General features: G+C 52.7%; 11 protein-coding genes and 1 long non-coding RNA gene across 28 annotated transcripts in view; 8 read left to right on the top strand and 4 right to left on the bottom strand.

Annotated features, from left to right (window-relative positions):
* The window catches only part of LOC123369222 (up-regulator of cell proliferation-like), a 9,817-nt gene extending 9,614 nt beyond the window's left edge, over nt 1–203 (top strand). The window contains exon 3 of the mRNA XM_045014577.1: nt 1–203. This exon is cut by the window's left edge and continues 4,891 nt beyond it. The gene's annotated coding sequence lies outside the window, so the exon portion shown is untranslated.
* Nucleotides 204–2,897: 2,694 nt separating this feature from the next.
* Nucleotides 2,898–14,435, top strand: LOC123369223 (up-regulator of cell proliferation-like). Its single transcript, XM_045014578.1, has 3 exons — nt 2,898–2,957; nt 6,160–6,298; nt 9,504–14,435. The coding sequence occupies exons 1-3, from the start codon at nt 2,898–2,900 to the stop codon at nt 14,204–14,206; spliced, it is 4,902 nt and encodes a 1,633-aa protein (XP_044870513.1). The 3' UTR covers nt 14,207–14,435.
* A 13,249-nt stretch (nt 14,436–27,684) lies between these two features.
* On the top strand, nt 27,685–38,676 carry LOC123368064 (nucleolar protein 3-like). Its single transcript, XM_045012544.1, has 3 exons — nt 27,685–27,892; nt 32,655–32,956; nt 36,845–38,676. Exons 2-3 carry the CDS (start codon nt 32,674–32,676, stop codon nt 37,246–37,248), a joined length of 687 nt encoding a protein of 228 aa, XP_044868479.1. The 5' UTR covers nt 27,685–27,892; nt 32,655–32,673; the 3' UTR covers nt 37,249–38,676.
* A 1,970-nt stretch (nt 38,677–40,646) lies between these two features.
* On the bottom strand, nt 40,647–59,643 carry BCKDK (branched chain keto acid dehydrogenase kinase). Of its 6 annotated transcripts, none has more exons than XM_045012538.1 (13): nt 59,502–59,640; nt 55,017–55,083; nt 54,535–54,755; nt 51,350–51,418; nt 49,727–49,837; nt 49,277–49,324; nt 48,385–48,504; nt 47,026–47,124; nt 46,589–46,662; nt 45,706–45,834; nt 45,383–45,472; nt 44,963–45,124; nt 40,647–43,682 (listed from the first exon to the last, which is right to left on the bottom strand). In XM_045012538.1, the coding sequence occupies exons 3-13, from the start codon at nt 54,733–54,735 to the stop codon at nt 43,538–43,540; spliced, it is 1,248 nt and encodes a 415-aa protein (XP_044868473.1). In that variant the 5' UTR covers nt 54,736–54,755; nt 55,017–55,083; nt 59,502–59,640; the 3' UTR covers nt 40,647–43,537. The 6 variants fall into 6 exon arrangements, with proteins under 6 accessions (XP_044868473.1, XP_044868475.1, XP_044868474.1 ...); XM_045012540.1 differs by lacking the exon at nt 59,502–59,640 and adding an exon at nt 58,176–58,273; XM_045012539.1 differs by lacking the exon at nt 59,502–59,640 and adding an exon at nt 56,062–56,137.
* Nucleotides 59,644–60,827: 1,184 nt separating this feature from the next.
* On the bottom strand, nt 60,828–66,464 carry LOC123368067 (vitamin K epoxide reductase complex subunit 1-like protein 1). The gene is made up of 3 exons (XM_045012547.1): nt 66,260–66,464; nt 62,959–63,068; nt 60,828–62,864 (listed from the first exon to the last, which is right to left on the bottom strand). The coding sequence occupies exons 1-3, from the start codon at nt 66,427–66,429 to the stop codon at nt 62,638–62,640; spliced, it is 507 nt and encodes a 168-aa protein (XP_044868482.1). The 5' UTR covers nt 66,430–66,464; the 3' UTR covers nt 60,828–62,637.
* Nucleotides 66,465–69,529: 3,065 nt separating this feature from the next.
* LOC123368061 (RING finger protein 112-like) lies at nt 69,530–89,452 on the top strand. The gene is made up of 13 exons (XM_045012537.1): nt 69,530–70,122; nt 80,328–80,698; nt 81,235–81,450; nt 82,599–82,712; nt 83,070–83,174; nt 83,405–83,455; nt 86,621–86,677; nt 86,997–87,083; nt 87,215–87,338; nt 87,846–87,976; nt 88,519–88,572; nt 88,998–89,090; nt 89,268–89,452. Exons 2-13 carry the CDS (start codon nt 80,450–80,452, stop codon nt 89,316–89,318), a joined length of 1,332 nt encoding a protein of 443 aa, XP_044868472.1. The 5' UTR covers nt 69,530–70,122; nt 80,328–80,449; the 3' UTR covers nt 89,319–89,452.
* Nucleotides 89,453–92,623: 3,171 nt separating this feature from the next.
* LOC123368060 (RING finger protein 112-like) lies at nt 92,624–135,723 on the top strand. The gene is made up of 13 exons (XM_045012535.1): nt 92,624–92,994; nt 96,603–96,973; nt 97,562–97,777; nt 98,870–98,983; nt 99,333–99,437; nt 99,668–99,718; nt 101,045–101,101; nt 101,427–101,513; nt 132,144–132,267; nt 132,773–132,903; nt 133,945–133,998; nt 134,424–134,516; nt 134,698–135,723. Exons 2-13 carry the CDS (start codon nt 96,725–96,727, stop codon nt 135,067–135,069), a joined length of 1,653 nt encoding a protein of 550 aa, XP_044868470.1. The 5' UTR covers nt 92,624–92,994; nt 96,603–96,724; the 3' UTR covers nt 135,070–135,723.
* LOC123368066 (RING finger protein 112-like) lies at nt 127,029–128,625 on the top strand. Its single transcript, XM_045012546.1, has 3 exons — nt 127,029–127,480; nt 128,069–128,284; nt 128,439–128,625. Exons 1-3 carry the CDS (start codon nt 127,232–127,234, stop codon nt 128,505–128,507), a joined length of 534 nt encoding a protein of 177 aa, XP_044868481.1. The 5' UTR covers nt 127,029–127,231; the 3' UTR covers nt 128,508–128,625.
* On the top strand, nt 130,132–131,977 carry LOC123368068. The gene is made up of 3 exons (XR_006578675.1): nt 130,132–130,233; nt 131,542–131,598; nt 131,926–131,977. It is a non-coding gene; the product is annotated as an uncharacterized LOC123368068 (long non-coding RNA).
* A 1,778-nt stretch (nt 135,724–137,501) lies between the features above and the next one.
* On the top strand, nt 137,502–169,519 carry LOC123368059 (RING finger protein 112-like). Of its 12 annotated transcripts, none has more exons than XM_045012527.1 (19): nt 137,502–137,637; nt 141,241–141,611; nt 142,199–142,414; nt 143,571–143,684; nt 144,042–144,146; nt 144,369–144,419; nt 145,743–145,799; nt 146,124–146,210; nt 146,342–146,465; nt 146,951–147,081; nt 147,631–147,684; nt 162,945–163,037; nt 163,228–163,440; nt 164,607–164,687; nt 164,876–165,088; nt 166,790–166,879; nt 167,069–167,341; nt 168,368–168,442; nt 168,692–169,519. In XM_045012527.1, the coding sequence occupies exons 2-19, from the start codon at nt 141,363–141,365 to the stop codon at nt 169,046–169,048; spliced, it is 2,583 nt and encodes an 860-aa protein (XP_044868462.1). In that variant the 5' UTR covers nt 137,502–137,637; nt 141,241–141,362; the 3' UTR covers nt 169,049–169,519. The 12 variants fall into 12 exon arrangements, with proteins under 12 accessions (XP_044868462.1, XP_044868460.1, XP_044868466.1 ...); XM_045012525.1 differs by lacking the exons at nt 137,502–137,637; nt 142,199–142,414; nt 143,571–143,684; ... (5 more) ...; nt 146,951–147,081; nt 147,631–147,684 and adding exons at nt 137,658–137,713; nt 156,506–156,721; nt 157,272–157,409; ... (5 more) ...; nt 162,109–162,239; nt 162,453–162,506; XM_045012534.1 differs by lacking the exons at nt 137,502–137,637; nt 141,241–141,611; nt 142,199–142,414; ... (6 more) ...; nt 146,951–147,081; nt 147,631–147,684 and adding exons at nt 152,903–153,366; nt 155,882–155,971; nt 156,506–156,721; ... (6 more) ...; nt 162,109–162,239; nt 162,453–162,506 and having other exon boundaries at nt 167,069–167,337; nt 168,692–168,824.
* Nucleotides 169,520–182,308: 12,789 nt separating this feature from the next.
* On the bottom strand, nt 182,309–183,998 carry LOC123369224 (RING finger protein 112-like). Its single transcript, XM_045014580.1, has 4 exons — nt 183,870–183,998; nt 183,593–183,646; nt 183,059–183,151; nt 182,309–182,830 (listed from the first exon to the last, which is right to left on the bottom strand). The coding sequence occupies exons 1-4, from the start codon at nt 183,996–183,998 to the stop codon at nt 182,309–182,311; spliced, it is 798 nt and encodes a 265-aa protein (XP_044870515.1).
* Nucleotides 183,999–184,505: 507 nt separating this feature from the next.
* On the bottom strand, nt 184,506–190,204 carry LOC123369225 (RING finger protein 112-like). Its single transcript, XM_045014581.1, has 8 exons — nt 189,960–190,204; nt 189,526–189,766; nt 188,950–189,087; nt 188,566–188,670; nt 187,947–187,997; nt 185,130–185,186; nt 184,722–184,808; nt 184,506–184,520 (listed from the first exon to the last, which is right to left on the bottom strand). The coding sequence occupies exons 1-8, from the start codon at nt 190,202–190,204 to the stop codon at nt 184,506–184,508; spliced, it is 939 nt and encodes a 312-aa protein (XP_044870516.1).
* Between the last annotated feature and the right edge of the window lie 89,879 nt (nt 190,205–280,083).

Here is a 280,083-nt window from a genome sequence, read left to right on the forward strand (position 1 = left end):
TCCATCCTTCAGGTGAGGTTCAGCTGGCTATTCAATTTACGTCCATCACTGGCGATGTTGTCGTGCCCACAAAACCACTGGCCATGTAGAAACATTCCCTGGTAACAGGGGCGGCTCTAGGCACCAGCAAAGCAAGCACCTGCTTGGGGCAGCCCATTTGCAGGGGCGGCATGGGAGCTGAGAACCCACAGGGGGCTCTGGGAGCTGTAGTTCCTTGGTTAGCTCCCTGCCTATAGAGCCAGCCCTGGAGCAGGGAAAGAACTACATTTCCCAGCATTCCCTGGGCCACTACCAACTGGAAAGGAAGGAGGGGGACCTCGTGCAGCAGCGTGCTGTGAATGGTAGGGAGACCATATTTTAACATTCAAAAAACAGGACACTCCGGGGGAGGGACGCCCCAACCTGCCACCATCCACTCCCTCCGACTGCCCCCCACAGAAACCCCAACCCATCCAACTCCCCCACCCCCGCTCCCTGTCCCCTGATCACTCCCTCCCGGGACCCCTGCCTCTAACTGCCCCCAGGACCCCGCCCCCTATCTAAGCGCCGCTGCTCCTTGTCCCCTGATTGCCCCCTCCTGAGACCCCTGCCCCTAACTGCCCCTTGGGACCCCACCCCCTATCTAAGCCTCCCTTCTCCTTGTCCCCAACTGCCCCCTCCCGATACCTCCCCCAACTTCCCCCCAGGACCCCCACCCCCTACCTGTCCCCTGACAAACCCCTGGGATTCCCATGCCTATCCAACCGCTGCCTGTCCCCTGACTACCCCCCCCAACCTCCGCCCCATCCAACCCCCCCCCGCTCCCTGTCCCTTGACTGCCCCCCTGGAACTCCCTACCCCTTCTCCAGCCCCCCAGCCCCCTTACCGTGCCACTCAGACCAGCGTGTCTGGCTCCACGCAGCTCCAGACATGCTGCTGCATACATGCTGCCGTGCTCCCCCGTGGAGCCCACAGCCCCCCCCCACCCCCACCCCACACCCAGCACCGGCCTTTCAGATTTGAACACCTCAAAATTCAGGAGTGCTCAAGCTCATTTTGGGGAGCTGTTACATCATTTCTCCCCAATCAAATATACTGATCCACTGTAACTTACTGTAGAAAAAGTAGGATACAATTGAGCAAGAAATGCTTCCCAGTGGTTATTAGGACTGGAATTGCTATTTTCAACAGCCATTGCCTTTTTTGTTTTTGTTTGTTTGTTTGTTTTGTTTAAAAGGAAGACAGTGATACTTCATTGGCAAATTCCCCATAGAAAGAAAGAGTGGAACAAAAGAATAATAAAAGCACCTCAACTTTTCCTCATTTATGGAGGACAGTCTTATAATATGCATCCACATATCCTCCAATCACACAAGCTGAAAATTGTTCCACTTTACTGCAGCTCTGTAACCATATGGGAACCAATCCTGTCTGTGTTTTGTGCACATCCAAAATTCCTGCTGAATGACCCGCCCTGGGAGTGAGTTACCAGTGACCCAGGGCTGCGGCGGAAGGAGGGTGCAGGTGCGGGGTGGGGAGAGCCCAGGGGTGGGGTGGCAGGAGGTATGTGTGGGGGGCACTGGTGGGGGGGGAAGAGGGGAGCCCAAGGCTGGGGCGGCAGTGGGGGGAGGGGGAAAGCCCAGGGCTGGGGCAGCAGGGGGATACGGGAGGAGCCCAGGGCTGGGACAGGGGGCAGCCAAAAAATTTTTTGCTTGGGGCGGCAAAAAACCTAGAGCCGGCCCTGCCTGGTAAATACCTTTTGGAATTTGTTGGTCTTCTATTCTAATACTACATCCATGCCAACAAAGCCACCGAACCTGCAGCCATGCTGAAGCAGGCCGTTGCTGAGTTCAGCTTCACATATCCTCATTGCCGATCAACTCCTGCCACGGGATACGGAGCCGCTGAGGATGAGAACTGAAAACTTCAGTCCGGTGTCCCTCAGCGCCGATGTTCACTGCCGCACAACGGAGTTGCCACGAGTGTGGTTCTGGAGATCCACAGCTTCGTTGCAAGCTTGATGTTGTCATCACAGAGGCCGCTGAAGGGTTTTGCATTATGGTGATTAATGACAGAATTGAAGTGAGGAATATGCAACAATGCAGCTCTGTAATTAGCATTTTTAAGCATCACCTTTGATCTGCTTCGGCCTGGTCTGCACTTAAAACTTATGCCAGCATAGCTACGCCAATCAGGGGCCTGATAAAACCACAACCCCTAGTGACATAATCATGCCAACAAAACTCCAGTGTGCGCCGCCATCAAAAGGGCACCTGGGCTGTAGCCCCGCCATGCTACGCCCTGACGCCGTCCTCCTGCTTGTCCTCTTCCCACCCCTGCTCTGCCTCTCCCCCCAAGGACCCTCCTCGCCCACCACTCGGGGTGGAGAGGCGCGAACAGTGGATGGGGTAGGGCCACGGGGAGGGGGCAAAGAGGCGCGAGTGGTGGGTATGTGGGCGGAGCCTTGAGGGTGGGAGGCCGGGGGTGGGGTGGAGTTGGGTGAACACAGGGCGGGTGCAAGGATGTTTTGTGCCCTAAGTGAAACTTCCACCTTGCGCCCCCCCCACCCTGCCCTGTGGCAGCTCTCCCCCCCCCGCCCTAAGGTGCCCCCCTCAAGGCAGTTCCCCACCCCCCCGGCCCTGAGGCGCCCCCCCTCCGGAATCTCCCCCCCCCTCTGCCCTGAGGTGCCCCCCCCATGGCAGCTCCCCCTGGCCTGGGGAGCCGTGAGGCAGCTCCCCGCCCCAGCTCACCTCTGCTCCGCCTCCTCCCTGAGCACACCATCGCCACTCCACTTCTCCCGCCTCCCAGGCTTGCAGCGCCAATCAGCTGCCGAAAGACCCGAAATTCCGCCCCCCAAATGCTAGCACCCTAGGCGTCCACTTAGGTCACCTAATGGGTTGCGCCGGCCCTGGGTGAACATGGGCGGGGCCTCGGGGGAAGGAGGCCGAGTGGGTGTCAGCCTCAAGGCAGAACAGCAGGTGGGGACACAGTCCACGTGCCGGTGGCTCCCCCAATTTCTAGGGAGCTTCCAGCACTCATGCCACCCAACCTCCCCAAACGCAGAAGTCACACACCGCCTCTGCTCCATTGCCACAAATTATCCACTTCTTATCTGGAGGCAGCAGCCAGTCTACTTCCTTACCAGGCAACATGTCATCCAAGGTGGTAGAATGTTTAAAATAGATAAGTTTTTTTCCAGCTAAGTAAACTCATGTAATGTTTAATGTACAACTGCAATACAATTTCTGTACATTTGTTTTCAAATTTACCTTGGCTCTCTTCCCCTCAGAATTCTTTATTCCTAACCTTTGCATATGATGAGTCTTGAACGATGATAAAATCATCTTCCCTCGATACCTTAAGGATGTGCTGAAAAGGGCAGAAGGAGAAGCAAACTTTAGATCCTATTGGGTAGGAACCTGGAGAAGGCCAATGATTGGCAAGCTTGAGGCGAAACTTGCATGTGTTTAAATAGCACTAATTTTTTAAATGCCTCATCAACTACATTACAAAATCCTTTTAAAAGAACCAGATATCTTTTAAAAATGCTCATACTTTGCTGCTTTGATCAGTTCTCAGCAGCAGCCAACTTTTCTTCAGCGCTAAAAGCTTTGCTTAAAATGAAAGCTGAGGTTCTGCTGTAATCACGACTCCTGAAGCTGAGGCACAAGTAATGGGCCTATAGTGTTTGTCTTGATCCATCCCAGTTCCTGAGCCCTCATTTCTCGCTCACCATGGAGGTGAGGCTGATGACTCCCCTTCTTATCAGCAGTCCTTCAACTTTATAGAGAGTTCTGTACTATAAGAAGTACGTTATCATTTGAGTCACACTGGAATTGCTGTAAAATCTAGAAACATACAACAAACACACACAACCCTCTTACACTACACGGAAGGGCCAAGTCTGATCTTTGGCTAAGTGATCCTAAAGAACGCTACCCGTCTGATCACAGGATGGGTCCATTTTACAGAAGCAGCTTGAAAGCAACCTAAGTATTTCAGCAAATCATGCAGACCCAGCTCCCCTGCATCAGAGCAGGTTAGGCCCAGCTGAGCTGATTAAAGGGCTACATCTGGGGCTATACGGCACTGCTATATTGCAAAGAAAACCCTGAGGCACCAGGTCTCTCACAACCCAGGTCAACTGGCTCTGGCTCCCAAGCTAAAAATAGCCATGTAGACGTTCCTGCTCGGGCTGGAGCCCAGGCTCTGAGACCCCTCCGCAAGTTTCAGAACACGGGCTCCAGCCCAAGTGGGAACGTCTGCATGGCTATTTGTAGCCCAGCAGTCTGAACCCCGTCGATCGACCCGGACGCGGAGACTCAGCACTGCGGGTTTTCCTTTGCAGCGCAGATATACCCATAAAGGCCTGTCAGAGAGCAGGAAGAGGAGGAGCTGCTGAGGCAGCCTGTGCCAGGGGACAGGAAGCCACAGAGTGGTGCTAATTCAGGGGTCGGCCACCTTTCAGCAGTGCTGTGCCGAGTCTTCATTTAGTCACTCTGATTTAAGGTTTCGCCTGCCGGTCGTACATTGTAACGTTTTTAGAAGGTCTCTTTCTATAAGTCTATAATATATAACTAAGCTATTGTTGTATGTAAAACAAATAAGGTTTTTAGAATATTTAAGAAGCTTCATTTAAAATTAAATTAAAATGCAGAGCCCCCCGGACCGGTGGCCAGGACCCAGGCAGTGTGAGTGCCACTGAAAATCAGCTGGCGTGCCGCCTTTGGCACACGTGCCATAGGTTGCCTACCTCTGTGCTAATTCCTCTGGTGGCTGCCTGGGGAGGTAACCCCGGGGCCGGCGTTCCAGAAAGGGAGCGGAGCTGGCTGGGAGCGGGACACTGCAGGAAGCAGGCTCACCAGAACCCCCTGGGAGGCCGTGAAGCCGTAGGACAAGGGGTGAGTGAAGGGGCTGGGGTGGCTCCAGCTTGGACCATCAGCCATAAGTCCCTTCATCATCACCGCGTCTCCCACCTCCGCCTGTCCAGCCCAACCCGGTGCCGCCTCCTCAGGGAGGGTCACATCGACACAGGACCCACCGGGTGAGGAGCTGGGGCGAGGATGCAGGAACAGAGCAGAGACTAGCGCAGAGTCAACAGGGACATTCCTGAAGTGGGGAGAGGGACATGGGTATCCCTCACTGCACAGCGCTGACTCCACCGACTCTCCCTGCCCAGCTATGATCTTTCCTTGCCCCCTAGAAGCAGCTGTATCAGGGGGGAGGGTGAGCCTGGAGCCCCCTTCCCAGGGCTGGAGGAAGGGAAGGAGTTCTGGGTTCCTTCTCCTGATCCGGATGGAAGAACATCCCCCTCACCTTGTCCTGGTGGAGCAGCACAGAGGAGTGAGGGGAGTTGAGGGGGTGAGCACAGATGGCTGCATGTGCTCCCCCATCCTAACCCTAATCTCAGCCCTGGTGGCCCCATTAAAATAAGGTCGTGACCCACTTGGGGTCCCGACCCACAGTTTGAGAACCGCTGACCTAGATGCATCCACTCTCGAAGTTAGGTCAGCATAGTGACCGATGGAGGGGATTTTTCACACCTCTGAGCAACACAGGTAATTCAACCTACATTTTAAGTGTAGACTGGGCCTAAGCAACAGTCTGTGGTGCCACAAGGTGTGACTTCTGCTCCACTTTTCCTGGTATTCGTTTAGACAAGATACGTTCTCTGAAGCCGCCGACCGGAAAGACGCCATCTGGAGGGCACTAAGCTAGCCTAGACGCTGAATGAATTTGGTGAAATAAGGCTTAATAACCTGTTACTTCTCTACCGACAGTAGCTCCTTAAGATCAGAAGTGTCAGTTCAGTGCCTGGGGCTCTGAATTTGGGGTGTGAAGTGAAATGCACAGCCCTGGTCCAGTGCACATTGTGCGGAGCAGCTCTGACGGAGGGGAGGGAGGGGGGATGCTCCACGCAGTCTGCACTGGAGAGCTTTTAGTTTCATTTTTGGCTTGTTTCTGGGAACAAATAATTGCAGAGCTTCCTGTTTGCATGCACAGAAGCAGTTTCCTGAGGCTGTGCTCTGTCTTCTGAGGAAGCAGCACGGAGGAGACAGTGAGAGATCGTCTGCTGGGAACCCTGGAAGACCCGGGAGAAGAGTTTGAGACATTTAAATCCAGCTGAGTGAAATTCAGTTGCAAGAAGGCTCTGGAAACATCCCCTGGAGCACCCTGCAGGTGGAAGACCCCAGAGACCTAACTGAGGAGCTGCTCCGTGGCTTCAAGGAGGACGATGGGGTGGAGGTGACTAGGAAGGTGTTGATGGCCATAAGCCAGCAAGACCTGGCGGAGAGATTGACAAAAACAACAGGATCTGGTAAGAAACAAGACCTGGAGGGATAAAACACCTTCTCTGACTGTCACTCCTCTGCAACTTCCCTGTGTAGCATTTGCTTTGTCATGTGTGTGTGCATGAGGCTAGATAAAATATGGCCTTAATTCTCCATATACTTTAGGTATCTCAGGAGTTTGCAAGAAGGTTCCAGAAAGTTCTTAGATTTTAGGTGTATTTGTATACTTCTTGGGTAATCTGTGCTCCCTCTTCAGATCCACGTTTTACTTTTTTCCTCTCCCGGTTTTCAAAAAGAGAAAAAAAATTGGATTTTTTGCCTGTTTGTTTCCATCAAGAGATATGTCCTCTGCTTAGTGAGCTTTCGTTCTTGCCACGTTTGGTACAAAGCAAAAAAATATATTTATGTGGCTACATTGAGCCAGCGATGCGGAGAGTCTGCATAAACAAAGAAACGTGAGACTATGTTGCTAGGGCTAAACTACGAAAGTATGGAATGAATAAGATCTAAAATATGATTTGAAATCAGAGGTGTCTCACCCACATAAATACACACATATTAATGGGGAATGTCCTTTGTCATTGTTGCACAGCCTGTAAAAACATCCACTATGCAGGATGTACTTTAAGAACCAAGAATTCAAGAGAAACTCACTGCACCTGTCAGATTATTTTGCCGAAATTAGAGACTGACTCCCACTCTTAGAGTTGGCTTATTTGTGTGGCTAGGAACAAAGCTGCATTTGAGAAATTAATCAAGGGGATCTTTAAGTACTCACAATGTCTTTCTAGGTGGTTCAAATCCAGACCAGGAATCAGAGACTCACCAAGACCCAGAGATGGTGGGGGAAGAACTTCTTGAAGGTATTTTATATGATGAACGTTCCAGGTTCTCAAAAAGAGGACATTGCTGGGGCAGGGGAACTAGGGGGAAGGAGGAGAGCTGGGGGTACAGTTGGGGTTGCTGGAGGGGGCACCTGTGGTGGGAGGTACTCATTGGAGGTGGGGGACAGTGTCACTCCAGCAAGGCAGCTGGCACAAGCCCAGGATGTAGCAACGGCCATCAGTTAGCGCCTCCCTGCAGGATCCCCCCCCTCCCCTGCCCATGGCTGGGAACCAGGGCCTGGGTGGGCAGGATCTGGCAGCTGTGGCTTGCAGGGGAATGAACCAAACAGCTGCTGATGCAGGGGGGAGGGACCAATTGGGAAGTGGACCAATAGGGGATCTTTCTGAGCAGCAATATTTGCTCTGCAAAAACCCCAGTGTGATGCTCGGTACGCTGGGGGAACGCCCTACACCCCCATGTTCATCTTTATAAAATGATTGATTGTTATCCAATGCAAAGATTGTCATGTTGGCTCATAATGACCTGAGCATGGTTGTTATAGTGATGTTATAATAATTGTTACAGTAATGTTATAGTAAGGTTATAGGTTATAATTTCATGTACACCTCTACGCCGATATAACGCGACCCGATATAACACGAATTTGGATATAATGCGGTAAAGCAGCGTTCCAGGGGGGCAGGGCTGCGCACTCTGGTGGATCAAAGAAAGTTCAATATAACGAGGTTTCACCTATAACACAGTGAGATTTTTTTGCCTCCCGAGGACACCCTCCTGGGTTCTCATGTTACATGCTCAGGTATCCTCCCTTCCCCAATGCAGACAGTTCCAGCAAAACTCTCCTGCAACCTTCCCAGGTCAATACTCCCCACTCAGTATTCAAAGAACACGTCAAGAACATTCCCACTTCATCTCAGGAGTTTCTAAGGTTGTGTCTGGGACCAGAGATATTGGCTAGTGTCATTCGCTTGCACATACCTGGGAGTAGCTTACATCCCAGAGGCTGTGCGTGAACAGCCCAGGAGTGGGGTTCTCACAGCAGAGCAGGGTGAGGCTGGCTCCCAGAGTCAAGGATTGGAGGGACCTAGCAGATCACCAGGCCAGATAACACAAGAGGGGAACATCACACCCGGACATTAGAAAAATCCACCTGGACACAGAAAGGAGGCTCAAAAAAGATGCAATATCCAGGAAAACCAGGAACACGTTGTCGTCTTCCAGCAAGAGCATGTTATGTTTTTCTCTAACTTCAGTGTGTAGGCTGTGAACATAAGTCTTGTGGCAGGATTTGGGGCAAGGGGGTGGAGGGCTTCGTGGGGAGCAGAGGCAGAGCCTGTGAGTCCCCCCTTGCGCCCTTCCCTGGACTTTCTTTGTGCAGAATGAAAATGCAGGAGGGGCCCATACGACTGCAACCTCAGGGATGCAGGAACAGCTATCGAGTGATTCTTCTCTTTGACCTAGTGGGAAAGGACTCCTGCCTCCCCAGCCCACAAGTAGCCAAGCCTGCTCCAAGCCCCACTTGCTGCAGGGAAAGTTTTGGTCCTAACTGATTTTTCTGTTATTATATCGCACAGCTGTGAGATCCTTGCACCACATAACATGTTCTCCTAGATCCCCTAGGTGGTTTTGAAAAATCCTTACAAGTGTTAAAGATGCAGTTATTATCTTAATAGCTTTAAAGTTAGCACAACATGATGCATTTAGCAATTACCAACTTATTTATTTCCTTGTTTGATGACAATCGGTGAGCTAAGCATGGAGAAACTACCTTAGCAAGCAAAAAGCCTTGTTTGTACGTCCTCGGTTCTCCACCAGCTTGGAACCTATTGGATCCACATAGAAACACCTACATGAAATGATGCAGAATTAGGCACAAGTTTCATGTGCTTTGGGTTTCACAGCTCAAGTTGCAGAGCTGTCTTCACAATACTGCATAAAAGCATTTGCTGCTGTGACTGTCTTTTGATGGGGTGGAAAGAGCATGGGAACTGCCTGTCATTACAAATCTTCAATGAGAGAGAAGCATGAAATCAATAGAAATTAGGGGCCTAAATACTTTTGAAGATTCTGGGGCAAAGAAGTTTGGTTTTGGTTGGTTGGGGTTATTTGCTTTGCTGGGTTGGGTTGGTTGGTAGGTAGGTTTGTTTAAATTTGCACAAAGAGAACAGAACAGGTTTCAAGGAACTGAAGAGGTAACAGAATAGAACTCAAAAGTTTAGCTTCATTGATCATTTCTTTGCCCATTCATGCTCCAAAATTTTTTATGTGTTTTTCCCTCTTTTTCACTCATACTTGAACGTGAAGACCACAATTTTCACCACACCTGGTGTGCATATTTTAAATATCAGTTCTGAAACCTGCTCATGCTTTACTCTCTTTCTGCAGAGAGAAGGAGAGCACTCCAGGACCTCCTGTCCAAGCTGAAGATAGACCAGCACAGAAGCACGAAGCTGGGGTTGAGGGATCTTCAGGAAATCAACACAGGAAGTTCAAAGGACTGGACTCCTCAGGCATTAGGGGACTTACCGTGGCATTTCCTAAGGAAGGTGATGGCTCTGAACGGGATGACCAGAAACACAAGCCTTGGGCATGGGGAGCTTGACGATGAAGCAGTCAGTGAGGAGGAGGAGGAGGAACTGTATATTGAGGATGATTTTTTTTCTCTTAATGACACTTGCACTACTGATTCCCTGCACCCCCTCGATGTTCTCTGTGCCGTTCTGCTTTGCTCAGACAGTTTCCTGCAGCAGGAGATCCTGTCCAAAATGTCCATGTGCCAGTTTGCCCTCCCTCTGCTGCTGCCTGCCCTCGACACCCCCAGGTGCACCCTACTGCTGTGGGCCATGAGGGACATTGTGAGGAAGTGGAGGCCGCACTCTCTGGCAGAGAGCAGAGGGTTCAGGGAGGAGAGCCTGGTGCTCAGGTCAATGCCAACCATTTCCTTTGTGCGGCTGGGGAGCTGCAGCTTCTCCAAGTCCCAACTCCTCAATGAGGTTCTCAGCCCCTCCCAGCAGTACCATGATTTCTTCATCCATCGGGACATGGAGTCTGGGAACGTCCCTCGGGAAATTGCAGATGGGCTGGTTGAGATTTCCTGGTATTTCCCTGCTGGGAGGGAGAATTTGGATCTTTTCCCAGAGCCCATCGCAGTTACAAACCTGCGGGGAGACATTGAGTCACACTGGCTGCAGTTCAGCTTTTTAACAGAGATCTCGTCAGCAGTGTTCATAGTTACTGAGAGCATCAGTGAGAGACAATACGCACTGTTATCATCTCTGCAGGGATCAGCTGCTCAATACTACTTCATCCTCAGTTCCCAGGCTGAGCAATGCAGTGAAACTCTGGGTTTCCTTAATAAATTAGCGCCAGTGCTGAAACTGAACAAATTAAATGTGCTGGAGAAAAGCAACAGCACAAATGAGACAGAATTTGTAGAAAATCTCCAGCGCACGATACGAAGCATAACGAACTCCTCCAACAAGAGAGTAAATATGGAAGCCCTGGCTGCAGCAGCACGTGAATTAGGTGTCCTGGTAGATGAGGACCTTGAGGAATGTCAGAGCGGACGCAAGTGGGCTAGAGAAATTACCATGAATATGAGAGATGTGACCAATTGCAAGGCAGAAATGCTGAAACTCCAAGGAGAACTGTGGAATACCGTGACTAAAGTAGAAAAAGAGCTGTGCAGAATGAAAGAACAAGGAACTGTCCCTCCTGAAGACTATAAAATGCAGCTGAAAGAAAAACTGTCAGAGCTTCGTGCCCAGCAAAATAATTGTGAGCTTAACGATGGGCTGATTAAATTTATCAATGGACTAGAACAACTGACTGCAGTGGAAAAACATCACTTCCTCAAATGGCTGAAATATTCTCTGGATCACATTGCTAAGGATGAACATTCCAGACTACAAGTTCAGTATAATGCTTTGGCAGGTGACCCACAAAAGCTAGAAGAACTGGGTGAATTAATCTCTGCTGGTTCCCTAGAGGTGAAGCATTTCCTGCGTGAGTTGGGGCAGTTGTATGAGGCTGAACACGCAATGGTGAAGGAAGGCAAAATAGCAGATTGCCAAAGGCAATTCACCCCTCTCCCAGGCATAGCAGCTGACCTGATGCTGGAAGGGTTTCCCATGGAGCTGATCGATGGAGATGTATCCAACATCCCACTGCAGTGGGTGACAGATGTTCTGACTGAGCTCCATACCAAGCTGGGGGGAAGGTCCAAAATGGTGGTTCTATCGGTGCTGGGAGGGCAGAGCACTGGGAAATCCACCCTCCTCAACACCATGTTCGGTCTGCAGTTTGCAGTGAGCAGCGGCCGATGTACACGAGGAGCCTTCATGTCACTCATTAAAGTGGCAGAGAACTTTCAGCAGGAGCTGGGCTGTGATTTCATCCTGGTGATAGACACAGAAGGACTGAAAGCCCCTGAACTGGCCAAATTAGAGGACAGTTATCAACATGACAATGAGCTGGCCACACTGGTGATTGGATTCAGTGACATAACTATCGTTAACATGACTACGGAGAATGCCACCGAAATGAAGGATGTTCTGCAAATTATGGTCCATGCCTTTCTCCGAATAAAGGAAATCAGGCAAAAACCACAGTGTTTATTTGTGCATCAGAACGTCAGTGATGTGTCTGCACATGGACAAAACATGAGGGACAGGAAACACCTCCTGGAGCAGCTGGATGAAATGACCAAAGCTGCAGCAAGGATGGAAAATCTACACAAAGAAGTGACATTCTCAGATATTATGGACTATGATCCAGAAATACATGATTGGTACCTCCCTAGCCTGTGGCACGGAGTCCCTCCCATGGCGCCAGTGAACTTGGAATACAGTGAGAGCGTGGGGGAGCTGAAGAAACACCTGTTTCAGTTGCTAAGGATCCATTCAGATGAGATTCTTCCCAAAAACATTCCCCAGTTTACTGAATGGGTGAAAAGCCTGTGGAATGCACTGAAGCACGAGAACTTCTGCTTCAGCTTCAGAAACCCCTTTGCTACGGAGGCCTACAACCAGCTGTCTGCCAAGTTTTCTGAATTGCAATGGGAGTTCCAAAAGAATATGCATCTTTGGCTGTCCGAACAAGAAACTATCATCCAGAATCAGGCACCAGATGAACTGGAGAGTGAGGTCTTTGCTCAGTTAAGTCAGGGAACCCAGCAGAAACTGCAGCATGAAGAAGACAAGATTTTTGAATGTTTGGAAAAATATATAAAAGATGGAGCATCAAGCACGCACATGTTAGAGATCAAAGAAGATTTCATCAGGAGCACAAGAAGCACAACATCTACATTTCACCATTATTCACACCAACAGCTGGAGAGAGCAAAGAACAACAGAAAGCGCCATTGTAAGTATTACAATAGCGAGGCTGAGTTCAGGAAAATAATTGAACAGGAGGTTGACAAGCTTCTTGAAGACTGCAGGAGTCGTGAGCATAAACTAAATAATGAGGAACTGGAGCGGGAATTCCAGGCAATGTGGAGAGAGGTGTTGTCCGAGTCAATGCTATTTTCTTCAATGAAGCGACCAATTTTTCAAGAAATGCAAAGCCTGCTGGAAGAGGACCTGGAGATTCGAGGGAGACTGATGCATCAAGAAGCTCAGAGCTTGCTACATTATTCAATGAGCTCTTTCACAATGAAAAAAGAATACTTAGATTTAGCATGGTCTGAAATTTTGAAGGAAGTATTCACAAACGAAAGCTGGCGTAAAGCAGAGGAACTTGCTACATCCTTAATGCACCAGTGCTCTGCTTACATTGGTGAAAAAGCAAATTCCAAAGGAGACTATAACAAAATCTATTGCGGAGAATTGCTGTGTATGATCAATGAGAGACTCCGACAGGAGGACGTTTCAAAACTTCGCACTAGTGGCTGCTTTGAAGTTGACCTGAAGCTTCACATTTTGGGAGAAGCTGCTAGTGTGTTTCAAGAAATCCATGATAGTTCTCTGAAAGAAACTGACCCTTGGCAAAGTCTGAAGGAACTTAAACTTCAGTATTTCTCCATCCTGAAAGATCTTTACTTAGACAAAGAGCAAAGTCACAAAAGAGCCAGGGATTTCTGTGACCAGTGTCTGAAACCTGCCCTGGTGGACTATATGAATAAGAGACTAGGAATAGCAATGGCGGATGACATTCTCAGAAGCGGACAGTCCACTGATTACGCCAGCCGGGGCTTTTTCCAATTTACCACACAGAAAAAATTGTTGGAGGAAAATGATTTTTACAACTATGTGAGCTATATCGAAGACTATGAAGGTTTTGTGAAAAACTGGATCCAGATACACCTGGTTGATCACTACAGTGAGAACGAAGGCCTGGAAGATTTGGAGGGAGAGATTCTATCCACTGTAATAGAGAGAGTCAGGGGCGCTCTGGAAAACTCCGAAGATAAGTCTAACACAGTTTCGGCCTTTATAGACAACTTTTGCCAAGTGCTGCAGAAAGATCTGGTCATTTCCAAAGACAGCTTAGTGGGGATACGGTTTATAAACTCCATTAACACGGGGAAATTCTCTGCTTTCATTCAGACTTTCCTTTCTGACCTGGAGCAACAAATCTTAGCTGAATTTAAACATTTGGAAATAGAGTTTAAACTCTCCCTTCTATCAGTGAAGCCCCGGGATGAGATCTTTAAGCGAGTGTTTGGCTGTGGGAAGCAGTGTCCGTTCTGTAAAGTCCCCTGTGAGGCAGTAGGTACTGATCATAAGGAGCATTTTGCATCGGTACATCGGCCTCAAGGATTAGGGTCATACCGGTGCAGTGAAACATACATACTTTGTTATGATTTATGCTCCTCCGCTGTGGTTGCCAATGCCACATTCCAATGCCCGGAGACACAATGGGAGAGTCATCCTTTTAAAGATTATCGCATTATTTTTCCCGACTGGTGCATCCAGCCGGACCCCAGCATCAACACCTCTGATTACTGGAAGTTTGTTTTTAAGGAGTTCAATCAAGAATTTGCTGAAAGGTATGATGCTGAACCAGCTGATCTCCCAGGGGATTGGGAAAAAATAACCAAAGAGCAGGCTCTGGAAAGTCTGGAGGAAGCATTCAGAATGAAATAACCAACATGCTGAGAAAATCCATTTAAATAGCAGTTCATTCAACTCAGCAGAACAACAGTTGGTGATGTCTGTTATTTAAATACTCATTAAAAGTGTGTGAGTTTGTGATCTGTGGAACATAAGAACATAAGAACGGCCGTACCGGGTCAGACCAAAGGTCCATCTAGCCCAGTATCTGTCTACTGACAGTGTCCAATGCCAGGTGCCCCAGAGGGAGTGAACCTAACAGGCAGTGATCAAGTGATCTCTCTCCTGCCATCCATCTCCATCCTCTGACGAACAGAGGCTAGGGACACCATTCTTACCCATCCTAGCTAATAGCCATTTATGGACTTAGCCACCATGAATTTATCCAGTCCCCTTTTAAACATTGTTATAGTCCTAGCCTTCACAACCTCCTCAGGTAAGGAGTTCCACAAGTTGACTGTGCGCTGCGTGAAGAAGAACTTCCTTTTCTTTGTTTTAAACCTGCTGCCTATTAATTTCATTTGGTGACCCCTAGTTCTTGTATTATGGGAATAAGTAAATAACTTTTTAATATGGAAATATGGAAAACTCAGGTACAATTTGCAGCTTTCAAATGGAGACTGAAAGTAAGAAAATTGGTTTTATTTTGCATCACGTAACTATGTGATACCTCAAAAATATGAATGGGGTGCCATCTTTCAAACGTGGCGTGTCTACCAATGTGATCTATGCCATCATGTGCCAGCAATGCCCCTCTGCCACGTACATTGGCCAAACTGGACAGTCTCTACGCAAAAGAATAAATGGACACAAATCAGACATCAAGAATTATAACATTCAAACACCAGCGGGAGAACACTTCAATCTCCCTGGACACTCAATAACAGACTTAAAAGTGGCAATGCTTCAACAACAAAAAACTTCAGAAACAGACTCCAATGAGAAACTGCAGAACTGGAATTAATTTGCAAACTGGACACCATCAAATTAGGCCTGAATATAGACTGAGAGTGGATGCGTCACTACAAAAACTAAAAACTAATTTCCCCAGGCTAATTTCCCCCTACTGTTACTCACACCTTCTTGTCAGCTGTTGGAAATGGGCCACCCTGATTACCACTACAAAAGGGATTATCCCTCCTGTTGATAATTGCCCACTTCTACTTTAATTGAATTGTCTCATTAGAACTGACCCCCCCACTTGGTAAGGTAAATCCCATCTTTTCATGTACTCTGTGTGTGTATGTATATATATATCTGTCTACTGTATTTTTCACTCCAAGCATCTGATGAAGTGGGTTTTAGCCCACAAAAGCTTATTCCCAAACAAATTTGTTTGTCTTTAAAGTGCCACAAGTGCTCCTCGTTGTTTTTGCTGATACAGACTAACACGGCTACCACGCTGAAACCTGTGATATATAGAAGGGTAGATTGGATGATTTCATGGTCCCTTTGTAGTAGTAGAATTTTATGTTTGTATTTTGTATAATTCTGTATCTGAGCTGATTTCAAGGCATTAACAGACCTTTTAGGGTCACCACTTTGTTGCAAGTCAGGAGCACCCTCTGCAGGCCGGTGATCTGCCTGTCTGCTACTGGCCCCCATGCCCCTCCCAGGACCCTGGTGCCCCTTCAACTGTTCTCCCCCTCCCAGGGGAACTCTCACCCCACTATCCCCACTTTGCCTCAGTATTGGCAACTGCCCAGTCTCCATCGAGCCCCCGTTCACTGGGGCAGGCTGCAGGATCAACCACTCATCACTGGCAAGGAGGGTCTGGACCTGCTGCCTTGGCCTACCCCTGGGCTGCCCTCTGCAACCCGCAGTACCTGTTGGCCTTGTGCTAGGCCGCAGCCTGGGGCTTTCCAGGCAGGAGCTCTCCAGCTCCTCTGCCTTTCCCCAGCCCTGCTTCACTCAGGTACCCTGTCTCTAGCTCCCTGGACCCAGGCCCTTCTCCCTGCAGAAGGAGACTGCTTAGCTCCTGGCTCCCAGCCTCTTTATAGGGCCAGCTGGGCTCTGATTGGGGCATGGCCAAGCTGCAGCTGCTTCCTCCAATCAACCCAGGTCTTTCCTTCCACAGCCCCAGCCCTCTGCAAGGCTGGCTCTAACCCTTCCCAGGCAGGAGCGGGTGACCACCCTGCTACACTGACAATCAAGTACACTGATTTTTTTTTACCAAACAAGGGCCTCTAAGAATGACTAGCATATAAATGATGAATGTTAGCAACAAAAATGCAGCCACTAGGAAAAATCAGCTCTCTTTTGCTAAAGGGAAAATAAGGAACAAAAATTGCTCCTCCACTATTCATCTCGCTTTCTTCATTTTCCATTGCACTTTGCACGCTATAAAGCTCACAGATCTTTATTGCAATCTTAGCATGGCAACTGTACCCTGTACCTATAATAAGCCACTGCTGAGTAACACTGACACATTCAAATTCTGTAAACGGAGACTTGCTCCCTGGATTGTAAAAAGTACAGCAGAGAATACAGAATAGCAGCTACTTTATCCTACCCCTCCAGAATTTCCCCACTATCTTCTCCCCCTCCAGCAAGGAGTTCCACAGGTTGGCTGTGCATTGTGGGAAGAAATACTGCCTTTTATTTGTTTTAAACCTGCTGCCTATTCATTTCATTTTGTGGCTCCTAGTTCTTGTGTTATGAGAAGGAGTAAATAACACTTCCTTCTTTACTTTCTCCACACCAGTCATGATTTTATAGCCCTCTATCATACTCCCCCTCAGCCGTCTCTTTTCCAGGCTGAAAAGTCCCAGTCTTATTAATCTCTCCTCATATGGCAGCTGTGATAAACAAGGGAGGGGCTCCCTTTTATGGACCCAGCCAGCCAGTTACCTATAAAATTCTTCTTAGTAGCTGTTCTCTACTTGCTTTCCCTGGAAAGGGTTAACAAGCCCACAGGTAAAAGGAAAGGAGTGGGCACCTGACCAAAAGAGCCAATGGGAAGGCTAGAAATTTTTTAAATGGGGAAAAAACTTCCCTTTGTCTGTGTGTTGTTGTTCTCTGGGAAAGAGGGGAACAGGGAGCAGTTGTGCTGTGAGAAGCTTTAAGCCAGGTAGGAAAAACCATCAGCTCATACCTAAAGTGAACCCCGGAAATGTAAGTAAATCAGGGAATGTCTAGGAAGATGTGATGAGGGGGATTTCTTTTCTTTTTTATTGGCTTGTGGACTCCTCTGTACTAACCCCAGATGCTTTTGTTTTGCTTGAAACCTTTAAGCTGAACCACAAGAGAGCTAGCTTGATGCTTAATTTTTGTAACTGTTTTTTTTTTAAGATCTAGCAAAAAGCCTATATTCCAGATGCATTTTCGTTTTTTGTTTTTAATAAAATATACCGTTTTTAAGAACAGGATTGGATTTTTGTGTCCTAAGAGGTTTGCGTATATGGTGTTAAATTAGCTTGTGGGAATAGCTGATTTCCTTTGTTTTCTTTCTCAGCTCTTCCCCGAAGGGGGATGAAAGGGCTTGAGGGTACCCCACAGGGAGGAATTCCCAAGTGCGCTTTCCTGGGTTCAAAGGGGTTTTTTGCATCTGAGTGGTGGCAGCATCTACCCCTCCAAGGTCAGAGTGAAACTGTAACCTTGGGAGTGTAATACCAGCCTGGAGTGGCCAGGATTAATTTTTAGAATCCTTGTGGGCCCCCACCTTCTGCACTCGAAGTGCCAGAGTGGGGAATCAGCCTTGACAGCAGTCATTCCATACCCCTAATAATTTTTGTTGCCCTTTTCTGTACCTTTTCCAAATCCAATATATCTTTTTTGAGATGGGGCGACCAAATCTGCACGCAGTATTCAAGATGTGGGAGTACCGTGGATTTATATACAGGCAACATGATATTTTCTGTCTTAGGTGTCACAAGCAGTTGGTCCTTTCACCATTTGCAAAGTGACTGGTCCTTATATGAGCAATATCATGTCCAACTCAACTAGGTCCAAGAAGTACAGATGGTAGTAACTAGCAAAAATGTCAATAAATTGTGGAATGTGAGACACGATTTGGAACTATGGTATCATCCTGTACTTAACCCCCCTGCCTAATAAAGTAGCCTCAGTGACGAGCTGGAGTCGAACTGAGTTTTTGGACCCGCAGAGAATTGGATGGAGCATTCTCCTGGAACTGGACGAGGTAGATAACCCAAGTAGAAAAAGATTTCAGAGGGAATCCTAGCACCCCCATTCGCTTCTGACTCGGTCTAATGCCAAACCTCAAGTCCAGACTCTCAACATATCCTACACCTAACTAGGGTAGAGGTGTCAAAAATAAATGTGTGTTAACATTGCTGGAGATAGGTTAAGGTTTTGCATTAGAATGCGAGCTAGCAGAATGCGATGTGCACATTGTCTCTTTTCATCTGTTGATCGTTCATGGGAGTTTGCTCTGGAAGCGCACCCAGGTGGCAAGAGCTTAACGTGACGTATGAGTGTTATGGTAAGTTAAGTCAACAATGGGGCCTTTAACTAGACATTTCCTTTTTTAATCCCTGGAATCGGGTGGGCGGGTTTTGCACTTAAGTGACCTCAAGGGTTTCCATGGTAGGATCCTGGATTCAAACAGGAAATAAAATCGGCAGAGAGGATCTCTCCCAAATCCAGTTTCAGGAACAACCCTTAAAAGGAAAGGTAGAAAGGGTGAGCGAGGCTATCGATAGCCGAAGAGGAGAAATAAGTGAGGGAGGACAGCTAAGATATGAGGATACAGAAAAAGGCTGGCAAGGTTAACTTCAAACAGGAGATGAGGAACCAGGTTCTCCTTTTGATGACCCCAGTGTAAATCTAGATCGACCCCACAAAGTGGAAATAGGCAAGGGAGAAGGGAGTGAAGAGAGGATAGAGATCAGCTGCAGTACATCCAGACTGGAGAAATATGCATGGGGGAACGGAGGGAGGAATTTACCCATAAAGCCATGAGTTTGGATGGTACAGAGGACAAAATATATTAGACATGGAAGGAGACTTTAGTAGAAATTCCAATTAACTTTGGTTGGAGGGTGAGTGTTAGGACGTAAACTACTGAGGCAGAGGAGGGGGCTAAAATCAGGAGTAGCGGGCTCCATTTTTGAACAGATCATGATTTAGAACAAAGAAAAGCTCATTTCTAACTCTGCCGTTCCCCTCTTCGCTCACTGACAGAAGGAAGTTCAACACGCAGCTGAAGACACCTGGCCAGGGTGACTCATAGCTGCAGCCAAACAAGAAATGTAGCAGCAGAAGAAATCAACTCTGGCCACGAAAACAAAAACAGCCCTTCTGAAAGGACAGTTCAGCTGGGGAACAGAGCAGGTGGGGACAGCACACAGACATTCCCATGGTGCAGTTGTAAAACAGCTGCAGATGCAGTAAGGAAGCAGCAAAAAGCTTCCCCTTCGGTAGCTGATACAGCAAAGTTCAGTGACCTCTAAAGAACAAAGTTTGTCTATGGGGCAGAAACTCCCTCTCCTTCCCCTTTTCACACACCACTTATTGCTTTCTACTCAAGAACTCAGTTCCTGCTGCTGGCGCATCAGAGGGACCAGGGCTATCCTGTCAAACCAATTGCAGAGACACACATTGAATACCACAGAAAAGGACCTGGGGTTGTGGCAGATCACAAATTGAATCTGAGCCAACAATGTGCTGCATTTGCAGAAAAAGGCTAATACTCTGGAGTGCACTACCCGGCATGAGGTATGTAAGACACGGGAGGTGATTGTCCCGCTCTGTTCAGCTCTGGGGAGAGCTCAGCTGGAGAGCTGTGTCCAGCTCTAGACCCCACGCTTTAGGAAAGATGTGGACAAACTGATCAGAGAGCAAAGGAGAGCAACAAACATGATCAGAGGGTTGGAAAACCTGACCTATGAGCAGAGGTGAAAGTAAGCCGCTACAGGCCGGTACGCCATGCCAGACCGGACCAGCTTCCCCAGGCTGGCGATTTAAAGGGCCCGGGGCTCCCTGCAGCAGCCGGAGCCCCGGGCTCTTTAAATCACCTCCCAAGCCCTGCTGCCACTGCCCAGGGCCTCAGGAAGTGGGGCTCAGGCGGCGCTTTAAAGGGCTGGGACTCCGCTGCGGCAGTGGTGGCTGGAGCCCTGAGCCCTTTAAATCATCCCAGGGCTCCCAGACACCTCTGCAGCTGGTAGCTCTGGGGGTGATTTAAAGGCCCCGGGGCTCCCAGCTACAGCCGGAACCCAGGGCCTTTAAATCTTTAAAGGCCCCGCCTCTTCCGGTTGAGGCCCCGCCTCTTCCGGTTGAGGCCCCGCCCCCGCTCAGGACTCCGGCGTACCGGTAAGCCCTTGAAGTTACTTTCACCCCGCCTATGAGGAAAGGTTGAAAACATTGGGCCTGTTCAGTCTAGAGGGGGAGAAGGCTGCGGAGGGACCTGATAACTGTCTGCAGCTACGGAAAAGGTTGTTATCAAGAGGACAGTGATCAGCTGATCTGCATGTCCACCGACAGCGGGACAACAAGGAATTGGCTTAATCTGCTGCAAGGAAATGTAGGTTAGATATTAGGGAAAACTTTCTAGCTAAGCTCGGGACCAGGTTTCCAAGCGGTTGTGGAATCCCTGGCAGTGGAGGGTTTTAAGAACAGGCTGGACAAACACCTGTCAGGCATGAGAGATGCGTCCAATAGGCTGGGGAAAGCTGTGCCCCCCCAAACAGCCCTGCGTGGCCCCGCCCACGTTTCTCCGCAAAGCCCCATCCTGCTTTGCCCGTTCCCCCAGCCCAGGCTGGCTGTTCCTCTTCAGTGCTACTGGGGCTGGGGTGGCCAGGACGTGGGAGGCCTGGGGCTGCTGGGGCCGTGCTGCCCTGTGCTTGGGGGGGCTGGAGGCACTGGGGCTGAGGGGCATGGGGAGGACAGCACATCGCCTGACCGCCCGGTGCTTGGGGCCGGGGGGGCTGCCTGCCACCTGCCTGACTGCCGGGTGCTCGGGGGCGGGCTGCCTGCCACCTGCCTGTCCGCCTGGTGCTCGGGGGCTGGGGGGCTGCCTGCCACCTGCCTGACTGCCGGTGCTTGGGGGCCGGGGGGGGGGGGGCTGCCTGCCACCTGCCTGTCCGCCTGGTGCTCGGGGGCTGGAGGGGGCTGCATGCTACCTGCCTGGCAGGCTGCCTGCTCCCCCTCCGTGTCCACAGAGCACCCCATGGGGATCAAACATGATGTTAATGGAGGGACTCTCTAGTAGGTAAGGCTGGAATAGCATTTACCTTGATCTAAAGCAGGCCAGGTGCTGGGATCAGTCCTCCCAGCAGACACTCCCATTGCTCTTCCATTAATCGGCTGCAGAATCTGCAGGGTGGCCGTTAACTCCTGTATTTATAATCTCCCACTCTGCCCCTGCAGTTTGATTGGCTCAGCTCTCAGAGGGTGAGGGCTGCAAGACTGCTTGCCCTTAACGAAAACTTCCTGTCCAGTTTGAGAACCAGTGACTGAGCATGTCCAAAATCTAGCTACGTCTGCTGAGGATTCCAGCTAAAATCCATCTCACTTCCCTCTCTTTTCTTTGGACTTAAAAATCAAATGCTGTAGTGTACAACACGTGGGTTACACATTATTAGCAGTATTACAGTAGCAGCTGGAGATTGGACCCCAAGGTGATGTGCACATTTAGTACTAGGAATATGGTAGCCCGCCCAAGATGGGTACCCCATTAGGGTATGCATTAATGCACCAGCCTGGAGTTAAAGTGCCCAAACCAGGTCAGCGCTTGCCCACAGAAGACTGGCTAGAAGGAGTGATCTCTGCATCCCCAAGGGATTAGGGCACTTAGAAGGCTGGAGACCAGTTTTCAGATCTCTGTCACAGCAGGGACTTAAACCCTGGTCTCTGACACCCCACCCGCATCCCCTAATCACCAGGCTAATGAAATAAACAGCGGAGCAGGGACTCCAACCTGGGCGTCCCTCCTCTTTGGCAAGTGCCCTGGCCACTGGGCTAGGCAGTCAATTGCTCGTTCTGTAGCTGGCCCAATGGATATTTAATTAAGGAACAGCTGCCACAGGAGAGACTCAGGGTCGACGCGTAGATTTCGACTTCTTGGAGTTCGAACTATCGCGTCTAATCTAGACGCGATAGTTCGAACTCCGGAAGCGCTCCCGTCGACTCCGGAACTCCACCACCGCGAACGGCGGTGGCGGAGTCAACGGGGGAGCCGCGAACTTCGATCCCGCGGCATCTGGACGGGTGAGTAGTTCGAACTAAGGTAGTTCGAGTTCAGCTACGCTATTCGCGTGGCTGAACTTGCGTACCTTACTTCGACACCCCCCCCTTAGTGTAGACCAGGCCTCAGAGAGACCAGAATAAGGGCAGGTCTACACTGGGGGGGGGGTCGATCTAAGATACGGAATTTCAGCTACGTGAATAGCGTAGCTGAAGTCGAAGTACCTTAGATCGAATTACTTACCGTCCTCACGGCGCGGGATCGACGTCCGCGGCTCCCCATGTCGACTCCGTACCGCCATTCACGTTGGTGGTGTTCCGGAGTCGACAGGAGCACATTCGGGGTTCGATATATCGCGTCTAGATGAGACGCGATATATCGAACCCCGAGAAATTGATTGCTACCCGCCGATCTGGCGGGTAGTGAAGACGTACCCTAAGCAACTGCCTGGTGGTCTCTGGAAGATGCTTTAGCCAACCACAAGTTACTGGTCTTATTTCAGGGGGAATGGGGTGAATTTCTCCAGTTTAATCTAGACTAGATCTAATGGTCCCTTCTGGCCTTAGCTCTACAAACTCATCCCTGCTGACTAGTTTTGTGGTCTTGGCAAAGTGCGTTAGGATGTTACTTATACGCTCTGAGTTGGGGAAGGGGCTAACAGGAGTCCCAGCGATCACAGATAGGTTCAGGACTGTTCAGTATTTTATTAATGGCCCAGGATTACAGGGTGAACAGTGAGAGGGGAAATTTACTGACGCTACCAAATTATTTTGGTGTGGAGGATTGTGAAGGGCTCCAGGCTAAAATATGCAGGTAACTGGGTAACGTGACGGCAGGTGAAATGCAGTGTAGAAAGGGTGAGGATGCACAGGGGAATAGGGTGACTAGACAGCAAGTGTGAAAAATTGTGATGGGGGTAGGGGGTAATAGGTTCCCATATAAGAAAAAGACCCCAAAATCGGGACTGTCCCTATAAAATCAGGACATCTGGTCACCCTACAGGGGAAGGAACCGTTTCAATGGTGTGATAGGACAATATCAGAAAGCCAAACTAAGAGAACTCCTGGCTAGAGCTCTAAGGAGAAACTCCATCTACAGGACACAAGAGGGAGCCATTGCCCTATCCAGCCATCCCCTTCCCCAACCCAAAGCAGAGACAAGCTATAAATAGGTTGAAGATAGTAGATTATTATCAGTAAATGTCAATTTCACCCTACAAGCACAAACCGGTGACAACATATTTCCATCCATAATCATCGACATTTACAAAGAGGCGAAGTAAGAAAATTCCTGCCCGAGAACTTAGCAGAGTTTGATTTAAGGCTATTGACTTTGTACATTTTGACACGTGATGTTGACAATTTTTGTTTTAGTGGTTATAAAGCTTGATCTTTTTGCATCTCAACGTCTACTGTCTTCATATAATAACTGTCTGGCCCCTGCTGTTGTCTGACCCTCCCCCATAATAACCTCGCAACGATGAAAACTCAAATTGATAAAAATCACAATAGAGCTTAAAAATAATCATGGATATTATCCATCAAAGTTATTTTAAAAAAATCCAATTCTGCCAAGCTTACTTACAGTCGATTTCCCTTTTCCACATAAGAACATAAGAACGGCCGTACCGGAGACCAAAGATCCATGTAGCCCAGTATCTGTCTACCGACAGTGGCCAATGCCAGGCGCCCCAGAGGGAGTGAACCTAACAGGCAATGATCAAGCAATCTCTCTCCTGCCATCCATCTCCATCCTGTAACGAACAGAGGCTAGGGACACCATTCTTACCCATCCTGGCTAACAGCCATTAATGGACGTAACCACCATGAATTTATCCAGTCCCCTTTTAAACATTGTTATAGTCCTAGCCTTCACAACCTCCTCAGGTAAGGAGTTCCACAAGTTGACTGTGCGCTGCGTGAAGAAGAACTTCCTTTTATTTGTTTTAAACCTGCTGCCTATTAATTTCATTTGGTGACCCCTAGTTTCTTCATTTAATCACAACAGTTTATTCCATCTAGTTCCCTATTTTTCCCTCTACCGTATCGGACAAGATAATCTAGTATCTTAATATTTGATATCTATACTTCAATTCAGTCATTCACAGACAGGGAAAAAGGGAAGTCTCTTCAATCAAGGCTGCAAATACTGACTTTCCTCAGGCTATTTAGAAAGTCTTAAGAAACCCCACAATTAGAGTACTGAGGGTTTTTTTAAATTCTTTCAGGCCTCTGCCCTGCCTTTTCTAAAAGGTCTTGATGGCTGAGCAATTCTTAAACAGTGTTGAGTGTTTGAATTTAAATAACAACAATAATTCAGCAAAATGTCAAATAATCGGCTCAATTGGGATTGTTTAATCAGAAATTATTAGTCAAAAATTAACACAGCAGATTACAGAAAGGAAAAGTATATATAAGAACGGCCGTACTTGGTCAGGCCAATGGTCCATCTAGCCTAGTATCCTTCTTCTGACTGTGGCCAGTGCTACGTGCTTCAGAGGGAACAAACAGAACAGAGCAATTTCAAGCAACTCATCCCCTGTTGTTCAATCCCAGATTCTGGCAGTTGGAGGCTTAGGGACACCCAGAGCATGGGGTTGCATCCCTGACCATCTTAGCTAATAGCCATTGATGGACCTATCCTCCATGAACATAACTAATTCCTTTTTGAACCCAGTTATACTTTGGCCTTCACAACATCCTCCATCAAGGAGTTCCACAGGTTGACTGTGTGTTGTGTGAAGAAGTACTTCCTTTTGTTTGTTTTAAACCTGCTGCCTACTAATTTAATCTGGTGACTCCTAATACTACTACTAATACAGTCAAGATTTTATAGACCTCTACCATATTCCCCCTTAGTCTTCTTTTTTCCTAAGATGAACAGTCCTCATCTTTTTAATCTCTCCTCAAAGGGTAGCTGTTCCATACCCCATAATCATTTTTTGTTTCCTTCTCTCTACCTTTTCCAATTCTAATATATGTTTTGGGATGGGGCGACCAGAACTGCACGCAGTATTCAAGGTGTGGGCGTATCATGGATTTCTATAGAGGCAGTATGATATTTTCAGTTTTATTATCTATCCTTTCCCTAATGGTTCTTAGCATTCTGGTCGCTTTTTTGGCTGCCGCTGCACTTTGAATCAATGTTTTCAGAAAACTATACTCAACCAGTCTGGGCAGCAGTTTAGCAGCACTGGATTCTTCCAGCTAGCTCCCAAAATATATCCCTTATATACTGGTGTAGAACAAAGATAGTCCTTTCTCATGATTTGATTTGATTTTGAATCGATAAGCAAATAACAGCTGTAATTACTTAATTACCACTGGGAAATTTGCAATCACAATTAACTCTCAAGGCTTAGACATTAATCAGTAGATTACTGGTTAGCTGTTGCATTGATTTCAGAACACATCTGCTATACCAATTGTTCTTTGTCCATTTTGTCCATTATTAATCTTACCAATTACAATGCATTTATGTATACCCCTTATCAATTACACTATTTTGTCTATGACAACGCACTTCTATAGAAACAGGCATCCCTTTATAGACTATACCGGTTTCCAGAAAAGAGACAAAGAAAATCACCTACGGATTGTGAACCTCTTTTCATGGTATCTGATCTACATAATTGATTCATTCATTCCAAGGCCAGAAGGGACCATTGTGATCATTAGTCTGACTTCCTGCATAACACAGGCCAGAGAACTGCCCCCAAATAGTTCCCAGAGCAGAGCTTTAGAAGAAACATCCAATCTTGATTTAGAAATTAACGGTAATGGAGACTCCACCATGCCCCTGGGGAAATTGTTCCAATGGTTAATTACTCTCTCTGTTAAAAATATACGCCTTATTTCTGGTCCAAATTTTTCTAGCTTCAACTTCCAGCCATTGGATTGTGTTAGACTGTTCTCTGCTAGATTGAACAGCCCATTATTAAATATTTGTTCCCCCTGTAGATACGTATAGACTGTATCAAGTCACCCCTTAACCTTCTCTTCGTGAAGCTAAATAGATGGAGCTCTTTGAGTCGGTCTCTAGTCTCAGGCCATGAGGAGCAGGTCCGTAAAAGGGGAAGGGGCCCTGTGCTCGGCAGTGCACTCACAAGCTTGGACCACCCGTGAAGGCCCTTTGCCCAGACCACCTGGCCAGCGGTTCACCGCGTTGCAATCCATCGTGCCTCGGGAAGACTTACCTTCATCGCATTGTCCATCGCTGCACTGTGGGACACTTACCTTGAAGGATCCTGACATCTCCAGTGCCGTGCTTGTCCTGGGAGCATGAGTATGTGAGTGTGACACACATACACCCCTTCTTTTGAGCTTAGCTATCAGTATAATGAACATGCTGCTTTCTGCCAAACTCTGGTGGGTCATTAGTCCTCCCTAAGCTTACCAGCTGGCCCAATATCGGGTAACAGGACTCTGGTTTATTTACTAAGAATAAAGAACAGGAGTCCTTGTGGCACCTTAGAGACTAACAAATTGATCTGAGCATAAGCTTTCGTGGGCTACAGCCCACTTCATCGGATGCACAGAATGGAACATACAGGAAGAAGATATATACACATACAGAGAATATGAAAAGATGGAAGTTGTCCTACCCACTCTAAGAGGCTAATTAATTGCAATGAGCTATTGTCAGCAGAAGAAAAAAAAACGTTTGTCTCTAAGGTGCCACGAGTACTTCTGTTCTTTTTGAGGGTACCACTCCGAAACCTGTTACTAAGGCTGCCACTCCGAAAGCTGTTACTAAGAATAGTGCTCATTCATCATTTGGGGACCTCAGTAATTACACTAAAAATAAAAGTGGTGTTACGTTGCAACCATCCACCAAGAGTGTTGGATGTTTTTTATCTAACTTCTCCATATGTCTGCCGGGAACTTATTACTTAGGACCAGATGCTAAAGATATTTAAGCGCCTAACGTTGCAAATAGGCTCCTAGACGAAGATCCTGACAGTGAAAGGTGTTTTAGATGCCAGTGGTATTTAGGTCCCTAGTTTTAGTGCGGCCGCACCCAAATGAGCCGATCCAAAACAGCCCACGTGTGATGGAGGGAGCGGAAAACCAACTGCCCTCCCCCGTCCACCTCACGCAGCTGGCCTAGGCCTGCCAGCCATGCTGTGTGATGAAGGGCAGGCCAGCACGGCAGTGAATGCCATGACCTGAGCTCACACCACCTCCATTTCATCTTGGCTCATCCCCGGCCAGACACAAATAGCAGCAGGTTCTGTGCCAAGCGTCACGTGAGAGGAGGAGGATGCAAAGTGTCTCTGGGTTGTGACTTCTCTTGCCCTGATTTCCCAGGTGCCCAGAGAGAAGCCTGTCCCCATAGCCGGCTCACAACCCCTGCCTGACTCAGCTATTCTGCTACCGAAAGCAGAGCAGATTCCTCCCTGGAAGACAAGCTCTAGAGAGCAACTCAGCTTTTCTGCTGTATGAAACAGAGCCAAGACCACACTGCAGGACAGGATCTCTCGCCTAGAGTGACTCTGCATTTCTGCTCTGTAACGCACAGCAGACACCTCGCTGGGAGGTGGGATCTCTCTCGACTCTCGCAGACCCTAGCAGGTAGGTGCTACTTTTCAATAAACACTTGAGCCTCCTTCTGGCTAAACATTTCATCGGCCAGATCCGGAGCTGCCCACTGCGCTTTTCCTCACGTCTTACGCAGACTGGGTTTGGCCAAGCAGAAGCAGAGCTTGGATGGGGGGACCGGCCTCTATGATGATCTATTTTTTTTTGGAGATTCATAGAGTTTAAGGCAGGGGTGGGCAAACTTTTTGGCCTGAGGGCCACATCGGGGTTCTGAAACTGGGTAGGGAAGGCTGTGCCTCCCCAAACAGCCTGGCCCCTGCCCCCATCTACCCCCTCCCACTTCCTGCCCCCCTCAGAATCCCCGACCCATCCAACCACCCCACCCCCCGCTCCCTGTCCCCTGACTGCCAAGACCCCTATCCACACCCCCATCCCCTGACAGGCCCCCTGGGACTCCCACCTCCATCCAACTGCCCCCTCCTCCCTGTCCCCTGACCACCCCTTCCCAGGACCTCCCACCCCTAACTGCCCACCCCCGGGACCCCATCCCCATCCAACCCCCCTGCTGTCTGTCCCCAAGCTGCCCAGACACCTGTCCACACCCCTGCCCCCTGACAGGCCCCTTGGGACTCCCACCCCCATCCAACTGCTTCCTGCTCCCTGTCCCCTGACTGCCCCCGGGACCCCCTGCCCCTTATCCAACCCCGCCGCACTGCACAGCTGTAGCCAGCCACGCCGCCACGCTTCCCAGCAGGAGCGGCAGGCCAGAGCGCTGGTGGCGCAGTGAGCTGAGGCTGCAGGGGACGGGGGACAGCAGGAAGGGGCTGGGGCTTAGCCTCCCCAGCCAGGAGCTCAGGGGCCGGGCAGGACGGTCCCACGGGCCGGATGTGGCTTGTGGGCTGCAGTTTGCCCACCTCTGGTTTAAGGTCAAAAGGGGTCGTTATGATCAGCCAGTCTGGCATCCTGTCTAGCACCAGCCAGGGAATTGAATGCAGGCCACGCATCAGCAGAGTCCAGTGATCATCATGGAAAGGCCCAAGTGAAACACGCACGTATATTTCACTCTGCTCTGAAATAGGAGTATGGCTTTTCCAGCTCTTGCCTCTAAATCTTACCTCCCCAGTATCAGAAATAGGAGGAAGCACCCAGGACTGACTTGGCTAGCCAAGCTGGTAGCCACCTGGCAAAAGCAGTAGCCCCTCCGTTTCTCCTCTGAGATGGCGGCTAGAGAAAGGAGCAGCTGCACCGCTGTTTTGAAGGTGTTTTGGGGGTGAACAATTTTCTCAGCACCTAACTTGGAAAGAGAAAAGGCCCCAGAGCTGCAGTTACATTTTGGCAGCATTATCTGAACTGGCCCTGACCCCTTCCTTGCACGGGCTAAGATGGGATCATCAGTAGGCAGCCCGTGTGGTCCAAACCCGGACAGCCAGAGACTTTTCAGCAGACCACAGGATGTGCCAGGACTCAGGGCTTCAGCCCCGCCTGGAATCCCGCCAGGACTCGGGGCTTCAGAGGGAAGCCGGACACGCTTTGTCCAGCCCTTCCTGTCCCGGTGTAGATTTGGGATTGCAGAGAACGGAGAAGAGCTCACCCTGCACCAGCGAATCTTACAGGCATGAGAGTTGCTGGCTGCCTCCCTCCTTGTTTTCCCCATCCCTCAGTCAGCAGTTTCAGGGGCAGCACGCAGCCGGTAGCTGGCCCTAACAGGAATGGAAAATTACTCCGACCAGGGAGAAGCACCTGAACCACTCATCAGGATCAGCAAAGCCCCAGCACAGCCACCAAAGGCTGCCTGTGACCCAGCCTCCATGAAGACATTGGCTCATAGGCTACAAAGGGTTAAGCAGAGCAACAGCTAGGACACAGAGGCCAACGGGTAGGTGAGATTGCTCCCAGTGCAGGATGGGAAGATGAGAGGGGGTGAAGCATTCTTCTCTTGTGGAACCAGAGGCCACTGGATAGTAGGGGCACTTGCCATCACTGCTTGGGGAGGATCTGAGGGGGAAGCGCCTGCACCCATGGGTCCCTAAGGCAATCAGGTGCTGGGGTCATCCAGGCCACTGGGTGGGTGGAGCACCCACCAACACTGGGTGGGGCACGGTCACCAGTAGGCATGGAACTGCAGGATGGAGATGTTAGTGCCTGGGTGAGAATCTACCACAAGTTGGGAGCCCTCTGGGAGGGTTGTACATTTGCAAACACAGATCAGAGAAATCACCAAGCAAGAGAAGGTTTCCAGGGGCTTCTGACTCTGTAGTGAAAGGATGAAGAGTTCATGTGTACGAAGTGTTGTTTTCTTTCAGGCTCGGATACGTATGTTAAAGAAACCACAAAAGGCTGAAAAGTTTTTAATATATTATCTACATACAGCGATGCCTATAATAACTGCATTTGACAATACTCATTCAAAACTTAAAACAGTATTTTAATGCTAACATTTGCATCCATTTGACATTTTATCGAAGTACTTTCTCAAAGGCTTAGCTGTCATTTATTACATCTTTCTTGGAGGGTTTTTTTAGGTTATATAGTGGTTTGATTTTATTTTTCATTTAATGCACTAAAAATATAAGCAATAGGCCCTGGGTATATTTCACAGCATTGTACATGTTCATTGAACACGGGCACTTGCAGCGTGAAAAACATTTCTCTGGAGTCCAGAGCTTGAGTGTATCTTGACCAAGAAATCTGGACCATGACAAAAAGTAATTGATTCCCCCCAGACTAAGAGCTGAAGTCTCGGCCCAGATACCTGTGAAGTGACAGAACTGTGACCAGTTCCACCCCGTAGACACTCCAGCTAGAGCTAGGAAGAATTTGTCATATGAAACTTACTCTGGCAAAAAACGCAGATTCAGCAACAACAAAACAGTTTATAAATTTATGTAAAAGCAGCAAAGAGTCCTGTGGCACCTTATAGACTAACAGAAGTTTTGGAGCATGAGCTTTCGTGGGTGAATACCCACTTCGTCGGATGCATGTAGATGCATGTTTTGGAGCATGAGCTTTCACCCACGAAAGCGCATGCTCCAAAGCTTCTGTTAGTCTATAAGGTGCCACAGGACTCTTTGCTGCTTTTACAGATCCAGACTAACATGGCTACCCCTCTGATATTATAAATTTATGTTGATTTCACTGAATCGTTTTGGTTTAAACTCTAAAAACACATTCCAAAAACCCAAAACATTTAAACTGTAACATTTCTGGTTCCAAACGTTTCAATTCATCAGTTTGAAATGATTGTTTCAAAAAGTCCTTTAATTTTGTTTGGAAAACAACAACAACAATCAAAAGCATTTAAAAACGCTCAAAATGGAACAAATGTTTGTTTTTTCAGGTCAAACAAAATATTTCCTTTGACCCAATTTTTTTATTTCTATTTTTTTGAAATGCCAACGAACCAAAACATCTTTTCTTTGCCCAGTTCTGAGAGCGGAACCATTCTGCTTACAAGAAGAAATGGAGGAATCTGGTGAATCTCACAGATTGTTTAACAGCTGGACACACGTGAGGCCTCAGCTGGAAAACTGTGTCCAGTTTTAGGCCCTGCACTTTAAAAAAGATGTGGCCAAACTGGAGAGAGTGCAAAGGAGGGCAACAAACATGAGAAGAGAACAAAACCTATGAGGAAAGGTCAAAAGACCTGGGCATGTTTAGTTTAGAGAAGAGAAAGCAGAGGAGGGACCTGATAACAATCTTCAAATATTTACAAGACTGTTCGAAAGAGCACAGTGATCAGTTTTTCTCCATGTCCGCTGAAAATAGGACAAGCAGTAATGGGCTTAATCTGCAGCAAGGGAGATTTAGGTTAAATATTAGGAAACACTTTCTAACTGTGCGAGCAGTGAAGCTGTGGAACAGGCTTCCGAGGGTGGTTGTGGAATCCCTACTGCTGGAGGTTTCTAAGAACAGGTTGGACAAAAAACGGTCACTGATGTCAACACCATCAGGGGCTTGTTCACCTGCACATCTACCAATATGAACTATGCCATCATGTGCCAGCAATGCCCCTCTGCAACGTACATTGGCCAAACCAGACAGTCTCTACACAAAAGAATAAATGGACACAAATCTGACATCAGGAATCATAACATTCAAAAACCCGTAGGAGACCACTTCAACCTCCCTGGTCACTCAATAACAGACCTAAAAGTGGCAATTCTTCAACAAAAAAAACTTCAAAAACAGACTCCAACGTGAAACTGCAGAACTGGAATTAATTTGCAAACTGGACACCATCAGATTAGGCCTGAATAAAGACTGGGAGTGGTTGGTTCATTATAAAACCTAAACCTAATTTCTCCAGTACTAATTTTCCCCTACTGTTACTCACACCTTCTTGTCAACTGTCTGAAATGGGCCACTCTCATTACCACTTCAAAAGTTATTTTTCCTCCCCTGGTATCCTGTTGTCAATTGAATTGTCTCGTTAGACTGACCTCACACTTGGTAAGGCAACTCCCGTCTTTTCATGTATTTATACCTGCTCCTGTATTTCCCACTCCATGCATCTGATGAAGTGGGTTCTAGCCCACGAAAGCTTATGCCCAAATAAATGTGTTAGTCTCTAAGGTGCCACAAGGACTCCTTATTGTTTTTGCTGATACAGACTAACACGGCTAGCGCTCTGAAACCTAATCTCCTAGGTTTACTTGGTCCTGCCTCAGCACAGGGGGCCGGACTAGATGACCTCTCCAAGTCCCTTCCAGCCTGGCATTTCTGTGATTCTAACCCTAGCACCGTCTCTATCTCTAGTTCTTGCATCTCATGTCATTTTATTATTAAATCATTCCAGAGCCTGTGATTCGGTAGCAATGGCCACTGGCGACAAATACACGATTATACGCACCAAACGCAAAGAGCTGATAGGAATCATTCAGAGAGACCCCGAGAGCGTCTTGGATGAGTTATTAGTCCAGTCCGTCATCACAGAGGAGGAGTACGACAGCGTGAACCAGCTACAAGACAAAGTGGCCAGAATTAGGAAATTGCTGATTTACATACAGAAAAGGGGGGAGTCGACCTGCCGAGACTTTCTGGAGTGTTTAGAAATCTTATTCCCAGGCACAAATCGGCTTTTGCAACCTTCAGAATATGGTAAGTTGCATCTCAAACATAGGCACTGACTTTCTAGCACAGGGGTTCTCAGACTTTTGTACTGGTGACCCCTTTCACACAGCAAGCCTCTGCGTGCGACCCCCCCTTATACATTAAAAACACTTTTTCATATATTTAACACCATTATAAATGCTGGAGGCAAAGCAAGGTTTGGGGTGGAGGCTGGCAGCTCGTGAACCCCCATGTAATTACCTCATGGCCCCATGGCCCAGTTTGAGAACCCCTGTTCTAGCAGAACTGTCATATTGTGCTAGATTTATAGTCTGACCCAGGAGCGGCGGAAGTGCCCTGGGGGGGGCATAGGTGCCCAAACTGTGCCCCCCCAAGCCCCGCCCCAGCCCCGCCCCTTCTCCTTGAGCCCCAGTCCTGGCACCACCCATTCCCACCAAGGCCCCACCCTCACACCGCCCCGTCTCCATCAGCCCCTGCCCTCGTGCCGCCCCCTTTCCTGAGGCCCAACTCCTGTACCCCCTCTTCCCCCCCAGACCCCACCCCCACTTGCTCCTCTCCACCCCCTCCCTCCCATCACTCACCCTTACTGCTGGTGAAAAGTAGAATGGCATAGTCCTTCCACTTTTAACAGCGGGGGGGGGGGCACGGCCCCCTGGCCTTCCCTGTTCTGGCGCCCCTGGCCTGACCTCAAAAAGTAGTTAAAGAGGCTGTTTTTTCTCCTTAAGAGAGGGGGGCTGATTGATTTAGCACATTAGTTTTATTTATTTAAATGAGTTCAACAGATTATATGAATTTTAGGTCACAACATAGGTTGTCAACTTCAAAGTTAGGTTTAAACAAATGTATTTTAAGAAAAAAATTACTTTTATTATTAATTTATATTTATTAATATAATCAGCATTATTATTTGTATCTTTGGAGGGCCTGGGTGTTCCAGGCATGGGCCAGCTCCCCAGTGTGCCAGGCAATTAGGGTGACCAGATGTCCCGATTTTATAGGGACCATCCTGATTCTTGGGTCTTTTTCTTATATAGGCTCCTATTACCCCCCACCCCCGTCCCAATTTTTCACATTTGCTGTCTGGTCACCCTACAGGCACTGCACAGTCTCACGGTTTATGGTTTGTAGTGTGGTCATCTGCCGGAATGGCGACCTTGCGTTTCTGTGCCGTGAATGAAGCCTGCGCATCGCCATTGGGCAGGTGGAGGAACGCACCAAAGGGGCTGATCAAAGGAATCCCTCTGCCAAATGGTGCTCGGAGAGGGGAACCATACGGGCTTAACGACACAGAGGACAGGCACAGGCGACAGATATCATAGGCCAGGGCAGGCTAAACCTCCCCTGACCCACATTGCGCCCGAGGCCCCGCTCTCCCTTTGTACCTGAAGCCAACGGAGACAGAGGCGGCCCGGGGTGGTGCTGGGGCCAGCCGGGGAGCGGGACAGGTGCTCGGGAGAGCCCTGGAGCTGGCCCGGCGCTGGGAGGGGCGGGGGGTAGCTCAGCCCAGTGCTGGGGCCAGCCTGGCGCTTGGAGGGGGGGCACCTGGGGTGGGCGGGCTGTGGCTCCTTTGGCCGTGCGGGGGGACCGCTTGGGGCTGTGGCAGGCGGGGGCGCGGGCAGGCTCGCCTCCCTGAAGGGGGGATTCCCCCACCACTTGTGGGCGCAGAAATGGCCCGGACCAGACTGGGGTGGGAGTCCCTCACAGCGACAGAGAGGGGACTAGCAAACGCCTGTTCAATGCCACTGAGGCCCGACCGCGAGGCTTGCACTGCCTGGGGGAGTGCGGGGGGGAGCTTCAAAGGGGAAAACCTGCCACAGGAAGGGGCGCTGAACTGGGAGAAGCTGCTCCACCTCAGAGAGCCGAGAGGGAGACAGCAACCGGCCTCGCTGTGCCAGCAGCAGGCCCCAGCCTCGCGGCCGCGTGCCCCCCGAGGAAGGGCTGAGGGTGTCGACTAAGCCCAAAGGCCTGGCCCCGGCAGCCGGCCTGAGCTCCGGGTCACCCTGGCTTTTCCATTCCCCACAGACTCCCCTCTCCCAGAAGGGAAGAGAGAGGGGAGAGGACTTTCCTTTTCTGTTTGTTTGCTCCCAGAACCCCTTGAGCGTCTGCCAGGGTGGGGGAGAAAGACACAATACAAGGACCTGAAGTGGGGTCTGCGGGGGACTTTAGGGGACTCTGTCCCCCACAGGGCCCTAAACGACAACAGATGAAATGGGAAGGTGCTGCACACACACAGTACAAAAAGCCGGCCCCCAAGAGTTTACAATCTCTTGTCACGCTGTCCTCAGGGTGCCCTTAACCGTAAGCCACAGTGTCTCTTCTCTGCCTCAGCTTTGCTGGCGCTTAAACTGTGTGTCAGCTCCCTGCCGCACCAGCCCGTCCGCTCCACCACAAACTCCTCGAGACTCAGCCAGTCTTAACCTTGCCTTGCAGGTGGCGTTCAATTAATCCCAATTCCTGAGTTCCATAGAGACGTCTCTCGGCAGCGTCCGGTCCCCCTCACGGGACACTCACAGAAATTATTAAATCCGCTGTCTCCAAAGGGAGAGCGAGCACACGCACAAAGCAGGACACGCACCCGTTTTACTTTCCTACCCAGCGCTGAGATGGTTCGTAGCAAAACTAAGCCTGAGTTCCTTAAGGAAGAGCAGAGACTGAAGTGATACTAAGCAAGAGCGGAAGTTACAAACGAAACGAAAGTAACAGGCTTTCTAGTGACTCAAACTTCACTTTAGCACGTTCCCATCTTCGCCTCGGCAGCTTTCTCACTTGCATCGAGTTACCAGCATCACCAGCCCCTCAGGAGCCGCTGGTCACAGAATCAGAGGGCATTGATCCCTTTATCCCAAGTGATAGGTACCCGCGGAGCCCCCCGTTCTTCCCTTTCACCGCCCGGAATGCCTTTGAGATGAACTCTGTGAACAGTTCCTCTGCCCGGCTGCTGCTGCTGCTTCCAGGTGCAGGCAGCACGCCCCTTCTCCCACCTCCGGCCCATCGCCTCTCTCAACTGGCTTGATCACTTCCTTTATCTTAGATGCCAATGTCCTTCTATTGCCCTGTGCTTGTGATCCAGCCCTGCCGGTTTTCTTGATCCACATTCCTTTGTCAAGGGCAGGTTTATTTCTCAGTGGCGGATTAGCCACTGGGCTGATGGGGCCTGCGCTCAGGGGCCCCAGAAACAATCTGCCACCAGGTGGCAGAAACCCGGAGCCCCGTCAGGAGCCCCGGGCTGGCGGGCAGGGCAGGGGAAGCCCCCGCACCCCGACTCCACTCCCCGGCAGAAGCGCCAGGCGCGCGAAACCCCGGCTGTGGCACTGGAGGAGTTCTTGCTCGCTGCTGTGGCCCTGGGGCCACGGCTGGGGGGACAGAGCTTCTCTGGTCTAGGGTGAGGCAGAAAGGAGCAAATGGGCTGCTGTGGGGGGATGGAAATAGGCGAGATCATAGGTGGAACAGGGCATGGTCATGGGGGAGGGGAAGGGTCAGAATGGGGTGGGGCTGTGGGCAGGGCCACAGGCGGAAAGGGTGGGAGAGGCCCCCCACTTGGTCTCCAGGAAACCTTAATCCGCCTCTGGCCTTCACAAGATTATACATACATCTCTATATACAACCCCTACATCCTGACTCTCACCAGCGAGTCACCAGTTGTTATATGATACTTTACAAGACACTGTTTGGCGAAATATTTTCACAATATCGGGTGGGCTCCACCCTTCGCCAGTTGGCATAATGGGGCGGTTAGAATCAGACCTATGTAAATACTCTCAAACTTCACGTAACTTTTGTCTGGGAATTTCCTAGACCTGTGTGCTGCACCGTTCATTAAGCAGGTTATATGAGTGTATGGAGAAACATGAAGCAAACGAAGACAATTAAAAACTGAATACCGTTCACCTATTCCTCCTCTGTTTTTCTTGGTAGATTTTTTCAACCCAGAGCGAGATTCACGCACTGTGCGAGACCCAGAACCAAGGGAGAGAGATTTTTTCAATCCAGAGCACCATACAGAGCTGAAGGATGAAGATGGTTTCAATCCAGAGCAGGAATCGGAGACTCAGCGAGACCCAGAGCCAGAGGAGAAAGATGGTTTCAATCCAGAGCCCGATCCACAGCTGGAGGAGGAAGACAGTTCAAATCCAGAGAAGGAATCAGACATTGAGCCAGACCCGGAGACGGGTGGTTCCGATTTGGAGCAGGAATCGGAGACTCGGCGAGATCAAGAGCCCGAGGAGGAAGATGGCTCAAATCCAGAGGAAGAATTAGAGACGGAACCAGACCCTGAGCCAGAAGGTTCAAATTCAGAGCAGGAATCGGATACTCAGTGAGACCTAGGAAAAAAACCATCTCTCAAAAGGTACATCCTCATAGGTGATTCATTCTATATCCATAGAGTCCAATTTTGACTGCCATGGGCTACCCTTAGAGTTTCAACCACTTATAACCAGTAATTCACTCCAAGAGGCCACCGATGGAGAAGAGTAATTCCCTCGCTGTTGCCAGGATTGCGTTGTTAACTAGAAGGGGGATCCCTGTGAAGCGCTGTGCATGATCATAGCAGCACCACGATTTCTTCATCCTTCGGGACGTGGGGTCTGGGAACATCCCTCGGGAAACCGCAGATGGGCTGGCCGAAATTTCCTGGTATTTCCCTGCTGGGAGGGAGAAATCAAATGCACCCGTGTGAACTATCCCATCCAGCGCAAATGGTCAGGGCGCCGGCAGGAGAAGTGGGAGGCCGCAACCATTTCTCTAATTGTGGCTCTTGCAACTGACATCCAAGCCTTTGTCACTTCGCTGTTAGACCCGGTCAGACACGGCAGCTGGCGCAGAATTCGGCAGCTAAGCAAGGTGTCATTTCACGAGCCAAACCTGTGACCCATAATGGCTGCCAATTGGTTCCCAGATTGACTTGAAGATCTTGGTTAAACTGCCAGGTGGCATAAGACCTACCTATTAATAGCTGCTTCTCTCCCTGTGATATCTGCTGTCATGTCCACCCTCTGCCTAGCTCCTGTCTCACCCACTGAGCTGGGAAGCTCAGATGCATTCTGCAGTGGTTCCCTCACTTGACCAATGGTGGTGAATCTTTCCTCTCCAGGGCCTCGCTCTTATCTCTTCTTCTCGCTGCTTCCTTATATTTTACCATCACTCCCTAGATGCAGCCCCCTTGCACTTTCTTCACTGGATGCCAATGGCCAAAATACTCATTTTATTAGCCCCATCTGAAGCCCTTCACCATCCAGCCCACCCCAAAAAATTGGGTGACGCTGGCCAATTTCCCCATCTCCCGCTTCATCCCATTATTCTCAGCCCGTAATAAATGTAGGGAATAACTCCAGCCCTGGTACCGATCCCACCCCTCGCACACACTCTGATGGAGGTGGAGTTGCATCTTCAAACCAGTTTGATTATTTGTACTCACTGCTCCTACGGAGGGCAAGGAGGGGTTGAGGACGAGCTCCAGAACTTTTCAATGCACAGTGGCATTGTCAGGAACTATTAGGAAAGAGAGAGAAAAATAAGACAGAAAAATATCATCATGCCACTGCACAAATCCATGGGTTCAGAAAAGAGCAACCAAGATGATCAAGGGTATGGAACAGCTTCCACACGAGGAGAGACTACAAAGATTAGAGCTGTTCATCTTACAAAACAGACGACTAAAGGGGGATATGATGGAGGTCTATAAAATAAGGAACAGATGGGAAAAGGGAACAGAGAAGTGTTATTTACCTTTTCCTACAACTCCAGGGGTCACCCGAGGAAATTAACAGGCAGCAGGTTTAATACAAACAGGAGCAAGTACTTTTCCCACACAACACACAATTAATCTGTGGAACTCATTGCCACAGGATGTTGTGATGGCCAAAAGTGTAACTTGAGTTAATTTAAAAAAACAACTGGATAAGTTCATGGAGGACAGGTCCATCAATGGTTATTAGCCAAGTTGGGCGGGGACACAGTCCCGTGCTTAGAGCCACCCTAAACGTGTGACTGCAAGAAGCCAGGAGTGGAAGACAGAGGTGGATCACTCCACGAAGCTCTGTTACTGGCCACCATCAGAGACAGGCCACCGGGCTAGATGGACGCTAGATGGACCTCCCTCCTCTGATGGGTGCAAACCTTCTTCTGATCTCCTGCCTCAGTTTATTCCTGGCCAGTTTATCCCCATTTGTTCTTGGGCCAAAATTATCCTTGAGCTTCAGTAGCTCTTCTCTCTCCCTGGTGTTTGACTCACTGAGTATGGGATTTCCAGGGCAGTATGTTGGAGAAGACAATTTCAACACATTTCTCCATTGTCAGAAGAGCTGGGGTGGAAAGCCAACAAGGCTGAATGGATCTAACTGTGAAACAACGGCACAGCCATCAGAGGGGCATTATCTTAGGGCGTGTGTACATGGGGAAAATAATTCAGATTAAGGTAGGGTGTGAATTTAAAAGCAGAATAGCTATTCCTTATTAACTCCATGTGTGGACATGCTTATTCTGGAATAAGGTACCCTTGTTCCAGAAGAAGCATACTCCCACATGGAGTGAATCTGGAATAGTTAATCAGGAATAACTCCATGTGTAGACAAGCCGTAAATCCACATGGGAGCAATTTAGGAATAGCTATTGAGGTTAATGTTCTCATATAGACAAGCACTGAGATGCTTTCCTTATCTGGAGTTAACTGGGAGCAGGCTTCTGGGCTTGCTAAAACAATGTAAATGGGTCTGCTCCTGTAACTGAAAAGTGAAGCTTACCTAACTGAGCTTGTAGTGAAGCAGAAGGTGGTTTGCCAGGAGTAGATTTTTATTGGTAAATGTCGATAAACGTTGATTTCACCGTACACACACATGAACCAATGCAAAAATATTTCCATCAATAATAATCAAAATTTACAGAGAGCCAACTAAGAAAAATGCTGCCTGAGAATGTATTGGCCTTTGGTTTAAGGCTATTAACTGTGTACACTTTGACTTATGCAGCGTTGTTGTAGCCATATCAGTCCCAGGATATTAGAGAGACAAGGTGAGTGAGGTAATAGCTTTTTTTGGACCAACTTCCGTTGGGAGAGGGAACGAAGCTTTTGAGCTACACAGAGTTCTCCTTCAGGTCTGGGAAAGGAACTCAGAGTGTCACAGCTAAATCTAAGATTGAACAGATAATTTAGCATAACCGGTTAGCACATATTCTAAGGGCCCATTCAAGGTGACGTGTCCCGTTAATATCCAATGATAAACCTGAGATACAGCAATGATATTTTCATCTTCAACTCCCTCATCGATTTCCATCACAACTTCAACAACCACCATCCGTCCATTAAACTCTCTCTGGAACATTCCCACACTAGCATCAACTTCCTGGATGCCACAATCAACTTCAACAATGGAACCCGACAGACAACCATATATAAGAAACCCACAGATCCCCACACCTGCCTTCATAGTTCTAGTAACCACCCCAAACACACCAAGACATCTGTTATCTACAGCCAGGCACTCAGATGCTCTGAAGAGAAAGTCTGCTATATACACCTTAACACACTCAAAACCGCCTTCACCAAACAAGGACACTCTGCCGGAAAGGTAGATCTCATCATGGAATGGGCCACCCAAATACCCTGACAGAACCTGTTTCAATACAGAAATAAAACCCTCTCCAACTGCACGCCTCTAGTTGTCACCTACCACCCACGCTGGAACCTATATAGGGTATCATCAAACAACTACAACCCATTCTCAATAGGGACCCCATCCTGAAAGAAATCTTTCCTGAACCCCCTCTTCTGGCCTTCAAACCACCTCTCCAAGCTCATCATCAGAAGCGAGCTCCCCACAGACGAGGACACACCAACTCAAAGTGGCGCCAGAACAAGAGATGCAAAACCTGAAGACATCTCTCCACTGCTACAATGATCAACACCCTCCACAAGACACCTTTCAAGATCCAAGGTCCTACACATGCCTATCATAACATGTGGGGTACCTCATCCAATGCACTAAATGCCTCAGTAGTTGGGTGAAACCCGACAATCACTGTGCTCTCAGATGAACTCACACGGGAAAATGATAAAACACAAAAACACCCTGGGTGAACACTTTTCACAAAGCAATCACTCTCTATCTGACCTATCAGTCCCCATCCTCAAAGGAAACCTGCACAACACTTTCAAAAGATGAGCCTGGGAGCTTAAATTCATAATTTTGCTAGACACAAAACCATGGACTGAACTGAGACACTGGATTTATGGTTTATCACAACAATCTGTAACCCGCTCACCCTGTTTTTCCGTCCATTGACTAAAGGAGCGTTAACGAGCTGGTCCACCTTGAATGGTCCCTGAGGCTGAGAGTATGAGTTATTTACACTGAACTATCTGTTCGATCTTCTATTTAGCAGTGACTCTGAGTACCTTTCCCAGACCTGACGAAGAGCTCCGTGTAGCCCGACAGCTTGGCTCCTGCACCAACAGAAATTGGTCCAATAAAAAAAATTATTATTATATAACATTACCTCATCTCGCTAACGTACTTGGATTTAGGATGTTGCCAATTTGTGTTTGACCGGTTCTAAAGCTTGGACTTTTTGAATCTCAACCTCTACTGTCATTAAATTGTTGGCTGACCCCCCCCATCATTTTGCACAACTGTGAAAATTTTAATTGATAAACATTTTAAAAAATGCTTCAAAATAAACACCGGGATTATCTGTTGAAATGATAAAAAAAATCCATCCAAGTCTCATAAGACTGGATGAAGCCAGAAACACCTGTTGGCTGGTTGTTATTTTGAAACCATTTTTTCCTGAAATGTTTTGTTCCATTGGCTAATAAACCTTTGTTTCCAGAAGGCTGTTTGGTCCCTGGATAGCACTGGTCACGGGCTCCCAAAGGAAGAAAACACTCCTGGGGGACCCTCCCCTGATATAATATCTGATGGGGGGACAGGAACAGCCATCCTCCCCCACCCCCCCACTGTTTGGATATTCCAGAAGGAGAGAATAGGCCCCAGCCCCAAAAGATGTCAGGTGAACAGAGGAGAACCTCGACTTTCGTTTCTTGTTTAAATGAGGAAGTTTCTTGCCCTCACTGGTGGCAGAGAAAGGGCAAATTTCTCACCGGATCATTTCCTTTCCGCTACACCCTCAAGCAACCAGAAAAGCTCCTTCCCAACGAGAGGCTGAGAGCAGAGCTACACAGCAGGGACACCATGTGTCATCCCGCACTTTTCTTCCCCATCATCATCATCCACACTCACACGCTGAACTCCACTGCCATTCCCACAACGCCCTGTACCCGTATCCTCCGGCTTTTCGCAGGTCATGGATTCCAAGGCCAGAAGGGACCATTGGGATCATCTTGTCTGACCTCCCTGTATAACACAGGTCACAGAACTGCCCCAAAATAATTCCTAGAGCAGAGCTTTTAGCAAAACATCCAACCTTGCCCCCGCCCACTTCCTGGAACCCAACATGAGTGACAGACGCAAGGAGCTCCAGCTATTTAGCTTAACAAAGAGAAGGGCAAAGGGGGCTGACTTGATCCCAGTCTGTAAGTACCTACATGGGGAACAAATATTTGATCACGGGCTGTTCAAGCTATCAGGACAAATCTAACAAGGTCCAATGGCTGAAGATTGAACCTAGACAAATTCAGACTGGAAACACGGGGCAAATTTTTAACACTGAGAGGAATTAACCACTGGAATGACTTCCCAATTATTGTGATAGATTTTCCATTACTGGCAGTTTTTAAATCAAGATGGGATGTTTTCCTAAAAGAGCTGCTCTACTTCAAACAAAAGTTAATTCCCGGAAGTTGTATGGCTTGTGTCTGACTAGATGATCACAGTGATGCTAGGAACCACCCTGCTCCCTCCGGCACAGAGTCACATGGCCTCGCCGCCTTTCAGAATCGGCACTTTTAATCGGAATCACAGCGAGATACACGTCATGGGGCTGGTTCCCCCGGCCACTCCCGAGGAGGAGAGTCAAATCCACATCCCATCCCACCCCCACCCCCAAAGTAAACGAGAAAGCAGGAAAACAATAACCAGAGCTAGAATCAGCATCTGCCATGTGCAGTGGGTGGGAGGGGAATCCAGTGTCCAGGCGCAACCATAAAAATCTTCCCCTGTCCAAAGTGTGAAGGGGTCAGGCTGGAGAGACAGGTGGGGGAGCGATTCTGGAGTCATGCGCAGCAATAAATGCCTTCCCCCCACTCCAATGCCGTCCTTTTGATTTTGTTTCTTTAGAAGAAGGGAATGAAACAAGGGTAAGAAAACGAGTGTGCAAGGTGCTGGCAGTGTGGAGCTACCAATGAAGGTGTGTGCGCCGGGAAGCGTCCGTTGCCTTAAAAACCTGTTTGGGGTTGGGGCCGACCCATGCCCTGCCCCCCTGGAAGAAAGAATCCAATAGGGTGCTCCCAGGGGCGGGACTGGAATAACCAGCGGGAGGCGACGCCCTGTCCGTAAGCACAAAGTCCCGCCCCCTTGCGGAGACGCTGGGAACCCAGGAGTCCGGGGCCGTGGGATCGGGTCCGTAGGGATCCAAGCACAGAGACACGGGAAGCAAAGCCGATGTCCATGCGGAGCCGGAGGGGGCGGCGGGCCGGCGAGAGGGGGGACGTCTCTAGATGCGGAAACTCTCCTCCTTGCCGTCGATGTGTTTCAGACGGAGGTACACGTCGGTGCCGATGCCCTGCAGGGACTGGATGCGCAGCGAGCCCCCCAGGTACTCGGCGTAGGCCCGGGAGGTCGGCAGCCCGAAGCCGAACCTGCGGCGGAGACAGACAGACAGACGGGGGGGTAATCACGTGGGACTTATAGACTGAGACTGTCAGCTCTTTGGGCTACCGTAATACACCTAATAAATAACAGACATCACTCAGCACAATGGGTCCTGGGCCATGTATGGAGCGCCTAGGTGCTACCATAATACACCTAATAACGTGCAGCGCCTAGCACAACGGGATCCTGGGCCATGACTGGGGCTCCCAGGCGCGACCATAATCACAGCTAATAAATACTAATACACACAACCCTAGATGCCAACTCCGTGTGTACTCAAGAACCCGTGGGGAAAAAATAGAGGGTGTTCAGCATCCACCAGCCGCTCAGCTGTTCGGTGGCTGGCTGGAGGCGCTTGGGGGGCAGAGAGCAGCTGGCGGTCAGGGAACCTTGGGGAAGGGGGTGGAGTGGGGGTAGAAAGAGGCGGAGCACCCACCAGGAAAAATAAAAGTCAGCACCTGTGCACACAACTTATTGTAAATGGCCAACACGGAGATGCTGTGGTGGTCCTGGACTGGGAAGCAGGACTCCTGGGCTGTGTAGGAGGGGAGTGGGGTCGAGTGGGTTAAAGCAGGGGGGCTGGGTCTCAGGACTCCTGGGTTCTATCCATCCGCTCAAACCTCCGCCCTGTTTAACCATTTCTGGGAGCAGAGACTCCTGTTTGTGGAACCAGCGGCGGCGGAGCAGAGCCGCCGGGGACCCGTCTGATGACTCGTCTTTTCGTCGAAACACACGGGATCAACAAACTGGAAACTGACAAAACGTTTCGACGTTTCCAAAACAACGACGTTCCAGTTTCCCCGTCTGAAACCCCTTCGACCTTTGAGCTAATTCGACTGATCAGCTGGTGGAAACGGGTTGAAATCACAGACGGGTCGGGCAGGAAAGGTCATCAAATCCCGCCCCTGCGCTGAGACAGGACCAAGTAAACCTAGACCCACCCTGACAGGTGTTTGTCCCACCTGTTCTTAAAAACCTCCGATACTGCACCCTCTGCAAACTCCCTAGGAAAGCTGTTCCGGGTCTGAACTAACGTTTCAATGGACCCAAATCAGGGATGGAGGGAATCGGCTTTTCGATACATGGATACTGTCAAGATTTTAATTCGCGGACGGTGAAACTCCTCACACTCTTGGCAATATTGGCAAGACGGGGAAAACCTGCTCCTGCCCAGCTGGGTGGATCCTGACTGAGGACCCGTCCAGGATGCCCCGTTGGCGGAGGATGCTGGGAATGCAACCACTGCAGCTCAAAGCACCAGACTCACCCGTGCATGGGGCCCGACTGGCCGCTGTTGACCATGTCCACCATGTTCCCGAAGAGGGTGTTCATGCGGGGGTCTTGGGCGCTGGACTCTGCCGTGGTGAAGTGATAATCCGTCACCTTCTCCAGGTGCTCGTGCGGGATCCCGCCACCCCGGTCCGAAATCCTATTGGGGGGAACAGGGTCCACTCAGTACCGTGCAGCCAATAAACCACGGCTCACTCCACTTCCACACATCTAGCTGGTCTCCATCTGGGGCAGGATCACCTGTTCCCCGACGGAGACGCCCCATCCGATCCCGGGACAACATTTCCCCTTTCTTAATTTCACCCCTTGCCTCAGCGACCCCGGCGGGTCCCCGCTGACGTCACCGGGGGCGGGATTCCAACCTAAGCCGGCTGTTCTGACAGCCGGCACGCGGTACCTGATGATCAGGTCGATGTCGTTGTTGGCGATGGTGATGACAATGTCGGGCACGTTGTACGGAGTGTCCAGGTGAGATTCCATGGTGGCTCTGGGGAAGGAGGAGAGTGAAAAATTTAGCCTAAAATCGGGCCCCGCCTATCCGCCCAGCGCTCCCTAGAGGGGAAAGGCCCCAGGTCCATTTCCTGCCCCCCGAGCCAGCCAGTCCTCTGCCCTGGGGCTGGATCAGAGCCAGCGCCCCCTAGAGGGGAAAGGCCCCAGGCCCCATTACTCACCCCCCGAGCCAGCCCCATTGCCATGTACTGGGTGGACGGGGGAGCTCACCGCATGGCATTCTTGAGCAGCTCCGGCAGGATGTAGTCGAGGGGCATGGGGATGAAAGGGAAGCGAGCAGCCACATGCCCATTGATCCGCACCCGCGGGGCGTTCCCGTACTTGTGCTCACACAGACGCCTGCACCCGGGAAAGGGGGAGGAACAGAGCATTACCCAGGCTGGGTCACTCACTCAACCTTCCCACCGCACCGGATCAATCCTGATTCCAGCTCCCCTGATCTAACCCACCAGACCCCACTCCCCTCCCAGAGCTGGGGAGAGAACCCAGGAGTCCTGGCTCCCAGCCCCCCTGCTCTAACCACTAGACCCCACTCCCCTCCCAGAGCTGGGGAGAGAATCCAGGAGTCCTGGCTCCCAGCCCCCCTGCTCTAACCACTAGACCCCACTCCCCTCCCAGAGCTGGGGAGAGAATCCAGGAGTCCTGGCTCCCAGCCCCCGCTGTTCTAACCACTAGACCCCACTATTGTTTATACGGACAGATTTCCCCTTCCATTCAGGATGAATAAACATCCCCAGCATGTCAGCCATAGCTCAGGGAGTTCCCTAGATACACGCAGCAGCCAATCATCTACCCTTAAAAAATCCATTCATAAATCTGGGATGATTTTAATTTGTCGAGCTCCAAACACATCTCAGCCAGTTAGTGGTTAACCAAGAACAGCAGGAGCTCTGCAAGTCACCGACTGAACCGGAGAAGGGAGCCACCCCGTACGAATCCACCTGCAGATCCAGCGAAGCGACACTTTGTGGAAGAAGAAATTTCCTCCGCTCTCCCTCCATGCTACACTTAAATCGTAACAGGGTGAAATGTAAAGGGTGTAACTCCGGACTGAGTCCACAAGGTGGCGCCACAGACCATCATGATTCCTTACCTAGCAAAATCCACCCATTTCTCAATGATTTTCTTTGGGGAGAGACGGGTGCAGATGATTCCCACGAAGTCCGGCTGCCAATCAGAGAGAGAGCACCAATCAGGCAGGACTTTAACACATGTCCCGTGCCCCGCCCCCCTGAGCCAGCCAGTCACACGCCCTGGGACCGGAGAGGAGCCAGCGTCCCCTAGAGGGGAAAGGCCCATGTCCATTCCATGCCCCCCTGAGCCAGCCAGTCCCACGCCCTGAGACCGGAGCAGAGCCAGCGCCCCCTAGAGGAAAGGCTCCAGACCCAAGCAGGGCGGTTCCATAATGGATTATGAATTCCCGGGGGGCCGACTCTAATCCGTTGGGGGCAGCCAGCTGTGTCGCGTGTGTTGCCCGTTCTAAGGCGGCAAAGCACCGAGGGGAATGGGAGAGCAGAGGCCAGGCCGTACCTTTTCCTCGTGCAGCGCCAGGTGATGGATCGCCAGCATCCGGATCCCCAGCCGGGAAGTGAGCGTCTTGTCTAGAAAATAGCGGATGACCTTCTCGTCCTGACACAGGAGGAAAACGGCAGCGAAGGGGTTAACAAGACAACGGCTTAACAAAGAGGCAGCGAGGCCCAGTCGGGAGAGCACCCAGGGGACCTGGCCTGCTGGGTGATGTTGGGTAAGTCATGTCCCCGCTTCGAGCCTCTGTGTCCCCATCTATAAAATGGGGATAAAGATACCAGCCTCCTTTGTAAAGCGCTTTGAGATCTATGGATGGAGAACACTCGTTAAGTACAAGGAATCGGTTCTGTACTGACACCGAGGCGACACACAGAACCAAAGCCAAAAACTGCCGTATGGCTCAGACGGAAATGGTTACTTATGAGCAATAAGCAGGAAGCAGAGACAATAAATGGATACAAATTCTAAAAAGCTTAAAAACAAACATTGATATTCTCCACAGAAACCGCAAACAAATAAAAATGGAACTCCGCCACGCCTAGACGTAGACGAGTGGCTTAAAATATTGAATGATTCTTGAGAAAGAATCATAAATGCAATCAGTGTAATGGGATTTAATGAGCTAACACAATCCAAGAGAAAATCAACAAGAATCAATGAAAGATTAGTACAAGATGAATACTGGTGATCTGAAATTAGCATAATTGTGGGAAAAATACAGAAATCATGATTATTAATCCAAAATAATAATACAAGCATAAGGGGAATTAATAACTGATATTAAAATATGGATTTACCAGTTAGTAAAATATTAAATTACAAACACAGAACATGATCATTTAGACATAAGTAGGTGGAATATTGACAACAATACTGAAATGATGATCATTAGTCATCAATAATAACAGCCGTACAAGGTACTAGCAAAACTGATCGCTCTAAATAATAATTAATCAGCAGTAACTAAGCAGTGACAGTGCGTGTTATGATCATTCCAAGTGCTCATGAAATACTTTTCATCAGCGAATCTCACTTTACAAAGGATGGTATTCATCTCATTTACCGATGGGGAAAACAACACACCAATAGGGGACGTGACTTAACCAAGCTCACCCAGCAGAGTGCATAGCAGAGCTGAGAATGGAACCCAGGAGTCCTGGCTCCCAGCCCCCCCACTCTAACCCACTAGACCCCACTCCCCTCTCAGAGCTGGGGAGAGAACCCAGGAGTCCTGGCTCCCAGCCTCCCCTGCTCTAATGCACTAAACCCCACTCCTCTCTCAAAGCCGGGCATAGAACCCAGGTGTCCTGGCTTCCAGCCCCCCTTGCTTTAAGCTCTCTCACAATCCCAGCCCCCCGATACCTGGATGTGTTTGCGACATTCCCGCAGCCCCTCAGCCAGCAGCGTCACCACGTCCTTGTGATCATCCAGCAGCTGCCGGACCAGCTTGCAGTACTGGGCCTCTGCCTCTTGGTCCTTGATCTGGGAGGGGGGCAGAACGGAAGAGACATGAACCGGTGTGGAAGTCACTGCCCCCTGGAGGGGTAAGGCCCCATGTCCATTTCCCCACCCCTCTGAGCCAGCCAGTCCCCCGCCCTGGGGCCAGATCAGAGCCGGCGTCCCAAAGAGGGGAAAAGGGCCATGCCCCAGTTCTGCCAAACAACCAGCCTATGGTAGATGTATTGTGACACCTTAGCTATATAGACCCAAATCCAGAACAGCAGAGATCCCGAGAGAGAGAGAGAGAAAGATGCACACAAGGATGGATGGAGGAATCCATTCAGTTGAGATAGCTGGATGGTGCATACAGAGATGGATGGAGGGATGGATCCAGTCGAGATAGATGGCTGGTGTGTACAGGGATAGATGGATGGATGGATCCAGCTGAGACAGACAGATAGCAGGTAGGTGGCTCATGTCTAGATGGATGGATGGATAGATCCAGTTGAGATAGACGGATGGCATGCACAGGGATGGATGGAGGGATTGACGGATGGATGGATCCAGTTGAGACAGCCGAATGGCGTGTACAGGGAGGGATGGCGTGTACAGGGAGAGATGAAGTACTGTGGGGTTGGATGGATGGAGATGTAATAACCTACGTCATCCTCATCCTCCCTGCAGATATTCTACCCTTCGGTCGATTGGTCCAGGCCCAGGATCAGTTGGCGATGGGGGAAGCGAACGTATAACCTGTTCCCGTATTTTAACTAATCCTTTGTGTGCTGGGGTCACCGGGTAACTGAACACTCACCGGGGGGAATTCGCTCAGCATCTGGAAGGCTCGGATGTACAGCTCATGCTGAAAGACGGAAAAACGAATAAGCGTAAAGCGAGGCACAGAAACACTGACTGGCAGCAGGATTCACCTGATAGAGCTCAGGAGTCCTGAGGGGACTGGGCAGGGAGTGGGGGATAGTGGGATACAGCAGGGGTGGCTGGGAGCCCGGACTCCTGGGTTCTATCCCCAGCCCTGGGAGGGGAGTGGGGGCTAGTGGGTTAGAGCAGGGGAGGCTGGGAACCCGGACTCCTGGGTTCTCTCCCCAGCTCTGAGAAGGGAGTGGGGGCTAATGGGTTAGAGCAGGGGGACGGAAGCCAGGTCTCTTGTGTTCTAACCCCACCCACTCTACAACCAGCAGCTCCCCCCCGGTGTCCCCTCCCCCCTCACGGTGTCCCTCAGCTGTGCCCCCGCTCAGGTACGTACCACGTGGAGGATGGTGGGGTTGCAGCCGAGGATGAAGGGGAGGCTGCGGAAACCCTTGATGCGGTGGGCGATGCGGACGGGCAGCTCACGGTGAAGGTAATGGGCACTTTTCTACAGGAGGAAGAACTCAGAGTGTAACTGACCGGGGTCAGGGGAGAGTGGCCAGAGCAAGGGGGATGGGAGCCAGGACTCCTGGGTTCTGTCCCCAGGTCTGGGAGGGAAGAAGGGTCTAGTGGTTAAAGCAGAAGGGGCTGGGAGCCACGACTCCTGGTTTAATCAAGCTAAAGAGGTAAGGTGCTGATCCTACATCTGTGCCTAATTCTGTTCTTCCTCCTTTAATCCCGACCCCCGTAATCAACCAGTCCGAATTCTCCTTCACTTTCTGTTTTAAATTGCTTTGAAGAAAAACTGCACAGCCGTTCCCCAGCTGCCCCCACCCCAGAGGTGGCTGCATCTCAGGGCTGGGTGAGTCGTCACTGTGCGCCTGTCCCCAGCTGCCCCAACCCCAGAGGTGGCTGCATCTCAGTGCCGGGTGAGTCGTCGCTGTGCAGCGACTGGGATGAAGGTTGCTACAATCCCATCAGTTCCTTTAACAAGGCAGGACGTAACATGCCGGCGATCTGCCTGGAAACAGCCAGCGAACCCTCAGGCCTGGGCAGACTAGAGAACTGCTGAGCAACGAGCGTGTCAGTTCTCAGCTGTACACACAATAGGACAGAACCCAGGAGTCCTGGCTCCCAGCCCCCCCCTGCTCTAACCCACCAGCCCCCACTCCCCACAGAGCTGGGGATAGAACCCAGGAGTCCTGGCTCCCAGCCCCCCCTGCTCTAACCCACCAGCCCCCACTCCCCACAGAGCTGGGGATAGAACCCAGGAGTCCTGGCTCCCAGCCTCCCCTACTCTAACCCACTAAACTCCACTCCCTTCCCATAGCCAGGGAGAGAACCCAGAAGTCCTGGCTCCCAGCCCCCCCTGCTCTAACCCACCAGCCTCCACTCCCCTCCCAGACCCAAGAGAGAACCCAGGAGTCCTGGCTCCCAGCCCCCCGCTCTAACCCACTAGACTCCACTCCCCTCCCAGAACCAGGCACAGAACCCAGGAGTCCTAAGAGATCCCAGCCCACAGTCTGAATGAGGCACAGGCTGGGTGTGTCCTGGCATCTGTCCTGCTCAGGAGAGGCTGGCACCCATCTGTTGGCGTCTTCAGGGCTGCTTCCATCCCTCCCTCACAGGACCCAACCTGCAGCCCGCAGCTCCTCCCCACCAATCCCAGTAGAGCTAGAGTCAGAGTGGCCGGGAGCCAGGACTCCTGGGTTCTCTCCCTGGCTCTGGGAGGGGAGTGGGATCTAATGGTTAGAGCAGGGGGCTGGGAGCCCGGACTCCTGGGTTCTCTCCCTGGCTCTGGGAGGGGAGTGGGATCTAATGGTTAGAGCAAGGGGCTGGGAGCCAGGACTCCCAGGTTCTATTATTAATTCCCTGCGTGACTGTGTGATTCCCCGCCCCCGCTCGGTGCCTCAGTTTCCCCAGCATGTATAACCGAGATAACACTCTCTTCCCATCCAGTACAGGGGAGTTCATTTGGAGCTCTCCGATGGGCCAGGTGGGGGCCTGCCGGGGGACTTACCAGGAGGTGGCTGCCATCCTGTGACCGTCCCGAATACAACATGGTGGTGGGCGTCAATCTCACGGACGGCTGGGGGAGAACGGAAAGGAGGCAGATGAATGTAGGGTCCAGAGCGCCCCCTGAGGGCAGAGGGGGGAACAGCAGGCGGAGCGTGGCAATACAGCTGTGGGGCACGGCCACGCCCAGGTGGGGCATGGGGGGTGGGTCTGTGGGTTGTCCACAGGAACAGGAGAGAGAGAGGGAGTGTCAGATGGGGAAAGAATGGGACAGGAACGCCGAGAGAATGAAGGAGGAAGAAACAAAAAAGGAATGAGAGGGAAAGCGGATGAGGAAGAAAGGAAAGAGAGAGAGAAAAGAGCAAATGAGAAAGAAAAGGAAGCCAAGGCGGCACGATGAAGAAATCAAAGGAGCGGGAGTGAGGGAAAGAATGAATGAGACAGGGAAGAAAAAGGAGAGAAACGGGATTGAATGGGGAAGAAATGGCAGGAAGTAGAAAGGAGTAAATGAAGGAAAGAAAAAAAGAGAAATGGAGAGAGAAGAATGAGTGAGGAAGAAACAAAAAGGAGGAGAAAGACTGTGGAAGAAGCAGAGCAGAGGGAGAGAAAAGAACTAAAGGAGGAAGAACGGAGGAGGAGGAGCTTGATTCCATTCTTCCAGGGACCCACACACAGGGCTGGACACCCCCCGAGCCAGGGGACCCCCACACAGGGCTGGACACCCCACCTCCCCAGGGGACCCACACAGGGCTGGACACCCCCCGAGCCAGGGGACCCCCACACAGGGCTGGACACCCCACCTCCCCAGGGGACCCACACAGGGCTGGACACCCCACCTCCCCAGGGGACCCACACAGGGCTGGACACCCCCCGAGCCAGGGGACCCCCACACAGGGCTGGACACCCCACCTCCCCAGGGGACCCCCACAGGGCTGGACACCCCCCGAGCCAGGGGACCCCCACACAGGGCTGGACACCCCACCTCCCCAGGGGACCCACACAGGGCTGGACACCCCCCGAGCCAGGGGACCCCACGTGGGGCTGGATACCCTCCCTCCCCAGGGGACCCCCCCACGGGGCTAGACACCCCACCTCCCCAGGGGACCCCCACACACAGCTGGACACCCCCCGAGCCAGGGGACCCCCAAACAGGGCTGGACACCCCACCTCCCCAGGGGACCCCACACAGGGCTGGACACCTCCAAGCCAGCACATTACACACACACACACAACAGCCAAGTGTCATGGGATTCAGGAAGGGGCAGTTCGGGGGAGGAGGAATTGGAAACCCCATCGCAGCGAACGCCACCAGGCTCTGACACAGTGGGGGATCCCAGGCTAGATGGGCCTGTGGGTCTGATCCAGGTGGCAGGGCAGGGGCGGAGACGGGCCCTTGGGGGAACCCCAGACTTGGTCGTGCCAAACACTTTCGCTGCCAGGAGGCACATGGGAGCCCAGACCTGCTGCTGGGACCAACGCCCCACATTCCCCGCTGATGAGCCAGCACCCGCCTCGGGATGCAGAGCAGCGGCAGCTGTCCTGATGCCTTCAATCTGCAAGGCCTGGGAGGGCCGTGGGGATAATGGCTCCCGTCCCCCAGCCTGTTCCCTTGTGCGGCTGTTCCCCAGCTGCCTCGCCCCAGAGGTGGCTGCATCTCAGCACCAGGTGAGCCGTCCTCGTTCCTCAGAAACTGGGCCTCATAATTCAGCCCCGTCTTTTAATGGCCCGGGGCCCAGGATCTGGGCCTCCCCAGCTGAGGTGCGGACTCTTTAGAGGGAAAGAACAGGAGTTGCCATGGATACCTAGACAACCGAGAGGGTTGCCACGGCAATACCGCTAACTGCCTAGCAACAGGGAAGGGGCTTTCAAAGGATGCTCATTGGAAAAAACAAACAGGAAATCAAAAGCAGCGAATGCAATGAGGGGGTGGGGGGCTTCAGATCGGCCTCTTCAAGGCTGGATCAGAGCCAGCGCCCCCTAGAGACCCCGTGCCCCATTCCCCACACCCCTGAGCCAGCCAGTCCCTGCCCTGGGGCCAGATTGAAGCTGGCGCCCCCTAGAGGGAAAAGGGCCCTTTAACGTCTGTCTCCAGTCTATTTCACTAAGGGCTTGGCTACACTTACAAATTTGCAGCACTGCAGCAGGGTGTGAAAACACACCCTCTCCAGCGCTGCAAATTGCGGCGCTGCAAAGCGCCAGTGTGGTCAAAGCCCCAGCGCTGGAAGCGCGGCTCCCAGCGCTGTCCGTTATTCCCCACAGGGAGGTGGAGTACGGACAGCGCTGGGAGAGCTCTCTCCCAGCGCTGGCGCTTTGACTACACTTAGCGCTTCAAAGCGCTGCCGCAAGTGTAGCCAAAGCTTAAGCCAGATTAATACCTCCTGGACTGGCAATGCATCCCTTCTTCTGTGGCACGTGTGGGCATGTTTTATTTGCCAGCGGCTGAAATTAATATTTAACTCCACTCGAGTACAGGGGACGGGCGCTAATTCTTCAGCAAGTCGCCTGGTTTCTCTGAGTAAATATTTGGCAGCTGAACAGTGGCTCATGCTGCCAAGCTCCGTCCCGTATACCTGCTGTTCCCCGCCCCCGTTCCCCTTCCTATTTAACACACTGGGACCGACTTACCCCGCTGCACAGCCATTGTACCAGGGAATGAATCTGCTGTCTCAGCGTGGGGGATATGAGCCAAGAGAGGAACAGATGACTCACATACAAGAAACGGGTCGCCCAGCGCGGAGATGCAGCCACCTCTGGGGTGGGGCAGTTGGGGACCAGCCGCTCAGTGAGGCCATAGGAGGTTGGCCCAGCTGGTGCTGAGATGCGGCTGACTCTGGGGCAGGGCCCAGCAGCCAAGCAACACGGGTGGTGCGCAGGGCTTCGGGACAGGAAGTGAAAAGGAATCCTGTGTCCAACTGAAAGAGCAGAAGGGAATTTGGGAGAGTAGAGTGGAGCCACCGGAGGTGGAATTTGGCCAGGATCCGAGGCTGAATGAGCCCCACCCGGCGCTCTGCAGCACAGCGCCCCCTAGCACTACACTGAGGCATTGAGGCCAGCTGTGAAAGCCCTCTCCCACACTCCCTGCAGCACAGAACCCCCTAGTGCCGCTCACTGGGTTTGCCTCAGTTTCCCTCCAAGCACTGAACGTCCCCTCTGGGAGGGGAAAAGGCTGAGTGAGCCAACGCCCCTCACCTTCTCTGCTGCGACGTCAATGGCTGACTGGTTGTAGAAGGAGGTGACTGTCTTGGACCGCTCTCGGGCCAGCTCCACTTGGTGGTTATCCATGACAGAAGTGGACCGGTACCGGAGGGCGGGGGACAGGAGCCGGTGCATGGAGGGGGCCCGGTTCCCCGCTGCCCCCAGCTCCATCCTCAGCAGCGCTTTCCACAGCATCTTCCTGCCTTCACAGACACCTGGAGGTGAGAGACAGGAACACTGAGAGCAAAGCTGGCACTGGGATGCGGCTGCCTCTGGGGTGGGATAATGGGCAAACAACCAGACATAACACCACACAGGGATGGCTCGCCCGGCGCTGAGATGCACCGACTCTGGGGTGAGAAGCTGGGGGGGAATGGCTGCACTCAATGGGGCAGTCTGGGCAGCAGCCATGGGCCCAATCTTGGTTAGAAACTCTCAGCTGCTCTCAAAATAGACGGTCTCCGGAAGTCACTTACCTCAGGTGAACTTGGTTATTTTGTGGTGGTTTCCTTCCTTGCCAACAGCCGGGAGCGCCGTTTCCATCTAAAAGAAAAAGAGACACACAGTGGGGATTTCACATCCTCACGAAGAAAGAATAATTCACCTCCAGGACTCCTGGGTTCTGTTCCCCCGCTCTGCTCCAGCTTCCTGGTGGCATCCCGGGCCAGCCGCCGCACCTGTCTGGGCCTCACTTTCCCCATTGGCACAACTGGGAGATTGGCCCTGCCTCTGTCTGTTTGCATGGCAAACGCTTCCAGGCAGCGACTGCCTCTCACTGGGGTCTGCGCAGCGCCAGGCATGATGGGGCCCCCGATCTCAGGCAGGCAGAGGGTCTATGCAGCCTGACGGGGACCTTGATCTTGGCTGGGGCGCAGGGGGGTTCTGTGTAGCACCCAGCATGATGGGGGCCCCAAACTTGGTCAGGGTAATAACTTCGGGGTGTACTGAGAAATTCCAAAAAAGAGAATGTGTGGAGTAAATGACAGACAGAAGGGATAGATAGATAGATAGATAGATAGATAGATAGATAGATAGATAGATAGATAGAGGGGGTATCTGGGGATGATAGATAGATAGATAGATAGATAGATAGATAGATAGAAGGGGTATCTGGGGATAGATAGATAGATAGATAGATAGATAGATAGATAGATAGATAGATAGATAGCGCTGTTTAGAGATGGACGACAAGCTACAGACAGACGAGAGAACGGATGCAGAGGGAGATAAACAAAGAGACTGACAGAGAGATCAGAAAGTGACCGAGACACCTGTTGAAGAGCTGCGGGGGGAGGACCTGGACAGATCACTGAGGGCCTGGCTAGAGAGAGAGCAGGTTATAGAGAAACCAGGGTGACGCGTTGCGTCCTTGGCTTGCCGGATCTGCTCCCTGTGGAGCCCAGCCAGCCACAGAGCTGACAGGGAAGAGCCCAGGGGACAGAAATGCAGACAGAGAGAGAGAGAGAGAGAGAGAGAGAAAGAGCCAATCAGTGACTGGACGGAAGAAGGCCAAACACCGACCTGCGCCCGAGTGGAAGGAAGCCCCTGGTTCCCGGTGCCCATAGAGCGGGTGTCTCTGCCCGAGTCAAACATCCAGTGTGGGGTTACACGTGCCCCACCACCACCAGGCGCGCGGCCCCATTGGTCCCATCCATCCCCGCCCCCATTAGCCAACACCTCCCGCCCCCCGTGACACCGGCTGCCGCAGCCAACCAAGGAGCACCCTGCCTGTCCGCCCAGCGGGGCCCACGGGTTGGGCTTGTGCACTGGCATCTGGACCGTGCTGCTGAGGGGGTGAGGAGGGCATCAGAGAGCAGATGGAGGAGTCAGACAGCCCAGGGACAGTCAGACATCCTAGGCATGGACTGACACCCTAAGGCAATGGTCCCCAACGCGGTGCCCGTGCGCCCGCCTAGTGCCCAGCAGGGGAGAGAAGCCCTAGGCCTGCCGGGGACAGAGAACTGCAGGCTGCAGGTGTTCTCGGTCCCCGGCAGGCGTGGGGCTGCGGCTTCTCTCCAGCTTCTCCGGGGCTGCAGACTGTGGGCACCGTGTTCTCAGTCCCTGGCACGCGCGGGGCTGTGGCTTAAGCCGGAGAGAAGCCGCGGGGCCCCGCACCTGCCAGGGACTGAGAACTCCTGGGCTGCAGGCGCCGGTGTTCTCTGTCCTCCCGGCTTCTCTCCGGCTTCTCTCCGCACTGCCCAGAACTCGCACCAAAAAAAACCCAAGAAACAAAAACAAAAACAAACAAACCAAACCGCTCCGACTCTGCAGAACGGACTGAATGCCGCTCCGTAGCACGTGCTGCCCCAGGCACGTGCTCGCCCCACCGGTGCCTGGAGCCGGCCCTGCATTATGTGAGTAATTGTTGGCGCCCGCCACACTCTTCTGAAAACATGAATGTGCTACTGGCCACAAAAAGGTTGGGGAGCACGGCCCTAAGGGCAGGCAGACAGACATCCTACAGACAGATGGACAGATGGACAGACAGCCTAGGGATGGACAGACACCATAAGAACAAGCAGACAGACATCCTATAGACAGGCAGACAGAAGGCCAGACATCCTGGAGATGGACAGACGGATACCCTATGGACGGACAGCTGGACAGGCGCCCTATGGACGGGCAGACAGCCATCCTAGGGACCTAGGGACAGACAGCCAGACAGAGAGACATTAAGATGGACATGCCAGGGAAGGATGACAGACAGACTGACATTCCAGGGACCTAGCGATGGGCAGACACACGGACAGGGTCTTCATTCCCAGTTCCCCCCTCTCCAGCAGCCCCCCAACAGCACCCCCAGCCGAGCTACCCCTTCCCCCCCACTCTAGGTCAACTCAAGCTGCTGCTGTGATACACACCCCCTCCCCAAGGTCAATCCCAGATTAGGCAGGGGTGGGGGAGGTCACAGGGGGAAACTTTCCTTCCGGGGCCCCAGTTCAAATCCCAGGAGCGGCCAGACGATGGGGCCCCTGCCAGGCAGACGTTTGGCAAGATGAATTTGGTGGGTCTGGGCGTCACCCCAAGGCCAGGAGAGAGGGCTAGGGCTAGAAAGTGAGGAGAGCCTCATGGACATGGGGTTATTGGTGTGGGGACAGAAGCCAGGAGTCCTGCCTCTCAGCTCCTGTCCCACGAGACCCCACTCCCCTCTCGGAGCCGGGGAGAGAACCCAGGAGTCCTGGCTCTCGGCCCCACCTCCCAGCCCCATGAGACCCCACTCCCCTCTCGGAGCCAGGGATAGAACCCAGGAGTCCTGCCTCTTGGCCCCACCCCTGAAACTCACGAGACCCCACTCCCCTGTCAGAGCCGGGAATAGAACACAGGAGTCCTGGCTCCCAGCCCTCTGTAGCAGACATGGGTGGTCGGATTTACCTCAGGCCACTGGTATTTAGCCCTGGCGTGAACCACGCACAGATGAGAGGATCCAGAGAGATGCATACCAGGCCCCACCCCAATCGCTCCGTGCCACCTCGCCACCCACAGAAGAGCAATCTGCCACCAGACGTCGAAGAGGAGAGGAAAAATGTCAGGACTCCTGGGTTCTGTCCCCAGCTCTGGGAGGGGAGTGGGGTCTAGTGGGTTAGAGCAGGGGGGCTGGGAGCCAGGACTCCTGGGTCCTGAGGCTATCCACCCACCTTGTCCTGGGTTTGGAACAGCTGTTACCGCGGCCCTCTGGCAAAGCAGCGATCACACTAGCAGCAGAACAAGGCTCCGTTTGTCTGGCTGGCGCGATCGGACTGCGAGCGCTCTGCAAACGTGCATAGCAGCCTTGCCTGCCCCCCGCCCCCACCCTGTCCTCAATTCACCCCCAGCAGCTATGCCCCCTGGGAATGGTCTCTAGCACATGCAGGGGAGGGGCCATGTTCCCACAAAGCAGCCTGTTCAGGGACAATGATTTCAGCCTCCCACTGCTCCCCAATATACAGTCCCACGCTGATGGAAGGGGGTACTGTGTATTGGGACCCCACAGGTCTCCCTAGCCTTCTGCACTGGGACAGGGGCAATATGGGAATAGTGATCAGGGCCATATACTGGATATAATGCCTGCTCCGAGGCTGCTATGGGGCCAGACAGGCTTCCCCAAGCCCCAGGTGAGCTTGGAGGGGATACCAGCCCTAGACAGACCGTCTAAGGCATGTGGCGCTGGGCCAAGAAGCCACGGTCCATTTAGGCACTATGCTGCATATAAGGCCCAGATGGCATCTAAATTACCCCCTTGTGTTCGCAAGCTGCCAAAAACTCTCCATCGCCAAGTTCCAATGCAACCAGATCACAGGGCTGTGGGGGGTTAGTGAGTTAGAGCCGGGGGGCTAGGAGTCAGGACTCCAGGGTTCTCTCCCCAGGTCTGGGAGGGGAGGGAGTGGTCCAGCGTGGTGCATTTCAGGTCTCGTCCCAGGGTGCCCGTATCAGGGGCAGATACGTGCCAGGCCCCCAGGACAGTCCAGCGCCCCTAGCCCGGGCTCTTTGCACTCCAGAAGGCAGAGCAGGGGGCGGCGGAGCCGGGACAGGATAGCAGGAGTCCAGCCCTGGATGTACAGCACAGGCACCTGCCCCCCAACACGGCCAACTCACCGGCATCAAAGCATCGCAGGAGCATCCCTGGCACCCAGCTCCACCCCTGCAGACCCCTCTCTAGGGATGGAACCCAGGCGTCCAGGTCCCAACCCTGCCCCCACCACCCCTCTAACCACTAGACCCTGCTCCCCTCCCAGAGCTGGGGATGGAACCCAGGCCTCCTGATCACCCAGCCCCCGCCCTGACCACTAGACCCCGCTCCTCCCCCTCCCCGGGCCGGGGATGGAACCCAGGTGTCCGAGGCCGGACTCGAACCGGGCGATCAGAAACCCCAGGGCCCGTATCCCACCCCCTTGCACCACATGGGGAAAGCAGGGAATGGTACAGCCCCAACCCCCCCCCCCCCCGCCGCCGCCACAGTGGTACGTTCTAAAGGGGGCCCTTACCGCCAGGTGCGGGGCCTGCAGGGTTCCACTCTGGGGGACCGGAGCGAGCCAGCTGCCGGCACTGCTGGAAGGGCGGGGGGGGAACACCGCAGCCACCGCGCAACCCGGGAGCAGGGAGTCTTGGGAAACGTAGTCCCGGTCGGCAGCCTTCCCTAGGCAAGTCAACAGGAAAGAGCCTTCTGGAGAACTACAAATCCCAGAAGGCTATGCGGTGAGAAGGGGCTTCATGATCGGCTGGAGGCGCAAAGCCTCATGGGGAACGTAGTCCCATAGGGCATTTCCATGCAAGTCAATGGGAAAAGCCCGCTGGCCTGCCTGCAGTTCCCTGCATGCTCTGCAAAGGGAAGAGGCACCTCCCCCTGTATTAAAAAAAAAAAAAAGCAGTGCCTTATGGGAGGTGTAGTATTGTAGTAAAGGAAACTTCTTGCACAGAAATCACTAGGTGCCAGGACTCCTGGGTTCTAGCCAGGGCCCTGGGAGGAAAGCGGGTTTGATCTGGGAGCCAGGACTCCTGGGTTCTTTTGTTCATTATTTCTACTATAGAAAAACCTAGAGCAGAGCACTATTGTGCAAGGTGCTGTACTAACACCTAAAAAGGCACCAAAGAGGAGGGAATGTTTAAATGTTGATGGGGGCAGGGAGGGGGCACAATTTAAAAGTTCTGGTGGCTTGCAGCAGGCTTCAGGACAGGTATGCAAGAGACAAAGGAGTTTTGATTTCTAGAACTGCTTTTGATGTCATGTTTTACAATACTGTGTAATAGCAGATAGAGCCTGTTCCAAAAGGGAGGTACCTGGGAAGGAAAATGTGGTTATCTGATTCATATGTGCATTAAAAATCTTAACAAGAACATTGTCTAAATATATGGTTACGAGCAAAGGCCAGTTTGTACACAGGTGGCTCTGACACTTGAAATTCTTTTAAAAAACCACTCAGAAATTATTATGGATTCTGTCATTTACTTCTTTGATGTGCTACCTGGAAATAAAGTGCCAGAATCAATCCTGTGAATGAATATAATCCCAACACAACTACATGCAGCTTTATTATTACAACCAAACCATGTGAGGTTTTGATTGAAAAAACATCTCTCTTTATTTTAGTGAAAATGTTGTTTGGAGCAAAGAAACAGTGTTTGCAGAATCGCATTCCTTTCCCCACTAAAAGACAAACATGTTTTGTGTAGAGGTCGGCATGGATACCCCTTGGGTTTTAATTACCCAAATCTCTTGGGTATAAATTATTAGATAAACGACTTTGGATAAAATATAGCAACAATTCTGTTGTTACCACACCTTGCTGGCAAGTGTAATTTAGACATTGGTGAAACAGTTTTAATATTAATATTGGAGCTTATTAATCACAGGGCAATTTAGCCTTCTTAGTGTAGAAAAAGTCCAAACTTAGTTGTCTTTTCACCATTGTACAAAGCTAATAACAGATACACTATTAAATTAACTTAGTTTAAACGTAGACTGTCCTTGAACCGCTTTTCAGAATAATAAGTAAAAAGCCAAATAAAATCCCAAGGCCTAATGAACATATTTGCGAATGCCATGCTGACTTTTGAAAAAGTGAAAATCATGGGAGAACAATTAAGGCGAAGGGTCAAAGACACCCGTTGGTTATGTTAAGGTTTGAAAGTCTGGAAATAAACTACTGCACACACATATTTTGAACCCACTCCCTGCAAAAAATATAAATCCTGGCAGAAATATGGGGGCGGGGGACATGATCCCACCCCTGACACATTGCCTCTGCCGAAGGGCTTAACAGACAGTTGCACCCACCTCTTCCACTGACCTACTGTGCAACCTTGGGCACATCGCTTCCCTTTTCTGTATCTGTTTCCTGATGTGTTAAACAACCATAATGGCATCTCACCGGGGGCACTGAAGATTAACTAACTTGAATTTGCAAATTGCTTTGAGATGGTAGGTGGAAAGACTCAAGGGAAGGGCAGATTAGACCTTCAGAGTCCCTCCCACTGACACGCAGTTTAGGATTACGGCCAGCAACAGAAGATTTAAGGTCACGCTGGCCCAATTGCCCAGGCAGTGAAATTAAAACGTAGGGAAATCTGAACTCTATGCATCCCTGCGGCAAGCAGAGCTGACCTGTGGAACTCGCCGCTGCAGAAAAGCAGAGCTCAGAGACGGCATTTAGGTGAAACGCACACTGAACATGGATGCTACGATCGGTCTGCAGTGAAAGAAGCCCCCTGGGAGCTCATGGCTCACCTCAGCAAGGCACCATAGAGGGGTTGCATCTTCCTATGAACCATCCATTGTCGAGCAGAGATGGAAGCAGGACACCAGATTTACTCAGTCCATGGATCTGAGCTGGGGCACCAGGGAGAGGGAAGGACACCAGGCTACATCCAACCCTTGTCCTATCACCACATCCTAATGCTCTGTACCTTTATAGCCTGACACCACTATCTATGCATCGCCTGGCTCCCAAGTTTCCAAAGGGTTAAATAACGAGACACCAAACACACCCAGCTGCCTGTTGCTGAGAGTGACTTTATTTCAGCCACAAAAATGCGCTTTTGTACACAATCAGCTGCAAACAGACAGCTCCAGCTGGTCTCTGCATGGGCCTATTGATTTGGTGCACAGTGCCACCTGCTGGTCAGTTAGCTAAAGTACCGCTGTCGTTGCAGCAGGGGATGTACAAGCCGGGGGATACGTAGGGCTGGACTGTGTTCTTGTTTACTCCATTCACACTGGGTTTATCAAGATCAGAATCCAGCCCCGCCTCCATTGATGTCAGTAGGGTCATATGTCTCTCACTCTCCCTCACACACGCAACTGGTCCCTGCTGGAAAGAATTGAGGTGGCGTGAGAGCAGCTCTGCCCCCTATTGAAGGTGATGAAACCTGAACTCCTGTGTGTGTGTCTCATACAGTCGTGTGCCATGTAACCATTTCAACCCACATTATACCAGCATTTTGGTTAAGCCAGAAATGGCCTCAGTTTGTGCGTAAAGGGTGATGGTCCCAGGGTCGGATCTGGTTTGGCAGGGAGGGGGCAGGATACCAGGCTAGATGGGCCCCCGGCTGCTATACAAACAGGGTTCGTTATCACCACTGGAGTTCCAGGAGGGGGCTGGGCCGGGGCTCCCCCAGCCACGCTCACTGCCCCTTGGGCTTGGCGCGGCACTGCCCGCTCCCGCTCAGGCAGACCAGACGCTTGTAGTTGAGGAGAAGGAGGGCGCCGTTGAGCAGGTAGGTGGTGACGCACACCAGGCAGAAGTCGTGGAGCACGAAGAAGAGGATGTAGGCCAGGTACAGCGAGCCGGCGATGGAGACCATGGAGGTGCCCAGCAGGGTGACGGCCGCCAGGGTGCTGGGAGAGAAGCCTGGAGACGGTTAGAGACAGGGCTCGTTAGACTAGCGGGCACCAGCCTGCCCCTGTGGGACGGGGTAGATACCCCCCAAAAAATAAAAACGTACCCAGCAGTGTCTGTAGGATGTAGAAGACGATGCCAAATAAGCTGTTGGGCTGATTAAAGACGCTGTGTTTCCCCAAGAGATCTTCCACCAAGCCAAAGCCACGGCCCCACCTGCAGAGAGAAACGGGGATGTAGAACTAGGGGCTAAAAGGAGGTTTGCTGTGTACAGACAGCAACTCTCGTCTTTCTCAATGTGGACTCTGCTCTAACCACTAGACCCTACTCCCCACCCAAGGCTGGGGAGAGAACCCAGGAGGCCTGACTCCCAGCCTCCCCTGTTCTAACCCACTAGACCCCACTCCCCTCCCAAGGCCGGGGAGAGAACCCAGGAGTCCTGACTCCCAGGCCCCCCCGCTCTAACCACTAGACCCCACTCCCCTCCCAAGGCTGGGGATTGAACCCAGGAGTCCTGACTCCCAGGCCCCTAATGCCTGCTCCAGCTGGGGGGGCAGGGAGCTTTTATTCCTGCAGCCCCTAGCACAGGGAGCTCTGTCTCCTTCCTGTTTGCTGCCTCCCCCTTGCAATTTTGATGCCAGTAACAAATTCTGATGATAGTTCAATTCACACACCCCTGGCACTGAGGGACCCCACTGAGCTGAGGCTGGGGGGCCGTAGGGGTGGGCTGGCTCAGCTGAGTGGAACAGCCCCTGGGGCCCTAATAAGGACCAGACCGGGTTACACTGCAGCTCCCATGGGCCCGGCAATTGCCAGCCGCTACGTAGGCATGAGCCCCTACATACGTGGCAGAAATAGAACACCCTGGCAATGATTGACAACGGCCCCCACCCATCACAGCGCAGCAGGCGGGACTGGTGGCCTAGGAAACGTTTTCATTGATAAAAGCTCCCCCCTTCTCTCACAGGAGGGAAGCCAGCTGTTTATCCCACAGCCAGATGTTTCAGGGTGTTTTCCACTGCGAGGGGAGGGGGGAGCACAGGCAGAATTGGCGTGTGTCTGAGGCACACGCAATCATGTCCACTGATGCTAACACATGCACACAGCCAAACACGAGTCCTGACAGTATCAGAACTGGTGTTTCACCTGTGCCCCAGATTCCTGCGTGTGTGTTTTTGACCGAGATCAGGGCCCTCCTCATACTGGGCAAACCTTCCCCGCCCTCCCCGAGTGAAATCAGTGGCCCTCCATGTACCCAGTACTGCATGGACCCGACTTGCCCTTCCCTGACTGAGATTGGGACCCCAGTCATGCCAGACACTGCATGGACTCCCCCAGCCAAAACCAGACCCCCCACTGCTCCAGGTGCTGCACAGACCCACCCTTCCCTGAGCAAGATTAGGGCCCACCATTGTTCCAGACACTGGGCAGATACACATTGAGAGAGGGTCCCTGCCCCGCAGAGCTGACAGTCTAAACAGACAAAGGATAGTTCTCCCCATTTTGCAGAAACTGAGGCCCAGACGCAGCATCTGAGGCGGAGCTAGGAACAAAACCAAGATCTCCTGGGTCCCAATCTAGGGCCTCACTTCGTGGCCCAGTCCCCACTGGTTCTGTTGACAAGCCAGGGTCATTCCCCTTCCACCTCTCTCTGCCAGCGATAAAGCGTCTGTCACCTCTGCCCCATCCCTGCGTTCGATCTGGCTGTTTGCAAAACTCTGAGTAAACTTAACTCTGGTTCTTTCCCTCCATCCCCCGCACTTCCCCCAGGAATATGTTCCCCCTCTACTAAAAAGGGCAACAATTCACTCCAGACCCTTCAAAAACATTTTAAAAAGAAGTTTCAAGGACCTCCAAATGAAATAAAAAGTAGTTTTAAGTGTTCCCCAGTCCTCCAACTGAAAAGTAGTTTCAAGTGCCCCCCCCAATTCCTTTGCCAAATGTTTGCTGTTTTATAACAACATTTCCGTATATTTTTAAAAAATGTTCCCCCCCTACCCCCCCGCCTCAACTCCCCAGTCTTGGTATCCCTACAGTCGCTCCTAGAAGCACTAAAGAAGGATCAACAGCCCACAGCGCCAGGCACGGTACCAAACAAACTGGAGGAGATGACAACACAGAGCACAAAGGGGACAGGCTGGAAACAGAGATGTCAGGTCACCAGCAGGGCTGAGGCAGCAGGAAAGGACTAAGCAGAGGACGCAGAACCACAGGCCTCTCGCATGGAGTGGGAAAGCACATAGGGCCTAGGAGGCTGGGGTATACCCCGTGGGATAGGCATATAGGGCTGCAGCATGGCATAGTGGTGTGGGCACAGCACAGGGGGCAGCAGGGTGGAACACAGCGCATGGGATTGGGGCAGCAGAGCTATTGCATGGGGGGCTGGGGCAGTTGGGGGGCTATTGCACAGGGAGGGCAGGAACATGGATGTCACTGCACAGGGAGGGTGAGGAAAGGGGACTATAGCACAGGGGTGTTGCAGTAGGAAGCAGGGGTTGCAGTGGGGCAAGGGGGAGTCATGCAATGGGGCCAGGGGGTGCAGTGGAGGGAGAGGAATCATGCAATGGGGCCAGAGTGTTACAGAGGGAGCTGGGGTTGCAGTGGGGCAAAGGGGAGTCATGCAATGGGGCCAGGGGTTGCAGTGGGGGGAGAAGAGCCATGCCATGGGGCCAGGGGTTGCAGTGGGGGCAGGGGGAGTCATGCCATGGGGCCGGGGGTTGCAGTGGGGGCAGGGGGAGTCATGCCATGGGGCCGGGGGTTGCAGTGGGGGGGAGGGGGAGTCATGCCATGGGGCCGGGGGTTGCAGTGGGGGGGAGGGGGAGCGATGCCATGGGGCCGGGGGTTGCAGTGGGGGGGAGGGGGAGCGATGCCAGGGGTTGCAATGGGGGCGAGGGAGAGCGATGCCATGGGGCCGGGGATTGCAATGGGGCGAGGGGGAGTCATGCCATGGGGCCGGGGGTTGCAGTGGGGGGGAGGGGGAGTCATGCCATGGGGCCGGGGGTTGCAGTGGGGGGGAGGGGGAGCGATGCCATGGGGCCAGGGGTTGCAATGGGGGCGAGGGAGAGCGATGCCATGGGGCCGGGGATTGCAATGGGGCGAGGGGGAGTCATGCCATGGGGCCGGGGAGGAGTCATGCCATGGGGCCGGGGGTTGCAGTGGGGGCAGGGGGAGTCATGCCATGGGGCCGGGGGTTGCAGTGGGGCGAGGGGGAGTCATGCCATGGGGCCGGGGGTTGCAGTGGGGCGAGGGGGAGCGATGCCATGGGGCCGGGGGTTGCAGTGGGGCGAGGGGGAGTCATGCCATGGGGCCGGGGGTTGCAGTGGGGCGAGGGGGAGTCATGCCATGGGGCCGGGGGTTGCAGTGGGGCGAGGGGGAGTCATGCCATGGGGCCGGTCCCCCCCGCGCACCTGGAGGTGAAGACCTTGGAGCAGCTGACGGAGGGGCTCAGGTCGCACATGGCCCGGTAGCCGGGGTCCCGCTCCCGCGAGGTCTCCACGTGCAGCGCGTACACGGAGAGCGCCAGCCCCAGCGCGCAGAGCACCAGCCGCAGCGCCCGCTCCCAGCCCGGGGCCGCCATCGCTCGCTGCCACCGCGCGCCTGGCACGGGCTCGCCCCCACTGGCCCGCGCGCCTGCCAATCAGCATCCGGCGCGAGCCCATTGGCTGTCCCTTCAGGAGGCGGGAAGGGGAAGCAAAGGGTTCTGGGACTTGTAGTTTTATGTACCCAGGGGAGAAGAAGTGGGAGCCATGGAGCTTATGGGATGGGGTGGGATCTAGTGGTTGGAGGAGGGGAAGTGCCTGGGAGAAAAATGCAAGGTCCTACACCTAGCAACAAGGCATGCCGGCCACACCTACAGAATGGGGAAGTGTGTCCAGGAAAGCAGTGACTCTGACAAGGATTTAGGGGCCAGAGTGGAGAAGTCACTCAAGATGCAGCAAAGAGTCTTGTGGCACCTTATAGACTAACAGACGTTTGGGAGCATGAGCTTTCGTGGGAGAATACCCACTTCGTCGGATGCATGTAGTGGAAATTTCCAGGGGCAGGTATATATATGCAAGCAAGAAGCAGGCTAGAGATAACGAGGTTAGTTCAATCAGGGAGGATGAGGCCCTCTTCTAGCAGCTGAGGTGTGAAAACCGAGAGAGGAGAAACTGGTTCTGTAGTTGGGAAGCCATTCACAGTCTTTGTTTAATCCTGAGCTGATGGTGTCAAATTTGCAGATGAACTGAAGCTCAGCAGTTTCTCTTTGAAGCCTGGTACTGAAGTTTTTTTGCTGCAGGATGGCCACTTTAAGATCTGCTATTGTGTGGCCAGGGAGGTTGAAGTGTTCTCCTACAGGTTTTTGTATATTGCCATTCCTAATATCTGATTTATGTCCATTTATCTTTTCCGTAGAGACTGTCCAGTTTAGCGGTTGTACATAGCAGAGGGGCATTGCTGGCATATATTACATTGGTGGACGTGCAGGTGAATGAACCGGTGATGGTGTGGCTGATCTGGTTAGATCCTGTGATGGTGTCGCTGGTGTAGATATGTGGGCAGAGTTGGCATCGAGGTTTGTTGCATGGATTGGTTCCTGAGTTAGAGTTACTATGGTGCGGTGTGCAGTTACTGGTGAGAATATGCTTCAGGTTGGCAGGCTGTCTGTGGGCGAGGACTGGCCTGCCACCCAAGGCCTGTGAAAGTGTGGGATCATTGTCCAGGATGGGTTGTAGATCCCTGATGATGCGTTGGAAGGGTTTTAGCTGGGGACTGTATGTGATGGCCAGTGGAGTCCTGTTGGTTTCTTTCTTGGGTTTGTCTTGCAGTAGGAGGCTTCTGGGTACACGTCTGGCTCTGTTGATCTGTTTCCTTATTTCCTCGCCGCCCCACGAACGGATGGAATGTCGCCCCTTAGCATGTACCGCCCCCCGCACGTGCTTGCTCCGCTGGTGCCTGGAGCTGGCCCTGCAGCCCAGGCCACAGCCTGGTAGCGACAATTGATCGCCGGGGGTGGGGTGGCTGCCCCAACCCCATGCAAGAAGGGGCTTGAGTAGGCCAGAGCAGCTGCACAGGCTGGCAGCCAATCAGCGAAGGGCCTACTGAGAGCCAATCAGGGCCGAGATTAGAGCCAGCCAATCAGGGGTAGGCCAGGCCCTATATAAAGGCTGCTCAGGCGAGCAGCAGGCAGTCTGTCCCAGACCTTCATGGGGGAAGGTCTCTCTCCAGAGCAGGAGACCAGCACTTAGGACAGAGCAGTGCTGGGCAGGCTCAGGGGGAGCATAGTAGGGCTCCGGTCCAAGAACTGCCAGACTGTGGCCCCTGATAGAAAGGGCCTAGAGAGTGTGAGGGGCCAAAGGGGAAGTGGCCCAGGGACAGTTGGACAAAGGGAGAGAAGGAGGGCAGGGAGGCTGCCACCAGAGGGTCCCTGGTTTGGGACCCAGAGTAGTGGGCAGGCCTGGGGTCTCGGCCGCCAGCCCTGCTCAGCCTCCTGCTGGACCTGAGCAGGGCTGGTGGCTGGGTCCACGGCTGGCAGCGGGCTGAGCAGGGTCGGCAGCTGGCAGGAGCCAGTGGACAGAACCCCAGACTGGCAGCGGGCTCAGCAACTCAGCCTGCTGACAGTCTAGTTTCCAACGGCACACGGACTGCCCCCGCCGCCTGCGGTTGCAATTCGCCGCCAGGGCCGGTGCAACCCTTTAGGCGACCTAGGCAGTTACCTAGGGCACTAGGATTTGGGGGAGGGCGGCATTTTCTTCAGCAGCGATTGTGGCGGCCGGATCTTCGCCCCCCCTGGTTGCCACCAGCATTTAGGTGGAGGGTGCTTGGGCAGGGGGTGTGGGGAGGGCCGCTTGCAGCAAGTAAGGGGGGGCGGGGGTGGCACAGAGGGAACTCCTTGCTCCGTCTCCACCCTGAGCACGCCACGGCTGCTTCGCTTCTCCCGCCTCTCAGGCTTGCGGCGCCTAAGCTGATTGGCGCCGCAAGCCTGGGAGGTGGGAGAAGTGAAGCAGCGACGGCGTGCTTGGGGTGGAGGCGGAGCAGGGATGAGCTGGGGGGGGCGCCTCAGGGGGGAGCTGCTTGGGGGGGGGGGCTCAGGGTGGGGGGGCGCAAGGTTGGAGTTCGACCTAGGGCACGAAACATCCTTGCACCAGCCCTGTTCACCACGCTGCTTGGGGCGGCGAAAACAGTAGAGCGAGCCCTGCTCAGCCTGCTGCCAGTCTAAAGTTCTGTCCACCAGTTCCTGGCAGCTGGGATCCCAGCTGCCGGCCCCACTCAGCCCACTGCCGGCTGAGTGAACGCAACCCCAGGCCGGCAGCAGGCTCAGCGGCGGCTGGGACCCGCAGCCTGCCATTTAAAAAATAATCGGCTTGCATGCCACCTTTGGCATGCGTGCCGTAGGTTGAGGACCCCTGTTCTAGTGTAGACAGTGTATACTGTGTGTACTGTATTTGATGATTTTCACTGTGTGATTTTCTTGTTACATGCTGACCTTAGAACCTAGCCCCCATAAAAGATGTGACTCCACTGTAGTGTAAAAAAATTGAGGCACCGCTTTTTGGCACCCCCAAATCTTGGCACCCTAGGTAGCCGCCTAGTGGTTACACTGGCCCTGGAGGCCAGGGCCCCAAGAAGTTAGAAAGAAAGGAGGAGTCCTCTGACACAAACCGACACGAGGCAGGCAACGTGGAGGTGGCAGGGAGGGCCATGAACTTTGCAGACCCTCCACCAACACACCCTGTTGGGTGCTGCGGGGAGGTGAAGGACGAAATGGTTGACCCAGAGATGAAGCAGCGTGAAGCAGGGACAAACACAAGGGTGGAGCAGTCCATGGTGGGCTCTCCAACCCTGAGGGAAAAGGTTTGGGGGGATGCAGCGGCAGTAGCAAAAAGGCTACAGAAGAAGTTCAAGGCTTCAGAACAGGCTCTGCAAGCAGCTGTTAATGAGACTGAGTGGCTGCAGGAAGAGGAGAGGTGCCTCTTAATTCTGGTGAGCACGTTGGCAGTGGAGCTGGAGACATTGTTGGAGCAGGCAGTACAAGCTCACAGCCGGTGACAGCGATGAGATGCCGTGTGGTGGAGGTGGGAGCAGAGGCTGAAGCTCTAGCAGTTTCCACCAAAGAACTCCACCTTGTCTTTCTATGGTCTGCCTAGGGCTCACCATCTGTCTTGGAGCTGATAGATTGTCCTTGGTGGCCCATGTTCTTGTGTGTGGTGGAGCTGTGTGTCAGAGAGAGCCAGGAGCAGATGCACCACGCCCGGCCAGGACTGGGCTAAACAGCCTGTAACAACACTAGGTGAGTCTAACCATGGCCACAACACAGACCCCCTGGGCATCCAGGGGGACTGAATTTGGGCCCTTCAGTACCAAGAGCACAACTCGTGCCAACTTGAGTCATGACAGTGGTGGCCCCTGCCTGCTCCTCTGAGGTGGGTCAGTGTTATCCCTGTTAACTGGGGCATAGGGATAGAAAGCAACTGGCTGCAAGGTCACATACCACGTTGAGGTGGACTGAGGCCAGCTTGCCTCCCTCTGATAACTGTTGTGTGAGGCTCACTGCAGACTCAGGCAGAAGTTAGTTTGTTCTGGAACAGCCTTCTAAGAGGAGCAGTGAGGGCAAAAGATCTAACTGGCTTCAAGACTGAGCTTGATAAGTTTATGGAGGGGATGGTATAATGAGACGGCCTACCATGACGTGCAGCTGATCTGCAACTGCTAGCAGCAAAATTCTCCAACAGGCGCTGATGGGACACTAGGTGGGGAGGGCTCTGACTGTCTACAGAGAATTCTTTCTCAAGGGTCTGGCTGGTGGGTCTCCCCCACAAGCTCAGAGTCTAGCTGATCGGCATATTTGGGACTAGGAAGGAATTTCCCCCAGGTCAGATTGGCAAAGACCTGATGGGGAGGGGTTGCCTTCCTCTGCAGCATGGGGCATAGGTCACTTGCAGGTTTAAACTAGTGTAAATGGTGGATTCTCTGTAACCTGAAGTCCTTAAACCACGACTGGAGGACTCCAGTAACTCAGCCAGAGGTTAGGGGTCTGTTACAGGAGTGGGTGGTGAGGTTCTGTGGCCTCCAATGTGCAGGAGGTTAGACTAAATGACCTTCTGACCTTAAAGTCTGAGTCTTATTGAGTGGTTCACCCTTAATGTAAAGAACCCAAACGTGGAAAATACCAGACAGGAGCCCATCAAACAGGAGTAAAAAGCCTCAGCAAAGAGATCCAGGATACATAGCAGGGCTCATGGGGCAGTGAGTTCCAAAGATAAAGGACCCATTCATAAGATCACTTCATCTGAAGAAGCCACCCCAGAGGCAGCTGCATCTCAGCGCTGGGCGAGCCGTCCCCATGCAGTGTTGCTGTGCTGCGGTTCCTCAGCTGTCCCACCCCAGAGGTGACTGCATCTCAGCCCCAGGTGACCGTTACCCAGCAGTGGAAAGAGTTGAACATTTGCTAAGGGTTTTTGTTTGGAGTTCTAAGAAATGCCTCATTTTCAGAGAAGAGGCTGCTGGGATGTTATTTCTGGACGGAGAGGCAGTGGGAACATGCAGAAATTCACAAGCGGGTGTATCTCTGGCCAAACTGTCTGCGCCCTCTCCCCCTCCTCCAACTTGATCACAGTTCTTGGCACTTTCGGTGCCCTTTAAAACATGTGCACTTCCAGACCCTGCTGCTCCGAAGAGCTCGTGGGGGGATCCGGGGAATGAAGGGTCTCTGCACCCTCCAGTCTCTGTCACTTGCTTTTCGAGCCTGGCCCCACCTCTCCAGGCCTCTCTGTGCTCCCCTCCCACACTCACACTGCCTCCCACCCCCTCGCACTATCAATATGAGAGCAGGGCTGCTCCACCCACCTTCAAACCCCCCCGCCAGCCGGGCTGCTGTGAGGGTAAGTCACAGGGAGTTACGCTTTCATTTCTCAGACAAAATTTTGCCTGCACGGAGAGAAGCGAAGATTTGGCCAGGTAAGAGTGGGGGGTGCAGGAGGGAGGGTGTGTTGAGGGTGTTTGCCCCAATCTAGCCCATCTCCCCCAAGGGGCAGGATCGTTCGCCCCAGTCTATCCCACCCCCACCCCCTGCCAAGGGGCAGGATTGTCCCTTCTACTCTGTTCCCCCAGGTTGCGGGATCCTCCCCCGCAGTCTATCCCCCACTCATGGGGCAGGGTCATCCCTGATTGTTCCTCATTTTCCACCCTCCCTAACTGTGCTAGGACATTGCTAAGTCACATGATAAGTCTTGTCTCTCTGTGGGGAGGAAATTCCCAGCAGCTGGGGGTGGGGTTGCAGGACAGAGGCACAGAGACAGGCACAGACAGATCCTGATCTGCCCCCAATGCTGGGTCTGGCTCATGGCGTGATCTGAAACAGTGTCAAACTCTGACCAGTTCAACCAGCTAAAACCAGGGCAAACCCTTGGGCACGTGGAATCCCCCAGAACAGTGGCTTGTCTTGCGTTAGCCGCAATCAGGGCATTTACAGGCACAAGCTAATCTATGGAAGGAGAGCCGGTCCCCCAGATGTTCACCCTCCCCCCCAAAAAAAGAGGGGTTCAATATATTTGCTTGCTGGTCTTTGGAGCCGCTTTTCCAGTCCTTGTGTTTTCAGCCCTTGCAACTAGAGGGAGAAGCTGGAAAAGGGGCTCCAAAGACCAGCAAGCAAATATACAGAACCCCTCTTTGTATGGGGGGTGGTGAACATCTGAGTGTTGCCGGCCCAAAAGGCCTGAGGCAGCAAACAGTGGTTCGTTGCCCGGTGTGCGTCGCACTAATTATCACACCAGGGTGGAGAAGCAAAAACCAGGTTTATTTGGGCCCAAAAAGATGCCAGGGAGAAAAAGCATTCTCAAATCCTGCACACACAGATGCAAGCTGTGTGTCCCTTCTTATACATGACTTCAACAAGGCATTCTCATTACCCCCCCCATTGCCCACTCACCCCCCTTCTAGTCCCCTCCCATATAATAGGCACTTTGTATAGTTAACAATTACATCAAACAGATTAAATCATTCTTGACAGCAAACAATTCATCTTGTAACTTCTCAAGGCTGTTAGGTTGGTTTACTCCTGGATTTATTACCCTGTCTCCCCTTTTCCTAAACTAAATACAAGCAGGGCCCCTATTTACTATCTCCTGCTGTCTGTGCTCTACTGATAAGGAGCAGTTACACATACCATTCTAAATGCTGACTTAGGAATTCAACTAGAATTTAACATGAAGGGACTCCTAGCCCAGCATAAAATAACTTTGGTTCAATTCAGGCCTAGTACAGAAAGACTTCATTAACACTGTGATTTTCCATCTTCCTGAGTTACCTAGAGTTATGTTTAATGACTCCAACAATTCCCCCCTTTGAGAATACTCAACAACCCTTTGGCTGAGTTTTCTCATACTTTGAAGACAAAAAAACAAACAATTAAGCTCTAGGGAGCTGGGGTTATTAATGAGGGGGTACTTAGTTCCACATTCATCCTCCCCATGGACCCGGTAGGATTTGGTATGTGGAAGCCCACACCCATCCTAACCGGTCCACATGCTTGGAAGGAGCACTGTGAATGTCCACACTTCCATCCAGAAAGTGTCCAAGTATGTTCCCCCCTGACCACAGATCAGATGGTTCCTGATGCCTCTGTAAGGGCAGTGGGCCAAGTCTGGTGCTCAAGATCCATCTAAACATACCAGATCCCACTGCAATACCTTCCCAGTCTCAGTGATTGTCAATACCATCTCTGTCATCAACTTCTGGGTCATAGAACTAAGGGAGGAAATGACATGTAACTCACCAACTCCAGCCTGTATTTGGGATAGCTGAGCTACAAAAATAAGGCTAGTGGCCTTTTCTAGTTGGGCCAATTTCTTATCATATTCCCAGCTGTGAAAAATATTTCAAGTGGCTGCTGTATTATCGGCCTGAGTCCACAGGGATCTGATCAATTCCCTCTTCTTGCAGAGGAAACAACCCAGGCTTTCTGTTGTGCTAATCTAATGGCAGCCTCTTGTGAGCAATACATGCTGAAGGATTTATCCAAACTACAGGGTGCAGCCTGTAGAATAAACCCCAAAATCCAATCAATACCACATTCCCAAACAGGGGTCCCACAAACTTCTTCCTGCCAGTGTATAATTCTTTGTCTCTTCACCAGAGTCAGTCCTTAATGTCCTTTTTGGTCAGGAAATCCTGGATTCTGACACTTCACAATGCTGTTGGTGGTCAGCAGGACTTAATAAGGGTCTTTCCAACGTAGAGCCAAAAGCAGTCTCTCGCTTAATGGATCTTCACATTAATCCAGCTTCCTGGTTCCAAGGAGGGGCAAGGCTTTCAGGGTCTTTGTGTAGTGCCTTTTTCACCTGTGGAAAAAGAAACCTAACACTTTTCATTAGTGCCTGTCAGCGATTTGCAGACTCTACAGCTGTGTGGGCACATTGAAGCCCCCCCCCCTTGTCTTGGTTATTAGCTATGTCTTAGCTGAGTGCAGTGTCTTTGAATAGGGTTAATGCCCTATTTTTAAACGGAGCATGTTAGCTATTTTTCCTCAGTTAACTCGTCCTTCCTTTTTGGCTTCTTTTAACCTACAAAAGAAACTTAGCCTTCACTTATACATCTTTTTCTAACAATGAACACATATACATTGCCTTTATACAGTACATTAGTCTTATTATTCAAAGTTTGTCACATACATCCTTTCACTAAAATAACTTTTGTCAAAGCTTTAGGACAACAAGCTAGGACAAGCACACCCACTTTGACGAGTTTATTTCATACAACCTCCAGTCTAATAGTTTCCCACCATCCCCAGTCCTCTGGCTAGAAATCTGAGATAGCCAGAAGGATCCCATGTACAATATGGGGAGTGGGTTAACTTTCCATGTCCTTGCTTCCAAAAACTATTGGTATGCAAGTTTTACTAACAATTTTCAATTAAAAGATTTGGCCAATAAAGTTTCTCTTTCTCTTACTTAAAGAAATGTATTAGGCTTTAGTATATCACATTTTTCCCAATTTATCCAAACACTTTGTATTCCAAGTTGAACAAAACAAGTATCTGTATTCCAATCCAGACCATCCCATAAACAAAACAATTTTGGCCACAAGACAAACACCACAAAACAGAACATAAAACACAAAACATAATTTTACTATGCCATCAAAGGCATGGTATGTTGAATGCTGTTCAGCTAGCATCAGTTTTCTCTGATTATCTGAAAGACAAAACAGAAGTCTACCCTTTCTGGGCAATCAATCATCACTGAAAATATACAAGTACCTTCGTTGATTTCAGGCAAAACAGGGGAATTACCCCATATTTTTATATATATGTTTCATAGGCAACTTAGGTCTCAGGGACTTCTACTTTATCAGTTAGATAACTTGCATCAATACAGATGCTTCCTGACTTGCTCTTTACTTTTAACTCCCGCTTTTAACACTGAAAGAAAACATCACCACTTATAGTGCCTTTAGAACCTAATAAGATTTCAATTACATAGCACTATATAGATTTTTTTAGATAATTCAGCTAAATGGGTCATAACCAAATGATTGCAATCTAATAATTTCTTTGCCTGAATTTATTTACAAACATTTCAAAAACACCAAGAATTTTTCTCTTTAGCATTTTTACAAAGTTCAACTGCTATTCCCTCCAGTAACTACGGAGTTAACTGTTCACTCTGCCTTAAATCACTTGCGTGTTCTTCAACAACCATTTTTCTCAACTTAAATCACTATTCTAAGTATCCTCCTGGGTATTTGAAATCCCCATATTTATATCTATTTACTCCTTTCTTCCGCTAGACCCTCAAAAGTTTCCAACTTATTTTCCAATCTCTCTGTCTGTTGCCTGCCAGCCTGGGCCCGATCCTTCTTTTCTAGCTGAACCGTTCCTTCCATAGACACCAATTTGCTCCACTACCAGTTTTAACTAGGAGGGTTGGCTTCTCAATTAGCCCCCACCTTTCTGGTCTTTTCCCTAAAACATTTGAACTCACAGGACTGCCCGAGTCCTCCCTTGTGAGGCTTGCCACCTGGGCAAAACGCATGGCCCACTGGTGTTTAATTATTTAATTTCCCCTTGTAGCAAACACACTGCTATTACGGCGTATGCTGAGCACAAATAGTTAAATTTTGGCAAGTCCCTGAAGGACTGGTACTTGCTTAGCCAGGGTTTCCTTTTCTAACTGGAAATCCTGTCTCAAAGCCTGCAACTTGCTCTGGGCGCAGGTTTGAGTTGCTGTTTGGGTCATGATCTATGCTCTTAATTGCTCAATTCTAGTTATTAAATACATATTTGTTCTTTTTCTTCAACTACTCTATTGCCCAGTCCTGCTGCAACTGGGGATAGAACCCCTTTCCAGTTCTCAGACTTACTGCAGCTGAGAGTAGGCTCACCTTTAATCATGTAATCCTCAACATATAATACCAACAGTACCAAACAAAAGAAACACAAACTAATAAAGGTAAAACAGATCAATGGTGTAAATTCTATAGGGCTCCCCCATTCTCAATTACTCACCAAACTGTGACAAATCTGTTACCAATTTATCTACTGCAGGACGTTGGGGGAGGATAAAACACACCATATAACCAAATTTTAACGCTTCATTAAAAACAATAAAACAACAATGGAGAGTATTGGGAATGCTCCACATCTCTCAAAAAAAATATAAATGCCCCAAGCCTTAAGCCACTTTAATACTCACACATATCCAGACTGGCCACGTCTGTGTATAACATTCAGAGAAGGGGAATAGGTGAACGGGAGATTATCCTATATACAGCTTGTCCAGAATTTCCAACATGCTTCCACTCTTGGGAGAGCTGTTCTTTTACACCCTGGAATCTCCTGCAGTGTTTCTTTCAGAGATTCCAGTTCAGGTCTCCAAGCCATACCAGCTCTGGGATTGCAAAGACTGTTAAATCTCACTGAACAGTTAAGCTTTGCAAATGCAATCTTAGTTCTGTAACTTATATTACCTTTAATTTACCTCTGTTTATATTTTCCCACAGCCAGCTGGGGCTAAAAGCAGTTTTTCTTTATACTTAGCATAGTCTGACCTTATACGCAGAGCAGCTCTCTCTTTATCTCAGGGCTTAGCCGAGTTTCAAATTAACCCATTCCTAGACAAATTGCTCACACCGTGTCAAAGACTTTTCCTTCGGTGATTAAAAGCTCCTCTGAGATATATGATCTTATCTAGATTGAAGGTACCTTCTAATGGACATTGTTTAGATGGATTTTCACATGTGTAAAGATTCCAATTCTCTAAATACCTGCAGGTTTCAGGACCATAATGTACGTACATGTACTATGCTGGGGTACCCTTAGGGGGTGAGGTAAAATGTTTAGACTGTCCCTTCCCCCCTTTTCCACTTACACACACACAGAGAGGGTGCCCTGTCCGCGCTAGCGGCTCATAAACTAAGGATCTCTCCCTACAGGACACTCACACAGGAGAGACTAACGAGGAGGACTGACTCTTTTACACCTCCTTTCAGCAAAGAGCGTCGGCTAGTCTCTGGGAGAGGAGCCGCGTACTCTGATTGCATCAAATGAGATGATCAGACTGTCAGTAGCCCACACGGAAAGGAAGGGGGGGAGGGAAGATAGGTTCACACATTCCTAGACCCAGGCAGCTTCCTCGCCGCACGATGCCAGGCCGAGTCAGTCCCCCGTGGGTCGGATCTCCTAAAGATCCACTAGTTACTGGGCTTGCGTTAGAATACTCCTGATCATTAGCTTCCGCTTCACAGGGTAATCTGGGCGTCTTCCAGTAACACACACTCACACTGGTATACACACACACACACACACCAAGACCATTATTCCCACGGACAATCCTCCTCCCAGTGCAGCTCTGGGGCATATGATGGGGGATTTTTACAAGAGCTCTTTATACAAACAGTTTCAAAAGCTACCCATTCGCCAATAAAACAAAAGTAATTGAAGGATCATGTTGTAATTAAGTGATCCTTCTGGTGGCCACCTTTCCTGGCTCTCTAGTTAATATTGAGGCCAGTCTACTGTACAGAACCTTTTTAGTTTACTCTTAGTCATTGGATCCAAACCAAACACTTTCCAATTTACTAGAATGCATTCTAGGGGCGTACACCATGCCCTACCTGTACTCTATCCCTGCCCCATACCTATGGGAAGACACTGGGCGTCCCCAGGTCTTAACAGGCAAACAAAAGGTTAACAGCACTGAGCTGTTCCTACCTTTTCCACAGGACCGGTTCCGCACCGTCGCCCGCAGCTGCTTCTCCACTACCTGAGCGCGTTGCACCGTTGTACCTTCCAAGGTCGGTCTGACGCGTCTCTGCCGAGGCCCCCGGTAAAAGCACCGGTGCACGCTGGGCATCGGCTGGGACTGTCGTCCACCGGCCATTGGAGGAGTCCGGGCAAGGCATAATTTTGCCTCGAGCCCACCCAGGGACGCCAAAACTGTTGCCGGCCCAAAAGGCCTGAGGCAGCAAACAGTGGTTCGTTGCCCGGTGTGCGTCGCACTAATTATCACACCAGGGTGGAGAAGCAAAAACCAGGTTTATTTGGGCCCAAAAAGGTGCCAGGGAGAAAAAGCATTCTCAAATCCTGCACACATAGATGCAAGCTGTGTGTCCCTTCTTATACATGACTTCAACAAGGCATTCTCATTACCCCCCCCATTGCCCACTCACCCCCCTTCTAGTCCCCTCCCATATAATAGGCACTTTGTATAGTTAACAATTACATCAAACAGATTAAATCATTCTTGACAGCAAACAATTCATCTTGTAACTTCTCAAGGCTGTTAGGTTGGTTTACTCCTGGATTTATTACCCTGTCTCCCCTTTTCCTAAACTAAATACAAGCAGGGCCCCTATTTACTATCTCCTGCTGTCTGTGCTCTACTGATAAGGAGCAGTTACACATACCATTCTAAATGCTGACTTAGGAATTCAACTAGAATTTAACATGAAGGGACTCCTAGCCCAGCATAAAATAACTTTGGTTCAATTCAGGCCTAGTACAGAAAGACTTCATTAACACTGTGATTTTCCATCTTCCTGAGTTACCTAGAGTTATGTTTAATGACTCCAACATGAGGGACTGGCTCTTTCCATGGGTTAGTTTGTGCCTGTGATGCGCACTGCTTTGCCTTATCACATCTCAGCAATCCCCTGCTTCCGGCAGTGGGGGATTGCAGGAAAACCCCAACTGCCCTGCAAATCTGGCAGTTTTTCTGTGGATGAAAGCCTGATAGATTTCATCCAAAGAGGGAGAGAAACAAAATTCCCATTTTCTATATTGATGGGGCGGGGGAGGATCTGCTTAGGATGAAAAAACGAATTGGGACGGCCCTGGTGCTTGCTCAGGAGACATCACTGCTGGTAGGACGGATAGAGCAGGTCCCCTTTGGGGCGCATCGGTGGCTGGGACGGATCCCAAGGTGGGAAACTGGGGAGTCTCCAGCAGAAAAAGAGGAGACGTTGGTGCTCCGGGAGCAGATCCCAGCACTAGGGGAGTAGGGTGAGGCCAGGGCACGTTCTTTCCCCTTTCTGTGCCTCAGTTTCCCCCACCCAATGCCCATGGCTATGTGGGGGTCAGAGAGTGAATTTGCTCTCACCGCAGCGGGAGGAAAGCTCGGCCAATCAGCACCCAGCTCACTGCATGAGAGGCAGGAAGCTATTTCCTTGCTACGCCCTGAGCGTGGCCTTTCCTAAGGCCGAGCTCGGTGCCTTCCGGACTCAGGCTCCAGCAGCCCCTGTGTCTCCCCAGCTGCCCTCGGCAGCGAGCTGGACTGAGATCAAACCCCTCAGAGGCTTGTGCCCCTGGCAGGCACGACACAGCCGGTGATTAGCCCCTGGCACATGACATCTGCCAGGCTGTAGAGAGCAGAGAAAAGCCCAGATTCACGAACAGCCCCAGCGCTGGGCTAGTCTGGGCACAAGCCAACAACGTGAGCTGTGATACGGCCAGAAAGCATCAGCCATTTTGTGTGTGTGTGTGTGTGTGTGTGTGTGTGTGTGTGTGTGTCTCTCTCTCTCTCTCTCTCTCCGGGGATGCAGAGATGCTGACAGAGTGCAGGGGGCCATGGGGGGATCAAATATTTAATAACGGGCTCTTCAGGCCATCAGAGAAAGGTCTCATGTGATCCATTGGCTGAAAGTTGAAGCTGGACACATTCAGCCTGGAAAGAAGACGTCCATGTTTACCGGGGAGGGAATTAACCATGGGAACAATGTACCACGCAGCGCGGTGGATTCTCCGTCGAGGCGGGATGTGTTTCTTGGAGATCTGCTCTCGTTCAAACAGGAAATAACCGGGGGCAGTTCTCTGGCCTGTTATCCAGGAGCTCAGCCTTGGTCCCTCCTGGCCTGGGTATCTACCAATCTCCGCCATGGCTTCTTGGAATCCGTCTTCTCGCTCTGGTGCCACCCAAGAGATAGAGATGCAAAATGTGCAGGTAAACTGAGTCACGCAGCTTGTTCACAGAAATATTTCCATGTTCTCTCGCTTCTCCCCAGACTCCTGCTGCCAGGAAGGGGCACACCTGGGTTAGAGCTCAGCCATCCTCCAGCAGAGCCCTTCTGCTCCGGGTGCCAGGTCCTGACCCAGTAGGTTCCCCACACCCAGCAGGTCTGGAGAGATGGAGCGACTCCGGGAGGACGCCACCTGCTCCATCTGCCTGGATGTCTTGAATGACCCCGTCTCCATCGAGTGCAGCCACAACTTCTGCCGGGGCTGCCTCGCGGCTCACTGGAGCGGTGTCTCGGCCTGGGCGTCCCAGTGCCCTGAGTGCCGGGCTCCCTGCTCCAGGGACAGGATGATCCCAGACACGCGGCTGAGAGCCCTGGTGGAGAAAATCACAGAGCCCCTGCGGGAAGAGATGGAGCCAGTGAGACCAGACAGGCTGAATCAGGGGAAAGGGGCGCAGGCTCCCACAGGCCCCACGCAGGGACCGTCTGGCAGGGGCGGCTCTAGCAATTTTGCCGCCCCAAGCACGGCGGCACGCCGTGGGGGGGCGCTCTGCCGGTCGCCGGTCCCGCGGCTCCAGTGGACCTCCCGCAGGCGACCCTGCGGATGCTCCATCGAAGCCGCGGGACCAGTGGACCCTCCGCAGGCACGCCTGCGGGAGGTCCACCGGAGCCGCCTGCCGCCCTCCCGGCGACCGGCAGAGCGCCCCCCGCGGCATGCCGCCCCAAGCACGCGCTTGGCGTGCTGGGGTCTGGAGCCGCCCCTGCTGACTGGATCAGGGGGTGGGGAATGGGACACGTGGCCTTTCCTCTCTAGGGGGCGCTGCCTCTGATTTGGGGGCAGGGGACTGGCTAGCTCATGGGGGTGGAAATGGCTCAAGAGGATCTGATCTGAGGGGCAGGGGCCTACTTGGCTCAGGGGTGGGATCCCAGGTCTGACCCTGCTCTCTCCCTGCAGCAGGGGCCGGGGGCTCAGCCAGAGCTGGGGCACCCGGTGCAGCTGGTGCGTCTGGACGAGGAAGGGGACCTGATCCTGGATGAGGAGGCCCTGAACCGCTGCCTGGAGCAGGGTGCGGTGGGGGCCGCCCCCGTCTGTCTGGTGTCCATCATCGGGGAGCAGCGCCGGGGCAAATCCTTCCTGATGAACTACCTGCTGCGCCGGCTCCAGAGACAGGTGAGTGGGGATGGGATCCCCAGCTAAGGCTCCACCCCTCGAACCACAGACTCCGCCCACCCCAGATAAGGCCCTGCCCCCTGAACCACAGACCCCGCCCACCCCAGATAAGGCCCTGCCCCCTGAACCACAGACCCCGCCCACCCCAGGTAAGGGTTGCCCTCCACAGCAACGGCCTCTGATCTCTTCACCACAGGCCTATGTTGCCAGGTGTCCAGTTTTCGGTCAAAAAGGCAACCTGGCAGCCTCCAGTCAGAACAGCTGACTGGACACTAAAAATCCGGTTGGTCACAGTAACTGGCCTCTGCCGCCGGGGGGCGGGAAGAGCAGCAGCTCCGGGGGCGGCTGGAGCCACATGGAGGAGCTGCTCTCTGCTCAGCTGCTGAAGCCGGACAGAGCAGTGGCTGCTTCTGGACCAGGCTTCAAGAATAAGGTGCCACCGGCCGGTGGGAGGGGATCCTGCCTGCCCCTCCTTCTGTCCCATCGCACCCCGACTGCCCCGGCTCCGGGCCCTCGGTATGGGGATGGGCCCCTCCCTGCCCCCTTGCTCTGGGGACCACCCCCTGCTGTATACTCCTGTGCCCCGGCCCACCCCCTGCCCCGCTGGGCCCTGATCGGGGCAGGCTCCACATCAGCTCCTCCCAGCGGCAGCGGGTGAGTCCCGGGAGAGTGGGGAGTGTTTGCGGAGAGCACGCGAAGGAAGGAGGGGGACAGGAGTGAGCAGGGGGCGGGGCCTTGGGGAAGAGGCGGGACGGGTGGGGCCTTGAGGGAAGAGGTGGGGCAGGGGCGGGGCAAGGGTTTTGGTTTCCAGCCATTAGAAAGTTGGCAACCGTACGCAGGCCACGCCCCCAACGCCACAGGCCCAACCATCTGCAGCCCTGGCCCCGCCCCTTTCACCGCCTGCTCCGCCTGACCCGGGGAGTCCCCTGCCTGCTTCACTGCAGCCCACACCCCTTATACCAAAGGTCCTGCCTCGTCCCCAGCCAGTGTCCTCTCCCTGTGCCAGGCCCTGGCCACTGCAGCCATGACCTCACCCTCCTCAGCCATGGCCCCTCCTCCTGCCCCAGAGGTTCCCACCCATCCCCTGCACCCCCCAACCCCCCCAAACTGCATTCCCACAACCCCTGTCTCTGGTTGCCCCCCTACAGAACCAAGAGCGCATGGCCCTGGGAGGGTTTGAATGTCGTGCCGGGACGGCGACCGTGACGAAGGGGGTGTGCATGTGGGGCCAGCCCCTCTGGGTCCAGGCCAAGGGGAGAAAGGTGAGTGGGGCAGGTGGGCAGGCCGGTGGATGGGGGATGGGGCACTAGGGAAGGGGAATGAGGGGAAGTGGGGGACAGGATCCTGTGGGGAGCAGGGAGGCTGGAGGGGGAGAATGGGGGAAGCTGGGGGGGCAGGGTCCCAGCCCTGGGGCTCCCTATGGACACACTGGGGTGCAGTTATGGCTGTTCAGAGTTTGATCCTGCTCCCCCAGGGCCCGTCCCCAGCCAGCGTGCCCAGGGCAGGCCCCAGGGAGCCGGGCAGCGGAGGTGCCAGGGCTGGGCAGGAGCGAGGGCGGCGTCAGGGCAGGGCGCCCGTCGCTGTGGCCGGTGGATCTGTCCGTGTGTCTGTCCCTGCAGGTGGCCGTGTTCCTGGTGGACACCGAGGGTTCCCTGGACCTGCAGCGCCGCATGGAGACCAGCATCAAGCTCTCCGTGTTCAGCATATTGCTCAGCTCCTACTGGGTGGGGGCACCGTGCTATGGGGAGTGGGTGGGGGATTCAGGAGCGGGCACCGTGCAGTGGGGGTAGGTGGGGGGCTCAGCAGGGGGCACTGTGATTCAGGGAATGATAGGAGGCCCAGCAGGGGGCGCCGGGGAGCAGGGAGTGGAAGGAGGCTCGGCAGGGGGGCCGTGCTGGGGTGAGGTGTGGGGCTCGGCAGGGGGCACTCACCTTTTCTTTTGATTATTTTCTAGATTTTTAACATTTCCAGCACGTTTACCCGGACGGAGGCAGATTATTTGGAGGTGGGTGGGGCAGAGGATACACACGGCTCTACTGACACTGACCTCTCAGCCTTGGCCCTGCTGGGAAGGACCCAGGAGTCCAGGCACTGTTAGGATTGGAGAGGGGGAAGTCTATAGGCTTTGGGGCTGTTATTGATGGTTAGAAAGTCCCAGAGATCTCCCCCTAGGCCGGGGTTTAGTTGCAGAGAGTCTGAACAGTACCAGGTGATGAGTATTTATAACATATTTGCAATTGTCGTATTCACGGTTAATTACCATTACCTGGCAGCTCTTATTATTAGCCCTGTTAGCTCTGGGTGGTTGGTCATTACAGGTGGAGAAGAGATTTCTGTGTCCTGGTCGACTCCCTTAAGTGATCGGCAATGCGCCTGCAGACTCAGGTTGCTGGGAGTGTCGGGAGCCTCGTGGTGGCGCCTGGTGCGTTTGGTGCCCCAAAGCTGGGGTGGGTGGAGCAAGGTCCAGAGAGAGCTCTCCTCCTCCCTCCCCCCCAGTAAATCAGCATTTCTCAAGACTGACCAGTTCTGGCAGGGTTTTCTGGTGGGAGGCAGCTCGTGCCCATCCAGAGTGTCAGGCTAAGCTAAACCAGGGCCTGCGCAGTTAAAGGAAATACCCACTCAGCCGTACCTTGGCCCTCTTGAAGTGATGCCCCAGTAGCCCTGTGCAGCCCAGCCCTGCACTCTGCATTTACTGAGTACGGGGCAGGAGACACCTGCACCCAGACACTCAGCCTGGATTGGCAGGAACCAGCCTGGGACAAACCACGATGCTCGGCGTTAGCCAAGGGTTGATGGGAAAAATGTTCCATTGGAATCTACCCAACCAGCCCTAACCCTGACCCTATGGCCCAGCCACCTAGTCGTACCTTTCTGTGCCCCTCCCCACATGCCAGGGGTCTATGTGCTCCCATTTTCCATCCCCCCCATGCTAGGGGCTCTGTGTCACTTCCATTCTCCCAGCTCAGCACCCAGAAGATCCTGCTACCTCCCTTCCCCAGAGCGGTTGGCTCATTGGCTGCTGATGCTACTCACCAGATCTAAATGGAAACTGGGCTTTTCCAGTTTTCCGATTTCCTCCCGAATCAGTGAGGTTCTTCTCATTGATGTCTAGCATGTCCCCTGAAATTTCAGAATTGATCAGAGGTGGTCTCAAAAAGTTATCATGATACAGACAGACAAAGAGAAATGCCAACAAGTTGTGTGTTAGGCCTTTTACTTCACTTGGCCAATTAACTTCTATAATTGGTAATTTTATCTTCATTAATAGCTGCCAATTACTGGTTACTTGTTAGGCACTATTGGCTGCCAGCTGTTGGTTATTTAGTACCCACTATTAGCTGTCAAATTATTTCATAGCGACAATGGGAGGAAATGGAAAATAAAAGTTTTGCTGAAAAATGGAAAACTGACAAAATCAGAATCTTTTCATGCAAATTTCCATTTTCAAAGAACAGCCAAATTTTAGTATCTCGTGGGTTTCTCTCTTCACATTTTTACATTCCTATCATCGTTTCTCAGGTTTCAGTCTTCAGTTTTCCGTCTTTGGTTTTCAGTTCTTGTTTGTTGTGGTTTTGGTCCAGGCTTGTCAGTTTTGTGGCTCTAATTATCACTTTACACATTTCATTCTACCAGATCAGATTTTGTTCTTTATTTCATGGATGTCCGTTCTCAGTTTTCTGCTCTTGTGTACTGATTACAAGATTTCACTGTATGTTTATTCAGCTTCACTTATTATGGTCTCTCTACTGATTATCGACTTTTAGCTTTTCTTTATAAATTTAGGGTGTTGAAACATTTTTTTTTCAGTTCTGCTATTCACTGATTGCTCCTTTTCACAATTGGTTTTCTGCCTTTGGCTATTCATTTTCTAATTTTGACTAGCTTTTGTGACCTGGATCTGGTTTTCATACTTCAATTACTGGTTTTCTGTTTTGGCTCTTGGTTTTCTGATTTCAATTAGTACTTTTCTGGCATTGATTACTGGGCTTCTGCATTCAGAAATTGGTATTCTGATATTGATTCCTGGTTTTCTGTCTTTGACTTTTGGTTTTCTTAGCTTCTATATCTGGTTTTCTGACATCCATTGCTGGCTTTGACTCTTTGACTATTGGTTTTCTTGACTTCAAATGCTTTTTTTTTAATTGTTGATTTTCAGACTTTGTTTCCCAATATCTTACTTTGATTACTGGTTTTCTAGCTTTGATTATTACTAATAATCATACTGGAGCATATGACTTATGAAGAGAGGCTGAGGGAACTGGGATTGTTTAGTCTGCAGAAGAGAAGAATGAGGGGGGATTTGATAGCTGCTTTCAACTACCTGAAAGCGGGTTCCAAAGAGGATGGATCTAGACTGTTCTCAGTGGTAGTAGATGACAGAACGAGGAGTAATGGTCTCAAGGTCCAGTTGGGGAGGTTTAGGTTGGATATTAGGAAAAACTTTTTCCCTAGGAGGGTGGTGAAGCACTGGAATGGGTTACCTAGGGAGGTGGTGGAATCTCCTTCCTTAGTGGTTTTTAAGATCAGGCTTGACAAAGCCATGGCTGGAATGATTTAGTTGGGGATTGGTCCTGCTTTGAACTGGGGGTTGGATTAGATGACCTCCTGAGGTCCCTTCCAACCCCAATATTCTATGATTCTATGATTAGTGGTTTCCTGTTTTTGACCATTGGTTTTCAGATATTAATTATTAGTTCATTGATTTTCTTTCACTGCTTTTCTGGTTTCCGTACCTTGTTTTCTGATTTCAATGGCTAGTTTTCTGCCTTTGATTACTTCTTTTCTGACTCCGATTACTGGTTTGCTGAGTTCCATTATTGGCTTTCTGTGCCTTCAGTTAATGGTTTTCTATAGTCACCAATTGGCTTTTCTGAGTTCAGTTATTGCTTTTATAATAACTCGTGATTAGAATAACTAATAATCTGTGATAACTAGTGTTGAATTATTGGCACTTGAAACTATGGTTTTTCTCTCATTTAATAAATTTTCTCTCTTCAGTGATCAGTTTTCACTTAACGTTGTTTGGATTTTATTTAGTTTCAATGACCTTTATGTCACATGTTTATTTGGCATCACCAATCTTGCTGGATCACCTTCAGTCACCTGTGGGGGGATCTTTTGTTCAAGATGGAAAAAAAATTCCTTGTCTCTCTCTCTCGCTGCATCTCAGATGTTCGTTCATGTTGCAAAGGAGGTCGGCGAGACCTGCAATCTGCCCCCAATCCAGGTGAGTCCTCGTTTCCCATCAACCCAATGCTGGTTCCACCCCCCACTCCCATCACCCCACCTGATTCTTATTATTCATTGTCTCTATTGCCAGAGCACCTCAACCCCCCCCCCCTTCCTAAACCAGGACCCCGTTGTGCCAGGCGCTGGACAAACCCAGAGTAAACAGCCAGTCCCTGTCTCCATTATTTTCCCTCCATGCCCACGTCATGCCCAGGGTCTTGGTTTTGGTGGCTGGGTTCGGCGGCAGCCTCCAGCTCTGGTCTGTTCTCTGTGCCCCCAGCCCCAGTGTGACCCTTCTCCTGTGCTCCCTGTTGCAGCGCCTGGACCTGTTGGTGCGAGACTGGCAGCTCTCCGGAGCCTACGGCGCAAAGGAGGGACGGGGGTATCTCAGAGACATCACACGGGTAATGAGCAGAGCCGGGCACCACGTGTGTTCATGGAAACAGCAAACTCTGGCTTTGGGGCGGAGCTGAATGTTTCCCTGGCAGGTCTGATTTCTAGCTGACGGCCGCAAATGTTGTTTTAACTCCTGCAGGACCTGGAGGATTCTGCTGAGCAGCCCCTGGTGTTGGGAGCCCTGAGGGCGAGAGGGACCCGGTGCTACCTACTACCCCAACCTGGCAGTGGGTTCACCAAGAGCAGGGCAGGGACACCAGGCGGTAAGAGACCCCTCTTCCCTGCGGGTTACACCCCAACCCCCCTCTCCCCTCTTCTGCGCTGCCCCTACCCACATCCCTGCCCCCATCTTCCCCTCCTGCGTTGCCCCCACCCCATAATCCCAGTGCCCAGCTCACTCCCCTTGGCTTAGAATGGACTCTCCTGCCCACTGCACAGGGGCGCTCACCAGGCCACGGGATCTGTGCGGGAAGGGAGGGGGATGTGAGGGGACACTGCTGGGGTCCTGGTCTCCTGTGGGGGACACAGCTGGTTCCCCCCCTTTTAGGTCTTAATAGGTCCCCTGGCACCCGCCCACTGCAGCCTCTCCCTGTTACTCACCCCCACCCCCACTGCTCCCCTAGGCAGTGGGGTGTGGGAGGGTGCTAAGCAGCTGTTGCCCAGAGATTTACAGTGGCACAAACCTTCCCCCTAAATCCCCCATTTAATTTGTGTCCTGACCTGGACACCTGGGTCCCTCCCGGATGCCTGGGTCCTTTTTCCCCCTGCAGACATGGATGAGGATTTCCGGCAGTGCCTGCAGAACTACGTCACCAGCGTGGTGCGCTCAGCAGGGACGCACGTCCGGACGGACCGAGCCGGGCAGGTGCTGACGGGGGCTCAGCTGGCTGCCAGGATCAAGGTGGGAGAGTGGGGGCTGCTAAAGGGGGAGAGGGGGCCAGGAGGAAAGACAGCAAAAGGGGCTGAAAAGTGGGGGCAGTGTGATCAGCAGGGGGCACCGTGCTGCAGAGAGTGGGGAGGGGGCTCGGCAGGGGGCGCTGGGCTGCAGGGAGTGGGGAGGGGGCTCGGCAGGGGGCGCTGGGCTGCAGGGAGTGGGGAGGGGGCTCAGTAGGGGGCGCTGGGCTGCAGGGAGTGGGAGGGCTCAGCAGGGGGCGCTGGGCTGCAGGGAGTGGGGAGGGGGTTCAGCAGGGGGCGCTGGGCTGCAGGGAGTGGGGAGGGGGCTCGGCAGGGGGCGCTGGGCTGCAGGGAGTGGGGAGGGGGCTCAGCAGGGGGCGCTGGCCTGCAGGGAGTGGGGAGGGGGCTCAGCAGGGGGCGCTGGGCTGAAGGGAGTGGGGAGGGGGCTCGGCAGGGGGCGCTGGGCTGCAGGGAGTGAGGCAGGACACTTGCCAAGGAGTGGGCTGAGCTCTCCCTGATCCCAGCTCCCCCGGACATTATTCCCCTCAGGGCGTCTCCCGATACTTGAAGACCAAATGCTACGACTTCTCCTCCCCTGTGAAGGTACCAGGTTGCCCCTCCCTCAACCTCTCTGATTTGTGGGGAAGGACACTAGTTCTATTGACCCCTGACCCCAGATCCTCCTGCCGTTGGCCAATCACACTAGGCCAGGAGGGGGCACCACAACAGCTGCCCCCACTGACCTGATCAGGGACCCCCATCCCCCAAGAGATAAAGGGACCCCCAGGGAACCCCACCAGAGAATCAGCCCCCTCCACTGGGGGGCGGCAATGTGGCCATGTCTGTGGGGTCATTGGGGGGCTGCCCCCTGGCTCTGAGAGAATGTGGGGGGTTGGTGGCCAGTGGGGAGGTGATAGCGGGGAGCAGGGTCCTGGAGGACGGGGCAGAAGGTGATGAGTGGAGGGGGGGCTCCCAGTTCAGAGATGGTCCAGTCCCCACTCCTCACCCCATCCCCTCTCCCCCCACAGATGGCTGAAGCGTTTGCAGCGATGAGACAGGAGAAAAACAGCAAAGCAGTAGAAGCCGCCCGGAGGGAATATGAACAATTTGTGCAGGAGCTGGTGAGCGCAGAGGGGCTGCATGTCGGGAGTGAGGGGCACCGGCAGAGCTCAGGGGAGCAGGGCTGGGATAGCAGGGGTCTGTGGGTTGGAGGGGGCTGTGGGTATATGAGTCAGCGGCACCCTATGGCTGGGTAACACTATTGCCCATCCCTAATGGCTGACCTCTCCCCGCTTCGGGCAGGACCGTGGCCACCAGAGTATAACCTGCTGCCTGAGGGTGAAGCCTGAGGAGATGAAGAGACAGCTGGAGGGGAAACAACAGGAGCTGCTGAAGCATTGCCGGGGGGAGCTGCTGGGCAAGGACCCCCAGAAACAGGCTGCCCTGAAGGTGCTGGAGCAGGGGCTGGCCGGGAAGACGTCCCAGTTCCTAACGGCCTACGGACAGCGCTTTAAAGAGAAGGCCATGCGGTTGGGCCTGTACATTGGAGGGAGTGTCCTGGCTGTGGTGGGTGCGGGTGTGGTGGTCAAGTTGGAGCGGGGAGGCTTGTCCTGATCAGGAGGATGGTGGGAAGATGGATGTGGGCCTAATTTGGATGGTTTTAGAATACAACAGGCACCAACGCCCCAGGGCAGGGGGATGAGGGGCAGGGTGTTCAGACCAGGAGCCCCGGCTGCAGGGGGACACATAGTGAGAACGAACCATCGCCCCCCATCCCGGGCAAGACTCTGTCCAGCCCTGAGCACCGGGAACCTCTATGCAAAGGAATAGATAGATAGATAGATGGGGTGGATGGGGATAGTTAGATAGATAGATAGATGATTGATTTCTGGGAATAGACAGAAATAACTCACAACAAGTAGCTAGATTTCAAAAGGACATAGCCGTTGTTCGATTTACAGCCGAATGATCGAGATCAGAATCCAGCCCCGACCGCGTTGACGTCAGTCAATCAATAACCCGGCCCTGGCTCTGGTGCTCCAAGCCGGCCCCTTTGGCCCACGAAAGCTTATGCCCAAATAAATTTGTTAGTCTCTAAGGTGCCACAAGGACTCCTCATTGTTTTTTAAGTTATATTTGGTTTTCATTTTCAAAAACGGGGGGTGGGAGAGGTGACATAATATTTCATATGCTTTATGAAAATATACTTGATGTGAATGTCATAACTGAAATATGCTTTATGCAAGATGGCTCATGTGCAGTATCATTGGAAAGGTCACAATTTACTAAATGTGATGATCCTATTTGTATGCATGTGTCATTTTTGTAGATGAAGTTAGGAATATTGACTTGTGTATCTGTATTTCATCTTTGCTGCTTTGGGTCACTCCCACTGCTCACACTTCAGGGACTACAATGGGAAAGCCAGACAGTGCTAATGGTCCATCAGCTAGCACCATAGACTGTGAAAAGGCTTGGCCTTCCTGTGGCTGTTCCATAATACTACTGACTCATGGACAACAGAGTCAAGTGACCTGGTCACCTGATACCTACCTACATCTTGGACTCCTAAACTGTTCCACAGGAGGTTGGGGGAATCAGACAAAGGGTTCCTGCCTTATGGGTTCTGACTGACTACAGATAATTCTTTCTCAAGTGTCTGGCTGGTGGGTCTCCCCCACAAGCTTAGGGTCTAGCTGATCGCCATATTTGGGACTAGTGTAAGCAGAGTCAGGATGGGCTCTCCCTTGACATCTGGTGGTGAATTGTGGGGAGTGTGGAAGGGAATTTCAGGTATTTGCATTGGCACACCCACCCCGCCTGGCGTGGACTGCGGCAGCCTGGGATGGTTCTTTTGACAGCTTTGGGATCCCCAGTTTCTTTGTTGGGACGCAAGGAGTGGAGTGTTGTCGCCCTGGTTGTGTGGATGAGCAACTGTGGGACTGCTTTGTGACAGAGATGTCTTACCATCAGGTGGGTGGCGCTTGCTAGACAAGGGACATGGGTGCCAAAACCCAGTGAATTGAGAGAGGTTGGGGACTGGTGTGTGTATGTGATGGGCTGGGCCCTCTTTGAGGGCCTGAAACACCAATTGCACATTCTCCTCTCTTCACTGTTGAAGAGCAGAGCTAATTTTGAATCCATTAGGAGTCCATCTAGAGGCTGCTGAGCTGAATTCATGTTGGGCCAATGGTGCACCAGCACCAGGGCTCCCCTACTACAAGCTTAAATCACTAAAAGAGCTAAGCTTACTGAGCTGAGATCACTGAGTGCTGTGTTAACTAGTGGGGGAGCCTGAAGATCTATCGCCAAGCAGCTGGCAGAGCGGAGCAGTTTGCAGCGCGTTGGAGCAGCCCATGGAACAGTGAGCAGTGTGGAGCGGTTTGCAGGGGCGGCTGGAGCCGCTCACGGGTTGGCTGGAGGAGCGGCATAGCTGGTGAAGTGGAGCTGGTCGTGGGGAAGGCTGCAGCAGAACTCCACGGAGAGGCGGGGCAGTTGGCCCCTGGCCCACGTAAGGTGCCCCTTAACACCCTGTGTGTACCCCCCCCCCCCATTTCCACCCAGGCTGGGTGGGAGGGGAAACTCTGCAGATAAACTTTTGAACTCAAGGGTGGCACTGACCAGAAACAGAGACTTCTGGGTTGTTGGACTTTGGGGTGATTGGACTTAAGACCCTAAGGGGGAAAGGACATTGCCAAACGTACTTGGAGGTGGGTTTTTTGCTTATGGTTTGTGTTACAATCCTGTTTGTGGTGTTTCTCCAACGTGATGCCGCATTGTTTGCCTCCTTTATTAAAAGGATTTTGCTACACTCGGACTCTGTGCTTGCGAGAGGGGAAGTGTTGCCTCCTAGAGGCGCCCGGGGGGGGAGGTATGTAATTGTCCCAGGTCACTGGGTGGGGGCTCGAACCAGTTTTGCATTGTGTGAAACGGAACCTCTAGATACTGAACCCGGCCCTTGTTGCTGCCAACTCAGAGGGGCAGAAGGGTTACACTAGGAAGGAATTTCCCCCAGGCCAGATTGGCAGAGACCTGGGGGGGAGGGGTTGCCTTCTTCTGCACCATGGGGCATGGGCCACTTGCAGGTTTAAACTAGTGTAAATGGTGGATTCTCTGTAACTTGAAGTCCTTAAACCACGACTGAAGGAATCCAGTAACTCAGCCAGAGGTTAGGGGTCTATTACAGGAGTGGGTGGTGAGGTTCTGTGGCCTTCAATGTGTAGGAGGTCAGACTAAATGACCTTCTGACCTTAAAGTCTATGAGTTTTATTGAGTGGTTCACCCTTAATGTAAAGAACCCAAACCTGGGAAATACCAGACAGGAGCCCATCAAACAGGAGTAAAAAGCCTCAGCCAAGAGATCCAGGATACATAGCAGGGCTCATGGGGCAGTGAGTTCCAAAGGTAAAGGACCCATTCATAAGATCACTTTATCTGAAGAAGCCACCCAAGAGGCAGCTACATCTCAGCGCTGGGCGAGCCGTCCCCATGCAGTGTTGCTGTGCTGCTGTTCCTCAGCTGTCCCACCCCAGAGGTGACTGCATCTCAGCCCCAGGTGACCGTTACCCAGCAGTGGAAAGAGTTGAATATTTGCTAAGGGTTTTTGTTTGGAGTTCTAAGAAATGCCTCACTTTCGGAGAGGAGGCCGTTGGGAGGTTATTTCTGGACGGAGAGGCAGTGGTAACATCCAGAAATTCACAAGCGGGTGTATCTCTGGCCAAACTGTCTGCCCCCTTCCCCACCCCCCTCCAAGTTGATCACAGTTCTTGGCACTTTCGGTGCCCTTTAAAACATGTGCACTTCCAGCCCCTGCTGCTCCGAAGAGCTGGTGGGGGGATCCGGGGAATGAAGGGCCTCTGCACCCTCCAGTCTCTGTCACTTGCTTTTCGAGCCTGGCCCCACCTCTCCAGGCCTCTCTGTGCTCCCCTCCCACACGCACACTGCCTCCCACCCCCTCGCACTATCAATGTGAGAGCAGGGCTGCTCCACCCCCCTTCAAACCCCGCCAGCCGGGCTGCTGTGAGGGTAAGTCACAGGGAGTTACGCTTTCATTTCTCTCACAAAATTTTGCCTGCACGGAGAGAAGCGAAGATTTGGCTGGGTAAGAGTGGAGGGTGAAGGAGGGAGGGTGTGTTGAGGGTGTTTTCCCCAATCTAGCCCATCTCCCGCAAGGGGCAGGATCGTTCCCCCCAGTCTATCCCCCCTGCCAAGGGGCAGGATTGTCCCCTCTGCTCTGTTCCCCCAGGTTGTGGGATCCTCCCCCGCAGTCTATCCCCCACTCATGGGGCAGGATCATCCCTGATTGTTCCTCATTTTCCACCCTCCCTAACTGTGCTAGGGCATTGCCAAGTCACATAAGTCTTATCTCTCTGGGGGGAGGAAATTCCCAGCAGCTGGGGGTGGGGTTGCAGGACAGAGGCACAGAGACAGGCACAGACAGATTCTTATCTACCCCCAATGCTGGGTCTGGCTCATGGCGTGATCTGAAACACCGTCAAACTCTGACCAGTTCAACCAGCTAAAACCAGGGCAAACCCTTGGGCACGTGGAATCCCCCAGAACAGTGGCTTGTCTTGCGTTAGCCGCAATCAGGGCATTTACAAGCTAATCTATGGAAAAAGAGCCGGACCCCTAGATGTTCACCCCCCCCCCCCAAAGAGGGGTTCAATATATTGGTCTTTGGAGCCGCTTTTCCAGTCCTTGTGTTTTCAGCCTTTGCAGCTGGAGAGAGAAGCTGGAAAAGGGTCAGGGCCGGCTTTAGGCCGATTCAACCAATTCCCCTGAATCGGGCCCCACCCCTAAGAAGGCCCCGCGCCCAAGCCCCAGTACGGTGTACCGGCAAGAGCCTGCGTGCTGTACCAGCACGGCTTCCCCAGGGGGCAATTTAAAGGGCCTGGGCCTCCCAGCAGGGGCTGTGGGGGCTATTTAAAGGGCCAGGTATCCAGCTGCCTCTGCTGCATCTCCTGCCAGCATCCAGCCCCGCACCCCCTGCCCTGTCTCCAGCCAGCCCCTGCTGCACCTCCTGCCTTTCCCGCACCAGCCCTGCACCCTCTGCCCTGCCTGCACCAACCCCGCACCCCCTGCCCTATTTCCAGCCACCCCCCTGCCTGAAGCCAGCCAGTCCTGCACTCCTCTGTCTCCAGCCCTGCCAACCCCTGTGGCCCTGCCTGAAGCCAGCCAGCCCACCCCACACCCCTCTGTTGCCAGCCAGCCCCGCATTCCTTGCCCTGCCTGCAGCCAGACCCTACCTCCAGTCAGCCCCTGCCCTGCCTCCAGCCAGCCCCATGGCCACTGGTGCCCTGCAGTTCCCAAGGCAGTAACCCTGCTTCAATGAGGGGGGCAGGGAGCAGCTGGGACCCACACGTGTGCACACCCTAGGGTGACCAGACAGCAAACGTGACAATTGGGACAGGGGGTGGGCGGTAATAGGATCCTATATAAGAAAAAGACCGAAAAATTGGGACTGTCCCAATAAAATCGAGACATCCCAGCACACCCCAGGGAGTGGTGGGGACCCACACATGTGAAACGGAGCTCAGTTCTAGTTCAGGCCCATCTTTTAAAAAAAAACCTGTAGATCAGGTTAACATACATCTGTGTTTTCCCGGACATATCAGGTTTTTTGGTTCTTAAATCGCCATCTGGGAGGAATTTTTAAACTTTAAACTTTTAAACTGCCCCCTGGGAAAATACGATGTATGGTAACCCTATTGGTACAAAAAATACATATTGCGGCACATCCCTTAAATGAGAGCTTTTTGTAGGGAACCGGTCGCTAAGAAATGAGAGGCTTTTTTTGACATGGTTTTTTTTTTGTCATTCCTGCCGGGGCCCCGCCGAAAATGTTGGAATTGGGCCCTGCACATCCTGAAAAGGGTCTCTAAAAACCAGCAAGCAAATATATAGAACCCCTCTTTTTATGGGGGCGTGGTGAACATCTGAGGGACTGGCTCTTTCCATGGGTTAGTTTGTGCCTCTGATGCGCACTGCTTTGCCTTATCACATCTCAGCAATCCCCTGCCTCCGGCAGTGGGGGATTGCAGGAAAACCCCAACTGCCCTACAAAACTGGCAGTTTTTCTGTGGATGAAAGCCTGATAGATTTTGTCCAAAGAGGGAGAGAAACAAAATTCCCATTTACTATATTAACGGGGGGGGATACACATAGGATGAAAAGACGAATTGGGACGGTCTTGGTGCTTGCTCAGGAGACATCACTGCTGGTAGGATGGAGAGAGCAGGGCCCCTTTGGGGCGCATCGGTGGCTGGGAGGGATCCCAGGGTGGGAAACTGGGGAGCCATTGGTGCTCCGGGACCAGATCCCAGCACTAGGGGAGTAGGGTGAGGCCAGGGCACGTTCTTTCCCCTTTCTGTGCCTCAGTTTCCCCATCCAACCCCCAGGGCTCTACCAGGGCAAAAGGGTGAATTTGCTCTCACTGCAGCGGGAGGAAAGCTCGGCCAATCAGCACCCAGCTCACTGCATGAGAGGCAGGAAGCTATTTCCTTGCTATGCCCTGAGCGTGGCCTTTCCTAAGGCCGAGCTCGGTGCCTTCCGGACTCAGGCTCCAGCAGCCCCTGTGTCTCCCCAGCTGCCCTCGGCAGCGAGCTGGACTGAGATCAAACCCCTCAGAGGCTTGTGCCCCTGGCAGGCACGACACAGCCGGTGATTAGCCCCTGGCACATGACATCTGCCAGGCTGTAGGGAGCAGAGAAAAGCCCAGATTCACAAACAGCCCCAGCGCTAGGCTAGTCTGGGCACAAGCCAACAACGTGAGCTGTGATACGGCCAGAAAGCATCAGCCATTTTGTGTGTCTGTCTGTCTGTCTCTCTCTCTCTCTCTGCGGGGATGCAGAGATGCTGACAGAGTGCAGGGGGCCATGGGGAATAATCAGCGGGATGTGAGCCCCCGTGTGACAGTGTGGCCAAAGGAGCTAAGGATGCCCAAACAGGGGAATCCCAAGCAGGAGCAGAGAGGTCATTTTACCTCTGGATTCGGCCCTGGTGCGACCGCTGCTGGGCTCCTGTGTCCAGTTCCGGTGCAGTTCAAGAAGGATGTGAATATGTTGGAGAGGGGGTAGAGGGGTTAGAAGGTTACAAAACGTGGCCTGGAGTGATAGATCCCAGGAGCTCAAGCTATCTAGCTTAGCAAAGAGAAGCTCCCACCTCCCGGGGTGACTTGCTCCAGTCTAGAAGCACCTACCTGGGAATCAAATATTTAATAACAGGCTCTTCAGGCCAGCAGAGAAAGGTCTCACGTGATCCATTGGCTGGAAGTTGAAGCCGGAGACATTCAGCCTGGAAAGAAGATGTCCATGTTTGCCAGGGAGGGGAATTGACCATGGGAACAATGTACAAAGCACCGCGGTGGATTCTCCATCAAGGCGGGATGTGTTTCTCGGAGATCTGCTCTCGTTCAACCAGGAATTAACTGGGGGCAGTTCTCTGGCCTGTTATCCAGGAGCTCAGCCTTGGTCCCTCCTGGCCTGGGAATCTACCAGTCTCCGCCATGGCTTCTTGGAATCCGTCTTCTCGCTCTGGTGCCACCCAAGGGACAGGAATGCAAAATGTGCAGGTAAACTGAGTCACGCAGCTTGTTCACAGAAATATTTCCATGTTCTCTCACTTCTCCCCAGACTCCTGCTGCCAGGAAGGGGCACACCTGGGTTAGAACTCAGCCGTCCTCCAGCAGAGCCCTTCTGCTCCGGGTGCCAGGTCCTGACCCAGTAGGTTCCCCACACCCAGCGGGTCTGGAGAGATGCAGCGACTCCGGGAGGACGTCACCTGCTCCATCTGCCTGGATGTCTTGAATGACCCCGTCTCCATCGAATGCGGCCACAACTTCTGCCGGGGCTGCCTCGCGGCTCACTGGATCGGGGTCTCGGCCTGGGGGTCCCAGTGCCCTGAGTGCCGGGCTCCCTGTTCCAGGGACAGGATGATCCCAGACACGCGGCTGAGAGCCCTGGTGGAGAAAATCACAGCACCCCTGCGGGAAGAGATGGAGCCAGTGAGACCAGACAGGCTGAATCAGGGGAAAGGGGCACAGGCTCCCACAGGCCCCAGGCGGGGACCGGCTGACAGGGACGGCTCTAGCAATTTCGCTGCCCCAAGCACGGCAGCATGCCGCGGGGGGCGCTCTGCCTGTCGCCAGTCCTGCGGCTCCGGTGGACCTCACGCAGACGTGCCTGCCGATGGTCCGCTGGGTCCCACAGCTCCGGTGGACCTCCCGCAGGCGACCCTGCGGATGCTCCACCGAAGCCGCGGGACCAGTGGACCCTCCGCAGGCACGCCTGCGGGAGGTCCACCGGAGCCACCTGCCGCCCTCCCGGCGACCAGCAGAGCGCCCCCCGCGGCATGCCGCCCCAAGCACACGCTTGGCTTGCTGGGGTCTGGAGCCGCCCCTGCCGACTGAATCAGGGGGTGGGGAATGGGACATGTGGCCTTTCCTCTCTAGGGGGCGCTGCCTCTGATTTGGGGGCAAGGGACTGGCTGGCTCATGGGGGTGAAAATGGCTCAAGAGGATCTGATCTGAGGGGCAGGGGCCTAGTTGGCTCAGGGGTGGGATCCCAGGTCTGACCCTGCTCTCTCCCTGCAGCAGGGGCCGGGGGCTCAGCCGGAGCCGGGGCGCCCGGTGCAGCTGGTGCATCTGGACGAGGAAGGGGACCTGATCCTGGACGAGGAGGCCCTGAGCCGCTGCCTGGAGCAGGGTGGGGTGGGGGCCGCCCCCGTCTGCCTGGTGTCCATCATCGGGGAGCAGCGCCGGGGCAAATCCTTCCTGATGAACTGCCTGCTGCGCCGGCTCCAAAGCCCGGTGAGTGGGGACGGGAGCCCCAGCTAAGGCTGCACCCCTTGAACCACAGACCCCGCCCACCCCAGATAAGGCCCTGCCCCCTGAACCACAGACCCCGCCCACCCCAGATAAGGGTTGCTCTCCGCAGCAAGGGCCTCTGATCTCTTCACCTCAGGCCTATGTTGCCAGGTGTCCAGTTTTCGGTCAAAAAGGCAACCTGGCAGCCTCCAGTCAGAACAGCTGACTGGACACTAAAAGTCCGGTTGGTCACAGTAACCGGCCTCTGCCGCCGGGGGCCGGGAAGAGCAGCAGCTCCGGGGGCGGCTGGAGCCACATGGAGGAGATACTCTCTGCTCAGCTGCTGAAGCCGGACAGAGAGCAGTGGCTGCTTCTGGACCAGGCTCCAAGAGGAAGGTGCCACCGCCCGGGGGGAGGGGATCCTGCCTGCCCCTCCTTCTGTCCCATCGCACCCCGAATGCCCCGGCTCCGGGCCCTCGGTATGGGGACCGACCCCTCCCTGCCCCCTTGCTCTGGGGACCAACCCCTGCTGTATACTGCTGTGCCCCGGCCCACCCTCCGCCCCGCTGGGCCCTGATCGGGGCAGGCTTCACATCAGCTCCTCCCAGCGGCAGCGGGTGAGTCGGGGAGTGTGTGCGGACAGCACGCGAAGGAAGAAGGGGGACAGGAGTGAGCAGGGGGCGGGGCCTTGGGGGGAAGGGGTGGGGCGGGGCCTTGGGGCCAGGGGCGGGGCAAGTGTTTTGGTTTCCCGCCATTAGAAAGTTGGCAACCCTATGCAGGCCACACCCCCAACACCACAGGCCCAACCATCTGCAGCCATGGCCCCGCCCCTTTCACCGCATGCTGCACCTGACCCGGGGAGTCCCCTGCCTGCTTCACTGCAGCCCACACCCCTTATACCAAAGGTCCTGCCCCGTCCCCAGGCAGTGTCCTCTCCCTGTGCCAGGCCCCGGCCACTGCAGCCGAAACCTCACCCTCCTCAGCCGTGGCCCCTCCTCCTGCCCCAGAGGTCCCCACCCATCCCCTGCACCCTGAGCACCCCAACCCCCCCAAACTGCATTCCCACAACCCCTGTCTCTGGTTTCCCCCCTACAGAACCAAGAGCGCATGGCCCTGGGAGGGTTTGAATGTCGTGCCGGGACGGCGACCGTGACGAAGGGGGTGTGGATGTGGGGCCAGCCCCTCTGGGTCCAGGCCCAGGGGAGAAAGGTGAGTGGGGCAGGCCGGTGGATGGGGGATGGGGCACTAGGGAAGGGGAATGAGGGGAAGTGGGGGACAGGATCCTGTGGGGAGCAGGGAGGCTGGAGGGGGAGAATGGGGGAAGCTGGGGGGGGCAGGGTCCCAGCCCTGGGGCTCCCTATGGACACACTGGGGTGCAGTTATGGCTGTTCAGAGTTTGATCCTGCTCCCCCAGGGCCCGTCCCCAGCCAGCGTGCCCAGGGCAGACCCCAGGGAGCCGGGCAGCGGAGGTGCCAGGGCTGGTCGGGGCGAGGGTGGCGTCAGGGCAGGGCGCCCGTCGCTGTGGCCGGTGGATCTGTCCATGTGTCTGTCCCTGCAGGTGGCCGTGTTCCTGGTGGACACCGAGGGCTCCCTGGACCTGCAGCGCCGCATGGAGACCAGCATCAAGCTCTCCGTGTTCAGCATATTGCTCAGCTCCTACTGGGTGGGGGCGCCGTGCTATGGGGAGTGGGTGGGGGATTCAGGAGCGGGCACCGTGCAGTGGGGGCAGGTGGGGGGCTCAGCAGGGGGCACTGTGATTCAGGGAATGATAGGAGGCCCAGCAGGGGGCGCCGGGGAGCAGGGAGTGGAAGGAGGCTCGGCAGGGGGGCCGTGCTGGGGTGAGGTGTGGGGCTCGGCAGGGGGCACTCACCTTTTCTTTTGATTATTTTCTAGATTTTTAACATTTCCAGCACGTTTACCCGGACGGAGGCAGATTATTTGGAGGTGGGTGGGGCAGAGGATACACACGGCTCTACTGACACTGACCTCTCAGCCTTGGCCCTGCTGGGAAGGACCCAGGAGTCCAGGCACTGCTAGGATTGGAGAGGGGGAAGTCTATAGGCTTTGGGGCTGTTATTGATGGTTAGAAAGTCCCAGAGATCTCCCCCTAGGCCGGGGTTTAGTTGCAGAGAGTCTGAACAGTACCAGGTGATGAGTATTTATACCATATTTACAATTGTCGTATTCACGGTTAATTACCATTATCTGGCAGCTCTTATTATTAGCCGTGTTAGCTCTGGGGGGTTGGTCATTACAGGTGGAGAAGAGATTTCTGTGTCCTGGTCGACTCCCTTAAGTGATCGGCAATGCGCCTGCGGACTCAGGTTGACTTCTGAGGAGAGGCTGAGGGAACTGGGATTGTTTAGTCTGCAGAAGAGAAGAGTGAGGGGGGATTTGATAGCTGCTTTCAACTACCTGAAAGGGGTTTCCATAGAGGATGGATCTAGACTGTTTTCAGTGATAGTAGATGACAGAACGAGGGAGTAATGATCTCAAGTTGCAGTGGGGGAGGTTTAGGTTGGATATTAGGAAAAACTTTTTCACTAGGAGGATGGTGAAGCACTGGAAATGGGTTACCTAGCGAGGTGGTGGAATCTCCATCCTTAGAGGTTTTTAAGGTCAGTCTTGACAAAGCCCTGGCTGGGATGATTTAGTTGGGGATTGGCCCTGCTTTGAGCAGGGGGTTGGACTAGATGACCTCCTGAGGTCCCTTCCACCCCGATATTCTATGATTCTATGATTAGTGGTTTCCTGTTTTTGACCATCGGTTTTCAGATATTAATTATTAGTTCATTGATTGATTTTCTTTCACTGCTTTTCTCGTTTCCGTACCTTGTTTTCTGATTTCAATGGCTAGTTTTCTGCCTTTGATTACTTCTTTTCTGACTCCGATTACTGGTTTGCTGAGTTCCATTATCGGCTTTCTGTGCCTTCAATTAATGGTTTTCTATAGTCACCAATTGGCTTTTCTGAGTTTAGTTATTGCTTTTATAATAACTCGTGATTAGAATAACTAATAATCTGTGATTACTAGTGTTGAATTATTGGCATTTGAAACTATTTTTTCTCTCGTTTAATCAATTTTCTCTCTTCAGTGATCAGTTTTCACTTAACGTTGTTTGGATTTTATTTAGTTTCAATGATCTTTATGTCACATGTTTATTTGGCATCACCAATCTTGCTGGATCACCTTCAGACACCTGGGGGGGCGGGATCTTTTGTTCAAGATGGAAAAAAAATTCCTTGTCTCTCTCTCTTGCTGCATCTCAGATGTTCGTTCATGTTGCAAAGGAGGTCGGAGAGACCTGCAATCTGCCCCCAATCCAGGTGAGTCCTCGTTTCCCATCAACCCAATGCTGGTTCCACCCCCCACTCCCATCACCCCACCTGATTCTTATTATTCATTGTCTCTATTGCCAGAGCACCTCACCCCCCCCCCCCCCGCACTTCCTAAACTAGGACCCTGTTGTGCCAGGCGCTGGACAAACCCAGAGTAAACAGCCAATCCCTGCCCCCATTATTTTCCCTTCATGCCCACGTCATGCCCAGGGTCTTGGTTTTGGTGGCTGGGTTCGGCGGCAGCCTCCAGCTCTGGTCTGTTCTCTGTGCCCCCAGCCCCAGTGTGACCCTTCTCCTGTGCTCCCTGTTGCAGCGCCTGGACCTGTTGGTGCGAGACTGGCAGCTCTCCGGAGCCTATGGCGCAGATGAGGGACAGGGGTATCTCAAAGACATCACACGGGTAATGACCAGAGCCGGGCACCACGTGTGTTCATGGAAACAGCAAACTCTGGCTTTGGGGCGGAGCTGAATGTTTCCCTGGCAGGTCTGATTTCTAGCTGACGGCCGCAAATGTTGTTTTAACTCCTGCAGGACCTGGAGGATTCTGCTGAGCAGCCCCTGGTGTTGGGAGCCCTGAGGGCGAGAGGGACCCGGTGCTACCTACTGCCCCACCCTGGCACTCGGTTCACCAAGAGCAGGGCAGGGACACCAAGCGGTAAGAGACCCCTCTTCCCTGCGGGTTACACCCCAACCCCCCTCTACCTACGTCCCTGCCCCCATCTTCCCCTCCTGCGTTGCCCCCACCCCATAATCCCAGTGCCCAGCTCACCCCCCTTGGCTTAGAATGGACTCTCCTGCTCACTGCACAGGGGCGCTCACTAGGTCATGGGAGCTGTGCGGGAAGGGAGAGGGACATGAGGGGACACTGCTGGGGTCCTGTGCTGGGGACACAGCTGGTTCCCCCCTTTTAGGTCTTGATAGGTCCCCTGGCACCCGCCCACTGCAGCCTCTCCCTGTTACTCACCCCCACCCCCACTGCTCCCCTAGGCAGTGGGGTGTGGGAGGGTGCTAAGCAGCTGTTGCCCAGAGATTTACAATGGCACAAACCTTCCCGCTAAATCCCCCATTTAATTTGTGTCCTGACCTGGACACCTGGGTCCCTCCCTGATGCCTGGGTCCTTTTCCCCCTGCAGACATGGATGAGGATTTCCGGCAGTGCCTGTGTGACTACGTCACCAGCGTGATGCGCTCAGCAGGGACACACGTCCGGACGGACCGAGCCGGGCACGTGCTGACCGGGGCTCGGGTGGCTGCCAGGATCAAGGTGGGAGAATTGGGTCTGCTAAAGGGGAGCGGGGACCTGGATGGGAGACAGCAAAAATGGCCACAACGAGGCGGGTGGGGACTCAGGAGTTGGCACTGTGCTGCAGAGGATGGTGTGGGGGGCACAGTAAGGGGCACTGTGCTGCAGGGAGTGGTGAGGGGGGCTCAGCAGGGGGCGCTGTGCTGCAGGGAGTGGGATGGGGGCTCAGTAGGGGGCGCTGGGCTGCAGTGAGTGGGATGGGCGCTCAGGAGGGGGCGCTGTGCTGCAGGGAGTGGGATGGGGGATCAGTAGGGGGAGCTGTACTGCAGGGAGAGGGGAGGGGACCTCAGTAGGGGGCGCTGTGCTGCAGGGAGTGGGATGGGGGCGGAGTAGGACAGGGGGGCTCACCAATGAGCAGGCTGAGCTGTCCCTGATCCCAGCTCCCCCGGGCGTTATTCCCTATAGGACGTCTCCCGATACTTGAAGACCAAATGCTACGACTTCTCCTCCCCTGTGAAGGTACCAGCTTGCCTCTCCCTCAACCTCTCTGATTTGTGGGGAAGGACACTAGTTCTATTGAACCCTGACTCCAGATCCTCCTGCCATTGGCCAATCACACTAGGCCAGGAGGGGGCACCACAACAGCTGCCCCCACTGACCTGATCAGGGACCCCCATCCCCCAAGAGATAAAGGGACCCTCAGGGAACCCCACCAGAGAATCAGCCCTCTCCACTGGGGGGCGGCAATGTGGCCATGACTGTGGGGTCATTGGGGGGCTGCCCCCTGGCTCTGAGAAAATGTGGGGGGTTGGGGGCCAGTGGGGAGGTGATAGCGGGGAGCAGGGTCCTGGAGGACGGGGGAGAAGGTGGTGAGTGGAAGGGGGGCTCCCAGTCCAGAGATGGTCCAGTCCCCACCCCTCACCCCATCCCCTCTCCCCCCACAGATGGCTGAAGCATTTGCAGCGATGAGACAGAAGAAAAACAGCAAAGCAGTAGAAGCCGCCAGGAGGGAATATGAACAATTTGTGCAGGAGCTGGTGAGCGCAGAGGGGCTGGGAGTTGGGAGTGAGGGGCACCGGCAGAGCTCAGGGGAGCAGGGCTGGGATAGCAGGGGTCTGTGGGTTGGAGGGGGCTGTGGGTATATGAGTCAGCGGCACCCCGTGGCTGGGTAACACTATTGCCCATCCCTAATGACTGACCTCTCCCCGCTTCGGGCAGGACCATGGCCACCAGAGTATAACCTGCTGCCTGAGGGTGAAGCCTGAGGAGATGAAGAGACAGCTGGAGGGGAAACAACAGGAGCTGCTGAAGCATTGCCGGGGGGAGCTGCTGGGCAAGGACCCCCAGAAACAGGCTGCCCTGCAGGTGCTGGAGCAGGGGCTGGCTGGGAAGACATCCCAGTTCCTAACGGCCTACGGACAGCGCTTTAAAGAGAAGGCCCTGCGGTTGGGCCTGTACATTGGAGGGAGTGTCCTGGCTGTGGTGAGTGCGGGTGTTGTGGCGGGCATCAGCCCAAGTGTGGTGGTCAAGGTTGGAGCGGGGGGGCTTGTCCTGATCAGGAAGATGGTGGGAAGATGGATGTGGGCCTAATTTGGATGGTTTTAGAATACAACAGGCACCAACGCCCCATGGCAGGGGGATGAGGGGCAGGGTGTTCAGATCAGGAGCCCCTGCTGCAGGGGGACACATAGTGAGAACGAACCATCGCCCCCCATCCCGGGCAAGGCTCTGTCCAGCCCTGAGCACTGGGAACCTCTAGGCAAAGGGATAGATAGATAGATAGATAGATAGATAGAGGGGGTGTCTGGGGTTAGATAGATAGAGGGGGTGTCTGGGGATGGATGGATGGATAGATAGATAGAGGGGGTGGATGAGGATAGATAGATAGATGATAGATTTCTGGGAATAGACAGAAATAACTCACAACAAGTAGCTAGATTCCAAAAGGACATAGCCGTTGATCGATTTACAGCCGAATGATCAAGATCAGAATCCAGCCCCGACCGCATTGACGTCAGTTGATCAATAACCTGGCCCTGGCTGTGGTGCTCCAAGCCGGCCCCTTTGGCCCACGAAAGCTTATGCCCAAATAAATTTGTTAGTCTCTAAGGTGCCACAAGGACTCCTCATTTTTTTAAAGTTATATTTGGTTTTCATTTTCAAAAACTGGGGATGGGAGATGCTTTATGAAAATATACTTGATGTGAATGTCATAACTGAAATATGCTTTATGCAAGATGGCTCATGTGCAGTATCACTGGAAAGGTTACAATTTACTAAATGTGATTATCCCATTTGTATGCATGTGTCATTGTTGTAGATGAAGTTAGGAATATTGACTTGTGTATCTGTATTTCATCTTTGCTGCTTTGGGTCACTCCCACTGCTCACACTTCAGGGACTCCAATGGGAAAGCCAGACAGTGCTAATGGTCCATCAGCTAGCACCATAGACCGTGAAAAGGCTTGGCCTTCCTGTGGATGGTCCATAATGCTACGGACTCATGGACAACAGAGTCAAGTGACCTGGTCACCTGATACCTACCTACATCTTGGACTCCTAAACTGTTCCACAGCGGGTGGGGGGGAATCAGACAAAGGGTTCCTGCCTTATAGGTTCTGACTGACTACAGAGAATTCTTTCTCAAGTGTCTGGCTGGTGGGTCTCCCCCACAAGCTCAGGGTCTAGCTGATCGCCATATTTGGGACTAGTGTAAGTAGAATCAGGATGGGCTCTGCCCTGACATCTGGTGGTGAATTGTGGGGAGTGTGGAAGGGAAGTTCAGGTATTTGCATTGGCACACCCATCCCGCCCGGCGTGGCTTGCGGCAGCCTGGGATGGTTGTTTTGACAGCTCTGGGATCCCCAGTTTCTTTGTTGTTGGGGCGGGAAGAGTGGAGTGTTGTTGCCCTGCTTGTGTGGATGAGGAACTGTGGGACTGCTTTGTGACAGAGATGTCTCACCATTAAGTGGGTGGCGCTTGCTAGACAAGGGACATGGGTGCCAAAACCCAGTGAATTGAGAGAGGTTGGGGACTGGTGTGTGTATGTGATGGGCTGGGCCCCCTTTGAGGGCCTGGAACACCAATTGTACGTTCTCCACTGTTGAAGAGCAGAGCTAATTTTGAATCCATTAGGAGTCCATCTAGAGGCTGCTGAGCTGAATTCATGTTGGGCTAATGGTGCACCAGCACCGGGGCTCCCCTACTACAAGCTGAAATCACTAAAAGAGCTAAGCTTACTGAGCTGAGATCAGAGTGCTGTGTTAACTAGTGGGGGAGCCTGAAGATCTATCGCCAAGCAGCTGGCAGAGCGGAGCAGTTTGCAGCGTGTTGGAGCAGCCCATGGAACAGTGAGCAGTGTGGAGCGGTTTGCAGGGGCGGCTGGAGCGGCTCACAGGTCGGCTGGAGGAGCGGCACAGCTGGTGGAGTGGAGCTGGTTGTGGTGAAGGCTGCAGCAGAACTCCACGGAGAGGCGGGGCAGTTGGCCCCTGGCCCACATAAGGTGTCCCTTAACACCCTGGATGTGTGCCCCCCCCATTTCCACCCATGCTGGGGGGGTAAAACTCTGCAGATAAACTTTTGAACTCTGGGGTGGCACTGACCCAGAGACAGAGACTTTTGGGTTGTTGGACTTTGGGGTGATTGGACTTGTGGAAGCCAGGAACTAATTAACAAGGATTTGAAGGGATCTTAATGAATGTCAGTTTCTTAGCATGAGTTAGGCTAGCTGTGACCCTAATGACGTGAGATTTGTAGAAGATAATGTGAGACAGAGTGAACTGTGTACAAAGTTATTACGACCTTGCAACAGTCTAACCAAATATGCAGGCTTGTTTTTCTTAGTAATGAGACAAATAAGATAGCAGAAAAGGCTTATGTATAAACAAAATGTATTTGTTGCTTTTTACCGTCTGTATTATTGCTAGAAATTGTCTGTAACAAAGGTATAAAGGCTTGCTATAATTGTTTACCAGTTGAGAGACCTGTCCGGGACTGGCGTGACCCTGTGTCCTATGGCACTCTCTCCCTCCATTGTAATTACTGGAGAAATAATAAAGTATTTGATTTTGCTGCACCCAAACAAAAAGCGAGAACTGAGTTTTTCTCCGACAATTTGGGGGCTCGTCCGGGATGGCAACGCCCACGGACCCACAGACGGCTACTACTACGGATCATTCCCCTTCGAACCCCATGGCGCCACATGAGAGGTATGAGACCTTTTGAAATCTCTATTGGGGTATCGGAGGAGGACTTTCCGTGAGGACGTCTGTCTCTGTTGGGCTCACGCCATCTGAACTTATTGACTGTGCAGCAGGATCAGATGCAAAGTGGTATTGGGGAGAGGCCCCAATAAGGTTAGTTTATAGCAGTACTGGGAACTGCTGAGTTGGCCAAGGTAATGCATAGGTAAATGCATAAGGTAATGCATAGGTAAATGCATTAGAATGCACCGGTGCTGAGGGGTTTTTACCGCCTCAAGAGGGGTTGTCATACCGCCTCATGGTATTGGTCCGGACCAGGTAAAGATGCATCTATGTTAAAAAAAAAAAAAATTTTTTAAAAGAGATGATAAGGTTAAAAAAAAAAAAAAAAGGAAAAAAAGAGGCCTTGGTGTGTGTGTGTGTGTGTACACCAGTGTGAGTGATCGTTATCGGAAGACGCCCTGAGTACCCTGTGAAGCGGAAGCTCATGATCAGGACTGCTCTAACGCAAGCCCGGTAACTAGTGGATCTTTAGGAGATCCGACCCACGGTGGGCTGACTCAGCCTGGCATAGTCCGGCGAGGAAACTGATGGGTCCTAGTGTAGAGTTTTTCTCCGACAGACTTAAGACCCTAAGGGGGAAAGGACAGTGCCAAACATACTTGGAGGTGGGTTTTTTTGCTTATGGTTTGTGTATAATCCTGTTTGTGGTGTCTCGCCAACGTGATGCCACATTGTTTCCCTCCTTTATTAAAAGGATTTTGCTGCACTCGGACTCTGTACTTGCGAGAGGGGAAGTATTGCCTCCTAGAAGCGCCCGGGGGGGAAGGGGGTGGTATGTAATTATCCCAGGTCACTGGGTGGGGGCTTGAGCCGGTTTTGCATTGTGTTATTGAAACGGAACCCTGGATACTGAACCCGGCCCTTGTTGCTGCCAACTCAGAGGGGCAGAAGGGTTACACTAGAAAGGAATTTCCCCCAGGCCAGATTGGCAGAGACCTGGGGGGGAGGGGTTGCCTTCTTCTGCACCATGGGGCATGGGCCACTTGCAGGTTTAAACTAGTGTAAATGGTGGATTCTCTGTAACTTGAAGTCCTTAAACCACGACTGAAGGAATCCAGTAACTCAGCCAGAGGTTAGGGGTCTATTACAGGAGTGGGTGGTGAGGTTCTGTGGCCTTCAATGTGTAGGAGGTCAGACTAAATGACCTTCTGACCTTAAAGTCTATGAGTTTTATTGAGTGGTTCACCCTTAATGTAAAGAACCCAAACCTGGGAAATACCAGACAGGAGCCCATCAAACAGGAGTAAAAAGCCTCAGCCAAGAGATCCAGGATACATAGCAGGGCTCATGGGGCAGTGAGTTCCAAAGGTAAAGGACCCATTCATAAGATCACTTTATCTGAAGAAGCCACCCAAGAGGCAGCTACATCTCAGCACTGGGCGAGCCGTCCCCATGCAGTGTTGCTGTGCTGCTGTTCCTCAGCTGTCCCACCCCAGAGGTGACTGCATCTCAGCCCCAGGTGACCGTTACCCAGCAGTGGAAAGAGTTGAACATTTGCTAAGGGTTTTTGTTTGGAGTTCTAAGAAATGCCTCACTTTCGGAGAGGAGGCCGTTGGGAGGTTATTTCTGGACGGAGAGGCAGTGGTAACATCCAGAAATTCACAAGCGGGTGTATCTCTGGCCAAACTGTCTGCCCCCTTCCCCACCCCCCTCCAAGTTGATCACAGTTCTTGGCACTTTCGGTGCCCTTTAAAACATGTGCACTTCCAGCCCCTGCTGCTCCGAAGAGCTGGTGGGGGGATCCGGGGAATGAAGGGTCTCTGCACCCTCCAGTCTCTGTCACTTGCTTTTCCAGCCTGGCCCCACCTCTCCAGGCCACTCTGTGCTCCCCTCCCACACGCACACTGCCTCCCACCCCCTCACACTATCAATGTGAGAGCAGGGCTGCTCCACCCCCCTTCAAACCCCGCCAGCCGGGCTGCTGTGAGGGTAAGTCACAGGGAGTTACGCTTTCATTTCTCTCACAAAATTTTGCCTGCACGGAGAGAAGCGAAGATTTGGCTGGGTAAGAGTGGAGGGTGAAGGAGGGAGGGTGTGTTGAGGGTGTTTGCCCCAATCTAGCCCATCTCCCGCAAGGGGCAGGATCGTTCCCCCCAGTCTATCCCCCCTGCCAAGGGGCAGGATTGTCCCCTCTGCTCTGTTCCCCCAGGTTGTGGGATCCTCCCCCGCAGTCTATCCCCCACTCATGGGGCAGGGTCGTCCCTGTTTGTTCCTCATTTTCCACCCTCCCTAACTGTGCTAGGGCATTGCCAAGTCACATGATAAGTCTTGTCTCCCTGTGGGGTGGAAATTCCCAGCAGCTGGGGGTGGGGTTGCAGGACAGAGGCACAGAGACAGGCACAGACAGATCCTGATCTACCCCCAATGCTGGGTCTGGCTCATGGCGTGATCTGAAACACTGTCAAACTCTGACCAGTTCAACCAGCTAAAACCAGAGCAAACCCTTGGGCACGTGGAATCCCCCAGAACAGTGGCTTGTCTTGCGTTAGCCGCAATCAGGGCATTTACAAGCTAATCTATGGAAGAAGAGCCGGACCCCTAGATGTTCCCCCCCCCCCCCGAAGAGGGGTTCAATATGTTGGTCTTTGGAGCCGCTTTTCCAGTCCTTGTGTTTTCAGCCTTTGCAGCTGGAGGGAGAAGCTGGAAAAGGGTCAGGGCCGGCTTTAGGCCGATTCAACCAATTCCCCTGAATCGGGCCCCACCCCTAAGAGGGCCCCGCGCCCAAGCCCCAGTACGGTGTACCGGCAAGAGCCTGCGTGCTGTACCAGCACGGCTTCCCCAGGGGGCAATTTAAAGGGCCTGGGGCTCCCAGCAGGGGCTGTGGGGGCTATTTAAAGGGCCAGGTCTCCAGCTGCCTCTGCTGCATCTCCTGCCAGCATCCAGCCCCGCACCCCCTGCCCTGTCTCCAGCCAGCCCCTGCTGCACCTCCTGCCTTTCCCGCACCAGCCCTGCACCCTCTGCCCTGCCTGCACCAACCCCGCACCCCCTGCCCTATTTCCAGCCACCCCCCTGCCTGAAGCCAGCCAGTCCTGCACTCCTCTGTCTCCAGCCCTGCCAACCCCTGTGGCCCTGCCTGAAGCCAGCCAGCCCACCCCACACCCCTCTGTCGCCAGCCAGCCCCGCATTCCTTGCCCTGCCTGCAGCCAGACCCTACCTCCAGTCAGCCCCTGCCCTGCCTCCAGCCTGCCCCATGGCCACTGGTGCCCTGCAGTTCCCAAGGCAGTAACCCTGCTTCAATGAGGGGGGCAGGGAGCAGCTGGGACCCACACGTGTGCACACCCTAGGGTGACCAGACAGCAAATGTGAAAATTGGGACAGGGGGTGGGCGGTAATAGGATCCTATATAAGAAAAAGACCGAAAAATTGGGACTGTCCCTATAAAATCGAGACATCCCAGCACACCCCAGGGAGTGGTGGGGACCCACACATGTGAAACGGAGCTCAGTTCTAGTTCAGGCCCATCTTTTAAAAAAAACCCTGTAGATCAGGTTAACATACATCTGTGTTTTCCCGGACATATCAGGTTTTTTGGTTCTTAAATCGCCATCTGGGAGGAATTTTTAAACTTTAAACTTTTAAACTGCCCCCTGGGAAAATACGATGTATGGTAACCCTATTGGTACAAAAAATACATATTGCGGCACATCCCTTAAATGAGAGCTTTTTGTAGGGAACCGGTCGCTAAGAAATGAGAGGCTTTTTTTGACATGTTTTTTTTTTGTCATTCCTGCCGGGGCCCCGCCGAAAATGTTGGAATTGGGCCCTGCACATCCTGAAAAGGGTCTCTAAAAACCAGCAAGCAAATATATAGAACCCCTCTTTTTATGGGGGCGTGGTGAACATCTGAGGGACTGGCTCTTTCCATGGGTTAGTTTGTGCCTCTGATGCGCACTGCTTTGCCTTATCACATCTCAGCAATCCCCTGCCTCCGGCAGTGGGGGATTGCAGGAAAACCCCAACTGCCCTACAAAACTGGCAGTTTTTCTGTGGATGAAAGCCTGATAGATTTTGTCCAAAGAGGGAGAGAAACAAAATTCCCATTTTCTATATTAACGGGGGGGGGGGATACACATAGGATGAAAAGACGAATTGGGACGGTCTTGGTGCTTGCTCAGGAGACATCACTGCTGGTAGGATGGAGAGAGCAGGGCCCCTTTGGGGCGCATCGGTGGCTGGGAGGGATCCCAGGGTGGGAAACTGGGGAGCCATTGGTGCTCCGGGACCAGATCCCAGCACTAGGGGAGTAGGGTGAGGCCAGGGCACGTTCTTTCCCCTTTCTGTGCCTCAGTTTCCCCATCCAACCCCCAGGGCTCTACCAGGGCAAAAGGGTGAATTTGCTCTCACTGCAGCGGGAGGAAAGCTCGGCCAATCAGCACCCAGCTCACTGCATGAGAGGCAGGAAGCTATTTCCTTGCTATGCCCTGAGCGTGGCCTTTCCTAAGGCCGAGCTCGGTGCCTTCCGGACTCAGGCTCCAGCAGCCCCTGTGTCTCCCCAGCTGCCCTCGGCAGCGAGCTGGACTGAGATCAAACCCCTCAGAGGCTTGTGCCCCTGGCAGGCATGACACAGCCGGTGATTAGCCCCTGGCACATGACATCTGCCAGGCTGTAGGGAGCAGAGAAAAGCCCAGATTCACAAACAGCCCCAGCGCTAGGCTAGTCTGGGCACAAGCCAACAACGTGAGCTGTGATACGGCCAGAAAGCATCAGCCATTTTGTGTGTCTGTCTGTCTGTCTGTCTCTCTCTCTCTCTCTGCGGGGATGCAGAGATGCTGACAGAGTGCAGGGGGCCATGGGGGATAATCAGCGGGACGTGAGCCCCCGTGTGACAGTGTGGCCAAAGGAGCTAAGGATGCCCAAACAGGGGAATCCCAAGCAGGAGCAGAGAGGTCATTTTACCTCTGGATTCGGCCCTGGTGCGACCGCTGCTGGGCTCCTGTGTCCAGTTCCGGTGCAGTTCAAGAAGGATGTGAATATGTTGGAGAGGGGGCAGAGGGGTTAGAAGGTTACAAAACGTGGCCTGGAGTGATACATCCCAGGAGCTCAAGCTATTTAGCTTAGCAAAGAGAAGCTCCCATCTCCCGGGGTGACTTGCTCCAGTCTAGAAGCGCCTACACAAGGATCAAATATTTAATAACAGGCTCTTCAGGCCAGCAGAGAAAGGTCTCACGTGACCACATGGCTGGAAGTTGAAGCCGGAGACATTCAGCCTGGAAAGAAGATGTCTATGTTTACCAGGGAGGGGAATTGACCATGGGAACAATGTACAAAGCACCGCGGTGGATTCTCCATCAAGGCGGGATGTGTTTCTCGGAGATCTGCTCTCGTTCAACCAGGAATTAACTGGGGGCAGTTCTCTGGCCTGTTATCCAGGAGCTCAGCCTTGGTCCCTCCTGGCCTGGGAATCTACCAGTCTCCGCCATGGCTTCTTGGAATCCGTCTTCTCGCTCTGGTGCCACCCAAGGGACAGGAATGCAAAATGTGCAGGTAAACTGAGTCACGCAGCTTGTTCACAGAAATATTTCCATGTTCTCTCGCTTCTCCCCAGACTCCTGCTGCCAGGAAGGGGCATACCTGGGTTAGAGCTCAGCCGTCCTCCAGCAGAGCCCTTCTGCTACGGGTGCCAGGTCCTGACCCAGTAGGTTCCCCCCACCCAGCGGATCTGGAGAGATGCAGCGACTCCGGGAGGACGTCACTTGCTCCATCTGCCTGGATGTCTTGAATGACCCCGTCTCCATCGAGTGTGGCCACAACTTCTGCCGGGAATGCCTCGCGGCTCACTGGATCGGGGTCTCGGCCTGGGGGTCCCAGTGCCCTGAGTGCCGGGCTCCCTGTTCCAGGGACAGGATGATCCCAGACACGCGGCTGAGAGCCCTGGTGGAGAAAATCACAGCACCCCTGCGGGAAGAGATGGAGCCAGTGAGACCAGACAGGCTGAATCAGGGGAAAGGGGCACAGGCTCCCACAGGCCCCAGGCGGGGACCGTCTGGCAGGGACGGCTCTAGCAATTTCGCCCCCAAGCACGGCAGCATGCCGCGGGGGGCGCTCTGCCTGTCGCCGGTCCCGCGGCTCCGGTGGACCTCACGCAGACGTGCCTGCCGATGGTCCGCTGGGTCCCACAGCTCCGGTGGACCTCCCGCAGGCGACCCTGCGGATGCTCCACCGAAGCCACGGGACCAGTGGACCCCCCACCGGCACGCCTGTGGGAGGTCCACCAGAGCCACCTGCCGCCCTCCCGGCGACCGGCAGAGCGCCCCCCGCGGCATGCCGCCCCAAGCACACGCTTGGCGTGCTGGGGTCTGGAGCCGCCCTGCCGACTGGATCAGGGGGTGGGGAATGGGACATGTGGCCTTTCCTCTCTAGGGGGCGCTGCCTCTGATTTGGGGGCAAGGGACTAGCTGGCTCATGGGGGTGAAAATGGCTCAAGAGGATCTGATCTGAGGGGCAGGGGCCTAGTTGGCTCAGGGGTGGGATCCCAGGTCTGACCCTGCTCTCTCCCTGCAGCAGGGGCCGGGGGCTCAGCCAGAGCCGGGGCGCCCGGTGCAGCTGGTACGTCTGGACGAGGAAGGGGACCTGATCCTGGACGAGGAGGCCCTGAGCCGCTGCCTGGAGCAGGGTGGGGTGGGGGCCGCCCCCGTCTGCCTGGTGTCCATCATCGGGGAGCAGCGCCGGGGCAAATCCTTCCTGATGAACTGCGTGCTGCGCCGGCTCCAGAGACAGGTGAGTGGGGACGGGATCCCCAGCTAAGGCTCCACCCCTTGAACCACAGGACCCCGCCCTCCCCAGATAAGGCCCTGCCCCCTGAACCACAGACCCCGCCCACCCCAGATAAGGGTTGTCCTCCGCAGGAAGGGCCTCTGATCTCTTCACCACAGGCCTATGTTGCCAGGTGTCCAGTTTTCGGTCAAAAAGGCAACCTGGCAGCCTCCAGTCAGAACAGCTGACTGGACACTAAAAGTCCGGTTGGTCACAGTAACCGGCCTCTGCCACTGGGGCCGGGAAGAGCAGCAGCTCCGGGGGCGGCTGTAGCCACATGGAGGAGCTGCTCTCTGCTCAGCTGCTGAAGCCCGACAGAGCAGTGGCTGCTTCTGGACCAGGCTCCAAGAGGAAGGTGCCACTGCCCGGGGGGAGGGGATCCTGCCTGCCCCTCCTTCTGTCCCATCGTGCCCCAAATGCCCCGGCTCTGGGCCCTCGGTATGGGGACCGGCCCCTCCCTGCCCCCTTGCTCTGGGGACCAACCCCTGCTGTAACCTGCTGTGCCCCGGCCCACCCTCAGCCCTGCTGGGCCCTGATCGGGGCAGGCTCCACATCAGCTCCTCCCAGCGGCAGCGGGTGAGTCCCGGGAGAGGGGGGAGTGTGTGCGGACAGCACGCGAAGGAAGAAGGGGACAGGAGTGAGCAGGGGGCGGGGCCTTGGGGGGAAGGGGCGGGGCGGGGCCTTGGGGCCAGGGGCGGGGCAAGTGTTTTGGTTTCCCGCCATTAGAAAGTTGGCAACCCTATGCAGGCCACACCCCCAACACCACAGGCCCAACCATCTGCAGCCATGGCCCCGCCCCTTTCACCGCACGCTCCGCCTGACCCGGGAGTCCCCTGCCTGCTTCACTGCAGCCCACACCCCTTATACCAAAGGTCCTGCCCCGTCCACAGGCCAGTGTCCTCTCCCTGTGCCAGGCCCCGGCCACTGCAGCCGAAACCTCACCCTCCTCAGCCATGGCCCCTCCTCCTGCCCCAGAGGTCCCCACCCCAACCCAGCACCCTGTGCACCCCCACCCCCCCCAACAGCAATACCACAACCCCTGTCTCTGGTTGCCCCCCTACAGAACCAAGAGCACATGGCCCTGGGAGGGTTTGAATGTCGTGCCGGGACGGCGACCGTGACGAAGGGGGTGTGGATGTGGGGCCAGCCCCTCTGGGTCCAGGCCCAGGGGAGAAAGGTGAGTGGGGCAGGCCGGTGGATGGGGGATGGGGCACTAGGGAAGGGGAATGAGGGGAAGTGGGGGACAGGATCCGGTGGGGAGCAGGGAGGCTGGAGGGGGAGAATGGGGGAAGCTGGGGGGGGCAGGGTCCCAGCCCTGGGGCTCCCTATGGACACACTGGGGTGCAGTTATGGCTGTTCAGAGTTTGATCCTGCTCCCCCAGGGCCCGTCCCCAGCCAGCGTGCCCAGGGCAGACCCCAGGGAGCCAGGCAGCGGAGGTGCCAGGGCTGGTCGGGGCGAGGGTGGCGTCAGCGCAGGGCGCCCGTCGCTGTGGCTGGTGGATCTGTCCATGTGTCTGTCCCTGCAGGTGGCCGTGTTCCTGGTGGACACCGAGGGCTCCCTGGACCTGCAGCGCCGTATGGAGACCAGCATCAAGCTCTCCGTGTTCAGCATATTGCTCAGCTCCTACTGGGTGGGGGCGCCGTGCTATGGGGAGTGGGTGGGGGATTCAGGAGCAGGCACCGTGCAATGGGGGCAGGTGGGGGGCTCAGCAGGGGGCACTGTGATTCAGGGAATGATAGGAGGCCCAGCAGGGGGCGCCGGGGAGCAGGGAGTGGAAGGAGGCTCGGCAGGGGGGCCGTGCTGGGGTGAGGTGTGGGGCTCGGCAGGGGGCACTCACCTTTTCTTTTGATTATTTTCTAGATTTTTAACATTTCCAGCACGTTTACCCGGACGGAGGCAGATTATTTGGAGGTGGGTGGGGCAGAGGATACACACGGCTCTACTGACACTGACCTCTCAGCCTTGGCCCTGCTGGGAAGGACCCAGGAGTCCAGGCACTGTTAGGATTGGAGAGGGGGAAGTCTATAGGCTTTGGGGCTGTTATTGATGGTTTAGAAAGTCCCAGAGATCTCCCCCTAGGCCGGGGTTTAGTTGCAGAGAGTCTGAACAGTACCAGGTGATTATTTATAACATATTTGCAATTGTCGTATTCACGGTTAATTACCATTATCTGGCAGCTCTTATTATTAGCCCTGTTAGCTCTGGGGGGTTGGTCATTACAGGTGGAGAAGAGATTTCTGTGTCCTGGTCGACTCCCTTAAGTGATCTGCAATGCGCCTGCAGACTCAAGTTGACTTATGAGGAGAGGCTGAGGGAACTGGGATTGTTTAGTCTGCAGAAGAGAAGAGTGAGGGGGATTTGATAGCTGCTTTCAACTACCTGAAAGGGGTTTCCAAAGAGGATGGATCTAGACTGTTCTCAGTGGTAGAAGATGACAGAACGAGGGAGTAATGATCTCAAGTTGCAGTGGGGGAGGTTTAGGTTGGATATTAGGAAAAACTTTTTCACTAGGAGGGTGGTGAAGCACTGGAAATGGGTTACCTAGCGAGGTGGTGGAATCTCCTTCCTTAGAGGTTTTTAAGGTCAGTCTTGACAAAGCCCTGGCTGGGATGATTTAGTTGGGGATTGGTCCTGCTTTGAGCAGGGGGTTGGACTAGATGACCTCCTGAGGTCCCTTCCAACCCTGATATTCTATGATTCTATGATTAGTGGTTTCCTGTTTTTGACCATCGGTTTTCAGATATTAATTATTAGTTCATTGATTGATTTTCTTTCACTGCTTTTCTGGTTTCCGTACCTTGTTTTCTGATTTCAATGGCTAGTTTTCTGCCTTTGATTACTTCTTTTCTGACTCCGATTACTGGTTTGCTGAGTTCCATTATTGGCTTTCTGTGCCTTCAATTAATGGTTTTCTATAGTCACCAACTGGCTTTTCTGAGTTTAGTTATTGCTTTTATAATAACTCGTGATTAGAATAACTAATAATCTGTGATTACTAGTGTTGAATTATTGGCATTTGAAACGATATTTTTTTCTCTCGTTTAATCAATTTTCTCTCTTCAGTGATCAGTTTTCACTTAACGTTGTTTGGATTTTATTTAGTTTCAATGATCTTTATGTCACATGTTTATTTGGCATCACCAATCTTGCTGGATCACCTTCAGACACCTGGGGGGGGATCTTTTGTTCAAGATGGAAAAAAAATTCCTTGTCTCTCTCTCTTGCTGCATCTCAGATGTTCGTTCATGTTGCAAAGGAGGTCGGAGAGACCTGCAATCTGCCCCCAATCCAGGTGAGTCCTCGTTTCCCATCAACCCAATGCTGGTTCCACCCCCCACTCCCATCACCCCACCTGATTCTTATTATTCATTGTCTCTATTGCCAGAGCACCTCAACCCCCCCCCCCCGCACTTCCTAAACTAGGACCCTGTTGTGCCAGGCGCTGGACAAACCCAGAGTAAACAGCCAATCCCTGCCCCCATTATTTTCCCTTCATGCCCACGTCATGCCCAGGGTCTTGGTTTTGGTGGCTGGGTTCGGCGGCAGCCTCCAGCTCTGGTCTGTTCTCTGTGCCCCCAGCCCCAGTGTGACCCTTCTCCTGTGCTCCCTGTTGCAGCGCCTGGACTTGTTGGTGCGAGATTGGCAGCTCTCCGGAGCCTATGGCGCAGATGGGGGACAGGGGTATCTCAAAGACATCACACGGGTAATGACCAGAGCCGGGCACCACGTGTGTTCATGGAAACAGCAAACTCTGGCTTTGGGGCGGAGCTGAATGTTTCCCTGGCAGGTCTGATTTCTAGCTGGCGGCCGCAAATGTTGTTTTAACTCCTGCAGGACCTGGAGGATTCTGCTGAGCAGCCCTGGTGTTGGGAGCCCTGAGGGCGAGAGGGACCCGGTGCTACCTACTGCCCCACCCTGGCACTCGGTTCACCAAGAGCAGGGCAGGGACACCAAGCGGTAAGAGACCCCTCTTCCCTGCGGGTTACACCCCAACCCCCCTCTACCTACGTCCCTGCCCCCATCTTCCCCTCCTGCGTTGCCCCCACCCCATAATCCCAGTGCCCAGCTCACCCCCCTTGGCTTAGAATGGACTCTCCTGCCCACTGCACAGGGGTGCTCACTAGGTCATGGGAGCTGTGCGGGAAGGGAGAGGGATGTGAGGGGACACTGCTGGGGTCCTGTGCTGGGGACACAGCTGGTTCCCCCCTTTTAGGTCTTGATAGGTCCCCTGGCACCCGCCCACTGCAGCCTCTCCCTGTTACTCACCCCCACCCCCACTGCTCCCCTAGGCAGTGGGATGTGTGAGGGTGCTAAGCAGCCGTTGCCCAGAGATTTACTGTGGCACAAACCTTCCCCCTAAATCCCCCATTTAATTTGTGTCCTGACCTGGACACCTGGGTCCCTCCCTGATGCCTGGGTCCTTTTCCCCCTGCAGACATGGACGAGGATTTCCGGCAGTGCCTGCGGAACTACGTCACCAGCGTGGTGCGCTCAGCAGGGACACACGTCCGGATGGACCGAGCCGGGCAAGTGCTGACGGGGGCTCAGCTGGCTGCCAGGATCAAGGTGGGAGAGTGGGGTCTGTTAAAGGGGGAGAGGGGGCCAGGAGGAAAGACAGCAAAAGGGGCTGAAAAGTGGGGGCAGTGTGATCAGCAGGTGGCACCGTGCTGCAGGGAGCTGGGCCGGGACTCAGCAGGGGGTGCTGGGCTGCAGGGAGTGGGGAGGGGGGTCTAGCAGGGGGCGCTGGGCTGCAGGGAGTGGGCAGGGGGCTCGGCAGGGGGCGCTGGGCTGCAGGGAGCTGGGCCGGGACTCAGCAGGGGGTGCTGGGCTGCAGGGAGTGGGGAGAGGGGTCCAGCCAGCAGGGGGCACTGGGCTGCAGGAAGTAGGGGTGGGGGCTCAGCAGGGGGCGCTGGGCAGCAGGGGGTGGGGAGGAGGGCTCGGCAGGGGGCGCTGGGCTGCAGGGAGTAGGGGTGGGGGCTCAGCAGGGGGCGCTGGGCTGCAGGGAGTGGGGAGGGGGGCTCAGCAGGGGGCGCTGGGCTGCAGGAAGTAGGGGTGGGGGCTCTGCAGGGGGCGCTGGGCTGCAGGGAGTGGGGAGGGGGGCTCAGCAGGGGGCGCTGGGCTGCAGGAAGTAGGGGTGGGGGCTCGGCAGGGGGCGCTGGGCTGCAGGGAGTGGGGAGGGGGGCTCAGCAGGGGGCGCTGGGCTGCAGGGAGTGGGGAGGGGGCTCAGCAGGGGGCGCTGGGCTGCAGGGAGTGGGGAGGGGGCTCAGCAGGGGGCGCTGGGCTGCAGGGAGTGGGGAGGGGGAACAGCAGGGGGCGCTGGGCTGCAGGGAGTGGGGAGGGGGCTCGGCAGGGGGCGCTGGGCTGCAGGGAGTGAGGCAGGACACTTGCCAAGGAGTGGGCTGAGCTCTCCCTGATCCCAGCTCCCCCGGACATTATTCCCCTCAGGGCGTCTCCCGATACTTGAAGACCAAATGCTACGACTTCTCCTCCCCTGTGAAGGTACCAGCTTGCCTCTCCCTCAACCTCTCTGATTTGTGGGGAAGGACACTAGTTCTATTGAACCCTGACCCCAGATCCTCCTGCCATTGGCCAATCACACTAGGCCAGGAGGGGGCACCACAACAGCTGCCCCCACTGACCTGATCAGGGACCCCCATCCCCCAAGAGATAAAGGGACCCTCAGGGAACCCCACCAGAGAATCAGCCCTCTCCACTGGGGGGCGGCAATGTGGCCATGACTGTGGGGTCATTGGGGGGCTGCCCCCTGGCTCTGAGAGAATGTGGGGGATTGGGGGCCAGTGGGGAGGTGATAGCGGGGAGCAGGGTCCTGGAGGACGGGGGAGAAGGTGGTGAGTGGAAGGGGGGCTCCCAGTCCAGAGACGGTCCAGTCCCCACCCCTCACTCCATCCCCTCTCCCCCCACAGATGGCTGAAGCATTTGCAGCGATGAGACAGGAGAAAAACAGCAAAGCAGTAGAAGCCGCCAGGAGGGAATATGAACAATTTGTGCAGGAGCTGGTGAGCGCAGAGGGGCTGGGAGTTGGGAGTGGGGGGCACCGGCAGAGCTCAGGGGAGCAGGGCTGGGATAGCAGGGGTCTGTGGGTTGGAGGGGGCTGTGGGTATATGAGTCAGCGGCACCCCGTGGCTGGGTAACACTATTGCCCATCCCTAATGGCTGATCTCTCCCCGCTTCGGGCAGGACCATGGCCACCAGAGTATAACCTGCTGCCTGAGGGTGAAGCCTGAGGAGATGAAGAGATGGCTGGAGGGGAAACAACAGGACCTGCTGAAGCATTGCCGGGGGGAGCTGCTGGGCGAGGACCCCCAGAAACAGAAGGCCCTGAAGGTGCTGGAGCAGGGGCTGGCCGGGAAGACGTCCCAGTTCCTAACGGCCTACGGACAGCGCTTTAAAGAGAAGGCCCTGCGCGTTGGGCCTGTACATCGGAGGGAGTGTCCTGGCTGTGGTGGTGCGGGTGTTGTGGCCGGCATCAGCCCAAGTGTGGTGGTCAAGGTTGGAGCGGGGGGGCTTGTCCTGATCAGGAGATGGTGGGAAGATGGATGTGGGCCTAATTTGGATGGTTTTAGAATACAACAGGCACCAACGCCCCAGGGCAGGGAGATGAGGGGCAGGGTGTTCAGATCAGGAGCCCCGGCTGCAGGGGGACACATAGTGAGAACAAACCATCGCCCCCCATCCCGGGCAAGACTCTGTCCAGCCCTGAGCAACCGGGAACCTCTATGCAAAGGGAATAGATAGATAGATAGATAGATAGATGGGGTGGATGGGGATAGTTAGATAGATAGATAGATGATAGATTTCTGGGAATAGACAGAAATAACTCACAACAAGTAGCTAGATTTCTAAAGGGACATAGCCGTTGATCGATTTACAGACCGAATGAGCGAGATCAGAATCCAGCCCCGACCGCATTGACATCAGTCGATCAATAACCCGGCCCTGGCGCTGGTGCTCCAAGCCGGCCCCTTTGGCCCACAAAAGCTTATGCCCAAATAAATTTGTTAGTCTCTAAGGTTGCCACAAGGATTCCTCATTGTTTTTTAAGTTTATATTTGGTTTTCATTTTCAAAAACGGGGGGTGGGAGATGTGACATAATATTTCATATGCTTTATGAAAATATACTTGATGTGACTGTCATAACTGAAATATGCTTTATGCAAGATGGCTCATGTGCAGTATCATTGGAAAGGTTACAATTTACTAAATGTGATTATTCCCATTTGTATGCATGTGTCATTTTTGTAGATGAAGTTAGGAATATTGACTTGTGTATCTGTATTGCATATTTGCTGCTTTGGGTCACTCCCACTGCTCACACTTCAGGGACTCCAATGGGAAAGCCAGACAGTGCTAATGGTCCATCAGCTAGCACCATAGACTGTGAAAAGGCTTGGCCTTCCTGTGGCTGTTCCATAATACTACTGACTCATGGACAACAGAGTCAAGTGACCTGGTCACCTGATACCTACCTACATCTTGGACTCCTAAACTGTTCCACAGGGGATTCGGGGGATCAGACAAAGGGTTCCTGCCTTATGGGTTCTGACTTACTACAGATAATTCTTTCTCAAGTGTCTGGCTGGTGGGTCTCCCCCACAAGCTCAGGGTCTAGCTGATCACCATATTTGGGACTAGTGTAAGCGGAGTCAGGATGGGCTCTCCCTTGACATCTGGTGGTGAATTGTGGGGAGCGTGGAAGGGAATTTCAGGTATTTGCATTGGCACACCCATCCCGCCTGGCGTGGTTGCGGCAGCCTGGGATGGTTCTTTTGACAGCTCTGGGATCCCCAGTTTCTTTGTTGTTGGGGCGCGAAGAGTGGAGTGTTGTTGCCCTGCTTGTGTGGTTGAGGAACTGTGGGGCTGCTTTGTGACAGAGATGTCTTACCATCTGGTGGATGGCGCTTGCTAGACAAGGGACATGGGTGCCAAAACCCAGTGAACTGAGAGAGGTTGGGGGCTGGTGTGTGTATGTGATGTGCTGGGCCCCCTTTGAGGGCCTGGAACACCAATTGCACATTCTCCTCTCTCCACTGTTGAAGAGCAGAGCTAATTTTGAATCCATTAGGAGTCCATCTAGAGACTGCTGAGCTGAATTCATGTTGGGCCAATGGTGCACCCAGCACTGGGCTTCCCCTACTACAAGCTGAAATCACTAAAAGAGTTAAGCTTACTGAGAGCTGAGATCACTGAGTGCTGTGTTAACTAGTGGGGGAGCCTGAAGATCTATTGCCTAAGCAGCTGGCAGAGCGGAAGCGTATTTGGCAAGTACGTTGGAGCAGCCCATGGAACAGTGAGCAGTGTAGGGACGCGGTTGTTTGCAGGGGTGGCTGGAGACCGCTCACGGGTTGGAGGGAGGAGCGGCACAGCTGGTGGGAGTGGAGTCGGTCGTGTTGAAAAGGCTTTGCAGCAGAATTCCACGGGGAGGCGGGGCGGTTGGCCCCTGACCCCGGTAAGGTGCCCCTTAACACCCTTTTTGTGAGTACCCTCCCCCATTTCCACCCATGCTGGGGGGGTAAAACTCTGCAGATAAACTTTTGAACTCTGGGGTGGCACTGACCCAGAGACAGAGACTTTTGGGTTGTTGGACTTTGGGGTGATTGGACTTAAGACCCTAAGGGGAAAGGACATTGCCAAACATACTTGGGAGGTGGGTTTTTTTGCTTATGGTTTGTGTATAATCCTGTTTGTGGTGTGCTCGCCAACGTGATGACCACATTGTTTCCCCTCCTTTATTAAAAGGATTTTGCTGCACTCGGTACTTTCTATGTACTTGCGAGAGGGGAAGTATTGCCTACATAGAAAGAGCCCCGGCGGGGAAGGGGGGGAAGGGCCGGTGGTATGTAATTATCCCAGGTCACTGGGCCGGGTGGGGGCTTGAGCCATCGGTTTTGCATTGCGTTATTGAAACGGAACCTCTTGGGATACTGAACCTGGCCCTTGTTGCTGCCCGAACTCAGTAGTGGGCAGAAGGGTTACACTAGAAAAGGAATTTTCCCCCAGGCCAGATGTGGCAGAGGACCTGGGAGGGAGGGGTTGCCTTCTTTTGCACCATGGGGCATGGGCCAACTTTGAGGTGTTTGTTTAAACTAGTGCTAAAATGGTGGATTCTCTGTAAACCTTGAAGTCCTTAAACACACGACTGAAGGAAATCCAGTAACTCAGCCAGAGGTTTTAGGGGTCTATTACAGGAGTGGGTGGTGAAGGTTCTGTGGCATTCATATGTGTAGGAGGTCAGGACTAAATGGACCTTCTGACCTTAAAGTTCTATGAGTTTTATTTGAGGTGGTTTCACCATTAATGTAAAGAACCAATACCTGGGAAATACCAGACGAGGAGCCCATCAAAACAGGGAGTAAAAAGCCTCAAGCTGTAGAGATCCAGGATACATAGCAGGGCTCATGGGGCAGTGAGGTTCCAAAAGGTAAAGGACCCATTCATAAGATCACTTTATCTGAAGAAGCCACCCAAGAGGCAGCTACATCTCAGCACTGTGAGTCCACCCAGAGGCAGTACATCTCAGCACTGGGCGAGGCCGTCCCCATGCAGTGTTGCTGTGGCTGCTGTTCCTCAGCTGTCTCCACCCCCAGAGGTGACTGCATCTCAGCCCCAGGTGACCGTTACCCAGCAGTGGAAAGAGTTGAACATTTTGCTAAGGGTTTTTGTTTTGGAGTTCTAAGAAATGCCTCACTTTCGGAGAGGAGGCCGTTGGGAGGTTATTTCTGGACGGAGAGGCAGTGGTAACATCCAGAAATTCACAAGCGGGTGTATTCCTGGCCAAACTGTCTGCCCCCTTCCCCACCCCCCTCCAAGTTGATCACAGTTCTTGGCACTTTCGGTGCCCTTTAAAACATGTGCACTTCCAGCCCTGCTGCTCCGAAGAGCTGGTGGGGGGATCCCGGGAATGAAGGGTCTCTGCACCCTCCAGTCTCTGTCACTTGCTTTTCCAGCCTGGCCCCACCTCTCCAGGCCACTCTGTGCTCCCCTCCCACACGCACACTGCCTCCCACCCACCTCACACTATCAATGTGAGAGCAGGGCTGCTCCACCCCCCTTCAAACCCCGCCAGCCGGGCTGCTGTGAGGGTAAGTCACAGGGAGTTACGCTTTCATTTCTCTCACAAAATTTTGCCTGCACGGAGAGAAGCGAAGATTTGGCTGGGTAAGAGTGGAGGGTGAAGGAGGGAGGGTGTGTTGAGGGTGTTTGCCCCAATCTAGCCCATCTCCCGCAAGGGGCAGGATCGTTCCCCCCAGTCTATCCCCCCTGCCAAGGGGCAGGATTGTCCCCTCTGCTCTGTTCCCCCAGGTTGTGGGATCCTCCCCCGCAGTCTATCCCCCACTCATGGGGCAGGGTCGTCCCTGGTTGTTCCTCATTTTCCACCCTCCCTAACTGTGCTAGGGCATTGCCAAGTCACATAAGTCTTGTCTCCCTGTGGGGTGGAAATTCCCAGCAGCTGGGGGTGGGGTTGCAGGACAGAGGCACAGAGACAGGCACAGACAGATCCTGATCTACCCCCAATGCTGGGTCTGGCTCATGGCGTGATCTGAAACACTGTCAAACTCTGACCAGTTCAACCAGCTAAAACCAGAGCAAACCCTTGGGCACGTGGAATCCCCCAGAACAGTGGCTTGTCTTGCGTTAGCCGCAATCAGGGCATTTACAAGCTAATCTATGGAAGAAGAGCCGGACCCCTAGCTGTTCCCCCCCCCCCCCCGAAGAGGGGTTCAATATGTTGGTCTTTGGAGCCGCTTTTCCAGTCCTTGTGTTTTCAGCCTTTGCAGCTGGAGGGAGAAGCTGGAAAAGGGTCAGGGCCGGCTTTAGGCCCGATTCAACCAATTCCCCTGAATCGGGCCCCACCCCTAAGAGGCCCCGCGCCCAAAGCCCCCAGTACGGTGTACCGGCAAGAGCCTGCGTGCTGTACCAGCACGGCTTCCCCAAGGGGGCAATTTAAAGGGCCTGGGGCTCCCAGCAGGGGCTGTGGGGGCTATTTAAAGGGCCAGGTCTCCAGCTGCCTCTGCTGCATCTCCTGCCAGCTATCCAGCCCCGCACCCCCTGCCCTGTCTCCAGCCAGCCCCTTGCTGCACCTCCTGCCTTTCCCGCACCAGCCCTGCACCCTCTGCCCTGCCTGCACCAACCCCGCACCCCCTGCCCTATTTCCAGCCACCCCCCTGCCTGAAGCCAGCCAGTCCTGCATCTCCTCTGTCTCCAGCCCTGCCAACCCCTGTGGCCCTGCCTGAAGCCAGCCAGCCCACCCCACACCCCTCTGTCGCCAGCCAGCCCCGCATTCCTTGCCCTGCCTGCAGCCAGACCCTACCTCCAGTCAGCCCCTGCCCTGCCTCCAGCCTGCCCCATGGCCACTGGTGCCCTGCAGTTCCCAAGGCAGTAACCCTGCTTCAATGAGGGGGGCAGGGAGCAGCTGGGACCCACACGTGTGCACACCCTAGGGTGACCAGACAGCAAATGTGAAAATTGGGACAGGGGGTGGGCGGTAATAGGATCCCTATATAAGAAAAAGACCGAAAAATTGGGACTGTCCCTATAAAATCGAGACATCCCAGCACACCCCAGGGAGTGGTGGGGACCCACACATGTGATAACGGAGCTCAGTTCTAGTTCAGGCCCATCTTTTAAAAAAAAACCTGTAGATCAGGTTTAACATACATCTGTGTTTTCCCGGACATATCAGGTTTTTTGGTTCTTAAATCGCCATCTGGGAGGAATTTTTAAACTTTAAACTTTTAAACTGCCCCCTGGGAAAATACGATGTATGGTAACCCTATTGGTACAAAAAATACATATTGCGGCACATCCCTTAAATGAGAGCTTTTTGTAGGGGAACCGGTCGCTAAGAAATGAGAGGCTTTTTTTGACATGGTTTTTTTTTTGTCATTCCTGCCGGGGCCCCGCCGAAAATGTTGGAATTGGGCCCTGCACATCCTGAAAAGGGTCTCTAAAAACCAGCAAGCAAATATATAGAACCCCTCTTTTTATGGGGGCGTGGTGAACATCTGAGGGACTGGCTCTTTCCATGGGTTAGTTTGTGCCTCTGATGCGCACTGCTTTGCCTTATCACATCTCAGCAATCCCCTGCCTCCGGCAGTGGGGGATTGCAGGAAAACCCCAACTGCCCTACAAAACTGGCAGTTTTTCTGTGGATGAAAGCCTGATAGATTTTGTCCAAAGAGGGAGAGAAACAAAATTCCCATTTTCTATATTGCCGGGGGGGGGGGGGGGGGAATACACAAAGGATGAAAAGACGAATTGGGACGGTCTTGGTGCTTGCTCAGGAGACATCACTGCTGGTAGGATGGAGAGAGCAGGGCCCCTTTGGGGCGCATCGGTGGCTGGGAGGGATCCCAGGGTGGGAAACTGGGGAGCCATTGGTGCTCCGGGACCAGATCCCAGCACTAGGGGAGTAGGGTGAGGCCAGGGCACGTTCTTTCCCCTTTCTGTGCCTCAGTTTCCCCATCCAACCCCCAGGGCTCTACCAGGGCAAAAGGGTGAATTTGCTCTCACTGCAGCGGGAGGAAAGCTCGGCCAATCAGCACCCAGCTCACCGCATGAGAGGCAGGAAGCTATTTCCTTGCTATGCCCTGAGCGTGGCCTTTCCTAAGGCCGAGCTCGGTGCCTTCCGGACTCAGGCTCCAGCAGCCCCTGTGTCTCCCCAGCTGCCCTCGGCAGCGAGCTGGACTGAGATCAAACCCCTCAGAGGCTTGTGCCCCTGGCAGGCATGACACAGCCGGTGATTAGCCCCTGGCACATGACATCTGCCAGGCTGTAGGGAGCAGAGAAAAGCCCAGATTCACAAACAGCCCCAGCGCTAGGCTAGTCTGGGCACAAGCCAACAACGTGAGCTGTGATACGGCCAGAAAGCATCAGCCATTTTGTGTGTCTGTCTGTCTGTCTGTCTCTCTCTCTCTCTCTGCGGGGATGCAGAGATGCTGACAGAGTGCAGGGGGCCATGGGGGATAATCAGCGGGACGTGAGCCCCCGTGTGACAGTGTGGCCAAAGGAGCTAAGGATGCCCAAACAGGGGAATCCCAAGCAGGAGCAGAGAGGTCATTTTACCTCTGGATTCGGCCCTGGTGCGACCGCTGCTGGGCTCCTGTGTCCAGTTCCGGTGCAGTTCAAGAAGGATGTGAATATGTTGGAGAGGGGGCAGAGGGGTTAGAAGGTTACAAAACGTGGCCTGGAGTGATACATCCCAGGAGCTCAAGCTATTTAGCTTAGCAAAGAGAAGCTCCCATCTCCCGGGGTGACTTGCTCCAGTCTAGAAGCGCCTACACAAGGATCAAATATTTAATAACAGGCTCTTCAGGCCAGCAGAGAAAGGTCCTCACGTGACCACATGGCTGGAAGTTGAAGCCGGAGACATTCAGCCTGGAAAGAAGATGTCTATGTTTACCAGGGAGGGGAATTGACCATGGGAACAATGTACAAAGCACCGCGGTGGATTCTCCATCAAGGCGGGATGTGTTTCTCGGAGATCTGCTCTCGTTCAACCAGGAATTAACTGGGGGCAGTTCTCTGGCCTGTTATCCAGGAGCTCAGCCTTGGTCCCTCCTGGCCTGGGAATCTACCAGTCTCCGCCATGGCTTCTTGGAGTCCGTCTTCTCGCTCTGGTGCCACCCAAGGGACAGGAATGCAAAATGTGCAGGTAAACTGAGTCACGCAGCTTGTTCACAGAAATATTTCCATGTTCTCTCGCTTCTCCCCAGACTCCTGCTGCCAGGAAGGGGCATACCTGGGTTAGAGCTCAGCCGTCCTCCAGCAGAGCCCTTCTGCTACGGGTGCCAGGTCCTGACCCAGTAGGTTCCCCCCACCCAGCGGATCTGGAGAGATGCAGCGACTCCGGGAGGACGTCACTTGCTCCATCTGCCTGGATGTCTTGAATGACCCCGTCTCCATCGAGTGTGGCCACAACTTCTGCCGGGAATGCCTCGCGGCTCACTGGATCGGGGTCTCGGCCTGGGGGTCCCAGTGCCCTGAGTGCCGGGCTCCCTGTTCCAGGGACAGGATGATCCCAGACACGCGGCTGAGAGCCCTGGTGGAGAAAATCACAGCACCCCTGCGGGAAGAGATGGAGCCAGTGAGACCAGACAGGCTGAATCAGGGGAAAGGGGCACAGGCTCCCACAGGCCCCAGGCGGGGACCGGCTGACAGGGACGGCTCTAGCAATTTCGCTGCCCCAAGCACGGCAGCATGCCGCGGGGGGCGCTCTGCCTGTCGCCGGTCCCGCGGCTCCGGTGGACCTCACGCAGACGTGCCTGCCGATGGTCCGCTGGTCCCACAGTTCCGGTGGACCTCCCGCAGGCGACCCTGCGGATGCTCCACCGAAGCCGCGGGACCAGTGTTCCCTCTGCAGGCACGCCTGTGGGAGGTCCACCAGAGCCGCCTGCCGCCCTCCCGGCGACCGGCAGAGCGCCCCCCCGCGGCATGCCGCCCCAAGCACGCGCTTGGCGTGCTGGGGTCTAGAGCTGCCCCTGCCAACTGGATCAGGGGGTGGGGAATGGGACATGTGGCCTTTCCTCTCTAGGGGGCGCTGCCTCTGATTTGGGGGCAAGGGACTAGCTGGCTCATGGGGGTGAAAATGGCTCAAGAGGATCTGATCTGAGGGGCAGGGGCCTAGTTGGCTCAGGGGTGGGATCCCAGGTCTGACCCTGCTCTCTCCCTGCAGCAGGGGCCGGGGGCTCAGCCAGAGCCGGGGAGCCCGGTGCAGCTGGTGCGTCTGGACGAGGAAGGGGACCTGATCCTGGACGAGGAGGCCCTGAGCCGCTGCCTGGAGCAGGGTGGGGTGGGGGACGCTCCCGTCTGCCTGGTGTCCATCATCGGGGAGCAGCGCCGGGGCAAATCCTTCCTGATGAACTGCGTGCTGCGCCGGCTCCAGAGACAGGTGAGTGGGGACGGGATCCCCAGCTAAGGCTCCACCCCTTGAACCACAGACCCCGCCCTCCCCAGATAAGGCCCTGCCCCCTGAACCACAGACCCCGCCCACCCCAGAAAAGGGTTGTCCTCCGCAGGAAGGGCCTCTGATCTCTTCACCACAGGCCTATGTTGCCAGGTGTCCAGTTTTCGGTCAAAAAGGCAACCTGGCAGCCTCCAGTCAGAACAGCTGACTGGACACTAAAAGTCCGGTTGGTCACAGTAACCGGCCTCTGCCACTGGGGGCCGGGAAGAGCAGCAGCTCCGGGGACGGCTGTAGCCACATGGAGGAGCTGCTCTGCTCAGCTGCTGAAGCCCGACAGAGCAGTGGCTGCTTCTGGACCAGGCTCCAAGAGGAAGGTGCCACTGCCCGGGGGGAGGGGATCCTGCCTGCCCCTCCTTCTGTCCCATCACGCCCCGAATGCCCCGGCTCTAGGCCCTCGGTATGGGGACCGGCCCCTCCCTGCCCCCTTGCTCTGGGGACCAACCCCTGCTGTAACCTGCTGTGCCCCGGCCCACCCTCCGCCCTGCTGGGCCCTGATCGGGGCAGGCTCCACATCAGCTCCTCCCAGCGGCAGCGGGTGAGTCCGGGAGAGGGGGGAGTGTGTGCGGACAGCACGTGAAGGAAGAGGGGGACAGGAGGTGAGCAGGGGGCGGGGCCTTGGGGGAAGAGGCGGGGCAGGGGCGGGGCCTTGAGGGAAGAGGCGGGGCAGGGGCGGGGCAAGGGTTTTGGTTTCCAGCCATTAGAAAGTTGGCAACCCTACGCAGGCCACGCTCCCAACGCCACAGGCCCAACCATCTGCAGCCATGGCCCCGCCCCTTTCACCGCATGCTCCACCTGACCCCGTGCGTCCCCTGCCTGCTTCACTGCAGCCCACACCCCTTATACCAAAGGCCCTGCCCCGTCCCCAGGCAGTGTCCTCTCCCTGTGCCAGGCCCCGGCCACTGCAGCCGAAACCTCACCCTCCTCAGCCGTGGCCCCTCCTCCTGCCCCAGAGGTCCCCACCCATCCCCTGCACCCTGAGCACCCCAACCCCCCCCAACTGCATTCCCACAACCCCTGTCTCTGGTTGCCCCCCTACAGAACCAAGAGCACATGGCCCTGGGAGGGTTTGAATGTCGTGCCGGGACGGCGACCGTGACGAAGGGGGTGTGGATGTGGGGCCAGCCCCTCTGGGTCCAGGCCCATGGGTGAGTGGAGCAGGGGGGCAGGCTGGGGGATGGGGCACTAGGGAAGGGGAATGAGGGGAAGTGGGGGACAGGATCCTGTGGGGAGCAGGGAGGCTGGAGGGAGAGAATGGGGGAAGCTGGGGGGGGGCAGGGTCCCAGCCCTGGGGCTCCCTATGGACACACTGGGGTGCAGTTATGGCTGTTCAGAGTTTGATCCTGCTCCCCCAGGGCCCGTCCCCAGCCAGCGTGCCCAGGGCAGGCCCCGGGGAGCCAGGCAGCGGAGGTGCCAGGGCTGGTCGGGGCGAGGGTGGCGTCAGCGCAGGGCGCCCGTCGCTGTGGCTGGTGGATCTGTCCATGTGTCTGTCCCTGCAGGTGGCCGTGTTCCTGGTGGACACCGAGGGCTCCCTGGACCTGCAGCGCCGTATGGAGACCAGCATCAAGCTCTCCGTGTTCAGCATATTGCTCAGCTCCTACTGGGTGGGGGCGCCGTGCTATGGGGAGTGGGTGGGGGATTCAGGAGCAGGCACCGTGCAATGGGGGCAGGTGGGGGGCTCAGCAGGGGGCACTGTGATTCAGGGAATGATCGGCAGGGGGCGCCGGGGAGCAGGGAGTGGAAGGAGGCTCAGCAGGGGGGCCGTGCTGGGGTGAGGTGTGGGGCTCGGCAGGGGGCACTCACCTTTTCTTTTGATTATTTTCTAGATTTTTAACATTTCCAGCACGTTTACCCGGACGGAGGCAGATTATTTGGAGGTGGGTGGGGCAGAGGATACACACGGCTCTACTGACACTGACCTCTCAGCCTTGGCCCTGCTGGGAAGGACCCAGGAGTCCAGGCACTGTTAGGATTGGAGAGGGGGAAGTCTATAGGCTTTGGGGCTGTTATTGATGGTTAGAAAGTCCCAGAGATCTCCCCCTAGGCCGGGGTTTAGTTGCAGAGAGTCTGAACAGTATCAGGTGATTATTTATAACATATTTGCAATTGTCGTATTCACGGTTAATTACCATTATCTGGCAGCTCTTATTATTAGCCCTGTTAGCTCTGGGTGGTTGGTCATTACAGGTGGAGAAGAAATTTCTGTGTCCTGGTCGACTCCCTTAAGTGATCTGCAATGCGCCTGCAGACTCAAGTTGACTTATGAGGAGAGGCTGAGGGAACTGGGATTGTTTAGTCTGCAGAAGAGTGAGGGGGGATTTGATAGCTGCTTTCAACTACCTGAAAGGGGGTTCCAAAGAGGATGGATCTAGACTGTTCTCAGTGGTAGAAGATGACAGAACAAGGAGTAATGGTCTCAAGTTGCAGTGGGGGAGGTTTAGGTTGGATATTAGGAAAAACTTTTTCACTAGGAGGGTGGTGAAGCACTGGAATGGGTTCCCTAGGGAGGTGGTGGAATCTCCTTCCTTAGAGGTTTTTAAGGCCTGGCTTGACAAAGCCCTGGCTGGGATGATTTAGTTGGGGATTGGTCCTGCTTTGAGCAGGGGGTTGGACTAGATGATCTCCTGAGGTCCCTTCCAACCCTGATATTCTATGATTAGTGGTTTCCTGTTTTTGACCATCGGTTTTCAGATATTAATTATTAGTTCATTGATTGATTTTCTTTCACTGCTTTTCTGGTTTCCGTACCTTGTTTTCTGATTTCAATGGCTAGTTTTCTGCCTTTGATTACTTCTTTTCTGACTCCGATTACTGGTTTGCTGAGTTCCATTATTGGCTTTCTGTGCCTTCAATTAATGGTTTTCTATAGTCACCAACTGGCTTTTCTGAGTTTAGTTATTGCTTTTATAATAACTCGTGATTAGAATAACTAATAATCTGTGATTACTAGTGTTGAATTATTGGCATTTGAAACGATATTTTTTCTCTCGTTTAATCAATTTTCTCTCTTCAGTGATCAGTTTTCACTTAACGTTGTTTGGATTTTATTTAGTTTCAATGACCTTTATGTCACATGTTTATTTGGCATCACCAATCTTGCTGGATCACCTTCAGACACCTGGGGGGGGATCTTTTGTTCAAGATGGAAAAAAAATTCCTTGTCTCTCTCTCTCGCTGCATCTCAGATGTTCGTTCATGTTGCAAAGGAGGTCGGCGAGACCTGCAATCTGCCCCCAATCCAGGTGAGTCCTCGTTTCCCATCAACCCAATGCTGGTTCCACCCCCCACTCCTATCACCCCACCTGATTCTTATTATTCATTGTCTCTATTGCCAGAGCACCTCAACCCCCCCCCCCCCCCGCACTTCCTAAACCAGGACCCCGTTGTGCCAGGCGCTGGACAAACCCAGAGTAAACAGCCAATCCCTGCCCCCATTATTTTCCCTTCATGCCCACGTCATGCCCAGGGTCTTGGTTTTGGTGGCTGGGTTCGGCGGCAGCCTCCAGCTCTGGTCTGTTCTCTGTGCCCCCAGCCCCAGTGTGACCCTTCTCCTGTGCTCCCTGTTGCAGCGCCTGGACTTGTTGGTGCGAGATTGGCAGCTCTCCGGAGCCTATGGCGCAGATGGGGGACAGGGGTATCTCAAAGACGTCACACGGGTAATGACCAGCGCCGGGCACCACGTGTGTTCATGGAAACAGCAAACTCTGGCTTTGGGGCGGAGCTGAATGTTTCCCTGGCAGGTCTGATTTCTAGCTGGCGGCCGCAAATGTTGTTTTAACTCCTGCAGGACCTGGAGGATTCTGCCGAGCAGCCCCTGGTGTTGGGAGCCCTGAGGGCGAGAGGGACCCAGTGCTACCTACTGCCCCACCCTGGCACTCGGTTCACCAAGAGCAGGGCAGGGACACCAGGCGGTAAGAGACCCCTCTTCCCTGCGGGTTACACCCCAACCCCCCTCTCCCCTCTTCTGCGCTGCCCCTACCCGCATCCCTGCCCCCATCTTCCCCTCCTGCGTTGCCCCCACCCCATAATCCCAGTGCCCAGCTCACTCCCCTTGGCTTAGAATGGACTCTCCTGCCCACTGCACAGGGGTGCTCACTAGGTCACGGGAGCTGTGCGGGAAGGGAGAGGGATGTGAGGGGACACTGCTGGGGTCCTGGTCTCCTGTGGGGGACACAGCTGGTTCCCCCCTTTTAGGTCTTAATAGGTCACCTGGCACCCGCCCACTGCAGCCTCTCCCTGTTACTCACCCCCACCCCCACTGCTCCCCTAGGCAGTGGGATGTGTGAGGGTGCTAAGCAGCCGTTGCCCAGAGATTTACTGTGGCACAAACCTTCCCCCTAAATCCCCCATTTAATTTGTGTCCTGACCTGGACACCTGGGTCCCTCCCTGATGCCTGGGTCCTTTTCCCCCTGCAGACATGGACGAGGATTTCCGGCAGTGCCTGCGGAACTACGTCACCAGCGTGGTGCGCTCAGCAGGGACACACGTCCGGATGGACCGAGCCGGGCAAGTGCTGACGGGGGCTCAGCTGGCTGCCAGGATCAAGGTGGGAGAGTGGGGTCTGTTAAAGGGGGAGAGGGGGCCAGGAGGAAAGACAGCAAAAGGGGCTGAAAAGTGGGGGCAGTGTGATCAGCAGGTGGCACCGTGCTGCAGGGAGCTGGGCCGGGACTCAGCAGGGGGTGCTGGGCTGCAGGGAGTGGGGAGGGGGGTCAAGCAGGGGGCGCTGGGCTGCAGGGAGTGGGGAGGGGGCGAGGCAGGGGGCGCTGGGCTGCAGGGAGCTGGGCCGGGACTCAGCAGGGGGTGCTGGGCTGCAGGGAGGGGGGAGAGGGGTCCAGCCAGCAGGGGGCACTGGGCTGCAGGGAGTAGGGGTGGGGGCTCAGCAGGGGGCGCTGGGCTGCAGGGAGTGGGGAGGGGGGCTCAGCAGGGGGCGCTGGGCTGCAGGAAGTTGGGGTGGGGGCTCAGCAGGGGGCGCTGGGCTGCAGGGAGTGGGGAGGGGGGCTCAGCAGGGGGTGCTGGGCTGCAGGAAGTAGGGGTGGGGGCTCAGCAGGGGGCGCTGGTCTGCGGGGAGTGGGAACGGGGCTCGGCAGGGGGCGCTGGGCTGCAGGGAGTGGGGAGGGGGCTCGGCAGGGGGCGCTGGGCTGCAGGGAGTGGGGAGGGGGGCTCGGCAGGGGGCGCTGGGCTGCGGGGAGTGGGAACGGGGCTCAGCAGGGGGCGCTGGGCTGCAGGGAGTGGGGAGGGGGGCTCAGCAGGGGGCGCTGGGCTGCAGGAAGTAGGGGTGGGGGCTCAGCAGGGGGCGCTGGGCTGCAGGGAGTGGGGGGGGGGGCTCAGCAGGGGGCGCTGGGCTGCAGGGAGTGGGGAGGGGGGCTCGGCAGGGGGCGCTGGGCTGCAGGGAGTGGGGAGGGGGCTCAGCAGGGGGCGCTGGGCTGCAGGGAGTGGGAACGGGGCTCAGCAGGGGGCGCTGGGCTGCAGGGAGTGGGGAGGGGGCTCAGCAGGGGGCGCTGGGCTGCGGGGAGTGAGGCAGGACACTTGCCAAGGAGTGGGCTGAGCTCTCCCTGATCCCAGCTCCCCCGGACATTATTCCCCTCAGGGCGTCTCCCGATACTTGAAGACCAAATGCTACGACTTCTCCTCCCCTGTGAAGGTACCAGCTTGCCTCTCCCTCAACCTCTCTGATTTGTAGGGAAGGACACTAGTTCTATTGACCCCTGACCCCAGATCCTCCTGCCATTGGCCAATCACACTAGGCCAGGAGGGGGCACCACAACAGCTGCCCCCACTGACCTGATCAGGGACCCCCATCCCCCAAGAGATAAAGGGACCCTCAGGGAACCCCACCAGAGAATCAGCCCTCTCCACTGGGGGGCGGCAATGTGGCCATGACTGTGGGGTCATTGGGGGGCTGCCCCCTGGCTCTGAGAGAATGTGGGGGATTGGGGGCCAGTGGGGAGGTGATAGCGGGGAGCAGGGTCCTGGAGGACGGGGGAGAAGGTGGTGAGTGGAAGGGGGGCTCCCAGTCCAGAGATGGTCCAGTCCCCACCCCTCACTCCATCCCCTCTCCCCCCACAGATGGCTGAAGCATTTGCAGCGATGAGACAGGAGAAAAACAGCAAAGCAGTAGAAGCCGCCAGGAGGGAATATGAACAATTTGTGCAGGAGCTGGTGAGCGCAGAGGGGCTGGGAGTTGGGAGTGGGGGGCACCGGCAGAGCTCAGGGGAGCAGGGCTGGGATAGCAGGGGTCTGTGGGTTGGAGGGGGCTGTGGGTATATGAGTCAGCGGCACCCTGTGGCTGGGTAACACTATTGCCCATCCCTAATGGCTGACCTCTCCCCGCTTCGGGCAGGACCGTGGCCACCAGAGTATAACCTGCTGCCTGAGGGTGAAGCCTGAGGAGATGAAGAGATGGCTGGAGGGGAAACAACAGGAGCTGCTGAAGCATTGCCGGGGGGAGCTGCTGGGCGAGGACCCCCAGAAACAGAAGGCCCTGATGGTGCTGGAGCAGGGGCTGGCCGGGAAGACGTCCCAGTTCCTAACGGCCTACGGACAGCGCTTTAAAGAGAAGGCCCTGCGGTTGGGCCTGTACATTGGAGGGAGTGTCCTGGCTGTGGTGGGTGCGGGTGTTGTGGCCGGCATCAGCCCAAGTGTGGTGATCAAGGTTGGAGTGGGGGGGCTTGTCCTGATCAGGAGGATGGTGGGAAGATGGATGTGGGCCTAATTTGGATGGTTTTAGAATACAACAGGCACCAACGCCCCAAGGCAGGGGGATGAGGGGCAGGGTGTTCAGATCAGGAGCCCCGGCTGCAGGGGGACACATAGTGAGAACGAACCATCGCCTCCCATCCCGGGCAAGACTCTGTCCAGCCCTGAGCACTGGGAACCTCTAGGCAAAGGAATAGATAGATAGATAGATGGGGTGGATGGGGATAGTTAGATAGATAGATAGATGATAGATTTCTGGGAATAGACAGAAATAACTCACAACAAGTAGCTAGATTTCAAAAGGACATAGCCATTGATCGATTTACAGCCGAATGAGCGAGATCAGAATCCAGCCCCGACCGCATTGACATCAGTCGATCAATAACCCGGCCCTGGCTCTGGTGCTCCAAGCCGGCCCCATTGGCCCACGAAAGCTTATGTCCAAATAAATTTATTAGTCTCTAAGGTGCCACAAGGACTCCTCATTGTTTTTTCAGTTATATTTGGTTTTCATTTTCAAAAACGGGGGGTGGGAGATGTGACATAATATTGCATATGCTTTATGAAAATATACTTGATGTGAATGTCATAACTGAAATATGCTTTATGCAAGATGGCTCATGTGCAGTATCATTGGAAAGGTTACAATTTACTAAATGTGATTATCCCATTTGTATGCATGTGTCATTTTTGTAGATGAAGTTAGGAATATTGACTTGTGTATCTGTATTGCATCTTTGCTGCTTTGGGTCACTCCCACTGCTCACACTTCAGGGACTCCAATGGGAAAGCCAGACAGTGCTAATGGTCCATCAGCTAGCACCCTAGACTGTGAAAAGGCTTGGCCTTCCTGTGGCTGTTCCATAATGCTACTGACTCATGGACCACAGAGTCAAGTGACCTGGTCACCTGATACCTACCTACATCTTGGACTCCTAAACTGTTCCACAGGGGGTTGGGGGGATCAGACAAAGGGTTCCGGCCTTATGGGTTCTGACTTACTACAGAGAATTCTTTCTCAAGTGTCTGGCTGGTGGGTCTCCCCCACAAGCTCAGGGTCTAGCTGATCGCCATATTTGGGACTAGTGTAAGCAGAGTCAGGATGGGCTCTCCCTTGACATCTGGTGGTGAATTGTGGGGAGCGTGGAAGGGAATTTCAGGTATTTGCATTGGCACACCCATCCCGCCTGGTGTGGACTGCGGCAGCCTGGGATGGTTCTTTTGACAGCTCTGGGATCCCCAGTTTCTTTGTTGGGACACAAGGAGTGGAGTGTTGTCGCCCTGGTTGTGTGGATGAGCAACTGTGGGACTGCTTTGTGACAGAGGTGTCTTACCATCTGGTGGGTGGCGCTTGCTAGACAAGGGACATGGGTGCCAAAACCCAGTGAATTGAGAGAGGTTGGGAACTGGTGTGTGTATGTGATGGGCTGGGCCCTCTTTGAGGGCCTGCAACACCAATTGCACATTCTCCTCTCTTCACTGTTGAAGAGCAGAGCTAATTTTGAACCATTAGGAGTCCATCTAGAGGCTGCTGAGCTGAATTCATGTTGGGCAGAAGGGTTACACTAGGAAGGAATTTCCCCCAGGCCAGATTGGCAGAGACCTGGGGGGGAGGGGTTGCCTTCTTCTGCACCATGGGGCATGGGCCACTTGCAGGTTTAAACTAGTGTAAATGGTGGATTCTCTGTAACTTGAAGTCCTTAAACCACGACTGAAGGAATCCAGTAACTCAGCCAGAGGTTAGGGGTCTATTACAGGAGTGGGTGGTGAGGTTCTGTGGCCTTCAATGTGTAGGAGGTCAGACTAAATGACCTTCAGACCTTAAAGTCTATGAGTTTTATTGTGTGGTTCACCCTTAATGTAAAGAACCCAAACCTGGGAAATACCAGACAGGAGCCCATCAAACAGGAGTAAAAAGCCTCAGCAAAGAGATCCAGGATACATAGCGGGGCTCATGGGGCAGTGAGTTCCAAAGATAAAGGACCCATTCATAAGATCACTGCACCCCAGAGGCAGCTGCATCTCAGCGCTGGGCGAGCCGTCCCCATGCAGTGTTGCTGTGCTGCTGCTTCTCAGCTGTCCCACCCCAGAGGTGACTGAATCTCAGCCCCAGGTGACCGTTACCCAGCAGTGGAAAGAGTTGAACATTTGCAAAGGGTTTTTGTTTGGAGTTCTAAGAAATGCCTCACTTTCGGAGAGGAGGCCGTTGGGAGGTTATTTCTGGACGGAGAGGCAGTGGTAACATCCAGAAATTCACAAGCGGGTGTATCTCTGGCCAAACTGTCTGCCCCCTTCCCCACCCCCCTCCAAGTTGATCACAGTTCTTGGCACTTTCGGTGCCCTTTAAAACATGTGCACTTCCAGACCCTGCTGCTCCGAAGAGCTCGTGGGGGGATCCAGGGAATGAAGGGTCTGTACACCCTCCAGTCTCTGTCACTTGCTTTTCCAGCCTGGCCCCACCTCTCCAGGCCTCTCTGTGCTCCCCTCCCACACGCACACTGCCTCCCACCCCCTCGCACTATCAATGTGAGAGCAGGGCTGCTCCACCCACCTTCAAACCCCCGCCAGCCGGGCTGCTGTGAGGGTAAGTCACAGGGAGTTACGCTTTCATTTCTCTCACAAAATTTTGCCTGCACGGAGAGAAGCGAAGATTTGGCTGGGTAAGAGTGGAGGGTGAAGGAGGGAGGGTGTGTTGAGGGTGTTTTCCCCAATCTAGCCCATCTCCCGCAAGGGGCAGGATCGTTCCCCCCAGTCTATCCCCCCTGCCAAGGGGCAGGATTGTCCCCTCTGCTCTGTTCCCCCAGGTTGTGGGATCCTCCCCGCAGTCTATCCCCCACTCATGGGGCAGGATCATCCCTGATTGTTCCTCATTTTCCACCCTCCCTAACTGTGCTAGGGCATTGCCAAGTCACATAAGTCTTATCTCTCTGGGGGGAGGAAATTCCCAGCAGCTGGGGGTGGGGTTGCAGGACAGAGGCACACAGACAGGCACAGACAGATTCTTATCTACCCCCAATGCTGGGTCTGGCTCATGGCGTGATCTGAAACACTGTCAAACTCTGACCAGTTCAACCAGCTAAAACCAGGGCAAACCCTTGGGCACGTGGAATCCCCCAGAACAGTGGCTTGTCTTGCGTTAGCCGCAATCAGGGCATTTACAAGCTAATCTATGGAAGAAGAGCCGGACCCCTAGATGTTCACCCCCCCCCCCAAAGAGGGGTTCAATATATTGGTCTTTGGAGCCGCTTTTCCAGTCCTTGTGTTTTCAGCCTTTGCAGCTGGAGGGAGAAGCTGGAAAAGGGTCAGGGCCGGCTTTAGGCCGATTCAACCAATTCCCCTGAATCGGGCCCCACCCCTAAGAAGGCCCCGCGCCCAAGCCCCAGTACAGTGTACCGGCAAGAGCCTGCGTGCTGTACCAGCACGGCTTCCCCAGGGGGCAATTTAAAGGGCCTGGGGCTCCCAGCAGGGGCTGTGGGGGCTATTTAAAGGGCCAGGTCTCCAGCTGCCTCTGCTGCATCTCCTGCCAGCATCCAGCCCCGCACCCCCTGCCCTGTCTCCAGCCAGCCCCTGCTGCACCTCCTGCCTTTCCCGCACCAGCCCTGCACCCTCTGCCCTGCCTGCACCAACCCCGCACCCCCTGCCCTATTTCCAGCCACCCCCCTGCCTGAAGCCAGCCAGTCCTGCACTCCTCTGTCTCCAGCCCTGCCAACCCCTGTGGCCCTGCCTGAAGCCAGCCAGCCCACCCCACACCCCTCTGTCGCCAGCCAGCCCCGCATTCCTTGCCCTGCCTGCAGCCAGACCCTACCTCCAGTCAGCCCCGGCCCTGCCTCCAGCCAGCCCCATGGCCACTGGTGCCCTGCAGTTCCCAAGGCAGTAACCCTGCTTCAATGAGGGGGGCAGGGAGCAGCTGGGACCCACACGTGTGCACACCCTAGGGTGACCAGACAGCAAATGTGAAAATTGGGACAGGGGGTGGGCGGTAATAGGATCCTATAGAAGAAAAAGACCGAAAAATTGGGACTGTCCCTATAAAATCGAGACATCCCAGCACACCCCAGGGAGTGGTGGGGACCCACACATGTGAAACGGAGCTCAGTTCTAGTTCAGGCCCATCTTTTAAAAAAAAAACCTGTAGATCAGGTTAACATACATCTGTGTTTTCCCGGACATATCAGGTTTTTTGGTTCTTAAATCGCCATCTGGGAGGAATTTTTAAACTTTAAACTTTTAAACTGCCCCCTGGGAAAATACGATGTATGGTAACCCTATTGGTACAAAAAATACATATTGCGGCACATCCCTTAAATGAGAGCTTTTTGTAGGGAACCGGTCGCTAAGAAATGAGAGGCTTTTTTTGACATGTTTTTTTTTTGTCATTCCTGCCGGGGCCCCGCCGAAAATGTTGGAATTGTGCCCTGCACGTCCTGAAAAGGGTCTCTAAAAACCAGCAAGCAAATATATAGAACCCCTCTTTTTATGGGGGGGTGGTGAACATCTGAGGGACTGGCTCTTTCCATGGGTTAGTTTGTGCCTGTGATGCGCACTGCTTTGCCTTATCACATCTCAGCAATCCCCTGCCTCCGGCAGTGGGGGATTGCAGGAAAACCCCAACTGCCCTACAAAACTGGCAGTTTTTCTGTGGATGAAAGCCTGATAGATTTTGTCCAAAGAGGGAGAGAAACAAAATTCCCATTTTCTATATTGACGGCGGGGGGGGGGGGATACACATAGGATGAAAAGACGAATTGGGACGGTCTTGGTGCTTGCTCAGGAGACATCACTGCTGGTAGGATGGAGAGAGCAGGGCCCCTTTGGGGCGCATCGGTGGCTGGGAGGGATCCCAGGGTGGGAAACTGGGGAGCCATTGGTGCTCCGGGACCAGATCCCAGCACTAGGGGAGTAGGGTGAGGCCAGGGCACGTTCTTTCCCCTTTCTGTGCCTCAGTTTCCCCATCCAACCCCCAGGGCTCTACCAGGGCAAAAGGGTGAATTTGCTCTCACTGCAGCGGGAGGAAAGCTCGGCCAATCAGCACCCAGCTCACTGCATGAGAGGCAGGAAGCTATTTCCTTGCTATGCCCTGAGCGTGGCCTTTCCTAAGGCCGAGCTCGGTGCCTTCCGGACTCAGGCTCCAGCAGCCCCTGTGTCTCCCCAGCTGCCCTCGGCAGCGAGCTGGACTGAGATCAAACCCCTCAGAGGCTTGTGCCCCTGGCAGGCATGACACAGCCGGCACATGACATCTGCCAGGCTGTAGGGAGCAGAGAAAAGCCCAGATTCACAAACAGCCCCAGCGCTAGGCTAGTCTGGGCACAAGCCAACAACGTGAGCTGTGATACGGCCAGAAAGCATCAGCCATTTTGTGTGTCTGTCTGTCTGTCTGTCTCTCTCTCTCTCTCTGCGGGGATGCAGAGATGCTGACAGAGTGCAGGGGGCCATGGGGAATAATCAGCGGGATGTGAGCCCCCGTGTGACAGTGTGGCCAAAGGAGCTAAGGATGCCCAAACAGGGGAATCCCAAGCAGGAGCAGAGAGGTCATTTTACCTCTGGATTCGGCCCTGGTGCGACCGCTGCTGGGCTCCTGTGTCCAGTTCCGGTGCAGTTCAAGAAGGATGTGAATATGTTGGAGAGGGGGCAGAGGGGTTAGAAGGTTACAAAACGTGGCCTGGAGTGATACATCCCAGGAGCTCAAGCTATTTAGCTTAGCAAAGAGAAGCTCCCATCTCCCGGGGTGACTTGCTCCAGTCTAGAAGCGCCTACACAAGGATCAAATATTTAATAACAGGCTCTTCAGGCCAGCAGAGAAAGGTCTCACGTGACCACATGGCTGGAAGTTGAAGCCGGAGACATTCAGCCTGGAAAGAAGATGTCTATGTTTACCAGGGAGGGGAATTGACCATGGGAACAATGTACAAAGCACCGCGGTTGATACTCCATCAAGGCGGGATGTGTTTCTCGGAGATCTGCTCTCATTCAACCAGGAATTAACTGGGGGCAGTTCTCTGGCCTGTTATCCAGGAGCTCAGCCTTGGTCCCTCCTGGCCTGGGAATCTACCAGTCTCCGCCATGGCTTCTTGGAATCCGTCTTCTCGCTCTGGTGCCACCCAAGGGACAGGAATGCAAAATGTGCAGGTAAACTGAGTCACGCAGCTTGTTCACAGAAATATTTCCATGTTCTCTCGCTTCTCCCCAGACTCCTGCTGCCAGGAAGGGGCATACCTGGGTTAGAGCTCAGCCGTCCTCCAGCAGAGCCCTTCTGCTCCGGGTGCCAGGTCCTGACCCAGTAGGTTCCCCCCACCCAGCGGATCTGGAGAGATGCAGCGACTCCGGGAGGACGTCACTTGCTCCATCTGCATGGATGTCTTGAATGACCCCGTCTCCATCGAGTGTGGCCACAACTTCTGCCGGGAATGCCTCGCGGCTCACTGGATCGGGGTCTCGGCCTGGGGGTCCCAGTGCCCTGAGTGCCGGGCTCCCTGTTCCAGGGATAGGATGATCCCAGACACGCGGCTGAGAGCCCTGGTGGAGAAAATCACAGCACCCCTGCGGGAAGAGATGGAGCCAGTGAGACCAGACAGGCTGAATCAGGGGAAAGGGGCACAGGCTCCCACAGGCCCCAGGCGGGGACCGGCTGACAGGGACGGCTCTAGCAATTTCGCTGCCCCAAGCACGGCAGCATGCCGCGGGGGGCGCTCTGCCTGTCGCCGGTCCCGCGGCTCCGGTGGACCTCACGCAGACGTGCCTGCCGATGGTCCGCTGGTCCCACAGTTCCGGTGGACCTCCCGCAGGCGACCCTGCGGATGCTCCACCGAAGCCGCGGGACCAGTGGACCCTCTGCAGGCACGCCTGTGGGAGGTCCACCAGAGCCGCCTGCCGCCCTCCCGGCGACCGGCAGAGCGCCCCCCGCGGCATGCCGCCCCAAGCACGCGCTTGGCGTGCTGGGGTCTGGAGCTGCCCCTACCAACTGGATCAGGGGGTGGGGAATGGGACATGTGGCCTTTCCTCTCTAGGGGGCGCTGCCTCTGATTTGGGGGCAAGGGACTAGCTGGCTCATGGGGGTGAAAATGGCTCAAGAGGATCTGATCTGAGGGGCAGGGGCCTAGTTGGCTCAGGGGTGGGATCCCAGGTCTGACCCTGCTCTCTCCCTGCAGCAGGGGCCGGGGGCTCAGCCAGAGGCGGGGAGCCCGGTGCAGCTGGTGCGTCTGGACGAGGAAGGGGACCTGATCCTGGACGAGGAGGCCCTGAGCCGCTGCCTGGAGCAGGGTGGGGTGGGGGACGCTCCCGTCTGCCTGGTGTCCATCATCGGGGAGCAGCGCCGGGGCAAATCCTTCCTGATGAACTGCCTGCTGCGCCGGCTCCAGAGACAGGTGAGTGGGGATGGGATCCCCAGCTAAGGCTCCACCCCTCGAACCACAGACTCCGCCCACCCCAGGTAAGGCCCTCCCCCCTGAACCACAGACCCCGCCCACCCCAGGTAAGGCCCTCCCCCCTGAACCACAGACCCCGCCTACCCCAGGTAAGGGTTGCCCTCCGCAGCAAGGGCCTCTGATCTCTTCACCACAGGCCTATGTTGCCAGGTGTCCAGTTTTCGGTCAAAAAGGCAACCTGGCAGCCTCCAGTAAGAACAGCTGACTGGACACTAAAAGTCCGGTTGGTCACAGTAACCGGCCTCTGCCGCCGGGGGGCGGGAAGAGCAGCAGCTCCGGGGGCGGCTGGAGCCACATGGAGGAGCTGCTCTGCTCAGCTGCTGAAGCCCGACAGAGCAGTGGCTGCTTCTGGACCAGGCTCCAAGAGGAAGGTGCCACTGCCCGGGGGGAGGGGATCCTGCCTGCCCCTCCTTCTGTCCCATCGCGCCCCGAATGCCCCGGCTCTAGGCCCTCGGTATGGGGACCGGCCCCTCCCTGCCCCCTTGCTCTGGGGACCAACCCCTGCTGTAACCTGCTGTGCCCCGGCCCACCCTCCGCCCTGCTGGGCCCTGATCGGGGCAGGCTCCACATCAGCTCCTCCCAGCGGCAGCGGGTGAGTCCCGGGAGAGGGGGGAGTGTGTGCGGACAGCACGCGAAGGAAGGAGGGGGACAGGAGTGAGCAGGGGGCGGGGCCTTGGGGGAAGAGGCGGGGCAGGGGCGGGGCCTTGAGGGAAGAGGCGGGGCAGGGGCGGGGCAAGGGTTTTGGTTTCCAGCCATTAGAAAGTTGGCAACCCTACGCAGGCCACGCCCCCAACGCCACAGGCCCAACCATCTGCAGCCATGGCCCCGCCCCTTTCACCGCATGCTCCACCTGACCCCGTGCGTCCCCTGCCTGCTTCACTGCAGCCCACACCCCTTATACCAAACGCCCTGCCCCGTCCCCAGGCAGTGTCCTCTCCCTGTGCCAGGCCCCGGCCACTGCAGCCGAAACCTCACCCTCCTCAGCCGTGGCCCCTCCTCCTGCCCCAGAGGTCCCCACCCATCCCCTGCACCCTGAGCACCCCAACCCCCCCAAACTGCATTCCCACAACCCCTGTCTCTGGTTGCCCCCCTACAGAACCAAGAGCGCATGGCCCTGGGAGGGTTTGAATGTCGTGCCGGGACGGCGACCGTGACGAAGGGGGTGTGGATGTGGGGCCAGCCCCTCTGGGTCCAGGCCCAGGGGAGAAAGGTGAGTGGGGCAGGGGGGCAGGCCGGTGGATGGGGGATGGGGCACTAGGGAAGGGGGATGAGGGGAAGTGGGGGACAGGATCCTGTGGGGAGCAGGGAGGCTGGAGGGGGAGAATGGGGGAAGCTGGGGGGGCAGGGTCCCAGCCCTGGGGCTCCCTATGGACACACTGGGGTGCAGTTATGGCTGTTCACAGCTTGATCCTGCTCCCCCAGGGCCCGTCCCCAGCCAGCGTGCCCAGGGCAGACCCCAGGGAGCCGGGCAGCGGAGGTGCCAGGGCTGGGCAGGGGTGAGGGTGGCGTCAGTGCAGGGCGCCCGTCGCTGTGGCCGGTGGATCTGTCCATGTGTCTGTCCCTGCAGGTGGCCGTGTTCCTGGTGGACACCGAGGGCTCCCTGGACCTGCAGCGCCGCATGGAGACCAGCATCAAGCTCTCCGTGTTCAGCATATTGCTCAGCTCCTACTGGGTGTGGGAGCCGTGCTATGGGGCGTGGGTGGGGGATTCAGGAGCGGGCACCGTGCAATGGGGGCAGGTGGGGGGCTCAGCAGGGGGCACTGTGATTCAGGGAATGATCGGCAGGGGGCGCCGGGGAGCAGGGAGTGGAAGGAGGCTCAGCAGGGGGGCCGTGCTGGGGTGAGGTGTGGGGCTCGGCAGGGGGCACTCACCTTTTCTTTTGATTATTTTCTAGATTTTTAACATTTCCAGCACGTTTACCCGGACGGAGGCAGATTATTTGGAGGTGGGTGGGGCAGAGGATACACACGGCTCTACTGACACTGACCTCTCAGCCTTGGCCCCGCTGGGGAGGACCCAGGAGTCCAGGCACTGTTAGGATTGGAGAGGGGGAAGTCTATAGGCTTTGGGGCTGTTATTGATGGTTAGAAAGTCCCAGAGATCTCCCCCTAGGCCGGGGTTTAGTTGCAGAGAGTCTGAACAGTACCAGGTGATGAGTATTTATACCATATTTGCAATTGTCGTATTCACGGTTAATTACCATTATCTGGCAGCTCTTATTATTAGCCGTGTTAGCTCTGGGGGGTTGGTCATTACAGGTGGAGAAGAGATTTCTGTGTCCTGGTCGACTCCCTTAAGTGATCGGCAATGCGCCTGCAGACTCAGGTTGACTTCTGAGGAGAGGCTGAGGGAACTGGGATTGTTTAGTCTGCAGAAGAGTGAGGGGGGATTTGATAGCTGCTTTCAACTACCTGAAAGGGGGTTCCAAAGAGGATGGATCTAGACTGTTCTCAGTGGTAGAAGATGACAGAACAAGGAGTAATGGTCTCAAGTTGCAGTGGGGGAGGTTTAGGTTGGATATTAGGAAAAACTTTTTCACTAGGAGGGTGGTGAAGCACTGGAATGGGTTACCTAGGGAGATTTTGGAATCTCCTTCCATAGAGGTTTTTAAGGTCAGGCTTGACAAAGCCCTGGCTGGGATGATTTAGTTGGGGATTGGCCCTGCTTTGAGCAGGGGGTTGGACTAGATGATCTCCTGAGGTCTCTTCCAACCCCGATATTCTATGATTCTATGATTAGTGGTTTCCTGTTTTTGACCATCGGTTTTCAGATATTAATTATTAGTTCATTGATTGATTTTTCTTTCACTGCTTTTCTGGTTTCTGTACCTTGTTTTCTGATTTCAATGGCTAGTTTTCTGCCTTTGATTACTTCTTTTCTGACTCCGATTACTGATTTGCTGAGTTCCATTATCGGCTTTCTGTGCCTTCAATTAATGGTTTTCTATAGTCACCAATTGGCTTTTCTGAGTTCAGTTATTGCTTTTATAATAACTCGTGATTAGAATAACTAATAATCTGTGATTACTAGTGTTGAATTATTGGCATTTGAAACTATATTTTTTTCTCTCGTTTAATCAATTTTCTCTCTTCAGTGATCAGTTTTCACTTAACGTTGTTTGGATTTTATTTAGTTTCAATGACCTTTATGTCACATGTTTATTTGGCATCACCAATCTTGCTGGATCACCTTCAGACACCTGGGGGGGGATCTTTTGTTCAAGATGGAAAAAAAATTCCTTGTCTCTCTCTCTCTCGCTGCATCTCAGATGTTCGTTCATGTTGCAAAGGAGGTCGGCGAGACCTTCAATCTGCCCCCAATCCAGGTGAGTCCTCGTTTCCCATCAACCCAATGCTGGTTCCACCCCCCACTCCTATCACCCCACCTGATTCTTATTATTCATTGTCTCTATTGCCAGAGCACCTCAACCCCCCCCCCCCGCACTTCCTAAACCAGGACCCCGTTGTGCCAGGCGCTGGACAAACCCAGAGTAAACAGCCAATCCCTGCCCCCATTATTTTCCCTTCATGCCCACGTCATGCCCAGGGTCTTGGTTTTGGTGGCTGGGTTCGGCGGCAGCCTCCAGCTCTGGTCTGTTCTCTGTGCCCCCAGCCCCAGTGTGACCCTTCTCCTGTGCTCCCTGTTGCAGCGCCTGGACCTGTTGGTGCGAGACTGGCAGCTCTCCGGAGCCTACGGCGCAGATGAGGGACAGGGGTATCTCAAAGACATCACACGGGTAATGACCAGAGCCGGGCACCACGTGTGTTCATGGAAACAGCAAACTCTGGCTTTGGGGCGGAGCTGAATGTTTCCCTGGCAGGTCTGATTTCTAGCTGACGGCCGCAAATGTTGTTTTAACTCCTGCAGGACCTGGAGGATTCTGCCGAGCAGCCCCTGGTGTTGGAAGCCCTGAGGGCGAGAGGGACCCGGTGCTACCTACTGCCCCACCCTGGCACTCGGTTCACCAAGAGCAGGGCAGGGACACCAAGCGGTAAGAGACCCCTCTTCCCTGCGGGTTACACCCCAACCCCCCTCTACCTACGTCCCTGCCCCCATCTTCCCCTCCTGCGTTGCCCCCACCCCATAATCCCAGTGCCCAGCTCACCCCCCTTGGCTTAGAATGGACTCTCCTGCTCACTGCACAGGGGTGGTCACCAGGCCACGGGATCTGTGCGGGAAGGGAGGGGGATGTGAGGGGACACTGCTGGGGTCCTGGTCTCCTGTGGGGGACACAGCTGGTTCCCCCCCTTTTAGGTCTTGATAGGTCCCCTGGCACCCGCCCACTGCAGCCTCTCCCTGTTACTCACCCCCACCCCCACTGCTCCCCTAGGCAGTGGGGTGTGGGAGGGTGCTAAGCAGCTGTTGCCCAGAGATTTACTGTGGCACAAACCTTCTCCCTAAATCCCCCATTTAATTTGTGTCCTGACCTGGACACCTGGGTCCCTCCCTGATGCCTGGGTCCTTTTCCCCCTGCAGACATGGATGAGGATTTCCGGCAGTGCCTGTGTGACTACGTCACCAGCGTGATGCGCTCAGCAGGGACACACGTCCGGACGGACCGAGCCGGGCACGTGCTGACCGGGGCTCGGGTGGCTGCCAGGATCAAGGTGGGAGAATTGGGTCTGCTAAAGGGGAGCGGGGACCTGGATGGGAGACAGCAAAAATGGCCACAACGAGGCGGGTGGGGACTCAGGAGTTGGCACTGTGCTGCAGAGGATGGTGTGGGGGGCACAGTAAGGGGCACTGTGCTGCAGGGAGTGGGGAGGGGGGCTCAGCAGGGGGCGCTGTGCTGCAGAGAGTGGGATGGGGGCTCAGTAGGGGGCGCTGTGCTGCAGGGAGTGGGATGGGGGATCAGTAGGGGGCGCTGTGCTGCAGGGAGTGGGATGGGGGATCAGTAGGGGGTGCTGTACTGCAGGGAGCGGGGAGGGGACCTCAGTAGGGGGCGCTGTGCTGCAGGGAGTGGGATGGGGGCTCAGTAGGGGGCGCTGTGCTGCAGGGAGTGGGATGGGGGCTCAGTAGGGGGCGCTGTACTGCAGGGAGTGGGGAGGGGGCCTTGGTAGGGAGCGTTGTGCTGCAGGGAGTAGGACAGGGGGGCTCACCAATGAGCAGGCTGAGCTGTCCCTGATCCCAGCTCCCCCGGGCGTTATTCCCTATAGGACGTCTCCCGATACTTGAAGACCAAATGCTACGACTTCTCCTCCCCTGTGAAGGTACCAGCTTGCCTCTCCCTCAACCTCTCTGATTTGTGGGGAAGGACACTAGTTCTATTGAACCCTGACCCCAGATCCTCCTGCCATTGGCCAATCACACTAGGCCAGGAGGGGGCACCACAACAGCTGCCCCCACTGACCTGATCAGGGACCCCCATCCCCCAAGAGATAAAGGGACCCTCAGGGAACCCCACCAGAGAATCAGCCCTCTCCACTGGGGGGCGGCAATGTGGCCATGACTGTGGGGTCATTGGGGGGCTGCCCCCTGGCTCTGAGAAAATGTGGGGGGTTGGGGGCCAGTGGGGAGGTGATAGCGGGGAGCAGGGTCCTGGAGGACGGGGGAGAAGGTGGTGAGTGGAAGGGGGGCTCCCAGTCCAGAGATGGTCCAGTCCCCACCCCTCACCCCATCCCCTCTCCCCCCACAGATGGCTGAAGCATTTGCAGCGATGAGACAGAAGAAAAACAGCAAAGCAGTAGAAGCCGCCAGGAGGGAATATGAACAATTTGTGCAGGAGCTGGTGAGCGCAGAGGGGCTGGGAGTTGGGAGTGAGGGGCACCGGCAGAGCTCAGGGGAGCAGGGCTGGGATAGCAGGGGTCTGTGGGTTGGAGGGGACTGTGGGTATATGAGTCAGCGGCACCCTGTGGCTGGGTAACACTATTGCCCATCCCTAATGGCTGATCTCTCCCCGCTTCGGGCAGGACCATTGCCATCAGAGTATAACCTGCTGCCTGAGGGTGAAGCCTGAGGAGATGAAGAGACGGCTGGAGGGGAAACAACAGGAGCTGCTGAAGCATTGCCGGGGGGAGCTGCTGGGCGAGGACCCCCAGAAACAGGCTGCCCTGAAGGTGCTGGAGCAGGGGCTGGCTGGGAAGACATCCCAGTTCCTAACGGCCTACGGACAGCGCTTTAAAGAGAAGGCCCTGCGGTTGGGCCTGTACATTGGAGGGAGTGTCCTGGCTGTGGTGGGTGCGGGTGTTGTGGCCGGCATCAGCCCAAGTGTGGTGGTCAAGGTTGGAGCGGGGGGGCTTGTCCTGATCAGGAAGATGGTGGGAAGATGGATGTGGGCCTAATTTGGATGGTTTTAGAATACAACAGGCACCAACGCCCCAGGGCAGGGGGATGAGGGGCAGGGTGTTCAGATCAGGAGCCCCTGCTGCAGGGGGACACATAGTGAGAACGAACCATCGCCCCCCATCCCGGGCAAGACTCTGTCCAGCCCTGAGCACTGGGAACCTCTAGGCAAAGGGATAGATAGATAGATAGATAGATAGATAGAGGGGGTGTCTGGGGTTAGATAGATAGAGGGGGTGTCTGGGGATGGATGGATGGATAGATAGATAGAGGGGGTGGATGAGGATAGATAGATAGATGATAGATTTCTGGGAATAGACAGAAATAACTCACAACAAGTAGGTAGATTCCAAAAGGACATAGCCGTTGATCGATTTACAGCCGAATGATCAAGATCAGAATCCAGCCCCGACCGCATTGACGTCAGTTGATCAATAACCTGGCCCTGGCTGTGGTGCTCCAAGCCGGCCCCTTTGGCCCATGAAAGCTTATGCCCAAATAAATTTGTTAGTCTCTAAGGTGCCACAAGGACTCTTCATTTTTTTAAAGTTATATTTGGTTTTCATTTTCAAAAACTGGGGATGGGAGATGCTTTATGAAAATATACTTGATGTGAATGTCATAACTGAAATATGCTTTATGCAAGATGGCTCATGTGCAGTATCACTGGAAAGGTTACAATTTACTAAATGTGATTATCCCATTTGTATGCATGTGTCATTGTTGTAGATGAAGTTAGGAATATTGACTTGTGTATCTGTATTTCATCTTTGCTGCTTTGGGTCACTCCCACTGCTCACACTTCAGGGACTCCAATGGGAAAGCCAGACAGTGCTAATGGTCCATCAGCTAGCACCATAGACCGTGAAAAGGCTTGGCCTTCCTGTGGATGGTCCATAATGCTACTGACTCATGGACAACAGAGTCAAGTGACCTGGTCACCTGATACCTACCTACATCTTGGACTCCTAAACTGTTCCACAGAGGGTGGGGGGGAATCAGACAAAGGGTTCCTGCCTTATAGGTTCTGACTGACTACAGAGAATTCTTTCTCAAGTGTCTGGCTGGTGGGTCTCCCCCACAAGCTCAGGGTCTAGCTGATCGCCATATTTGGGACTAGTGTAAGTAGAATCAGGATGGGCTCTGCCCTGACATCTGGTGGTGAATTGTGGGGAGTGTGGAAGGGAAGTTCAGGTATTTGCATTGGCACACCCATCCCGCCTGGCGTGGCTTGCGGCAGCCTGGGATGGTTGTTTTGACAGCTCTGGGATCCCCAGTTTCTTTGTTGTTGGGGCGGGAAGAGTGGAGTGTTGTTGCCCTGCTTGTGTGGATGAAGAACTGTGGGACTGCTTTGTGACAGAGATGTCTCACCATCAAGTGGGTGGCGCTTGCTAGACAAGGGACATGGGTGCCAAAACCCAGTGAATTGAGAGAGGTTGGGGACTGGTGTGTGTATGTGATGGGCTGGGCCCCCTTTGAGGGCCTGGAACACCAATTGTACGTTCTCCACTGTTGAAGAGCAGAGCTAATTTTGAATCCATTAGGAGTCCATCTAGAGGCTGCTGAGCTGAATTCATGTTGGGCTAATGGTGCACCAGCACCGGGGCTCCCCTACTACAAGCTGAAATCACTAAAAGAGCTAAGCTTACTGAGCTGAGATCATGGAGTGCTGTGTTAACTAGTGGGGGAGCCTGAAGATCTATCGCCAAGCAGCTGGCAGAGCGGAGCAGTTTGCAGCGTGTTGGAGCAGCCCATGGAACAGTGAGCAGTGTGGAGCGGTTTGCAGGGGCGGCTGGCGCGGCTCACAGGTCGGCTGGAGGAACGGCACAGCTGGTGGAGTGGAGCTGGTTGTGGTGAAGGCTGCAGCAGAACTCCACGGAGAGGCGGGGCAGTTGGCCCCTGGCCCACATAAGGTGTCCCTTAACACCCTGCGTGTGCGCCCCCCCCCCATTTCCACCCATGCTGGGGGGGTAAAACTCTGCAGATAAACTTTTGAACTCTGGGGTGGCACTGACCCAGAGACAGAGACTTTTGGGTTGTTGGACTTTGGGGTGATTGGACTTGTGGAAGCCAGGAACTAATTAACAAGGATTTGAAGGGATCTTAATGAATGTCAGTTACTTAGCATGAGTTAGGCTAGCTGTGACCCTAATGACGTGAGATTTGTAGAAGATAATGTGAGACAGAGTGAACTGTGTACAAAGTTATTATGACCTTGCAACAGTCTAACCAAATATGCAGGCTTGTTTTTCTTAGTAATGAGACAAATAAGATAGCAGAAAAGGCTTATGTATAAACAAAATGTATTTGTTGCTTTTTACCGTCTGTATTATTGCTAGAAATTGTCTGTAACAAAGGTATAAAGGCTTGCTATAATTGTTTACCAGTTGAGAGACCTGTCCGGGACTGGGGTGACCCTGTGTCCTATGGCACTCTCTCCCTCCATTGTAATTACTGGAGAAATAATAAAGTATTTGATTTTGCTGCACCCAAACAAAAAGCGAGAACTGAGTTTTTCTCCGACAATTTGGGGGCTCGTCCGGGATGGCAACGCCCACGGACCCACAGACGGCTACTACGGATCATTCCCCTTCGAACCCCATGGCGCCACATGAGAGGTATGAGACCTTTTGAAATCTCTATTGGGGTATCGGAGGAGGACTTTCCGTGAGGACGTCTGTCTCTGTTGGGCTCACGCCATCTGAACTTATTGACTGTGCAGCAGGATCAGATGCAAAGTGGTATTGGGGAGAGGCCCCAATAAGGTTAGTTTATAGCAGTACTGGGAACTGCTGAGTTGGCCAAGGTAATGCATAGGTAAATGCATAAGGTAATGCAAAGGTAAATGCATTAGAATGCACCGGTGCTGAGGGGTTTTTACCGCCTCAAGAGGGGTTGTCATACCGCCTCATGGTATTGGTCCGGACCAGGTAAAGATGCATCTAGGTTAAAAAAAAAAAAATTTTTTTTAAAAGAGATGATAAGGTTAAAAAAAAAAAAAAAAAGGAAAAAAAGAGGCCTTGGTGTGGGTGTGGGTGTGTGTACACCAGTGTGAGTGATCGTTATCGGAAGACGCCCTGAGTACCCTGTGAAGCGGAAGCTCATGATCAGGACTGCTCTAACGCAAGCCCGGTAACTAGTGGATCTTTAGGAGATCCGACCCACGGTGGGCTGACTCAGCCTGGCATAGTCCGGCGAGGAAACTGCCTGGGTCCTAGTGTAGAGTTTTTCTCCGACAGACTTAAGACCCTAAGGGGGAAAGGACAGTGCCAAACATACTTGGAGGTGGGTTTTTTTGCTTATGGTTTGTGTATAATCCTGTTTGTGGTGTCTCGCCAACGTGATGCCACATTGTTTCCCTCCTTTATTAAAAGGATTTTGCTGCACTCGGACTCTGTACTTGCGAGAGGGGAAGTATTGCCTCCTAGAAGCGCCCGGGGGGGAAGGGGGTGGTATGTAATTATCCCAGGTCACTGGGTGGGGGCTTGAGCCGGTTTTGCATTGCGTTATTGAAACGGAACCCCTGGATACTGAACCCGGCCCTTGTTGCTGCCAACTCAGAGGGGCAGAAGGGTTACACTAGAAAGGAATTTCCCCCAGGCCAGATTGGCAGAGACCTGGGGGGGAGGGGTTGCCTTCTTCTGCACCATGGGGCATGGGCCACTTGCAGGTTTAAACTAGTGTAAATGGTGGATTCTCTGTAACTTGAAGTCCTTAAACCACGACTGAAGGAATCCAGTAACTCAGCCAGAGGTTAGGGGTCTATTACAGGAGTGGGTGGTGAGGTTCTGTGGCCTTCAATGTGTAGGAGGTCAGACTAAATGACCTTCTGACCTTAAAGTCTATGAGTTTTATTGAGTGGTTCACCCTTAATGTAAAGAACCCAAACCTGGGAAATACCAGACAGGAGCCCATCAAACAGGAGTAAAAAGCCTCAGCCAAGAGATCCAGGATACATAGCAGGGCTCATGGGGCAGTGAGTTCCAAAGGTAAAGGACCCATTCATAAGATCACTTTATCTGAAGAAGCCACCCAAGAGGCAGCTACATCTCAGCACTGGGCGAGCCGTCCCCATGCAGCGTTCCTGTGCTGCTGTTCCTCAGCTGTCCCACCCCAGAGGTGACTGCATCTCAGCCCCAGGTGACCGTTACCCAGCAGTGGAAAGAGTTGAACATTTGCTAAGGGTTTTTGTTTGGAGTTCTAAGAAATGCCTCACTTTCGGAGAGGAGGCAGTTGGGAGGTTATTTCTGGACGGAGAGGCAGTGGTAACATCCAGAAATTCACAAGCGGGTGTATCTCTGGCCAAACTGTCTGCCCCCTTCCCCACCCCCCTCCAAGTTGATCACAGTTCTTGGCACTTTCGGTGCCCTTTAAAACATGTGCACTTCCAGCCCCTGCTGCTCCGAAGAGCTGGTGGGGGGATCCGGGGAATGAAGGGTCTCTGCACCCTCCAGTCTCTGTCACTTGCTTTTCCAGCCTGGCCCCACCTCTCCAGGCCTCTCTGTGCTCCCCTCCCACACGCACACTGCCTCCCACCCCCTCGTACTATCAATGTGAGAGCAGGGCTGCTCCACCCCCCTTCAAACCCCGCCAGCCGGGCTGCTGTGAGGGTAAGTCACAGGGAGTTACGCTTTCATTTCTCAGACAAAATTTTGCCTGCACAGAGAGAAGCGAAGATTTGGCCAGGTAAGAGTGGAGGGTGAAGGAGGGAGGGTGTGTTGAGGGTGTTTTCCCCAATCTAGCCCATCTCCCACAAGGGGCAGGATCGTTCCTCCAGTCTATCCCCCCTGCCAAGGGGCAGGATTGTCCCCTCTGCTCTGTTCCCCCAGGTTGCGGGATCCTCCCCCGCAGTCTATCCCCCACTCATGGGGCAGGGTCGTCCCTGTTTGTTCCTCATTTTCCACCCTCCCTAACTGTGCTAGGGCATTGCCAAGTCACATGATAAGTCTTGTCTCTCTGTGGGGTGGAAATTCCCAGCAGCTGGGGGTGGGGTTGCCGGACAGAGGCACAGAGACAGGCACAGACAGATCCTGATCTACCCCCAATGCTGGGTCTGGCTCATGGCGTGATCTGAAACACTGTCAAACTCTGACCAGTTCAACCAGCTAAAACCAGGGCAAACCCTTGGGCACGTGGAATCCCCCAGAACAGTGGCTTGTCTTGCGTTAGCCGCAATCAGGGCATTTACAAGCTAATCTATGGAAGAAGAGCCGGACCCCTAGATGTTCACCCTCCCCCCCCCAAAATAGAGGGGTTCAATATATTTGCTTGCCGGTCTTTGGAGCCGCTTTTCCAATCCTCGTGTTTTCAGCCCTTGCAACTAGAGGGAGAAGCTGGAAAAGGGGCTCAAAAGACAAGCAAGCAAATATACAGAACCCCTCTTTTTATGGGGGGTGGTGAACATCTGAAGGGTTGGCTCTTTCCATGGGTTAGTTTGTGCCTGTGATGCGCACTGCTTTGCCTTATCACAGCTCAGCAATCCCCTGCCTCCGGCAGTGGGGGATTGCAGGAAAACCCCAACTGCCCTGCAAATCTGGCAGTTTTTCTGTGGATGAAAGCCTGATAGATTTTGTCCAAAGAGGGAGAAAAACAAAATTCCCATTTTCTATATTCATGGGGGGGGTGGGATCCACTTAGGATGAAAAAACGAATTGGGACGGCCTTGGTGCTTGCTCAGGAGACATCACTACTGGTAGGACTGATAGAGCAGGTCCCCTTTGGGGCGCATCGGTGGCTGGGAGGGATCCCAGAGTGGGAAACTGGGGAGTCTCCAGCAGAAAAAGAGGAGACGTTGGTGCTCCAGGACCAGATCCCAGCGCTAGGGGAGTAGGGTGAGGCCAGGGCACGTTCTTTCCCCTTTCTGTGCCTCAGTTTCCCCCACCCAATGCCCAGGGCTATGTGGGGGTCAGAGAGTGAATTTGCTCTCATGCCAGTGAGAGGAAAGCTCAGCCAATCAGCACCCAGCTCACTGCATGAGAGGCTGGAAGCTATTTCCTTGCTACACCCTGAGCGTGGCCTTTCCTAAGGCCAAGCTCGGTGCCTCCCGGACCTGGGCTCCAGCAGCCCCTGTGTCTCCCCAGCTGCCCTCGGCAGCGAGCTGGACTGAGATCAAACCCCTCAGAGGCTTGTGCCCCTGGCAGGCACGACACAGCTGGTGATTAGCCCCTGGCACATGGCATCTGCCAGGCTGTAGGGAGAAGAGAAAAGCCCAGATTCACGAACAGCCCCAGCGCTGGGCTAGTCTGGGCACAAGCCAACAACGTGAGCTGTGATACGGCCAGAAAGCATCAGCCATTTTGTGTGTCTGTCTGTCTCTCTCTCTCTCCATCTCTGCGGGGATGCAGAGATGCTGACAGAGTGCAGGGGGCCATGGGGGATAATCAGCGGGACGTGAGCCCCCGTGTGACAGTGTGGCCAAAGGAGCTAAGGATGCCCAAACAGGGGAATCCCGAGCAGGAGCAGAGAGGACATTTTACCTCTGGATTCGGCCCTGGTGCGACCGCTGCTGGGCTCCTGTGTCCAGTTCCGGTGCAGTTCAAGAAGGATGTGAATATGTTGGAGAGGGGGTAGAGGGGTTAGAAGGTTACAAAACGTGGCCTGGAGTGATAGATCCCAGGAGCTCAAGCTATCTAGCTTAGCAAAGAGAAGCTCCCACCTCCCGGGGTGACTTGCTCCAGTCTAGAAGCACCTACCTGGGAATCAAATATTTAATAACAGGCTCTTCAGGCCAGCAGAGAAAGGTCTCACGTGATCCATTGGCTGGAAGTTGAAGCCGGAGACATTCAGCCTGGAAAGAAGATGTCCATGTTTACCAGGGAGGGGAATTGACCATGGGAACAATGTACAAAGCACCGCGGTGGATTCTCCATCAAGGCGGGATGTGTTTCTCGGAGATCTGCTCTCGTTCAACCAGGAATTAACTGGGGGCAGTTCTCTGGCCTGTTATCCAGGAGCTCAGCCTTGGTCCCTCCTGGCCTGGGAATCTACCAGTCTCCGCCATGGCTTCTTGGAATCCGTCTTCTCGCTCTGGTGCCACCCAAGGGACTGGAATGCAAAATGTGCAGGTAAACTGAGTCACGCAGCTTGTTCACAGAAATATTTCCATGTTCTCTCGCTTCTCCCCAGACTCCTGCTGCCAGGAAGGGGCACACCTGGGTTAGAGCTCAGCCGTCCTCCAGCAGAGCCCTTCTGCTCCGGGTGCCAGGTCCTGACCCAGTAGGTTCCCCCCACCCAGCGGGTCTGGAGAGATGCAGCGACTCCGGGAGGACGTCACCTGCTCCATCTGCCTGGATGTCTTGAATGACCCCGTCTCCATCGAGTGTGGCCACAACTTCTGCCGGGGCTGCCTCGCGGCTCACTGGCACATGGTCTCAGCCTGGGGGTCCCAGTGCCCCGAGTGCCGGGCTCCCTGCTCCAGGGACAGGATGACCCCAGACACGCGGCTGAGAGCCCTGGTGGAGAAAATCACAGCACCCCTGCGAGAAGAGATGGAGCCAGTGAGACTGGACAGGCTGAATCAGGGGAAAGGGGTGCAGGCTCCCACAGGCCCCAGGCGGGGACTGGCTGGATCAGGGGGTGGGGAATGGGACACGTGGCCTTTCCTCTCTAGGGGGCGCTGCCTCTGATTTGGGGGCAGGGGACTGGCTGGCTCATGGGGGTGGAAATGGCTCAAGAGGATCTGATCTGAGGGGCAGGGGCCTAGTTGGCTCAGGGGTGGGTCCCAGCTCTGACTCTGCTCTCTCCCTGCAGCAGGGGCCGGGGGCTCAGCCAGAGCCGGGGCGCCCGGTGCAGCTGGTGCGTCTGGACGAGGAAGGGGGCCTGACCCTGGACGAGGAGGCCCTGAGCCGCTGCCTGGAGCAGGGTGGGGTGGGGGATGCCCCCGTCTGCCTGGTGTCCATCATCGGGGAGCAGCGCCGGGGCAAATCCTTCCTGATGAACTGCCTGCTGCGTCGGCTCCAAAGCCCGGTCAGTGGGGACGGGAGCTCCAGCTATGGCCCCATCGCCAGAACCAGAGACCCCGGCCACTCCAGATAGGGCCCTGCCCCTTGCAACCCAGACCTCACCCACCCCAGCAAGAGCCCCCACCCCCTCCACCACCGCCTTTCCCCTTAGAGCAAAGGTCCCCTCTCCCCAGCCAGGGCTCTCCCCCTGTACCAGGCCCAGGGCAGAGCAACTGAGGCCCCACCCTGCAGTCATGGCCCCGCCCCCTGCACCACAGGCCCCACCCTCAAACCATGCCCCCTCCCACAGCACCACAGGCCCCACCTTCCATCCATGGCCCCTCCCCCTGCACCAGAGGCCCCACCCTTCAGCCATGGTCCCTCCCCCAGCACCACAGGCCCCACCCTCCATCCATGGCCCCTCCCCCTGCACCACAGGTCCCACCCTCCAGCCATGGCCCCTCCCCCTGACCACCAGGAGCCCACCCCCTCCCCCAGTGCCCCACCCCCTGCCCCCTAAGAACCCCAGACCCAACCCCGTTCCCTCCTGACCTTGCCCTGGTCGCCCCCTACAGGAGGCTGCGGATGCGTCATGGATGGGCCAAGAGGACCAGGCCCTGGGGGGGTTTGAGTGTCGCAATGGGATGGCGACCGTGACGAGGGGGGTGTGGATGTGGGACCAGCCCCTCTGGGTCCAGGCCCAGGGCAGGAGGGTGAGTGGGGCAGGGGGGCAGGCAGGGAATGGGGGATGGGGCAGTAGGGGCGGGGAATGAGGATGGTGTGGGGGGAAGATTCTAAGGGGGTGGGGGGCTGGAGCAGTGGGGGAGGGGGGAGGTGAATGGAGGAGTCTGGGGGTAAAGCCCTGTGTGGGGGCAGGGGGACTGGAGGGGCTGGAGGAGGGGGAAAAGAAATGGGCAGATGGGGATGGCACAGCCCTGGGGCTCCCTACAGACACACTCGGCTGGAGTTGGCGGTAGGGGGTGTTCACAGCTTGATCCTGCTCCCCCCAGGCCCGTCCCCAGCCAGCGTGCCCAGGGCAGGCCCCAGGGAGCCGGGCAGCGGAGGTGCCAGGGCTGGGCAGGGGCGAGGGTGGCGTCAGTGCAGGGCGCCCGTCGCTGTGGCCGGTGGATCTGTCCGTGTGTCTGTCCCTGCAGGTGGCCGTGTTCCTGGTGGACACCGAGGGCTCCCTGGACCTGAAGCGCCGCCTGGAGACCAGCATCAAGCTCTCCGTGTTCAGCATATTGCTCAGCTCCTGCTGGGTGGGGGCGCCGTGCTGTGGGGGACAGGACTGGGGGCTCGGCAGGGAGTACCATGGTGTGGGGAGCCGGGAGGGGGGCCAGCAGGGGGGCTGTGCTGCGGTGGGGTGAGGTGTGGGGGTTGGCAGGGGGCGCTCACCTTTTCTTATTATTATTTTCTAGATCTTTAACATTTCCAGCACGTTTAAGCAGACGGAGGCAGATTATTTGGAGGTGGGTGGGGCAGAGGATACACACGGCTCTACTGAGGCAGAGCTGCCAGCCGGGTCTCTGCTGGGGGGACCCAAAACCCTGGGCGATGTAGGGATTGGAGGAGGCCATCTAGAGGCTGTTACTGATGTCTAGAAAGTCCCAGAGATCTCGCCCCAGCCTGGGATTTGAGCAATGAGTCTGAATAGTAATACACTGAGTCTGAATGGGCAAGAGCCAACCCTGGGCAACCTGCATCGCTGTGCGTTAGTTAAGGGCTGGTTGTGGGGAAAATGTTCCACTGGAGTATTTGCAACCAGCCCTAACCCTGACCCTATGTCCCATCCCCCAGCCCTACTTCTGTGTGCTTCATTTCCTCTACCCACATGCCAGAGGATCTGTGTACCGCACTCCCACTCCCCCCATGTCAGGGGCTCTGTGTGCCCTCCATTCTCCCTGCTCAGCACCCAGAAGTTCCTGCTACCCCCTTCCCCAGAGTGATTGGCTCATTGGCTGCTGATGCTACTCACCAGATCTAAATGGAAATTGGGTTTTCCAGTTTTCCAATTCCACCCCCCCCCAAGTCAGTAGCATTTTTTCAACTGTTGCCTAGGATGTCCCCTGAAATTTGGGAATTGATCACAAAACAGAAAGACAAAGAGAAATGCCATCCGGTTGTCTGTTAGGCCTTTTACTTCACTCAGCCAATTAACTAACTTGTATAATTGGTTATTTTATATTCATTAATAGCTGCCAGTTATTGATTATTTGTGAGTCCCTACTAAGGTGACCAGATGAGAGGGAGAAAATATAGGGACACATGCGGGGTGGGGTCTGCTGGCAAAGCAAGAGAAAAAAAAAAGGGCGAGTGCTGCCGACGGAGCGAAATATTGGGACAAAGATTGGTCGGGACACGGGACAAACACCTAAATATCGGGACGGTCCTGATTTTATCGGGACGTCTGGTCACTCTAGTCACTACTGGCTATTAGCTGTTTGTTATTTCTTACCCACCATTAGCTGTCAGTTGATTTGATAGTGAAAATGGGGGAAATGGAAAATAAAAGTTTTATTGAAAAATGGAAAGCTGACAAAATCAGAATGTTTTCATGCATATTTCCGCTTTCAAAGAACAGCCGAATGTTGGCGTTTCTTGGGTTTCTCGCTGCACATTTTTGGGTTCCGCTCGTTGTTTCTCAGGTTTCGAACTATGATTTTCAGCCTTCGGTTTTCAGTTCTCATTCATTGTGTTTTGGTCTATGCGTGTCGGTTTTGTGGCTTTAGTTATCACCACTCCCGTTTCATTTATTAGGTTTCATTCTTTGATTGTCAGATTTTGATCTCATTGGTTTGGGAGGGAGCGGTTCATTACCGGTTTTCTGCTTTTTGTTTATTGGTTACAAGATTTCAGTGTTTGTTTACAAAGCTTCATTTATTAGTGTCTCTCTACTGATTACTGGCTTTTCATTTTTCTTTATATATTTGGAGTGTTTTAACTATTTTTCATTTCTGCTGCTCACTTATAGGTTCTGTTCACTATTGGTTTCTGTCTTTGACTATTTCCTTTTCTAACTTTGACTTGGTTTTGTGACCTTGATAACTGATTTTCATACTTCAGTTACTGGTTTCTGTTTTGGTTCTTGGTTTTCTGATTTCAATTACCACTTTTCTGGCTTTGATGATTGGACTTCTGCAGTCAGTGATTGCTTTTCTGATATTGATTCCTGGTTTTCTATCTTTCACTTTGGGGTACAGTATTTTGACTTTGCTATCTGGTTTTCTGACTTGCATTGCTGATTTTGACTCTCTGACTATTGGTTTTCTTAGGGTAGGTCTATACTTACCCGCCGGGTCGACGCGTAGAGTTCGACTTCTCGGAGTTCGAACTATAGACGCGATAGTTCGAACTCCGAACGCGCTCCCGTCGACTCCGGAACTCCACCACCGCGAACGGCGGTGGCGGAGTCGACGGGGGAGCCGCGGACTTTGATCCCGCGGCGTCTGGACAGGTAGGAAGTTTGAACTAAGGTAGTTCGACTTCAGCTACGCTATTCGCATAGCTGAAGTCGCGTACCTTAGTTCGACGCCCCCCCAGTGTAGACCAGGCCTTATTTCAAATACTTATTTTTTATTGTTGGCTTTCAGACATTAATTTCCGATAACTTACTTCGATTACTGGTTTTCGGGCTTTGATAAATACTGGTTTTCTATTTTTGACCATTGGTTTTCTGGCATTAATAATTAGTGTGTTGATTTTGCTAAGTGATAGTGTGATTTATTTCACTGCTTTTCTGGTTTCAATCATTGGTTTTCTGATTTCAATTACTAGTTTTCTTCTTTTTATTATTTCTTTTTGGTCTCCAATGATTGGCTTGATGAGTTTGATTTTTGGCTTTCTGTGTCTTCTGTGACTGCTTTTCTAGAACCAACTATTGGGTTTTCTGGATTCAGTTACTGCGTTTATATCTTTGACTATTGGTGTTGAGTTGTTGTTTGAAATTATGTTTTCTCTCTTCATTTTGTCAATTTTTCTTTCTTCAATGATCAGTTTCCACTTAATGTTGTCTGAGATCCCTTTAGTTTCAGTGGCATTTATTTCACTCATTTATTTTGCGTCGCCAGTCTTGATTGATCACATGTGCAGGGATAGTTTGTTCAAGATGGAAAAATGTTCCCTTCTCTCTCTCTCTCTCTCTCTCTCTCCATCTCAGATGTTCATTCAGGTTGCGAAGGAGGTTGGAGGGACCTGCAATCTGGCCCCAATCCAGGTGGGTCCTTGTTTCCCATCACCCCCCAATATGGGGATATAATGCTTGTTCCACCACCCCCCAGGCCTGTTATCCCACCTGATTCTTACTATTCCTATTTATTGTCTCTATTCCCAGAGCACCTCAGAGCCCCCGTCCTAGACCTGGACCCCCTTGTGCCAGGTGCTGGGCAAACCCCAAAGAAACAGGCAGTCATGCCCACGTCATGCCCAGGGTCTCAGTGTCAGTGGCTGGTTGAATAGCAGCCTCCAGCTCTGGTCTCTCTCTGTACCCCCAGCCCCATTGTGACCCTTCTCCTGTGCTCCCTGTTGCAGCACCTTGACCTGTTGGTGCGAGATTGGCAGCTCTCTGGAGCCTATGGTGCGAACGGGGGGCAGGAGTATCTCAGAGACATCACACGGGTAATGATCAGATACCGCGTTTGTTCGTGGAAACAGAAAACTTTGGGGCGGAGCTGAACGTTTCCACAGTGGGTCTGATTCCCCGCAGACGGCGACAAATGTTGCTTTGATTTCCGCAGGACCTGGAGGCCTCTGCCGAGCAGCCCCTGGTGTTGGAAGCCCTGGGGGCAAGAAGCACCCAGTGTTACCTACTGCCTCACCCTGGCACTGGGTTCACCAGGAGCAGGGCAGGGACACCAGGTGGTAAGAGACCCCCATCTTCTCCCCTCTCGCCCCCTGCACTGCTCCCCCATCCCCACCCCATCCTGCACTGCCACCATCCCCACCCTCTCTCCTCTGCTGCCCCTTTCTTCCCCTCCTGTGCTGCCCCCCACCCATAATCCCAGTGCCCAGCTCACCCCCCTAGGCTTAGAATTGACTCTACTGCCCACTGCACAGGGGCACTCACTGGGTCACAGCATCTGTGCAGGAGAGGAGAGGGACACGAGGGGGGGGGCACTGCTTGGGTCCTGGTCTCCTAGGGGGACACTGCTGGTTTTCCCCTTTTAGGTCTTCATGGGTCCCCTGGCACCACCCAATGGAGACCGCTGACTTGTCACTGCGGCCTCTCCTTGCCTCCTCATGCATCTCCCCCATTTTCCCCCAGGCAGTGGGGTGGGAGGTGTTAAGCAGCTGTTGCCCAGAGTTGGAATCTCATTTCCTGTGGCACAAACTAGCCCACCCAATCGCATTCAACGTGTGTCCTACCCTGGACACCTGGGCCCCTCCCGGATGCCTGGGTCCTTTTCCCCCCTGCAGACATGGACACGATTTTCCAGCAGTACCTGTGTGATTATGTCACCACTGTGGTGCGCTCAGCAGGGACACACGTCCGGACGGACCGAGCCGGGCAGTCGCTGACCGGGGCTCAGCTGGCTGCCAGGATCAAGGTGGGAGAGTGGGGTCTGCTAAAGGGGAGAGGGGCCTGGATGGGAGACAGCAAAATGGGCCGCAAGGCGGGGACAGGGGTTCGGTATGGGGTGCCATTCTTCAGGGACCGGGGCAGGGTGCTCAGCAGGGGGCGCTGGGCTGCAGGGACTCAGCCGGGGGAAAGGGGCGGAGCTGTCCCTGACCCCAGCTCCCCCGGGCGTTATTCCCCGCAGGGCGTCTCCCGATACTTGAAGACCCAGCGCTACGACTTCTCCTCCCCTATGAAGGTACCAGGTCACCCCTCCCTCCTCCTCTCTCTTTCCAGCCTGGATTTGGAGGCGGGTGGGGGCTGGTTCTATTGACCCCAACCCCAGGTCCTCCTGACATTGGCTGATCGCACTAGGCCAGAAGGGGATCCCACAACAGTTCCACCTTATGTCCTGATTGAGGACTCCCAGCACCCAAGAGAGAAAGGGACCTGCAGGAAGCCCTGCCAGAGAACCATCCCCTCCACTGGGCTGGCAGCAATGTGGTCATGGCTGTGGGGTCGAGGGGCGGCCCCCTGGCTCTATGGAAATGTGGGCGGTTGGGGGCCAGTGGGGATGTGATAGCAAGGAGCAGGTCCTCTAGGAATGTGGGGAAGGTGGTGAGTGGGTGAGGGCTCCCAGTTCAGAGATGGACCCATCCCATCCCCACCCCTGACCCCGTCCCCTCTTCCCACACAGATGGCTGAGGCATTTGCAGCGATGAGAGAGGAGGTAAACCGGAAAGCAGTCGAAGCCACCAGGAGGGAATATGAACAATTTGTGCAGGAGCTGGTGAGTGCAGAGGGGCTACGGATTAGGAGTGAGGGGCACCAGCAGACCTGGGGGGAGGCAAGGCTGAGGTAGCCAGGGGCCTGTGGATCGGGAGTGAGGAGGCTGTGGGTGTGTGAGATGGCGGTACCCCCTGTGGCTGGGAAACGCTAGTGCTCGTCCCTAATGGCCGATCACTCCTCCATCACGGCAGGACTGTGACCACCAGAGCATGAGCAGCTGCCTGAGGGTGAAGCCCCTGGAGATGCAGCAACGGCTGGAGGGGAAACGCCAGGAGCTGCTGGAGCAGGGCCAGGGGGAGCTGTGGGGCAAGGACCCCCAGAAACAGGCGGCCCTGGAGGAGCTGAAGAAGGAACTGGACAAGCAGATAGCGACGTTCCTGCCGCGCTATGAACAGCGCTTTAAAGTGAAGAAGGCCGAGTGGTTGGGCCTGTACATTGGGCAGGGGGTTTCCTGGCAATGGTGGGTGTGGGTATCGGAGTAGGCATCAGGGCAGGTGCAGCTCTAGTGGACCTGGAGGAAGCAGTGGCCATTGGGATTGGGGCCGGGGGCTTTGGCCTGATTGGAGGGGGGCAGCTGGGTGGGGGCCCAGTTTGGACAGAAGGGGACCCGGAACAAGACAGGCACCAACACCCCAGGTCAGGGGGACGAGTGGGAAAGGAGGGCAGGATTTTCAGATCAGGAGCCCCTGCTATGGGGGAATGGATAGTGGGAAGGAACCATCACACCTCACTCTGGTAAGGGATCTGTCCCAGCCCTCAGCACTGGGAACCTCTGTATGCCAGGGAATAGATAGATCGAGGATGTTTGGGGATAGATAAAAACAAACTTACAACAAGTAATTTTACAAGATTACAAAAGGACACATGGATTGACTGATTTACAGCTGGGTCACCGAGATCAGAATCCAGCCCTGACCCCATCGACCTCAGTCAATAAATAACCCGGCCCTGGATCCTGTGCTCTGAGCCTCCCCCTGCATCCCTCGGTCACAAGTTTCATTGGTTTTCATTTTCAAGAAGTGGAAGAAAAATGATTGTCATATTTTATGTTTGTTTTAAATATTTTCTCCTCCCCTGATAGTGTGTGTGTGTGTAGAGGGGACAGTTTGTGGGCATTTCCTCTCATTTCCCCACTGATTTTAACACAATCCAAAGGGGTTAGGGAGGTCAGAAACCCCCAAATCCCAAACCAACAGTTTCAGTTTATTCTCGCCCCAGGTCCTCCTGCCATTAGCCAGTTGCACTAGGCCAGGAGGGGGCACCATGACAGCCCCCCCCAAATGTCCTGATTGGGGCTCCCTGACCCCAGCCCCTGAGAGATAAGGGAACCCCCGGGGACCCAGCTGGAGAACCAGCCCCTTCCACAGGGTTGATGCTAATGTGGCCCTTGCTGTGATGTCATTGGGGGGCTGTCTCTGGCTCTGGGGGAATGTGGGGGGTCAGGGGGCAGTGGGGAGGTGACAGCAGCGAGCAGGGCCATGGAGGAATGGGGAGTCAAGGCGGGGAGGGGGCCTCCCAGTTCAAAGATGGTTCCGTCCCCATCCCCCACCTTTTTCCCATCCCTCCACAGATGGCAGCGATGATAGAGGAGGAAAACAGCAAAGCAGTAGAAGCCTCCAGGAGGGAATATGAACAATTTGTGCAGCAGCTGGTGAGCACCGAGGAGCTGCGGGTCGGGAGTGAGGGGCACCAGCATACCTGGGGGGAGGCAGGGCTGGGCTAGCAGGGGGCTGCAGGTCCGGGTTGAAGGGGCTGCGGGTGCATGACGTGGTGGTGCCCTCGATGGCTTAGAAACACTAGTACCCGTCCCTAATGGCCAGTCTCTCCCTCTCCCCACAGGACCGTGACCACCAGAGCATGCGCCACTGCCTGAGTGTGAAGCCTGCGGAAATGCGGCAACGCCTGGAGGGGAAACGCCAGGAGCTGCTGGAGCGCTGCCGGGGGGAGCTTCAGGGCGAGGACCTCCAGAAACAGGCGGCCTTGGAGGATCTGGAGCAGGAGCTGGACAGGCAGATGGACGAGTTCCTGTCAGCCTATGGGCAGCGCTTTAAAGTGAAGACGGCCGTGTGGTTGAGCCTGTACATTGGTGGTGGGGGATGGTTTCTGGCAGTGGTGGGTGCGGGTATCAGAGTAGGCATCGGGGCGGGTGCAGCTCTAGTGGGGCTGCAGGCAGCAGTGGCCATTGGGATTGGGGCCGGGGGCTTTGGCCTGATTGGGGGGGTGGGTGTTGGGCAGCTGGGTGGGCCCCAGTTTGGATGGTAGGTGGCCTGGAGCAAGACAGGCACGAATACCCTAGGTCAGGGGAATGAGCGGGGGAGGAAGGCAGGGTGTTCAGATCAGGAGCCCCTTCTGTGGAGGGACACATAGCGGGAAGGAACCATCACACCTCACTCTGGTAAAGGGTCTGTCCCAGCCCTCAGCACTGGGAACCTTTGTATGCAAGGGATGGATGGATAGATAGATGAGAAGGGTGTATGGGGATGGATGGATGGATAGATAGATGAGAAGGGTGTATGGGGATGGATGGATGGATAGATAGATGAGAAGGGTGTATGGGGATGGATGGATGGATAGATAGATGAGAAGGGTGTATGGGGATGGATGGATGGATAGATAGATGAGAAGGGTGTATGGGGATGGATAGATAGATGAGAAGGGTGTATGGGGATGGATGGATAGATAGATGAGAAGGGTGTATGGGGATGGATGGATAGATAGATGAGAAGGGTGTATGGGGATGGATGGATGGATAGATAGATGAGAAGGGTGTATGGGGATGGATGGATGGATAGATAGATGAGAAGGGTGTATGGGGATGGATGGATGGATAGATAGATGAGAAGGGTGTATGGGGATGGATGGATGGATAGATAGATGAGAAGGGTGTGTTGGGATGGATGGATGGATGGATGGATGGATAGATAGATAGATAGAGGTGGTATATTGGGAAGAATGGGGAGATGGTGAGTGTCCAAAAGGACACACGGATTGACTGATTTACAGCCGGGTCACCAAGATCAGAATCCAGCCCTGACCCCATCCACATCAGTCAATAAATAACCCGGCCCTGGATCCTGCGCCCCGAGACGCCCCCTGCATCCCTCAGTGACAAATTTAATTGGTTTTCATTTTCAACAAGTAGAAGAAAAATTGATTTTCATATTTTGTGTTTATTTTAAAGATTTTCTCCTCCCCTGATACACTCCGTCTGTGTAGAGGGGACAATTTTGGGGTGATTCCCCTCATTTCCCCACTGATTTGAAAACAATACACAGGGGTTAGGGAGGTTAGAAACCGCCAAATCCCAGTCCGACAGTTTTCAGTTCATTCTCACCCCAGGTCCACCCGCCGTTGGCCAATCGCACTAGGCCAGTAGGGGGCACCACAAAGGCTACTCCAAATGTCCTGATCGGGGCTCTCTGCCCCCAGCCCCTGAGAGATAAGGGGACCCCCAGGGACCCAGCTGGAGAATGCTAATGTGGCCATGGTCGTGGGGTTATTGGGGGGCTGCTCCAGGGTCTGTAGAACCAGCCCCTTCTACAGGGGTGGTGCTAATGTGGCCCTTGCTGTGATGTCATTGGGGGGCTGCCGCTGGCTCTGGGGGAATGTGGGGGGTCGGGGGCCAGTGGGGAGGTGACAGCAGCGAGCAGGGTCCTGGAGGAATTAGCAGAAGGTGGTGAGTGGGGGAAAGGGGGCTCCCAGTTCAGAGGGGGTCCCATCCCCATCCCTACCCTGTTCCCTCTCCCACCACAGATGGCAGAGATGGCAGAGATGAGAGAGAAGGCAAACAGAGGAGCAGTAGAAGCTGCCAGCAGGGAATATGGACTATTTGTGCAGCGGCTGGTGAGCGCAGAAGGGCTGCATGTCGGGAGTGAGGGGCACCAACAGGACTGGAAGGGGGCAGGGTTGGGATAGCAGGGGGCTGTGGGTGGGAGTTGAGGGGGCTGCAGGTGTGTGAGGCAGAACTTCTCCCTGCGGCTGGGTAACGCTAGTTCCCGTCCCTCATGGATGATCTTGCCCCTCTCCCGGCAGGACCGTGACCACCAGAGCATGAGCAGCTGCCTGAGGATGAAGCCGCTGGAGATGAAGCGACGCCAGGAGATGAAACACCGGGTGATCCTGAAACGCTACCAGGGGGAGCTGCGGGGCGAGGACCCCCAGAAACAGGCGGCCCTGGAGGAGCTGAAGAAGGAACTGGACAAGCAGATGGCGACGTTCCTGCCGCGCTATGAACAGCGCTTTAAAGTGAAGAAGGCCAAGTGGTTGGGCCTGTACATTGGGCAGGGGGTTTCCTGGCAGCGGTGGGTGCGGGTATCGGAGTAGGCATCGGGGCGGGCGCAGCTCTAGTGGGGCTGGATGAAGCAGTGGCCATTGGGATTGGGGCCGGGGGCTTTGGCCTGATTGGGGGAGGCAGCTGGGGGGAGCCCAGTTTGGACGGAAGGGGACCTGGAACAAGACAGGCACCAACACCCCAGGTCAGGGGAATGAGCGGGAGGGTGGGGCAGGGTGTTGAGATCAGGGTGACAGATAGTGGGAAGGAACCATCACACCTCACTCTGGGCAACGGTCTGTCCCAGCCCTCAGCACTGGGAACCTCTGTATGCCAGGGGATGGATGGATGGATAGAGAACAACTTACATCAGGTAAGCTTGCGAGATTGCAAAAGGACACAGAGGTTGATCGATTTACAGCAGGGTCTGTGAGATCAGACTCCAGCCCTGACCCCATCGACGTCAGTCGATAAATAACCCAGCCGTGGATCCTGTGCTCCATCCCTCAGTTGCAAGTTTTTTTGGTTTTCATATTCAACAAGTGGGAGGAAAAGTGATTCTCATATTTTGTGTTTGTTTTAAATATATTCTCTTCCCCTGATACAGTGTGTGTGTAGAAGGGACAATTTTGAGATGGTTTCCCTTCATTTCCCCACTGATCTGAAAACAATATGAAGGGGTTAGGGAGGTTAGAAGACCCCCAAATCAACAGTTTCAGTTTATTCTCACTCCAGATCCACCTGCCATTAGCCAGTCACACTAGGCCAGGAGAGGGCACCACAACAGCCCCCCCAAAATGTCCTGATTGGGGCTCCCTGATCCCAGCCCCTGAGAGATAAGGGGATCCCCAGGGACCCGGCTGGAGAATGCTAATGTGGCCATGGTCGTGGGGTCACTGGGGGGCTGCTCCAGGGTCTGGGGGAATATGGGGTTGAGGGGGAAGGTGGTAGAAGTGAGCAGGGCCCTGAAGGATTGAGGAGAAGATGAGGGGGAGGAGGGAGGCTCCCAGTTCAGAAATGGTCCCATCCCCACCCCTGCCCTGTCCCCTCTCCCACCACAGATGGCTGCGATGGAGGCCAACAAGAAAGCTGTAGAAGTTGCCATGAAGGGATATGAACACTTTGTGCAGAAGCTGGTGAGCAGAGAGGGGCTGTGGGTCAGGAGTGAGGGGCACCGGCAGGGCTATGGGGGGAAGGCCTGGGATAGCAGGGGCTGGGGGTCGGGAGTGAGGGGCACCAGCAGCGCTGGGTGGAGCCCAGGTCTGGGCTAGCAGGGGGCTGCGGGTCAGGAGTCAGGGATCTGTGGGTGTGTGAGGTGGTGGCGCCCCCTGTGGCTGGGTAACGCTAGTGCTTGTCCCTCATGGCTGATCTCTCCCCCCTCCCGGCAGGACCGTGACCACCAGAGCATGAGCAGCTGCCTGAGGGTGAAGCCTGCGGAAATGCAGCAACGCCTGGAGGTTAAATGTCAGGAGTTGCTGGAGCGCTGCTGGAGAGAGCTGTGGAACGAGGACCCCCAGAAACAGGCTGCCCTGAAGGGGCTGAAGCAGGAACTGTCCAGTCAGATGGCCCAGTTCCTAAGGGCCTACAAGGAGCGCTTTAAAGAGAAGCAGTACAAACGGTGGGGCATGCGCATTTTAGAGGGTGCCGTGGTAGTGGCGGGTGGGAGTATTGGAGGACGCATCGGTTTGAGTGTAGCTGCGGCTATGGTGGCGGGTGCAGAACGTTTTATGGGGCTAGATTAGATAGATAGATAGATAGATATGAGGGAGTGTATGGGGATAGATAGATAGATAGGAAAAATATGAAGAACTTCCCACAGGTAGCTAGATTTCAAAAGGACACAGACTGAATTATTTACAGTGGGATCACCGAGGTCAGAATCGAGCCCTGACCCCATCGGTGTCAGTCAATAAATAACCCGGCCCTGGATCCTGTGCTCTGAGCCACCCCCTGCATCCCTCAGTCACAACTTTCATTGATCCTCATTTTCAACAAGTGAGTTTGGTTGGGGGTTTTTTACATTTTCTCCCCACCTGAAAAAATGTGTGTGCAGGGGCAATTTGGGGTTTTTTTTTCCCTGCTGATTTGAAAATGATACCAAATCCCAAAATCCCAATGAAAGCCAAATTTTCCCACCAAAAAAGTCACTTCAAAAGCAACAGTTTTCCCACAAAAAAATGTTTTTTTGTGATTAAAATTCATGTTTTTGGTGACAACGTCTCAGTTGAAATATTTCCATCAGCTGGGAAGAGGGAGGATCTCAGCATCTGTGTGTTCATGAGGGGGGGAAAGCAGGGGTGAGCTGCAGCGGGTTCGCACGGGTTCGCGGGAACCCGTTGTTAAATTTAGCAGCCATTTTAGAACCGCTTGTTAAGGGCTGCTAAATTTAACAAAAGTTCCCGCCCACTCCTCTCCTGCTCCGCCCCCTTCTCCTCCCCCTCCCCTGCTTCCCGCGAATCAGATGTTCGCGGGAAGCCTGAACAAGCAGCATGGAGGCAGCCAGCAGGTAAGCTGGGGCGCAGAGGGGGAGGGGAGGTGCGGCTGGCTCAGCAGCTCCCGGTCCCAGACCGCGGCTCCCTCCAGCCCAGCGCCGGCCCGGGGAGTCGGGCCCCACGGCTGCCGCCGAGCAGCCGGGCCCCCGTGCCGGCCCGGGGAGTCGGGCCGAGCGGCCGGGCCCCGGTGCCGGCCCGGCCCGGGGAGTCGGGCCCCGTGGCTGGGCCCCGGTGCCGGCCCGGCCTGGGGATTCGGGCCCCGCGGCGCAGGTCGTGGTCCTGGCAGAGTGGACCCAGTCCCCAGGCAGTGTGGTAAGGGGGCAGGGAGGGGGTGGGTTGTGGGGGGGGTGGATAGGGGTCAGGGCAGTCAGAGGGCAGGGAACAGGGGGATTGAATGGGGGCAAGGGTCCTGGGGAGCAGTCAGGAAAGAGCAGGGTTGGATGAGGTGGTGGGGGCACTCAGGGACAGAGAGAAGGGGTAGTTGTATGGGGTAGGGGTTCTGGGGGGCCATTGAGAATGAGAGGAGGGGTTGGGTGGGGCGGCAAGGGGCAGTCAGGGGACAGGGAAGGGGGGATGGGTCAGGGGTCTCGGAGTGTGTGTGTTAAGGAACATGAGGGGTTGGATGGGGCACGACCCCCCCCCCCCACGGAGGGGGGGAAGGAGGGAACCCGTTGTTAAAATTTTGGAGGGAGGAGGGAACCCGTTGTTAAAAATTTGGCAGCTCATCACTGGGGGAAAGGACTGTTTGAATTCATGTGAACAGGCCCATGTTTCCATCCAAGTGAGGACATAAGAACGGCCGTACCAGGTCAGACCAAAGGTCCATCTATCCCAGTATCTGTCTACTGACAGTGGCCAATGCCAGGTGCCCCAGAGGGAGTGAACCTAACAGGCAACGATCAAGTGATCTCTCTCCTGCCATCCATCTCCATCCTCTGACGAACAGAGTCTAGGGACACCATTCCTTACCCATCCTGGCTAATAGCCATTTATGGACTTAGCCACCATGAATTTATCCAGTTCCCTTTTAAACACTGTTATAGTCCTAGCCTTCACAACCTCCTCAAGTAAGGAGTTCCACAGGCTGACTGTGCACTGCATGAAGAAGAACTTCCTTTTATTTGTTTTAAACCTGCTGCCTATTAATTTCATTTGGTGACCCCTAGTTCTTGTGTTATGGGAATAAGTAAATAACTTTTCCTTATCCACTTTCTCAACATCACCCATGATTTTATATACCTCTATCATATCCCCCCTTAGTCTTCTCTTTTCCAAGCTGAAGAGTCCTAGCCTCTTTAATCTTTCCTTATATGGTACCCTCTCCAAACCCCTAATCATTTTAGTTGCCCTTTTCTGAACCTTTTCTAGTGCTAGAATATCTTTTTTGAGGTGAGGAGACCACATCTGTACACTGTATTCGAGATGTGGGCGTACCATGGATTTATATAAGGGCAATAATATATTCTCAGTCTTATTCTCTATCCCCTTTTTAATGATTCCTAACATCCTGTTTGCTTTTTTGACCGCCTCTGCACACTGCGTGGACATCTTCAGAGAACTATCCATGATGACTCCAAGATCTTTTTCCTGACTCGTTGTAGCTAAATTAGCCCCCATCATGTTGTATGTATAGTTGGGGTTATTTTTTCCAATGTGCATTACTTTACATTTATCCACATTACATTTCATTTGCCATTTTGTTGCCCAATCACTTAGTTTTGTGAGATCTTTTTGAAGCTCTTCACAATCTGCTTTGGTCTTAACTATCTTGAGTAGTTTAGTATCATCTGCAAACTTTGCCACCTCACTGTTTACCCCTTTCTCCAGATCATTTATGAATAAATTGAATAGGATTGGTCCGAGGACTGACCCTTGGGGAACACCACTAGTTACCCCTCTCCATTCTGAGAATTTACCATTAATTCCTACCCTTTGTTCCCTGTCTTTTAACCAGTTCTCAATCCATGAAAGGACCTTTCCTTTTATCCCATGACAGCTTAATTTACGTAAGAGCCTTTGGTGAGGGACCTTGTCAAAGGCTTTCTGGAAATCTAAGTACACTATGTCCACTGGATCCCCCTTGTCCACACGGTTGTTGACCCCTTCAAAGAACTCTAATAGATTAGTAAGACACGATTTCCCTTTACAGAAACCATGTTGACTATTGCTCAAGAGTTTGTTTTTCTATGTGTCTGACAATTTTATTTTTAACTATTGTTTCGACTAATTTGCCCGGTACCGACGTTAGACTTACCGGTCTGTAATTGCCGGGATCACCCCTAGAGCCCTTTTTAAATATTGGCGTTACATTAGCTAACTTCCAGTCATTGGGTACCGAAGCCGATTTAAAGGACAGGTTACAAACCCGCCACTCTGGGGCTGCGGGGGATCTGCGCGTTGTCCAGTGCTCAAGGGCTGGGGTGGGGGCTGCCAGCCACGGGAGGGGGAGAATCTAGGCTTGGGGGGAAAGGAGAGGGAGGGGAGGGGCCTCAGAAGGAAGGGGTGGGCCAGGCCAGGGGTTAGCCTCCCCAAGCTTGTGGTTCACCCACTGCCCATCCCTCCCTGGGGAGGAATCGCCCCACACTCCCACTCACAGACGGGGGAAATTGTTACAAACCCCAGCGGTGATTCCTACTGGGGCTGGATCTAGACCTGAGCCCTGCCAGACTCACCTCCGGGAGCTGAGGCCAGTGTGTGAATACAGGGACAGACACCAGCCTTCCCCAAACACCGGCTCGTTTAATATCAGCAGAGGGGCCCAAAGCCTAAGAATCTCACCCACCCAACTGTTCACACCCCTCAGTCTCAGCTAACACTAAGGGAGGCTTCCCGTATCCAGACCCCACTCCCCACTTCTGGGGCTGGGTGTCCTGCACTGAGGTGCAGTTGGTGCAACCTGGTGATCAGAGCAGGAGTCTGACCTAGCGGTCAGAGCAGACCCAGAGGGCAGAAGCGGAGGCATGGTCGGGAGGCCAGCCAAGGGTAAGAGCCAGGGGTTCACAAGCAGGCAGGGCGTAGGGCTGGAGTGGAGCGGCGTAGGGCTGGAGCCGGGGCTGGACAGGAAGCAGGTCAGGTGCAGCTAATACACAAAGTATTTGTAAAACAGTCCTGGCCTCTTCCACAGGTGGACAATACACCGAGGACAGGCTGTAGGTTGGGTGCAGGTGTACAGAGATGGAGACATTGGATGGAACAATCACAGGACTCTGGAGAGCCCTGACTAAATTCCTCATTGGCCAAATCAGCAGGTGGCCAAGGATGGAATAGGTCATGGAGACCCAGCTCTTGTTTCCCAATGGGGCAGGGGGGATCTGGGTTGGGAGAGAGGCCGTGGGGATGTTCTCTGGACTCTACCTCATGACCTTTGTTGGGAGAGGTCGCTGGAGCTTCAGATCCGCTCCCATCCACTGAGGCGGCAGGTCCTGGTGTCTCGGCTCTGCTCTCCAGCGCGAAGACATCAGAGGCCGGAGTCGCTCCATCTAAGGGATCCAGAGGAGAAGCCTCCTCAGGTGCCCTAGTCCTTCCCAGCGTCCCTGTGTCCTCAGTGTCGGTCTCCCACAGCCCCACATTCGATGAGGTGAAGGTGCAGGACAGTCAGACAGAGCATGAACCAAGGCAGGGCCATGCAATGGGGGGGATGGGCGTGGTGCAGCCCAGACACCAGGGTGATGGGAGTGCTGGACACGCACAAGAGATTCCACTCTTTACACCACAGATCAAACCTCTAACCCTTCGCAGAACTGAAGCAACCAGACCCGAATCCTTCTCAGAGAATCGCTACAATCTTAACCCCCAAACCTGTTCTCAAACCACATCCACCAATCACACACAGGACTAGAACCCAGGAACTCAGACTCTCAGTCCCCCCACCCCAACACGCTGGACCCCACTCCCCTTCCAGTGCTGGGGAGAGAACCCAGGAGTCCTGATTCCCAGCCCCCCCCTCTTTGTTCTAACCACTAGAGCATATTTCTACTGTAAAGCTGGCTGTGGGCATCTCACAACATATTTCAGAAACACACAGAGAGCAAAACTTCATAACTTCACGTACAATGACAGCACATCCAATCCAACAGGTTATTAATGTTCAACAGATCAAGACATTTTAAATGATCCCTCACAAGGCAGGCATAATACAAAACATCTCACAATCATATCACAGTGGCGAATACTGTGTGCTACTGTGAGATACAGGGCTCCAGAGTGTCACCGTGTGTCGTGGCCAATGGCAGGAAAAGCCCAAAGAAAGAGATGCTCCCCTGGAACAGCCTTTGGTGACAGCAAAGTCCCCACTGAAAACTTCAGTGCAACTCTGCAGCTGTTACCCAGATGTCCCACCCCAGCATCAACTGCAACTCAGTGCTTTTTGGATGGCTTTGTCTGCTGTCCAGGCATGCAGCCGGCATGAAATCTGCTAAATCTCTTCTTTCCCAGAAGGAGCGATTCCCATGTTTCTTTCAATTTCCACCGGCATCAGACAGGAAACAAACCCAATGCAGAGTGGAGAGTGTCACGGCCGTGCTATTGATGCACTCTGAGAAAACCCAACAGCATTCACAGCTGGCTCTGTAACTTTTCATTGTCTGATCGCTGTCTTCCTGCCCCGCAGCCTGACATCCAAAGCGAAGACGTTGAGAAGTGGCTTGCCCTTAGAAGGGTTCAGAGTTAGCACCACATTGAGGTGGACTGAGGCCAGCTTGTCTCCCTCTGATAACTGTTGTGTGAGGCTCACTGCAGACTCAGGCAGAAGTTAGTTTGTTCTTAGGGGCCTTCTAAGAGGAGCAGTGAGGGCAAAAGATCTAACTGGCTTCAAGACTGAGCTTGATAAGTTTATGGAGGGGATGGTATAATGAGATGGCCTACCATGGCGTGCAGCTGATCTGCAACTGCTAGCAGCAAAAATCTCCAACAGGCGGTGATGGGACACTAGGTGGGGAGGGCTCTGACTGACTACAGAGAATTCTTCCTCAAGTGTCTGGCTGGTAGGTCTCCCCCACAAACTCAGGGACTAGCTGATCGGCATATTTGGGACTAGGAAGGAATTTCCCCCAGGTCAGATTGGCAGAGATCTGGGGGGAGGGGTTGCCTTCCTCTGCAGCATGGGGCACAGGCCACTTGCAGGTTTAAATTAGTGTAAATGGTGGATTCTCTGTAACTTGAAGTCCTTAAACCACAATTGAAGGACTCCAGTAACTCAGCCAGAGGTTAGGGGTCTATTACAGGAGTGGGTGGTGAGGTTCTGTGGCCTCCAATGTGAAGGAGATCAGACTAGATGACCTTCTGACCTTAAAATCTATGAGTCTTATTGAGTGGTTCTCCCTTAATGTAAAGAACCCAAACCTGGGAAATACCAGACAGGAGCCCATCAAACAGGGGTAAAAAGCCTCAGCAAAGAGATCCAGGATACATAGCGGGGCTCATGGGGCAGTGAGTCCCAAAGGTAAAGGACCCATTCATAAGATCACTTCATCTGAAGAAGCCACCCCAGAGGCAGCTGCATCTCAGCGCTGGGCGAGCCGTCCCCATGCAGCGTTGCTGTGCTGCTGTTCCTCAGCTGTCCCACCCCAGAGGTGACTGCATCTCAGCCCCAGGTGACCGTTACCCAGCAGTGGAAAGAGTTGAACATTTGCTAAGGGTTTTTGTTTGGAGATCTCAGTTGGGATGTCATTTTTGGATGGAGAGGCAGTGGTAACATCCAGAAATTCACAAGGGGGTGTATCTCTGGCCAAAATGTCCACCCTCCCCCACAAGTTGATCACAGTTCCTGGCACTTTCAGTGCCGTTTAAAACGTGCCTTTCCAGACCCTGCTGCTTCGAAGAGCCCGTGCGGGGATCTGGGGATTGAAGGGTCTCTGCACCCTCCAGTCACTGTCACTTGCTTTTCCAGCCTGGCCCCACCTCTCCGTGCTCCCCTCCCACACGCACACTGCCTCCCACCCCCTCACACTTCCAATGTGAGAGCAGGGCTGCTCCACCCACCTTCAAATCCCCGCCAGCTGGGCTGCTGTGAGGATAAGACACAGGGAGTTACGCTTTCGTTTCTCTCACAAAATTTTGCCTGCATGGAGAGAAGCGAAGATTTGGCTGGGTAAGAGCGGAGGGTGGAAGGGGGAGGGCGTGTGGAGGATGTTTGCTCCAATCTAGCCCACCCCCCCCCAGGGGCAGGCTCATCCCCCCCCCAGTCTATTCCCCCCCTGCCTTCCATCAAGGGGCAGGATTGTCCCCTCTGCTCTGTTCCCCCAGGCAGGGCCGGCTCCAGGCACCAGCGGAGGAAGCACGTGCCTGGGGCGGCACGTGCTAAGGGGCGGCATTCCATCCATTCTTGGGGCCGCACAGTCCGGGCGGCTTTTTTGTTTTTCTTCAGCAGTTTGGGCAAAAATGGTAGAGCCGGCCCTGACCTTTGCAGAGAGCCTGAAAACTGCTTTTTTACCTCTATCTTCATTGGGTGTACATGGGTTCTCCTCTTTCTTCTTCTGGAGGTCACATGCTGACAATTTTCTTCCCCGTTCTGCGCTGCCCTCTCGGATTCTTCAGCATGCTGTGCCTGCAGTACCAAACGCTGACTTCTGTCCAGAAAGTCTTCATTTTCTCTGATGCAACGCAGGGTTGGTACTTGGGTCTCTAGTCCTTGAACCTTCTCTTCCAAAATGGAGACCAGCTTTCACTTCGTACAGACAAAGTCGCTTCTATCCTCTGGGAGAAAGACAAGCATGGCACATCCTGTGCAGGTCACAACAGCTGATCACTCACTATCCATATTGTCTTCCTTTTAAGAGCCTCTTCAGATGTATTTACTGCTCACAGAAGCCTGAAAGGCAAAAAACTCCCCTGTTTGCCTCTCCTCTGTTCACCATGCCACTGTGGCACTTAATTTCAGAAAGAGGAACTACACAAAAATGAGGAGGTTCGTTAAACAGAAATTAAAAGGTACCGCGCCAAAAGTGAATTCCCTGCAAGCGGCATGGAAACTTTTTTAAAGACACCATACTAGAGTCCAAACTTAAATGTATACCCCATATTAAAAAAGCATAGTAAGAGAACCCAAAAAGTGCCACCGTGTCTAAACCACAAAGTAAAGAAGCAGCGAGAGGAAAAAAGGCGTCTTTTAAAAAGTGGACATTAAATCCTAGTGAGAAAAATAGAAAGCAGCATAAACTCTGTTAAATGAAGTGTAAAAATATAATCAGGAAGGCCAAAAAACCATTTGAAGGACCACCAGCCAAAGACTCAAAAAGTAATAGCAAAAAAAAATTTAAGTACATCAGGAGCAAGAAGCCTAGTGAACAACCGGTGGGGCCACTGGACGATCAAGATGCTAAAGGAGCACTTCAAGGATGATACGGTCATTGCGGAGAAACTAAATGAATTCTTTGCATTGGTCTTCATGGCTGAGGATGTGAGGGAGATTCCCAAACCTGAACCGTTCTTTTTTGGTGACAAATCTGAGGAACTGTCTCAGATTGAGGTGTCATTAGAGGAGGTTTTTGAACAAATTGATAAACTAAACAGCATTAAGTCACCAGGACCAGACAGTGTTCACCCAAGAGTTCTGAAGGAATTGAAATGTGAAATTGAAGAACTACTATTTGTAGTCTGTGGCCTAACATTTAAATCAGCTTCTGTACCAGATGACTGGAGAATAGCTAATGTGATGCCAATTTTTAAAAAGGGCTCCAGAGGTGATCCCGGCAATAACAGGCCAGTAAACCTGACTTCAGTACTGGGAAAACTGGTTGAAACTATAGTAAAGAACAAAATTGTCAGACATATAGATGAACATAATTTGTTGAGGAAGAATCAACGTGGTTTTAGTAAAAGGAAATCATACCTCACCAATCTACTAGAATTCTCTGAGGGCGTTAACAAGCATGTGGACAAAGGGGATCCAGTGGATATAGTGTACTTAGATTTTCAGAAAACCTTTGACAAGGTTCCTCACCAAAGGCTCTTAAGCAAAGTAAGCTGCCATGGGATAAGAGGGAAGGTCCTCTCATGGATTGGTAACTGGTTAAAAGATAGGAAAGAAAGGTTAGAAATAAATGGTCAGTTTTCAGAATGGAGAGAGGTAAATAGTGGTGTCCCCCAGGGGTCTGTACTCGACCCAGTCCTAGTCAGTATATTCATAAACGATCTGGAAAAAGGTGTAAACAGTAAGATGACAAAATTTGCAGATGATACAAAATTGCTTAAGATTGTTAAGACCCAGGCAGACTGTAATGAGCTACAAAAATATCTCTCAAAACTGGGTGACTGGGCAACAAAATGGAAGATGAAATTTAATGTTGATAAATGCAAAGTGATGCACATTGGAAAGCATAATCCCAGCTATACATAGAAAACGATGGGGTCTAAATTGCCCGTTACCACTCAAGAAAGAGATCTTGAAGTCATTGTAGATAGTTCTCTGAAAATATCTACTCAATGTGCAGCGGCAGCCAAAAAAAATATCTCTTAATTACTCCCAGAATGCTGGGAGTAATTAAGAGATATATAAATCCATGGTATGCCCACATCTTGAATATTTGGTGCAGATGTGGTCGCCTCATCTCAAAAAAGATATATTGTTCTTACGTTAAGCAGATAATGGCCCCTTAGCACCTTGCTGATGTGCCAGTGTGTCTTTGTCTCTGAGAAATTAGTTTGTGGGTGTTACCCAGAATTACAACACATTTCAGTAACAATCATACAGTAAAATCTCATATATTTACATGCAGTGTCATTACGCACATTTCAACAGGATAATCATCATCAGCAGATCATGAGTTTTAAAACGATACCTTGTGTAAGCAGAGTCAGGATGAGCTGTACCCTGACATCTGGTGGTAGGTTATGGGGAGTGCAGAAAGAAGTTTCAAGTATTTGCATTGGCATTTCAGTTATTTGCATTGGCACTCCCACCCCACTTAGCATACCGCAAAGCAGCCTGGGATGGTTATTTTCACAGCTATGGGAGCCCCAATTTCGTTGTTATTGGGGCAGGAGCAATAAAATGTTGTCACCCCGATTAAGTAAATGAGGAACTACTAAACTGTCTTATGATAGAGGGTTTCATTATCAACTAAATAGCACTTGCTAGACAAGGGACAGGGGTTCCAAAACCCAGTCAGGAGAGAGAGGCTGGGGACAGATATCTGTACTTGGTGGTGCAGGCTCCTTGTGTGAGCCAGAAGCACCAGTTCCACCTGTGCCTCTCTCCACTGTGGAATGTCAGAGTTAATTTTTGATTCCCTTAAGAATCTAGCTAAAGGTTACTGAGCTGAACTCACTGGCACTGGGGCTCCCCTACTATGAGCTGGAATCACTAAGAGCTGAAATCACTGAAGAGCTGGACTTGCTGAGCTGAGAGCACTGAGTACTGTGCTAATGAGTGGGGGAGCCTGAAGTAATACCGTGGAGCAGAGCAGCTGGCAGAGCGGAGTGGAGCAGTTTGTGCAGCCACTGGGTGAGTGGAGCCAAGCAGCTCGCGAGGACGGCTGGAGTGGCTCACAGGACAGCTGATGGACCAGAGCAGCTGGCAGAGAGGAGCAGCCCACAGAGCAAGCGGAGCAGAGCTGTTTGCGGGGATGACTGGTGGAAGCAGAACCCCACGAAGAGGCAGGGCAGTTGGCCCCGAAACCACGTAAGGTGCCCCTTTCTACCCAGGCTGGGGAGGGGGACCTCTGCAGAGAGACTCTTGAACTCTGGGGCTGCACTGACCCAGGACAGAGATTTGGGATTGTGGGACTTTTGGGACTGTGGGTGATTTGGGGGTTGCTGGACTCAAGGGCCCAGAGAGAAGGACACGGCCCAATTTGCTGGGGTGGGTCTTTGCTCACGGTTTGACCTATGAACTCTAGCTGAGCTATTTTCCCAATTTAATGCTTGTTGTTTATCTCATGTAATTAAACCTTTTCTGCTACACCAAGACTCTGTGCTTGTGAGAGGGGAACTATTGCCTCCTCGAGGCGCCCAGGGGTGTGTGTAAGATTTTCCCAGGTCACTGGGTGGGGGCTCGAGCTGGTGTTGCATAATGTTGAGGGGAAGGGACCCCTATGTATTGAACCCGGCCCTTGCTGCTATCGTTTCGGCCCGGCAGAAGGGTTACATTTGCAAGGCATGCTTTGTACAAAATATATCATTAGCATATAAAAGTGGTGAACATGGGGTACAGCGTGTCACACATCCCCATTCTATATGCAGAGAAACTGAGGCCCAAAGACATGCCGTGACTTGTCCAATCACATGATTTATCTGTGGCAGAATCAGAGAGAGAACCCAGGAGTCCTGGCTCCCAACCCTCCCCTTGGACAACCAAAACTGCAAATCTCCCTGTATTTCGTAATCACTTCTCCCGCAAACCTGCCATTCAACTGCAGAAACTGTCCATCCATGGGAGAATATACATCTCTCACACACCCGGCATCACACCCCTTAGAGCCGGGCGTGGGGAGGGCTGGGAACTGAGAAATCAACAGGGAATGGGGTGGGGGTGGGCTCTGTCTTCAGCTCTGGGAGGAGTGGGGACGAGTGGGTGAGAACAGAGGAGGGCTGAGAGCCAGGACGCCTGGGTTCTAGCCTTGGCTCTTCAGAATTTGGAATCTGCACCTGAACAGTGACTATGGGAGATGGGGAATGGGACTGGGACTCTGGCAAAGCAGGTGATAGTTTATGCCAAGGTCCACATGCATCCCTACACACAGAGCTGGAGTCAGTCTGGTTCCCCTGGGTGCTCGTATTGTTAACAGAGGTATTAGAGTTATAAACGCGTGCTTAGCGCTTAGACTTTATTGAATGCTTGTAAGCAGCTGCCATCATTAATCTCACTTACAACATCTGCATCCCATAGGTGGTGCAAGGTGGTATTTGAACATTTGCTTTGGAAGCCTCTGTAGCTGTGTAAAAGAGACAGGAACTAGTGTGAAATCCGAGTCTCTACCAGCAGCTGTTATCACCTGCCACACGGCGCAGACCCATGGACACCAGACGCACTATCGTGGCACAGAAGAGGACAAACGACTTTGTTGATTGCAAGTGACTCCCTCCCACCAGCTGAATTTGCACCTCGCAGCAGAATAGGGGGGAAGGAAGTAAAGCCCTAAGGAGGAGGAACTGTATCTTATGCTGCTTGGAGTCTGAGGCACAAGAGTTTCTAAGCATAAGCAAAAGATCCCCAGTACGTGGCCTGGGTTATCATAGAAGCAAGTATTACTTTTTGAAACTGTATCTCTTTTGTGTGTGTGTGGTTATCTGCTTTAACCTTGTCACTAACCCTTTTATTTCCTTTTCCGAGTTAATAAATCTTTAGCTAGCCAATCCTGTCATAAACTGCAAGTGGTGTCTGTGCTGTGAGCTCTGTGGCACAACTGCCCTGGGGTACGTGATGGTCCTTTGGGGCTGGGAGTTGCCTGAATATCACTGTGATCTTTGGGGGACCATCTATCACAAAGGCAGCCTCACCTGGGTGACGAGATGGACCGGAGTGCCTGAGGGGACTGTGTGGGACTCCACATTAAGGCTCTCACAGCGCCTTAGGAGCTCACACTTGGCACTTGATTGGTGAAATCTAACTCTAGGATCCGCAGCTGGGTTGGGGTTTGCGCCCTGTATCCTACCATCTGCCCTGAGGTTGGTGCTCACTGAGCCTCTGCAGGACAGCTTGATATGGACATGGGGCCTTTCCCCTCTAGGGGGCACCAGCTCCCATCCAGCCTCAGGCCCGGGGACTGGCTGGCTGTGGGGGTAGGGAACAGGACACACCATTGCTAGGAGATTCCTTTAACCCTCCAGCCTGATCTCCACTCGGGAAAGCTGTGTGTGAGTGACCCGTTTGACAAGCCTTGTGCAGACAGAGCGTTCAGACCCCAGCTCCCATCAGTTGTAAGCACAATTGTCCTCTGCTAACTTGGACAGTAACATGGGTCAGTTCACATGAATTCAAACTCCCCTTGTTTCCCTTACTGAATATTTTAACCGAGACTTTGTTATAGAATAATGAATTTTCTTCACATAACAAATTTTTGGTGGGAAAACTGTCGCTTTTGATGTGACGTTTTAGAGGGAAATTTTAGGTTTCCTTGGGAGAATAAATTGAAAAATGTTGGATTGGGATTTTGGGCTTTCTAAAGTCTCTCACCCCTTTGTATCCTTTCCCAAATCCACAGGAAATGAGGGGGAAAGATCCACAAAATTGTCCCCTCTACACACACTTTTTCAGTGGAGGAAAAGATGTAAAAAAAAAAAAAAACTCAAATGCAAAATATGAGAATCAATTTTTCTCCCACTGATTGAAAATGAAAACTAATGAAATTTGTGAGTGAGGGATGCAGGGGGCGGCTCGGAGCACAGGAGCCAGGGCCGGGTTATTTATCGACTGACATCGACGGGGTCAGGGCTGAATTCTGATTTCGGTGACCCTGCTGTAAATCAATCAACCTATGTGTCCTTTTTCATTCAAGCTACCTGGTGTAAAATCTATCTATCTATCTATCTATCCATCCCCATCCACCTCTTGTATACAGAGTTTCCTTCCCACTACACACCCCCATACAGCAGGTGCTCTTGATCCGAACCCCTGGCCCTGGCCTCCTCCTCATCCCCCTGCCCTGGGGTGTTGGTGTCTGTCTTTTTCCGAGCCACTGTCCGTCCTAACAAGGCTCCCACACCGCTGCCCAACCCTCCCCCGATCAGGCTAAGGCCCCCCGCCCCGACCCCGATGGCCACCCCTTTCGGCACAGCTACCACTGCCCCAGCCACACCTATTCCAATACCCGCCCCAACACCCGCGCCAACCGCAGCCAGGCTGCCCGCCCCGATGCACAAGCCCAACTGCACGGCCTTCTTTTTAAAGCGCTGCTCATAGGCCGGCAGGAACTGGGCCCTCTGCCTGGCCAGCTCCTCCTCCAGCTCGTCCAGGACAGGCTGTTTCTGGGAGTCGTTGCACCGCAGCTCCCCCCGGCAGCACCTCAGCAGCTCCCAGCGTTTCCCCTCCAGGCGTCGCTCCATCTCCTGGGGTTTCACCCTCAAGCAGGGGATCATGCTGTGGTGGTGACGATCCTGCCGGGATTGGGGAGAGATCGGCCCTTAGGGACAGTCACTAGCATTACCCAGCCACAGGGGGCGCCGCCGCCTCCCACACCCACAGCCCCCTGCTAACCCAGCCCTGTTTCCTCCACTCTTCCAGTGACTGTCACTCCTAACTCACAGCCCCCTGCTATCCCAGCCCTGATCCCCCCAGCTCTGCCAGTGCCCCTCAGGATCAGCCCGCAGCCCTTCTGTGCTCACCTGCTCCTGCACAAATTCTTCATATTTTCTCTTGGCAGCCTCAACTGCTCTGCTGTTTAACTCCTGTCTCATTGCTGCAAACACCTCGGCCATCTGTGGGAGGGAGGGGACAGGGTGAGGGGTCGGGGGGGGAACCATCTATGACCTGGGAGCTCCCCTCCCGCCACTCACCCTTTCTCCCCATTCCTCCGGGACCCTGCTCACTGCGATCACCTCCCCACTGGTCCCTGATCCTGCCACATTTCCCCAGAGCCAGGGGGCAGCCCCCCCTAATGACTCCACAGCCATGGCCACATTGCCGCTACCCCAGTGAATGGGGCTCGTTCTCTGGCAGGATTTCCTGGGGGTCTTTATCTCTTGGGGGGCTGGGGGTCACCAGTGAGGACATTTGGGGGATCTGTTGTGGTGCCCTCTCCAGGCCTAGTGCGATTGGCCAATGGCTGGAGGATCTGGGGTCAGGGGGTCAATAGAACTAGTGCCTCCCCCCCCCATCCAGGCTGGAAAGAGAGAGGTGGGGGGAGGGCAATCTGGTACCTTCATAGGTGCGGAGAAGTCGTAGAGTTTGGTCTTCAAGTCTCGGGCGATGTCCTGCAGGGAATAATGCCCGGGAGAGCTGGGATTAGGGAACGCTCAGCCCACTCCTTGGCCAGTGCCCCGCCCTGCTCCCTGCAGCACAGCGCGCCTGGCTGAGCCTCCCGCCTGCTCCCTGCAGCACAGCGCCCCCGGCTGAGCCTCCCGCCTGCTCCCTGCAGCCCCTTTTGCTGTCTCCCATCCAGGCCCCCCTCTCCTTTAGCAGACCCCATTCTCCCACCTGGATCCTGGCAGCCACCCGAGCCCCCGTCATCGCCCGACCGGCTTGGTCCGTCCAGACGTGTGTCCCTGCTGAGCGCATCACACTGGTGATGTAGTCACACAGGTACTGCCGGAAATCCTCATCCATGTCTGCAGGGGGGGAAGGGACCCAGGCGTCCGGGATAGGACACAAGTTAAATGAGGGATGTGGGGGGCTGGTTTGTGCCACAGGAAATGAGATTCCATCTCTGGGTAACAGCTGCTTAACACCTCCCACCCCACTGCCTGGGGGAAATGGGGGAGCAATGAGAGGCTGTGCTGTGGGGTTCACAGTCTCCACTGTGTAGTGCAGGGGGAGTCTTGCAGGCCTAAAAGGGGAACCCAGCAGCATTCCCTCAAGAACCCTCTGCCCTGCACCACGGTGCCCCCAAGCAGAGCCTCCCAGCAGTGCTCGTGTCTCTCCTTGCCCTCCTTGCACAGATGCCATCACCCTGGTGGGTGGTAGAGTCAAGGGGGTTGAGCTGGGCATTGGGATTGTTGGGGTGCAGCGCAGGGGGTGAACATGGGCAGGGATGGGGATAGGGGGCAGAGGAAGAGGGGGGAGGTGGGAGAGGGTGCAGCAAATGTGGGTCTCTTACCGCCTGGTGTCTCTGCCCTACTCCTGGTGAACCTAGAGCCAGGATGGGGCAGTAGGTAACACCGGGTGCTGCTCGCCCTCAGGGCTCCCAACACCAGAGGATGCCCAGCAGATTTCTCCAGGTCCTGTAGGAGTCAAAGTGAAATCAGATCCACCATGGAAACATTTAGCTCCACCCCAAGCCGGCGTTTGCTTTTGCCATGAACACACATGGTGCCTGGCTCTGGTCATTACCTGTGTGACGGCTCCGAGATACTCCTGCCCCCCATCCACACCATAAGCTCCGGAGGGCTGCCAATCTCGCACTAACAGGTCCAGATGCTACAAAGAGAGCACAGGAGAAGGGTCACATGGGGCTGGGGCACAGAGAGAGACCAGAGCTGGAGGCTGCCGCCGAACCCAGCCACTGACACTGAGATCCTGGGCATGACGTGGGCATGGAGGGAGAATAATGGAGGCAGGGACTGGCTGTTCGCGGTTTGTTCAGTGCCTGGCATAATAGGGTCTGGGTCTAGGACGGGGGCTCTGAGGTGCTCTGGCAATAGATACAATGAACAATAAGAATCAGATAGGGTGACGGGAGTGGGGGTAGAACCAGCATTGTATCCCCCCCATCGGGGGTGATGGGAAACGAGGACTCACCTGAATTGCGGGTAGATTGCAGGTCTCGCCAACCTCCCTTGCAACCTGAATGAACATCTGAGATGCAGAGAGAGACATAGAAGGAAAAATGGTTCCCTTTTGAACAAAACCACAGGTGACCAAAGGTGACCAATCAATAAATGTGAAATAAACGACAATGAATCTAAACAGAACCTGAACTATGGTAAGAAAACAATGATCATTGGAGAGAGAAAACTGATTAAATGAAAAGAGAAAACAGTTTCAACCATGGATAACTCAACACCACTAATCACATATATAAAAGCAATAACTGCATTCAGAAAATCAAAGAGCTGATTATAGAAAAGCAGCCATCAAAGACACAGACAGCCAAAAATTGAACTTGGCAAGCGAATAATCGGAGTCTGAAAAAAAAATGATGAAGAGAAGAAAACTGGTATTTGGAATCAGAAAACCAGTAACTGAAACCGGAAAAGCAGTGAAAGAAATCAGACAAGCACTCAACAAAATCCGTGAACTAATAATTAATGGCAGAAAAACAATGGTCAAAAATAGAAAACCACTAATCTTAGTCATAAAGCCAGAAAACCAGTAATCAAAGTAAGATATTGGGAATCAGTCTTAAAACCAAAAATAAAGAAAAGTATTTGAAGTCAATAAAACGAATAGTCGAAGAGTCAAACCCAGTAATGCAAATCAGAAAACCAGATATAAAAATAAAAAAAAAAGTCAAAGACAGAAAACCATTAAACTAGATCAGAAAGCCAATAACTGAATGCAAAAAAGTAGCAACTGAAGCCAGAAAACCAAGAGCCAAAACAGAAAACTAGTATTTGAGGTATGAAAATCAGTTATCAAGGTCACAAGACCAAGTCAGAGTTAGAAAATGAATAATCAAAGGAAGAAAACCAATAGTGAAAAAAGCAGTAAGTGACTAGCATAAGTGGAAAAAAGTTTCACTACCCCAAATTTATATAGAAAAAATAAAAGCCGATAATCAGTAGAGATATACCAGCAAGTAGAGATCCCAGTAAACAAAAACTGAAATAGTCTAATGAATAAACAAAAGGAGAAAACTAGTAACAAATATTCCTTAACCAACGAGATCTAAGCCCGATAATCAAAGAGCGAAACCCAATAAATGAAATGTGTAAAACAAAAACTAAAGCCACAAAACTGACAACCATGGACCAAAACACGAAGAATGAGAACTGAAAACCAAAGACTGAAAATCAAACCTCAGAAACAATGAATGGAAACTAAAAACATGTGGAGAGAAACCCCAGAAACGCCAACATTTGACTGTTCTTTGAAAGTGGAAATTTGCATGAAAAGATTCTGATGTTCTCAGTTTTCCATTTTTCAACAAAACCTTTATTTTCCATTTCCCCCATTGTCACTATGAAATTAACTAGCAGCTAATGCTGGGTACTAAATAACGAACAGCTGAGGGCAGAGAGTGACTCACAAACAACCAATAACTGGCAGCTATTAATGAATATATAATAACCAATTATAGATGTTAGTTAATTGGCCAAGCGAAGTAAAAGGCCTAACACACAACTTGATGGCATTTCTCTGTCTCTGTCTGTATCGTGATAACTTTTTCAGACCACACCTGATCGATTCCCAAATTTCAGGGGACGTCCTCGGCATCAGTGGAAAGAACCCGACTGATTAGTGAGAAAACGGAAAACTGGAAAATTCCAATTTCCATTTAGATCTGGTGACTAGCACCAGGACCAATGACCCAACTGCTCTGAGAAAGAGGGGGAACAGGAGCTTCTGAGTGCTGAATGAGAGGTTGGGCAATAGGGGCACACAGGGCCCCTGGCATGGGGGTGGGGAAATGGGGGGGGGGCACACAGAGATGCTGGCATGGGGGGAGGTGGAAAGGGGGTGCACACAGAGCCCCTGGCATGGGGGCAGTGGGAGTGGGGCACACAGAAGTAGGGCTGGGGGATGGGACATAGGGTCAGGGTTAGGGCTGGTTGGAAAGATTCCAGTGGAACATTTTCCCATCACAAACCCTTCGCTAACGCAGAGCGATGTGGGTTGCCCAGGGCTGGCTCCTGCCCATCCTGGCTCAGTGTGTGGGCGCAGGGCAGGTGCAGGTGGCTCCTGCCCCATACAGGGCAAAGGCAGAGTTCTGGGCTGGGTGCCATGGGCGTACTGGGGCATCGGTCCGAGGGGGCCGAGGTACGGTTGGGTGGGCGTTTCGCTTAACTCTGCAGGCCCTGGCTTGGCTGAGCACGACATTCTGGATGGGCACGAGCTGCCCCGCACCAGAAAACCCTGCTAGAACTGATCAGCCGTGAGAAATGCTGATTCCTGCGGTGGGGGGGATCTTGGAAACCCCTTACTCCACCCACCCCAGCTCTGTGTCACCAAACCCACCACGTGCTGCCACGAGCCCCCCATCAGCAATCTGAGTCTGCAGGCGCATTGCAGGTCACTTAGGAGAGTCAACCGGGACACACAAATCTCTTCTCCACCCGACCTCCAGCAGAGCCAGCGCTCAGCTGTAACGACCAGCCGCCAAGAGCTAATGGGGCTAATGAATAATAGTTGCCAGATAATGGTATTTAACGACAATGGCTAATATTTTATTAATTACTGTTCCATATCACTGTTGAGACTCACTGCACCCAAACCCCCGGCCTAGTGGGAGATCCCTGGGACTTTCTAACTATCAATAACAGCCCCAAGGCTTCCAGATTCCGCCCCCACCACCACCCGGTCCTCACACCACCAGGACTCCTGGGTCCTCCCCAGCGGGGAGGTGGCTGAGAGGTCAGTGTCAGTAGAGCCGTGTGTATCCCCTGCCCCACCCACCTCCAAATAATCTGCCTCCGTCCGGGTAAAGTTGCTGGAAATGTTAAAAATCTAGAAACATAATCAGAAGAAAAGGTGAGTCTCCCCCCGCTACACGCAGAACAATGTGCCCTCCTGAGCTCCGACCAACTCCCTGCTTCCCAGCACCCCCCTGAGCCCCCGCCCATCCCCTGCTCCCCAGCACCCTCGCCGAGCCCCCGCCCACTCCCTGCTCCCCAGCACCCCCTGCTGAGCCCCCACCCACTCCCTGCTCCCCAGCACCCCCCTGCTGAGCCCCCGCCCACTCCCTGCTCCCCAGCACCCCCTGCTGAGCCCCCACCCACTCCCTGCTCCCCAGCACCCCTCCTGAGCTCCCGCCCACTCCCTGCTCCCCAGCACCCCCCTGAGCTCCCGCCCACTCCCTGCTCCCCAGCACCCCCTGCTGAGCCCCCGCCCACTCCCTGCTCCCCGACCACCCCCTGCTGAGCCCCCGCCCACTCCCTGCTCCCCGACCACCCCCTGCTGAGCCCCCGCCCACTCCCTGCTCCCCAGCAACCCCTGCTGAGCCCCCCCCCACTCGCTGCTCCCCCAGCACCCCTGCCGAGCCCGTGCCCCACTCCCCATAGCACGGCTCCCGCACGCAGTAGGAGCTGAGCAATATGCTGAACACGGAGAGCCTGATGCTGGTCTCCATGCTGCGCTGCAGGTCCAGGGAGCCCTCGGTGTCCACCAGGAACACGGCCACCTGCAGGGACAGACACACGGACAGATCCACCGGCCACAGCGACGGGCGCCCTGTGCTGACGCCACCCTCGCCCCGACCAGCCCTGGCACCTCCACTGCCCGGCTCCCCGGGGCCTGCCCTGGGCACGCTGGCTGGGGACGGGCCCTGGAGGAGGAGGATCAAGCTGTGAACAGCCCCCGAGCCCCATCCCAGTGTGTCCATAGGGAGCCCCCTTGCTCTGCAGTCCTCTCCCCCTCCCCTACTGCAACAGCCCCCCCCCCAGCCCCCTGCCCCACTCACCTTCCTCCCTTGGTCCTCGACCCAGAGGGGCTGGTCCCACATCCACACACCCCTCGTCACGGTCTCCATCCCGGCACAACACTCAAACCCCACCAGGACCTCGTCCTCTTGGCCCATCCAGGACGCGTCCTCAGCCTCCTGTAGGGGGCGACCAGGCTGAGGTCACAAGGGAGTGGGGTTTGGGTTGGAGGTTCTGAGGGGGCGGGGCTGGGACCTGGGGAGAGGGTGGGGCCAATGGGCACAGGGGGTGTGGCCATGATTGCAGGGTGGGGCCTGTGGTGCAGGGGGAGGGGCCATGGCAGGGGTGGGACACTGGGGGAGGGGTCAGGACTGGAAGTTAGGGCCTTGGTTACTGGGACCAGGGCCTGGTACAGGGGGAGGGTCCTCGCGAGGGACAGGGGACATGTGGTGAAAGGGGCTGGATTGTGAGGAAGCAGCCAGGGGTCGGCTGGGGAGGGTTGGGCCTGTGATGTTGGGGGCGTGGCCTGCAATGATGGGGGCAGGGCCTTGTCTGGGATGGGGTGGGCCATGTGGCTCAGGGGCGGGGCCAGAGCTGGGGCTCCCATCCCCACTCACCGGGCGCTGGAGCCGGCGCAGCAGGCAGTTCATCAGGAAGGATTTGCCCTGGCGCTGCTTCCCGACGATGGAGACCAGGCAGACGGGGGAATCCCAAACCCCACCCTGCTCCAGGCAGCGGTTCAGGGCCTCCTCATCTAGGATCAGGTCCCCTTCCAGTTCCAGACGCACCAGCTGCACCGGGCGCCCTGGCTCTGGCTGAGCTCCCAGCCCCTGCTGCAGGGAGAGAGCAGGGTCAGAGCTGGGACCCTCCTGAGCCAGCCAGTCCCCTGCCGTGGGGCTGGATTGGGGCTGGCATGCCCTAGAGAGGAAAGGCCCCATGTACCATTCCCACCCCCCAATCCAGCCAGTGCCCATCCTGGGGCCGGTGGGAGCCTGTGCCCCTATATGGACAAGGCCCCTTTCTCTGATCTGGCCAGACTGGTCTCACTGGCTCCATCTCTTCCTGCAGGGGTGCTGTGATTTTCTCTACCAGGGCTCTCAGCCGCGTGTCCGGGACCATCCTGTCGCTGGTACAGGGAGCCCAGCACTCAGGGCACTGGGACCTCCAGGCTGAGACCATGTGCCAGTGAGCCATGAGGCAGCCCCGGCAGAAGTTGTGGCCGCACTCGATGGAGACGGGGTCATCCAAGACATCCAGGCAGATGGAGCAGGTGACGTCCTCCCAGAGTCGCTCCATCTCTCCAGACCCACTGAGTGGGGGGAACCTACTGGGTCAGGACCTGGCACCCGGAGCAGAAGGTCTCTGCTGGAGGACGGCTGAGCTCTAACCCAGGTGTGCCCCTTCCTGGCATCAGGAGTCTGTCTGGAGAGGGAGAGTGTGGGAATATTCCTGTGAACAAGCTGTGTGACTTAGTTTACCTGCCCACTTCGTGGCCCTATCCCCTGGGCAGCGCCAGAGCGAGAAGATGGATTCCAAGAAGCCATGGCGGAGACTGGTAGATTCCCAGGCCAGGAAGGACCAAGGCTGAGCTCCTGGATAACAGGCCAGAGAACTGCCCCCAGTTAATTCCTGTTTGAACAAGAGCAGATCTCCTAGAAACACATCCCGCCTTGATGGAGAATCCACCGCGCTGCGTGGTACATTGTTCCCATGGTTAATTCCCCTCCTTGGTAAAGACGGACATCTTCTTTCCAGGCTGCATTGGTCTAGCTTCAACTTCCACCCATTGGATCACATTAGAGCTTTCTCTGCTAGATCGAAGAGCCCGTTATTAAATACTTGTTCCCCACATAGGTGCTTCTAGTCTGGGATCAAGTCACCCCTGGAGCGTCTCTTTGTTAAGCTAAACAGCTTGAGCTCCTGGGGTCTCTCACTTCAGGCCACGTTTTCTAAGCCGTTAATCATTCGTGTGGCTCTTCTCTGACCCCTCTGCAATATATTCACATCCTCCTTGAACTGAGGGCACCAGAACTGGACCCCAGATTCCAGCAGCAGGCGCACCGGGACCAAATCCCGAGGTGAAATAACCTCTCTCTTTTTGGAGGGTGAATATCTGGGGGGCCGGCTCGCCTTCCCTGGGTTAGCTTGTGCCTGTAAATGTTCCGATCGTGGCTAACGCAAGACAAGTCACCTTCTGGGGGGATTCCACAGGCCCAGGGCTTTGCCAGGGTTTTAGCTGGTTTCACCGGTCAGAGTTTGACAGTATTTGGAATCACGTCATGAGCCAGACCCAACGTCGTGGGTAAATTAGCCGCTGTCTCTGCCTGTCTCTCTGCTGGGCGGATGGTGAGGTCCGAACTGCCCCTGCCCCCCAGGCACTCCACCCACAGCCGCTGGGAATTTCTACCCCTCAGATTGCTAAGAGCTATCATGTGACTGGACAGCACAGCTTGGGGAGGGTGAAACATGCAACAATTGGGACAGAACAATCCTGCCCCATGTGTGTCGGGGGGGGGGCGGTCAATAGAGTGGAGGGCCCTGTAACGCCAGCAGACCAGATGCTGGCTCTTAACCAAGCTGCAGGCATTAGCTAAGGACTGGCAAACTCATAGCTGGAGTCCAGACCAGGTCACCTGTGCGTTAGTTTTGCTCAAAACAGGAATTAGTCCTATAATGATGTGTTGAGTGTGTAGATTCTGTGAAATGTTTGGGAGTTGCTGCCTGCCTGCATCTCACCTGTAATAGCTAGATTCCAGGCTGCCAGAAAATGTGTAGCTTTTGCTTTATGACTTTGAAAAGGTTTGATCTGAACGTGTCAACTCAAGCATTGGCATTTTTCCTTCCACTCTCCCCCACTCCCATCCAGAACGACCGCTGAAATCGGACGGGCCATCAAGCAACACTGCGATACAAAGAATCGATTCATGGCCACATCCCACCTCTGGAAAGCGTTGAATTCGGGGAGGGTTGAAATCCAACCCCAAAGCAGGAAATGCTGGCCTGTTTAAATACCACAAACAGGTATTTTCCAACCGTCTGGTTTAACTGGTGAGATTGTACATTCCACTGAAACCTCTGGGCTCTGCCCTGCTCCTAGCAGAGCGTATGGGGCTAAATGGACGTACAGAAACGAACCCAGCAGCAGGTGGCAAGCATGCTGGAAGAAGGAGTAACGCCATCAATAACTCTGTTATTCCTTTTTCCTAGTTAACAAACCTTCAGATAGTTTCTTACAGGATTGGCTACAGGCATTGTCTGTGGTGTAGGATCTAGGGCACTAATTGACCTGGGTTTAGTGACTGGTCTCTTGGCACTGGAAGCAACCTGAGTGTGGTGTGATGTTTGGTGTAAGTGACCATCCATCACTACCTCCACCTTGTCTGGATGGCATGATAGACTGTAGCATCTAGGAGGACTGTGCTGATAGATGTTTGGCTCTGTGTGTGTGTTCCCTCTTTGTGCCACCCGAACACTGCACAGACAGCTGGCACGATAGACCTCGAGCGAACCACCCAATGACCACAAGATCCGTTAGGGGATGAAGGCACCCAGCCAGGTTTATTGTCAAGGAAGCACGGTACTAGTATCCCACTGAATCTACCGGACCACTAATACATGTATGCCCATAACAATGGACCAGCTCAGTCAACGGTGGGATTTTCCGTTCCTCCCTAGGCTAGACAAAGAGACTTCCACTGAGATACATCTTTATACCCTGATACAGACAAGTTAGTACTTCCCCTCTGATGTAGTTACTGCCCCCTGACATGGCTAGTTATCACTCATGCTTATACATATTGGTTCGATCAAAACATCTCTATTACGTACTGTCATCCTGACCTTATCTTTTAGGAGGGGTCAGTGTGTTATCCTTGGGGAATGTTTTTATATCACCCTTGATACCGGGATGTTCTGGTACCACTTGATATCGGGATGTGTTTGCGTGAGGACTCTGTGCCTAGCACTTCTTAAGAATGTGTATTTCTGCAATACCAGCCCTGTTCTTGCCCAATTCTGTGAGCAGGTCCTGCCTCATACCAGGCATCTGATACAAGGACTTATGTCTCAGGCTCTCCTCCTGCTACAGACCCTGCCTGTGACTGCATTGTAAGATGACTCTCGTACTTTGGGAGTTCACATTTGGTGCTGGGTAGGTGAGATCTGATTACAGAACATACCCCAGTCTGGGGTGCCGGCCCAGCTTTCGACAGTCTGCCCAGACGGTGACAGGGATGATCCTGACCTATGGGGAAGGGGGGGAAATAGACTGGAGGGGTCATCCTGCCCAATGTGTGGGGGACATAGACGTGAGGGTACAATCCTTCCCCTGGGGGAAATATGCCAGAGGGGACTATCCTGTCTCATGGGGCAGATTGGGGAAAACACCCTCCAAACCCCGACCCCTTCCGCCCTCCGCTTTCTTACCTGGCTAAATCTTCAGTCGTCCCAATGCTGGAAAATGTTGTCTGAGAAACAAAAGCAAAACTCCCTGCGTCCCGTGTGTTCTCCTTCATCCGACCAGGTGTTGACAGGTGTGAGGGTGGGTGGGGCGGCCCTGTTTACACATTGGTACTGCTGCGGGGGGGTGGGGAGGAGGGCAGGGCTGAGAGGCACAGTGGAGTGGGGTCAGGCTGGAAAAGCAAGTGACCGAGAGCGGAGGGTGCAGAAAGAGACGTGGAGGGAGAGTCAACGTCTGGATGGCAAGAAAAAAAGGAGAACAGAAAGACCAACTTGGGATGGGGGCAGGGCTGGCTCCAGGATTTTTTGCCGCACCAAGCAGCAAAAAAAAAAAAAGGCCGTGATCATGATCTGCGGGAGCTTTACCACCACTGCTTCAGTCTGCGGTGGCAATTCGCCAGCCAGCCCTTCGCTCTGAGAGGGAGTGAGGGACCCGCCTCTGAATTGCCGCTGAAGAGCCAGACGTGCGGCCCCTTCCCTGTGGCTGCCCCAAGCTGCCTCTGTGGCTGCTTGCTAGGCTGGTGCCTGGAGCCGGCCCTGGGTGGGGGGCTCTGCAAAGGGGGGTGCACCAGGCAGCCTTTGAACTAGACAAAGATGAGGACCAGCCCAATCCTGGCTGTTTCATTTGACATTGAATCTAGCTAAGAAATTCCCTTTTTTACAAACAACCCCAGAGATGCACTGGGGACATGAGCGGCTTTCGCACCTTGGAGTCCCTACCAGGGAATCTTAGCGATGAAGCATCGTGGGGAAATTCCTGTATCTTTTCCTTTAACCCTCCAACTTTATCAGCAATAGGGAAAAATGTGCGTTACCGACCCACTTACAATCCGTGTGCAGACAGAACAGCTGTAGTGTGGTTTCAGCATGTTCTAGACCCAGCTAACATGGGTTAGAACCACAATTCTCTTGTCTTCACTCGGCCAGTAACACGGGTCAGTTAACATGACTTAAAACGACCTTTCCTCTCCCCAATGAAGGTGCAGACTGCGATCCTCACTCATCACAGCTGACTGAAATATTTAAATTGAGACTTTTTGCCACCAAAACACAAGTTCTCATCAGAAAACACATTTTTTTGGTAGGAAAACTGTGGTTTTTGCTTTAGTGGTAAAATTTGAGTTTCGCTGGGGGAATAAACTGAAAAACGTTGGATTGGGGTTTTTGGATTTGGGGGTTTCTTAACCACCCTCCCAGCTTTGCATCATTTTCAAGTAAGCGGGGAAATGGGAGGGGGGTGTGCAAAATAGTCATCACCTCCATGTACTTTTTCAGTGGAAGAGAAAATGTAAAAAAAAACAAAAAAACAAAAAACCCAGACCCAAAATAGGAAAATCTATTTCCCCCCCGGCCCATTTTTGAAAATAAAAACCAATGAAATTTGTGACAGAGGGTTGGAAGGGCCAAATCGGAGCACAGGAACCAGGGCCAGGTTATTTATCAACTGACTTCGATGGGGTCAAGGCTGGATTCTGATCTCGGTGACCCCGCTGTAAATCAATCAGTCTGTGTGTCCTTTTGAAATCTACCTACCTGTTGTAAATTCTTTCTGTCTAATCCCATAAATCCCTTCTATCTATCATCTATCTATCTATCTATCTATCTATCTATCCCCTTGCATACAGAGGTTCCCAGTCCTCAGGGCTGGGACAGACCCTTTCCTGAGGTGGGGGGTGATGGTTCCTCCCCACTACATGTTCTCCATATCAGAGACTCCTGATCCAAACACCCTCCCGCACTCCACCTGCCCTGGGGGGTTGATGTTTATCATGTTCTGGGCACCCTTCCATCCTAACCAGGCCCCCAGCTGCCTGCCTACACACTCCCAATCAGGCCTAGCCTCCCACCCCCACCCCGACGGCTAGCGTGAATTAATAGCAGGGCCGTGACATCCTCTGCCCTGCACTGGATTTAGAGAGGTGGAAACCGAAAGCAATGCGGGAGCTTAAGAAAGAAGAGAGTAAGCTACTGGCTGCAAGCCCAAACCGCAGACAAAGCCCTCAGAAAGCAACACACCCATTGCAATGCTGCTGAGGGGTTGCACACTTGGCACTGAGCTGCAGCTGATGCTAGGGCGGTTGTGACGGGATCCTCAGAGTACAATCCAGAACTGTGGGACCTCTCCAGCTTGGGCTGTCTCTTACAAAGCTTTCCCAGAGACTGGCAGCCAACCCCTCCAGGCCCTGTGATCACTCAGCCGTCGGCATGTGGAGACTCACCCCCAGCTAAATTGTGTGAATTCTCCCTGAGCAACTCATGAATCATACAGAGAGGCACCAGCAAATTACCCCAGCCCCCAGCCTTGGACCCCAGAAATATACCTGTGACATTGCAGTCCATATGATTTTATAAAAAAAATATGCTAATCAGTGTGAATATAATGTAACTAGAATATGCTTCATGCAAAAGGTCTCTTGTAAGGTATCATTACAAAGCTTATAATCTACTGAGTGTGGTCACCCTATTTGTATGAATGTATCATTCTTGTATCTGAAACTAAAAGTATGAAATATAACACTGAGGGCCTATTGTAATTGTTGGTGTCACTAGGCATAAATCTAGGTAACTCAGGAGGGTGGAAAACCGTAAGTGTCAATAAAGCCTTCCTGTATTAGACCTGAATGAACTAAAGTCACTCCATGTCTGACCAAAGCCTTTCCATGTTTGAACTTCAATCGACCTAACAGGCCAGCAACACAGAATGGTTATCAGTTGCAACACCTGTACCAGAAGGTAATAATGAGGCCTGCTATAATGAGGCCTGCTTGCTCCTGGCTAAGGGGCAAAATAACAGATCAAAGAAAGTAAGACAAGATAACGGTTCACAGAAGAGTTACTAACGAGCTAGATTGGTTGTTGCCAAGTATGGACTTAACTGCTTAATGTAATTGTTATTGCAAAGTGTATTTGCTATATGGGAATGAAAGGTGGGGAGAAAGAGGGAGTGGGGGGGATAGAAAAAGCTTAACTAAAGTTATGTATAAAAAGAGAAAAGCTGTTTGCAGCTGTGTGCTTGATTTGAGACATGTCTGTCTCCTGGCATCCCGCTTTGAGATCTCAAATAAACTTTGTCTGCTTCTCCACCTTGGTGTGTTTATCGGAGCGAAGCACACCGGGCAATGAACCTCCACTGTTGCTGTCCTTGGGCACTCTGTGCCGGCAACAGTTTTGGCGTCCCCGGGTGGGCTCGAGGCAAAATTGTGCCTTGCCCGGACTCCTCCGATGGCCGGCGGACGACGGTCACAGCCAACGCCCAGCGCGCACCGGTGCCTTTACCAGGGGCTTGGGCAGAGACGCATCAGGCCGACCTTGGAAGACACAACGGTGCAATGCACTCAGATAGTGGAGAAGCTGTTGCGGGCGACGGTGAGGAACCGGTCCCGTGGATAAGGTAGGAACAGTCCAGTGGTGTGTACTTTTGCCTGTTAGGACCTGGGGATGCCCAGTGTCTCCACATCCCTAGAGTACGGGTAGGCAGGGCAGGGTGTATGCCCTTAGAATGCATTCTAGTTTGTATGGAGAGCTCGTGTAAAAATCCCCCATCATATGCCCCAGAGCTGCACTGGGAGGAGGACTGTCCGCGGGGACGTCTGTCTCTGTTGGGCTCACGCAGTCTGAACTTATTGACTGTGCAGCAAGATAAGATGCATTGTGGTAATAGGAAATAATGGCCTTGGTGTGTGTGTGTGTGTGTGTATACCAGTGTGAGTGACTGTTACCGGAAGTCGCCCAGAGTACCCTGTGAAGCGAAAGCTCATGACTAGGACTACTCTAATGCAAGCCCGGTAACTAGGGATCTTTAGGAGATCTGACCCACGGTGGGCTGACTCGGCCTGGCATCGTCCGGCGAGGAAGCTACCTGGGTCTAGGAGTGTGTGAACCCATCTTCCTTCCCCCGCCTTCCTTTCCGTGTGGGCTACTGACAGTCTTATCATCTCACTGGACGCAATCAGAGTAAGCGGTGCCGTCTCACAGAGACTAGCCGACGCTCTTTGCTGAAGGGAGGTGTAGGAGAGTCATAGAATCATAGAATTCAAGATCAGAAGGGACCATTATGATCATCTAGTCTGACCTCCTGCAAGATGCAGGCCACATAAGCCGATCCACCCACTCCTTAAGCAAGCGACCCCTGCCCCATGCTTCGGAGGAAGGCGAAAAACCTCCAGGGCCACTGCCAATCTACCCTGGAGGAAAATTCCTTCCCGACCCCAAATATGGCGGTCAGCTGAACCCCGAGCATGCAGGCAAGACTCTCCAGCCATACCCTCTGGAAAAAGGTTAAGAATATCATATCATTGACCCCTTGTACTATTTACCAGTGTGGCACTTAATTGACCTATTGACTAAGCTCGTTATCCTATCATACCATCTCCTCCATAAACTTATCTAGCTTAATCTTAAAGTCATGGAGGTCCTTCGCCCCCACTGTTTCCCTCGGTAGGCTGTTCCAGTATTGCACTCCCCTGATGGTTAGAAACCTTCGTCTAATTTCAAGCCTAAATTTCCTGACTGACAATTTATATCCGTTTGTCCTCGTGTCCACATTAGCACTGAGCTGAAATAATTCCTCTCCTTCCCTGGTATTTATCCCTCTGATATATTTAAAGAGTGCAATCATATCTCCTCTTATCCTTCTTTTGGTTAAGGAAAACAAACCGAGCTCCTCAAGTCTCCTTTCATACGACAGGCTTTCCATTCCTCGGATCATTCTAGTGGCCCTTCTTTGTACCCGTTCCAGTTTGAATTCATCCTTCTTAAACATGGGAGACCAAAACTGCACACAATACTCCAAATGAGGTCTCACCAACGCCTTATATAACAGGACTAGCACCTCCTTATCCCTACTAGAAATACCTCGCCTAATGCATCCCAAGACCGCATTAGCTTTTTTAACGGCCACATCACATTGCCTACTCATAGTCATCCTACGATCAACCAAGACTCCTAAGTCTTTCTCCTCCTCCGTTACTTCCAACTGGTGCGTCCCTAGCTTATAACTAAAATTCTTGTTAGTCATCCCTAAATGCATAACCTTACACTTCTCACTATTGAATTTCATCCTGTTACTAATACTCCAGTTTACAAGGTCATCCAAATCTCCCTGGAGGATATCCCGATCCTTTTCCGAATTGGCAATACCTCCCAACTTGGTGTCATCCGCAAACTTTATCAGCCCACTCCTACTCTTGGTTCCCAGGTCAGCAATAAATAGATTGAATAAAATCGGACCCAAAACCGAACCTTGAGGAACTCCACTGGTAACCCCCCTCCAACCCGACAGTTCCCCCTTCAATACGACCCTCTGCAGTCTCCCCTTTAACCAGCTCCTTATCCACCTCTGCATTTTCATTTCGATCCCCATCTTTTCCAATTTAGCCAGTAATTCCTCATGCGGTACCGTATCAAACGCCTTACTGAAATCCAGATATATTAGATCCACCGCATTTCCCTTGTCTAAAAAATCTGTTACCTTCTCAAAGAAGGAGATCAGGTTGGTTTGTCATGATCTACCTTTCGTAAATCCATGCTGTAATCTATCCCAGTTGCCATCGGCCTCATGCTCCGTAACCACTCTCTCTTTTAAGATTTTTTCCATGATTTTGCATACTACAGATGTTAAACTAACAGGCCTGTAGTTACCCGGGTCACTTTTTTCCCCCTTCTTGAATATAGGAACTACATTAGCTAATCTCCAGTCAAACGGTACAATCCCCGAATTTAGAGATTTATTAAAAATCATCGCTAATGGGCTAGCAATATCACTCGCCAATTCCCTTAATATTCTAGGATGAAGATTATCCGGGCCCCCCGATTTACTTCCGTTAAGATGTTCAAGTTTGGCTTCTACCTCAGATACCGTAATGTCTACCCCCATATCTTCATTCCCATCGGTCCCTCTATCACTATTCCTTAGCCCTTCATTAGCCTCATTAAAGACCGAGGCAAAATATTCGTTCAGATATTGTGCCATTCCCAGATTATCCCTAATCTCCACTCCGTTTAAAGTTTTAAGCGGTCCCACTTCTTCTTTCTTGGTTTTCTTCCTATTTATATGGCTAAAAAACCTTTTGCTATTGGTTTTAATCCCCTTCGCTAGGTCCATCTCCACCCGTCGCTTTGCCTTTCTCACTGCTTCCCTACACCCTCTGACCTCAATAAGGTAGGTTTCTTTGCTGATCCCTCCCATTTTCCACTCCTGGTATGCTTTCTGTTTTTTCTTAATGACCCCTTTAAGACGCTTGCTCATCCAGCTCGGTCTAAAACTGCTACCTACGAGCCGTTTTCCCTTTCTCGGGATACATGCCTCTGACAACTCCTGCAACTTTGACCTGAAGTAACCCCAGGCATCATCTGCCTTTAGATCCCTAAATATGTTAGTCCAGTCCACTTCCCTAACTAGTTGCCTTAATTTAGTAAAGTTAGCCCTTTTGAAATCGTAAACCCTAGTCTCAGATGCAATATTGATTATCCTCTCATTTATTTTGAAACGAATTAGCTCATGATCACTCGAGCCAAGGTTGTCCCCTACAACTATTTCCTCAACAAGGTCCTCGTTACTCACCAAAATCAGATCTAAAATGGCATCCCCCCTCGTCGGTTCAGCAACCACTTGATGAAGGAATTCATCAGTTATAACGTCTAGGAAAAGCTGAGCCCTATTATTACTACTAGCATTTGTTTCCCAATCTATATCCGGGAAGTTAAAGTCCCCCATGATCAAACAGTTCCTATTAGTATTTACCTCCTTAAAAACATTAAAGAGCTCTCTATCCGTCTCCAGGCTAGATCCCGGCGGTCTATAGCACACCCCAATCACTATCCCGGGTGAGGCTCTGGTAGTTTTCTTCCCCAATGTTACCATTGCCCAAACAGACTCTGTATTATCCATTGCATTGCTAGTTATTTCATTACATTTTACCTCATTATTGACATACAATGCTACTCCCCCACCTTTACCTTTCATCGGTCTTTCCTAAACAGCACATACCCTTCCATACCTGTACTCCAGTCATGGCTACCGTTCCACCATGTTTCGGTTATTCCTACGATATCCGGTTTCAATTCCCGGACCAGGAGCTCCAGTTCCTCCATTTTATTACCTAAGCTTCTCGCATTGGTGAACAAACATCCTAATTTTTGCTGTTGGGCTCCTCTCACTCTTTTCACCCAACTCGGTAGGGACACAGTACTACCAGTATGACCTGTAGATCTAGTATCCGTCCCCCCCCCCTTCCTTACACCTAACCGTCCCCCTCTGGCTATATCTGTTGTTATCTTGTTGTTCTCACTCCCAATGTATAAATTTGGCGTGGAGAGCACCAGGACCTCTCCCAACCGTCTCCCCCCAGTGTCTAGTTTAAAGCTCTTTTAATCAGATGAGCCAGCCTCCCTCCTAGAAGTCTACTTCCTTCCCTACTTAGGTGGAGCCCATCCCGTGAGAACAGTTGTCTGTCCCCGAAAGCCTCCCAGTGCCCATACATCCCAAAGCCCTCCTTGTAACACCACTCCCTCAGCCAACTATTAATCGTCACGATCCTGTCACCCCTTTGGCGCCCTTCCCTAGGGACAGGTAGGATCCCACTGAAGATCACCTGAGCCTCAATTTCCTTGAGCGTCTTACCCAACCTGGCATAGTCTCCCTTGATCCTCTCTAGCGAGAATCTAGCCGTGTCATTCGTTCCCACATGAAGGATGACCAAAGGGTTCTTACCTGCTCCTCTTAGGATCCTTTTCAACCTCAGGTCCACATCCCATATTTTAGCGCCCGGTAGACAGCACACCCTTCTGTTCTCCGGATCGGCCCTGGTCACAGGCCTGTCCAACCTTCTCAGTATGGAATCCCCGATCACGTAGACCTGCCTTTGCCTGGGGAAAGTGCGGTCCTCTAACCTCTCCTCCGTCCCCCCTGGCTGCAAGCTCCTTCCATTCCTATCATCCCTTGTGGTTCCCTTTAAGCCATCCTGTATCCTCCCTGGGCCCAAACTTGGTGCTGCCTCCATAGACTCCTCCCCTCTGTCTATGGGACTAGCCGCTCGTCTCTTTTTCCTTGGCCTCCCACCATCAGCTACCATCTGCTTTACCCCTTCCTCATTCTCCAAACCTTCAAACCTGTTCCTTAGCTCTATTTCCCCCTCACTGGCTCTCCTTTTCCTCGGCCTGCTTCTCACGGTCACATGCTTCCACCGCCCATCTTCCTCATCCGGTGGTCCCCCCTCGTTGGCCTTAGCCCCTGCTCCCCCCTGTGCCCCTGGGCGTTCCCCTTCAGTTACTGCTTGCCATTGCTCCATCAGCTGCTCAAACCCCCTTCTATTCTCTATCAGGGTTTCTACCTGCAGCTCTAGGCCCTGGATCTTTTCCTCCAGCAGCTCTATTAGGCGGCACTTCATGCATACATAGTACTGGTCTGGGTCACCCGCTAGGACGATGTACATACCGCAGCTGCTGCATGCTCTCATCCTCGGGGTGTCCTCTGTTGCTTGGCTCATGGCTGCTGCTGTCTCGGCCTCGCTCGGTGTTCCTACCTGGGGATCACAGGGGACACGGCGCCGCCCCCTTCCGCCTCCCCCTGCAAACTCCCACTCAAACTCCCCTGTTAGCAGCCCTGTTTGCTGGCTCCTGTGCCGCTGCTCGTGGTCATCCTCGTTAGTCTCTCCTGTGTGAGTGCCCTGTAGGGAGAGATCCTTAGTTTATGAGCCGCTAGCGCGGACAGGGCACCCTCCCTGTGTGTGTAAGTGGAAAATGGGGGAGGGACAGTCTAAACATTCCACCTCACCCCCTAAGGGTACCCCAGCATATTACATGTACGTACATTATGGTCCTAAAACCTGCAGGTATTTAGAGAATTGGAATCTTTACGCACGTGAAGATCCATCTAGACAATGCCCATTAGAAGGTACCTTTAATCTAGATAAGATCATACATCTCAGAGGAGCTTTTAATCACCAAAGAAGAGCCTCTGACACAGTGTGAGCAATTTGTCTAGGAACGGGTTAATTTGAAATTCAGCTTGGCCCAGAGATAAAGAGAAAGTTGCTCTGCGTTCAAGGTCAAGAATCAACGCAGACTATGCTAAGTGCAAAGAAAAACTGCTTTCGGCCCCAGCTGGCTGTGGAAAATAGAGACAGAGGCAAACCAAAGGCAATACAAGTTACAGAACTGAGATTGCATTTGCAAAGCTTAACTATTCAGTGAGATCCAACAGTGTGCCTCTGCGATCCTGTAGCTGGTGTGGCTTGGTGACACTGGAGAAGCCACAGGCAGCTGACCTGGACTGGAATCTCTGAAAGAGACACCGCAGGAGATTCCAGGGTGTAAAAGAACAGCCCTCCCAAGAGCGGAAGCATGTTGGAAATTCTAGACAAGCTGTATACAGGATAATCTCCCATCCACCTATTCCCCTTCTCTGAATGTTATACACAGACGTGGCCATTACGTTCGTAATTCCTCAGGGTGGAAGCCATTGTGTGCGATGAAGCTCTGAGGTTGTATTGAGATCCTTCTGTCCCATCCCCTGTAATGGACAGTGTAATAGAAGTAGAAAAATCTGGCTTAGACTGTAATTCCCTCTGCTCTCTGTGTAATTTTCTTTTCTGTTTAAGTGTCAGCAGACAAATGGGTGGGTCTCTGGATAAACCCCCTAAGGGGGTATGGATTATATGTTAAGTAATTGGCCTTTACCCAATGGCCATGTATTTTTGCCCAGGTGGCAAGCCTCACAAGGGAGGACTTGGGCAGTCTTGTGAGTAAAAATGTTTTAGGGAAAAGACCAGAAGGGTGGGGGCTAGTTGAGAAGCACACCCTCCTAGCTAAACTGGTAGTGGAACAAGTTGGTGCCCATGGAAGGGATGGTTCGGCGAGAAAAGCAGGATCAGGCCAGGCGGGCAGGCAACAGACAGAGAGATTGGAAAACAGGTTGGAAACTTTTGAGGGTGTAGTGAAAGGAAGGAGTAAGTAAGTATAAGCATGGGGATTTCAAATACTCAGGAGGATATTTGGAATGGTGATTTGAATTGATAAGTGATTTAAGGGAGAGTGAAGAGTTAACTCTGTAGTTGCTGGAGGGAACAGCAGTTGAACTTTGTAAAAATGCTAAAGAGAAAGAAATTCTTGGTGTCTTTGAAATGTTTGTAAATAAATTCAGGCAAAGAAATTATTAGATTGCAATTATTTGGCTATGAACAATTTAGTTGAATTAGCTAAAGAATGTATACAGTGCTATGTAATTGAAATTGTATTAGGCTCTAAGGGCACTATAAGTGGTGATGTTTTCTTTCAGTGTTTAAAAGCAGGAGTTAAAAGTAAAAAGCAAGCCAGAAAGCATTTGTATTAATGCAAATTATCTAACTGATAAGGTAGAAGCCACTGAAACCTGGGCTGCCTATGAAACACATACAAGAAAATATGGGGTAATTCCCCTGTTTTGCCTGAAATCAACAAGGGTATTTGTATATTTTAAGCGATGATTGACTGCCCAGAAGGGGTAGACCTCTGTTTTTGTCTTTCAGATAATCAAAGAAAACTGATGCCAGCTGAACAGCATTCAACGTCCCATGCATTTACTGGCACAGTAGAAATTATGTTTTGTGTTCTATGTTCTGTCTTGTGGTGTTTGTCTCGTGGCCAGAATTGTTGTGTTTAATATTTTCATGGGATGGTCTGGTTTGGAATCAAGCGGAAGTGTTGGATTGAAATGCAGATACTTGTTTTGTTCAACTTAGAATACAAAGTGTTTGGATACATCAGGAAAAATGTGATATACTAAAGTCTAATACATTTCCTTAAGTAACAGAAAGAAACTTCATTGGCCAAATCTTTTAATTAAAAATTTTTATTAAAATTTGCATACCAACAGTCTTTGGAAGCAAGGACATGAAAAGTTAACCCACTCCCCATATTGTACATGGGATCCTTCTGGCTACCTCAGACTTCTAGCCAGAGGGCTGGGGATGGTGGGAAGCTATTGGACTAGAGGTTGTATTGAATAAACTCATCAAAGTGAGTGTGCTTGTCCTGGTTTGTTGTTCCAAAGCTCTGTAATAAGGTTATTTTAGTGAAAGGGTATATGTGGCATACATTAAATAATAAGACTAATGTACTGTATAACGGCAATGTGTATGTGTTCATTGTTAACAAAAGGTGTATAAGTAAAAAGTAAAAGTTTCCTTTGTAGGTTAAAAAAGCCAAGAAGGGAAAAGGAAAAAGAACGAGTTAACTGAGAAAAAATAGCTAACATGCTCAGTCTAAGGATAAGGCGCTGGCCCCATTCAAGGACACCGTTAAAACTTGGCTGATAACCAGAAAAAATTTGCCCACGCAGCTATGAGATCTGCCAAGCACTAATTAAATGTGTTAGGTTTCTTTTCTCACAGGTAAAGAAGCGCTACCCAAAGACCCTAGCAGCCCTGCCACTCCTTGGAACCAGAAGACTGGATCAATGTAAAGGTCCACCAACGAAAGACTGCTTTGGCTCCATGCTGGAAAGGCACTTATTAAGTCCTGCTGACTACCAACACTGCTGTGAAGTGCCAAAAAACTGACTGCCTGGACCCATGATTCTTACTGCAAAAAGACCCCTCCACATCAGGAGAATTCTCCTACTGATGATTAGCCTATTTCTCCTTCTAGCTCCACTGTGCCTTCTGGACAGCAGGGAAAAAGGACAAGGTGATGTGCTAGTTAACCTCTCCCTTGTCCACTGACAAATCTACTGTGCCTTTGAATTTTTCTAGAAGAAGCAAAACCATTACAGGGTGATGTGCTGGTAACCTCTCCCCTGTAGGAGATTGTTTCGGGAAAGAAGAAGAAACACTCATTCCACTGACATTGCCAAAGTCCAGGACTTCCTGACCAGAAAGGACATTGAGAACTGACCCTGGTGAAGAAACAAAGAATTATACACTGGCAGGAAGAAATTTGTGGGACCCCTGCTTGGGAATGTGGTATTGATTGGATTTTGGGGTTTATTCTACAGGCTGCGCCCTGTGTTCTGGATAAATCCTTCATCATGTATTGCCCTCCCTAATTGGATTTTAAATGACATTGCCTTTATCCAGTTTCCAGATCACGTCTACATACCCAAATTGCTCACAAGGGGCTGCCATTAGATTAGCACAACAAAAAGCCTGGGTTATTTCCTCTGGAAAAAGGGGAAATTGACCAGATCCCTGTGGGCTAGGGCCAATAGTGCAGCAGCCATTTGGAATATTCTTAAAAGCCAAGAACATGATAAGAAATTGGGCCAACTAGAAAAGGCCACTAGCCTTATTTCTGGAGTTCAGCTATCCCAAGTACAGGCTGGAGTTGGTGAGTTACATGTCATTTCCACCCTTAGTTCTATGACCCAGAAGTTACTGACAGAGATGGTATTGAATATAACTGAGGCTGGGAAGGCATTGCAGTGGGATCTAGTATGTTTAAAAATTCAGGATTTCCTGAATGACCAGCTGATGGCCATTCGGAGTGATCTTGAGCACCAGACTTGGCCCACTACCCTTACAGACACATCAGGAGTACCATCTGATCTGTGGTCAGGGAGACATACTTGGACACTTTCTGCGTGGAAGTGTGAACATTCACAGTGCTACTTCCAAGCAAATGGACTGGTTAGGGTGGGTGTGGGCTCCCACATAACGAATCCTGCCGGGTACATGGGGAGGATGAATGTGGGACTGAATACCCCCTCATTAATGATCCAAGCTCCCTAGAGCTTAATTGTTTTTTGTCCTCAAAGTTTGAGAAAACTCAGCCAAAAGTGTGTTGAGTATTCTCAAAGTGGGGAGTTGTTGGTGTCACTAGGCATAAATCTAGGTAACTCAGGAGGGTGGAAAACCGTAAGTGTCAATAAAGCCTTCCTGTATTAGACCTGAATGAACTAAAGTCACTCCATGTCTGACCAAAGCCTTTCCATGTTTGAACTTTAATCGACCTAACAGGCCAGCAACACAGAATGGTTATCAGTTGCAACACCTGTACCAGAAGGTAATAATGAGGCCTGCTATAATGAGGCCTGCTTGATCCTGGCTAAGGGGCAAAATAACAGATCAAAGAAAGTAAGACAAGATAACGGTTCACAGAAGAGTTACTAACGAGCTAGATTGGTTGTTGCCAAGTATGACTTAACTGCTTAATGTAATTGTTATTGCAAAGTGTATTTGCTATATGGGAATGAAAGGTGGGGAGAGAGGGGGAGTGGGGGGGATAGAAAAAGCTTAGCTAAAGTTATGTATAAAAAGAGAAAAGCTGTTTGCAGCTGTGTGCTTGATTTGAGACGTGTCTGTCTCCTGGCATCCCGCTTTGAGATCTCAAATAAACTTTGTCTGCTTCTCCACCTTGGTGTGTTTATTGGAGTGAAGCACACCAGGCAACGAACCTCCACTGTTGCTGTCCTCGGGCACTCTGTGCCGGCAACATAATTATGCAAAGTGTGGGCCATTAATGGTGGTTTGGACTCTTGATGGCTCCCATCAACTAGGACAATTGGTTGTAAATGGCTCTGTTTACTTGCAAGGCTTCATGTGAGTCAGGACAGGGAAGAATGAAGGCCTGGGGTCTCACAGGACATGTGACCATGTCACCTGGTACTGGAATCCATCTTAAACCTGGTGCTTTTCTATTTAAAAGGAGGAGTGGAGACCCAGAAATACAAAGGATTCCCACCTTGTGCCAAAGCCATAAAAGGGGGTGGAACAGAACAAAGGGGGCTGCCAGTCATGAGAAATCCCCTAGTTACCACCTGAGCTGGAACAAGGACGGTACCAGAGGCATTAATGGCCCATCAAGAAGAATTCACTCTCCCAGAGACACCCTCAGAGAGGGCACATATGCAATACCGGGCCAATGAGACTGCCTGATGCCCAGGTCACAGCAAGGATCTTTCTAGCAACTGGGAGAAAGGATAAAAAAGTACAGAAACATCATCACTTGGCCTCTCTACCACCCCATCCACTGCCATCTCAACACCTGGAAGATCAAGACTTGGAATTAGGGAGATTGGTCCCAGGCTGGGAAGGGAATCCAGCCTGTGTATTGAGAACTATGAGCTGCCTGTAACATCCAGTGGGATGAGAAACGGGTGGATCAAATCTTGCTTAGTCTGTAGAATTTAGACCACAAATTTGTTTTTGTTGCTTATGCAACCAGCTTTGATCACTATGCCTGCCACAGGCGCCAACTTTCTTCTTTCCAGGTGGGTGCTCCACCCCCCACTGCGCCCTAAGGCCCACCCCCACTCTGCCACTTCTCCCAAGATCCACACTCTCCCTCCTCCTCTTCTCACCCCTGATCCAACGACTCTTGCCTACCACCAAACAGCTGATCGCCCGCAATTTTTTTCCTATGGCTTCTCCACTCATGGAGCCGGTGCCTGCTACTTAAAATCACTTAAAATCTCTCTTTCTATGGTTAATAAATCTGTTTTATATTTTACCTAAAACAGAGGGTTTTGGTTAAAGTGCTCAGGGAATCTCAGCTCTGGTTAACCAGGGCTGTCTAAGATGGTATTGTGACGGGTTGGGTCACAGACACCCGCTTGGGATTGCCACTTGATGTGCTGAGACTACTTCTGAGCCCATTTTCCCTGCCAGCTCGGGATTTCAGTACCCCCTCTTGTTGAGCCAGACACGCTAGCCTGCTGCAAACACAGACCTAGGTCTGAACCATGTCCCCGACAAGCTGCAGACTTAACTGACAACAGCTTAAGAAGTGCTCCTGTCTCTAGCACCCAGATACCCAGTTCCCAGTGGGGTCTAAACCCCAAATAAATCTGTTTTATTCTGTATAAAGCTTATACAGGCTAAACTCATAAATTGTCCACCCTCTATAACACTGATAGACAGACATGCACAATTTTTGCCCCACCCCTCCAAAATTACTTACTCTGAGTCAATCAATGAGGAAAAAGTGATTTTATTAAGTATCAAAGGTAGGATTGAAGTGGTTCCAAGTAATAACAGACAGAACAAAGTAAGTTACCAAGCAGAATAAAATAAAACATGCAAATCTAAGCCTAATACAGTAGGAAACTGAACACAGATGAAATCTCACCCTCAGAGATGTTCCAATAAGCAAGCTTCTTTCACAGACTAGACTCCTTCCTAGTCTGGGCCCAATCCTTTCCTCTGGTATAGTCCTTCTTCCAGCTCAGGTGGTATCTAGGGGATTTCTCATTACTGGCAGCCCCCTTTGTTCTGTTCCACCCCCTTTAAAGTTTTGGCACAAGGTGGGAATTTTTTGTCTCTCTGGGTCTCCACCCCTCCTTCTACATGGAAAAGCTCCAGGTTTAAGATGGATTTCAGTAGCAGGTGACATGGTCACATGTCCTGTGAGACCCCCCAAGCCTTCATTCTTCCTTGGCCTGACTCACAGGAAGGCTTGCAAGCAAATAGAGCCATCGACAGTCAATTGTCCTGGTTAATGGGAGCCGTCAAGATTCGAAACCACCGTTAATGGCTCACACTTTGCATAATTACAATAGGACCTCAAAGTTATATTTCATACTTCTAGTTTCAGATACAAGAATGATACATTCATACAAATGGGATGACCACACTCAGTAGATTATAAGCTTTGTAATGATACCTTACAAGTGACCTTTTGCATGAAGCATATTCCAGTTACGTTATATTCACACTTATTAGCATATTTTCATAAAATCATATGGAGTGCAACGTCACAACCTGATCCTGCTTTCCTCCCTGAACTGTCCTTTCCCATGGGCACAGGCTTTGTCCCACTAATCATTTAGTAAGGAGGGTGGGCTCCTCAAGTAGCCCCCACCTCTCCTGGTCCCTTCTCTTAAACATTTTCCTTAGCATTGTGACATCACAACAGTATCACTCACAAAAAATACTATACTGCCCAAACTCCTATATTCTTCAGTGTTTGGTTTAACACAGAAAAATCTGTTTGAAAGGAGTAGTATCTTGAACAAAAGATCGTGATCCTTGTCCCCCGCCCCCTCCTTGGAGATATTGTTTTTTGATTGCTTCCTTTTAAACATTTTTATACAAGTGCTACCACTATTTGCCCACACTCCTATATCCTTCAGAGTTGAGTCTCACATAGAAAATACTGGCTGACATATTTTCTTTATGAATCTCTTTTACCCTTATAACTGACTGACAGAGTAGGAGGGGGGAATGCTAAGCCCCCCATCTTTTGGCCTCGATCCTGCCATGACCACGGGTATATTCGCCTATGCAATTTTTCCCTGACAGGGTAGGATCAAAGACTCTAATTCTCGCCCTTAGGGCCTGGTACCTCTATGACCAGAGGTGTATATACCTAGACAGTTTGTACAAACAGTTTACATATATATCTACCTGTACAGTTTTCCCCGGCAGATGGGTAGGAGCATCAAGGACTCTAATGCTCCCCCTATTGCCCGGTATCTCTATGACCGGGGGTGTGCACAACTGAATGATCGATCACTTGTTACATATGGAATACCTTTTAGCAGTTTTTAGCAGTATTTTCAGCAATCACGGTGCACGTCTTCCCCTTTTTGCAATTCTCCACCAAAAATGTTATTCTTATAAGAAGCACACAGGATCTTTTTCAGGGGAATAGGCAATATGCTGCGTTTATTGAAGATACAACAATTAGCATATGCATTCAATCACACACACACACACTCACTCACTCACTCACTGTCCCACCAGTCAATGTTATAGTTACAGTCCAAAGTCCGGATCAATCTAGTGGCCAACTAGGTTGACCACAGGTAGGGAGGAGCTGGGTTCTGTTGCTCGTGACACGATGCTCCGGGGAAGTCTTGGTAGGATGAACCCAAAGTTTCATGGCAAAGCACCCTGTTTATACAGTGATTTTTTTTTATTTGGACCAATGAGTTTTGCACCCTCATGTTGTAATTAATTGTTGTTTAATGAGTGCTTCTTTTTTCTAATTGTTTTTATTTTTTATTTTTTTTATTAAGTCTCTCTGGGAGTTACCCCAGGCTGGTTTTGATCACAGCTATCTTGTCCCCGTTAATAGGTGCCTGCCACATCTTTTAGAGTCGTCAATCTGCCCTCCTCTGACATCTCAATAGGGGCGTTTTGCAACCTCCTAGTACCCTTACGTTTGTCCTCAGTTCCTCCCTAGAACATCTGCTCTGGTGACGGCCTTCACACTTATGTTTTAACACACACATTCCTCATTCACACACAACACAGAATGGATTTACACAGAGCATTTGAACAGGAACAGTAAATTGCAATGCAAGAGAAAAACAACCATGGCATTCTTTTACTTATTTTAAAATGATAAACCAACAACAAAGTGGTGACCCTAAGAGGTCTGGTACTGCATCTGGCTGATGCATCTCTACCAATGGCCCATTAGGCCATTCCTTTCCCCTTTCAGAAAAGGTGGCTGGCAGGATATGATCAAATCATAAACCAATACATTTAATACATGCTACATTATTATGCTTTATCCTTCATTCTAAATTATACAAAATACAAACATAAAGTCCTACTACTAAACCTGCTGAGTACACCACGGTGGGAATGTAGTCACACAGGCACTGCCAGAAATCCTCATCCATGCCTGCCGGGGGAAAAAGGACCCAGGCATCTGGGAAGGACCAAGGCGTCCGGAGTAGGACACAAGTTAAATGGGGGATGTGGGAGCTGGTTTGTGCAACAAGAAATGAGATCCCATCTCTGGGCAACAGCTGCTTAGTACCAGCCTCCACAGGCTGGGGGAAAATGGGGGAGAAATGAGAGGCTGCAGGTGTGGGGCTCAGCAGTCTCCATTGGGTGGTGGTGGAGGAGCCTTGAAGGCCTAAAAGGGGGGAACCATCAATATCCCTGGAGGAGCCCAGGGCCCGAGCAGTGCCCCACAGATGTCTCCCCCTCCCCCCGCACAGATGCTGTGACCTTGTGCGTGCCCCTGTGCATTGGGCAGTACAGTCAATTCTAAGGGGATGAGCCGATCACTGGGATTTTGGGGTGAGGGCAACATGGGGTGGGGTGGGGATGGGGGCAAGGATGGGGGTGGGGACAATGCAGGAGAGGTGTAGGGGCTGGGGTAGCAGTGCAGGGGGTGAGAGGGGAGAAGAGGGGGGTCTCTTACAACCTGGCATCCCTGCCCTGCACCTGGTGAACTCTATGTAGGGGTGGGGCAGTAGGTAGCACCAGGTGCTGCTCACCCTCAGGGCTCCCAACACCAGGGGCTGCCTAGCAGAGGCCTCCAGGTGCTGCGGGAGTCAAAGCAACATTTGTGGCCGTCAGAAGAAATCTGACCCGCCATGGAAATGTTCATCTCCGCCCCAAAGCCGGAGTTTTCTGCTGCCATGAACAAACATGGCGCCCGGCTCTGGTCATTACCCGTGTAATGTCTCTGGGGTACTCTTGCCCCCCCGTCCGCGCCGTAGGCTCCGGAGAGTCCAGGGCCGCCCAGGGGGGGGGGCAAGTGGGGCAATTTGCCCCAGGCCCCGCGCTCCGCAGGGGCCCCCACGGGAATGGCTGACGCTTCCTCCCCGGCCCCACCTGACCCCGCCTCCACCCCCGCCCCTCTCCCGGAGCCTCAGCCCATCCAGCAGCGTCCCTGGATCCTGCTGCAGCGCGGCTCTGATGGGGCTCCTGAGCTCCGCCCCGCTCCAAGCCGCGTGGGGAGGGGGCGGGGCTGCGAGCTCCAGGCTGAGCTCAGCTCCCTCCGCTCGGCATGGAGCTCCCAGCCCCACCCCCTCCCCACACGGCCCTGAGCGGGGCGGGGCTCAGGGGCCCTGCTGGAGCCGCGCTGCCGCTGTGGAGCGAAGCTTCTGGATGGGCTGAGGCTTCGAGTGAGGAGGGAACCGGGGGTAAAGGGCCGGGGCCGGGGGGGGAGTTGGCTAAGGGGCAGGAAGTCCCAGGGACAGGATGGGGGAAGAGGTTGTGGGGGGGTGGACAGGGAACGTGGGGGGGTTGGATTGGGGGCATTCCAGGGGTCCGTCAGGACTCAGCGGGGGGGTGGATAGGGGTCGGGGCAGTCAGGGAACAGGGGTGGGGTCCCAGTGTGGTGGTTGGTGGGGTGGGGTCTCTAGGGGACGGTGAGGGGACAAGGAGCAGGATGGGTCGGGGATTCTGAGGGGGGCGGGCAGTCGGGGGGCAGGAAGTGGGTGGGGGTCGGATGGGGGCAGGGCCAGGCTGTTTGGGAGGCTCAGCCTTCCCTACCCTAAAGCTCATTCAGCAGTTTGAGGCTTGCAGGAGAGCCAAGCTGTTAGCTTTTCCATTAGGGCTACCGTCCCTTTCACTTCTCAAATGTCAAATTAGAGTCTACATTTAATTTCAGTCCCATAGGGCGATTCGTGTCAGGGGAGGGTAGCTTAAAATTAGCCCCGGGGGAGGGATCACATGAGAAGAGCAATATCCTTCCCAACCCTACCAAGGGAGACCCCCGCCCCTCCCCTGCATTACCTGAGGCTTCACAGGGGTTAATTCAGTGGTTCTCAAACTTTTATACTGGTGACCCCTTTCACATAGCAAACCTCTGAGTGCTACACCCCCCCCTTATAAATTAAAAACACTTTTTTATATATTTAACACTATTATAAATGCTGGAGGCAAAGCGGGGTTTGAGGTGGAGGCTGACAGCTCGCGACCCCCAGTTTGAGAACCCCTGGGTTAATTTAATTTTAGCACCCTGTGTCCATTCACATGTATGTGCTATTTTGAGCATTTCAGTTTTCACAACATAGGCTCATCCCAGATTCTGGAACAAGCTCAAATGCTCAGTTGGTGGAGTATGTACATAAGCTGAACTAAAGACAAACCCACAGTAACCGTCTCCAGTTTGTGAGGGACCCCATGGAGCCAGTCTGTAGGAAACAGATAAATTCATGGAGGTTAAGTCAATTAATGGCTATAAGCCAGGATGGGTAAGGAATGGTGTCCCTAGCCTCTGTTCGTCAGAGGGTGGAGATGGATGGCAGGAGAGAGATCACTTGATCATTACCTGTTAGGTTTACTCCCTCTGGGGCACTTGGCATTGGCCATTTTCAGTAGACAGGATACTGGGCTGGATGGACCTTTGGTTTGACCCAGTACGGCTGTTCTTATGTTCTAACCTAAATGAACCCAAAGTTATGGAGACAGATATGAGTCAAGGAAGCCAGCAGAGTATCTGAAACCTGGAAAAAGCTGAGGTGGTTCAAAAGTTTTGGATTTTTTTTAAGCAGAATTTTTTTATTGTTTCTTTAAACAATCAAACACAACAAGCAGCAAATATTTGGCCACACACTTCTGAAACCCCAAACTATATTCAGGTTTTGGCAGACTAATTTCAGCTTTTCAATTAAAAAAAACACAACAAATTTTGAAGGAAAGCAGACATTGTCTGTGATTTTTTTTCCTGCTTTTTAAAACCCCCTAGTTTTCGATCCAGAAAAAGTTTTGACGGAAAATATTTGTCCAACCCCTTTAATGAGCTTTAGTGCCTTTTAGCACTAGCTGATGCTGAGAACCAGTGATAGCTTGTAAAGAATTTTTCTCAAAACTGGGTTTGTGCCGAGATGCAGAAGGTTTATTTTTTCCAGGGCCGCCTGTGGGGGGGGGGGGGGAAGCAAGTGGGGCAATTTGCCATGGGCCCCGCAAGGGCCCCCAGGAGAATATAGTATTGCAATTTTTTTATAGAAGAGGCCCCGAAAATTTCTTTGCCCCAGGCCTCCTGAATTCTCTGGATGGCCCTGGAGCCTCGTAGCAGCGCATGGTGGGTTTGGTGACCCAGAGATGGGGCCGGTGGAGCAACAGGTTACCCAGGTAGAGGTCCCCCTGCAGAAATCAGCATTTCTCACAACTGACCAATTCTTGCAGGGCTTTCTGGTAAGGGGCAGCTCATGCCCATCCATAGTGTCGTGCTCAGCCAAGCCAGGGCCTGCAGAGTTCAGGGAAAGGCCTGCCCAACTGTACCTCGGCCCTCTGGGACCGACACCTCAGTACGCCCGTGGCACCCAGCCCAGCACTCTGCCTTTGCCCTGCACTGGGCAGGAGCCACCTGCACCTGCCCTGTGCCCAGGCACTGAGCCTGGATGGGCAGGAGCCAGCCCTGGGTAACCCACATCGCTCTGCGTTAGCGAAGGGTTTGTGATGGGAAACGTTCCACTGGAATATTTCCAACCATCCCTAACCATGACCCTATGTCCCATCCCCCAGCCCTACCTCTGTGAGCCCCATTCATCCTCCCCCCATGCCAGAGGCTCTGTGTGCCCCACATTCTCCTCACTCAGTACCCAGAATCTCTAGCTACCCCCCTTTCCCAGAGTGGTTGGCTCATTGGTTGCTGATGCTACTCAACAGACCTAAATGGAAATTGGGTGTGACGGGTTCGGTACAGAGACCCCCTTGGGACTGTCACCTGATGTGCTGAGATTACCTCTGAGCCTGTTGCCCCTGTCAGCTTGGGACTACAGAACCCTGTCTTGTTGAGCCAGATATGCTACCCTGGTGCAGCACAGACCCATGTCTGAACCACGTCCCGCAAAGCTGCAGACTTAACTGAAAGCAGCTCAGCAAGTCACCTATCTCCAGCACCCAGACACCCAGATCCCAATGGGACCCAAACCCCAGATAAATCCATTTTACTCTGTATAAAGTTTATACAGGGTAAACTCATAAATTGTTCGCCCTCTATAACACTGATAGAGAGATGTGTACAGCTGTTTGCTCCCCCCAGGTATTAATCACTGACTCTGGGTTTATCAATAAATAAAAGTGATTTTATTAAGTATAAAAAGTAGGATTTAAGTGGTTCCCAAGTAATAATAGACAGAACAAAGTAAGTTAACAAGCAAAATAAAACAAAACACGAAAGTCTGAGCCTAATACATTAAGAAACTGGTTACAGGTAAATCTCACCCTCAGAGATGTTCCAATCAGCTTCTTTCACAGACTGGACTTCTTCCTAGTCTGGGCCCAAATCCTTTCCCCTGGCACAGTCCTTGTTAGTTCCAGCAGACATCTTAGGTGAAAAGCAGGGTGTTCTCATGCCTGGGACCCCCTTTGTCCTGCTCCACCCCCTTTTAGAGCTTTGGCACAAGGCAAGAAACCTGTGTCTCTCTGGGCCCCCACCCCCCCTTCTGAATGGAAAAGCACCAGGTTTAAGATGGATTCCAGAATCAGGTGACATGGTCACATGTCACTGTAAAACTTCATTACCCATTGACTGGCACATACCGATACAGGACAGCTTACAAGTAAACAGAGCCATTTACAAGCAATTGTCCTAGTCAATGGGAGCCATCGTGATTCTAAACCACCATTAATGGCCCACACTTTGCATAATTATAATAGGACCTCAGAGTTATATTTCATATTCCTAGTTTCAGATACAAGAATGATACATTCATACAAATAGGATGACCACACTCAGTAGATTATAAGCTTTGTAACAATACCTTACAAGAGACCTTTTGCATAAAGTATATTCCAGTTACATCATATTGAGTGCAACATCGCAATGGTCTTTTCTGGTTTTCCAATTTCCTTCTAGATCAGTAGGGTTCTTCCCACTGATGCCTAGGCTGTCCCCTGAAATTTGGGAATTGATCAGATGTGGTCTCATGAAGTTATCATGATACAGACAAAGAGAAATGCCATTGAGTTGCGTATTAGGCCTATTACTTCACTTGGCCAATTAACTAACTCTATAATTGTGGGGGTTTTTTATATTCCTTAACAGCTTCCAGTTATTGGTTATGTGTTAGTCACCATTGGGTGTCAGCTGTTCGTTATTTATTCACCATTAGCTGTCAGTTGATTTCATAGTGACAATTGAGGAAGATGGAAAATAAAAGTTTTGTTGAAAAATGAAAAACTGACAAAATCAGAATGTTTTCATGCAAATGTCCACTTTCAAAGAACAGCTGAACGTTGGTGTTTCTTGGGTTCCTCTCTGCACGTTTTAGGTTCTGCATCTTATTTCTCAGGTTTCCATCTTCAATTTTCAGTCTTCATTTTTCAGTTCTCGTTCATCGTGTTTTGGTCCATGGTTTTGGTTGCTGTGCTTTGTTCGGTTTTGTTGCATTAGTTATCGCTTTAAATGTTTCATTTATTGGGTTTCCTCTTTTGATTATTGGATTTTGATTTGTCTCATCAGTTTGGGGATGCTCATTATCGTATTTTTGCTTTTTGTTTATTGATAACAAGATTTCAGTATTTATTTATTGGGCTTTACTTGTTAGTGTCTCTCCCCTGACTATTGGCTCTCAGTTTTTTTGTATAAATTTGGGGAGTTTAAACTTTTTTTTTCAGTTCTGCTATTCATTTATTGCTTCTTTTTATTATTGGTTTTCTGCCTTTGACTATTCATTTTCTAACTTTGACTTGGTTTTTGACCTTGATAACCGGTTTTCATATCTCAATTACTGCTTTTCTGTTTTGGCTATTGCTTTTATGATATCAATTATTACTTTTCTGGCTTTGGTGACTGGGCTTATTCATTCAGTTATTGGTGTTCTAGTATTGATTATTGGTTTTCTGTCTTTGACTTTTGGGGGTTTTTACTTCCATATCTGACTTTCCAATTTCTATTGCTGGTTTTGACTTGGTTTTCTTGACTTCACATTCTTTTTTTTATTGTCGGTTTTCAGATTTTGATTCCCAATATCTAACTTCATATACAGGTTTTCTGGCTTTGATGATTACTGGTTTTCTATTTTTGACCATTGTTTTTCTGATGTTAATTATTAGTTTGCTAATTTTGCTAAGTGATTGTCTGATTTCTTTCCCTGCTTTTCTGGTTCAATAACTGGTTTTCTGATTTCAGTGACTAGTTTTTCTGCTTTTGATTAGACCTTTTCGAATACCAATTATTGGCTTTCTGAGTTTGATGATTGGCTTTCTGTGTCTTCAGTGACTGCTTTTCTATAATCAGCTATTGGGTTTTGTGAGTTTAGTTATTGCTTTTATATCTGTGATTACTGCTGTTGAATTTGTAGACCTTTTGCCAGTGACAGTTGGCAGCAAAAAGGGCCAGGTTCAATATCAATACAACACAGAACTGGCTCAAGCACTCACCCAATAACCTGGGACAATTACATACCACCCTGGGCACTTCTAAGAGGCAATACTTCCCCTCTTACAAGCACAGAGTCTGAGCGTAGAACAGAAACTTTGAATAAAAGGAGGGAAGTCACCCAACATTAATTTGAGAAAACACCGCAAGCAGGATTCATAAACATGAAGCCATGAGCAAAAGCCCCACCGCAGAGTAAGTTGAGCAGTGTCCTTTTGCCTCAGGTTCTTAAGTACAGCAACCAAAAGTTCCTTTAACAAGCACCTCTCTTCTCCACACCCTACTCACAGTTGTTGTCCTTGGGCAGTACAGACCCAGAGCTCAGAGTTGCATCTACAGACTTCACCTCCCACCTTGACGGACGCAGCAAGAAAGCTGCTTGCCACCCCACCTGGATGTTTTTTGGTCCCACCACTTAACACCTTTTTCAGTGATTTCAGCTGTTACTGTGGAAGCCGTGCTGCTAGTGCGAGTTGGGCAGTCTCTTGCATCAGAGACACTGTCCCAAAGCAGATCTAATGCTTAGAGCTAGGTCTTATGTTCTTGCTCGCATGGACACACCCACCCTGCCTAGGTGCTCAGCATAATGGGGCTGCTTTACCCAAATGGTCACTTGTGGCAGGTGTGGGACCCCCAGTGTCCTTGTTATTGGGGCAGGAGTAATAAAGGATTGTTATCATTGTTGTGTGAACCGAGGGCAGCAGAACTGAATTTGGCAGACCCTGATTGAGGGACTCACCCTCAACTAAATGGCACTTGCTAGGCAGGGGACATGGGTTCCAAAGCCCAGTGAGTTGAGAGGGAGGGTGGGACCAGGTATTTTTGTGTGGGGGGGGGTGCAGTCTCCATTGTGTAATAAAAGAGCTGATTAAGTTTCAATTGAGAGTCTTATTACACACCACAGAGCTAAAATCACTAGCTCCTGAAGTCCTCTTCCCCAGCTCATCACAAGCAGACCCTGCTTACATCTTCTTGGTGTTAAAAATGATGTTTTCTCTCTTCATTTAATCTATTTTCTCTCTTCAGTGATGAGTTTTCATTTAATGTTCAGGTTTTGGTTAGTTTCAGTGGTGTTTATGTCAGTTGTTTATTTTGGGTCACCAATCTAGATTGGTCATCTTTAGTCACCTGTGGGGGGATGTTTCGGTCAAGATGGAACATTTTTTCCTTGTCTCTTTCTCTCTGCATCTCAGATGTTCATTCATGTTGTAAAAGAGGCAGGAGAGACCTGCAATCTGCCCCGCAATTCAGGTGAGTCCTTGTTTCCCATCATCCCTGATGGGAGGATATAATGTTGGTTCCACCTCCTGCTCCCGTCACCCCACCTGATTCTTATTATCGTCTATTTTGCCAGAACACCTCAGAACCCTATCCTAGGCCAGGATCCCATTGTGCCAGGTGCTGGACAAATCCCAAACAGCCAGTCCCTGCCCCCATTATTTTCCCTTCACACTCACGTCATGGCCAGGGTCTTGGTTTTGGTGGCTGAGTTGGACGGCAGCCTCCAGCTCTGGTCTCCTCTCCGTGCTCCCAGCCCCAGTGTAACCCTTCTCCTGTGATCTCTGTTGCAGCGCCTGGATATGTTGGTGCAAGATTGGCAGCTCTCTGGAGCCTACGGCGCGGACGGGGGGGCAAGAGTACCCCAGAGACATCACACGGGTAATGACCAAAGCCGGGCGCCATGTTTGTTCATGGCAGCAGAAAACTCCGGCTTTGGGGCGGAGATGAACATTTCCATGGCAGGTCAGATTTCTTGCTGACGGCCACAAATGTTGCTTTGATTCCCGTAGCACCTGGAGGCCTCTGCTAGGCAGCCCCTGGTGTTGGGAGCCCTGAGGGTGAGCAGCACCTGGTGCTACCTACTGCCCCACCCCTACATAGAGTTCACCAGGTGCAGGGCAGGGATGCCAGGTTGTAAGAGACCCCCCTCTTCTCCCCTCTCACCCCCTGCACTGCTCCCCCAGCCCCTACACCTCTCCTGCATTGCCCCCACCCCCATCCTTGCCCCCATCCCCACCCCACCCCACGTTGCCCTCACCCCAAAATCCCAGTGACCGGCTCATCCCCTTAGAATTGACTGTACTGCCCAATGCACAGGGGCACGCACAAGGTCACAGCATCTGTGTGGGGGGAGGGGGAGACATCTGTGGGGCACTGCTCGGGCCCTGGGCTCCTCCAGGGATATTGATGGTTCCCCCCTTTTAGGCCTTCAAGGCTCCTCCACCACCACCCAATGGAGACTGCTGAGCCCCACACCTGCAGCCTCTCATTTCTCCCCCATTTTTCCCCAGCCTGTGGAGGCTGGTACTAAGCAGCTGTTGCCCAGAGATGGGATCTCATTTCTTGTTGCACAAACCAGCTCCCACATCCCCCATTTAACTTGTGTCCTACTCCGGACGCCTTGGTCCTTCCCAGATGCCTGGGTCCTTTTTCCCCCGGCAGGCATGGATGAGGATTTCTGGCAGTGCCTGTGTGACTACATTCCCACCGTGGTGTACTCAGCAGGTTTAGTAGTAGGACTTTATGTTTGTATTTTGTATAATTTAGAATGAAGGATAAAGCATAATAATGTAGCATGTATTAAATGTATTGGTTTATGATTTGATCATATCCTGCCAGCCACCTTTTCTGAAAGGGGAAAGGAATGGCCTAATGGGCCATTGGTAGAGATGCATCAGCCAGATGCAGTACCAGACCTTTTAGGGTCACCACTTTGTTGTAGGTTTATCATTTTAAAATAAGTAAAAGAATGCCATGGTTGTTTTTCTCTTGCATTGCAATTTACTGTTCCTGTTCAAATGCTCTGTGTAAATCCATTCTGTGTTGTGTGTGAATGAGGAATGTGTGTGTTAAAAAATAAGTGTGAAGGCCGCCACCAGACCAGATTTTCTAGGGAGGAACCGTAAGGGTACTAGGAGATTGCAAAACGCCCCTATTGAGATGTCAGAGGAGGGCAGATTGACGACTCTAAAAGATGTGGCAGGCACCTATTAACGGGGACAAGATAGCTGTGATCAAAACCAGCCTGGGGTAACTCCCAGAGAGACTTAATAAAAAAAATAAAAAATAAAAACAGTTAGAAAAAACAAGCACTCATTAAACAACAATTAATTACAACATGAGGGTGCAAAACTCATTGGTCCAAATAAAAAAAATCACTGTATAAACAGGGTGCTTTGCCATGAAACTTTGGGTTCATCCTGCCAAGACTTCCCCGGAGTATTGTGTCACGAGCAACAGAACCCGGCTCCTCCCTACCCGTGGTCAACCTAGCTGGCCACTAGATTGATCCGGACTTTGGAATGGTAACTATGGCATTGACTGGTGGGACAATGAGTGAGTGTGTGTGTGATTGAATGCATATGCTAATTGTTGTATCTTCAATAAACGCAGCATATTGCCTATTCCCCTGAAAAAAATCCTGTGTGCTTCTTATAAGAATAACATTTTTGGTGGAGAATTGCAAAAAGGGGAAGACGTGCACCGTGATTGCTGAAAATACTGCTAAAAACTGCTAAAAGGTATTCCATATGTAACAAGTGATTGATCATTCAGTTGTGCACACCCCCAGTCATAGAGATACCGGGCAATAGGGGGAGCATTAGAGTCCTCGATGCTCCTACCCATCTGCCGGGGAAAACTGTACAGATAGATATATATGTAAACTGTTTGTACAAACTGTCTAGGTATATACACCTCTGGTCATAGAGGTACCAATACACAGGCTGGATTCCCTTCCCAGCCTGGGACCAATCTCCCTAATTCCAAGTCTTGATCTTCCAGGTGTTGAGATGGCAGTGGATGGGGTGGTAGAGAGGCCAAGTGATGATGTTTCTGTACTTTTTTATCCTTTCTCCCAGCTAGAAAGATCCTTGCTGTGACCTGGGCATCAGGCAGTCTCATTGGCCCGGTATTGCATATGTGCCCTCTCTGAGGGGGTCTCTGGGAGAGTGAATTCTTCTTGATGGGCCATTAATGCCCCTGGTACCGTCCTTGTTCCAGCTCAGGTGGTAACTAGGGGATTTCTCATGACTGGCAGCCCCCTTTGTTCTGTTACACCCCCTTTTTATGGCTTTGGCACAAGGTGGGAATCCTTTGTATTTCTGGGTCTCCACTCCTCCTTCTAAATGGAAAAGCACCAGGTTTAAGATGGATTCCAGTACCAGGGGACATGGTCACATGTCCTGTGAAACCCCAGGCCTTCATTCTTCCCTGGCCTGACTCACAGGAAGCCCTGCAAGTAAACAGAGCCATTTACAACCAATTGTCCTAGTTGATGGGAGCCATCAAGAGTCCAAACCACCATTAATGGCCCACACTTTGCATAATTACAATAGGCCCTCCCTGTTATATTTCATACTTTTAGTTTCAGATACAAGAATGATACATTCATACAAATAGGTGACCACACTGAGTAGATTATAAGCTTTGTAACGATACCTTACAAGAGACCTTTTGCATGAAGCATATTCTAGTTACATTATATTCACACTGATTAGCATATTTTTTTATAAAATCATATGGACTGCAACGTCACAGGTATATTTCTGGGGTGCAAGGCTGGGGGCTGGGGTGATTTGCTGGTGCCTCTCTGTATGATTCATGAGTTGCTCAGGGAGAATTCACACAATTTAGCTGGGGGTGAGTCTCCACATGCGGACGACTGAGTGATCACAGCGCCTGGAGGGGTTGGCTGCCAGTCTCTGGGAAAGCTTTGTAAGAGACAGCCCAAGCTGGAGAGTTGAAGGGACACAGAGGTCCCACAGTTCTGGATTGTACTCTGAGGATCCTGTCACAGCCGCCCTAGCATCAGCTGCAGCTCAGTGCCAAGTGTGCAACCCCTCAGCAGCATTGCAATGGGTGTGTTGCTTTCTGAGGGCTTTGTCTGCGGTCTGGGCTTGCGGCCAGCAGCTTACTCTCTTCTTTCTCAAGCTCCCGCATTGCTTTCGGTTTCCACCTGTCAGACAGGAAGTAAATCCAGTGCAGGGCAGAGGATGTCACGGCCCTGCTATTAATTCACGCTGGCCGTCGGGGTGGGGTGGGGCAAGGCCTGATTGGGAGTGTGTAGGCAGGCAGCTGGGGGCCTGCTTAGGATGGAAGGGTGCCCAGAACGTGATAAACATCAACCCCCCAGGGCAGGGGGAGTGCACGAGGGTGTTTGGATCAGGAGTCCCTGATACGGAGAACATGTAGTGGGGAGGAACCATCACCCCCCACCTCAGGAAAGGGTCTGTCCCAGCCCTGACGACTGGGAACCTCTGTATGCAAGGGGATAGATAGATAGATAGATAGATAGATAGATAGATAGATAGATAGATGGGGTGTGTGGGGGTAGATAGATAGATAGAGGGGGGGTGTGGGGATAGATAGATAGAGGGGGTATCTGGGGATAGATAGATAGATAGATGGGGTGTCTGGGGATAGATAGATAGATAGATAGATAGATAGATAGATAGATAGATAGATAGATAGATGGGATTTATGGGACTAGACAGAAAGAATTTACAACAGGTAGTTAGATTTCAAAAGGACACACAGACTGATCGATTTACAGCGGGGTCACCGAGATCAGAATCCAGCCGTGACCCCATTAAAGTCAGTCGATAAATAACCTGGCCCTGGTTCCTGTGCTCCGAGTCGGCCCCTCCAACCCTCCATCACAAATTTCATTGTTTTTCATTTTCAAAAAAAAGGGGGGGGGGGAATAGATTTTCCTATTTTGGGTCTGAGGTTTTTTTTTTTTTTTACATTTTCTCTTCCACTGAAAAAGTACATGGGGGTGATGACTATTTTGCACACACACCCCTCATTTCCTCGCTTACTTGAAAATGATGCAAAGCTGGGAGGGTGGTTAAGAAACCCCCAAATCCAAAAATCCCAATCCAACATTTTTCAGTTTATTCCCCCAGTGAAACCCAAATTTTACCACTAAAGCAAAAACCACAGTTTTCCTACCAAAAAAATCTATTTTCTGATGAGAACTTGTGTTTTGGTGGCAAAAAGTCTCAGTTGAAATATTTCAGTCAGCTGTGATGAGCGAGGATCGCAGTCTGCACCTTCATTGCAGGGAGGAAAGGTCGTTTTAAGTCATGTTAACTGACCCTTGTTACTGGCCAAGTGAAGACAAGAGAATTGTGGTTCTAACTCATGTTAGCTGGGTCTAGAACATGCTGAAACCACACGACAGCTGTTCTGTCTGCACAAGGATTGTAAGTGGGTCGGTAACGCACATTTTTCCCTATTGCTGATAAAGTTGGAGGGTTAAAGGAAAAGATACAGGAATTTCCCCACAACGCTTCATCGCTAAGATTCCCTGGTAGGGACTCCAAGGTGCGAAGGCCGCTCATGTCCCCAGTCCATCTCTGGGGCTGTTTGTAAAAAAGGGAATTTCTTAGCTAGATTCAATGTCAAATGAAACAGCCAGGATTGGGCTGGTCCTCATCTTTGTCTAGCTCAAAGGCTGCCTGGTGCACCCCCCTTTGCAGAGTCCCCCACCCAGGGCCGGTTCCAGGCACCAGCCTAGCAAGCAGGTGCTTGGGGCGGCCACAGGGAAGGGGCCGCACGTCTGGCTCTTCAGCGGCAATTCAGAGGCGGGTCCTTCACTCCCTCTCAGAGCGAAGGGCCGGCTGGCGAATTGCCACCGCAGACTGAAGCGGTGGCGGTAAAGCTCCCGCAGATCATGATCACGGCCTTTTTCTTTTTTTTTTTTTTTTTTTGCTGCTTGGGGCGGCAAAAAATCCTGGAGCCAGCCCTGCCCCCATCCCAGGCTGGTCTTTCTGTTCCCCTTTTTTTCTTGCCATCCAGACGTTGACTCTCCCTCCACGTCTCTTTCTGCACCCTCCGGTCTCGGTCACTTTCTTTTCCAGCCTGGCCCCACTCCACTGTGCCTCTCAGCCCTGCCCTCCTCCCCACCCACCCCCGCAGCAGTACCAATGTGTAAACAGGGCTGCCCCACCCACCCTCACACCTGTCAACACCTGGTCTGATGAAGGAGAACACACGAGACGCAGGGAGTTTCGCTTTTGTTTCTCAGACAAAATTTTCCAGCATTGGGACGACCGAAGATTTAGCCAGGTAAGAAAGCGGAGGGCGGGAGGGGTGTGGGTTTGGAGGGTGTTTTCCCTAATCTGCCCCATGAGGCAGGATAGTCCCCTCTGGCATATTTCCCCCAGGGGAAGGATTGTACCCTCAAGTCTATGTCCCCCACACATTGGGCAGGATGACCCCTCCAGTCTATTTCCCCCCCCCCCCCCGCCCCATAGGTCAGGATCATCCCTGTCACCGTCTGGGCAGACTGTCGAAAGCTGGGCCGGCACCCCAGACTGGGGTATGTTCTGTAATCAGATCTCACCTACCCAGCACCAAATGTGAACTCCCAAAGTACGAGAGTCATCTTATAATGCAGTCACAGGCAGGGTCTGTAGCAGGAGGAGAGCCTGAGACATAAGTCCTTGTATCAGACGCTTGGTATAAGGCAGAACCTGCTCACAGAATTGGGCAAGAACAGGGCTGGTATTGCAGAAATACACATTCTTAAGAAGTGCTAGGCACGGAGTCGTCATGCAAACACATCCCGATATCAAGTGGTACCAGAAAATCCCGGTATCAAGGGTGATATAAAAACATTCCCCAAGGATAACACACGCTTGTTTCTTATCCTAAAAGATAAGGTCAGGATGACAGTACATAATAGAGATCATAGAATCATAGAATTCAAGATCAGAAGGGACCATTATGATCATCTAGTCTGACCTCCTGCAAGATGCAGGCCACATTAGCCGATCTACCCACTCTTTTAGCAAGCGACCCCTGCCCCATGCTTCGGAGGAAGGCGAAAAACCTCCAGGGACACTGCCAATCTGCCCTGGAGGAAAATTCCTTCCCGACCCCAAATATGGCGGTCAGCTGAACCCCGAGCATGCGGGCAAGACTCTCCAGCCATACCCTCTGAAAGAGGTTAAGAATATCATATTATTGACCCAATTTGACCCAATTAAGTACCAGTTTGGCACTTAATTGACCTATTGACTAAGCCCGTTATCCTATTATACCATCTCCTCCATAAACTTATCTAGCTTAATCTTAAAGTCATGGAGGTCCTTCGCCCCTACTGTTTCCCTCGGTAGGCTGTTCCAGTATTGCACTCCCCTGATGGTTAGAAACCTTCGTCTAATTTCAAGCCTAAATTTCCTGACTGACAATTTATATCCGTTTGTCCTCGTGTCTACATTAGCACTGAGCTGAAATAATTCCTCTCCTTCCCTGGTATTTATCCCTCTGATATATTTAAAGAGTGCAATCATATCTCCCCTTATCCTTCTTTTGGTTAAGGAAAACAAACCGAGCTCCTCAAGTCTCCTGTCATACGACAGGCCTTCCATTCCTCGGATCATTCTAGTGGCCCTTCTTTGTACCCGTTCCAGTTTTAACTCATCCTTCTTAAACATGGGAGACCAAAACTGCACACAATACTCCAAATGAGGTCTCACCAACGCCTTATATAACGGGACTAGCACTTCCTTATCCCTACTAGAAATACCCCGCCTAATGCAACCCAAGACCGCATTAGCTTTTTTAACGGCCACATCACATTGCCTACTCATAGTCATCCTACGATCAACCAGGACTCCCAGGTCCTTCTCCTCCTCCGTTACTTCCAACTGGTGCGTCCCTAGCTTATAACTAAAATTCTTGTTAGTCATCCCTAAATGCATAACCTTACACTTCTCACTATTGAATTTCATCCTGTTACTAATACTCCAGTTTACAAGGTCATCCAAATCTCCCTGGAGGATATCCCGATCCTTCTCCGAATTGGCAATACCTCCCAACTTGGTGTCGTCCGCAAACTTTATCAGCCCACTCCTACTCTTGGTTCCCAGGTCAGCAATAAATAGATTGAATAAAATAGGACCCAAAACCGAACCTTGAGGAACTCCACTGGTAACCCCCCTCCAACCCGACAGTTCCCCTTTCAGTACTACCCTCTGCAGTCTCCCCTTTAACCAACTCCTTATCCACCTCTGGATTTTCATTTCGATCCCCATCTTTTCCAATTTAACCAATAATTCCTCATGCGGTACCGTATCAAACGCCTTACTGAAATCCAGATATATTAGATCCACCGCATTTCCCTTGTCTAAAAAATCTGTTACTTTCTCAAAGAAGGAGATCAGATTGGTTTGGCACGATCTACCTTTCGTAAAACCATGCTGTAATCTATCCCAGTTGTCATCGGCCTCCTGCTCCTTAACCACTCTCTCTTTCAAAATTTTTTCCATTACTTTGCATACTACAGATGTTAAACTCACAGGCCTGTAGTTACCCGGGTCACTTTTTTTCCCCTTCTTGAATATAGGAACTACATTAGCTAATCTCCAGTCCAACGGTACAATCCCCGAATTTAGAGATTTATTAAAAATCATCGCTAACGGGCTAGCAATATCACTCGCCAATTCCCTTAATATTCTAGGATGAAGATTATCCGGGCCCCCCGATTTACTTCCGTTAAGCTGTTCAAGTTTGGCCTCCACCTCAGATACCGTAATGTCTACCCCCATATCTTCATTCCCATCGGTCCCTCTATCACTATTCCTTAGCCCTTCATTAGCCTCATTAAAGACCGTGGCAAAATATTCATTCAGATATTGTGCCATTCCAAGATTATCCCTAATCTCCACTCCGTTTAAAGTTTTAAGCGGTCCCACTTCTTCCTTCTTGGTTTTCTTCCTATTTATATGGCTAAAAAACCTTTTGCTATTGGTTTTAATCCCCTTCGCTAGGTCCATCTCCACCCGTCGCTTTGCCTTTCTCACTGCATCCCTACACCCTCTGACCTCAATAAGGTAGGTTTCTTTGCTGATCCCTCCCATTTTCCACTCCCGGTACGCTTTCTGTTTTTTCTTAATGACCCCTCTAAGACGCTTGGTCATCCAGCTCGGTCTAAAACTGCTACCTACGAGCCGTTTTCCCTTTCTCGGGATACATGCGTCTGACAACTCCTGCAATTTCAACCTGAAGTAACCCCAGGCGTCATCTACCTTTAGATTCCTAAATATGTTGGTCCAGTCCACTTCCCTAACTAGTCGTCTTAATTTAGTAAAGTTAGCCCTTTTGAAATCGTAAACCCTAGTCTCAGATGCAATATTAATTATCCTCTCATTAATTTTGAAACGAATTAGCTCGTGATCACTCGAGCCAAGGTTGTCCCCTACACCTATTTCCTCAACAAGGTCCTCATTACTCACCAAAATCAGATCTAAAATGGCATCCCCCCTCGTCGGTTCAGCAACCACTTGATGTAGGAATTCATCAGCTATCACGTCTAGGAAAAGCTGAGCCCTATTGTTATTACTAGCATTTGTTTCCCAATCTATATCTGGGAAGTTAAAGTCTCCCATGATCAAGCAGTTCCTATTAGTGTTTACCTCCTTAAAAACATTAAAGAGCTCTCTATCCGTCTCCAAGCTAGATCCTGGTGGTCTATAGCACACCCCAATCACTATCCCGGGTGAGGCTCTGGTAGTTTTCTTCCCTAATGTGACCATTGCCCACACAGACTCCGTATTATCCATTGCATTGCTAGTTATTTCATTACATTTCACCTCATTATTGATATACAATGCTACTCCCCCACCCTTACCTTTGCATCGGTCTTTTCTAAACAGCACATACCCTTCCATACCTGTACTCCAGTCATGGCTACCGTTCCACCATGTTTCGGTTATTCCTACGATATCCGGTTTCAATTCTCGGACCAGGAGCTCCAGTTCCTCCATTTTATTACCTAAGCTTCTCGCATTGGTGAACAAACATCCTACCTTTTGCTGTTGGGCTCCTCTCACTCTTCTCACCCCGCTCGGTAGGGACACAGTACTACCAGTATGACCTGTCGATCTAGTATCCGTCCCCCCCCTCTTCCTTACACCTAACCGTCCCCCTCTGGCTATATCTGTTGTTATCTTCTTGTTCTCACTCCCAATGTATAAATTTGGCGTGGAGTGCACCAGGGCCTCTCCCAACCGTCTCCCCCCAGATGTTTTGATTTAACCAATATGTATAAGGATGAGTGATAACAAGCCATGTCAGGGGGCAGTAACTACATCAGAGGGGAAGTACTAACTTGTCTGTATCAGGGTATAAAGATGTATCTCAGTGGAAGTAACGTTGTCTAGCCTAGGGAGGAACGGAAAATCCCACCGTTGACTGAGCTGGTCCATTGTTATGGGCATACATGTATTAGTGGTCCGGTAGAATCAGTGGGATACTAGTACCATGCTTCCTTGACAATAAACCTGTCTGGGTGCCTTCATCCCCTAACGGATCTTGTGGTCATTGGGTGGTTCGCTCGAGGTCTGCCGTGCCAGCTGTCTGTGCAGGGCTCAGGTAGCACACAGAGGGAACACACACAGAGCCAAACATCTATCAACACAGTCCCCCTAGATGCTACAGTCTATCATGCCATCCAGACAAGGTGGAGGTAGTGATGAATGGTCACTTACACCAAACATCACACCACACTCAGGTTGCTTCCAGTGCCAAAAGACCAGTCACCAAACCCAGGTCAATTAGTGCCCTAGATCCTACACCACAGATAATGCCTGTAGCCAATCCTGTAAGAAACGATCTGAAGGTTTGTTAACTAGGAAAAAGGAATAACAGAGTTGTTGATAGGTCAAAGCAAGCAAACGTACACGCACCGATGAGTTACCATCTAAACCCCAAGAGTGCCAGAGTTGTAGGGATCTGTCAATTCCAAGTGTCTTTAGGGGAGGACCCAGGAGGCAACCCCTGGGGATCCTCGGTGTCAGTTTGGTGTCCCTGGCCCTGTCACTGTTCAAACAGCCAAGAGATTAAACTGTTCCTGTGACCTAGTTTTACTGAGCTTCCAACTCCACAGGACGAGCGTCCTTGCAGGAAGCATTTCCTAGGTGGAATAGGGCCATTAACCGGGTCTTTGTATAGCGATGATCCTTGGTGGCCCATGCGATTTTAAAGGTCCTTCTGGGTGGGCCGAGGGGACGGTTCCCCTGCCTGAGTGCACCAGTTTCAGAGCAAAATTTTTCAAAATTAAAAGCAAAACTTACATCTTGTGCTATAACCTGGAGTGATGGATATTACCAGTCAGATGCAGGCAGGCAGCAACTCCCAAGCTTTTCATGGAATCTAAACACTAAAAACATCTTTATAAGACGAATACCTATTTTGAGCAAAGCTATCATACATGTGACGCGGTCTGGTCTCTAGCTTTGCGTTTTTCCGTTCTTACCTAATGCCTGCAGCCTGGTGAAGAGCCAGGATCTGGCCTGCCAGCATCAGACCCCCAATACCAAACTGGTGTGGGAAGGGGTGTCACTAACGCTTCCGATTACACCTCCAGGTCCCCACATCTTGATAAGGCCTCAGTCACTACATTCTCCTGTCCCTTGATATGAATTATTTCCACGTCGTATTCCCGCAGAGCTAGACGCCAACCAAGTGATCTGGAACTTGGTTCCCTTAGTTCGGTGCAGCTGTGTCAAAGGGGCGCGATGTGAGAACAACTTACATTTCTTTTCACACAAAAATGGTTTAAGTTGCTTAATAGCCCCAATGATGGTGGAACATTCCCACTCGGTGCCAGTGTAGGTCTGTGCGGGGGGCGGGAAGGGGAGAAGTGGGCAGTTTTTTACTCAAGAAGGTAATGGGGGGACTCTTGCCCCCTCCCCAGCCTGCATTAGCACTGCACCTCACCTAGTGTTAGAAGCGTCCGTGCACAGCACAAAGGATTTGCCAAAATTGGGAATGACCAAAACAGGCTCTTTACCCAAAGCCTCTTCTATGCTCTGGGAGCCTCTCTCACAGGCCTCTGTCCAGACCACCTGGTCCGGTTTCCCTTTTGTACGGTCTGTTCTGGGGCCACACCACCACTAAACCCCTTCACAAACCTCCAGAGTTGGCCAGACCATTAAAGGATTGGACCTGCTGCTTGTTTCGAGAGGCAGGCCAGCGCCAAATGGCTTCTACCTTTTATGGTTTCAGGGGAACCAGCTCGCGGCCCACCCTGTCTCCGAGGTAGGACACCTCGGGAGCCCCCATCTTGCATTTAGAGACCTTCTCATTTAAAATGGCTTCCCTCAGCCTCTGTAACACAATCCCACATGGCTTAAGTGGCCTCGCCAGGAGCTACTGAAAGTAGCCAAGGCATGTCTACAGGCCGTGGTGAATGTCTGTAACCCCTGCAGCACCTCACTGACAAGCTGCTGAAAGTTAGCCCCCGAATGAATTAATCCAAAAGGCAAAACCTTAAGCTCATATAGTCCAGATTCCACTCTGAAAGTGATTTTTTTCCTGGGCACGAGCATCTAAGGCAGCGGTTCCCAAACTTTAACAACCTGTGAACCCCTTTCACTAAAATGTCAAGTCTCACGAACCCCCTCCTAACTATGAAGATTTCCAGGGATTTTCTCCTTTACCCGAGTATAATTCATAAAAGCCGTGAGCTTGGAAATATAAAATTTGTTTTTATGACATGCTTATTGCACAGCATATTACAATAAGTAATTATTTATTATTAATTACTATTTATCATTACAGTATTTTCATTATGAAAACGGCAACGCTCTGCTGAGATCTCACTTTCGTAGCTTGTCTCACTTTGAATAAGCCTGTTATAAGACCAAGCTCCCATGTTTCATCACGGAGTATCAGATGTGAAAGAGGAAGGTATTTAAGAACCCAACTCAAAGAGTTCCTCCTCCACAAGCATTCAGGGCTTGAGCAGTCCAGGCAAACGACGCACGTTACAACCAAGCTTTAAACTTGTTCTTCGTAATAGCTGCCATTTTAATTTTAAAAACAGCCAAAAATATCCACCTCCCTTTCCATTTCGTATAAGGAGTCTTGACGTTTAAATCTCCTCAGTGTGGTAGAGCTGCTTGCTTCGATCTGCTTCACTCTTGGAAGTCCAGGGGCCCTAGGGACAGGTCATTAGGGATTTTTTTTCCTGAGAAACCCCTGTAACATTTCGCGAACCCCAGTTTGGGAACCACTGATCTAAGGGAATTTGTCAGAACCCACAAGTCACATCCAGTGGGCTTATGCAGCCTGCACCACCCCAGGAGATCCAGTAGGTCCCCTATTTGGGGGGCGGGATGTGGGTCAGGCTGGGAGATGGCATTCAGCTTTCGATAATCCCCACCAGATCTCAAGACTCTGTCCTTTTTGGGTACTGTTACAGTAGGAGATGGTGTTACTCCCTCTTCCAGCATGCTTGCCACCTGCTGCTGGGTTCATTTCTGTTTGTCCCTTTAGCCCCGTACGCTCTGCTAGGAGCAGGGCAGAGCCCAGAGGTTTCAGTGGAATGTACAATCTCACCCGTTAAACCAGCCGGTTGGAAAATACCTGTTTGTGGTATTTAACCAGGCCAGCATTTCCTGCTTTGGGGTTGGATTTCAACCCGCCCCGAATTCAACGCTTTCCAGAGGTGGGATGGGGCCATGAACCGATTGTTTGTATCGCAGTGTTGCTTGATGGCCCGTCCGATTTCAGCGGTCTTTCTGGATGGGGGTGGAGGAGGGTGGAAGGAAAAATGCCAATGCTTGAATTGACACGTTCAGATCACACCTTTTCAAAGTCATAAAGCAAAAGTTACATATTTTCTGGCAGCCTGGAATCTAGCTATTACAAGTGAGATGCAGTCAGGCAGCAACTCCCAAACATTTCACAGAATCTACACACTCAACACATCATTATAGGACTAATTCCTGTTTTGAGCAAAACTAATGCACAGGTGACCTGGTCTGGTCTCCAGCTATGAGTTTGCCAGTCCTTAGCTAATGCCTGCAGCTTGGTTAAGAGCCAGCATCTGGCCTGACGATGTTACAGGGTCCTCCATTCTATTCACCCCCCCGCCCGACACACACACACATGGGGCAGAATCGTTCTGTCCCAATTGTTCCATGTTTCACCCTCCCCAAGCTGGGCTGTCCAGTCACATGATAGCTCTTAGCAATCTGAGGGGTGGAAATTCCCAGCGGCTGTGGGTGGAGTGCCTGGGGGGCAGGGGCAGTTCGGACCTCACCATCCGTCCAGCAGAGAGACAGGCAGAGACAGCGGCTAATTTACCCACGACGTTGGGTCTGGCTCATGACGTGATTCCAAATACTGTCAAACTCTGACCGGTGAAACCAGCTAAAACCCTGGCAAAGCCCTGGGCCTGTGGAATCCCCCCAGAAGGTGACTTGTCTTGCGTTAGCCACGATCGGAACGTTTACAGGCACAAGCTAACCCAGGGAAGGCGAACCGGCCCCCCAGATATTCACCCACCAAAAACAGAGAGGTTATTTCACCTTGGGATTTGGTCCCGGTGCGCCTGCTGCTGGAATCTGGGATCCAGTTCTGGTGCCCTCAGTTCAAGGAGGATGTGAATATATTGCAGAGGGGTCAGAGAAGAGCCACACGAATGATTAACGGCTTAGAAAACGTGGCCTGAAGTGAGAGACCCCAAGAGCTCAAGCTGTTTAGCTTAACAAAGAAACGCTCCAGGGGTGACTTGATCCCAGAGTAGAAGCACCTATGTGGGGAACAAGTATTTAATAACTTGTTCGATCTAGCAGAGAAAGCTCTAATGTGATCCAATGGGTGGAAGTTGAAGCTAGACCAATGCAGCCTGGAAAGAAGATGTCCGTGTTTAGCAGGGAGGGGAATTAACCATGGGAACAATGTACAAAGCACCGTGGTGGATTCTCCATCAAGGCGGGATGTGTTTCTAGGAGATCTGCTCTTGTTCAAACAGGAATTAACTGGGGGCAGTTCTCTGGCCTGTTATCCAGGAGCTCAGCCTTGGTCCCTCCTGGCCTGGGAATCTACCAGTCTCCGCCATGGCGTCTTGGAATCCGTCTTCTCGCTCTGGTGCTGCCCAGGGGATAGGGCCACGAAGTGGGCAGGTGAACTGAGTCACACAGCTTGTTCACAGGAATATTCCCACACTCTCCCTCCCCAGCCAGACTCCTGCTGCAAGGAAGGGGCACACCTGGGTTAGAGCTCAGCCGTCCTCCAGCAGAGCCCTTCTGCTCCGGGTGCCAGGTCCTGACCCAGTAGGTTCCCCCCACTCAGTGGGTCTGGAGAGATGGAGCGACTCCGAGAGGACGTCACCTGCTCCATCTGCCTGGATGTCTTGGTCGACCCTGTCTCCATCGAGTGTGGCCACAACTTCTGCCGGGGCTGCCTCATGGCTCACTGGAGCGGGGTCTCAGCCTGGGGCTCCCAGTGCCCTGAGTGCCGGGCTCCCTGCACCAGCGACAAGATGGTCCCGCACACGTGGCTGAGAGCCCTGGTAGAGAAAATCACAGCTCCCCTGCGGGAAGAGATGGAGCCAGTGAGACCAGTCTGGCCAGATCAGAAAAAGGGGCCTTGTCCATATAGGGGCGCAGGCTCCCACCGGCCCCAGGATGGGCACTGGCTGGATTGGGGGGTGGGAATGGTACACAGGGCCTTTCCTCTCTAGGGCATGCCAGCCCCAATCCAGCCCCATGGCAGGGAACTGGCTGGATCAGGAGGGTCCCAGCTCTGACCCTGCTCTCTCCCTGCAGCAGGGGCTGGGGGCTCAGCCAGAGCCGGGGCACCCAGTGCAGCTGGTGCGTCTGGACGAGGAAGGGGACCAGATCCTAGATGAGGAGGCCCTGACATACTGCCTGGAGCAGGGTGGGGTTCGGGATTCCCCCGTCTGCCTGGTGTCCATCGTAGGGGAGCAGCGCCAGGGCAAATCCTTCCTGATGAACTGCCTGCTGCGCCGGCTCCAGCGCCCGGTGAGTGGGGACGGGAGCCCCAGCTCTGGCCCCGCCCCTGAGCCACATGGCCCACCCCATCCCAGACAAGGCCCTGCCCCCGTCATTGCAGGCCACACCCCCAACATCACAGGCCCAACCCTCCCCAGCCGACCCCTGGCTGCTTCCTCACAATCCAGGCCCCTTTCACCACATGTCCCCTGTCCCTCGCGCGGAACCTCCCCCTGTACCAGGCCCTGGTCCCAGTAACCAAGGCCCTAACGTCCAGCCCTGGCCCCTCCCCCTGCACCACAGGCCCCACCCTCCAATCATGGCCCCACCCCCTGTGTCCTGTGGCCCCACCCTCTCTCCAGGTCCCAGCCCCGCCCCCTCAGAACCTCCAACCCAAACCCCACTGCCTTGTGACCTCAGCCTGGTCGCCCCCTACAGGAGGCTGAGGACGCGTCCTGGATGGGCCGAGAGGACGAGGTCCTGGTGGGGTTTGAGTGTTGTGCCGGGATGGAGACCGTGACGAGGGGGGTGTGGATGTGGGACCAGCCCCTCTGGGTCGAGGGCCAAGGGAGGAAGGTGAGTGGGGCAGGGGGCTGGGGGGGGGGGCTGTTGCAGTAGGGGAGGGGGAGAGGACTGCAGAGCAAGGGGGCTCCCTATGGACACACTGGGGTGGGGGTGGGGGGCTGTTCACAGCTTGATCCTGCTCCCCCAGAGCCCGTCCCCAGCCAGCGTGCCCAGGGCAGGCCCCAGGGAGCCGGGCAGCGGAGGTGCCAGGGCTGGGCAGGGCGAGGGTGGCGTCAGCGCAGGGCGCCCGTCGCTGTGGCCGGTGGATCTGTCCGTGTGTCTGTCCCTGCAGGTGGCCGTGTTCCTTGTGGACACCGAGGGCTCCCTGAACCTGGAGTGCAGCATGGAGACCAGCATCAGGATCTCCGTGTTCAGCATATTGCTCAGCTCCTGCTGGGTGGGGGCGCCGTGCTATGGGGAGTGGGGCAGGGGCTCAGCAGGGGGTGCTGGGGAGCAGGGAGTGGGGCAGGGGCTCAGCAGGGGGTGCTGGGGAGGAGGGAGTGGGCGGGGGCTCAGCAGGGGGTGCTGGGGAGCAGGGAGTGGGCGGGGGCTCAGCAGGGGGGGTGGGGAGCAGGGAGTGGGCGGGGGCTCAGGGGGGTGCTGGGGAGCAGGGAGTGGGTGGGGGCTCAGCAGGGGGTGCTGGGGAGCAGGGAGTGGGTGGGGGCTCAGGGGGGTGCTGGGGAGCAGGGAGTGGGTGGGGGCTCAGGTGGGTGTTGGGGAGCAGGCGGGGGCTCAGGGGGGTGCTGGGGAGCAGGGAGTGGGCGGGGGCTCAGGGGGGTGCTGGGGAGCAGGGAGTGGGAGGGGGCTCAGGGGGGTGCTGGGGAGCAGGGAGTGGGCGGGGGCTCAGCAGGGGGTGCTGGGGAGCAGGGAGTGGGCGGGGGCTCAGCAGGGGTGCTGGGGAGCAGGGAGTGGGCGGGGGCTCAGGGGGGTGCTGGGGAGCAGGGAGTGGGTGGGGGCTCAGCAGGGTGTTGGTGCCACTAGGCCTGAGTAAACCAAAGTTGTGACTTTGGGCCTGAAGTGAACCAAAGTTCTTACATGCTGTGAACTTTAACCAGCCTAAGATGCTAACAGACTGCAAGCAAAATGTGTAGCTGTCAGCAATCTCCGCTTGCAAATGTAGGAGTTTGAAACAGCAGAAGCGGCGGGGAGGAGGGGGAGAGGGGGAAGGAAAATCTGTATGCGTTTGTTCTGTGAAGGCCAGAGATAAGCTTGTGCATGAGAACCTTTTCTAACACGCTGAAATGTAATGCCTAATGTAGCTGCTGCTGGGAAGGGAGGGGTGAGGGGGAAAAACCGAACAAAAGGCTTACACAAACAAGGGGGGTATAAATGTTGGGACCCCGCCTGTGAGCGGGCGTGCAGGATTTGAGAATGCTATTCTCCCTGACACCTTATTTGGGGCTCAAATAAACCTGGTTTTGCTTCTCCACCCTGGTGTGATAATTAGTGCGACGCACACCGGGCAACGAATCCCGCTGTTGCTCCGCCTTGGGCTCTTTGAGCCGGCAACAGTTTTGGCGTCCCTGGGTGGGCTAGAGGCAAAATTGTGCCTTGCCCGGACTCCTCCAATGGCCAGTGGACGAAGGTCACAGCCAATGCCCAGCGCGCACCGGTGCCTTTACCGGGGGCCTTGGCAGAGACATGTCAGGCTGACCTTGGAGGACACAACGGTGCAACGCACTCAGATAGTGGAGAAGCAGCTGCGGGCGACGGTGAGGAACCGGTCCTGTGGTAAGGTAGGAACAGTCCAGTGGTGTGGACTTTTGCCTGAGGCTGGGGACGCCCAGCCGTTGTAATTCCCACTAGACGAGAGAGCGTCCTATAGTGGGTCAAGGGCAAGCCCATGGTATGGGGCAAGGACAGGGTAAGGTTAGTAGGGCAAGGTGTACGCCCCTAGAATGCATTCTAGCAAACTGGAAGGTATTTGGTTTGGATCCAATGACTAAAAGTAAACTGAAAAGATTTTATACAGTAGACTGGCCTCAGTATCAGTTAGAGAGCCAGGAAAGGTGGCCACCAGAAGGATCACTTAATTACAACATGATCCTTCAATTATTTCTGTTTTGTCAGCGAATGGGTAGCTTCTGAAGCTGTTTGTATGTAGAGCTCTTGTAAAAATCCCTCATCATATGCCCCAGAGCTGCACTGGGAGGAGAACTGTCCGTGGGAATGTCTGTTTCTGCTGGGCTCATGCCATTTGAATTTATTGACTGTGCAGCAAGATAAGATGCATCGTGGCAATAGGAAACAATGGCCTTGGTGTGTGTATGTGTGTGTATACCAGTGTGAGTGTTCGTTGCTGGAAGACGCCCAGATTGCCCTGTGAAGCGATTGCTAATGATCAGGAGTAGTCTAACGCAAGCCCAGTAACTAGTGGATCTTTAGGAGATCCGACCCACGGTGGGCTGACTCAGCCTGGCATCGTCCGGCGAGGAAGCTGCCTGGGTCTAGGAATGTGTGAACCCATCTTCCCTCCCCCCCCTTCCTTTCCGTGTGGGCTACTGACAGTCTGATCATCTCATTGGATGCAATTAGAGTATACAGCGCTGTGTCTCCCAGAGACTAGCCGACGCTTTTTGCTGAAAGGGGATGTAGGAAAGTCAGTCATCCTCATTAGTCTCCCCTGTGTGAATGTTCTGTAGGGAGAGATTCTTAGTTTATGAGCCGCTAGTGCGGACAGGGTACCCTCTCTGTGTGTGCAAGTGGAAAGTGGGTAAAGGGACAGTCTAAAAATTCTACCTCACCCCCTAAGGGTACCCCAGCATAGTACATGTACGTACAGTATGGTCCTAAAACCTGCAGGTATTTAGAGAATTGGAATCTTCACATGTGTGAAAATCCATCTAAACAGTGCCCATTAGAAGGTATCTTCAATCTAGATAAGATCATATATCTCAGAGGAGCTTTTAATCACAAAGAAAAGCCTCTGACACAGTGTGAGCAATTTGTCTAGGAACGGGTTAATTTGAAACTCGGCTAACCCCAGAGATAAAGAGAGAGAGCTGCTCTGCATACAAGGTCAAGAGCCAGCACACAAACTATGCTAAGTAAAATTGCTTTCAGCCCCAGCTGGTTGTGGAAAATAAAGAGAGGCAAACAAAAAGCAGTATAAATTACAGAACTGAGATTGCATTTGCAAAGCTTAACGGTTCAGTGAGATCCAACAGTTTTTGCAACCCTGAAGCCGGACAGGCAGCTGACCTGAACTGGAATCTCTGAAAGAGACGCCGCAGGAGATTCCAGGGTGTAAAAGAACAGCCATCCCAAGAGTGGAAGCATGTTGGAAATGCTGGACAAGATGTATACAGGATAATCTCCCGTCCACCTATTTCCCTTCTCTGAACATTATACACAGACATGCCAGTCTGGATATGTGTAAGTATTAAAGTGGCTTAAGGCTTGGAGCATTCATATTTTTTCCTGAGTGATGTGGGAGTGTTCCCAATACTTTCCATTGTTGTTTTATTATTTTTAATGAAGCTTTAAAATTTGGATATATGGTGTGATTTCTCTATCTACCCCCCCCAGTCCTGCAATGTCAGTTTGATCACCTGACATAAGGGATAATTGGTAACAGAAATTTGTCACAGTTTGGTGAGCAATAGAGAATTGGGGAGCCCTGTAGAATTTACACCATCTGTTTTACCCTTGTTATTTTATGTTTGCTTTGTTTGGTATTGTTTGGTATTATATGATAAGGATTGTATGATTAAAGGTGAGCCCTAATAGAATAAGGAAACACTATCTGGTTTTGGTGCACTATCTAGTTTTAGCTCTGTTCTGTTTAACCGGTTACTGTTGGTTTTTCTGCTCTGGTTATTTGGGCGTTGGGGGTGTGGGCGGAACTGAACTTCTCGTTCGTAATTCCTCAGGGTGGAAGCCATGTGTGCGATGAAGCTCTGAGGTTGTATTGAGATAATTCTGTCCCGCCCCCCTGTAACGGACAATGTACTAGAAGTGGAAAAATCTGGCTTAGACTGTAATTTTCTCTGCTCTCTGTGTAATTTTCTTTTCTGTTTAAGTGTCAGCAGACAAATGAGTGGGTCTCTGGGTAGACCCCCAAAGGAGTTTGGATTGTGTGTTAAGTAAATGGCCTTTACCCAATGGCCGTGTATTTTTGCCAGGTGGCAAGCCTTACTAGGGAGGACTTGAGTAGTTTTGGGAGTAAAATGTTTTAGGGAAAAGACCAGAAGGGTGGGGGCTAGCTGTGAAGCCCACCCTCCTAGCTAAACTGGTAATGAAATAAGTTTGTGTCCAGAATAGGGGCGATTCAGCGAAAAAAGCAGGATCGGGCCCAGGCAGGCAGGCAACAGAGAGATTGGAAAACAGGTTGGAAACTTTTAAGGGTGTAGTGGAAAGAAGGAGTAAGTGAGTATAAGCATGGAAATTTCAAATACTCAGGAGGATATTTGAAATGGTGATTTGAATTGGTAAGTGGCTGCTGAAGGAAAAAGCAAGTGATTTAAGGGAGGAGCATGTGATTTTTAAGGGAAAGTGAAAAGTTAACTCTTTAGTTGCTGGAGGGAACAGCAGTTGTACTTTGTAAAAATGCTAAAGAGAAAAGTTTTTGCTGTCTTTGAAATGTTTGTAAATAAATTCAGGCAAAGAAAATATGGGGTAATTCTCCTGAATTAACAAGAGTATTTGTATATTTTAAGTAATGATTGACTGCCCAGAAGGGGTAGACTTTTGCTTTGTCTTTCAGATAATCAAAGAAAATTAATACCAGCTGAACAGCATTCAACATACCATGCATTTACTGACAGAGTAACAATTATGTTTTGTGTTCTATGTTCTGTCTTGTGGTGTTTGTCTCAAGTGGCCAGAATTGTTGTGTTTAATATTTTTATGGGATGATCTAATTTAAAATCAAGTGGCAGTGTTAAATTGAAATGCAGATACTTGTTTTGTTCAATTTAGAATACAAAGTGTTTGGATATATTAGAAAAATGTGATATACTAAAGTCTAATACATTTTCCTAAGTAAGAGAAAGAAACTTTATTAGCCAAATCTTTTAATTGAGAATTGTTATTAAAATTTGCATACTAACAGTCTTTGAAAGCAAGGACATGGAAAGTTAACCCACTCCCCATATTGGACATGGGATCCTTCTGGCTACCTCAGACTTCTAGCCAGAGGGCTGGGATGGTGGAAAGCTATTGGACTAGAGGTTGTATTAAGTGAACTCATCAAAGTGGGTGTGCTTGTCCTGGCCTGTTGTTCTAAAGCTCTGTAATAAGGTTATTTTAGTAAAAGGGTATATGTGGCATACATTAAATAAGACTAATGTACTGTGTATGTGTTCATTGTTAACAAAAGGTGTATAAGTAAAAGTTTCCTTTATAGGTTAAAGAAAAAAAATGGGAAAAGGAAAAAGAATGAGTTAATTGAAGAAAAAAATAATAGCTAACATGCTAAAATAAACTGGCCAAGATTTGTGCTGAGACAAACTTAAAGTGGCCAGATGCCCTTCCTTTGGCACTAATAAGTATAAGAACCATTACTTGGCTAAAAACCAGAAAAAGGGGGGACTTAAATTTGCCCATGCAACTATAAAATTTGTAAAATCTGCAAAGACACTAATGCAATGTGTTAGGTTTTTTTTCTCACAGGTAAAGAAGAAACAAAGATCCTAGCAGCCCTGCCCACTCCTTGGAACCAGAAGACTGGGTCTACATAAAGATCCATCAACGAAAGACTGCCTTGGCTCCACGCTGGAAAGGCCCTTTCCAAGTCCTCCTGTCTACCAACACTGCTGTGAAGTGCCAAAGACTGACTGCTTGGACCCAGGATTCTCACTGCAAAAAGACCCCTCCACATCAGAAGAATTTTCCTATTGATGATTAGCCTATTCTTTCTTCTAGTTCTACTGTGCTTCTGGACAGCTTCTGGACAACCTCTCCCTTGTCCACTGACAGACCAACTGTGCCTTTAGACTTTTCTAGAAAAAGCAAAGCCATTACAGGGTGATATGTGCTGGAAACCTCTCCCCTGTAGGATGCTAAACCACAATTGTTTTGGGAAAGAAGAAGAAACACTCACTCCACTGACATTGCCAAAGTCCAGGAATTCCTGACTAAAAGGACATTGAGAACTGACCCTGGTGAAGAAACAAAGAATTGTACACTGGCAAGGAAGAAATTTATGGGACCCATGATTGGGAATGTGGTATTAATTGACTTTTGGGGTTTAATCTACAGGCTGTGCCCTGTGTTTTGGATAAATCCTTCAGTATGTATTGCCCTCCTAATTGGATTTTAAATGACATTGCCCTTATCAAGTTTTCAAATCACTTCTACATACCCAGATTGCTCACAAGGGGCTGCCATTAGATTAGCACAACAGAGGGTCTGGGTTATTTCCTCTGGAAAGAAAGAGAATTGAGCAGATCCCTGTGGGCTAGGGCCAATATCTTAAAAGACAAGAACATAATAAGAAATTGGGCCAACTAGAAAAGGCTACTAGCCTTATTCTTGAAACTCAGCTATCTTAAGTACAGGCTGGAGTTGGTGAGTTACATGTCATTTCAGCCCTTAGTTCTATGACCCAGAAGTTACTGACAGAGATGGTATTGAATATCACTGAGGCTGGGAAGGTATTGCAGTGGGATCTAGACCAGACTTGGCCCACTGCCCTTACAGATGCATCAGGAGTACCATCTGATCTGTGGTCATGAAGACATACTTGGACACTTTCTGGATGGAAGTGGGGACATTCACAGTGCTCCTTCCAAGCATATGGATCGGTTAGGGTGGGTGTGGTTTCCACATACCGAATCCTGCTGGGTCCATGGGGAGCATGCATATGGGACTCAATTATTCACCGAGACATCTGGGAAAATTAAACCACTTGGTATACCTACCTGATTTATAGTCAGTGTCCCAATCCCTTAGTTGTTAAATGAACATTCCACTTTTTTGTCCATGCATTCATTCCTGGGTTGGGGTAACTAAGCTCAAAAGAGCAGTTGTACATATATCTGTAAAGCTTCATTGTTTTTTGTTTTTAAAGTTTGAGAAAACTCGCCAAAAGTTTGTTGAGTATTCTCAAAGGGGGGAATTGTTGGTGCCACTAGGCCTGAGTAAACCAAAGTTGTGACTTTGGGCCTGAAGTGAACCAAAGTTCTTACATGCTGTGAACTTTAACCAGCCTAAGATGCTAACAGACTGCAAGCAAAATGTGTAGCTGTCAGCAATCTCCGCTTGCAAATGTAGGAGTTTGAAACAGCAGAAGCGGCGGGGAGGAGGGGGAGAGGGGGAAGGAAAATCTGTATGCGTTTGTTCTGTGAAGGCCAGAGATAAGCTTGTGCATGAGAACCTTTTCTAACACGCTGAAATGTAATGCCTAATGTAGCTGCTGCTGGGAAGGGAGGGGTGAGGGGGAAAAACCGAACAAAAGGCTTACACAAACAAGGGGGGTATAAATGTTGGGACCCCGCCTGTGAGCGGGCGTGCAGGATTTGAGAATGCTATTCTCCCTGACACCTTATTTGGGGCTCAAATAAACCTGGTTTTGCTTCTCCACCCTGGTGTGATAATTAGTGCGACGCACACCGGGCAACGAATCCCGCTGTTGCTCCGCCTTGGGCTCTTTGAGCCGGCAACAAGGGGGTGCTGGGGAGCAGGGAGTGGGTGGGGGCTCAGGGGGGTGCTGGGGAGCAGGGAGTGGGTGGGGGCTCAGGGGGGTGCTGGGAAGCAGGCGGGGGCTCAGGGGGGTGCTGGGGAGCAGGGAGTGGGCGGGGGAACAGGGCGGTGCTGGGGAGCAGGGAGTGGGAGGGGGCTCAGGGGGGTGTTGGGGAGCAGGGAGTGGGCGGGGGCTCAGGGGGGTGCTGCGGAGCACGGAGTGGGCGGGAGCTCAGGGGGGTGGGGAGGAGGGAGTGGGCGGGGGCTCAGGGGGGTGCTGGGGAGCAGGGAGTGGGCGGGGGCTCAGGGGAGTGCTGGGAAGCAGGGAGTGGGCGGGAGCTCAGGGGGGTGCTGGGGAGCAGGGAGTGGGCGGGGGCTCAGGGGGGTGCTGGGGAGCAGGGAGTGGGCGGGGGCTCGGCGGGGGTGCTGGGGAGCAGGGAGTGGGCGGGGGCTCAGGGGGGTGCTGAGGAGCAGGGAGTGGGCGGGAGCTCAGGGGGGTGCTGGGGAGGAGGGAGTGGGCGGGGGCTCAGGGGGGTGCTGGGGAGCAGGGAGTGGGCGGGGGCTCAGGGGAGTGCTGGGAAGCAGGGAGTGGGCGGGAGCTCAGGGGGGTGCTGGGGAGGAGGGAGTGGGCGGGGGCTCAGGGGGGTGCTGGGGAGCAGGGAGTGGGCGGGGGCTCGGCGGGGGTGCTGGGGAGCAGGGAGTGGGCGGGGGCTCAGGGGGGTGCTGGGGAGCAGGGAGTTGGCCGGAGCTCAGGAGGGCACATTGTTCTGCGTGTAGTGGTGTCGGATTGTTGTGCATGAGAGTGTGAGAAACTGACATGCAAGTTTCAAGGATGAAGCTAGTTCTTATCTGCTGGGAGACAATAACAGGATAATAAATTAAAGGGTTGGCCAGGATGTTAAATAGCCAATGAAGTTACAGCTGTGCCTGTCTGCACCTTATTAACCAATTAGCAATTGCTTGATTGCCTGCATTAATTGTATAAATGAAATATGCTGGAGAGAAATAAATGACTCTGCTTTTAAATCATATTGGTGGTCGAGCTCTGTCCACGCACGCCTGCGCTGCAACAAATGGTGACCCCGACGTGATTCGTATCGAATGAAAGTGTCGGTGGCCTGACCCAGGCGGAGAAGCCCAGAGGCGAACGGCCAGGAGCCTGAGCCCAGAGGCGGGGAGTGCTTATCCGACGTGACTCGTATCGAGTGATGATAGTGTCGGGAGCCTGAGCCCAGAGGCGAACGGCCAGGAGCCTGAGCCCAGAGGCGAGCGGCTGGGAGCCGCAGGGGAGAGTGCCGGAGAAGCCCCCGGGCGTCCAACAGAGACGCGGTGAGCGGCTGGGAGCCGCAGGGGAGAGTGCCGGAGACGCCCCCGGGCGTCCAACAGAGACGCGGTGAGCGGCTGGGAGCCGCAGCGGGGAGTGCCGGAGAAGCCCGCGAGCGTCCGAAAAGAGAGACGCACCTGAGCCCTGAGGAGAGCGGCTATAAGCCGCGGAGGAGAGGGGCGGCTATAAGTCGCGGAGATAAGCGGCGGCTACAAGCCGCGGAGGAGAAGGGCGGCTATAAGCCGCGGTGGATAAGGGCAGAGCAGCTAACGTGAGTACCGCTGTATCAGCTGAAGAAAAGATAACACAGAAGCCTTTGTTGTACATTATGAACCGACAAAGGGAAAAGATCTTCCCTGCTGCACTGATTCACTTATTAAGAAGAGAGGGGGAGTTGTGGAGGCTCCTCCTGACCGGCCTTCGGGCACAGGACGAGGAGGTGCTCCGCTGGAAGCGAGCCCTGGACGGGAAGACGTTGGAGTGCACGGCGCAGGTAAAGGCTTGTGCCGGGGCCCCGGAGGTCGTTCGGACCTACAGAAGCCCGGAGAAGGCATCCTATGCTGGCTGGTTTGAGCCTGGGACAGTGCTGGGAAAATCATTATGCTTCTCCGGTATGAGCAGCGATAGCTGACACAGGATTTACAGATTAAAAGAAGCCAAGCAGGGAAGGAAAAGGAACAGCATGAGTTAACTAAGCAAGCTAAAGATAAGACTTGGCGAACAGCCCAGACTAAAGAGAGCGTGACTGGGCCCAAAAAGTTAATGAGAGCTGCAAAACTCGGCCTGGCATTACCGGAATGTGTTAGATTTCTTTTCTTATGGGTAAAGAAACGCTACAAAAAAGACTGACTGCTTGGACCCATGATTTTTGCTGCAGAAAGACCCCTCCACATTAGAAAAAATTTTTTACTAATGATTGGCCTATGTAATTTTTTAGTCCTATTGTGTTTTTGGACAGCATTTCCCCTGTAGAAGCTGAACCATGCCGGTGGTGGAAAACAAGGAAAAATACTTATGTTGTTGATGTTGCCAAAGTCCAGAAATTCCTGATTAAAAAGACATTGAGAACTGACCCTGGTGAAGAAACAAAGAATTACACACTGGCAGGACGAAATTTGTGGGACTTATGTTTGGAACTGTGGTATTAATTGAATTTTGGGGTTTATTCTACAGGCTGCACCCTGTGTTTTGGATAAATCCTTTAGTATGGATAGCCCACTGCCCTTACAAATATATTAGGAGTACCATTTGATCTGGAGTTGTAAAAATATATTTAGACACTGTTTAAGTAAAAGTGTAAATATTTGCAGTGCCCCTCCCCAGCATGTAAACCGGTTGAGTTGGGGGGTGAGGGCTTTTACATATCAAACCCTGCCGGGTTCATGGGGAGGATGAATGTGGAATTATTTACCCCAGTTTTTTAGAGTTTAATTGTTTGTTGTTTTTTAAGTTTGAGAAAACTCAGCCAACGGGTTTGTTGAGTATTCTCAAAGGGGGGAATTGTGGATTGTTTAGGCATAAATTTAGGTAATTTGGGAGAATGGCTTTGAATTTATGTGACCCTAAGAATTTTTATGTAAAGTGCCTTTGTTAGTTTGTTTAGACTTTTTGTTAATTTTGTGTCATGTGCTGATTATTGGCCGTTGTAGACTGCTTGATATTAGATGTGGTCTATATTATAATAGACAGCGTATTTGGAGAGGAAATATGGATCGGGCCCAGGCAGGCACGCAATAGATAGAGAATTTGAAGGGAAAACAGGATCGGGCCCAAGCGGACAGGCAACAGATAAGGCTTGGAAAGCTGGCTGAAAAACTCTTGAGGGCGTAGCGAGACTAAAAGTTTAACTCTATGGTTGCCAGAGGGAATAAAGGTTGAATTTTGTAAAAATGCTTAGAGAAAAGTTTTTGGTGTGTTGAAATGTTTGTAAATAAATTTAGGCAAGAAATTAGTTTGCAATTGTTTGGCCATGAATATTTTGTTGTATTAGTTGAAGATTGTATATTGTGCTATGTAATTGTAATTGTATTAGGCTAAGGGCATATAAGTGGTGATGGTTTTTTTTTTTTAGTGTTTATAATTAGAAGCTAATAGTAAGAAATTTTAAGCTGTGATTAGCTTTGAATTTTAGGAGTAAGCTAGGAAGCAATTGTATTAATGTAAATGATTTACCTGATGAAGTAATTTTTTTGTTTTGCCTGCTAGTTATATAGGGTTTTGGTATATTTTAAGTAATGATTAATTGCCCAGTAGGGGTAGTTTTGTTTTTGTTTTTTAGATATTAAAGAAAATTGGTGTTAGCTGCATAGCATTTAATGTACCATGTAATTATTTATGGAGTTTAAATTTATGTTTTATGTTTGTTTGTGATATGTGTTTCTGGCCAGAAAGAATTGTGATTTTGTTAAAATGTTTATGTGGTTTATGTTGTGTTTTTCCTGCTAGGACCCCCCCACCCCCCAGTGTCAGTTTGATCACCTGACGCATGGGGGATGGATTGGTAATAGAAATTTGTCACGATTTGGTGTGCATTAGAGATTGGGGGAACCCTGCAGAATTTTTACCATTTATGTGTTTGAATTTGTGTATTTATGTTTGTTTTGTTTGATGTTGTTGGTGTTGTATGTTATGAATTGCATGGTTATGGATAAGCCTTATATATTGAGGAAGCATTATTTGGCTTTTAGTTTTGTTTTGCTTAATTGGTTATTGTTAATTTTTTATGTGTTTAGGAATAGGGGGGAGATGTCCGGTTGCATCTTCCCTATGCTGCCTTGGTGGAAAATTACAGCAGCGTGGTCACAAGAACAGAGGGATGAGATAAAGTTGTTATGAGAAAGTAGGGAACTGCCAGAGCGAGGCAAAGGCCAGGTGGCCTAATTGGATCAGATACGGTGCATGGGAAATGGGAAGACAGTAAGCAAGGTGGATTCCGGCGAAGTGGGTCCGGCCTTGGCTGATTTTGGCGCAGAGTGCCATAAATACTATGGCCTTCTGCTTGCTGCCCCATGTTGCTGCAGTGGAAGCCCTTATTGGAAATCTGCTTTGTGGGTGTTTGCATATTGGCAGAACCCTCCTGGCCCCTTGGGCCACTTGCGTTACCTGGAGGAGGGATGTATAGGTAAAAATAGGGCACTGCGGAAGATATTGTTACGGTTTAGTTAGGCAGCTGGTGTTTAGATTTGCTCTTAGTTTTGCTGTTTAATAGATTGTAGTAATGTGATGCTATGAATTGGGAATGTTTTGCTGTGCCTTCCCTTTTTTATTATGAGAAGAGGGGGGAAGTGTCGGATTGTTGTGCATGAGAGTGTGAGAAACTGACATGCAAGTTTCAAGGATGAAGCTAGTTCTTATCTGCTGGGAGACAATAACAGGATAATAAATTAAAGGGTTGGCCAGGATGTTAAATAGCCAATGAAGTTACAGCTGTGCCTGTCTGCACCTTATTAACCAATTAGCAATTGCTTGATTGCCTGCATTAATTGTATAAATGAAATATGCTGGAGAGAAATAAATGACTCTGCTTTTAAATCATATTGGTGGTCGAGCTCTGTCCACGCACGCCTGCGCTGCAACATAGTGGGGGGGACTCACCTTTTCTTCTGATTATGTTTCTAGATTTTTAACATTTCCAGCAACTTTACCCGGACGGAGGCAGATTATTTGGAGGTGGGTGGGGCAGGGGATACACACGGCTCTACTGACACTGACCTCTCAGCTACCTCCCCGCTGGGGAGGACCCAGGAGTCCTGGTGGTGTGAGGACTGGGTGGTGGTGGGGGAGGAATCTGGAAGCCTTGGGGCTGTTATTGACAGTTATTAGAAAGTCCCAGGGAGCTCCCGCTAGGCTGGGGTTTGGGTGCAGTGAGTCTCAACAGTGATATGGAACAGTAATTAATAAAATATTAGCCATTGTCGTTAAATACCATTATCTGGCAACTATTATTCATTAGCCCCGTTAGCTCTCGGCGGCTGGTCGTTACAGCTGAGCGCTGGCTCTGCTGGAGGTCGGGTGGAGAAGAGATTTGTGTGTCCCGGTTGACTCTCCTAAGTGACCTGCAATGCGCCTGCAGACTCAGATTGCTGATGGGGGGCTCGTGGCAGCACGTGGTGGGTTTGGTGACACAGAGCTGGGGTGGGTGGAGTAAGGGGTTTCCAAGATCCCCCCCACCGCAGGAATCAGCATTTCTCACGGCTGATCAGTTCTAGCAGGGTTTTCTGGTGCGGGGCAGCTCGTGCCCATCCAGAATGTCGTGCTCAGCCAAGCCAGGGCCTGCAGAGTTAAGGGAAACGCCCACCCAACCGTACCTCGGCCCCCTGGGACCGATGCCCCAGTACGCCCGTGGCACCCAGCCCAGCACTCTGCCTTTGCCCTGTATGGGGCAGGAGCCACCTGCACCTGCCCTGCGCCCACACACTGAGCCTGGATGGGCAGGAGCCAGCCCTGGGCAACCCACATCGCTCTGCGTTAGCGAAGGGTTTGTGATGGGGAAAATGTTCCATTGGAATCTTTCCAACCAGCCCTAGCTCTGACCCTGTGTCCCATCCCCCAGCCCCACCTCTGTGTGCCCCATTCATCCTCCCCCCCATGCCATGGGCTCTGTGTGCACCACTCCCACTGCCCCCATGCCAGGGGCTCTGTGTGCACCCCCTTTCCACCTCCCCCCATGCCAGTGTCTCTTTGTGCCCACCCATTCCCCACCCCCCTGCCCGGGGCTCTGTGTGCACCCCCTTTCTACCTCCCTCCATGCCAGCATCTCTGTGTGTCCCCCCATTTCCCCACCCCCATGCCAGCATCTCTTTGTGCTCCCCCATTCCCCCTCCCCCATGCCAGGGGCTCTGTGTGCCCCTATTGCCCAACATCTCATTCAGCACTCAGAAGCTCCTGTTCCCCCTCTTTCTCAGAGCAGTTGGGTCATTGGTCCTGGTGCTAGTCACCAGATCTAAATGGAAATTGGAATTTTCCAGTTTTCCGTTTTCTCACTAATCAGTCGGGTTCTTTCCACTGATGCCGAGGACGTCCCCTGAAATTTGGGAATTGATCAGGTGTGGTCTGAATAAGTTATCACGATACAGACAGAGACAGAGAAATGCCATCGAGTTGTGTGTTAGGCCTTTTACTTCGCTTGGCCAATTAACTAACATCTATAATTGGTTATTATATATTCATTAATAGCTGCCAGTTATTGGTTGTTTGTGAGTCACTCTCCGCTCTCAGCTGTTCGTTATTTAGTACCCAGCATTAGCTGCTAGTTAATTTCATAGCGACAATGGGGGAAATGGAAAATAAAAGTTTTGTTGAAAAATGGAAAACTGAGAAAATCAGAATCTTTTCATGCAAATTTCCACTTTCAAAGAACAGTCAAATGTTGGTGTTTCTGGGGTTTCTCTCCACATGTTTTTAGTTTCCATTCATTGTTTCTGAGGTTTAGATCTTTGATTTTCAGTATTTGGTTTTCAGTTCTCGTTCTTCGTGTTTTGGTCCATGGTTGTCAGTTTTGTGGCTTTAGTTTTTGTTTTACATATTTCATTTATTGGGTTTCGCTCTTTGATTATCGGGCTTAGATCTCGCTGGTTAAGGAATATTTGTTACCAGTTTTCTCCTTTTGTTTATTCATTAGACTATTTCAGTTTTTGTTTACTGGGATCTCTACTTGCTGGTATATCTCTACTGATTATCGGCTTTTATATTTTCTTTATAAATTTGGGGTAGTGAAACTTTTTTCCACTTATGCTAGTCACTTACTGCTTTTTTCACTATTGGTTTTCTGCCTTTGATTATTCATTTTCTAACTTTGACTTGGTCTTGTGACCTTGATAACTGATTTTCATACTTCAAATACTAGTTTTCTGTTTTGGCTCTTGGTTTTCTGGCTTCAGTTGCTACTTTTTTGCATTCAGTTATTGGCTTTCTGATCTAGTTTAATGGTTTTCTGTCTCTGACTTTTTTTTTTTATTTGATATCTGGTTTTCTGACTTGCATTACTGGGTTTGACTCTTCGACTATTGGTTTTATTGACTTCAAATACTTGTCTTTATTTTTGGTTGTAAGACTCTGATTCCCAATATCTTACTTCGATTACTGGTTTTCTGGCTTTATGACTAAGATTAGTGGTTTTCTATTTTTGACCATTAATTTTCTGCCATTAATTATTAGTTCACGGATTTTGTTGAGTGATTGTCTGATTTCTTTCACTGCTTTTCTGGTTTCAATTACTGGTTTTCTGATTCCAAATACTAGTTTTCTTCTCTTCATCATTTCTTTTCAGAGTCTGATTATTCGCTTGCCAAGTTCAATTTTTGGCTGTCTGTATCTTTGATGGCTGCTTTTCTTCAGCTCTTTGATTTTCTGAATGCAGTTATTGCTTTTATATATGTGATTAGTGGTGTTGAGTTATCCGTGGTTGAAACTGTTTTCTCTTTTCATTTAATCAGTTTTCTCTCTCCAGTGATCATTGTTTTCTTACCGTAGTTCAGGTTCTGTTTAGATTCATTGTCGTTTATTTCACATTTATTGATTGGTCACCTTTGGTCACCTGTGGTTTTGTTCAAAAGGGAACCATTTTTCCTTCTATGTCTCTCTCTGCATCTCAGATGTTCATTCAGGTTGCAAAGGAGGTTGGCGAGACCTGCAATCTACCCGCAGTTCAGGTGGGTCCTCTTTCCCATCACCCACTGTTGGGGGGATATAATGCTGCTTCTACCCCCGCTCCCGTCACCCTATCTGATTCTTATTGTTCATTGTCTCTATTGCCAGAGCACCTCAGAGCCCCCGTCCTAGACCCAGACCCTATTATGCCAGGCACTGAACAAACCCCAAACAGCCAGTCCCTGCCTCCATTATTCTCCCTCCATGCCCGCATCGTGCCCAAGATCTCAGTGTCAGTGGCTGGGTTCGGCGGCAGCCTCCAGCTCTGGTCTCTCTCTGTGCCTGGCCCCATGTGACCCTTCTCCTGTGCTCTCTTTGTAGCCTCTGGACCTGTTAGTGCGAGATTGGCAGCTCTCCGGAGCTTATGGTGCGGACGAGGGGCAGGAGTATCTCGGAGCCGTCACACAGGTAATGACCAGAGCCAGGCACCATGTGTGTTCATGGCAACAGCAAACTCCGGCTTGGGGTGGAGCTAAACGTTTCCATGGAGGGCCCGATTTCTGGCTGACGGTCACAAATATCACTTTGAATCCTACAGGACCTGGAGGATTCTGCTGAGCATGCCCTGGTGTTGGGAGCCCTGAGGGCGAGCGGCACCCGGTGTTACCTACTGCCTCACCCTGGCTCTAGGTTCACCAGGAGTAGGGCAGGAACACCAGGCGGTAAGAGACCCACATTTGCTGCACCATCTCCCATCTCCCATCTCCCCCCTCTTCTTCTGCCCCCTATCCCCATCCCTGCCCATGTTCACCCCCCTGCGCTGCACCCCAACAATCCCAATGCCCAGCTCACCCCCCTTGACTCTACCACCCACCAGGGTGATGGCATCTGTGCAAGGAGGGCAAGGAGAGACATGGGCACTGCTGGGAGGCTCAGCTTGGGGGCACCGTGGTGCAGGGGCAGAGGGTTCTTGAGGGAATGCTGCTGGGTCCCCCTTTTAGGCCTGCAAGACTCCCCCTGCACTACACAGTGGAGACTGTGAACCCCACAGCACAGCCTCCCCTATTTTCCCCCAGGCAGTGGGGTGGGAGGTGTTAAGCAGCTGTTGCCCAGAGATGGAATCTCATTTCCTGTGGCACAAACCAGCCCCCCACATCCCTCATTTAACTTGTGTCTGATCCCGGACGCCTGGGTCCTTTCCCCCCCTGCAGACATGGACGAGGATTTCCGGCAGTGCCTGTGTGAGTACGTCACCAGTGTGATGTGCTCAGCAGGGACACACATCTGGATGGACCAAGCCGGTCGGGCGATGACGGGGTCTCGGGTGGCTGCCACGATCCAGGTGGGAGAATGGGGTCTGCTAAAGGAGATGGGGGACTGGATGGGAGACAGCAAAAGGGGCTGCAGGGAGCAGGCGGGAGGCTCAGGAAGGGCCGCTGGGCTGCAGGGAGCAGGCGGGAGGCTCAGCCAGGGGCGCTGGGCTGCAGGGAGCAGGCGGGAGGCTCAGCCAGGGGCGCTGGGCTGCAGGGAGCGGGGCGGGAGGCTCAGCCAGGGGCGCTGGGCTGCAGGGAGCAGGCGGGAGGCTCAGCCAGGGGCGCTGGGCTGCAGGGAGCAGGTGGGAGGCTCAGCCAGGGGCGCTGGGCTGCAGGGAGCAGGCGGGAGGCTCAGCCAGGGGCGCTGGGCTGCAGGGAGCGGGGCGGGGCACTTGCCAAGGAGTGGGCTGAGCGTTCCCTGATCCCAGTTCTCCCGGGCATAATTCCCTGCAGGACGTCTCCCGATACTTGAAGACCAAACTCTACGACTTCTCCACACCTATGAAGGTACCAGATTGCCCTCCCCCCACCTCTCTCTTTCCAGCCTGGATTGGGGTGGGGGGGGCACTAGTTCTATTGACCTCCTGACCCCAGATCCTCCAGCCATTGGCCAATCGCACTAGGCCTGGAGAGGGCACCACAACAGATCCCCCAAATGTCCTGACTGGTGACCCCCAGCCCCCCAAGAGTTAGAGACCCCCAGGAAATCCTGCCAGAGAACGAGCCCCATTCACTGGGGTAGCGGCAATGTGGCCATGGCTGTGGGGTCATTGGGGGGGGCTGCCCCCTGGCTCTGGGGGAATGTAGCAGGATCGGGGACCAGTGGGGAGGTGATCGCAGTGAGCAGGGTCCTGGAGGAATGGGGAGAAAGGGTGAGTGGGGGGAGGGGAGCTCCCAGGTCATGGATGGTCCCCCCCCCACCTCTCACCCTGTCCCCTCCCTCCCACAGATGGCCGAGTCCTTTGCAGCAATGAGACAGGAGTTAAACAGCAGAGCAGTTGAAGCTGCCAGGAGAAAATATGAAGAATTTGTGCAGGAGCAGGTGAGCACAGAAGGGCTGCGGGCTGATCCTGAGGGGCACTGGCAGAGCTGGGGGGATCGGGGCTGGGATAGCCGGGGGCTGTGGGTGTGGGAGGCGGCGGGGTCCCCTGTGGCTGGGTAATGCTAGTGACTGTCCCTAAGGGCCGATCCCTCCCCAATCCCGGCAGGATCGTCACCTCCACAGCATGATTCCCTGCTTGAGGGTGAAACCCCAGGAGATGGAGCGACGCCTGGAGGGGAAACGCCGGGAGCTGCTGAGGTGCTGCCGGGGGGAGCTGCGGTGCAACGACTCCCAGAAACAGGCTGTCCTGGACGAGCTAGAGGAGGAGCTGGCCAGGCGGAGGGCCCAGTTCCTGCTGGCCTATGGGCAGCGCTTTAAAAAGAAGGCCATGTGGTTGGGCTTGTGCATCGGGGGGGGCAGCCTGGCTGCGGTTGGTGCTGGTGTCGGGGCAGGTATTGGAATAGCTGTGGCTGGGGCAGTGGTAGCTGTGCCGAAAGGGGTGGCCATCGGGGTCGGGTCGGGGGGCCTTAGCCTGATCGGGGGAGGGTTGGGCAGCGGTGTGGGAGCCTTGTTAGGACGGACAGTGGCTCGGAAAAAGACAGACACCAACACCCCAGGGCAGAGGGATGAGGAGGAGGCCAGGGCCAGGGGTTCGGATCAAGACCACCTGCTGTATGGGGATGTGTAATGGGAAGGAAACGCTGTGTACAAGAGGTGGATGGGGATAGATAGATAGATAGATAGATAGATAGATAGATAGAGGGGGTGTGTGGGGATAAATAGATAGATAGATAGATAGATAGATACAGGGCCATCCAGAGAATTCAGGGGGCCTGGGGCAAAGAAATTTTTGGGGCCTCTTCTATAAAAAAATTGCAATACTATATTATCCTGGGGGCCCTTGCGGGGCCCACGGCAAATTGCCCCACTTGCTTCCCCCCCACCGGCGGCCCTGGGAAAAATAAACCTTCTGCATCTCGGCACAAACCCAGTTTTGAGAAAAATTCTTTACAAGCTATCACTGGTTCTCAGCATCAGCTAGTGCTAAAAGGCACTAAAGCTCATTAAAGGGGTTGGACAAATATTTTCCGTCAAAACTTTTTCTGGATCGAAAAAGGGGTTTTTAAAAAGCAGAAAAAAAAATCACAGACAATGTCTGCTTTCCTTCAAAATTTGTTGTGGTTTTTTTTAATTGAAAAGCTGAAATTAGTCTGCCAAAACCTGAATATAGTTTGGGGTTTCAGAAGTGTGTGGCCAAATATTTGCTGCTTGCTGTGTTTGATTGTTTAAAGAAACAATAAAAAAATTCTGCTTAAAAAAAATCCAAAACTTTTGAACCACCTCAGCTTTTTCCAGGTTTCTGAAACTCTGCTGGCTTCCTTGACTCATATCTGTCTCCATAACTTTGGGTTCATTTAGGTTAGAACATAAGAACAACCATACTGGGTCAAACCAAAGGTCCATCCAGCCCAGTATCCTGTCTACCGACAGTGGCTAATGCCAAGTGCCCCAGAGGGAGTAAACCTATCAGGTAATGATCAAGTGATCTCTCTCCTGCCATCCATCTCCACCCTCTGACAAACAGAGGCTAGGGACACCATTCCTTACCCATCCTGGCTAATAGCCATTAATTGACTTAACCTCCATGCATTTATCTGTTTCCTAGACACTGGCTCCATGGGGTCCCTCACAAACTGGAGACGGTTACTGTGGGTTTGTCTTTAATGTAGCTTATGTACATACTCCACCAACTGAGCATTTGAGCTTGTTCCAGAATCTGGGATGCGCCTATGTTGTGAAAACTGACATGCTCAAAATAACACAGACATGTGAATGGACACAGGGTGCTAAAATTAAATTAACCCAGGGGTTCTCAAACTGGGGGTCGGGACCCCTCAGGGGGTCACGAGGTTATTACTGGGGGTTGCAAGCTGTCAGCCTCCACCTCAAACCATGCTTTGCCTCCAGCATTTATAATAGTGTTAAATATATAAAAAAGTGTTTTTAATTAATAAGGGGGCAGGGTTGCACTCAGAGGTTTGCTATGTGAAAGGGTCACCAGTATAAAAGTTTGAGAACCACTGAATTAACCCCTGTGAAGCCTCAGGTAATGCAGGGGAGGGGGGTCTCCCTTGGTAGGGTTGGGAAGGATATTGCTCTTCTCATGTGATCCCTCCCCCTGTAGCTAATTTTAAATGAAGCTGCCCTCCCCTGACACGAATCGCCCTATGGCACTGAAATTAAATATAGGCTATAACTTGGCATTGAGAAGTGAAAGGGATGGGAGCCCTAATGGAAAAGCTAACAGCTCGGCTCTTTTGCAAGCCTCAAACTGCTGAATGAGCTTTAGGGTAGGGAAGGCTGTGCCTCCCAAACAGCCTGGCCCTGCCCCCTATCCGACCCCCACCCACTTCCTGCCCCCCGACTGCCCGCCCCCCTCAGAATCCCAACCCATCCTGCTCCTTGCCCCCTCACCGTCCCCCAGAGACCCCACCCCCAACCAGCACCCCGGGACCCCACCCCTGCTCCCTGTCCCCTGACTGCCCCGACCCCTATCCACCCCCCCACTGAGTCCTGACAGACCCCCGGAACGCCCACTATCCAACCCCCCCATTCCCTGTCCGCCCCCCCACAACCTCTTCCCCCTTCCTGTCCCCGGGACTTCCTGCCCCTTAGCCAACCCCCCCCGCCCCCCGGACCTAGCCCTTTACCCCCGGCTCCCTCCTCACCCGAAGCCTCAGCCCATCCAGAAGCTTCGCTCCACAGCGGCAGCGTGGCTCCGATGGGGCCCCCGAGCTCCATCCCGCTCAGAGCCGTGTGGTGAGGGGGCGGGGCTGGGAGCTCCACGCCGAGCGGAGGGAGCTGAGCTCAGCCCGGAGCTCACAGCCCCGCCCCCTCCCCACGCGGCTCTGAGCAGGGCAGAGCTCAGGGGCCCCATCGGAGCCGCGCTGCAGCAGGATCCAGGGATGCTGCTGGATGGGCTGAGGCTCCGGGAGAGGGGCGGGGGTGGAGGCGGGGTCGGGTGGGGCTGGGGAGGAAGCGTCAGCCATTCCCGTGGGGGCCCCTGCGGAGCCCGTGGCCTGGGGCAAATTGCCCCACTTGCCCACCCCCCCTCTGGGCAGCCCTGCAGGCTCCTCGACCCTCCCAGCAATCTGAGTCCACAGGCGCATTTCAGATCACATGGGAGAGTTGAGCAGGACACAGAAATCTCGTCTCCACCAGACCTCCAGCAGAGCCAGCACCCAGCTTGCTGTAAGATAAGAAGGAAGCTTATCCTTGCTATGCCTTGAGCATAGCTTTTCCTGAGGCCGAGCTCGGTGCCTCCGGGACACGAGCTACAGCAGTTCCTGTGTCTCCCCGGCTGCCTTCAGCAGCGAGTTTCCCAGAGGTTTGTTCCACTTCTGGGAGCGAGGCGGCTGGTGATTGCCCCCTGGCACAGGGTGTCTGACAGGCTGTAGGTGGCACTGCAGGGGCTCCATTTCAGATTTGGGGGGGTGTGGGGCAATGTTAACCATGACTCCAAAAGCTACTTGGGCACCTGAAAAATCTAGGTTATTGCAGATAATAACTTATCTACAGTGCTCCCGTCAGATAATAATGTCTAATTCCTACATAAAGAAAGAAAATTCAATAAATATTAGACCCACTCAGCTTTAACACTAACATGTTCTGACATCTTGTGTCATGTCACTTAAGGGACACTGGTTAGGTTTAAAATTTTAATGTATATCCTGACTTTGTTATTAACTCTTGAATACAACAATTCAAAGATGACTTTCTACCATCTTTTTGCCATTCATCGAGCTTGGAATAGATCATTTAACTTTGGAAACATCCTACTAGGGCAAGGCTCCATGAGTTTATACTGCACCTGCCTGACTAGAAAGAGAAAATGACACTTTCATAGTATTGCCAACTCCAAGTGTTCCAAAACCATGACTCAGGCACACCAAAACTCATGAGATTGGCTTTCAAATAATGAAAGAAGATGCCCTAGCCTAACGCCCTCCCACAGTGTTGGACTTTGGTCTCAGAGCACCAAAGTCTCCACTTTTTCTGCTGGAGACTCCCCTATTTCCCAGCCTGGGATCCCTCCCAGCCATCAACACACCCTGAAGAGGACCTGCTCTATTCATCCTACCAGCACTGGTGTCTCCTGAGCAAGCACCAGGGCCAGCCCAATTTCTTTTTTCAGTCTATCATAGAATCTCAGGGTTGGAAGGGACCTCAGGAGGTCATCTAGTCCAACCCCCTGCTCAAAGCAGGACCAAACCCAACTAAATCATCCCAGCCAGGGCTTTGTCAAGCCTGACCTTAAAAACCTCTAAGGAAGGAGATTCCACCACCTCCCTAGGTAACGCATTCCAGTTCCTCACCACTCTACTAGTGAAAAAGTTTTTCCTAATGTCCAACCTAAACCTCCCCCTCTGCAACTTGAGACCATTACTCCTTGTTCTGTCATCTTCTACCACTGAGAACAGTCTAGATCCATCCTCTTTGGAACCCCCTTTCAGGTAGTTGAAAGCAGCTATCAAATCCCCCCTCATTCTTCTCTTCTGCAGGCTAAACAATCCCAGTTCCCTCAGCCTCTCCTCATAAGTCATGTGCTCCAGCCCCCTAATCATTTTTGTTGCCCTCTGCTGGACTCTCTCCAATTTATCCACATCCTTCTTGTAGTGTGGGGTCCAAAACTGGACACAGTACTCCAAATGAGGCCTCACCAGTGCTGAATAGAGGGGAATGATCACATCCCTCGATCTGCTGGAAATGCCCCTATTTATACAACTCAAAATGCCATTAGCCTTCTTGGCAACAAGGGCACACTGTTGACTCATATTCAGCTTTTCATCCACTGTAACCCCTAGGTCCTTTTCTGCAGAACTGCTGCCCAGCCATTCGGTCCCTAGTCTGTAGCAGTGCATGGGATTCTGCCGTCCTAAGTGCAGGACTCTGCACTTGTCCTTGTTGAACCTCATCATATTTCTTTTGGCCCAATCCTCTAATTTGTCTAGGTCCCTCTGTATCCTATCCCTACCCTCCAGCGTATCAACCACTCCTCCCAGTTTAGTGTCATCTGCAAACTTGCTGAGGGTGCAGTCCACACCATCCTCCAGATCGTTAATGAAGATATTGAACAAAACCGGCCCCAGCACCGACCCTTGGGGTACTCCACTTGATACCGGCTGCCAACTAGACATGGAACCATTTATCACTACTCGTTGAGCCCGACCATCTAGCCAGTTTTCTATCCACCTTACCGTCCATTCATCCAGCCCAGACTTCTTTAACTTGCTGGCAAGAATACTGTGGGAGACTGTATCAAAAGCTTTGCTAAAGTCCAGAAATAGCACATCCACTGCTTTCCCCTCATCCACAGAGCCGGTTATCTCATCATAGAAGGCAATTAGGTTAGTCAGGCATGAAAAAAAGGATATTTTTGCCCCCCACCACTCCAGGTAAGAAATAGGAATTTTGTTTCCCTTCATCTTTGGACACAATGTATCAGGGTTTCAACCACAAAAGAGCTGCCAGATTCGCAGGACAGTTGTGGTTTTCCTGCAGTCCCCAGGTCTCGGAGGCAGGGGATTTCTGCGCTGTGTTAAACCAAACCAGTGGGCGTCCAGTCCTCCCATTTCCAGCCCTCACACATGGAGTGCGGGAGGGGAGCTGGAAAGGGGACTCCAAAGACTGGCAAGCAAATATAAAGAACCATTGTTTTTGGTGGGAGGGGTGAACATCTGAGGGGCCGGCTCTTCTTCCCTGGGTTAGCTTGTGCCTATAAATGTCCTGATCACGGCTAACGCAAGACAAGTCACCTTCTGGGGGGATTCCACAGGCCCAGGGCTTTGCCAGGGTTTTAGCTGGTTTAACTGGCTAGACTTTAACAATATTTAAAATCACATCGTGAGCCAGACCCAATGTTGGGGGTAGATTAGCCACTGTCTGTGCCTGCCTCGCCCCACAGAGAGCCAAGTGCTATCATGTGACTGGGCAACGTCCTAGCACATTTAGGGAGGGTGAAACACTGGGAGCCAACGGGAAAGGATGATCCTGCCCCCTGATCGGGGAATAGACTGGAAGGGATTGTGACACTGGTGGGCCAGATGCCAGCTCTTGCCAGGCTGCAGGCATTACCTAAGAAACTCGTAGCTGGAAACCAGACAAAGTCACCTGTGTGTTAGTTTTGCACAAAACAGGTAGATTCTGTGAAATGTTGCTGCCTGCCTGCATCTCACTGGTAATGTCTGTACTCATGCAGTAAGAAAATATATAAGTTATGTGAAAAAGTTTGAAAAAGTTTGGTCTATTCTTGTGAACTGAGGCATGGAAATCCAGTGACGGATGGCAGAAGGGCCATCAAATCACAGTACAAAGAATCGGTTAATGGACAGACCATGCTTGGGAAATGCTACGTGCAAGGAAACTGGCCCTGTGGACTTGGTAAAAAAAGGCAGAGAAGAAAATCCTCTCAGAAGCATTGAATTCGGGAGGGTTTAAATCCAACCCCAAAGCAGGAAATGCTGGCCTGTTTAAAGCACCACAAACAGGTATTTTCCAACCTGCTGGTTTAACTGACAACGTTGTGCATTCCAATGAAACCTTGGGGCCCTGCCCTGCTCCCAGCAGAGGGTGCGGGGCTAAAAGGACATGCAGAAACAAACCCAGCAGCAGGTGGAAAGCATGCTGGAAGAGAGGGTAACTACTAAGTCAATAAACCCTTGGCCATCTCCTATTGTAACAGTGCCTAAAAAGGAAAGAGTCTTGATCTGGTGGGGATTATCAAAAGCTGAATGCCATCCCCCAGCCTGACCCACACCCCGCCCTCCAAATAGGGGATCTGCTGGATCTCCTGGGGAGGTACAAACTTCACACACCCACTGTGCAAGGTGATATTTGAATATTTGCTTTGGAAGCTTCTGTTGCTGTGTAAGGCACCAGCGAGGAAAGAGACAGGAATTAGTGTGAAAAATGAATCTCCACCAGCAGCTGTTATCTCCCCAGGATAACATGCCTGAACGTGAAGTCCCAGACAGTCCCCTCAGGCACGCCGGTCTATCTGGTCACCCAGGGGACCCTGCCTTTGTGACAGATGGTCCCTTACACCAGAGATCAGAACAATAATCAGGTAACTCCCAGTCTCAAAGAACCAGCCATCTACCCCAGGTCAATTGTACCTCAGAGCTCACAGCACAGACAACGCTTGCAGTGTATTACAGGATTGGCTAGCTAAAGATTTATTAACTCGGAAAAGGAAATAAGAGAGTTAGTGACAAGGTTAAAGGAGATAACCACACACACACAAAAGAGATACCGTTTAAAAAAGTAATACTTGCTTCTATGATAACCCAGGCCGCGTACTGAGGATCTTTTGCTTATGCTTAGAAACTCTTGTGCCTCAGACTCCAAGCAGCATAAGATACAGTTCCTCCTCCTTAGGGCTTTACTTCCTTCCCCCCCATTCTGCTGCCAGGTGCACATTCAGCTGGTGGGAGGGAGTCACTTGCAATCAACAAAGTCGTTTGTCCTCTGATGTTCCACACAGAGCTGGCTCCAGGGGTTTTGCCGCCCCAAGCAGCCGTCAAAAAAAAATAAAAAAGCCACGATTGCAATCTGCGGCAATTCAGCGGGAGGTCCTTCGCTCCCAGCAGGAGTGAGAGACCCTCCACCGAATTGCCGCCGAATACCTGAACCTGCCGCCCCGCTCCAGAGTGGCCACCCCAAGCACCTGCTTGCTAAGCTGGTGCCTGGAGCCGGCCCTGGTTCCACAACAGTTTATCTGGTGTCCATGGGCCTGCTCTGTGGGGCAGGAGATAAAATCTGCTAGTGGAGACTCTTATTTCACAGTAGTTACTGTCTCCTTACTGGTGAATTACACAGCTACAGAGGCCTTGGAAGCAAATGCTCAAATGTCACCCTGCACGATCTATGGGATACAGATGTTATATGTGAGATTAAGGAGGGCAGCAATTTACAAGTATCCAATAAAGTCTAAGTGCTAAGCATGTGTTTATAACACTAATACCTCTGTCAACAATACTAACACGCAGAGGAACCAGACTGACCCCAGCTCTGGGTGTGGCAGGACCCAAGGGAGGCATGGGTATAAACTGCCGCCTGCTTTGCCACGGTCACAGTTCCATTCCAGCTAGTCACTATGTAGCTTTCGATTCAAAATTCTCTAGAGCTAGGGAGAGAACCCGGGAGTCCTGGCTCCGAGCCTGCGCACTGTAACCCACTAGGCCCCACACTGCTCCCTGAGCTGGGAACAGAACCATCCCCCCACTCTCTGCTGCTTTCCCAGCTCCCAACCTCCCCCGGCTCTAAGGGGAGTGACCCCGGTGGTGGTGGGGATGTATATTCTCCCAGGCGTGGGCAGGTTCCGAGGCTGAAGGGTAGGTTGGTAGGAATGATGAGAGAAGTGATGGTGAAATGCAGGGAGAATGGAGCAGATCATGTCACCCAAGAGATAAAACTTTGTCTGCTCACACTGTGAGCTCTTTGGCACTGGGATTGTCTCTCATGGTGTGTCTGTGCAGCACCTGGCACAATGGGGGATCTGGTCTCAGTCAGGATCTGTTCAGGGCCTGGCATAATGGCAATGCTATCTCCCCTACCACTGAGCCACCTACTCTCCCCCCCGAGTCAATAACCCTTAGGCAGAGCTCAACCCAGTGCAGAAGACAGGGGGAGCCCGGGCCATCTGTGGGGGAATCACTTTACCCCACAGGGATCCTTCCAAGTTCCCCAGGCAGCCTGATGCAGCCCCATTTGCAAATTCCCACCATCCCAAGGGGGTCTCTAAGTCCCCCCTTTTTCTCACCCTCCTTCCACAGTCAGACTCTCCCTCCCTGTCTCTCTCTCTCTGTACCCTCCGGTCTCTGTCACTTGTTTTTCCAGTCGCCCCCTGCCTCGTGCCTCTCCCCCACTTCCTTCCCTCCCCCTGGCAGCACCAATGTGAGAGCAGGGCTGCCCCACCCACCCTCACACTCTCACCTGACGAGGAGCACATAAGAGATACCAGGAGTTTTATTTTTGTTTCTCAGACAAATTTTGCCTGCACGGAGAGAAGCGAAGATTTATCCAGGTAAGAGCAGAAGGCTGGTGTGTGTGTGTGTGTGTGTGTATTAATTCTTGTAAGATTAATACCTGTTTTGTGCAAAACTAACACAGAGGTGACCTGATCTGGTTTTCAGCTACGAGTTTGTCAGTCCTTAGCTGAGACCTGCAGCCTGATAAGAGCCAGCATTTAGCCTGCTGGCATCACAGGCTCCTTGGTTTGAGCATTGGCCTGCTGAACCTAGGGTTGTGAGTTCAATCTTTGAGGGGGCCATTTAGGGATCTGGGGGCACAAGAAAAATAGCTGGGGCTTGGTCCTGCTTTGAGGAGGGGTTTGGACTAGATACCTCCTGAGGTCCCTTCCAGCCATGTTACTCTATTCTCCCCACATAGGGGAGGATTGTTCCCCATGTTTTACCCTCCCTAACTGTGCTAGGGCACTGCCCAGTCACATGATAATTCTTGGCTCTTTTGGGGGGTAGAGTGTTCCCAATGAATGGGGAGGGGGGATTCCTGCTGGGCAGGGGCAGTTTGGATCTCACCCTCTGTCCAGCAGAGAGACAGGCAGAGACAGTGGCTAATCTACCCCCAAAGTTGTGTCTGGCTCATGGCGTGATTTGAAATACTGTGAAACTCTGACCACTTCAACCAGCTAAAACTCGGGTAAATTCTTGGGCCTGTGGAATCCCCCAGAACGTGGCTTGTCTTGCGTTAGCCGTGATCAGGGCACTTACAGGCACAAGCTAACCCAGGGAAGGAGAGCCGCCCCTCTTATATTCACCCCCCACCACCAAAAAAGAGGGGTTCTATATATTTGCATCCTGGTCTTTGGAGCCCCCTTTCCAGCTTCCCTGGTTCTCGGTCAGGAGACATCACTGCTGGTGCAACAGATACAGCCAGTCCTCTTCAGAGCATGTAGGTGACTGAGAAGTATCCCAGGGTGGGAAATTGGGGAGAGGCTCCAGCAGAATCATAGAATCATAGAATCTCAGGGTTGGAAGGGACCTCAGGAGGTCATCTAGTCCAACCCCCTGCTCAAAGCAGGACCAAACCCAACTAAATCATCCCAGCCAGGGCTTTGTCAAGCCTGACCTTAAAAACCTCTAAGGAAGGAGATTCCACTACCTCCCTAGGTAACCCATTCCAGTTCTTCACCACCCTACTAGTGAAAAAGTTTTTCCTAATGTCCAACCTAAACCTCCCCCTCCGCAACTTGAGACCATTACTCCTTGTTCTGTCATCTTCTACCACTGAGAACAGTCTAGATCCATCCTCTTTGGAACCCCCTTTCAGGTAGTTGAAAGCAGCTATCAAATCCCCCCTCAAAGAGAGGAGCTTTGGTGATCTGCAACCAGAGCCCAGCTCTGGGGCAGTGGGGTTAGGACAGGACACGTTCTTTCCTCTTCTGTGCCTTGGTTTCCCATCCAACCCTCAGGAAGGAAACTATTTCCTTGTTATGCCCTGAGAGCGGCCTTTCCTAAGGCCGAGCCCAGTGTCTCCTGGATTCAGGACCCAGCAGCCCCTGTGTCTCCCCAGCTGCTCTTCAGCAGCGAGTTGGACCAAGATCAGACCCCTCAGAGGCTTGTGCCCCTGCTGGGATCGACGCAGCCGGTGATTAGCCCCTGGCACATGGCATCTGCCAGGCCGTAGGCAGCAGAGAAAAGCCCAGTGTCACCAACAGCCCCAGCGCTAGAGTAGGCTGGGCACAAGCCAACAACGTGAGCTGTCATGTGGTCAAAGAGCGTTGGCCAGGCTCACGGGCTGGCTGAGGGATCTCTCTGGGGACGCAGGGATGCTGATAGAGTGCAGCAGGTCATGGGGGATAACCAGCGGGATGTGAGCCCCCTGTGTGGCACTGTGGACAAAGGTGCTAAGGATGCATAAACAGGGGAATTGCTAGTAGGAGCAGAGAGGCTATTTTTAGGGCTGTCAAGTGATTAAAAAAACTAATCGTGATTAATTGCATGATTAATCCTGCTGTTAAACAATAAGAGAATACTATTTAAATATTTTTGGATATTTTTCTACATTTTCAAATATATTGATTTCAATTACAACACAGGTTACAAAGTGTACAGTGCTCACTTTATATTCATTTTTGATTGCAAATATTTGCACTGTAAAAAAACAAAAGAAATAGTATTTTCAATTCACCTAATACAAGTACTGTCGTGCAATCTCTTTATCGTGAAAACTGAACTTACAAATGTTGAATTATGTACAAAAAAAACTGCACTCAGAATTAAAACACTGTAAAACGTTGGCGCCTACAAGTCCACTCCGTCCTACTTGAGCCAATTGCTCAGACAAACAAGTTTGTTTACATTTGCAAGAGATAATGGTGCCCACTTCTTGTTTACAATGTCACCTGAAAGTGAGAACAGGAGTTCTCATGGCTCTGTTGTAACTGGCGTCACAAGACATTTACGTGCCAGATGCACTAAAGATTCATATGTCCCTTCATGCTTCAACCACCATTCCAGAGGAGATGTGTCCATGCTGATGACTGGTTCTGCTCGATAACGATCCAAAGCAGAGCAGACCGATGTACTGATATACTGGCACTAGAAAAGGTTCAGAAAAGGGCAACTAAAATGATTAGTGGTTTGGAGAAGGTCCCATATAAGGAAAGATTAAAGAGGCTAAGACTCTTCAGCTTGGAAAAGAGGAGACTAAGGGGGGATATGATAGAGGTATATAAAATCATGAGTGATGTTGAGAAAGTGGATAAGGAAAAGTTATTTACTTATTCCCATAATACAAGAACTAGGGGGCACCAAATGAAATTAATAGGCAGCAGGTTTAAAACAAATAAAAGGAAGTTCTTCTTCACGCAGCGCACAGTCAATTTGTGGAACTCCTTACCTGAGGAGGTTGTGAAGGCTAGGACTATAACAATGTTTAAAAGGGGACTGGATAAATTCATGGTGGCTAAGTCCATAAATGGCTATTAGCCAGGATGGGTAAGAATGGTGTCCCTAGACTCTGTTCGTCAGAGGATGGAGATGGATGGCAGAAGAGAGATCACTTGATCATTGCCTGTTAGGTTGACTCCCTCTGGGGCACCTGGCATTGGCCACTGTCGGTAGACAGGATACTGGGCTGGATGGACCTTTGGTCTGACCCGGTATGGACATTCTTATGTTCTTATGTTCATTTTCATCAGCCGAGTCAGATGTCACCAGCAGAAATTGATTTTCTTTTTTGGAGGTTCGGGTTCTGTAATTTCCACGTCTGAGTGTTGCTCTTTTAAGACTTCTGAAAGCATGCTCCACACCTCTTCCCTCTCGGATTTTGGACGGCACTTCAGAGTCTTAAACTTTGGGTCAAGTGATGTAGCTAATTTTATAAAAACTCACATTGGTACCTTGTTTGCATTTTGTCAAAGCTGCAGTGAAAGTGTTCATAAATCAAACGCCTGCCGCCCTCCCGCGGGACACTGCCCCAAGCGCGCACTTGGCACGTTGGGGTCTGGAGCCGGCCCTGCACGTGGCTGAGAGCCCTAGTGGAGAAAATCAAAGAGCCCCTGCAGGAAGACATGGAGCCGGTGAGACCAGACAGGCCAGATAAGGAGAAACGGGCCAGGTTCCCACTGGCCCAGGGCAGGGAACTGGCTGGCTCAGGGGTCGGGTCCCAGCTCTGACCCTGCTCTCTCCCTGCAGCAGGGGCTGGGGGCTCAGCCAGAGCCAGGGCGCCCGGTGCAGCTGGTGCGTCTGGACGAGGAAGGGAACCTGACCCTGGACGAGGAGGCCCTGAGCCGCTGCCTGGAGCAGGGTGGGGTGGGGGACACTCCCGTCTGCCTGGTGTCCATCATCGGGGAGCAGCGCCAGGGCAAATCCTTCCTGATGAACTGCCTGCTGCGCCGGCTCCAGAGACAGGTGAGTGGGGACGGGAGCCCCAGCTATGGCCCCGCCCCCTGAGCCATGGACCCCACCCACCCCAGACAGGGCCCCACCCCCTCTACCACAGGCCTTGCCACCTACAGCAATTGTTCCCTCTCCCCAGCCATGACCCCTCCCCCTGCACCACAGGCCCCACCCTCCAGCCATGGCAACTCCCCCTGCACCACAGGTCCCACCCTCCAGCCATGGCCCCTCCCCCTGACCGCCAGGAGCCCACCCCCTCCCCCAGTGTCCCACCCCCTGCCCCCTCAGAGCCCCAGACCCAAACCCCGTTCCCTCCTGACCTTGCCCTGGTCGCCCCCTACAGGAGGCTGCGGATGCGTCATGGATGGGCCGCGAGGACCAGGCCCTGGGGGGGTTTGAGTGTCGCAATGGGACGGAGACCGTGACGAGGGGTGTGTGGATGTGGGACCAGCCCCTCTGGGTCCAGGCCCAGGGCAGGAGGGTGAGTGGGGCAGGGGGGCAGGCAGGGAATGGGGGATGGGGCAGTAGGGGCGGGAATGAGGGTGGTGTGGGGGGGGAGATTCTATGGGGGGGTAGGGGGGCTGGAGTAGTGGGGGAGGGGGCAGGGGAACGGGGGAGTCTGGGGGTAAAGCCCTGTGTGGGGACAGGGGGACTGGAGGGGCTGGAGGAGCGGGGAGAGGACTGCGGAGCCAGGGGGTCCCAGCCCTGGGGCTCCCTACAGACACACTGTGGTTGGAGGTGGGGGCTGTTCACAGCTTGATCCTGCTCCCCCAGGGCCCGTCCCCAGCCAGCGTGCCCAGGGCAGGCCCCAGGGAGCCGGGCAGCGGAGGTGCCAGGGCTGGGCAGGGTGAGGGTGGCGTCAGCGCAGGGCGCCCGTCGCTGTGGCCGGTGGATCTGTCCGTGTGTCTGTCCCTGCAGGTGGCCGTGTTCCTGGTGGACTCCGAGGGCTCCCTGAACCTGGAGCGCAGCCTGGAGACCAGCATCAAGCTCTCCGTGTTCAGCACATTGCTCAGCTCCTACTGGGTGGGGGCGCCGTGCTGCAGGGAGTGGGCGGGGGCTCAGCAGGGGGTGCTGGGGAGCAAGGAGTGGGCGGGGGCTCAGCAGGGGGTGCTGGGGAGCAGGGAGTGGGGGGGCTCGGCGGGGGGTGCTGGGGAGCAGGTAGTGGGCGGGGGCTCAGCGGGGGGTGCTGGTGAGCAGGGAGTGGGTGGGGGCTCGGGGGGATGCTGGGGAGGAGGGAGTGGGCGGGGCCTCGGCGGGGGGTGCTGGTGAGCAGGGAGTGGGCGGGGGCTCAGGAGGGCACATTGTTCTGCGTGCAGTGGGGGTACTCAGCTGGGGGGGACTCACCTTTTCTCCTCACTATGTTTCTAGATTTTTAACATTTCCAACAACTTTACCCGGACGGAGGCAGATTATTTGGAGGTGGGTGGGGCAGGGGATACACACGGCTCTACTGACACTGACCTCTCAGCCACCTCCCCGCTGGGGAGGACCCAGGAGTCCTGGTGGTGTGAGGATTGGAGGGGGGCAGTCTAGACGCTTTGGGGCTGTGTTTGACAGAAAGTCCTAGAGGCCCTGTAGATGGCCCGGGCAGCAGCCGACGGGGGCTGACCCGAGCCCCGCAGAGCAGCAGGGCCTTCGTTTTTAAAGCTGGGTGCCGGCTCTGCTGGGGATCCTGGGGAGAAGAGATTTCTGTGTCCGTCAAGTCTCCTAGTGATCTGAAATGTGCCGGCAGACTCAGATTGCCAGGAGGGTCAGGGAGCCTCGTGGCAGCGGATGGTGGGTTTGGCGACCCAGAGCTGAGGCAGGTGGAGCAAGCGGTTTCCAAGATAAACACACTCCCCCGCCCCCGAAATCAGCATTTCTCACAACTGGCCTATTCTAGCAGGGCTTTTTGGTGGGGGGCAGCGCGTGCCCAGCCAGTCTGTTGCATTCAACCAAGACAGGACCAACAGAGTTAAGGGAAACGCCCTCCCAACCGTACCTCGGCCCCCTGGGACCGACGCCCCAGTATGCCCGTGGAACCCGGCCCTGCTCTCTGCCTTTGCCCTGTATGGGGCAGGAGCCGCCTGCACCTGCCCTCCGCCCACACACTGAGCCTGGATGGGCAGGAACCAGCCCTGGGCAACCCACATCGCTCTGCATTAGCGAAGGGTTTGTGATGGGAAAATGTTCCATTGGAATCTTTCCAACCAGCCCTAACCCTGATCCTATGTCCCATCCCCCAGCCCTACCTCTGTGTGCCCCATTCCCCCTCCCACCCATGCCAGGGGCTCTGCGTGCACCCCCATTGCCCCATCCCCATGCCAGCTTCTCTGTGTGCCCCCCATTCCCCCATCCCCATGCCAGGGGCTCTGTGTGCTCCATTCCTCCTCCCTCCATGTCAGGGGCTCTGTGGCCTCCATTTCCTCACTCATATCCCAGGAATCTATGTGTTTCTATTCCACCTCCCCCAGTGCCAGGGGTCTATGTGCCCCCTATTCTCCCCGCTCAGCACCCCAGAATGGTTGGTTTATTGGCTTCTGATGCTAGTCACCAGATCTAAATGGAAATTGGGGTTTTCTGTTTTTCCAATTTCCCTCCAAATCATTGGGGTTCTTCCCACAGATGCCTAGCGCGCCCCCTGTAATTTGGAAATTGATCAGATGTGGTCTCAAAAAGTTATCACGATACAGACAGACATTCCATTGAGTTGTGTGTTAGGCCTTTTACTTCGCTCGGCCAGTCTATAACATCTATAATTGGTTATGATATATTCATTAATAGCTGCCAGTTACTGGTTATTTGATAGTCACTATTGGCTGTCAGCTGTTCGTTATTTAGTACCAACCATTAGTTGCCAGTTGATTTGATAGTGACAATGGGAGAAATAGAAAATAAAAATTTTGTTGAAAAATGGAACACTGAGAAAATCAGAATCTTTTCATGCAAATTTCCACTTTCAAAGAACAGCCCAATGTTGGTGTTTCTTGGGTTTCTCCCTGCATGTTTTTAGTTTCCACTCGTTTCTCAGGTTTTGGGCTTCGACTTTTAGTCTTCAGTTGTCAGTTCTCATTTTTCATGTTTTGGTCCATGGTTGTCAGTTTTGTGACTTTAGTTATCGCATTGCATATTTCATGTTTAGGGTTTCATTCCTTGATTGTCAGATTTTAATCTACTCATCGGTTTGGGGATGTTCCTTATCCTTATCAGTTTTCAGCTTTTGTTTATTCATCACAAAATTTCAGGGTTTGTTTACTGGGCTTCACTTATTAGTGTCTCTGTACTTATCAGCTTTTAATTTTCTTCAAAAGGTTGGGGTATTTAAATTTTTTTTCAGTTCTGCTATTAATTTATTGCTTCTTTTTTCTATTCATTTTCTGCCTTAGATTAATCATTTTCTAACTGTGACTTAGTTTTGTGACCTTGATGCCTGGTTTTCATACTTCAGATACTGGTTTTCTGTTTTGGCTCTTGGTTGACTTCATTTACTACTTTACTGGCTTTGGTTACTGGACTTCTGCAGTCAGTTGTTGGTTTTCTGATGCTGATTCCTGGTTTTCTGGCTTTGACTTTTGGTTTTTGACTTTGATATCTGGTTTTCTGACATCCATTGCTTGGCTTTAACTCTTTGACTATTGGTTATCTTGGCTCCAAATACTTTTTTTAAAAATGGTTTTTAGACATTGGTTTCAGATCTTATTAGAATTGCTGGTTTTCTGACATTAATTATTAGTTTTCTAATTTCGCTAAGTGGTTGATTTCTTTCACTGCTTTTCTGGTTTCAGTAACTGGTTTTCTGATTTCAATGACTAATTTTCTGCTTTTGATTATTTCTTTTTTTTACTTTGATTATTGGCTTGCTGAGTTTGATCATTGGCTTTCTGTGTCTTCAGTGGCTGCTTTTCTAGAACCACCAATTGGTTTTTCTGAGTTCAATTATTGTTTTTATATCTGTGATTACTGGTTTTGAGTTATTGTGTTTGAAACTACGTTTCTCTCCTCATTTTATCTGTTTTCTCTTTTCAATGATCAGTTTTCACTTAACGTTGTTCAGCTTTTGGCTCGTTTCAGTGACATTTTTTTCACTCATTTATTCTGAGCCACCAATCTAGGTTGGTCACCTTCAGTCACCTGTGGGGAGATGTTTTGCTCAAAACGGAAAACGTTTTCTTTGTCTCTCTCTCTCTCTGCATCTCAGATCTTTATTAATGTTGCAAAGGAGGTTGGCGAGACCTGCAATCTGCTCCCATTTCAGGTGAGTCCTCATTTCCCATCACCCCCAGGCATAGTGGTACAATGCTGGTTCCCCTCCCATCACCCAATCTTATTCTTACCAGTCACTGCCTCTATTGCCAGAGCACCTCAGAAGCCCCGTCCTAGACCCAGAGTGCAGTGTGCCAGGTGCTGGACAAACCCAGAGCAAACAGCCAGTCCCTGCTCCCATTTTTCTCCCTCCACACTTACGTCATGCCCAGGGTCTCGGTGTCGGTGACTGGGTTCGGCGGCAGCCTCCAGCTCTGGTCTCCTCTCTGTGCCCCCAGCCCCAGCGTGACCCTTCTCCTGTGCTCCCTGTTGCAGCATCTGGACCTGTTGGTGCGAGATTGGCAGCTCTCCGGATCCTACGGCGCGGATGGGGGGCAGGAGTTTCTCAGATTAAAATCACAGGTAATGATCAGAGCTGGGCACCACGTGTGTGCATGGGAACAGCGAACGCCGGAGTTGGGGCAGAGCTGAACGTTTCCCTGGCAGGTTTGATTTCTCGCTAACAGCACCAAATGTCACTTTGACTCCCGCAGCACCTGGCAACCTCTGCTGAGCAGCCCCAGGTGTTGGGAGCCCTGAGGGCGAGCGGCACCCAGTGCTACCTACTGCCCCACCCTGGCACTCGGTTCACCAGGCGCAGGGTAGGGGTGCCAGGTGGTAAGAGACCCCCATCTTCTCCCCTATCACCCCCTGCACTGCTCCCCCAGCCCCCACCCCATCCTGTGCTGCCCCTACCCCAAAATCCCAGTGACCAGCTCACCCCCCTGGGCTTAGAATTGACTGTCCTGCCCACTGCACAGAGGTGCTCACTCGATCTCGGCATCAGTGCAGGAGGGGAGGGGGATTTGAGGGGACACTGCTTTGCCCTGGGCTCCTGGGGGGATGCTGCTGGTTTCCCCCCTTTGAGGCCTTCAAGGCTCCCCCTGCATCACCCAGTGGAGACTGCTGACCCCGCCACACTGCAGCTTCTACAGCCCCCCCCCGCCCCACTGCTCCCCCATTTCCCCCCAGGCAGTCCTAAGCAACTGTTGCCCAGAGATGGAATCACATTTCCTGTTTCACAAATGAGCTCCCACATCCCCCATTTAACTTGTGTCCTATCCCGGATGCCTGGGTCCCTCCCGGATGCCTGAGTCCTTTTCCCCCCTGCAGACATGGACGAGGATTTCCGGCAGTGCCTGTGTGACTACGTCACCAGCGTGGTGCGCTCAGCAGGGACACACGTCCAGACGGACCGAGCTGGGCAGGTGCTGACGGGGGCTCAGCTGGCTGCCAGGATCAAGGTGGGAGAGTGGGGCTGCTAAAGGGGGGGACCTGGATGGGAGACAGCAAGAGAGGCCACAAGGAGATGAGCGGAGACTCAGAAATGGGCGCTGTGCTGCAGGGTGTGGGGCTCAGCAGGGGGCGCCATGCAGGAGGGGGTGGATGGGGGCTCAGCAGGGGGCGCTGTGCTGCAGGGAGTGGGTAGGGGGACCAGTAGGGGGCGCTGTGCTGCAGGGAGTGGGGAGAGGGACACAGTAGGGGGCGCTGTGCTGCAGGGAGTGGGTAGGGGGCTCAGCAGGGGGCGCCATGCAGGAGGGGGTGGGTAGGGGGACCAGTAGGGGGCGCTGTGCTGGAGGAGCGGGCTGGGGGTGCTCACCAAAAAGCGGGCTGAGCTGTCCCTGATCCCAGCTCCCCCGGGCGTTATTCCCTACAGGGCGTCTCCCGATACTTGAGGACCAAACGCTACGACTTCTCCTCCCCCATGAAGGTACCAGGTCACCCCTCTCTCCACCTCTCTCTTTCCAGCCTGGATGCGGGGGAGGGGGAGCTGGTTCTACTGACCCCAACCCCAGGTTCTCCTGCCATTGGCCAATCGCACTAGGCGAGGAGCAGGGCCGGCTCTTGGGTTTTTGCCGCCCCAATCAAAAAAAACCACCAACAAAAAAAGGCAGAATGCTGCCAGCAAAGGTGCGGCCCCCAAAGGGCTGGAATTTCACCCTTTGAGAAGTGCCGCCCCAAACACATGCTTGAGATGCTGGTGCCTGAAGCCGGCCCTGGCCAGGAGGGGGCACCACAACAGCTCCACCAAATGTCCTTGTCGGGGCTCCCAGGGAGCACAGCCGGAGAACCAGCCCCCTCCACTAGGGTAGCAACAATCTGGCCACGGTTGTGGGGTCGCTGGGGGGGCTGCCCCGTGGCTCAGGGGCAATTTGGAGGGTTGGGGGGCCAGTGGGGAGGTGACAGCAGTGAGCAGGGCCCTGGAGGAATGGGGAGGAGGCGGTGAGTGGGGGGAGGGGCGCTCCCAGGTCATAGATGGTCCCGTCCCAACCCCAGCCCTCTCCCCTCTCCCCCCACAGATGGCCGAGGCGTTTGCAGCGATGAGACAGGAGTTAAACAGCAGAGCAGTAGAAGCAGCCAGGAGGGAATACGAACAATTTGTAAAGGAGCAGGTGAGAGCAGAGGGGCTGCAGGTCAGGGTTAAGGGGCACTGGCAGAATTGGGGGGGGGCAGGGCTGGGCTAGCAGGGGCTGCGGGTCGGGAGGGAGGGGCACCGGCAGAGCTGGGGGGGCAGGGCTGGGCTAGCAGGGGGCTGCAGGTTGGGGTTGAGGGGTCTGCAGGTGTGTGGGGCGGCAGTACCCCCTGTGGCTGGGTAACGCTAGTGCCCGTCCCTCATGGCTGATCTCTCCTCCCAGGACCGTGACCACCAGAGCACGAGGAGCTGCCTGAGGGTGAAGCCACTGGAGATGCAGCAACGGCTGGAGGGGAAACGCCAGGAGCTGCTGGAGCGCTGCCGGGGGGAGCTGCTGGGCGAGGACCCCCAGAAACAGGCGGCCCTGGAGGAGCTGGAACAGGAGCTGGACAGGCAGATGGACCCGTTCCTGTCAGACTACAGGCAGCGCTTTAATGTGAAGAAGGCCGTGTGGTTGGGCCTGGCCGTGGTGGAGGGAAGGGGGACGTCCTGGCCACGGGGAGCGCGGGTATCAGGGCGGCCATCGGTGCGGGTGTAGCTGTGTCTGTGATGACTATGGAGGAAGCAGTGGCCATTGGGGTGGGGGCAGGGGGCTTTGGTCTGCTCGGGGGGGCTGTGGGCAGGTGGGTGGGGGCCGGATTTGGATGGAAGGGGGCCCAGAATATGACAGACACCAACACCCCTGGGCAGGGGACGAGGGGGAGAGAGGGGCAGGGTGTACAGATCAGGAGCCCCTGCTGCAGGGGAACACACAGTGGGAAAGAACCATCACACCCCATCAGCATTGGGAACCTCTGTATGCCAGGGGATAGATAGATGAAAACCACTTACAACAGGGAGCTAGATTTTGAGAGGACACATGGATTGACGGATTTACAGCTGAGTCACCAAGATCAGAATCCAGCCCTGACCCCATCGACATCAACAGATAAATAACCCTGACCTGGCTCCTGTGCTCCGAGCCTCCCCCTGCATCCCTGAGACACAAGTTTCATTGGTTTTCATTTTCAACAAGTTGGAGAAAAACTGATTCTTATATTTTGCGGGTTTTTAAAAAAATATTTTCTCCTCCCCTGGTACAGTGAGTGTGAAGAGGGGACAGTTTTGGGGTGGTTTCCCCTCATTTCCCCACTGATCTGAAAACAATACAAAGGGGTTAGGGAGGTCAGAAACCCCGAAATCCCAGTCTGACAGTTTTCAGTTCATTCTCACCCCAGGTCCACCCACCATTGGCCAATCGCACTAGGCCAGGAGGGGGCACCACAACAGCTCCTCAAAATGTCCTGATCAGGGCTGCCTGCGCTCCATCCCCCAAGAGATAAGGGGACCCCTCGGGATCCCCACCAGAGAACCAGCCCCCTCCACTGGGGTGGTGGAAATGTGGTCATGACAATAGGGTCAAAGATCTGCCCCCGGCTCTGGGGCAATTTGGGGGGTCGTGGGTCTGGTGGGGAGATGACTGCAGGGAGCAGGGCCCTGGAGGAATGGGAAGAAGGTGGTGAGTGTGGGGTAGGGGGGCTCCCAGTTCAGAGATGGTCCCATCCCCGCCCCCACCCTGTCCCCTCTCCCCCCACAGATGGCCGAGAGAGAGGAAAACAGGAGAACAGTAGAAGCCGCTAGGAAGGAATATGAACTATTTGTGCAGGAGCTGGTGAGTGCAGAGTGGCTGCGGGTTGGGAGTGAGGGGCACTGGCAGAGCTGGGGGGAGCAGAGCTGGGCTAGCAGGGGCTGCGGGTTGGAGGGGGCTGCGGGTGTATGAGTCAGCAGCACCCCCTGTGGCTGGGAAACACTAATGCCCGTCCCTAATGGCTGATCTCTCCCTGCTTCGGGCAGGACCGTGACCACCAGAGCATGAGCAGCTGCCTGAGTGTGAAGCCTGCGGAGATGCAGCAACGCCTGGAGGGGAAACGCCAGGAGCTGCTGGAGCGCTGCCGCGGGGAGCTGCTGGGCGAGGACCCCCAGAAGCAGGCGGCCCTGGAGGAGCTGGAGCAGGGGCTGGCCAGGCAGATGGACCCGTTCCTGTCAGACTACAGGCAGCGCTTTAATGTGAAGAAGGCCGTGTGGTTGGGCCTGGCCGTGGCGGGGGGAGGGGGACGTCCTGGCCACGGGGAGCGCAGGGATCAGGGCGGCCATCGGTGCGGGTGTAGCTGTGTCTGTGATGACTATGGAGGAAGCAGTGGCCATTGGGGTGGGGGCAGGGGGCTTTGGTCTGCTCGGGGGGGCTGTGGGCAGGTGGGTGGGGGCTGGATTTGGATGGAAGGGGGCCCAGAATATGACAGACACCAACACCCCTGGGCAGGGGACGAGGGGGAGAGAGGGGCAGGGTGTATAGATCAGGAGCCCCTGCTGCAGGGGAACACACAGTGGGAAAGAACCATCACACCCCATCAGCATTGGGAACCTCTGTATGCCAGGGGATAGATAGATAGATAGATAGATAGATAGATAGATAGATAGATAGATAGATAGATAGATAGATGAAAACCACTTACAACAGGGAGCTAGATTTCGAGAGGACACATGGATTGACGGATTTACAGCTGAGTCACCAAGATCAGAATCCAGCCCTGACCCCATCGACATCAACAGATAAATAACCCTGACCTGGCTCCTGTGCTCCGAGCCTCCCCCTGCATCCCTGAGACACAAGTTTCATTGGTTTTCATTTTCAACAAGTTGGAGAAAAACTGATTCTTATATTTTGCGGGTTTTTAAAAAAAAAAATTCTCCTCCCCTGGTACAGTGAGTGTGAAGAGGGGACAGTTTTGGGGTGGTTTCCCCTCATTTCCCCACTGATCTGAAAACAATACAAAGGTGTTAGGGAGGTCAGAAACCCCGAAATCCCAGTCTGACAGTTTTCAGTTCATTCTCACCCCAGGTCCACCCGCCATTGGCCGATTGCACTAGGCCAGGAGGGGGGAACCACAACAGATCCTCAAAATGTCCTGATCGGGGATGCCTGCGCCCCATCCCCCAAGAGATAAGGGGACCCCTCGGGATCCCCACCAGAGAACCAGCCCCCTCCACTGGGGTGGTGGAAATGTGGTCATGACCATAGGGTCAAAGGTCTGCCCCCAGCTCTGGGGCAATGTGGGGGGTCGTGGGTCCAGTGGGGAGGTGACTGCAGGGAGCAGGGCCCTGGAGGAATGGGAAGAAGGTGGTGAGTGTGGGGTAGGGGGGCTCCCAGTTCAGAGATGGTCCCATCCCCACCCCCACCCTGTCCCCTCTCCCCCCACAGAATTCAGAGGAAAACAGGAGAGCAGTAGAAGACACCAGGAGGGAATATGAACAATTCGTGCAGGAGCTGGTGAGCGCAGAGTGGCTGCAGGTCGGGGTTAAGGGGCACTGGCAGAGCTGGGGGAGCAGGGCTGGGCTTACAGTCGCTGCGGGTGTATGAGTCATCAGCACCCCCTGTGGCTGGGAAACACTAATGCCCGTCCCTAATGGCCCACGTCTCCCTGCTTCGGGCAGGACCGTGACCACCAGAGCATGAGCAGCTGTCTGAGGGTGAAGCCCCTGGAGATGCAGCAACGCCTGGAGGGGAAATGCCAGGAGCTGCTGGAGCGCTGCCGAGGGGAGCTGCGGGGCGAGGACCCCCAGAAACAGGCGGCCCTCGAGGAGCTGGAGCAGGAGCTGGCCAGGCAGATGGATCCGTTCCTGCTGGATTACGGGCAGCGCTTTAATGTGATGAAGGCCGTGTGGTTGGGCCAGACCGTGGGGGGCAGGGCGGGAGAAATCCTGGCATTCGTGGGTGTAGGTATCGGGGCGGGCATCAGGGCGGGTGTAGCTGTGGCTTTGGTGGTGGTGGAGGAAGCAGTTTCCATTGGGGTTGGTGCAGGGTTTTTGGCCTGATGGGGGGTGGGGGATTATGGGCAGGGGGGGTATGGGCCGGCTTTGGACAGAAGATGGCCCAGAATACAACAGGCACCAGTGCCCCAGGGGAGGGGGTCGAGCGGGTGAGCGGGGCTGGGTGTTCAGATAAGTAGCTCCTCCTGTGGGGGACACATAGTGGGAAGGAACCATCACACCTCACTCTGAGAAAGACGCTGTTCCAGCCCTCAGCACTGGGAACCTCTGTATGCAAGGGGATAGATTAGAGAGAGAGAGAGAGAGATGAGGGGGTATATGGGGATAGATAGATAGATTGGTTTATGGGAATAGATTAAAACAACTTAGAACAGGTAGTTACATTTCGGGAGGACACGAGGATTGACTGATTTACAGCGGGGTCACCGAGATCAGAATCCAGCCCTGACCCCCATCGACATCAGTCAATAAATAACCCTGGCCTGGCTCCTGTGCTCCAAGCCTCCCCCTGCATCGCTCAGTCACAAATTTCATTGGTTTTCATTCTCAACAAGTGAGAGAAAAAAATGATTCTCATATTTTCCTTTTTTTTAATAATATTTTCCACTTCCCTGACACAGTATGTGAAGAGGGAGAAATCTTGGGGTGTTTTCCCCTCATTTCCCCACTGATCTGAAAACAATACAAAGGGGTTAGGGAGGTCAGAAACCCCGAAATCCCAGTCCGACAGTTTTCAGTTCATTCTCACCCCAGGTCCACCCGCCATTGGCCGATTGCACTAGGCCAGGAGGGGGCACCACAACAGCTCCTCAAAATGTCCTGATCGGGGCTCCCTGCGCCCCATCCCCCAAGAGATAAGGGGACCCCTCTGGATCCCCACCAGAGAACCAGCTCCCTCCACTGGGGTGGAGGAAATGTGGTCATGACCATAGGATCAAAGATCTGCCCCTGTCTCCGGGGCAATGTGGGGGGTCGTGGGTCCGGTGGGGAGGTGACCACAGGGAGCAGGGCCCTGGAGGAATGGGAAGAAGGTGCGGGACAGGGGGGCTCCCAGTTCAGAGATGGTCCCGTCCCAACTCCCCCCACAGATGGCCGAGATGGAGGAAAACAGGAAAACAGTAGAAGCCGCCAGGAAGGAACATGAGCAATTTGTGCAGGAGCAGGTGGGTGCAGAGGGGCTACGGGTTAGAGTTATGGGGCTCCAGCAGAGCTGGGGGGCAGGGCTGGGCTAGCAGGGGCTGCGGGTCGGGAGTGAGGGGCACCGGCAGAGTGCGGGGGGCAGGGCTGGGCTAGCAGGGGCTGCGGGTCGGGAGTGAGGGGCACCGGTAGAGCTGGGAGGGCAGGGCTGGGCTAGCAGGGGGCTCTGGGTTAGGGTTGGAGGGGCTGCTGGTGTGAGAGGTGGTGGCGCCCCCTGTGGCTGGGTCACGCTAGTGCCCGTCCCTAATGGCCGATCTCTGCCCCGTCCCAGCAGGACCGTGGCCACCAGAGCACGAGGAGCTGCCTAAGGGTGAAGCCCCTGGAGATGCAGCGACGGCTGGAGGGGAAACGCCAGGAGCTGCTGGAGCGCTGCCGGGGGGAGCTGCTGGGCGAGGACCCCCAGAAACAGGCGGCCCTGGAGGAGCTGGAGCAGGAGCTGGACAGGCAGATGGACCAGTTCCTGTCAGTCTACAAGCTGCGCTTTAAAGTGAAGAAAGCCACGTGGTTGGGCCTGGCCGTGGCTGGGGGAGGGGGATGTCCTGGCCCTGGGGAGCGCAGGGATCAGGATGGCCATCGGTGCGGGTGTAGCTGTGGCTGTGATGGCAGTGGAGGAAGCAGTGGCCATTGGGGTGGGGGCAGGGGGCTTTGGTCTGATCGGGGGGGGTGTGGGCAGGTGGGTGGGGGCCGGGTTTGGATGGAAGGTGGCCTGGAATACGACAGACACCAACACCCCTGGGCAGGGGACGAGGGGGAGAGAGGGGACAGGGTGTTCAGATCAGGAGCCCTTGCTGCAGGGAAACACATAGTGGGAAAGAACCATCACACCCCATCAGCATTGGGAACCTCTGTATGCCAGGGGATGGATAGATAGATAGATAGATAGATAGATAGATAGATAGATAGATAGATAGATAGATAGATAGATGAAAACCACTTACAACAGGGAGCTAGATTTCGAGAGGACACATGGATTGACGGATTTACAGCTAAGTCACCAAGATCAGAATCCAGACCTGACCCCATCGACGTCAACAGATAAATAACCCTGACCTGGCTCCTGTGCTCCGAGCCTCCCCCTGCATCCCTGAGACACAAGTTTCATTGGTTTTCATTTTCAACAAGTTGGAGAAAAACTGATTCTTATATTTTGCGGGTTTTTAAGAAAATATTTTCTCCTCCCCTGGTACAGTGAGTGTGTAGAGGGGACAGTTTTGGGGTGGTTTCCCCTCATTTCCCCGCTGATCTGAAAACAATACTAGGGGTTAGGGAGGTCAGAAACCCCGAAATCCCAGTCCAACAGTTTTCAGTTCATTCTCACCCCAGGTCCACCCACCATTGGCCAATCGCACTAGGCCAGGAGGGGGCACCACAACAGCTCCTCAAAATGTCCTGATCGGGGCTCCCTGCACCCCATCCCCCAAGAGATAAGGGGACCCCCTCGGGATCCTCACCAGAGAACCAGCCCCCTCCACTGTGGTGGTGGAAATGTGGTCATGACAATAGGGTCAAAGATCTGCCTCTGGCTCTGGGGCAATGTGGGGGGTCGTGGGTCCAGTGGGGAGGTGACTGCAGGGAGCAGGGCCCTGGAGGAATGGGAAGAAGGTGGTGAGTGTGGGGTAGGGGGGCTCCCAGTTCAGAGATGGTCCCATCCCCTCCCCCACCCTGTCCCCTCTCCCCCCACAGATGGCCGAGAGAGAGGAAAACAGGAGAACAGTAGAAGCCGCGAGGAAGGAATATGAACTATTTGTGGAGGCACAGGTGAGTGCAGAGTGGCTGCGGGTTGGGAGTGAGGGGCACTGGCAGAGCTGGGGGGAGCAGGGCTGGGCTAGCAGGGGCTGCGGGTTGGAGGGGGCTGCGGGTGTATGAGTCAGCAGCACCCCCTGTGGCTGGGAAACACTAATGCCCGTCCCTAATGGCTGATCTCTCCCTGCTTCGGGCAGGACCGTGACCACCAGAGCATGACCAGCTGCCTGAGTGTGAAGCCCCTGGAGATGCAGCAACGCCTGGAGAGGAAACGCCAGGAGCTGCTGGAGCGCTGCCGCGGGGAGCTGCTGGGCGAGGACCCCCAGAAACAGGCGGCCCTGGAGGAGCTGGAGCAGGAGCTGGACAGGCAGATGGACCAGTTCCTGCTGGATTACGGGCAGCGCTTTAATGTGATGAAGGCCGTGTGGTTGGGCCAGACCGTGGGGGGCAGGGCGGGAGAAATCCTGGCATTCGTGGGTGTGGGTATCGGGGCGGGCATCAGGGCGGGTGTAGCTGTGGCTTTGGTGGTGGTGGAGGAAGCCGTTTCCATTGGGGTTGGTGCAGGGTTTTTGGCCTGATGCGGGGTGGGGGGCTATGGGCAGGGGGGTATGGGCCGGCTTTGGACAGAAGATGGCCCAGAATACAACAGGCACCAGTGCCCCAGGGGAGGGGGTCGAGCGGGTGAGCGGGGCTGGGTGTTCAGATAAGTAGCTCCTCCTGTTGGGGGACACATAGTGGGAAGGAACCATCACACCTCACTCTGAGAAAGACGCTGTTCCAGCCCTCAGCACTGGGAACCTCTGTATGCAAGGGGATAGATGAGACAGAGAGAGAGAGAGAGGGAGAGATGAGGGGGTATATGGGGATATATAGATAGATTGGTTTATGGGAATAGATTAAAACAACTTAGAACAGGTAGTTACATTTCGAGAGGACACGAGGATTGACTGATTTACAGCGGGGTCACCGAGATCAGAATCCAGCCCTGACCCCATCCACATCAGTCAATAAATAACCCGGCCCTGGCTCCTGTGCTCTGAGCCTCCCCCTGCATCCCTCAGTCACAACTTTCATTGGTTTTCATTCTCAACAAGTGAGAGAAAAAAATGATTCTCATATTTTCCGTTTTTTTAATAATATTTTCCACTTCC

Source organism: Mauremys mutica, chromosome 4 (assembly GCF_020497125.1).
Source record: "Mauremys mutica isolate MM-2020 ecotype Southern chromosome 4, ASM2049712v1, whole genome shotgun sequence".
Classification (NCBI taxonomy): domain Eukaryota; kingdom Metazoa; phylum Chordata; order Testudines; family Geoemydidae; genus Mauremys; species Mauremys mutica.

Bases quoted from the DNA above. Each gene is read 5' to 3' on its own strand.
- LOC123369223 (XM_045014578.1), top strand. From the start codon at position 2,898: ATGGGCGGGGCCTCGGGGGAAGGAGGCCGAGTGGGTGTCAGCCTCAAG. The intron at 2,958-6,159 runs GTGGGGACACAG...AGCACCCTGCAG, and splicing joins GCCTCAAGGCAGAACAGCAG to GTGGAAGACCCCAGAGACCT. The intron at 6,299-9,503 runs GTAAGAAACAAG...CTCTTTCTGCAG, and splicing joins GACAAAAACAACAGGATCTG to AGAGAAGGAGAGCACTCCAG.
- LOC123368064 (XM_045012544.1), top strand. From the start codon at position 32,674: ATGGCCACTGGCGACAAATACACGATTATACGCACCAAACGCAAAGAG. The intron at 32,957-36,844 runs GTAAGTTGCATC...TTTTCTTGGTAG, and splicing joins TTTGCAACCTTCAGAATATG to ATTTTTTCAACCCAGAGCGA.
- BCKDK (XM_045012538.1), bottom strand. From the start codon at position 54,735: ATGCTGTGGAAAGCGCTGCTGAGGATGGAGCTGGGGGCAGCGGGGAAC. The intron at 45,473-45,705 runs GTGAGCTCCCCC...CTCCTTCCCCAG, and splicing joins CTGCTCAAGAATGCCATGCG to AGCCACCATGGAATCTCACC. The intron at 43,683-44,962 runs GTGAGTCTGGTG...TCTCCGCCGCAG, and splicing joins CAGTCGGGCCCCATGCACGG to GTTCGGCTTCGGGCTGCCGA.
- LOC123368067 (XM_045012547.1), bottom strand. From the start codon at position 66,429: ATGGCGGCCCCGGGCTGGGAGCGGGCGCTGCGGCTGGTGCTCTGCGCG. The intron at 63,069-66,259 runs GTGCGCGGGGGG...TTCTCTCTGCAG, and splicing joins TCCAAGGTCTTCACCTCCAG to GTGGGGCCGTGGCTTTGGCT. The intron at 62,865-62,958 runs GTACGTTTTTAT...AACCGTCTCCAG, and splicing joins CATCCTACAGACACTGCTGG to GCTTCTCTCCCAGCACCCTG.
- LOC123368061 (XM_045012537.1), top strand. From the start codon at position 80,450: ATGGAGCGACTCCGGGAGGACGCCACCTGCTCCATCTGCCTGGATGTC. The intron at 80,699-81,234 runs GTGAGACCAGAC...CTCTCCCTGCAG, and splicing joins TGCGGGAAGAGATGGAGCCA to CAGGGGCCGGGGGCTCAGCC. The intron at 87,339-87,845 runs GTAAGAGACCCC...TTCCCCCTGCAG, and splicing joins CAGGGCAGGGACACCAGGCG to ACATGGATGAGGATTTCCGG.
- LOC123368060 (XM_045012535.1), top strand. From the start codon at position 96,725: ATGCAGCGACTCCGGGAGGACGTCACCTGCTCCATCTGCCTGGATGTC. The intron at 132,904-133,944 runs GTGGGAGAGTGG...TATTCCCCTCAG, and splicing joins AGCTGGCTGCCAGGATCAAG to GGCGTCTCCCGATACTTGAA. The intron at 133,999-134,423 runs GTACCAGCTTGC...CTCCCCCCACAG, and splicing joins ACTTCTCCTCCCCTGTGAAG to ATGGCTGAAGCATTTGCAGC.
- LOC123368066 (XM_045012546.1), top strand. From the start codon at position 127,232: ATGCAGCGACTCCGGGAGGACGTCACTTGCTCCATCTGCCTGGATGTC. The intron at 127,481-128,068 runs GTGAGACCAGAC...CTCTCCCTGCAG, and splicing joins TGCGGGAAGAGATGGAGCCA to CAGGGGCCGGGGGCTCAGCC. The intron at 128,285-128,438 runs GTGAGTGGGGAC...TCTTCACCACAG, and splicing joins TGCGCCGGCTCCAGAGACAG to GCCTATGTTGCCAGGTGTCC.
- LOC123368059 (XM_045012522.1), top strand. From the start codon at position 153,187: ATGAAGGGTCTCTGCACCCTCCAGTCTCTGTCACTTGCTTTTCCAGCC. The intron at 163,441-164,606 runs GTGAAGAAGGCC...ATCCCTCCACAG, and splicing joins GCTATGAACAGCGCTTTAAA to ATGGCAGCGATGATAGAGGA. The intron at 168,443-168,691 runs GTGAGCAGAGAG...CCCCCCTCCCGG, and splicing joins AACACTTTGTGCAGAAGCTG to CAGGACCGTGACCACCAGAG.
- LOC123369224 (XM_045014580.1), bottom strand. From the start codon at position 183,998: ATGGATGAGGATTTCCGGCAGTACCTGTGTGACTACATCACCAGTGTG. The intron at 183,152-183,592 runs GTACCAGATTGC...TCCCTCCCACAG, and splicing joins ACTTCTCCGCACCTATGAAG to ATGGCCGAGGTGTTTGCAGC. The intron at 182,831-183,058 runs GTGAGCACAGAA...CAATCCCGGCAG, and splicing joins AAGAATTTGTGCAGGAGCAG to GATCGTCACCACCACAGCAT.
- LOC123369225 (XM_045014581.1), bottom strand. From the start codon at position 190,204: ATGGAGCGACTCTGGGAGGACGTCACCTGCTCCATCTGCCTGGATGTC. The intron at 188,671-188,949 runs GTGAGTGGGGCA...CTGTCCCTGCAG, and splicing joins TCGAGGACCAAGGGAGGAAG to GTGGCCGTGTTCCTGGTGGA. The intron at 187,998-188,565 runs GTGCGGGAGCCG...TTATGTTTCTAG, and splicing joins TATTGCTCAGCTCCTACTGC to ATTTTTAACATTTCCAGCAA.